The following is a 244,526-nucleotide window of genomic DNA, read 5'->3' as shown; positions in this document are numbered from 1 at the left end:
TGTAAACCTCCCCCCCCCCCCAAAAAAGAGGAAAATGTGAGTGCTCTTGGAGAAATGGTAGAAAAAACTCTAGTGCCTTGTAGTTTAGAGTATAAGGCAGCTGGTTTTGGAAAGATGTCTATCATATACTAAGTAAAAGAAGCAAGTTACAGAGTAATATCCCTTGTTTGTAAACAATTATAAAAATGATTTTATCCATAGATGTAAAGGAAGTTTCTAGAAAGACAATAATAATAGCAAACACCAATAGCATACTTAAGCATGCAAGTTCATTTAATCCTTGCCACAGCCTTGTAAGGAATATCATTATTATTAGTCCCATTTTACAGATGAGGAAACTGAGGCACAGAGTGGTTAACAACTTGCCTTAGGGTTACTTGCCAATGTGGCAGAACTGGGATTCAAACCCTGGTTATCTGGCTCTCGAGTGTTATTCTGACTTATGAGGCACCAATTTTTAGTATCAGGTATGCTGATGATGAAGAGAAAGGAGAAAATAACAACTTTATTTAGTTATCTGGACTATTGTTGTCTGGAATATGGAGAAAGGCTTTCTAGAAAAAGATAATGGTGTGAAAGCCAGAAGAGATTAGGATTTTGCTACAAGGAACTGACTCGTGGAGAGGGTACTTTCACTGTGGCACTTCATGAGAAATACCAAGGCTTATTCCTGGCACATTTCCAACATTACCCCCTTCTTTTCTCAAAAAAGATTAAAGGACTTAAACTTCTGCTTGGAAAGCCCCAGAGGTGAGTGTGCTGGTTTTGGAAGCACTTTGAACAATAGAATGCCCATGTTAACACATTAAACCTACTAGCAAAAAAAAAAAGAGCTTAATTTTAACAAAACAAAATTACTCTTTGGAGACTCTATTTCTATATTCACAGAACTATCACTCACATAATTCAAATATTTTATAAATATTAATATAGAATACCATTTGTTAACAAAATCCACTAAAACGGATGTGAGGATGTCCTCTTTCCTATAAAAAGAACATTATTATTAGGAACATGAAAGTTATTTCAAATAGTTTTTTTCTCTTAAGTGAAGGACATACATATTACAGTCAGGTTGTTCATCGTTCACAGAAACTAGTTTAAATGTTACTTATGATTTAAGAAACCCCACATTTACCAGCACATGTACAATTAAATTTTGGTTATATGTAATAAATAAAAATACATTTTAGGCAAAGGATATTTTACTATATAGTAAAGGTAAATGTTTCTGATTTTAAAAAGTAATCAGCTGACAATGAATTGTACTTACTTGTACTAAGGAAAAACAAAGTACATTACGCAAATACAGGAATCATAGGTTTATATGAAAACTCTTCTATATGGATAGTGTGCATCTCACCCTGGAAATCCCCACCACTTCCCACTTCTGCAAGAACTCTTCAGTTTTCAGAATCACAAAGGTAAGGTAAAAATGTAGCTATCATTTTTGTTTCTAGTGGATAGCTTTTAAGTCTTATATTACAGCTTAATGTAATATTTTAATCTTAATGTAACATTTTAATCTTCATTTAAGCAGCAGCAAAAAGACATGATCTTCCTAATGAAATCCTTATTTTTTGACATGGTGACATCAAATAGTTACTGTTACTGCGGTAAGGAGCTAAGGAGAATACATTTAAAAAGTGAAGTTATTGGGGCGCCTGGGTGGCTCAGTGGGTTAAGCCGCTGCCTTCGGCTCAGGTCATGATCTCGGGGTCCTGGGATCGAGTCTCACATCGGGCTCTCTGCTCAGCAGAGAGCCTGCTTCCCTCTCTCTCTCTGCCTGCCTGTCTACTTGTGATCTCTCTCTGTCAAATAAATAAATAAAATCTTAAAAAAATACTTATAAAAAAAAGCGAAGTTATTAAATAAGTGTAGGGCTTTACAAGTCTGTCTTTCAGTGAAAACTTACTAATAAACACAAATGTTTTCCTTACCTACCCTGTTATGCTCTGTTCTTCTTCTCATCTTGCCATAAAACACTTTTTAAACAAAAGTAAGGCATTGATAAATGAGTGTTGATTCAGAGATAAATTAAGGCACAATACTATCCGTAACGATACCTGAACAGAACACGAGAATTTATGAGAAATTTTGATCTGTATACATGGAAACCTATCTTGCTTGCTTTGGTAGACAAGAATTTTTTTTTTTTTTTTTAGTTCTATGGATTTGGTATTCAAAATAAACGCATTTCTGAGCTGAACTGTAAAACTAGTAGTTATCACTACTGTTTGGATATTTTGCTATAGATAAAATGGTTTCAAGTGAAACAGAGAGAGAATTTCTATTTCCTATACTTCCCTTCTTCTTAACCCTACTTTAGTGATTCGAGGGACAAAGCAGCTGTATGTCCCTTACATATGAACACAAAGTCAGGTATTCTCCTATATGCCATTGGCCACTTCTGCTTTCAGACTGGTCAGGTTCAGACTGGCCATAATAGACCACTCATGCTTCAGTCTAGATGGAGACAGAATGGTTTCTTTTCAGCAATACTTTTATTGAAGTAGATCATACATCAAGTGTACAGCATGGCCAATTTTCATGAAATGAAGACGTACGCGGAGCCAGCACCCAAATCATGAAGTAGAACAGAACCCCCAAAGCCCCTTTAATCATTACCCCATCTTTCTTGATAGATTTAATTAGAATACCAGTGATTCATTTTGTCTGCTTTAGGGCTTTATATAAATGGAGTCTGCACTGTAGTATTATCTTGTGCATAATTTTTTAAAAAAGATCTTATTTATTTATTTGACAGAGAGACAGATCACAAGTAGGCAGAGAGGCAGGCAGAGAGAGAGAGGAAGAAGCAGGCTCCCTGCTGAGCAAAGAGCCCGATATGGGGCTTGATCCCAGAATGCTGGGATCATGACCTAAGTCAAAGCAGAGGCTTTAACCCACTGAGCCACCCAGGTGCCCCTTGTGCATAGTGTTTGCTCGTGTTTGTGGGAGTCATCGAGCTCATGACGGCATGGTTTCCGTTGTATGAAACCATGTATGGTTCGGCAGAGAGCCTGCTTCCCTCTCGCTCTCTGCCTGCCTGTCTACTTGTGATCTCTGTCAAATAAATAAATAAAATATACACCTTTTCAGTTGTCATTTTACTGGTGAAGGATATTTGGGTTATTTCTCATGTTGGTGGAATTAGGTTGCTGATATTTAGTTTAAGAGTTTTCATATCAAAGAGATTGGCCCATCATTATCCTTTTTGAATTGGGTCAATTTATGGTGTTGGGATGTTGCTGGGCAAGACTGTGAAATACATGGAAAAACTCTGAAAGGACGTGTAAGAATGCCTTTATTTTCTTCTTAACTATTTGGTAGAACTCACTGAAGAAGCCACATGGGCATTGGGGTTTCTTCGTGGCATAGCTTGAAGTCACAAGGTTAGTTTCTTTAATAGATCTAGAGCTATTGAGATTTTGTTTCTTCTTGTGTTGGGTTTTTAAAGCTTTTGTTTTTTCAAATGTAGCTTGAACCCACAACCTTGAGAGAGTCGCATGTTCTACTGACTGAGCGGCCAGGTGCCCCTTTGTGTTGGTAACAGGAATATGTCCTTCCAACTTAACTTTTTAATTGTATTGGTATGTAGGGTCACTTTCCTTTTGCTTGAATTATTTCTTATGGTTTTTCATTCGGTGTGGGTCTGCTGATAAAAAATTGTGTTTTTGGGTGTGTGTGTGTATGTGCAAGTGTTGTCTAAAAATATCTTAGTTCGGGACGCCTGTGTGGCTCAGTGGGTTAAGCCGCTGGCTTCGGCTCAGGTCATGATCCCAGAGTCCTGGGATTGAGTCCTCTATGGGCTCCTTGCTCGGCAGGGAACCTGCTTCTCTCTCCGCCTCTGCCTGCCTCTCTGCCTGCTTGTGTGCTCTCTCTCTCTCTCCTTCTCTCTGACAAATAAATAAATAAAATATTAAAAAAAAATAAAAATATCTTAGTTCAACCTTCATTGTAAAAGATATTTTTGCAGAATATAGAATTCTAGGGTAGCAGTTATTTTCTTTCAGCATTTTATTTATTTATTTATTTTTATTTTAAGTAGCTTCACACCCAATGTGATCACAACCCAGAGATCAAGAGTCGCATGTGCCACCCACTGGACCAACCAGGTGCCCCTTCTTTCAGCTTTTTAAAGACATCGTTCTTTTGTTTCTACTGGTAAGTAAACTACCAGTCTTATAATTGCTGCTTTTCAGATTTTCTCTTTGTATTTGGTTTTCAGCAGGTTTACTGTGACATATGTAGACTTAGTTTTCTTGGAATCTATCCTGGTTTGTGGTTCGTTGACCTTCCTGATGGCTCGTCAGTTTGAGAGGATTCTTGGCCATTTTGCTTTTCAAATAATATTTCTACCCATTCTTTCTTTTCTCCTTCATATGACTTTTACCCTCTTTTCTGTATTTTGCATTTAAGAAAAAAAATCTGTGCCGCTTCCCATTTCCGGTTCTGCACACAGGGAGTTGCCACTCTGTCCTAACCACAAGTGAAAGGCCAGACACACTGAAAAATCAACACATCTTCTCAAAATCCATAAGTGAAGTGAGGTCACAGGGCATACTGCTGCCCCCCAAGTTAGAAACTGACAGGCAAATACAGAGAATCCCAAGTTACCAGCTCAGAAACTCATGAGTGGAAATCGCCCTGGGAACCAGTGCTGGGCAGGAAAACCCCAACGGCAATTGATAAATTGCTGGAGCCTCAGAGGGGGCAGGTCTGAGCGAAGAACTCTAGGAGGACCCAATTGTAGAGGGCTCCCCCTACTTTTGTAAGTTTTACCTTCAGGAGCTCAACCAGGTTCTCACAGTAAATATCCTAGAAATCTCCTGTGCTTCTGGCAGAGGGAGAGGAAAAGGAACCACTCTGAACTGGTTTTTCGGAACAAGGCCTGCCCTCAGGGGACACTAGTTAACCAGAGCCTAACCTGATGGGTCTTATCAGAGCCAAACTAACCTGGTGAAGGGGGTTATCAAATTCCAACCTACTCTCACCCACCTGCCTCACTAAGGGGGGGAAGAAAAACTGAGAAATGCTTGTTAAGTTCACAGTCCAGGGGCACAAGCTCGCAAAAGGCTGAGGCCTTAATCGCAGAGGCATGGAATACTGGCTGCCTCCCGCACACCTTACTGCCACATTATTAAAGTTCTATTTACAGTAGTTCCATTTACCCAGCACAGAGTATCTGGCTATCAAGGAAAAATTGCAAGGCATACCAAATGGCAAAACATACAATTTGAAGAGACAGAACAAGCAGCAGAACCAGGCATGGCAGGGATATGGGCATTACAGATGGGGAGCTGAAAATCAACTATGACGGATGTGCTAAGGACTCTAATGGATAAAGCACATAGCATGCAAGGACAGACAAGGGCTGTAAGCAGAGAGATGAAAATCCCAAGAAAGAACCAAAAAGGAACACTGGAGATGAAATACACTGCACAGAAAGGGAGAATGCCTTTAATGGGCTTATTAATAGAGTGGATATGGCTGAGGAAAGAATCTCTGAACTTGACTATATCTCAACAGAAACTTCCAGAAATGAAAAGCAAACCAAAAACACTGGGTGGGGTGGTGGGCCCATAGCCCAGAACACAATACTCAAAACTCCGGGACAACTAAAAACTTATGCATAATGGACACACCAGAAGGAGAAGAAAGGGAGAAAGAAAACGGAAGAAATCTTTGAAACAATAATGACTGAGGATTCCCCCAAATTAATATCAGACACCAAACCACGGGTCTAAGAATCTCAGAGAATGCCAATCAGCATAAATGCCAGAAAAAATACACATAAGCATATTATTTTCAAACTACAGAAAGTCAAAGATTAAGTCCTGAAAGACAGAGGGGGAAAAATGTCTTACCTACAGAGATAAGAACTACTTCCAACTTCTCCTCAGAAACCATGCAAGTAAGAGAAGAGTGCAGAGACGAAAAGTGTTCAAAGAAATAACTAACTTAGAACTCTGTAACCTGTGAAATTACCCTTCAAAAGTGAAGGAGAAATAAAGACTTTCTCAGGTAAACAAAAATTGAATGTATTTGTTGCTACCAGGCTTGCCTTACAAGAAATGTTAACAGAGAGATGGCAAATACTATTGGTCAGAAACTCAGATTTATATGAAGAAAGGAAAACCATTAAAGAAAGAATAAGTGAAGGTAAAATAAAAACGTTTTCTTTTCTTACTCTAAAAGATAACAGTTTTTTCTTTTCTTTTTTTTTTTTTTTAAAGATTTTATTTATTTATTTGACAGGCAGAGAGGCAGGGAAAGAGGAAGGGAAGCAGGCTCCCCGCTGAGCAGAGAGCCGGATGTGGGGCTCTATCCCAGGACCCTGGGATCATGACCTGAGCCAAAGGCAGAAGCTTTAACCCACTGAGCCACCCAGGTGCCCCAATAACAGTTTTTTCAAAATATATCATTTATTTATGATTTATGTATGCTTATGTATGCTTTGCTTGATTTATGTATGCTTACGTATATATTACATACATGCTAATATATGCTTATATGTAAGTGAAATGAATGACAGTATAATACAAGGAATGAAAGGAATTAGGATTTTTTTGTTATTATAAGTTATTTGCACTACCTTTGAAGCATTCTAGTGTTCTGTGAGATTGGACTTGGATTAGCTTTAAATATATATTGGAAACTCTGATTTAAAAAAAAGGAAAATTGATATGTTAAGAAAGGAAAGAAAATGGAATCATTTAAAATTATAATTTAAAACCACAAAAAGAAGAAAAAAAGACAAAAATATGGACAAAGAGCAAAATGAACAAATAGAAAACAGTAATAAATATGGTAAATATTAATCCAACTATATCAATGCTTTGAACCTCAATGATCTAAATGCACCAGTCAAAAGACAGTCTCAGAGTAGATCAAAAAACAAGACCAAACTATTTGTTATCTACCAGAAACCTACTTTAAAAACACATAACGATTAAAAGTAAATAGATGGAGAAAGATATACCACACTAACACCAATTAAAAAAAGCAAGAGTAGCTGTATTAATTTCAGACAGAGCAGACTTCAGACAAAAGAGTTATCAGGGATAAAGAGGGGCATTATGTAATAATAAAGGGGTAAATTCTTTAAGAAGACCTAACAATCCTAAGATGGTATGTGCCTAACAACTGAGTGTCAAAACATGTGAGGCAAAAACTGATAGAACTGCAAGGAGAAATAGATGAATCCGAAATAAGTCAATTAGAGAAAGACCACTATCATATGATCTCCCTGATATGAGGAAGTCGAGAAGCAACGTGGGAGTTTGGGGGGCAGGAAAAGAATAAATGAAACAAGATGGGATCAGGAGGGAGACAAATGCTAAGAGACTCTTAATTTCACAAAACAAACTGAGGGTTGCCGGGGGGAGGAGGGTAAAGAGAGGGGGGGTGGGGTTATGGACACTGGGGAGAGTATGTGCTATGGTGAGTGCTGTGAAGTGTGTAAACCTGGTGATTCACAGACCTGTACCCCTGGGGCTAATAATACATTATGTGTTGAAAAAAAAAAGATATAGATGAATCTATTATTACAGTTATATTACAGTTGGAGACCTCAACTGTCTCAAAAATGGACATAAAGTCAGTATGGACATAGTTGAACTCAATAATATCATCTATCAACTGGATATAATTGACATCTGTAAACTACTTCATCCAGGGACAGCAGAAAACACATTCTTCACAAGCTCACATGGAACATTCACCAAGACAGACCATATTCTGGGCCATAAAACACATTTTAACAAATTCAAAAGAATGGAAATCAGAAAATGTCAGCTCTCAGATCACAATGGAATTAAACTAGAAATCAGTAACAGAAAGATAAATGGAATATCCCAAAATATGTTAAGACTAAGAAAAATTCTACATAATGCATGGAGTCAAAGAAGAAATCTCAAGAGAAAGTACAAAATATTTTAAACTAAATGAAAATGAAAACACAGCTTATTAAAATTTGTGGTAGCAGCAAAACAGTACTTAGTGGGAAACTTAAAGCACTGAATACACAGATCAGAAAAGGAAGATCTAAAATCAGTCACCTAAGCTTCTACCTTAAGAAACTACAAAAAGAGGGACTGGGATGCCTGGGTGGCTCAGTTGGTTAAGCAGCTGCCTTCGGCTCAGGTCATGGTCCCAGCGTCCTGGGATTGAGTCCCGCATCGGGCTCCTTGCTCAGCGGGGAGCCTGCTTCTCCCTCTGCCTCTGCCTGCCATTCTGTCTGCCTGTGCTCGCTCTCTCCCCCTCTCTCTCTGATAAATAAATAAAATTGTTTTTTTTTTTGTTTTTTGTTTTTTTTTTAAAGATTTTATTTATTTATTTGACAGAGAGAGATCACAAGTAGGCAGAGAGGCAGGCAGAGAGAGAGGAGGAAGCAGGCTCCCTGCTGAGCAGAGAGCCCGATGTGGGACTCGATCCCAGGACTCTGAGATCATGACCTGAGCCGAAGGCAGCGGCTTAACCCACTGAGCCACCCAGGCGCCCCTAAATAAATAAAATTAAAAAAAAAAAAAAGAAACTATTAAAAGAGGGCACCTGGGTGGTCCTGGGATCATGACCTGAACCAAAGGCAGAGGCTTAACCCGCATCGGTCTCTCTGCTCAGCGGGGAGCCTGCTTCCCCAACCCCCACGCCTGCCTCTGTGCCTACTTGTGATCTCTCTCCCTGTGTCAAATAAATAAATAAAATATTAAAAAAAAAGAAACTACAAAAAGAACAAATTAAATCCAAAGTAAAAGGAAGAAAGAAACAATAAGAGAACCACAAACAAACCAAAAACAATGAAATTGAAAACAGGAAAAACAGAAAAAATAAACATAATCAAAAGCTGGTTCTTTGAAATGATCAATAAAACCAGGAGGCCACTAGCCAGGCTAACTAAGAAAAACACAGAGAGAGAAGACACAAATCACTACTATCAGAAATGAAAGAGGATGTGGACATCACTACAGAGCCCATGGACATTAAAAGGATAATAATAAAGGAATACCGTGAACAACTCTATGCATACACATTTGACAATTTAGATGAAATGGACCAATTCCAAGGTGCCTGGCTGGCTCAGTTGGTAGAGCATGTGACTCTTGATCTTGGGGTGGTGAGTTCAAGCCCCATGTTGGGTGTAGAGATTACTTAAATAAAAAAGAAGAAACTAATCAATTCCTTGATACAATCTGCCAAAACTCAGAATCAGAATAGGCCTATATTTATTAAAGAAATTGAATCAAAATATTAAGAACTTTTCAAAATAGAAAGCACTAGGTCCAGATGTGTTCACTGATAAATTCTTATCAAAATTTAAGAAAGATATTATACCAATTTTCTGCGGTCTTTCAGAAGATAGAAACTGAGAGAATACTTAACTCATTCTCTGAGACCAGCATTACCCTAATACTAAAACTAGACATACACATTATAAGAAAACTATAGACCAGTATGTCTCATGAACAGACCCCACACAGTCAAAAATCTGCATATAACTTTTGACTTCCCTTAAACGTAACTACTAACAGCCCACTATTGAGCCCACTAAAGCCTTACCAATAACATAAACAGTTGACCGACACACATTTTGTATGTTGCATGTATAATATGCCATATTCTTACAATATAGTAAGCTAATGAAAAAAATAATGTTATTAAGAAAATCATAAGGAAGAAAAAATACATTTACAGCTCTAGACTGTAAAAGAATTCCACGTATAAGTGGACTTGTGCAGTTCAAGCACATGTTGTTCAAGGGTCAAGTGTAATTGAATCCTGGCTCGCCCTAAGACACCACCTTCCTGCTAAGCTTCAGAGTGGAGGCGTTTCATTTTTGTTCTCAAAATCTTCTGTAGCTTGCAGCCTGGAGGTAGGACAGATATCTTATTTGCTTTTTATTTTTACTCCCCAAAGAAGTATCTTTCCAGTTTACCTACTTGAATATTTTCACTAAAACGTATTTTTAACATTTTATTGGGACCCATCCCTCGGATTATTCGTTTCCCCCCTCACTCCAGTATTTCCTTTCTCCCCTTCTCCAGTTTGGATTCTATGGTCCATCGCTATAACCATTACTTCACAAGTAGCTTTAAAGTCCTTGTCCTTTCTTCTCCTCTTAAGCGTCTAGAAAAACCCAGCCCTATTTATACTTCTCTGATATTTCACACCTGCTCTTGAGTTGCTCCTGGCTGGAGAAAAAGAATTCATTGTGTTAACTAGCTCTCTTTAAATTCATAATTACTGTTCTCAAATGGGCTTTCAAAATTGCTTAGCAATTCTGCAATTCCCTCAGTAATTCATCCTGCCATTCACAGAGACAACCATGTCTACCTTCTTTCTCCTCAAACATTTAACACTTTCCATATGCCAGCCCAGTTGATTTCCATGCTTCATACTTCACTGAGAAAACAGAAGGAATTAAGTGGAAACCCCCTAATCTTCCCACCACTAAATCTACCCAATTACCTCCACGTGCATCTTTTCTCTGCCTTCACCCCTATTATAATGAAGGCCAGTCCCTCCATTTGTTCTCTGAATCTCAACCTCTCTCGCCTTCCCAAGGACTTTGGTTGCACAATTTTTGCTTGTTACTGCTGCTGCATCATCATCATCTTTCATTTTACTGGCTTATTCTCATTCGTGAACATGATCTGATTTCTCCTATTACAAAATAAGACTAAAAATACCCTAAAATGGCCTCCTGTTATTTCCTACCTGCCATAGCTCTGCTCCCTTAAATGTCTTAAAAGAGCTGTCATCTCTAGTCAGTCTTTCACCCACTCCAATCAGGTTTGCATTCTCATCAATGCACTGAAACTACTGTTGAGGTTATCTTCCAGTGGGTTTCAGATCCATCCTCATCTCTACCTGTGAGTAGAAACTGACCCTCCTTAGAAGGTTCTTTGCTGGGGCGCCTGGGTGTCTCAGTGGGTTAAGCCTCTGCCTTCCGCTCAGGTCATGATCTCAGGGTTCTGGGATCGAGCCTCACATCGGGCTCTCTGCTCAGCAGGGAGCCTGCTTCCTCCTCTCTCTCTCTGCCTGCCTCTCTGCCTACTTGTGATCTCTGTCAAATAAATAAATAAAATCTTAAAAAAAAAAAAAAAAAGGTTCTTTGCTTCCATGAAACCACTCTCTTGGTTTCCCTCCTATCTCACTGTATGCTCCTTCCAATTCTTTTAGTAGTAGTTCTTGCTCTGTTGGATTTTGAAATATGGGGAGTGTCCCAGGGTTCAGATTTGGATCCTCTTCTCCACGGTTCCTCTCTCCCAAGGCCATCTCATATAGCCCCATGGCTTTATCCAAATATTGGTGACTCCATAGTCTAGCCTGAGATCCATTTAACTTAAAAAAATTTTTTTTAAATTAACATTTAATGTATTATTAGCCCCAGGGGTACAGGTCTGTGAATTGCCAGATTTACACACTTCACAGCACTCACCACTGTACATACCCTCCCCAATGTTCATAACCCAACCACCCTCTTCCTACCCGCTTCCTCCCAGCAACCTTCAGTTTGTTTTGTGAGATTAAGAGTCTCTTATGGTTTGTCTCCCTCCTGATCTCATCTTGTTTCATTTTTTCCTTCCCTACCCCTCAAGCCCCCCACATTGTCTCTCAAATTCTCCGTATCAGGGAGATTATATGATAATTGCCTTTCTCTGATTGACTTATTTTGCTCAGCATAATACGCTCTACTTCCATCCACGTCATTGCAAATGCCAAGATTTCATTTCTTTTGATGGCTGCATAGTATTCCATTGTGTGTGTGTGTGTGTGTGTGTACACACACACCACATCTTCTTTATCCATTCATCTGTTGATAGACATCTAGGTTCTTTCCATAGTTTGGCTATTGTAGACATTGCTGTTATAAACATTTGGGTGCACGTGCCCCTTCGGATCCCTACATTTGTATCTTTAGGGTAAAAACCCAGTAGTGTGATTGCTGGGTCGCAGGGTAGCTCTATTTTCGACTTTTTGAGGAACTTCCATGCTGTTTTCCAGAGTGGTTGTACCGGCTTGCATTTCCACCAACAGTGTAGGAGGGTTCCCCTTTCTCTGTATCCTCGCCAACATCTGTCATTTCCTGAATTGTTAATTTTAGCCATTCTGACTGGTGTGAGGTGATATCTCATTGTGGTTTTGATTTGTATTTTCCTGATGCCGAGTGATGGGGAGCACTTTTTCATGTGTCTGTTGGCCATCTGGATGTCTTCTTTGCAGAAATGTCTGTTCATGTCCTCTGCCCATTTCTTGATTGGATTATTTGTTCTTTGGGTGTTGAGTTTGATAAGTTCTTTATAGATTTTGGATAGTAGCCCTTTATCTGATATGTCGTTTGCAAATATCTTCTCCCATTCTGTCAGCTGTCTTTTGGTTTTGTTGAGTGTTTCCTTTGCGGTGCAAAAGCTTTTGATTTTGATGAAGTCCCAATAGTTCATTAGATAACTAACTTCTTCCTTAACATTTCCATAGGTAGTGCTCAGGTATCTTTAATTTAACCTATCTAGAACAAAAATGTAAATTAACCCCCCAAACTTGTTCTTTACTTCCTCACTATTGTCATCACCCATTATTTTATTCTGTTACTGCGGTCAGAAATCTCAGCAACATGTTGGGTTTACCCCTTTCCTTCCCTCTTCACACTCAAACTGTCAGGCCAGTTCTGCTTCCAACTATGTTGGAGATCTGATGCTTTCCCTCCATTTTCGCTCAGGCTGCCATCCTCTCTTGCTTAGGTTACTGCATTTCAATAGCTTCTGCCTTCAGCCTCTACTCATCTCCTTTTCAAAAGCATCTTACAAAGCACAAGTATATCCAATATAAACTGGATTAAGCCATTCTACTATTCAATTACTTTTCAACTATTCAAAGGCTCCCCTTTCTAACTTTTAATCATAGTGTACAAAGCTCTCTATGATCTGGCTATATCCATCTCCAACTTCATCTTTTGATAGTGTCTCAACCATATTGGTAATTTTTTCCCCCAATTCCTTGAACACAACACTGTTTCTCATCTCATTGCCTGTGCACATACTGCTCTTTTTTCTTTTATGTGAAAACATGTTCAAAGCCTATTCTTCCTGGTTTTCAGGTAAAATGTTACCTCACAGATGTCTTCAAAGCAAACCATAAAGATAATCCCCCCTAACGTACGTCTTCCTCAGCCCTACTTTCTCAACCTGTTTGTTTCCTCGTCCGGCTGTTACGCTGTCTTGTCAGTCTCGTTCATGCTTAGCACAAAACACGTCCTCCACAGATGTATGCTGAATGGTGAATGACTTTACAATCTTTAAAAAGGGATGGCTTCTCTACACTGACAGATCACTTGGAAGACTTGGTGAGGTTTGTTGGTTAAGAGGTGCTGCGCAGAGAGCCAGATATGAATATAAACTCTGCAGAGCTTTTTAGACCATACACACATGGCACAATTCTTTTTTGCACTTTTATTTATTCCATATATTCTACCTTGGATATAAATAAGGACATTATGAGGAACAAAGTCAAATATTTTGCTGAGGTCAAAATATGCACAAGACTACACAATCCTCCTGATCCACAACATATAATAGCTCTATGAAAAGGACTGTAGGTTAGTTTGGCATGTAGGCTCAGTAAATTGATCCTGTTCTGGGGGTCTCATACTTTTAATCTAATTGGCAAACTTGCATGGAATTGGTATCAAGCTCACAATTCATTACTCCATTCAGTTAATGTTGAGTACTTATCATACACCAGGCATTCTTCAAATACCGGAGACATATTGGTTGAAAAGGATAGACAACATTCTCTCTCATGGAGCTGAGTCTAGTGAAAGAGACAGACAATAAAAAATAAGAAAATGAGTACTGAGAAGAATAATTATGAAAGAAAGAAAACAGGGAGAGCTTAAGGAATGAATTATAGGGGTTACTTTGGACTGAGTAGTCCGAAAAGGCCAACGTGAAGAGGCTTTATATAGATTTAGAATGGTAGTCCATATTTTTTCTTATCTTTTGGCTTCTCATTTTTGAAAATCAGGAGATTTATCCATCTCTAGTCTGTTGCCTCTCCATGATTTTCTTGAGGATTATTACACTACAACATCGTGCCTTCAGTAGTATGACAGAACAAAACGGTCTCCAAATTTGGTTTGCAGCATTTACCTCCTAAGATGTGAAAACTTTTGTAATGTTTTCAAGAAACCAGATTCTGACTTTTGAAATCAATGATCAATGGTTAACTGAAGAGTTTCCTTCTCTTAGATAACACTAGGAACCAATTATTTTCAAGAAATGGCAGTTCTTATTTTTCTTCCCTTAGTATGAAAAGTTTAGTTATAAGGAACTTCAAATAACATACCAAAGAAATCTGTAAATTACTATAAGAATCAAATATATACCAAAAGACATGAGTGAAGTTGCAAAGGGTAAATAAAATATTTTATAAAATCTAAATAATGTAATACAAATTAATTTATTGGACTAATTTACTTATTAGGCTTTTGAAAAAAATTAATTTCAAGTTTTGGTAAGCAAAAAGTAAAATTACCTTACCAGTCTTCACTAGGTTGGAAACTCTTGGAATGGTTAAAGTAGGCAAAATTAACAATCAAAAGTGGTTTCTGCCTTCTACTGCAATTTTAGGTAAATGATGCATGTCACGGTAACCTATACACTTACTAGAAAACAGAAGTATGGGGGAGGAGGTTATACACAGTTACCTATGCCTTAGTTATTCAGGGGCTTATTTTAAATCCAATTTGAACTTTCCTGATACTAAGTGCTAACATACTTTCAGGTTTACTATTGCGTAAGTCCTTAAGTCCTATAAGGAATAGAGAGCATGTTATTATTTCCATGCTTTTTGATTCTAAGACAAAAAAGAACTTACTAAAAAGGAAATGATATTTATAAAATTCATATAAAAATGAAATTAGGAAATGATTTACATTATGAAAAGCATTCACCTTAGGTTCAATACTTAATACATAACAGGGAGATTTATGAATAGAGGAAGCTAAAAATTTAAAGAATTGTCAATTATCATAAATGTAGATAAAGCATCTTTAAAACTGTAAAGTCACTGAGAAATCATTATATTTACTTAGCAATATATATGTTACATAAGATACTTATAACATTTTCAGCTTCATTGAAAATGCATATCCTAAAAATATCTTAAGGTTGGAAATGCCAACAATTTAAAAAGAGGTTGTTTTTCCAGTAAGAATAGTTTTTAAAAATTTTATTTTTAAATTTATTTTAAGAGTTTATTTATTCATTTGAGAGACAAGGAGAGAGCACATGCATCGGAGGCAGAGGCAGAAGGAGAAACAGACTCCCTGCTGAGCTGGGAGTTGGACATGGGGCTCGATCCCAGAACCTGGAGCTCATGACCTGAGCCAAAGTCAGAAGCTTAACCATCTGAGCCACCCAGGTACCCATAAAAATTTTGAAACGTAGATTGTCAACAAATGATAACCCTAAATAACAATCACTGATGAAAAATTTAATATCTATTACATATAACACAAAATGCCAGCTTAAAGCCAACATAAATTTTACTACATTGAAATCCCTCAAGGAATCTATTCATGCAATGATCTAACTGAAATAAATATAATGGATTAGTCTTTAATGTATTAAAAGGATATTAAAATAGTAATATACTTTTCTTTCTTTTTTTTTTTTTTAATTTTATTTATTTATTTGACAGAGATACAGCGAGAGGGAACACAAGCAGGGGAAGTGGAAGAGGGAGAAACAGGCTTCCTGACAAGGAGGGAGCCCGATGTGGGGCTTGATCCCAGGACCTAGGGATCATGACCTGAGTCCAAGGCAGACGCTTAACAACTGAGCCACCCAGGCACCCCAATAATATACTTTTCAATATAGATATGCTTTGGACAGAATTTTACAGCTATTACTGAAGACTCTTAAGGAAAGTAAATAATTTACATCTGTCACCACCCTGAACCAAAGGAAATATTTATATATCATCAAAATTATTTATATACTATCACTTTAAATATATATATTTATATATTACATATAATATACATATACTATATATAGTATAGTTATATATTATAGCTTATATTGTGTTGAGTTCATTATCTATTATGTACTTTATGACTGGTGTGGTCTTACAGTGAACAGGAATTTTTAAAGATTTTTCTTAAACATGCAAACAAAGTAAACTATAAAGAAGGCAAAGTTTTCTGTAGTTAGTTCTAATAGGAAAATCCGGAAGACTGATGTGCCACTCAGAGATTGTGACTAGAGTGCAAATTCCATAGATGAAATGCATGCAGAACATCCATCTGTAGTGTGAAAATAGCCTAAAATACAATTATTTTGCCAAGATTCAGAAATCTACCAGATACATTATTTTTTATTACTAGCAAACACCTTTAATCTATTATTTTTTAAACATACTGAAATAAAATAGTAATGAAAACAAGCATACTGTAAAGTTACATGAGAACTTTCAAACACATATCTATTCATATGAAAAGCTAAATTTATTTCATAGTTTGCTTATAAAAGAGTTAACATCCAAGACAAAGTTGGAATTTTATGACCTAGCCAATCTGGAGAATTTTCGGAATTAGAATTGCTAATTACAAAACTCTTCAAACATACATTCTTTATACAAAAATAGTTAAGGAATTGGTAACTAGCACACAATGTTCACTGTAGTTAGCTCTCACAGTTCAAAGATCAACAAGGTGATGTCTGGAGATAGTCCTGTCCTTAAAGTTCAAAAAATGGTCTAAAATAGGTTATTTTAAAAATTGGGATCATGACAAGACAAATCAATACATAGCCATTTCATCTCCCCAAACTCTATCAGAGACTATTTATTTGAACCAGTATTTCTTTCCTGTTAAAGAAGGAATTAGATAGCAACTTGAATCGAGACTCTATTAAAATTATTTACAATTTCATTCAGGCTGCAAGTCTGTTTGGTGTTTAGCAAAGCAATCTTTCAAAAGGGGTGACTGGTGCAAACAAATGAAGTCAAGGACATCCACATATAAAGTTAGATACTGCTATCATTCAAGCATAGTTCTTGGAGTAATTCAGCAAAATTGCTAGCTATGGCATTTCTGGGTTTCTGACAATTTTTAATTTCTGGCTTGCTTTAGAAACACAGGCATAATTTCAAATTAGCTTTAAATCAAGTTTACTTTGCACACTTAGTTTTTTGTTAAGTCAAATATTTAAATCTGTACTGTTTTTATTTCTGTGTAAAAAGAGTGAGTTTGGGAATTTTAAGGCCTGTTTTGGAAGAACACACTCAGTTTCAGTGATTAGTATGGTTAGTCTATCTGGTCTTTAAAGAATCATAGTTTGCCTTAAAAATCATTGTGAAAATAAACATGAAGTCTTACTGACATTAAGATGCTTAACAGCATAAGGGAGACTCCCTTGAAATATACTGTGTATCTTACTAGATGCTGCCTTTTAAAGAAAACACTAGCATTTAGACAAATGGATTCACAAACTGATAAAAATTATCACAATAAAAATATTTATATTCATACATTTGGTAACGAATATATTTATTTTACTGCATTTCAAAGCAAATGAGAACCATAACAGTTCCTTTAAACTGTCTCTGAAATATATTCATTTTAGAGCAGCAATCTTCTTTTAGTAAAAGTAAATTAAATAGGTAATTTATATAAATTATATTCCTTAAATAACAGTACATTTCAATGAATACATTCCTTCTCATTTCCTTTTGCTTGGATACAGAATATATAGTGCTTCAAAATGAAAATAAATACACATAGCCAGAAACAAAACAAAAACAAATATGCAAAAACATTTTATTTATAATAGATCAACAATTTTGACATGAAAGGTAGCCACTTTCAATTTCTCAGGAATGCCTAGAATCCAACAGTTTCTGAAAGACTAATTTTAACAATTGTGTCACTACAGGTAAAAGAAATAATTTCAGAATGAACTTTTTAAATGGCTTTGTTTATGGCAACTCATTTTATAAGCTTGACTGTGTGGTAAGCTATCTTTTCCAGAAGTGAATGTAATCCAACTATGTTCCAAGTGTATTAAAACAGTTTATACAACAAACACAAGAATCGCCTATATGCATCAACTGTGCTCAAACAAGAATTCTCTTTACCAAAATATTCATTTTTCAAAAAGGCCTCACATTACCCCCTCAAACCAATCATCCCCTTCTATGTCCAGTCCCACTCTTTCTACTTCAAGTTGCATTACTGCAGAGACAACTGTCCAATTCCAGTGGAGCTGTACACTGACTTAAGACTCTATGTAATATATATCAAACACAAGAATAGTCACTGACTGTAAGGGACAAGGTGTTAACTAACCAACAGTAATTTAGCTAATGTCAGTTTGAGTTTAGAGGGAAAAAAGCAGCCCCCAAATGTCCTTAACTTTTCGGTACTTCTCTGTAACAAACAGAATGAAAAGATAATCTCTGAAATCAAAATCATTAGAAAATATTTTAAATAAAATATTTCATGTAAGTCAGTGTTAAATTTCAAATTCAAACCATATTTTCCTGTGTACTTAAATTTGGGGAAGAATTTCACAATTATTAGCTCTTCTTACCTACGTTTACTTTTGAGTATTTAAATCTACTACATATCAGTTTTCAAAATTCACCTTGGTTACTACCCCCCCCACCCCCGCCGTGTTTATGTGCTGTCTTTCCTCAGGTAAGTCCATTATATGCATGTAAGTGCTGGGGAGGTTTGAATAGCACTTAAAGAATATTCATGAGAGCTCTGAAATGTGGAAGGTTTCATTATAATCTACTTTCTGTAGGATCTGTAACTCAAATTCATCACAGCATTATAAAATACTGTGTGAATGGAATGCACACAATTCCTACAGACAGAAAAACTGAAGTCCAAAAGGCACAGAGTAATGCTGGTGGCTCTTTCTAGTCAGTTAAGAAACAATAAAAAGTCTGCATTATTCTTTCATAATTTAAATACTTAAGTAATCTCCACTTTTATTACTTTATAACAATGACTTCAAATTTACATTATTTTAAGTACCATTGTAATAGCTTAGTGTATAATACAGATTTGCTAATATCCCATCCAAAAATTAAAAAAAAAACAACTCTTCACTATATATATATATGTATATATATATGTAAAAAAAAAATTATTCCAAAAGACAAGAACATAGAAGAGAAACTTGGTACAGACTATAAACCCAATTTTCTATCACCACAGTTATAACTCCAAAATTAACAGATATACAGCAATAATCAAAAGCAGTGCAAATATCTTTGGAGGTTAGGATAAAATTATAATGCAAGAACATAAAACAAGGAAATAAAAAAGGCAAGTACTTCAAGTACAAGGAACCAGTCTGCTTGAGTCCATCTTAGTGTCTACTGGGGCTTCCTTCCTGCTTTTACTTCTTTCTCTGAAACACATTGGCCAACATGGCACCTGATGTTGTCAACTGGCCCATTTTGTTCAAAAACTTGGTCTTTGTATCTTCACTCACTAAGCTTGCAGCAATTGACATTGAGCTAGGAAAGAAATTTTAAAATTCAAGTAAAGCAATTAAAAAACTAGAATATCCATTTTTTTCATTTCTTCAGTAGTAATAATGTTAATAAATACATTCTGAGCTGGTATCACAAAGGGGAAGCTAGTATTTACAGACAGGAGTTTTTATGGACCATACTAGGTTTTCTGCTTCACATTCACTGTTTATATTAAAGGAAACAGTATAGTGTAGAGGTTAGAAGCAAGTCTGCAGTGAGACTGCATCTTTGCTCTGTCATTTGGCAGCTTTGTGACCCTGGGCAAGTTATTTGATCTCATCTGTAAAATGGAGATAAGTCTATTACCTACCTCACAGGTCTATTAAGAATTATACAAGTGCACATAGTGCTTATTAGTAGTGCCAGGCACGTAATAACATGCTGTAACTATGAGTAGTTACTCTTCTTCTCATCACCATCACTTCGTTTAATTCTTATAGCAACCCTGGAAGATAGATATTATCCCTATTTTCACAAATGAGTATATTAAATCACAGTGAGGTTTTACAAACTGTTCTGATAACAATCCTATGACATATTACTTTTGGGAGGACAGGGCACAATGTCCTCAACTGCCACTTGCATTAGTTTCAATCAACAATTTAAAATCCATTTCTTCTTTCTTTTTGAACAACCTTCTGTATAGGGAGTAAACACACCTAAATAACTACTAAAGATTGCTAATTTATCATAATACCAAACAAAACAGTGATCAAGTGCAATTTTCCAGTGATCCAACAATAAACCCAGTTTGCTGGCCCTGTAGCCTTGGCCAATATGCTTTAGATTACTCTGATTCAATTTCTTAAACTGAAAAATACAGATTGCAATTACTGCTGCAAACTGTATTTGCCCATTGCATTTGCAGGACGAAAGGAGAGAATATGTTTGACCATGTCAAGGGCAGTGAATGGCGAGGTGCAGGAGCCCGGGACCTGTCCAGGGAAACTAGAGATGAAGTACGTGCTGCTGTCAAGCGCTTCTGGTTTTCTTAGTCCTTAAAGGTGTGCGCTGTGAATTACTAAGTTAAATGCCAGACCATGACTCCATCTTTAAAATCTCTTCCCACAGCTCTTCTGCCAGTACACCAACCTGGCCAATCCCTTGTCTCTACTTGTCTCCTGCTGCATTCTCTTCCCACAAAGTAATCCTCCATAAGTTTCGGCATTTGGCTCCTGGTTCTTCAATTACAAAACTCACTATTGAAACTTTCTCTTGAAGTTTCAAGTATCATCTCCATAAGGAGTTTGGAAAAAGTGTCCGGTTACTATTGTTTTTTTGATAAGCTAACATGAAGCTTTTTTACCTCCAAACTTTAGAAATGATCCACTGTTTTTATTTCCTTGTTAGTGGTTTTAACATTTTCCTTTCCTCCCAACAGTGAATAGAACGGCTCCCTGTCTTCTATTTAAAACACATCAGCAGGAGTGCCTGGCTGGCTCAGTCAGAAAGCACGGGACTCTTGGTCTTGGGGTCATGAGTTGGAGCCTCACACTGGGTGTAGGGATTAAATAAATTAAACTTAAAAAATAAATAAAACCAATCATCAAATCCTCTGATTTTATTCTATGAAACATCTATCATTTATTTTTATTTCCACCGATAATACCTTCCAACTGAATTATACCAAGTCTTAGATCTGGTCTTCTTGCATGATCAGATTAACTTCTGAAATAATCACTTCTTCATATCCTATCCCTTTTCACAAATCTTCAATGGCTACTTACTACCTACAAGATAAATTGTGCTTGGCATTCAAGAAACACAGCAATCTATTCGTGTGTGTGTGTGTGTGTGTGTTTAACCTACAATTAATGTTCAATTTCTAGATCCCCCTACGTCAAGCCTGCTAAGTTTGTGTTCAAAACATTTTTAACTTATCTCTTCCTTTCTATCTGGTGCCTAAACAATCTTTAAATCCCAGTTCACGTCCTAGATTTTCTCTAATGCCTTTCCTTAATGTACCAAGTTTACAGTTTTGTTTTCTTTCTGTAGAACAATACTGTAAGCTGAAAGGTATGATTTTAGTTTGCATTGAGAAAAATAGGATGCATGGGTCAGATAATACTTGAGTATTATCAAGTTTTTGTTTTTTTTTTTTTTAAGATTTTATTTATTTATTTGATAGAGAGAGACACAGCAAGAGAGGGAACACAAGCAGGGGGAGTGGGAGAGCGAGAAGCAGCCTTCCCGCTGAGCAGGGAGTCTGATGAGGTACTCCATCCCAGGACCCTGGGATCATGACCTAAGCCAAAGGGAACCGCTTAATGACTGAGCCACTCAGGTGCCCCGAGTATTATCAAGTTTTAATGATAGTCTAACCAGAGGGCAACAAAGATGTTAAAGCGTCTGGGACGTTCAGTCTGGAGAAGAGTAAATTCAGAAGACTTAACAGATACCAATGTTAAACATGTAAAATATTAGATATAAATATATATCTGCATAGCTGTATATATTTGTATAGCTCTACTAATATACATCATAGTCACCCAGAGAAGTACTGAAAATACAGATGTCTTGTCCTAAACCCAGTTATTCTGATTCTTTCCATACGGTATAAAGGATATAGGCACCTACTTTACACAAAGCTTTCCAACAGAGAACCATTACATTACAGCATTTTTTTCTGAAAAGAAAGTTTACATTTTTATCAGTTTTACAAAGGGGTCTGTAACAACCCCCCATCTCTCTGCCAGATGATGAAACCCATTTTAGAGAGGAAAAGTAATAGGAAGGGAGACTAACTTAGGATAAGAGTAATCTGTAAAAAATAGAATTGTTTTAAAAAAAAAAATGGGCTGCCTTGTAAGGTAATATTATCCCTTTCCTGCAAGTTTTCAAGGAAATCTCAGATCTTTCTTTTGTAACTCATATCAAACCAGTTGCCGTTTCTTATTCTGCGTCTGCAGAACCTCATACCTGACTGATCTGCAAAACTATTTATATCCTAGAATGTTTCTCTCTCCCTCCATACCATTCCATTTTACAAATTGATGTCGAAAGGGCTTGGGAAGTCAACTATAGAAGCCTTACAATGGCCAAAGATGGGATACTTTGGACATCAAAAGATACTAAGTACAATACACTGAATTGTATCAGGTATTTGAAAATACATGAGTTTATGATACTTGAGCAAATGTGACTAACCAGTCACCATCAGAAGATGAATCAATTCATTATTTTAGAAAACTGGCAAGTAAAGTGAAAGAATGAACATTTACCTTGCCTTTACTATAAAAAACTGTATCACTGGGTAATTGTAATACATATGGGGGAAGGTTTCTTCCCTGAAGTATTCTAGCTCACAAATGAAGAAGGAATGACAGAATTAGAGTAATATATTTAGTAATAGTTAATCAATTAGTAGAGCCAGGTACTGATCATTAACAGATGCTAATACCACTGAAACAAAGAGAGAAGTAGACACTGTCTCTCTCACGATGAAAACACACCTCCTCCTACGAAGTAGTCTTGCAAAATAAAGAAATATGCACTGAATATGATGAAGCCTCTAGATCTAGACCCAACCACCAAATTTATTTAGGAAATACAGAGGAACATGTTAAAAGAACAAGAGGGAAATGCAATCGGCCAAATTCAGACTGTGCGGACCTCTACAGAACAAAGACTCAATTTCTTCAATAAGTACATGAAGAAAAAAACGAGACAGAAGGGGAACCTACTGATTAAAAGAGACTGAAGAGACATGTCAATTAGTTGCAATGAATGGAATTCTGGATCCTGACTCAAAGAAAGAGACTGTAAAGGAAAAAAAACAACAACAAATTGCTAACAACATTTATAAAACAATCAGAAATTTGAACACAGGCCAGATAACTGATAATATTAAGAAGTAGTTATTTTGGTTTTAATGACATTATGTTTATGTTTCTAAAAACAGCATTGGTCTTTCAGAAATGCATACCAGAATATAGGAGGGGGATGGATGAAATGAAATTGACCATGAGTTGATAATTACTGAAGCTGAGGGATGAACACATGGGAATTCACTGCATAATTTATTCTGTGCTTATTTGCAATTATCTAAAAGTTTAAAAAAATAATATAGAAGTTTTGAATAATGGGAAAATATGATTATAAAAATAAACTTTTTTAAAAGGACGTTCATATAACTGAAGCAGTCTTGGGAAGTTATGAAGGTATTTTTCTTTTTCTTAATTTCTGCATGCTAATTAATGAAATTTCATTTAGAATGCATTTCACATATACTTCTTCTTAATTTTGTACCCAAACTTTTTACATTTTCAACTGATAAGGCACCAGATAATCTTAACACTAAATGTATGACAAATGAACAGAAGCATTTGCTTTGGCATTAATTTTATAGATTATGTGTTCAGAATTGAAGTCTATCAAAGTACTTTTACTGTTTTTTAACTCTCCATGGCTACAATGGTAGGAAAGTTCCTAATATCCCAGGAGGCTCAAGAAAGGGCTCTGACACACAGTAAGAAATAAAAAACTGTATATGTACGTGTGTGTGGAAGAAGTTGGGGGTGTGAGGAGGTAAGTGTGTGTCTGGGTACCTAGCCTGATAGGATGACACCTTATTCCTAGTAGTCATCTTAATAAAGGAAAAACCTTTGAGCTTTTTATGCCTAACAGAGTCCATTTAAGATTAACTGCTCAAGGTTACATGAATAAGAGGTAAGAGTACACACAGTCTATCTGTAAATTACTTCCTCTCCTGAATGCCCACCTTTACTCTTCCACATTTATGCTTGTATTTTAACTTCAATGAATCTTCGAATTCAAGTTGGTTTGGTTAGGAGAACATTCATGAGTTTACAATCCTTTACGCAGTGAATCAAGTTACACCTTATAATTCTTGTCATAAATTTCTAAGACACTATTTTGACCAGTGATTCCAAATCCGGCTACCTATCCCATTGTTTTTAGCTTTTAAACATACAGATCCCTAGGCTGAATCAGACTGTTGAGAGGATGGCACAGAGCATGGGGTAGAGATGAAAATTTTAAATTCCCCAGATAATTCTGATACATGGTTTATAAACTAGCATTTGATAACCACTGATTTAAATAATTTTCTTACCTTCCAAAAGTGACTAAAGGGTAACACAAAATAAAACACCATACCCATCTACAGAAAATTTAGATAGAGAAATTAAGGTCAATATAAAGTCTTAAAAAGAAAATTAATGTCTTACCCTTGAGGCTCTTGGACGGTCTTGTTCTCTACTTTTTGTTCACACTCTTTTATCATGGAACTTAAAATGACCTGATTTTAAAAAAAAAATGACTTTAGTGAAATACTATTATTTAATCTAAACTTTTTAATTTAACTTTTAGTATTACCACAAACTAGTGTTAATTAAAAGTGTCAAGTTTTAGCAGTCACTTTGTTAAAGAAATTCACATTAGATTGCTACATTACGTGCAGAAATAGTTTTAAAAGACCTTAATCAGGGGCGTCTGGGTTGCTCAGTGGGTTAAGCCTCTGCCTTTGGTTCATTTATGATCTCAGGGTCCTGGGATCAAGTCTTGCACCAGGCTCTCTGGTGCAAGCAGGGAGCCTGCTTCCCTCCCTCTCTGCCTGCCTCTTTACTTGTGATCTCTCTCTCTCTCTCTAACAAATAAATAAAATCTTAAAAATAAAAAAGGACCTCAATCATATAACCTAATAACTGATTCTGATTTTCACTAACCTTCCTAACTCTGACTTCAATTCTCCCTTAGTTTTTCCTACCATCTAATGGTAAAAATAAAATTGGTGTACATCTATACATTTAACATATATTTATTCCATGATCACACACATTTTTCCCAGTAAAAGCTGCTTTGCTTTCTCCACGTTGCAAATAGTAAGATGCTCTATTTTAATGTCTAAAGCAGGGACCAGGTATAGGTCTGTGGTTACTAAAGTGTAACTGGGAATACAATGGGCACCTAAGAGTTAACATCATTTTTTCAGGAAGACTGAGTGAGTGATGGAAAGGGTGGAGGGATCTAAGCTGCTCCTCTAAGCTGGTAACCACACCAGAAACTGAATGTCTTCCTGAATATTCCTGGCCCATGTTCGGGCATGGAGGTCACTAAACAACAAATATTTACTGTCATCTACTATGTGCCAGGCACTTTTTTAGATACAAAGAATGCACAAACAAAACAGAGAGCATTCCCACCTTACGGAGAGCTTTTTCTTGAAAATAAATATAAAAAATAGGCAAGTTATGTAGTATATTAGAAGGTGAGAGGGCTTTGGAAAGAGTATTGAATAAAACATAGGGTGCTAGGAGGCCGAGGTGAAGAATGTTACAATTTACATGGAGGTATCCCCAGCAGTCTTCATGGAAATGACATTTAAGGAAAAGCATGAAGGAGATGAAGGAACAAGTGTTTTAGACACCAGGAAAAGGCTGAGCAAAGGCTCCATCTGGGTGAGAGTACGCCTATCACATTCTAGGAAAGGAGGCCAGACTGGGGGGCCCACAGTGAGCAAAGGAGAGGGTAGAAGACGAGGTCTGAGATGTGCAGGGAGAGGGAGCCAGGGCTTAGACTGCCTTGCAGATGACAGTAAGGACTTTGGTTACTAAATGAGACTTTTGTCATATGCATGTTAGATCTAAATTAATCCTCTTTGAATCTTTTCTGATTTTCCACTCTCTCATCTCACAGATTATAGATTTTGTTTGTTTAGTTAGTTTCTGCTTTCTTGTGTTTGGGGGAAGTTTTTTGTACTTTTTCTTCTGTTCCCAGAATTGTCTGTTTCCTCCAGTACCCTCTTTCTTGCATGTATGTTTTCATCTCTTTGATGTTAGAGGGTTTTCCTCAAATGGTTGGTGGTCCTGGAATGTCCACTAAAGACTGGAGCACTAAAGTGCTGATTACAACTTTCTTCATGCATGAGTAACTTCACTTTAAGGTAAATTGGGCACAAACAAACTTTCTATCTTCTTCCCCTGTGGGAATAATCCCGACTACCAGCATTTTTGGACCCAAGAAGGGGAAAGGTAACAAAGTTTCCCATCATTATGCCTTCACTTAATTTCCCCCTTCTCGTTACAGCACTCATTCCTGTTCTCAGCTACATGTGATATAACCCAAGTTCAGAAAGTAAAGTTCCAGAATTCTACCAAAGTCAGAAAGGGAATCTGGGAGTCTGATCCTTTGAACAACTTTTAACCACTCCTACTTTCAGTGCAATCGACCCTAAAGGAGTGGTGAAATATGGCTTATATTGTCTCTTCTGTCCTGCAGGCTTAGCCTTCATCTTGGATGCAAAAATCCTCAACAAAATGCTAGCAAACCAAATTCAACTTCATATAAAAGGAATTATGCACCATAACTAAATGTTATTTATTGTAAGAATTTATTGTAGATTTATTTTAAGAATTCAAAGGTTGATTTAATGTCTAAGAATCCATTAGTGTAAAACAATGAATCAAGAGATTAAAAGAAACAACCACGTAATCTTCTCAACTAAGGAAGAAAAAAACCATCTGACAATATTCTAGACTCCTTCATGATAAAACATCAACCAGCTGACAGTAAAAGGAGCCTCCTCAACCTGATAGAAGGCACCAACAAATATACCAAGCAAAGATTGAAAAAACTACACGGAGAAAAAGGTAATTCCCAATCATAATTTTAATAGGTATTTTAAGAGCTAACAGAAGAAGCAGACCACAAAAAACTGATAAAAACATAGGAGAATTAAATCTCAATTTACCTTATTAAACAAAACCCATGGATCAATTAATGACAGAAATGAGAATCCAATTTGAACTGAATGATAATAAAGATACAATGTAGCAAATGCACAGGATGTGGCTAAAGGAATACAAAGAGCCTTAAATTCGGAAAAGAAAAGTTTAAAAGCAAATAATCTAAGCTTCCTCTGTAAAAAGCTGGAAAAACAGAAAAAACAAACAAACAAACAAACAAACCCCTACCATGATAATGGGTAGATAAAACAGGGTGAAAATACAGAATAGGAAATAAATGATAAATGGTTTTGGAGGAAACGAGAAGACAAACAGAATAAAAGAGTTATAAGGAAATGTGAGACAGAAAATGCAAACTTGGCTTCTAAGAAAGTTAATGGTCAGAGATCCAATTGCATTAGCATTTTACAGATTAAAAAGCATTTCATGTACATTAGCTCATTAGATTCTAATTACATTCAGTGAATGACATCATGTAATCCCAACTATACAGAATTAAACAGAGGATCAAAGATGTTAATGGAGTTTTCCAAGATCTCCTAACCAGTAAGTAAAGCTGTAAAATGATTTAAAAAAACTAGATTTAAAAGAATTAAGCACAGCGTATCATAATCGTGCCTCACATAAAGAATGCAAGTCTGTAGAGGAGACAGTAAAACATATGAAGTCGGCACAGATCATCACAGTGGCTTAATCATCATGGAGGCTTACCTCATGCTCCGGAGAAAGATGTTCCATGTCAGTCCGTAAACATCTGAGGCCAGGTAAAAAGTGATTAACCATTAAATCCTCTGAAATGACTTGAGACAGGCAGTTAAGGGAATTAAAAACCAAACTGGTATGTACAAAAGAACAACAAAATAATAAAAATGATGCCTAAGGCATGCAGATCACTTAGAGCAAACAGGTTTCCCTCAAGCATGATTCTCATTTGTTGAGTTAATCACTTACCAAGAGTCAATTGTGTTTAACCCCACAAATCCTTTTATGTCAGTGGTCTTCATTATTGTAACACTACATAATTTAATTACATTATGTAAATGCATGCGGTAAGTGTAAAAATTAAATCGCGTAATTTAGTTGGATGCTTAAATGAGTACGAAAAGTAAGAAAACTAATGTTTCCATGACAACTAAGTTGAAAAGTTTAAAAGAACTGGTAAAAGCCAGTTGCTTAAAATGGTGCTATTTAATTATGTCTGGGTAAAACAACTGTAAAAGATTAGGAAAAAGATAAAAAAACTAAAAAAGGTCTATATCCAGTATTTAAAATGTTTCTGAATCCTCTTTAAAGAAACTTAATCTGAAAAGCACAATTATATTATGGGTGGGGTTTATCTAACGAAGATAATATTTAAGTCTAGGAAGCAGACTCACACAAAAGAAAGACCTCAGTCCCACATCCAAAGTTTGGTAAAGGAAAGATTATGTATTTTAAGTTAAAGTAAGTTATATAAACCATTTTCTTGATTTCCTGCTTTAACCATCCTATTAAACTGGTCTACTGTTGGTCCTAACTGAATTGGATAAGAGAACTTTTACTATAATAACATAGGTTTAGTACTAGTTGTATTTGGTGGTCACTTCAGAATTTTAGTTGATTATCCTGACATTCAGAGGGATGAAGAAAGCAGGTATATTTCTCAAGAAAACAATTCCCTTTGTTTATTCACAGCACATTCTTAGCTTATCATAGTTGTTAGCCATTTAAAAACAATTCTTATTTAGTGTTCTATATACCATATTAAAGTGAAAAATGCAGGTAAGTGAGTTCCCTTATAAAGATGAGTTAACTAGTCTTTTTGAAAAAGAAGCTATAATGAATTTCATTAATTTAAAAAAATCAGTAATAATATATAACTTCTGCCTTAAAAGTGCAGTTACGACCAGGGCGCCTAGGTGGCTCAGTCAGTTAAGTTCTGCCTTTGGCTCAGGTCATGATCCCAGGGCTCTGGGATGGAACCATGCATTGGGATCCCTGCTCAGTGGGGAGTTTCCTTTTGCTTCTCCCTCTCTCACAGCCTGTGCTCGTTTGCTCTCACTCTCTCTCTCAAATACATAAAATCTTGGAAAAAAATATGTATTTATGACCTAAATAAACATAAAACAAATACAATTTTGAATACTATTTGTAAATAAGACTCCTATGAGTGACTTATTATTTAGAAGGACTAAAAATATAGACATCATTTGGTTGAACTAATCCCTATAGTCCTAGAGAGGGCTGCAACATAATGGCTATGTAGTCTTGTTCTCTAGATCTTGGGAAAGCACCACCAACATGTAACTGTGAGGGACCCTTCAATTAGGAGTTAAGAGTCTGACTGGAGTGCCTGGATGGCTCAGTTGGTTAAGCCACTGACTCGACTTCGGCTCGGATCATGATCATGAAACCAATCTACTCAGGGTTATGAAGCCAAGCCTCACATTGGGCTCTCCACTGGCTGTGGGGCCTCCTTAAGCTTCTCTCTCCTCCCTCTGCACCACTCCCCTACCTGGCTCACACTCTTTCACTCTCTCAAAAAAAAAAGAGTCTGATCTACAGAAATATGGGCATGGATTAAGAAGCTGTAGGTGGCCTTATTTGGAGCTAAATAGTTTCATCTCCTCCTCTTTCTACTCACTGTTCGTTTATACCTTTTCCCTGTGGCATCACACAATCTTTCTTAAGGGTTGGAAACTTAAAGAGGTCATTTTATCCTATCTGATATTATGTTACCCTATCTCATCTGTGAATGATGGCCAAAAACCCTCTAACTGCTAATAATGACAGGACATTCATAGTTTAGATCACTCCATTTTTAAATAGCTAAATTTGAAAGTTTTTCTTAAAGAATTTTTTAAAGATTGACTAATTTATTCTAGAGAGAGAAAGCGCACAGAGGGACAGAAGGAGAGGGGGATAGAGAGAAGCAGACTCTGTGCTGAGCACAGAGACCAACAGGGCTTCTGTGACCCATGAGATCATGACCCAAGCCGAAATCAAGAGGTGTATGCTTAACTGACTGAATCACACAGGCGCCCCCAGAAAGTTTTTCTTATAAAATCAGACTCTTTGTAACCTTCTTATTAGTGTTAGCTCTATACCTGAGTTACACAGTGTGCCTAAACTTGCTTCTACGTAACAGCATTTAAAATAATTTTTTTGAATTATTTTTTCATCCCCAAGCTAGCTCTTCTTTGGGTTAAACATTTCTAAATCCTTTGAATTTTTAAAAACATGACTTTTTTACTTATTACTATACTTAATGTTAAAAGCTATAGTTTTTCCATGTCCTTATTAAGGTATGATGTCAGTGTTGAAAGGAATATTCTTGTGCTCTATCAGCTCAGAATTCAATGGAACCTCAGAACAGATTTGGATCACAGAACAATGTGATTTTATTGTGGCCATACTGCACTCTGTTGACAAAAGTATACGTTATGACTCATGAAGAACTAACACTTTAAGTAACTGAAGTGGGTCTATTGTTCAGATGTTCTTCCCTTTACTGTATTGGTGTAAAGACTTAATTATATTTATTCTTTATTGTGAGCACACTTAAACACACAATAATATTCTTTCTATACAGATTCTATGTGCTTTAGAAGCCACTGCCTTGCCTACTTGGAATATCTGGTTTTATAGCTACAATTTTTTATCTTTTGACTTTCCAGTTTCCCTTGAGGCATATTCCTTTAGAAACTCTGTGTTATACAAGGATATACATAACTTTTTGCTTCAGTTTCTAAACATCTATTTTCACAAAGTCTAGGGAAATTATAAGCATAGCAGTATTTTCTTGCTTTGGAATACAAACTTTGACATGCCATTATTACGTTCTTGAAAGAGTCTCGTTACTTCTCCATTCGTAAAGAGTTCTTCCTCGCCAGTTCGGAATATCACTTCCTCTTTTTGCTTCCTCTAGCTTCTCTAAGTAGAAAATGCCAACAAGATAAATCAAGAATAATAGTAAGTTCTCCTTTTAGTAGAAATAAACTTAGAGAAGATATATGGATAGTTGAAGTACAAAATTGCCAAAATATGGTGTCTCTGCCACTTTATAATCTGTATTATAAAAAACACAGCTTACATCATCCACATGAACAGGTAATCTATAGTCATTTCCTAAAAATAAAATGCTCTCAACTACTCATCCAACCTCAAGTTTTAACATATCCCAAAGGACAAATAGCTCCTTAACAGCTCTATGTTTCTACTTTCCCTACTTAATTTGTTCAAATTAAGACCTCCCACTAGATAGAATGTTCCAGTCAAGAATCCAGTGCCAATCAGTGGTATTTTGGGACATATATATTTCATTTAAAATTACTTGTTCACTTGACTTATCACCTCAAACTGGTATATAATAATATGGAACAATAAGTATTAATCCTGAACCTTCCTTTGTCCTCTGTTTTCTCCTAGGAACCTCTCTCTACTGTAATTTTTTCTGTTACAATCAGAATTCTCTGAGTATGTTGCTAGCCTGTACTTTTATAGTTCTGTTTGCATATTCAGCCTTTCACTCCTTTTTCAATCTCTTATTTCCTCTTTCTTGACCTCGCCTGCCTTTTAATGGGAAAGCAGAGAAGCTGGCGCTCACTCTGCCCATCTTTATCTTTACTTCCTTCTTCGTTTTATTTTACTAGGTCAAGGATAGTAAAGAGAACATGTAACAGGAGAGCTCAAGTTCTTTGTTCTAGTCACAGTTTTGCTTTCAACTATAAAAAACAGAAGAAGTCACTAATGGCTTTAAGCTTTAGTTTAATCATTGAAGTTTAATCATTAATAAAATGTAGTGGTTGACATGGGTTAGATGATCTTTGAGTTTACCGTCACTGGAGGTGATCAGCCATGTCGGCACTGTACCTCCACGCTATGGAGAGTGATATCTCTCCACAGCATTTCACAGGATACAGATGGTTAAACATTCACTGAAAAACCTAAATGCCAGAACACATACAATGCTTCCTTCCTTTTGATTAAGAGAAGCTTCAGCTATAACTCATTTCTTGCTCAGTTACATTGCCAATTAACATAGATCAAACTTTTGTCAGTGTTTCAAAATTATAGAACATATAAGCACAGAGGATTTAAAATCATCTTTTAAAATTAGGAGTGGCTTGAATACGCGGTGGGGCAAGTCAAACCAAATTTTAATTTTCTATAACCATTATGTAAGTTGAAGAAAAAAATATTACCTTTCAAACTTTAACAACAGAAGTTCACTGTAAGAATGGTTATATAAATATAGATACATGTTAATAAAGCAAGGATACAACAACATGAAAGTGCACTGTAGGCTTCAAAAAGATGGGTAGCAATATCCAGTCTTTTAGAATCCACAATTTGTAAATTGTTCACCAAGGCTAACTTATGCAAGTGTGGTATAACAACTGAAAAAAGAAAAAGAAATTGTTAGGTTTTTATCTAAAACACTCTACACACTATACTCATACACTAAACAATTTCTTTTTCATCTTAAAATTTTTAAAATTTCATTTTAATTCTGGATGATTTCAGATCCTTCACTTAGTTTTTCTTACTAGAAAGGAAAGTATGTTTTTCAGAATAACATTTGGAAGGAACAGACCATAGCACTCTCACTAAAACCTAAATATGAGGGTGTCTACAGGTTATTTGGCCTCACTGAAATTAAATTTCCCAATTTGAAAGATGAAAACCAAATAAACAAATGTAAACAATCGACCTCTTATGTTATTATTATCTTTACAATTAAGTTTCTTTCTAAAAATCAGGTATTATCACTGCTACTAAACAAAGGACAAATACAGTATACTTATTCTTTTTCAGTATCAAATTATTTCACTCCATAAAACAATTCTTAGCTTTAGTTTCTCAAATTCTTAGAAAGACCAATGTCAGATAGCACCGATGATTTAGTTCGAGTCACTTCAAGAGCTCAATAGCACCTTCTGTCTCAATGAATAAGATAAAATATCAAAAATATAAACATCCTAGTACTAAAATAAAAGTGATGGCCCAAGAAACAATATCCAATGCAGTAGCAATAAGCACCTCTAGGGCCTAAAATTGTGTTTCCTAAATCCCACTTCCCAGTAAAACCAGGGTTCCTTGAAGAAATGGTTGCAGGGCCAGGGACTATTAAAGTATTGCTCACAAGGCCCCTTTCTAATCTCTGCTTGGTTAGGGAACCCAAAACACCACTCATAAGCACATACTTTTGACCAACTACAGTGACTTCTTTCATGTTTGCATTGAGTTTATGTGTGTGAAAGCCACAATATTCCCCTAGAAAAACCTCCTGCTTCCTAATTAACGACATTATAATCACAAGTTTTATACTTATGTTAGTAAATAGCCCAAAACTGAAACAAACAAACCAACCATGAAAACCATGAATTAACAATGGCCATTTTTAGGGTATTTTGACTTATCAAAATTAGTAACAAGATACTTAAAAGGAGCTCTCGGAAAAACCTGGGAGACAAAAACTTCAAACATTCATTGATTTCCCACTGAATTCACTGAAACTCCAATTCACTAACTGGCACGCTTAGGCCTCAATAAAATGGTGGGTCTAAGACAGTCTCTCTAGAGAATCTTTGAGATTCACTTCCCCTCAGCCTTTAGAATGTTCCTTGAATTTCTTTTTCTATTGACACATGCCTCTTTATTCCTTCCGCTCCTTTTTTGACCTCCTAGACAAGTAATCCTTCCCTTAATGTTTTTCCTAGAAACTCAATAACCATACTGCACAATAACCCCTTAAAGTTGCTTAACTAGAAAACAATCTATTTAAGTTACTTTAAACTCTAGAGCCAATTAAAGGCTCTTGATCTAAGAGCCTTCTAAAGCTCAGAAGACAGACAAAAATTTACTACAGAATTCAACATTTTGTTACATACATAGTATCCTAGCTACCATATCTGTAGCAATTAATTTATTTAACTGATAACTCCTCAGATGGAAAAAATGGTTAGAAGATTTACTAACCAAGATCTGCATAATTCTACAACTGACCTTCAGTGGGCAAAGAAAACAGGAAATGTATAACATAAGGTCATTGCAGAAGCCTTTTGCTTAAGGGCAGATTAGACAGAGTCTACACTACAAACAAAATCAATCCATAGGAGACTTTATAAAAATTGATTTCAATAAACTTTCCAAAAATATCTGGGGTAGATCCAACAGCCAAAGTAAAGGGAAACTTATCCTTTCTTTTTGCAAATGGTCTCAGAACTGAAATAAAGAACGTCAAAAAAAAAAAAACCCCAACTAATCTGAAATGTAAAATTGCCATGTTAGAAAATTTCCAGCATATGACTGAACATTTTCAGAGGGCTTTATAAAGTAAAAAGGCTGAACAGAAACAACAACAGAAGATTGAATTGTGTTCCAAATAAAACCAATGGCCTCTGAAAAAAAATCAAAACCAAAACGTCCTGTGATAATGAGGAGTTGGGAAAGAAAAAAAAGTCCACTGGATTCTGTTCTCTAAGAAATAGAATGACAAATCTCTAAGAGATAAAATGCCAATCCAAGGAAGATACTACAACTCAAGAATTCTCTGACCTTCTTGTAAACTCCTAAAAAGCAACGGTCTATAAATAAAGATGGATATCAGTATGGAATTCTTGTCAAGATGACTTCTACTCTACCACTAAATTATTAAGATAGTACATTAAAGTCCTCAGGGTAAAGTTTTAAAGTAAAACGAAAAGCACTGGGCAATAAGTACAAAAGAAAACAAAAGTTTTTTTGTCTTAAATGGGGGGAAAAAAAAATCTGGTTGTACCAGAATGTGAAAGAAGATTGTGTTAAGACGTATCTGTGGGTATACATTAAATTGTAGAAGGCCGTAGGGATAACAAGTGGTTTATTACACCTATTCAAGCAGTGGAACATCTATTGTCAATATTCCCAAGATTCCCTTTATGAAAAGAAAATGTCATTCTTCTCTGCAATGCATAAACCTTTCTTTTGAATGTGTACAAGGTTAGACCATGTTCTAGAGAGTTACTAACTTGACAACATGGGCACACACCAAAGGCTCATTGCCTACTTAGCCAATTCCTTGATCTAAAAGCCAGGACTTAGTCTCTCCACTTCAGAACAATGACAGCCTCAACAAAGCTGGTCAAAGTACCTTTACAGTTTTTACTAGAATTGCCTATAAATCTGATGTTACAGTATGTGGAACTATCCCTATTGCTAGCTAAAATGCCAAATCTTTTCCTGTCAACTAATCATGAAATATTGCTATTTTCTCATGTCATCAACATTACCCATTAAAAAATCATTTTGAGGTTATGTTTCTGTAGCTCAGTAAGTGTTATGCCCTCGAAAGACCTTTTGGACAATGCTGTCCAATTCCTAACAATATTTTTTGTTGATGACACTTACATTAAAAATATCAGGCCAGGTATGTAACAACTAGACTGTGGGAGAGTACAATTTTGTTCTAGAAACCAAAATGACTTTAAGAAGCCAAAGTTGTGGTCCTCTCTAGGGCATGTCAAATTGCTAAAAATTAAAGGACTAAAGAAGTATAGCGGTGATAACTGACATATGCTTTTGGAGTAATAATTACTGGATACTTTGATGCCACTAAAAGAAATTCCCGTCATAAAGGCTGAGGCCTACAGTAAAAGAGATACTACAGAAACTAAAGAAAATGCTTTAGCAGATAATTATGCAAATCATTAGTAGATGAACAAGCTGTGCATTAAAACAAAATCATTGATCATAGCTGAATGGCATGGCAAGTGGAAGAAAAGCATATTTTTCTTAAGAACATGATTTAGAAACACATAAAAATTTCCTTAAAAATGAGAATTAAATAGTAAGTCTTAAAATAGAACAAAGTATAGTATTTTGAAATTTAGTTATTTTAAAATATCTTAAAAATAACTTGAAATTGTTTATGAATTACTTTTCATGTGTTACAGCAGTCAGTATATAGTATAAAAAGTATCCTGTAATAGTATTACTGATAAGTTCACAATAGTCAAATTTGGTTCACTTTTAGCTTTCAGTATACGAAAGATAAAGTGGAGAAGGGCTTTAACATAGGACAAATCCTGAGAGAAGCTTCTGAATTTCATCTTAAATTACAATTCAGGAAAAAAAAGGTAGAAAAATGTAACTTACACTCATCTCGGAACCTCGGTTCTGCATTAGGCCCAACTCTACCAAATGTTTTTATGATCTCTGTATGCAAAGAATACTGGTCTTGGTACTGAGGATCTTCCAGAAAAGAAGCCAACTGCATTTTCACCCTTTCCAGCAACTTAAAATTGGATATTGTACAGTTATTTCACAGAATATTAAAAATAGAGTAGAGTTGTTACAGAGAATGTTATACATTAATCATGCTTGCAACACGGATTCAAATGATTTATATCAAGAGGACATGAAAAATTTGCAATTAAACAAGTACTTATTTAGTCTTTCGGTTCAGAAAGTTTTTATATTTTTGTTTATGCTTGTTAATTCTTTTTTTTTATTTTCTTGAAAATATAAATATTCCCTAACAAACTGTAAAAACAAAAACGCCCACCAGAGAGAAAAACATAAATTTATAATGATTTTGTATCTACATTTTAATTCTTAAAACCAATCACAGTGTAAATTACCCAATTATTCACCTTCTGAAAGCAGTGAGTCATTAATGACTTATATCTTACTCACATTTCCCTAAAAGACATTTTTATTTTAGGATTTAAGAACATGTTGAAATTCTGCCAAGACTGCAAGCTTTGCAGAATGACACTTTTTAATGTTGCTTCACAAGTGAAATATATAAGGAAAAGATGGAAAACGTCTCCCCCACAAAACTAAGTTGTTTAATTTGTTATTAAAAAATCTTTATGACAAAGGAACTTCATAAAATAGTGTTTCCTTTTTTGGGGGGAGGTAAAATGTCTCTTTCCATTTAAGTGGCTATGTAATACGTGCACAAATGATTTATTTTCTATCTGTAGAGTTTTTCATTTGTATAAGACATGTCCAAAACGAAATTTTGATACTAATTTTAAGAAGTGTCTTACAGTTAATGTTGCAGACAGAATGTAACAAACTTGAAATTAAATCACAAGATTCTAAATCAAAATACACTGTTAGGGAGAAAGAACTTGATAATCTCCTGAAGCAGGCCTAACAGAGGGCTGTCACAGTTCTATGTGCCGCAGTGACATGCTACCAGCTCACTAGACTTGCACCAGTGACACAGTTATGAGAAAAGAGGTGCCCTCTAGCCTCCATTTATAAAACTGAAATAGGTCTTTCTTTTAGGTGTTCCTAAAGTTATCTGGCAAAATTGTCTTCAAATCTGTGCAAACTGGTAATCAGGAATTTATGTCGACTATCTAGAAGTCTACTGGAGAACAGAAGGTTTTCTGCTTCGAAGGTTATTCAAAACTGCAATACTCAGCTAAGCTTAAAATGGAACATCTAAGAGTTGGCTTATATTTTTCCTAATTGAGGAGGAAGATGGAGATTTCCTTAGGATATGAAGATATACTTTGGGAAAGGCTCTCATATTTTCCATACTGAGATATTCCTCTGGCCCATAACGAACTAAGAGATAAACTAAAAGGTATAATGCTCCCTGCCCCCTAGCACTGGATGCATGTGGGTAATGCATCATCACCTCAACAGTACACAGATAGTAAATTTCAATAATTTCCTACCTCTCTCTGAATAACGGTTTCCATAATAGTGCCAAAGGCCGGAATTGTGGCAATTCTGACAGAGCTGTTAGAATTAAAAAAGAAAGAAACTGAAACTTTCTTTGAGATGAAAAACTGATTATTAAAATGTATATCAAAGTAAGTACAAGGTAAATATACTGTATTAGTCTCTAGCAATGACAAATTAAATTTAAAAAAAGCAGACCAAGAAGAATGCTCAAAAAGACAGACAGGGTAACTTAAGGTCGCAGTCTGTGGAACTCACAATTCAGGATCACTGGACAAGGTAACAAGGGCCGGAGCAACCCGCTTGTCAACTAACGCTTCACTCATGCCTCGAAGAGTCAGCTGTAAACCAGTCAACATGCAATAAAAAATGGTTTGGTAAACTGGAATGAGAACTGGGTTAGCTGTGACTGAGGATGGGCAGGCAGACTCATTGGTCTTTCTTGGTTTAGTCACCCACATGAGACATTAAAATGTTAAGCCTTTGGTTCATGCCACTATACTTACTGGTAACAACATGTTAGTGAGATTAGCAGAGCATCCTTTCTTGGCTTGGAAGAAATAGTCCATCAGCATATTCTAAGTTTTGGAAATGTTTACTGAGAATGATTTTAATGTATTCTTTTCATGTATGGCCTCCAAATGTGATGGCTGACATTCAAAAAAGAGATACACGAACAGTATAATAAACTTTAAAATCAAGTGAATATAATCCAATATTATTATTTTAAAGAGATAAATATATTCTTTAATGGATTTAAAAGCTGATGGTTATTTCTTGACAGGCACATTTTGAAAGGGATGCTGAATGTAAAAGGCAGGAATGACACTTACATTTCAGGGTCACTGGAGAGAGTAATGAGAGCAGGAACAACCCTCTGAGCTACCAGAGTTTCATTCACCCCCTTCACCAACAGCTGATTGGTCAGCGTGGGGGGTATTCACAGGTGATGCATGGAAAGAGCAAACAGTGCCACGGGAAGAAGAAAGGAACAACCAAGAGAAAGAGAGAAAACACAAAAGCAAAACCAAAATTAGAAGCTAAGCAAATATTGCTTCTAGAGTGCTTTATAAAGGCAGAGAATGCTTAGGAAGAGAATAAAGCTTAAATAGCCTAGCAGTCCACGAAAACAGAGTTTGTCACCAATTCAATGGCAGTTTGTACTTTTGGTCAAAGTATCCAGGCAATTTTTGTGTTCAATTAAATACAATTTAAAAAAAAAAAAAAAACCTTTTCTTTTTTTTTTAAACTTAAAAAGAAGATACATACTGGATTCTATGGTTAAAATTGTTGAAGTAAATCTGGCGTCATTTTGTTATGACCAACAAGGTACAAACTGGACTGTTTTTAAACCAAACTCAAATGGCCAGCAGACACCACTGAACTGCTCTGATTGTTCCATGGCAGGTCAACATAAAAATCCAGGACAATTCCCAACCTTTTACATTACAGTTTTCTCTTTTGAGGTACAGAGACATAATGCAGCCTAAGTGGAAAGTACTACGTCTGGGAATTGGATCTGGGTTCAGACTCTACCTCTCCTCTTAGCCATGTGGCCTTAGACATGTTACATAATCTCTTGAAACTCAGTTTTCTCATCCGAATGTGGTGATATTGTTATTTATCCTAAAGGATCATTGTGCTACTAACTACACGTAATATACCTAAGGACTGCATCTGACAAAGATCATGCATTCAAGAAATGTGAGTTTAATTATTATGAGTAGTCCAAGATATAAGATTTCTGATGTATTTGAATGAAGAAATTATTAATTAAAAAATTGTTTTGGCCGGTCCAAGTTGTTAACATTTACAGTTCTTTTACATTTCTCTAAAAGCTCAAATGAATAGGAAAAATATGATAAGCACAGTCAGACCAACCTATTTCCATGCTCTAATGATAAAATAATCCATTTAGCAACCAACCCTAAATAGAGTAGAAGAGGACGATACTGGGGAGTATACATTGTTTTTAAAAGGGCGACATCCTAATCCTACATTCTCAATTTCAGAATTTAAAAAACAAATGAATCCTAAATGCTAATCAGTCTGTTCACCTTGTAGGAGATCTACGTCTCATGGAAGATGGACGATGCCATGAATTTTTAGTAACAAAAACCTAACACTGTGTGCATGTTAACATGTTAACACATTCCCCCTATACACCATATCAGAGACAGCAGAACTCACTTTACATGGGATTCTTAATTTAATTCTTAATTCTATTTAACAACTGACTGACTTTAAAATCTACTTCCACATTCTGAAATAACTTTTATAAAAATACATGGATAATTAGGCTGGAATAAAATGACAAAAGAACTTTCGCTACCACCTTAAATATAGTAGATATCAAGCAGAAAGAAATAGTGGAAAGAAGTTCAAATACTGTTAAATAAAACTTTCTTCTCTGTACCACTTTATAAATAAGATAGCTTGGATTTGAATCAGTAAAGTGTATTTTAAAGTTTCTACTATCTTGTACCAGCCAAAAAGCATTTAAAAAGGAGGGGGGGATCTAGGGGACAAGTTAATTTTTCATTACTCTGTAGTTTTAGGAGTAATTTCTTTATTAAGCTAGAAAAAAAAAAGGGAAAATTTAAGAGCTATCGCTTGTTATACATTTTACATACAATGTATTGTTTGACCTTTTTAAATTTTTACGATTTTATTTATTTACTTGAGAGCACAAGCAGGGGGAGTGGCAGAGGGAGAGGGAGAAGCTGGCTCCCCACTGAGCAGAGAGCCCCATACAGGGTTTGATCCCATGACCCTGGGATAATGGCCTGAGCGGAGGCAGCTGTGCTTAATCAGTTGAGCTACCCAAGTGCCCCTCATTTGAACCTTAAACCTGGTGAGCCAAGTACAATGACTAATATCCGTGTTTTAACATATGAAGAAACGGAGTCTTAGGGAAGAAGTTAAGTAACCTGTCCAGGGTTTTGGAGACAATAGGCAGTTAGAGAACGGACTCAGCCACATGGGTTTCACAAACCTCAGTTGTCTTTGAGCTGGCTACCGTTACATGCTTAGCTAGTATGAGGAATCATTCCATAAAGTTCTTTTCTGCATCTTTTGGGAAATCCATTATGTCATATGACAGTTTCCTTATAAATCAATTTCAATAACAATCTGTCACTTCAAAAAGTAACATACTACCTCTTATTTAACAATGACAGACTGAATTTCCCCTTTTTGTCCTGCTGTCTGAAAACTTAAGAGCTGCATTTAGCATATAATGTCACTAAGTATCTCCTATTATGTCCTTGGTATATCCATTTCTTGCTTTCTTCTCAACAGTTTATGGTCTCACATTAAAAATTTTCTTTTGTTATAAATGTCCCGCTTTTTACGTTTTTATTTTGAATTAACTTGATTGGCAGGGGGAAGCAAGCACAATTGTAAATTATGAAGTATTAGTTTTAAAAAAACCTAATGAAACATACTTATTCTTTCAGTACGATTTTGTTCAAAAACTGTACAAAAAAGTAACTATTTCTTTTAAGATTTATTTACTTATTTTTAAAGATTTTATTTATTTATTTATTTATTTGACAGAAAGAGATCACAAGTAGGCAGAGAGGCAGGCAGAGAGAGAAGGGGAAGCAGACTCCCCGCCGAGCAGAGAGCCCCATGTGGGGCTTGATACAGGGACCCCGAGATCATGACTGCTGAAGGCAGAGGCTTTAACTCATTAAGCTACCCAGGCGCCCCTATTTATTTATTTTAGAAAGAGAGAGCAAATAGGGTGAGGGGCAGAGGGAGAGCAAGAAAGAAAATCCTTAAGCAGAGGCCCTGCTGAGGCTGGAGCCTGATTCGGGGGTCCTATCCCAGGACCCTGACATCATGACCTAAGTTGCACTCAATCAACTGAGCCACCCAGGCTCCCCCAAAAAACTAACTTTATTTTTTTCTACTGATGACTTTTACTGGCATGATCACTGAAAAATTTTTTATCATAAATGAGTTTGAAAAAATCCTGAAATAAATTTCTCAAATTTGACTCAGAAGTTCATAATCAACCTGAAAGAACACTGAAAATTGCTGGAGCACAGGTACAGCTTCCAGCCCAGCACGACTGCAACCGTAGAAACCAAAGCCAGGCAAAAGCCACATATGAGAAATAAGACAGAAAAAAAAACAAAAATGGAGAGGATGTTTCATTTTATTTGCTCAATTTTTTTCATTTATATGGTATATTTTGCCAGTGCATACATAATTTGAAAAATAAATGGTTTGAGAGAAAGAAGTAGCTTTTAGGGTCTTAGAATAAAATCCTATGGGAAGAGTGTATTAAAGACAGTTCTTTATATAAAAGGATGCTTTTTTCTTTTCATGGATGACTTTTTTCCCAGCATACTGAATAATCAAAATTATTTATACTCACAAGGAACTTTTATTACAGAGCAAACTGATTTTTTTAATTTGGCATTCAACTTGACAAAGAACACTTGAACATAGTTTTTTTTTGATCAAATATGTATAATAATGGGAGGGACTAACATGGACAGAGGATATTCAACCTCCTTGGTAAGACTGGAATTTTCTTCAGATTTCACAAATCTATTTTCTGTATTTAAAAGTTTGCTTAAATACATATTTTAAACATAACAATGCTCTATTCTTCAAGTGACAATTTATCTTAAATTGTGGAAAAATCTGAAATTCAGGAAAAATTATCCAAAGGATGGAATTAACCAATTCTCTTTATGGAAATAAATGCTTTAAGATATTTTAAGAATCACATGCATATTAGGGATAATTTTAGCTTAGATAGATATATGTTCCCTAAACTATATGTTACTTTGTGAAATAGCATGATAAGTAAAAAAGAATAATGTTAATGACAGTTAACATTTACTTAGTTTAATATGTGCCAGACACTGTTTTAAGGGCTTTACAAGTACAAATTGATTTCATATTAACAAAAATCTTTTGAGATCGACACTTATTATTATCATCTTCATTGTGTAGATGAGGAAACTAAGGCACAGAGAAGTCTGAACTTGCTGCTAAGTGGCAGAGACAGACCCTGAACCCAGGCTCTATGGCAAGACTCAGTAGCAAAAAGGATAAGGAACACTCTGTATCTACGTCAGCCATCAAATATAACTTCTAGAGATATAAATCAATCAATATAAAATAATCAAGTAGGTTATAGAATAATTTCCCCTATGATGGCTATTTCAATTTTCAGAAGATAGGCATTTTAATTTTCATACTTAACTTGGGTTGGTGGCAATTTAAGAAAATCTAGTTAAACAGACTCTTTTAATAAGTCTATGGGCAGTTAATGTACAGGGATGTTATTCTAGATATGACACGTGAGAAAATAAGTAGAAGTAGTCAATAAAGTAAATATTTTCATATTTGCAATAACTGATTTTTTTAATGTGATTAATGAATCCAACTATAATTTACAACTTTAAATATATCTTATACTGTTTTAGTTTATTTTAGTAGTTGTTTTATCTCTACAAATAGAAAAGTATAATCAGAAAGATTTATAAAGGATGGAAATTAAGTAAGATTTAAAGGAAATTATAAGAAATAGAACTGATAATAGAATAACATCCAAGGAACCAATAAGGCTAGAAAACATCCTTAAATATATCAAAATTAAGTTTCTGCCCCATCACACAGTGCACAACTAGATACTGTTTATTGCCAAAAAATACACATCAACGTAACATAGTATTCAAAACCTTTTTTAAAAAAACATTCCCTTCTCCTTCTTCCAAATATGAAGAATAATATGACCCGAGAGAAGTATTTATTTACATACCTCGAACATTCTAGCAGCAGTACATCTCACAAGTGCTGACGTATGGACAACACCATACCATAGAACAGTTAACAGTAACTCATGGTAGGCTGGATTTGCACTGAAAGAAAAAACTTGGTGTTAAAAGTGAGCGCCACAGTGCCTTACTGGTGTACGGAAAAATACTATATTTATAAGTAATATTAATGACAAAAACATTGGCAAATCATATGAAATTACTCTGTGTAGGTTTAATAGGTTACATTCAAGATTCTTTAAAAAAGGAAGTCACCTCACAAAGCCACAAACTTTTAGCATATTCAGGAATTATAGTTTTAGGTTCTATAAACATTGCAATTACGACAGAAATTTCAACTGTTTAATAGCATAGAAGTTAAAATTATTAAAAAAAAAAAAAGAAAAAGAAAATTTACCTAGGAGGAAAAAAAGATAGGGCACTGGACTAAGAGTCAGATGAGTAAGTTAAACCTCTGTGGAGCTTAATTTCTATATCTACAAAAATTGGGGAAGCAACACATGTCCTTCTTTATGTCGTATGTTTACTGTAGGATCAAATCAGATCAAGTCAAATCATGTACAGGGAAGGATAAATTGTGAAGCCTGTCTAAATGTAAGACTGTATTGCTATTAAGGGCAGAGAAAAACTATAAGAGCAGCTGGATGATATGATTACGAGCAGGATTACGGCAATCATAATGAACTGGCTTTTACTTGGGGCTCCTTTTTCAGTCCTGGAAAACTAAATTTTCTTCAAATCTGAACTTTATTTCTCCAACCACTTCCAAGAAAACATCTGTAGTCTTTCCCCATTCTTTTATTATAATGTATTGATTACAAAATATTAAGAATGTACAAATAAGCAAAACCAGAAACAACAACAACAAAAAATCTTAGGCCTCAAAACCCAAAAGATTTGGTGTGTATGCCAATATTTTTAGACTCAAATTGTGTATTCCATACATCCAATTTAAAAAACTTTGTATCAATTTAAAAAAAACAACAACTATAAGCTATTATTTTTACCCCAGTTCCACAAAAGAAGCCTTCAGGCTATCAAGAGGAGCATGAGATAATGAAAGCAGGGTCATTACATCTTCTAAGAATCCAACTAACAGTTTTCGGTCTTCTTCCTACAGAGGAAAAAGACTGATAATGAATTTCTAACCAAGTAAGTAGAACTAAAATAATAATTTACTACCAAAATTAGAAAATTTCATCAAATATGGGGAAATATCCAGTCTTAGAAGCATTTTAATTAAAGCTATTTATCCAGCATATCTATGACCCCAGTGGTATGAGGACAAAAACTATCCTGATTCATAGATTTAGACCTGTGCTGTCCAATATGGTAGCCACTCACCACATGTGATTATTTAAAAATTTAAATTTAGATTAAAAATTAAGTACAATAAGGGTGCCTCGGTGGCTCAGTCGTTGTACATCTCCTTCAGCTCCTGTCATGATCCTAGGGTCCTGAGATCCAGCCCCACATTGCGTGCTCTGCTCAGCAGGGAGCCTCCTTCCCTCCTCCCTCTCCCCCTGCTTATGTTCCCTCTCTCACTGTCTCTCTCTGTCAAATGAATACATAAATCTTTTACAAAAATTAAGTATAATAAAAGATTCAGTTCCTTAGCACTATTCAAGTGCTTAATAGCCAATGTGGCTAGTGTCTTCCTTATTGGACAGCGCAGATACAGACTGTGTCTGCTGTTGCGAAAAATTTTATAAGACAGTCCTGGTTTAGAACATAATAAGGCATATTTTAAAATTAAAATTAATTTTTACCAACTTCAGTTCTCATTAATTTTGACACTAAATACTTAAATACAGACTAGTAAAAGTTATTCCTTTAACAGAAAATCGATTTCCTAAAAATTATCTTTGCAATGTCTTAGTGGTGAGAAGCTAAATGCTTGTTGAAATATAGACTACTGTGTTTTTAAAAGACTATATTTTGAAATTGTAAGATCCCTCAAACCTGTTTTTGGAGGAAGAGTACAATAAATATGAATTGTTTTACTTTGAATTCAAAGGACAAAAGAAACCTTAGGTATTAATAGGGGAAAACTCAGCAAAAAAGGCCTTCCTTTTTGATTCTTACACTCTGATTTCTATTTATTAAAAAAAATGGTTTTTTTAAAGTAATCTCTACAACCAATGTGGGACTCTAACTCATGACCCTTAGATCAAGAGTCACATGCTGGACTGAGCCAGTCAGGTGCCCCTCACAATCTAATCTCTAAAAATGCTTTATCCTGAATCTATAGTTTCACCTTACTGGTGAGACTGCCTCACACTTAAAAATGACTGATAAACCTTAATACAACATAATACTATTTCCTTAAAATAAGGTTAAGTAGAGTGTGGTGGTCTGTTATACTGTGACCTGCGACGAACCGCAGCTTCTGATTCATGCCCTTGTTTACTTCCCTCCTCTGCAGTCTGGGCTGGGGTATGACTTGCTATAATCAGGAGACAGCACAGGAGTGATGCGCTGATTCTAGGCCTAAGCCTTAGCCTAGTAGATGCTGCTTTTGCACTCTTAGGAGCCCTGAGTCACCATGTATTAGGTCTGGCTCTGCTGCTCTAGAGGTCCCGTGGGAAGAGAGAAACCCTAAGACTGTACACGGAAACTGAAGCTTGGTCACCCTAGCTGAGGTGACTTATTCAAATATGCTCTCCACTAACAAATTACTTACTGAATAAGACAAATATTTAAATTTTGTTTTCCTTTACGGGTACCACTTTTATTTATACATACATTAAAAAGGCATAATGTTAAGTATCTTTCTAAACAGAAAGTGCCTTTACATTTTCTAGTCAAAGAATTTTTCCCTTACCTGAATATAACATGTAAGGACTCCTGTTGCATAAATGGGGACAGTAGCTTTAGTGAGGACCCCATTTCCTGCCGAGGAATCTAAAATCATTAAAATAATTTTAAAAATCTGAGCATATTTTAAATGTAAAGCAAAAAGTCACAATACAAATTATACTTAAAATTCCAACTGGCTAGAAGGTTTACACATAAATATTATCATTACTGAGGAAAATGATTTTGATTAAAACATATATCCATTGGTGGTTGTAAAAATACAACTTAGTACTTTTTATAAAGCCATTAGCAGAAACATTTTTGGTAGATGGGAAAGAACTTTAATAACCAAAATGAGATGCTGTACTTCCCTTTCCATACTCAGAAGTCCGCGCTTTCTTGAAGTCTCCCAAGTGCCAATTGATAAAATCAGGTCGTCTTAAATTTTTATACTTTCAATTTACAGTAAAACTTAAAGGCACTTAGGTAAAAGGCACCTATGTATGTATTATTTATCTGCTTCTAGATATGAGATACTACCTAGTTTCCTAGGACCAGTCTAGTTCCAGAGCACCTCCTCCATTTTCTATAGTGATTTTCAGCCAGATAACCCTGATTATTTCCAATGGGAAAATTCAGGCTAAGTAAAGCGGTAGAAGAGAGGAAAGCGTTCAACCCTAGGAGAGTACCCTGCAACTATTTTAAGAGAAGATAAAATCGCCTGTAGATACTTTCAAAAAAGCACTTCTAGAGATGGTGTGACATTATTCGTTGTACCAACATCTCTTGCTTATTGTTCCTTAGGCACTATTTTAAGTCCTTTAGATTTGCTTTTACATACTCCCAAATTATTTATTACATTTTTCTTTTTTTATATTGCTCCAAATTCTTTTCAGAAAGTAGTACATAGTACATAAAGAAATTTAACTAACTGCCCTGAAAGAATTATAACAAAAAAGAAAGTTCCATTTCACATCAATTAGTATTTGAGGTTTGCTTATTCTCTTAATAAGATTAATTTTTTTTTCCTTAGGGGTAATACTGATATGCTATTTGAGAGTTAAATCTGAGGTTAGGAACATAGGTCTAAATTGGATTCAGAGATACAGACTATATACAGAGGGATTAATAATCTCTTCCTACAGGAACAGCTAACATTCAGAGATAACTGAATAATTCTAAAAGCTGTCAGTTTCTAAAATATGTAAGTATTCTTCACTAATTTATCATCAGAATTAATAACTGAACAGATAATACCAACTACTAGGCATTCCAAATATCAATCCTTTTAAAAAAATACAAATTTTGGGAAGCATCTGTCAAAAAAAAAAAATCTTATGTTTTATTTTTCTCTCTGAGGACAGCCCGAGGTGGAGTTTTGTAGATCACTCGAACCAAATCACTAAGGCAGGACTGAACTGAGATAAGAATTATTTATCTATCCCAAATCAACCAAGTTCAAAAAAAAAAAAAAAAAAAAAAAGAGGGAGGCTGTACATTTTCCCTTCTAACATTTTTCAATTCTTAGGAACTAGAAAAATACACAGGGACCTAAGATCCATTAAGAAATGAGTTCTTAGGCCAGTGGTGCTATAACTAGACTTCTTAAGACAGATGAGTGAAAACTATCAACAGAGAGGCTAGAACTCCCCATCCAAGCATGTAGTTTCATTTTAAGAATGTTTATGCATACCATACATTCTTTTCCACTATATTTGTTTTAATTTTAAAAGCTTTAAATAACTAATTATGATGTAGAGGCCCTTTATTTTATAATTTTCAGTATCTTGAATATACCACTTCAAACCTATAAGGGTACAAGTACTCAGTTTGAGAAACTCAGTCTTAGGTCAGTTTAATTACAAAGAAGGTAGATATTTATAATCAAATTAGCAAAGATTAATCTCACCACAATCTCACAGGGAAGAGATTAGATGTGACACAGCTGTAAAACCAAGAAACAGTTTTCCTTTTCACGTATACTTTCACGTGTACTTGCTAGTTTACAATGTGCATATAACAAATATAGTATTTTTCCTAAGTGAAGCAATTCAATTGTTTTTAAAAAGTAATAACAATGAACCTACCAATGTTTTCTTCAGACAGTCTTAAAATCTCCTGGAACTGAGGTTTTACCTAAGCAAGCCAAAGAAGATACAAAATTTTAGATCCAATGCATCAACTGATGATTAAATTAAGTAAAATGTTTACTACTATTGCTACTATTTATGCTTTGCTTTATAGACTATTAGAGTGGTTAAGAAATATAACAATTTCTAAGAGGCTTAGAATAAAATAAAAGGCAAGTTACTGAAAACAACACCTTTAGAGAAAAAGTATTTTCAAAATCAATTCAAGTCAGTAAGTTTTTCTCAAGGGCCTTTGGTTTCCTTCACTAAATTAAGATAATTACCAAGATGATTTTCAGTGCTTGAAATAGATACCTCCTAAAACTGAACTTGATGATAGAAAGATTACTTAGGTAAATATTACTATATGATTAGATTTATTTTTTAAACATTTGCTTATTTAAAAGGAATGAAAAGGAAATTCCATTCATTTAATGTATTCAATAAGTAATATATTCATCATTTAATATCAATCTGCTTAGATTTTAACTTCCTTAAAATATAAATTTAAACATCAAATACAGAATTTAATTATAATTTTTAAGTTAGAGTAAATGCTTATTTCAGTTTTTTTGTTAACATTATCACAAACTTCAGATTTCAGGCCACTGAAGCCAGCCACTTAACTGCTAAATGCTAAAGCAGACTCCTACTTATTTCTTTTTCTTCTCTCCTTTTTTAAATAATAGCCACTTCTTTCAGAGTTGTCAAACAATTTGCTTGCCAATGTTGACAACCATAAGATCAAATTATATTTAACAATTAGACGTTAGTGAAAAATGTAAAATGATCCTGTTTTTTCTACAGTGGCATCAAGGTCTGGGTTTTGCTCTCCTATCAGCAGGTCAGCATAATAACTTACATATTCAACTTAAGCTGAGGTGAAGCCCCTGTTAAAAGATTAATCTACAGAATCATAGAACAAAGACACTGAAGTGATTTTTTATTTCACACAGAGAAGTGACTTGATTTCACACAGGCCCAAACAACTTAATTATTTATTATGGGTCACAAATATAATACTGTTATAACCCATTTTCTGAATTTTGTCCAGTCTGCTATACCAAACTACTTTACTTTAAATATTTCAGTAACTACAGAGTAAAGTAACAGTTAGTAGTAAAGAGCTGCACAAAATTCTTACCTTTTAAACATCTTGTTTAGCATTTGATTATAGCAACTGTATCTTTCAATGTTTTTATCAGGTCTCTAAAGAACTGGCTTAATAATATGCCAGCAAGACAAATGATTAAAGAGGAAATTGGGATCTAAGGACATTCCGGTTTTAATTGTCTAAAACTATAAAATAATCTGGATGTGCAAATGTGACAAACAATACTGCTGGCAGTGACTGAAAGATGCAGCATTAACCTCAAGTGTCCCTGCTATTCTAAGAGCTGGATCCTTGCAGCAAGTCCTCTGTATAAGCTACTTTGGTTCCACCATCGCCTGGAGTTTTGACCAAAGTGTGCTGAGCGAACAGTCACCCCCCTGAATCTGGGGTAAATGGTAAAACAGGAGGAGCACATCAAAGAATTGCAGTTGAGTTCTCTAACTGATACCTATGCTGGAAATCTTCAAGATATCTACAGTGAGTAGATCTTATATCCAAATCTGGATATAAACTAAGTTCAGACTAAATCATCTGAAAGTAAAGATGAGAATACTAAATCATCTGAAAGTAAAGATGAGAATACTAAATCATCTGAAAACCAGTAAAGATGAGAATACTACTGACTAGAATTTTCTTTTACTATCACATTTTTCTAAGATATTAAAAGATAATTAGGCTAAAGGAAGGGCTCATTCTTTTATTTACTCTGTTACAGCATTAATTAACACATTACATTTCTGTATCTCTTGCACATAAGAAAACATGGAATACAAGTTTTTACCTTAGTGTTTGTAAAAATTTTGCCAAATGTCCGGCAAAGGCGCCAGAAAAATCTGGAGAATTCATGGACACAGGCAGTTGAAGTAACATTAATTTTGCCAACTATTTCTATAAGTTGTGGCAACCTAAATGTGAAAGGAAAGAAAAATAGGCAGGGGATACATATAAATTTCTGTTTCCTTGCTAATTTCTGAAACAATGCAAATCTAAAAACCTCTTGTTTTGCTTTTGTTTTCTTTTTTTTTTTTTCTATGCCCAGCATGGAGCCCAACACGGGGCTTGAACTCACAGCCCTGAGATCAAGACCTAAGGCTGAGATCCAGACCTAACTGAGCCATCCAGGCACCCACTGATTTGCTTTTCATAGTCAGCAAACTTGCAAATCAAAGGAGTAGTCTGAGATGCTTTGGAGGGTTTTAAGCTTATATTCTGTTCTATAAACTGCTTCTATATTTTTACTGCTTGCCATAAAATATAGGAACCTTAATGGTAGCGTTCTAACTATGAAGTTGAGACATAAATTACTGGATTTGATGCTTCACATAAAAGCTTGGCTAACGTGGCATCCATTTTAGCTTCAACAATGAGAATCTGGATGTAGTTTAAAATCCATCACCCCTATTAACAACAACAAGGCAGCAGATAGGTCATTCTGACACAGTTCAGCAGCACCATTTGCATAGAAAATAACTATATATCCAGTAGTATAAATCTCCTCTCCGAAAGAAGTTTATCACAGATAATGCCAATTATGTTAAGTTATATTTTTAATATTTTGTCCCTCAGTGCCAAGGCTAAACACAGTGAGCTATCTTCCATTCAACTGACAGAGGTGTATGAAATGAAAAGGGAGGCAGGAACTTACAACTGATTGACAACCCATAGTAAAGTCTCCCAGCCTGTTGTCCCCTCGTGTTCCAGCTGGTAATCATAAAGTTGTAGTAGCACTGCCAATTGCTCACGACTTCCAATTATTGTAGATACATCTTGAAGAGGCGACATAGGCCGAGGGAACCTAGTCACTATAAATAATAAAAACAAAATAAATCATGTGAAAATGGCCATTTGTGAAATGAACTGTTCTGTCCAAAGGAAACTAAGATTCTGCCTCCTGATATTTAATTACCTTATTATAAACTTTATCTTTTTTTGTTTGATTATCTTATTTTTATTTTTTTAATAATTTATTATTTTTTTTAATAAACATATAATGTATTATTAGCCCCAGGGGTACCTGTGAATCGCCAGGTTTATACACTTTACAGCACTCACCATAGCAAAAACCCTCCCCAATGTCCATAAAAACTTTACATTTTTAAAGGAAAAAAAATGAAACAAATTCTTGTCACATGTGAATGAGTTAAACAAATCTCAAAAATTAAGATTTTATGAAACTAAATAGTTAATAAGCAAATTCTATAATGACATAGTTTGCTAATGAAGATTAAAATTTCATTTAGGTTAAATTAAAATTGGCCCAAAGATGTCGGACAAAATTGAATTCAATTAAAAAAAACCAGAAATACTTGTTAAATCTACCAGATTGTTTATAACTATGAAATAGTAAATATGACAAATATGATTCCTTCAGGCATAAGCAACTAATAGATTAATACTGGGGAAATAATGAATACCAGAGAATAGTGACATAAAATACATTAAAGCTTGAGCCGAACAGGTTTCTTACATATTTAATCTCTAATATTAAATACTTAATTTAAAAAATTTCCATAGTTTGAGAAATATTAGCTTAATATAAAGTATAAAAACCAGTGACCAGAAAGATAAGGCAAAATATACTATAAATATTATAACCAGGGAGGCTCCCAAGAATATACGTTAAAAATTTGGGGGGAAAACGGAAGAACTTATAAAATTATGTAAATAAAACATGAAGCTATAACCAACATATTTTAAATTTGTAAACATATCAATAAAATTTATGATCTTACAGATCCTAATAGATCCCAAGTTATTAAGAGAACACTTTTTGATGGCTATTAAATGAATAATGCATGCCAACACCTCATTCACTGTTAGAAACTCCTGTATAGTGACTAATATCCTAAAAAGACACAAATATACAGAATTGTCTCAAACATATTAATGGATTAATAATTATTAGTAAACTTAAGAAAACATGAAATACACATAATTTTTTAAAAGGCTCAAAGACAAAATTAAGATGATATTATCTTTTTATGCTGCCCAAGGCTTTTAACAATATGTTAAGTTCAGATCAGATAAAGGTCATCCTTTGCTAGCCAGACTCTCCTATTTGTTGTTTTTGTTTTTCTTTTCCCCAAAGATTTTATTTATTTATTTGGCAGAGAGAGAGAGAGAGAGATCACAAGCAGGCAGAGCACCAGGTGGGGGTGGGGTGGAAGCAGGCTCCCCACTGAGCAGAGAGCCCAATGCGGGGCTCGATCCCAGGACTGTGAGATCATGACCTGAGCTGAAGGCAGAGGCTTAACCCACTGAGCTACCCAGGTGCCCCTGGACTCTCCTATTTGTTATCCTAATATACCAACCAACAAATACATGAGTTTGGGTAATATGGTATTTCTCACTATCTGGAGTTTCTGCTGGAATTCTCACTGTATCTCAACCCATGAGTCATACAAATATGAATTGTGAGGGATATTTGTACTTCATATAGAAATATATCATGTCAAAGCATATCTGATACAATTTCAAACAGGATTATATCATATTTGTAACAATCTGCTATACTATGATAGAATTAATGTTATTTCTTCAAAAACACTAACAAATTATTGAAAAATAATTGAACAGTTTATTTATTTATTTATTTGACAGAGAGAAAGAGAGAGAGCACAGGTAGGTAGAGGGGTAGGCAGAGGGGTAGGCAGAGGGAGAGGGAGAAGCAGGCTCCTCGCCAAGCAGGGAGCCAGTTGCGGGGCTTGATCCCAAGACCCTGGAATCATGATCGGAGCCGAAGGCAGACTCTTAACTACTGAGCCACCCAGGCGCCCCAATCGAACAGTTTAAAGTAAAATAGATACATCAAAATTAATTATAGGGAGAGTGAGGTCTAAAAAAGATTTAAAGGTAGGTCTAATAGAAGCAAAATAATGTCAAGAAATAAGCAATTACTTGAATAACTCAGTTATTATAGGTAAGTAGTCAGAATGGTTCAAGAGTCTCAAAACAGGATTCCTTTTTTTTTTTTTTAAGATTTTATTTATTTATTTGACAGAGAGAGATCACAAGTAGGCAGAGAGGCAGGCGAGAGAGAGGAAGGGAAGCAGGCCCCCAGCTGAGCAGAGGGACCTATGCGGGACTCCATCCCAGGACCCTGAGATCATGACCTGAGCCGAAGGCAGCGGCTCAACCCACTGAGCCACCCAGGCGCCCTATTTTGACCATTTTCATCTACTCTCCAGCACCTGGCTGGCAAAAGGAAACATTCAAGAGTCATTTGTTAAATACATGAAGGAAAGGATGATAGCAAATATTATAGGTTGAACTATGTATGTATCCCCCTGACTCCCAAAAAATTCCTATGAAGTTCTAATCCCTAGAATCTCAGAATATGACCTTATTTGGAAATAGTATTGTTGCAGATATAATTAGATAAGATAAAGTCATACTGGAGTCAGGGGGCCTTTAGTCCAATATGACTGATCTTATAAAAGGGGAGAATCTGGACATAGAGACAGACACACACAGAGGAAGCATGGAGGAAGGAAGCATGGAAGCATGGAAATGAAGGCAGAGATCAGGGTGATGGCATCTATACGCAAAAGAATGACCAAGACTGCCAGCAAACCATCAGAAGCAAGGAGAGAGGCATGGACCAACTTCTTCCTCAGAGCCATCAGAAGGAACCAACCCTGCTGACAAATTGATCTGAAACCTCTAGCTTTTAGAACTGCAAGACAATAAATTTCAGTTTGTGGTATTTTGTTACTGCAGCCTTAGCAAACCAATATGGCAAGACAGAAAAAGAAAGATAGAATTAGAAGTAGGAAAGCCCCTAGGCAGACAAGGAACCTTAATACATGAAGGGGTAGAACCCAAAGCAGACGGCTGTGAATGCTTTAGGAAGACCTTTCTTAAAAGTCTGAATTTTCCTTCTCCTCAATAATATTTTGAAATGTTAAATTAACTCTACTCCATCCATTCTCAATTTTTCCAGTAAAACAGATATTCAATGATTCGTGTATTCTTGGGACATAGCTTCATATCCCAAAGATTAAAGGTAGCCCCCAGTTTACATGAAAACTGCAATTCTTAAAATCATTAAGTGTCTGTTTATGTTCTCAGTGTTATTCTTTTGTCTATCAGAAGCCAGTCAGAGACATGGACAATTTCATAAATCTGAAGATGTTGCAAAGGTATCTCCTACAAAGTAATAGCTGGTCTATAGCCACTTTTTATCCTGGGGGTTGGGTGCAGTGGGGTTACTAAGTGCCATGGATCAAAGGTCACTTACTAGTTAGGTGGTCACTGAGAGGAGACGGGCTTTTGCTATGAATGTCACAATTTCTGAAACTAAGATATATTCCTTCTTTGGAGAAAAAAAAAGAATCTGCTACAAATGCTTATATTTCTATCAAGGACAAGGAGAAAAGAGTAATTAAATTTACCTTCCCCTACTGAAAGTAAGATGAAACAGATGGGGCAGAAAAAAATATAAAGAAAGTGGAGATGATAAGCTTCATAAAGTGGCACTAGTAACTGTTCAGTGATCTTTTCATTGATTCAGCTCTATTAATGAAAGAAAACTTACTTCGGCCACTGGAAAAAAGGTTATAGAAAGACTATAGGTTAGGATTGGAATAAAAGTACAAATATTATAAAATAATACCATGAGGTTTTTTCATAAAAGATGAAGCCACAGTTTAACTTAGCTATCACACAATCTATGACCACGAGATTCCACACATGTATTTTAATAATCATGCTGTCATATAAAGTGATTTTTAGAAGTTTAAATAAAAACAATTCTTTGGGAAGCTAAGCTGCTCATGTTCTACATCTTCCTTTCATAATTTAAGTTCAGTACCTTCTATCTGTGGCACTTCACCATGAAGCTTGGCTTTGCTGGAGAAAGGTGCATTCTGTAGCACTAATGCAAAGAGAGATGGGATCAAGGACTGCAAAGCAGAAAGATACATGTGGAGCTTATGTTCATCCAGCCCGTGCTCTCCTTCCTGAAACATAAGGAGGTGGAAGCTAGTTTTAGTTTTCTGAAATTAGGTATTTATAATGCTCTTCCTTTCTGTGGCTATGAATAAAACATTTAAAGATTTGTATGGTAGACTCATAGCATAGCACCTAACGGAGATGTCCATGCATCTTTTCTTAATTTCTTTATTTTTCTTAATTTCTCTAAGTACATGAAAATGTGAAGAAGCACTAAGTCACTATAAAAGTAATATAATTTTTTATATGGAACACTTTACGGTGGACATCAGTCATTTCCATTTGTATGAAACTTCTTTTATGGGGATTTTTTTCTTTTAAGAGGATCTTATCCTTTGAAATTTTATAAGTCGGAATAAAGAAATTAAAGTGAGCCCCATGAATCATTTTAAATGTTAAACGGTTAAACCAGCAGCAGTGCTTGCTACTTTCCTTCGACTTCCAATCTTTTACAGATTTGGTGTCTATATTTGCCAGCACTGAAAGCATTTTAAAATAATTCAAAGCACAGATGAAATGTAGGAGAAAAAACTTCAAAAGGAAACAAAAGAAAGAGAAAACAGAAAGAAAAAAAAAGAGTAAAAGGATCAGTATGGAGCACAGAAACCAAATGTTAAAGTAGAAAATAGAATCATTAGAGACAAAAGTGTTTACTGCTATTCAAATCCACTTGAGATGTCATTACTATGCTGTAAAATAACTGTGTCAGAAATACCGGACACATGAGTTACATACTATCAACTTCTAAATTAGTTAATCTCTTCATGGAAGAATTACCTATGCTGAATACTACAGATATGTTTAACAGCAAAATGGAATTAACCATGTTATGAAATGGAAAAAGAAAAACAAAGGTATGGATAATTTCCAGGTAGAAGGAATGCAAACATTAAAAAAAGTGCTTTAAAAAATTTCCTAGGTTTCACAAAAAGATATACTTCAGTCTAGTTATCCATAGTTTTTTAATACCCTTTTTAAATTTACAGAAAAAACAGCTCAATTTTTAAAAATTAAATAAATATGTGTGGATACATCTAAGACTGTCTACAGAGTAGTTACAAGGCAAGAGCCTTATAGATTCTTTAAAATCTGGGGGTAGAATGGTTAAGAGTTTGTTATCAGTGACCCAAACCTGTCATTTAACGGCTATAAGACCTTGGGCAGGTTCCCTAAATGCTCAGTTTCCACACCAAAACCAAAATAAAATTCAAAGACTTGTAAGAATGAAATAATAATGTTTTATTTATAAGGTATTTACTCAAATGCACGTAAGAGCCATTAAAGAAACATTAGTTTTTCTTCTAGACCCTAAAAGGGACCTCTAGTATAAAAATTAAATCAAGAAGTTACTATCTTTTTTTCAACTTTTCTTCCTTTCTTTTACTCGGTTAAAAAAAGTGTTTAATGAACTACTGCGGTGAGGGAAACACAGTTAAAGCATTTGACAACATGTAAGAAAGCTTTAGAGACTAGTATTTGAGTTAGCTCTGCATTCCGGGAACTGGAGCTGATACATTACCCAAAATCTTTAAATCTTCAGAAGAGACAAGGCAGAGCTAGCTTTCTCAATAATGTACAAGTGAGTTCCACAAAGGTGCTACTTCATTTCTTTTTTCACCTGGCTTTCGCAAAGCAGAACTTCCTCAAATCTCTCTTGGCTCCACTCCAATAAAAATCTTTAACTGGTAAATTATCAGAATGTTCAGCCAAGTGGTATTTTCTGTCTTTGCTCTCCAGCATTCTTTCAAGATGATTTAGAACAAACCTTTTAATTTCTGTAAACTGTATACATAAAGAAAGCATTTACCCTGAGAAGTTTTTCTATCTTGTTCAGCAATGTAGGTATAAGATGAGACTGTAAATTTCCAAGTTCTGTAGTCCAGGCAGCATAAGCCGGTAAAAATACTTGATGTGTTGCACTAACTACTCTTTCTGAGGGATCACCCAAAGCTGACAGCAACAATTCAAAACCCTGCCAAAAAGAAACAGGTAAAATTAAGATTTTTAAAAGAATAAACTTCCAAAAAAAAAAGCTCCTCAATAAAAACACAGTAAGTGTACACTGCAGTACATTTAGAAAACATTTAAGCAAGAAAGCAAGCCATCCATAATCCTATCATTTCTATTTTCTTGGAAGAAAATGTCACGTATCCATTGATGCGAAAACCAAAGAGAAAAGGTGGTAAACATGGCATGCATGTTGCCAATTTCCTGCCACAATACTATGGTGGAGATTGTAAATGAATCCTAGCACTCTTTCTTCTGAACTGAAGAAGTAAAACAAGGCAGCCATAAGCTGACATACCTACCATTCCTACTATGTATTACTGAGTAGCTGAATCAGAGATTTGGAATATTAACTTATTTGGAATTTTATAATGGAATAAATGGGGTTCATTCTGAAAAACATACCTGTTGATATTTGTCTGGATCATCAATGTATCCCATAATGATACCGAGGCTTTTGATCACAGCTTCTCTTACTAAATCTGCCTTATCTTCCATTAACATTTGTTGCAACATTGAGAGAACCAAGGAGCTACGTATTTCTTTCTGAAAGTAAACAAAAACACGTTTTTACTATTTATTTTATGCTAGCAGCAGAAAAGCACAGAAAATAAGATGGACATCCACATATTCTACACCCAGATTAAATACATTCATATTTTGCTGTTTTTTGGTCTTCATTTCCCAAAGACCTAAGACCTTACAGATACAGCTTGTCTGATTCTCTTCACCCTCTCCCTCTTCCTCCACCCTCCCTAAAGATAACATCTACCTTGAATTTGGTATCATCTTCCAACATGTTTTTCTATCTACTAAATATGTGCAAATCCTTCAAATCCTACAGCACACAGTAGCAGGCACTTTTGGCAAATGAACAAAGTCAACACTGCATTAAATGGAAAATGACTCTGCTATTAATACCTGTCTTTAACTCAGAGAGGAGCTTTCAGAGTTTTAATAACAGGAGAGATTACAAATATCTCTCCATTAATCAAAAACATTTGTCTTGGGTAGGAGTGTGGAAGCATTCTAAAATCCTGGTGTTCCTAATTTTGAAGAACTAAGAAAAAAACAGGATGATAAAATATGAGAGCAAACTTTAAAAATACTTCAAAGAACTGCATTGCTAATCTCAGATGCTACTCTTTAATATAAGTAGCTGCATCTTAATTTCACACATTTTTTTGTGTGAAACTACTGCTATATCTTAATTTCACACAGTTTTTTCTTTTGTTTGTTAAAGAATGTTTTAGCCCAGTGAACTCTGGAACACTGAAAAGAAATGAAATTAAAAAAAAACAACAACAATGAATATTTTAGTCTAATTAATGGCTGAAGATAAAATAAATAGCTATCATTATATAAATTCTTGCCCTTACTTCCTTTCTCTGGATCATTATTATAATTTGATCAGTTTATAAAATTCTTCAAATCTAAACTTGTTTAGGTCCTTTTCACATCTAATGGTTAGAATACAATAAAGATAGAGGATGTGACCATTTTCATAAATTTACAGTGTAATTTTAGTATGCAGAGCAAGGCCTAACAGTCATCTTTAAATGACCTATTTTTTTTTTAAGATTTTATTTATTTATTTGACAGACAGAGATCACAAGTAGGCAGAGAGGCAGGCAGAGAAGAAGGGGAGCAGGCTCCCTACTGAGCAGAGAGCCCGATGTGGCGCTCGATCCCAGGATCCTGAGATCATGACCTGAGCTGAAGGCAGAGGCTTTAACCCACTGAGCCACCCAGGTGCCCCTAAATGGCCTAGTTTTTGGTTTGACTTCCTAGAAACTAAAATATATGTAATTTTACCAAATTTTGATCACATTTAGCTTGGTGAATATGTATTTTAGTACAGCCTTATTTACTTATCCTTTAGGATAAAAACTGCCCAAACACTATCTTGGATATCTTAAAAGGGCTTCTGGATTGGTATCAGCCTCTGCAGCAGGATGGAGATAAGTGAACTTCAGCTGGGTATTTGCTTCACATTGGTCCGGGCTGAGGTCAAGTACGGCAGTTAGCTTCAGTATGCCATAGGGAACCCAAAGGACAAGTCAGGAGGCGTTACTCCATTTAAGCCATGACCACGCTGAGATTTTACTGTTAGCAGCTGTGGTGGGATATAAGGCAAAGGAATATCCATAGAGGAAACATTAAGTCTAATACCGCTTAACATTCTAATATCCGGGGCAGTGTAGAACAGCTTATTTATCCCCTTCATGCATGTGATGTTCATCTCTGCTTGGAACAGTAAATAAAAGGATGCTCAAAACTGACTCATGTATATCTATCTACATGATTTATCACAACACCAAGATATCAGTTTTCTCCTATGAGATGGAAAAATATTAAAAAAATTTCATCATGTACAGCTCCTGGAGAAGGTATGTGAAAATAGGAACTCCAGTGAACTGATAATAGGAGTATAAATCTGTGCAGTCTGGGTCGGAGCCAATTTAACACTGTCAAAATAAAAGAATGCAAATGCTGAAAGAAGCAAAATGTGGAGGTATTGACAGAATAGAAATTTAAAAATACAAGTTACCCGTACAAGAACCTACCAATAGTGTCTACCGTCAGGGATATAGAGTATTATATATATAGTATGATTAATTTTGGGTAAGAAAAATTCAAATATAAAAATGCAAACTGGAATATGCATAAATTTTTATTTTCTCCAAGAATTGATTAAAAACTATTAACAGTATATGGATATCTTTGGAGAGAATGACTAGGTAGGCCACAGAAGCAGTCTTTGATTTTCATTTTGTTCTTTTTTATACCATATGAAAACTTATTTTTAATGAAATAAAAAGAAATATTATTGGAAGTGAAACTATGGACTAGTCTTTTCTTCTTTATATTTTTCTGAATTAAAAAAATAAGAAATTTTACTTTTAAAAAAGACAACCAAGTCATCTTGGTTTCTCACTCTTCACCAAAGAATATGAGGTTAATAGTGTGACATAAATGGCTCATGCATTATCATACAATTCCATTTTTTATATCATTTTTAAGAACAATCTTACAAAACTGACCATTTAAGGTAAGGGCCAACAAACTCTGTAAAAGGCCAGATGATACATGCTTTTGGCTTTGGGGGCTGTGAGGTCTCTGTTGCTACTACTCAACTCTGCTGTTACAATATGAAAGCAGACACAGACAATACATAAACAAATGGGTATGTGTTCTGATAAAATTTTATTTACAAAAACAGCCTATGGACTAGATTTGGTCTACAGACTGTAGTTTGTCAAGTCCTCCTTTAAATTACAGTTGTTAAAATAACGATGATGTCACTTCATTCCTCTACCTACTCTAAGCCCTGGACCTATGGGAAGATACCTAAAAGAGCCTAACGGTCTAAAGGTCCTCATCTTTTTGGTGGAAGGATTCCTTTAGTCACTTAAAAATTAATGAGCACTGCAAACTGCTTTTATTTGGGTAGGTAATATCTACCGACATTTATCACATTAGAAATTACACTAAGAAATTTAAAAGCAACAGTAAAGACATTTAAGGTTAGCAACATGTAAACATTTTAATGAAAATAACCTTATATGGGGCGCCTGAGTGGCTCAGTGAGTTAAAGCCTCTGCCTTGGGCTCAGGTCATGATCCCTGGGTCCTGAAATAGAGCCCCGCATCAGGTTCTCAGCTCTGCAGGGAGCCTGCCTTCCCCCTCACCCAGCCTGCCTCTCTGCCTACTTGTGATCTCTGTCTGTCAAATAAATAAAAGATCTTTGAAAATAACTTTATAAGACAAAAAAATTGGTGAGAATGGTGCTTTATATTTTGCTGCAAATCACTTTAATGTCTGACTTAAAAGAGGACAGGTAGATTCTCTGCTCTGCATTCCACTGATATGATACATTGCTTCAGTTGAAGTTTTTAAGAAAATCTGGCCCCACAGAGACATGTAATTTAAAAAGGGAGCATTTTAATAGCCTTTCCTGATAAGAATATATATTTTAATTCTACATTAAAACTGGAGAAGTGGTAGTTTCTTAAAGGTTAGATGCAATGCAAAATCTGAAATCATGATGTTGTTCCTTGCTAATAAACTCTAAATTCTGGTATATTAAATTCCACTAGTCAGGGCACCTGGGTGGCTCAGTCTGTTAAGTGTCTGCCTTCGGCTCAGGTCTTGATCTCAGGGTCCTAGGATTGAACCCCACACTGGGCTCCAGTTCCACACTGGGCTCCCTGCTCAGCAGGGAATCTGCTTCTCCCTCTTCCTCTGCTTGTGCACCCCCGCTTGTCCCCTGCTGTCAAATAAATAAATGAAATCTTAAAAAAAAAAAAAAATCCAAATTATCTTGGAGTTTGCCCCTCTTTTTACCCATGTGTGATTTTGAGCAGTATGCACCGGTCACCTGGGAAACACTCGTTCCGAAGCTCTTCAATACTGACACATTTTATTATAATCTCAAAAAATCACATTTGTTAATATCACCAGTGATCTCAGAAATATATTTATATACTTAGAAGCTGTGAAGCCCATGGTGGCAGATAATAAGTTTTCCAAAATTCTTGTTCTTACTTCAAAGTTGCAATTTTATTATTGGCAATAAATACCATCTACTTTTTTTCCCCATAAAGTGATAGGCTCATTTCACTCATTTCCATAAAAAAGTCTGCTAAATACAAGAGCTTGTGTGTCAGTGGTTGGTCAAGTAAAATCAGCATCTCATAAAAAAAGGCAACTAGTTCAAATCACAACTCAAGCCTATTTGAAATGCTCTTCCTGAAATTGCCGTTATACCTCAGGATACAGCAAAAGGTATTGATATTAGTATTTTCTATTCTGTCACACAAAATATTAGAAAGACACATACTCAAGGGTCAAAATTTAGTAGAATTAATAATTTTTTGATTCATCAATGTTATTTTTAAGTGAAACTGGCTTCTTCTGAGTGCATGGCAGTGATGCATCATTATCAGTATATTGGGGGGGGGTGGTCACTGCCTTGATCAGTCCTAATGCACTGGCACTGTTGTCCATTACAGCTTTTGCACTGATCACGTAAATGAAAACACAGAGAAAAAGATGAAAACTATTTTAATGTTATGAAAGTAGTTTTCAACTCATGGACCCCTTTGAAAGTATCTCAAAGAACCTCCCAGGGTCCTCGAACCACAAACTTTGAACTGCTGATAATTTATTTAAGACTCATGCAAAACGGTTAATATACCCGTCTGCAAAGCCACATTATATCAACATGAGCCTTATCTTTTTGGCTCATCTTCTTCCTTTATTAGGATAGCATGCCCTGGGAGAATTTGAATTAAAATGTGTAAGTCACTTGAAAAAAGGTTTCTCTATTATTAAAAGGAAAAAAAAGTTTTTAAGAAAAAATTACAATTCTTACAGGAAGGTAAGGTGCCAATGCTCCACAGGATTCTGCCACGAGCAGTCGTCTTTCTGGGTATTTGTGGTTAATCTAGAGTAAAAAATACACAAATCAAGCATGAACAACATAATCTCCTTTCCTCCAACAGGGAATTACTTCTCACAATAAATCCTGTTAAGAATGCAATAAAGCACCTTTTTTTTTTTTTCCACTTCTGGGAATCCCTGTGTGCCTATAACTGGAACAGGAATAAGGGAATCAGAGAGAGCCTTAAAAATGAGGTCACAGGGGTTATCTGTTAAAGAAAAAGGATAAAGCAAAGATGAAAACATGGCACGGTGTCTAGAGGTAGAGGGCTTACCTACAACTAGGCTTTCCTTAAGATGTCAGAAGCACCTTTCTCCATCCCTAGCAACATTAGTTTATTTTTAAATTTGAAAAACTCAGCTTCTGAATATTATAAATATGGCTTATAATATGTGCCAGGAGTGACTCATCAATTCTCTTTTTTAACTAAGGGATTAGGAAGTAAGTTAATCAATGATTTAACCAGAGCCCTTGACTAGTGATATGATTTTGTTTTTAACGTAAGCAGACTTCAATCCATTCCTGTTTGTATATGCAAGATGATAGGGTTCTGCTGCTGTGATGGCTACACTGAACCATAACAAAAAATAACAAAAAAAATGACACATACTGGGTTTTGTTCCCATATGTCTTCTTCATAGAATATAAATCTTTCCTTGACTGGAAAAGAAGTATATCTGTTCTCATATTCCCATATGAAAAGGTGACATAATTCATTAATGTATTGGATGCCTAAAATTAAGAAAAGAAATTACATAGCAATCTACTGGGCAACAAACAGGAGGTAGTTGGCTAGACAGAGCCCCGATATCCATGTTTATTCAAGTAATAGAAGAGATGGTGGTAAAGATGTTTATAACTAATATCTGTAAAATAAATTTTCCAGAAATAGTAACTTCAAAGCAGAATGGTTTGAATGTCAAAGCATGTTATATGTAAACTTTCATTTTGCTTTTCTTTAGTCGAGCTCAATGAGTCTTAAAATTAAATGTACATACAAAAATTAACTGTATCTCTCTATACTGTAACAAATAGAAAATAAAATTAAGAAAATTCTATTTACAATAGTATCAAAAAGAATAAAATATTTAGGAATAAATTAAACAAAATAAGTACAAAAGTTATATTCTGAAAGCAACAAAACATTTTTGAAAGAAAATTGAAAACAACTAAATAGATGGAAAGACATCCTAAATTCATGGGTTAGATGGCCCATTATTGTTAGGATGGTGAGATACTCTCCACACTGATCTATAGATAAAATGCAATCCTTATGAAAATTCCAGATGCCTCATTTGCAGAAATTGGTAAGTTCATACTAAAATTCACATGGAAATTCAAGGGACCTGGAATAGCCAAAACAAACTTGAACTAAGAGAACTAAGTTAAAAGGTATTTGGAGTTTCTTTTTGGGGTGATAAAACTGTTCTAAAATTGATTGTGGTGGGAGCGCCTATGCATACAGTTGGTTAAGCAGATGCCTTCAGCTCAGGTCACGATCCTGGGGTCCTGGGATCAAGCCCCGCATCAGCAGGAGCCTGTATCTCCCTCTGTCCTCCCTTGCTTATGCTCTCTTTCTGTCAAGCTCTCTCTCTAAAATAATAAGTAAAATCTTAAAAAAAAAAAAACAAAAACTGATTGTGGTGATGGTTGTACAACTCTGTGGATATACTAAAAAGCACTAAATTGTACACTTTAGATTGGTATATGATATCTATCTCAATAGTGCTTAACAACAAAAAAAAGAAATGGAAAAAACGATTAGTAATTGTATGTACCTATGAATAACTGTACAGAATTGTAAATTTAAAATTGTATATGCTGTTCCCAAGTTTGACTTTCAATAATTAGAGCTTCACACCCTAAATCAGTATGCACTATAATCCAGGTGACATGAGGAGACTGTCAGAGACAAGAGGACCTTATATAATGTTTAGTTTAGATAGTTTATCTAGATAAAACTCAACTACATTTTAAAGAAAAAAAATGAATACTCAAAGAAACTAGGAATAGAATTCCAAAGGGCCATATGCTTTAGTGATATTCCAGAGACCAGTAATAAGAATAAATGACTATGCTATTTATAAATAAGGCCATGAAATCTGTCTTTTTAAGAAAGAAATCCAACTTTTTTAAAAGATGGATAAGTAAGCCACTCAATGACCTAAACACCAAGTCTAGAAAGTCAATGCCTGTGAGTTCTCCACAGGACTGGAATATTAAAATTCAATATAAAACCAAAAGTATTGTGAGTAAATGGGTGAGCTGGATTATAAATACAAAAACCTCCCACATCAACGGTTTATACTTTATACTCTGTATATATTTGCAATATATACAAATGTATAATATGTATGTTATTTCTCCCGCCCCCTCCACACACACGAAAACACGCATTGGCCTCGCTCTCCCTTGAACTCACCTCAGAGCTTTTATATTTATACTAACTCACTTCATTCAGATCCTTACCTAATCATTCCTTTCTCAGATTCCTGCTCTAACCACCCTTTCTAAAAGGGCATTCTCCATCATTCTCTAATCCTTATTCTGCTTTATTTTTGTTCGTAATTTATGACATACCACTTATTTCTTTACTCTTATCTCCCCACTAAAAGATCTTTGTCTTTTGTTCAGCACTGTATGTATTTTGTTCATTACTGTATGTAACGACTGCAGCACTACATGGCAATGTAACCAGTGTCTCTTAACTATTTGCTGGAAGACTGAAGAAAGCAAAGCATCCCAGAGCATTCTTAAGTGCTATGAAATTACTGTGCTGGCCTACAGATATAGGAGCATAATTTAGATTCCACATTATTTCCTACTGGCATTTAAAAGAGAAAATAAGAGCACTTATAACAGGTTAGAATATAATAGTGAGGGGAAAACCCAATACAGTTATTTACCTGTTCCCAACACTGTGGTAAAAGTTCAGCCTCTACGCGTGTCGGTCCAACATGACGTGCAAACGCCACACAACCCGTCAGGATCATCTGCCTGAAAAAGAACAGAAATTAATAAACAACTTGTATTGCATGAGAAGGCACAACTTGCCAAGGGTTAAAAAGAGCCAGCTCTGTAATTCATATAATATACAACATTTTTAGTGACAGCACCATTTGTGAGACACTGAAAGAATTCTCTGTTGGTATGACGCTTAATCTCATACCTCCTAAATTAACTTCCCATACATGCATTCTGGGATACTATGTCTAAAGCTTTAGCTTCTACTGAATTTCAGCTTCTAGACACTAAAACAGCCAGTCATTATTTCCCCAATGTTTCTATAATTATAATCTAAAAACGGTATTTCTTAAATTGGAATTTTATACACAAGATAAATGGGGTAGGCAGCTTCTGACGTGGCTCTCAATGTTGTCTACCTCCTGATATTCATGCTCTTAGGTCATTCCATATCCTTGAGTATAGACTGGACTTAATGATTTGCTTTCAATGAACAGAATAATGGCCAAAGTGATGGGATGTCACTTCTGAGATTGGGTTATAGAAGTCTGTGATGTCCATCTTTGGGAGCCTCTCTACTGCCTTCTCAGCTGGCATGCTTTGATGAAGTATGTGAGGCCCCGCAGCAAGGAACTTAAGGAAACTCTGGCTGAAAGCCGCTAAGAAACTGAGGGCCTCTTCACAAACACAAGAGAAACTGAATCCTGTCTGTGATTCAACTATTTGAGTAAGCTCAGAAGCAAATCCTTGAGCCTTGACAGGACGACAGCCTCACCCAACACTTGAGTACAGCTTTATTTAGAGACCCAAGCAGAGGACCCAGATTAAGTGACTCACATAAACTGCAATATAAAAATAAATGTTATTTCAAACCACTTTCTTTTGGGATAATTTGTTACAGAATCAGTATATAAATAATATAGTAACTTCACTTGAATTGACAGATTTGAAACTTAAGAAAGTGTAAAGCTTTAAATATGATTTTTCACTCTTCAGAATGAAGCTCATTTTAAATGACTTTAAAATGCTGAATTATAAACTTTTCCTCTTTTATCTAGTTCAGAACAGTAAAACCTCATGGGGGAAAAAGTATGTTTTCAATACATGTTTTAAAGTAGGCAGCTTCTAAGAAAAACAAATTAGAATGTTTAATTCATATTAATTACAGAAACAGCATTTTAAGCCCAAGCACTGCCCACTGCTACTTCTCAAAATAAGTAAACTTAACTTTAACTGCAAAGTGACCTTAAATTTTCTTTCAGGTTAGAAGAATAAGAGTACCTGGACAACAATGAGGAAAATACTGAGCCGGTGTATCTTCATTGTACACTGCCCCTTATTCTCATTTTTATCTGGTATTTTTATCTATCCGATTCCCCTTTATATGTATATTATTATCTTCTATGCCTATTTCTCAACATTCCCTTTGCTTTTCTATTTTCTTCTACTTTGGAGAGGCAAAGTGAATAAAAGAAAATAGGCGGGGCGCCTGGGTGGCTCAGTGGATTAAGCCTCTACCTTCATTCAGCTCGATCATAATCTCAGCCCTGCACTGGGCTCTCTGCTCAGCAGGGAGCCTGTTTCCCCCTTTCTCTCTGCCTGCCTCTCTGTCTACTTATGATCTCTCTCTCTCTGTCAAATGAATAAATAAAAAAAAAAAAAAAAAAGAAAGGGCGCCTGGGTGGCTCAGTGGGTTAAAGCCTCTGCCTTCGGCTCAGGTCATGATCCCAGGGTTCTGGGATCGAGCCCCACGTAAGGCTCTCTGCTCTGCAGGGAGCCTGCTTCCTCCCTTCTCTCTCTTTCTGCCTGCCTCTCTGCCTACTTGTGATCTCTCTCTCTCTGTATCAAATAAATAAAAATCTTTAAAAAAAAAATGGGAAAAGAAATTCTAAGATATACAGACAGAATTTTAGCTGCCTGTCCCCCAGTGGAAATTGCCCAATATCTGAACATTGTTTTTCCCCCATTAGTATCTTAAAATCGTGAAAAAGCATATACATTGGTTCCACAAATGCTGGACTTGTGTAATAAATGAATTTAGGTAAAATGTAGGCATTTCAACATTTGCACGAAGTATACACTTGTATGAAAACTTCATGTGAAATAACTTTAATCATGAGCCACCGTCTACATACTAAAGATGTATATACTTGTTGAAAAAATGCTAGGCCCCTCAAGGCAAACTTCTTAGCCAACAAGAGTTAATTTTAAAAAGTATGACAATTTTGAAAATCAGGTTGAAAACAGAAGAGGTCCGATGGCCTATTAACAGATTATTAACGGCACTGGAAACAGGCTTCTGTTATGGTAAAAATTAATGTTCATTTGGGGCACCTGGGTGGCTCAGTTAAGCATCCAACTGTTGACTTCCGCTCAGGTCATGATCTCCATGGAGCTCCATACTCAGGAGGGAGCCTGCTTGAGATTCTCTCTCCCTCTCCCTCCTCTGCCCCCCACTCACACACATTCTCCTTCTCTCTAAAATAAACAAATAAATCTTTAAAAAAAAATTAACGTTCCCACTTGTAGAAAAATCACAGGACAGGGACCATTTAACTACTATTTGATGCAGGTAGAAATATGGTGTCAGTTACAGTTGTTAGCAAAGAACAGGCAAAAAGCACCAATACTAAGCATAATATTAAGTTTTTCTTAGGATATAATCGAAGAAGCCTGAGATTTATTAAGCAAGGAAAAGTAACAATTAATTATAAATATATTAATATTTAATATATTTATAAATATATTAATAAATATTATTATTTATTTATTATTTTTATTTATTTATTATTAATAAATATATTAATGAATATATTACACTTTGTTAATTATATACACAGTGAGTCAACTGATAGGTATATTTTAATAAGTACTTATGTATCTGGAAAGGTGAAAAATTTAAATGTGAACATGAGTGCAGAATTCCTGTCATATCAGGTAAATTCATTATTTTGTAGGAAAGTAATAACAAAAGTTTATTTCTCTCTTTCAAAGAAACATGCAAACCAAAGCTGTTTCACATTTTAAATAAGCGAAGACAAAATTCTAAAACATATTCAAAAGATATTAATGTTTTTCATGTTGGAATAGATCTTCAAATCTAAAGAGAATAAAAAGTCCATACCTGAAGTAAGGCTAACGGGTACTTTTGGCCACCAGGTGGCAGCTATTAGCTTCACATGTGAGTCTATGAAAACAGGCTAGAGATCTGGAGGCTTTTGCCTTGTAAATTTAAAAATAATGTAATCAATGGTATTTAGTTATTAATTAAGTCATGAAGACAGGGAATAGTATTTTTACCTGACTTTACTTAAATTCAATTAATTAACATATAGCATTATCATTAGTTTCAGATGTACTTTAGTTATTCATCAGTTGCGTATTAAACCCAGTGCTCATTAAATCACATGCCCTTAATGCCCATCACCCAGTTAAACACCATCCCTCCACTCTGGCCGACCAGCAACCCTCAGTTTGTTTCCTAGAGTTAGTAGTCTGGGAATAGTAGTTTTCAATGCGAAAATAGAATATTAATTTTCCTAAACAGCACCATCAAATTGTTCTGCAAAATTTTCAGTTTGCAATGAATGGGGATTTAATTTGCTTTCTTTCTATTCGACCAGAGGTGTTGTGAGGTGCTGGTGCAGATTCATCTTGACTGGATCCTGAAAGGACGTGTTTCTCTGCTCGCCCAGGTATATTTTGGTAAGAAGGGGAAAGAGATATATACTCATAAGGTTTTAAAGTCTGTATGACTGTTTTTATTCTCAGAGTTGAGAGATCATTTGTATTTAAAATTTTGAGCTTTACTTGTTCTACGGTTCACTCTTAAGATTTTCCAACATTTTCAGATGAGGTAAAAATGTTGACATTCAGTGAAATGAGTACTGAATATATAAAGTTACCTAATCATTAGGTACTGTTTTGCAAAAGTATTCATTAAAATAGAAAATTGTAACAGAAAAACATTTCAACTGCCCAATTTCACCCATCCATTGCTTATTTAACCTACTGACCCACAAGGATGTTTTGTTCATGTTCACATTTGCATAGCTTCACTTAAAAGTTTCACTTTTATTTAAAGGTTTTACTCTCTGTGGTAAACATCACTGTTGCTTGACCAAAACCTATTACCAATTCGTCTGGAAAGTCACCCTGATGTGTGTCCCTTCACTACTCTCAGATAGAACTCATTTCTTCACTCAGGTATCAATAGTTGAGATTTGAGTCACAACTAGCAAAACAAAATACTGTATTCCTGTAGCCACACAGTTAACTGGTTTAAAAATAGCCCAGTGATGCAGAAATTCATATGTTAAATATTTAACTTCTGTTGAGAAGTCATGACATATCCAGTTCATCTGTGGGAAAAGGGGGAATATTAAGCAATTCTTTAAAATCAAAAGTGAAGGACAAAGGCGAAAAGATATCTGAATCAGAAGTCTAAAGGTAGCTAATATAAAAGTGTACAAATTCAACATGAGTAACTGGAATAGTAGGAATGGAAACACTAAAAAAAAAAAAGGAAACACTGCAGAACTCTGTGAATGGGGCCAATGTTTTCTCTGCTTATTAAAATAAATACTGGGACAGAAAGAAGGCACTTAGATTAAAATGCAATCATGATGCCAAATGAGTAAAATTAATGAATCAACACTATATGTGTTTCCCAAAGAAGTAGTCCTACATACCTTTGCTCATCATCTGGCCTCTTGATCAAATTGAAAAGTATGTGGAGAAGCTGGTCTCTTTCTTTAGGCTCAGGATGCAGGCATGCCGTGCACAATATGAGGGGGATCAACTCCTGAAGAAATATGAAGGTGGAAAAATGCAAAGTAAAAATGCATTGCAAAATATTCATTTTTCCAAACCCCAGAGTATTTTTAAATGGACATTTAAAATGAAATAAACCTCAACATACAAAAGAGCAAATTCTAATTTTGTAAAATAAGTAATTCAAGAGAAAACACTGAAACATGTATTTATGTGTTGGTTGTAAAGAAAGTAAAGAATCACAACGTAATCAAGTTACTAAAGATTCTACGAACCTTACTTCCTCATCCAGTCCTTTCTAATGGTCTACTAGCTTTTGCACTAAGTAACATTCTATCTTACTTTAAGCTGATACAGTAATTTTAATTTTGAAAGTGTTTTAAAAAAAACTTGCAGAAGTTAACTATATTTTAAAATTTAAAAAGCTAACAGAAAATGAAGACAACTCATCCCACTTCCATAAATACAATATTATGTCTTAATTAAGACTACCTATAATTAAAAATTTTGTACCCTTCCCACATAACCACATGGCTAATTAAAAAGAAAACCATTTTCACGGATGCCAAACGCTCTCAGCACTGCTGTAGAAGTATTAGGAGAAATATTTTATGTTCAAATGGAAATTTTAGTAATATCTTATTTGTTGCACATTCAACATGCAGAGGTAAATTCAGTATTTTGTAGGAAAGTAATAACAAAAGTTCACTTCTCTCTCCAGAAGAAATATGTAAATCAAAGTTGTTCCACATTTTAAATAAACTAAGACAAAATTCTAAAATATATTCAAAAGATATTAATGTTTTTCATTTTGGAAAAGATTTTCAAATCTAATGAGAATAAAGGTCCAAAAGTGTCAAATATTTTTGGAGGAAAACTTTTTCTAAGTTGTAAAAATAATATTCTATAGTTAATCTAAGGAAATCAGTGTGATGTAATAAGAACAGAATGATTACTCCCACCATTTCTTTTTCCCATCTATCTTCCTACCCACCAAAAAGTGCTAGTAGATTTAAAACAAAAACTGATGGGGGCACCTAGGTAACGCAGTGGGTTAAGTGTCTGCCTTTGGCTCAGGTCATGATCCCAGGATCCTGGAATGGAGCCTAGCATAAGGCTCTCTGCATGGCGGGGAGTTGACTTCTTCCTCTCCCTCTACCCCTCCACTCTACTTGTGCTCTCTCTCAAATAAATAAATAGAATCTTAAAAAAATATATATATAAAAGGAACTGATCACTATGTAATAAGGAACAATATCCCGTAGAAAAGGCTAGACTGTAGAAGTATTTTCCCATTCTGAAGATGCTCCCTTAGAAAAGGATGATAAAATTTTTAGCAGAGTTGAAACTACAACTTAGAGGAATGACTACAAGTCCCTTCCCATTATTTCTCAAGTCTTTATGTATTATTTCAAAATTATAATTACCTGGTACAAATCTTTAACTGAAGGTACAAAGACATATATAAGAGCTAAGAATAAATCTGATATGAGCTGATCTGGTATGAGCTGAGAAGTAAGAACAAATTTAAAACATTTATTCTGTCATCTTTGTATCTGGGCCCTCTGTAGTTTTTACATTAGTGAGCAAATGAAAAGCAAAACTAATAAAAAGTAATAAGGGAAAAAAATTTTGTACTGGGAATGGAAGACAAAGTATAAATCTTATATTGTTAAGTAATGTAAGTAAAAAGTAAAGTAAAAAAAAAGTTAAGATCTTATATTATTAAGTAAAATACTAGAGTAGGAGATTATTAATAACAAGGACTATCCTAATCCTTAGAGGATTCCATTTGGACTACTAAGAGCCAATGATACTCATGAGAGAACTGAGACATTGCATCAGCATATCCCATTGAGAAAAGAACCTTAAAGATGAAAAAGCAGTTATTCTAGAAGGCACTAACAAAAGGAGAAAAAATATTAATGCATGAAAATCAAGAAAGACTCTAAATATTTTATTTATATTTTCCCCTCATGTCAGATCCTTCTTTCCTGAGTTTTCTTGCTTCTCCTCAACCTTCTTCCTGTTTCCACTGTCTCTACATACACACTCTTCCATTCTCCTCTTACTGTATTTCTCTTTTAAGTTTTGTAATGTAGATATTTGCTATAATTGCAAATGCATACATATACACTGTTGAAAACATAAAGTACAATTATTTAGCTTTTTTATCTGAAAACAAGCATAGCAAAATAATTGTTACTATTTATTCTTTGTGCCTTTCATTTTCAGATCCTTAATCAAAGAGGAAGGTTATATTCTACATTAATATAAAGAATCTTTTAACTGAAATATGGCCATAGATGTGCCAAAACTGAAAACCTAACGAAAAATCACAAACTTCTCTGATTTTTAGTTTCTCTAAGTAAAACATAAGAAGAATTAAGATCAGGACAGAAATGGGAAATATTTCATATACAATCTGCAATTTCCTTCTTTATTGCTCATGCAGAATTAGTAATTTTTCCCTGTGAGATCAAAGTTGGGCTCACAAAGCCTTAGCACTTACCAAAGCACTTCTCAACACAGCAGCTATTCCCAACCAATTCGAACTGACACATGGGACACCTGTCACTTCTTGAACCTTTATGAATTTACCTTCTTGTATGCTTATGAATTTAGGACTTTGAAGGAAAATACTTTTCACTTTTCTGAATCACAGTAATAAGTTATATTGCCATTTGCTTTTATTTCTTGCTGGCAAAGTTAACAACATATGGGAAGTCATTGCCAATCATTTTTGGATATTCCACGCCCAGGAGAACTGAGCACATCTTGACACATTAATGGCTCAAACAGCTGTAACTCAGTGTATAAAGTAGGTCAGTCTCTTCCTCTTAAAGAAATACAGAGCTGAGAAGAGGCCCAGTAAGTGATGGCAGAAAAAAGTGGAAAGAGTAGTCTGTTTCTCAAAGATCATCAAGGATTTTAATTGCTAAGTTATTCACAAGTTCTATTTGTACAAATTCACTCATTTATTCAAAAGTTCTATTTGTACCACCCTTGAAATAAAGAATTCTGTACATATGTATCTGCTGTTGTATATTCACATTTATTTACTGTGATTTCATCTCTTTCAAGCCTCTGAAGTATTAATATATCCACATCACAATCTATTAAGTCTGTATTCACCATTTTTACACTATTCATAAATATATAGATATGAACCAATATTCTCTCTTTGGTATCATGTCTCCAACAAAGAGGTCTAGTGTTTTAAAAACTTTCCTTATAATTCTTGAATGAAACATTTAAAATGTGGTAGCTAAAATTTCCTTCAGGAGGCAAGGTGGTAGCTTTTTTTTCCCCCAGGGTAGTAGTGGTTTAAAAATGACTTGAAATGATTATATACAAAAAATGTATTGAGAATAGGAGAGCAATGTCAGACATCTTATCTAAAGCTCAAGAATGTTTCACATGGGATGCACAGGTGGCTCCGTTGGTTAAACATCAGGTCATGATGCTGGGGCCCCCAGTGCAGGGCTCCCTGTTCAGTGGGGATCCTGCTTCTCCTTCTTCTCTAGCCCTGCTTGTGCTCTCTTTCACTCTCTTGCTCTCAAATATATAAATAATCTTAAAAGAAAAAAAAAAGGAATTTTTCACATGAAAAGATCCTTAAGCAAATCAGATTTAATACTGCACGTTGATTTAAAAAAAATAGTAATAACCATGGTAAGAAAATACTATTGCTTTGGTAACATTATATTCAAAAGGTAGTGGCCCCCCCCAACCACACACAAAAAGTTACTGAGTCCATACCTCAAGGCAACAGAAATCTTAAATATTTTATTTAAAACATGCTTTAGCAACTGGTAGTACTCAATAAGTGTGTACTGAAGTACACACTTAATATAAAACAGATCTCCTACTAATTACTAGGGAGGAAATCTAAAACAGATGTCCTACTAATTACTAGGGAGGAAATCAATACAGTACTCCTACTGTAGTACATATTCCATTACTTTATTGTCATTTTGAAAAAGATATTTATAAGGCCTTTAGAATTCATTAATCTAAGAGGCTTAGTTATTTACATTTTACTCAAGTAAATGACTTTCACAGTTTTAATAACAAAGCTACTTCTCTCTACATGAAGGATCGCCCACCTCTCCAATCTTAGGTTGCCAAAGGGATTTTGTAGGGCATTAAATAGTTCGGTTTTACAACTAAAACAAAATGACTTCTAATGATAACAAAGATAACAAAGTTATCTTAACAAAGATAACTTTAGAGGTAGGAAAACGTCTTTAGAGAATTGTACATTTGATTTTATGAGTATTTTTACTTAACTTTCTTAGTCTTACGAAGATTGGTGTGTTCAGACAACAAAGAGTGGGAGGCGGGGAGAGCAAGCACCTAAAAAGGATCTAAAACAACCTGAGGGATTAGATGTTGGGTGGGGGAAATGAAGGCAAATTTTAACTTTAAACAAAGGCCTGGAAATGTTGATTAGACAAGGGCTTCAAGATCTGTAAGAACTCTAAAACAGAAATGGAAGCATTCCATTTAGATGAGATGCCAAGGAGGAAATGTTTGAGTGCTTCAGGTCAACAAGAAAAATTTTACCGTTCTAGAAAGGTTAACCTATTAGTCCAGTAAAAGAGTTCACTGCTTGCCCTCATTTTTCCATTAAATTATTTCCTATAAGTAAAGCTTCATTTAAAAATTTTAGTTAGCTGTTACCTTAAATTTTCCATTTTGTCTTTTGCCTACATGTTAAGCAATACCAAATTACAATTTAAATTCAAGTTATAATAAGGGTACACCCTCCGATTTAGATTTTCAGTTGAAACTTGTCAGTAATACATTTAAAAAAGAAAGAGGGGTGCCTGGCTGGCTCAGTTGGTAGAGCATGAGACTCCTGATCTCTGGGTTCTGATTTCAAGCCCCATGATGGGCACAGAGCTTACTTAAAAAAATTAAAAGAAATAAAGAAATAAGGAAATAAAGAAATAAAGAAAGGAAGGAAGGAGAGAAGGAAGAGAAAGGAAGGACATTACAAAGATTCACATAAGAAATAAAAAGATTACTCACCTCTGGAAAAGTTCTAGACTTCAAGGGTCCCTAAAGTATCTATTCTCAAAATTATTATCTAAGGCTTATTATTATCTATCTTAGAATTACTCCTAAGGTTCAACCTTCAGGAAGCCTAATTAAAATACGTGAATGACTTTTTAAACCCCTGATACTGCTGGGGCACCTGGGCTCAATTGGTTAAGCATCTGCCTTCAGCTCAGGTCATGAAATCAAGCCCGCACTGGGCTCCCTGCACATTCAGCAGTGAGTCTACTCCTCCCCACACCTCTCCAAAATAAATCTTAAAAAAAAAAAAAAAAGTGATACTGCTAAAGAGCATGTGATTTACTTCCAACATTAACATACACATAAAAACACACATTAAACAGGTAAAGGAGATGAACAAATCCTATCTACTTCACCATACTACCTATTTTACTTTACTTATCTACTATTCTTTTGTATAACTCTTGAAGGGGTTCAGAACAAGTCTTCCCAAAATATCCCATTTTGGCATGTAAACTATTTTGAGCTGAAGGCAATCAAGATCCACCAGACCCAAGAAAAACTTTCACCTCTTCTTTAAACTACCAAAAAGAATTTAGATAGGGGGCCTGGCCCCAAAAGAGAGCTACTTCCAAGAAATAGGTATTTTATCTGAATGACTTATCTATACGAAAGACAAACACCCAACTACCAAACATCTGCTCTTCTTACTGTCCTGTGAATCCCTCTCCTCCCCGTTCTTACACCATCAGCCCAAGACTGCAAGTAAGCCTAATTGGCCAGCTTGTCCTATATACATACGTAATTGAATGTATTTTTCTCCTACGAATCTGTCCTACGTTAATTTCATTATTAGACTAGCTAAAGAACTTAGAAGGGTAGAAGTCAAACCTTTTCCTACCAGTCTCATATAGTTATAATTACCTGGGCTATTATCACTCCTAAGTTAAAAAATGCATCATGGAGCAAACATGAATGAGTGAAGTTCGGTTTCTCAGAGAAGACAGGCAGAACTTTAGAGACAATACTACATTTAAAACTTTTAGTAAGGGGCACCAGGGTGGCTGAGTCATGTAAGGGTCAGATTCTTGGTTTCAGCTGGGTCGTGGTCTAGAGGTCACAGGATGCCCCTCCACAAGCTCTGTGCTCAGGGTGCAGTCTGCTGAGATTATCTCCCTCTCTTTCTTCCCCTGCTCATGTGGTGCTCCCACTCTCTCAAAAGTAAATAGAGAATTTTTTTTAGGGAATTGGTTCTCTCCGTTGCCCCTTTTTTTCTAGCTTAATGAGACATATTTTATATATCATAAAAATTCAAGTGTACATTCAATGGTTTTTAGTATATGCAGAGTCGTGCAACTACCACCAATCTAATTTTGGAACAATTTCAACATCTCAAAAAGAAAGCTTGGACTCATTCCCCATTTCCACTTGCTCATCCCCATTCCAGGCCCAGACTTCTCCTTTGCTTTTCCGAGTCAGCTTTCCTTGGCATAGAATGAAAATAAAAATTAAATTTAGATGTATTATTTAAAAATGCTTTTTAGAAGTAATCTGTTATGAAATCTTATTTTTAAATTACAGAATTTTCCCTTCAAATGCATTTAAAGCAGAGACTGAAAAATCAACTTCTTTAGCCTATATACATACATTTATTCTGTAATTTGGTTTGAAAGATTCAGGTTCTTCAATGCACCCATTAAGATGAACTACTACATAAGCCACAAATAGAAAATTTGTTCATGATTTTTTTTTTCCTCCCCAAATCAACAGGCAAATAGGTCTTTTGAAACACTTTTTAAAAAAGATTACCATTACTTAACAATAGATAGGAGGAAATTTTTTTCTCTTTTAATTATCTCTGAAATTAGGGTATACATTATAATGGAAAATGTTATAATTTCATGGGACTTCTTTCTTAAAGGGGCATAATTGTTATAATTAATGGCATCTTAGATTTGAAACATTACGGTACATTAAATTTTAAAAATGTAATAATTGTGACCTATAGATTTAATGAGTTTGTTACTCTTCTTTTAAAAAACAAAACAAATAACACTAACATCTATATTCACTGTGCTTTCCACTTTTATAAAAAGTAAAAAGTTTAATTTATTAGATAGCTTTAATTAAATTTTATGTCACTCCCTTTAAAACAATGGATCAAAAATCAATTAAGTGGATCATGAAGAGCATTCTTTTTTTTTAATTAAATTTTTAAAATTTTAAATTAACATATAATGTATTATTAGCCCCAGGGGTACAGGTCTGTGAATCACCAGGTTTACACACTTCACAGCTCTCACCATAGCACATACTTTCCCCAGTGTTCATATCCCCACCACCCTCTCTCTACCACCCCCCCCATCCCAACCCTCAGTTTGTTTTGTGAGAATAAGTCTCTTATGGTTTGTCTCCCTCTCCATCCCATCTTGTTTCATTTATTGTGAAGAGCATTCTTTTCTTTTTTATTGTTTATTTAGGCATTATTGTTTAAAAATATTTATAAAATTATGTTTGATATTGACTGTCTTCTTTTTTAACTTTTCATAATCAGTAAAGGCAATACTGGTTTGTCAAACTTTCATTTTAATTATATATATGTATTATATACTGGCACATCACATAAAATGTCTTTTACTAAGTGTGGCCAATAGAGTCTGAAAAACACTAATTTAAGACATGTTTAAAAGACTATAAAAAGACTAGGTATTATGCAGGCTTAAGAACAAGGAAGTTCTTTATATACTGACATAGAGTGATACAAAAATATAATGTTAAATGGAAAAAAAGCAAAGTAAAGAATAGTACATAGAAGTGTAGTACCATTTGTGTAAGTGATGAAAGAAAGATCCTGTATTTGAGTTTGCTTACATGCACAAAATATTTCTGAAAAAATACAATGCAGTGCTATAGTATTTGGAGACTTCAATTCCCTAGTTTCAATAATGGATGAGCAAATAAACAGATCAGTAAGGAAGCAGAGGACCTGAACACTATAAAATAATTAAATCTAATAGACATATATAAAACACCCTGACAACAGCAAAAGATTTATTTTTCAAGTGCACATGAAACATTCTCAAGAATAGACCACATGTTAGGCCAGGCAATTCTCAGTTAGTGTTAAAACTATAGAACAAATATATCAGAAATTTTTAGATGCAAAAATGTACAAAAAAATACTAACACCCAATCTAACAATACATGAGAAGGATTATACACTGAGACCTAGAGGGATTTATCCCAGGAATGCAAGGCTGGTTCAATATATGAAAAATCAATAACATATTATACTACATCAATAGAACAAAGGGAAAATAACTATCATCTCAATTGATGCAGAAAAAGCATCTGACAGAATTCAACATCCATTCATGATAAAAACACTGCAAACTATGAATAGAAGAAAACTTCCTTAATATGATAAAAGGCATTTATGAAAAACCCATACCCAGTATCATACTCAATGGTGAAAAACTGAAAGGTTTCCCCACAAAATCAGGAAAAAGATAAAAAATATCTGTTCTCTCAAAACACTGCTATTCAACATTGTACTGTAAGTCCTAGCCAGAGAAATTAAGCAAGGGAAAGTAATAAAAGCTATCCAAAATAGGAAAGGAAGATTTATAGATAATGTCACTCCAGATAAAGAAAATCACATTAGAATCCACAAAAGAACTACTAGAACTAATAAACTAATTCAACAAAGTTGCAAGGTAAGAGATTACCACACAAATATCAGTTCTGTTTCTATAAACCAGCAATGAACAATCTGAATGGAAATTAAGGGGAAATTCCATTTATAATACCATCCAAAACAATAAAAATACTTGAAGTGAAGAAAAAAAAAAGTAACAAAAGGAGTGCCTAGGTGACTCAGTAGGTTAAACATCAGACTCTTTGGGCTCAGGCTGTGATTTCATGGGTCAAGGGAAGGAGCCCAGTGTTAGGCTTTGTGCTTAGCAAGGAGACTACATGAAAAATTCTCCCCCTTTGCCCCTCTCACACCCACACATGCACCCTCTTTCTCTCTAAAATAAGTAAATAAACCTTTAAAAAAACCAAAATAAAGGAAGTGAAGGACTTACACAATGAAAACTACAAAACACTGCTGGAAAAATTTAAAGACATAAATAAATGAAAAGAATCCCATGTTCATGAATTAGAAGAATTACTGCCATATGAATGGCAATACTCCTTGGGTGCCTGGGTGGCTCAGTTGGTTAAGTGTCTGCCTTCATCCCCAGTCAGGTCATGATCCCAGAGTCCGGGGAGTGAGCCTCGCATCAGGCTCCCTGCTCAGCGGGCAGTCTGCTTCTCCCTCTGTCCCTCCCCTCCTCTCTCACTCTCTCTCTCTCTCAAATAAATTAATAAGAACTTAAACAAACAAAAAAAAAAGAATGGCAGTACTCCCTAAAGTGATCTATAAAATTCAAGGCAATTCCTTTCAAAATTCCAATGATGTTTAACTGCAGAATGAAAGTAGAATATTAAATTCCTAAGGAACTGCAAGGGGCCTTGAAAAGGTAAATATTGAAAAAGAAAAAAAAAACTCAGTGAATTCATACTTTCCAATTTCAAAACTTAGTACAAAGCTACAATAATCAAAATAGTGTGGTTGGTACAGGTGTAGGGATAAACATAAAGACCAACAGAACAGGACTGACAGTCTAGAAATAAATCCAAACATCTGTAGACAACTAATTTTTGACAAAGGTGCCACAACTATTCAAGGGGGAAACATTTCAACAACTAGTGCTGGGACAATTGCACAATCACATGAAAGGAATAAAAATAGACCCGTGCCTCATTCCATATACAAATACAAAATGGATCAATGACCTAAATAAAGGGCTAAAGCTATAAAACTATTAGAAAGAAGCATAGGGGATAAATCTTCTTGGCCCCAAACTTGGCAAGAGATTCTTAGATTTGACACCAAAAACACAAGCAACAAACGAAAAACATTCAAATGTCCACCAAAGGACATTATCAAAAATGTGAAAAGACAACTTACCAAATGGAAGGAAATATTTGCAAATCATATATAAAATAAGAGCTTAATATTCAGAATTGTAAGAACTCTTACAACTCAAAAACAAAGACAAACAACCTAATTAAAAAATGGGCAAAGGACTTAACAGAATATACTAGAAACTAATAACATTTATTGCATGTGGAATGGTGGCTCAGTGACAAGGGAAGAGTTTTTGTTGTTTATCTTTTTATATTTAAAAGAAGTTAACCATGTAAATGTGTTACTTAACCAAAACCTTAAATCAAGTTTCTAATGATTTTATTTATATAACCAGCTAGGATATTACTATGACCAGTTTACTGAAGGGCATTTTAATTGTATTTACATATTAATAAAAAGGCTTATCCTGATAAAAGATTATATAAAACTTGAGAAATAAGAAAAAATCAAAATATTAATCCTTTAATCACAAGACCTTTTTAAAAATATGTATTTAAGGAATTAAGGTGAAATATTAAATAAAGGTAATCTAATATCAAAGCATGAAATGAAATAGAAGTTTTTTCCTTTCATGCCCTGGGATTGGTTTCAAACCAAACCAAGATAAACTTCATTATTTATCAATTTAATTTCAAGAGAATACAACTTTGATATATTATAAATGGTAAATTTTCTGATAAAATAATGTACAAATAATTAAATCAACAAAGATAAACGATCACTTCCTTCATGAATTATAAGTATATATTTTTAAAATACAAAAAACTTAAACCAGCCATAAAACTAAACATCATACCACAAACGAAATGTGTATATGTATAAATATATATGGTTACATATATATTTATATATATATAGTATATCTGATTACTGATGATGCAAATTTATAAATATTTCATGCAGTACAATCAGATTTTAGTGGTAGAATCTTTTATAATAAAAAAGGGAAAATTAAAATAAGGCTTAAACTGCATCTCATAACAATTAGGTTTCTGTGCTATTTTAAATACTATATTAAGGAAACATAGTAAAAGGGATGCAAACATTAATGCATTGCATGGATTATGTTACAAGCTAAAAAAGGAAAAGAAGCTCAAACACCATTCTGCCAGGCAGAACTGCAAAACAATCTGAAATTGGACACTGATCCTTCAAGATACAGGAATCTTCCACACTTAACGAATATCTCACAACTATTTTTATATATTAGGTAAAATAAAACCACCAGTAAGAAAACAGTCTTTTAAATTTTTCAATTCAAAACACCTACAGGAATAAGCATTTTTAATATAAGTTTTACATGTAAGTTTCTACATATAAGTTTTCTTGAGGATCAGTACAAATTTCTTGTGCTAAACGGATAATTAAGTATAAGCTTTATATGGGTTTTGCCAATGCATTTGTGTACCTATCATACTGTAGGTCCCAAGAATTATGATTGAAATCAGGTAAATATTAAGAGGATAACAGAAGACTTATAGGATATATTCTAAAATATTCTTAACCCATTTTATACAAAAAATATTTTGTTAACTGGAAGTCATGTTTATAAATTGAATAGTTCAAATAAATTATTAAACTTGGTTACAAATAAATCATCCACTGTCATTTAAATTAGATTATGGGTAACTTTTTATTGCTCTTTTCTTGGCTAAATTTAACTCTAAAGATAACTCCTCACACTATGGCTCATACAGAGGCTATCTGGACTAAAAGATACTGGCTACTGTATTTTGGATATTTTAAGCATCTGTCAGTAACAGAGTTAACTACAAGAAAAGAAAAAGAAGGTACTTTCAAAAGTTATTGTCAATACTACAACTATCCTATCATTGTAAGACAAGTGTGATTATTGACAAACAAATATAATAAAACTAACATTTATAAGGTCATTACAAGTACATTTAGGAAAAAAGTTACATTATTAGTCCCAGTTATTTTCAATATGAAGAGGGTCTATTTTTGTATACATATCAAGCATATCATATCAAAAACAGAGATAAAATAAATTAGTTAACTGGTAATGTAAAAAACATACAGTATTCATGGCACATAAATGGACCTACAGTAATAGTTAGTGTTGCAGAAGCTAATGCTGCTTTAAGCACAATTGGAAAAACATGAATACCATGCAGTTTTACTGAACTCACCTGACAGAGGTGTAAAACCATTTTCTAGGAGCAGAGATGCATGCACAAAAGTAAGAATATGATTGCAAGTAATAGACTTTAACAAAATAAAAATATAACACTAAACTTCAAAATGACAGAAAATGGACAACATGATGGAATTACTGGGATGAAAACACTTCTGTGTGTCTCACCTCTCTCTTAGCCAACAGCACATTAGGAACAATGTGTGGCAGGCAGCGCCCCAGCATTAACATAACACTCTTCTCACTGTCTGCAATCCGAGACACCTAGAAAACCAAAGCATTAATAAATGATGACGGTGTAGAACTTCCATGAATGATGGTTCTTGAAGTTTAGAACCTGCTTTAGACCCTGCCACCTCTGCTCCAAGCACGCATCCAAAATTCCATCTGCTGATGGTCATGGGAATAATAAGGACATCCCCATCAACAAGAACAGGAACTGTGTTTCACACAGGATAAACATTTCTATAAGCACGAAATGGGTTGAAAACACCAGGAAGAAGCAAGGGGGAATCCAAGGAGCCCTACTAGGCTGTAGTTCTGGGAACAACTACAGATAACACAGGACAGATGTAGCTTCAGCGGTTCTTCTTTTATTCTTGAAAAGATGCCCTATAGAGCTAGGATCTATGCCTTCGGCGAGAGTTGCTAGAGTGAAGCTGCATACAAGAGGTGGCCCCAGAGGCCAACCGACTTGCTGTGAGGATTGCCAGAAATGCAACCAAGCCATCCTCTAGCTCTTTTCTATTAGCAATGACATTGTGAAACTGAAGCCCACCAGAGGTCGAGTGGAATCAACCACAACACAACAACTAAAAAGGGGAAGAGTATAAAGATAGAAAAAAATAATAAAATATCCTGTCAAGATGAACCTCCAACAATTACAAAGCACTCAGGGAACAATAATCTGAGAGCTAACAAACTCAGCCATCAAAGATAACCACTGCTGGGCACCTAGGTGGCTCAGTCAGTTAAGCGACTGTCTTCAACCCAGTTTATGATCTCAGGCCCTGGGATTCAGTCTAGCATCGTCTAGCAATGTGGGGCTCCCTGCTCAGTGGGGAGTCTGCTTCTTGGTCTTCCTCTACCCCTCCACAGCACTTGTGCTCTCTCTCTCTCAAATAAATAAAATCTTACAAAAAAAAAAAAAGATAACCATGCCTAATGAAATAATGGAGTGATCTAAAAATAACTGAAATATAAACAATATGTACACTTATACTGGTTTCCAAACTATACCCAAAAGAGGCATGTTACCATATGTCAGATATAACAAATTAAAAATAGACTACAAAAGGTCACTTTAATACTAAACAAAACTTTAACTGAAAGGCCAGAAATAATCAACTATCTTTCTTAAAAGTTTAAAATTTTAGGAATTATTTCTTAGAGCATTATTTAAAAAAAAAATAGATGTTTATTTGAAATGGAGTCTTATCACAGCTGCTTTTGGATGAGATACTGAGAAGAAAAACCAAATATTTTAAGACAGTTCCAAGAATATATGATATAATTTACCTCTGATCCTAAACGACTATCTGCTGACATTCGACAAAAAGAGAGTAGAGCTTGGTGGAAAGCAGGAGACAATTTCCTAGAAGAAAAATTGAATGAAAAGGGGACATATACCAAACGGTTACTACCGGCATGTAGGAGAAGGTAAGTTGCGTGTTATAACTCCAAAACCTGCATTAATACTGCCCCACAAATGCTAACTGGATTTTTCAACCAACAATGACTCGAAGGATACTTCCCTAGAGAATTACAGAGGGGGAAAAAATTAGCAATAACTGATTTTTAAAAGGTTTGATGTTATATGAACGGACAGCCATAAATATCAACAGATCAAACCTGAAATGTAGAACAGGTCAATGATTACAGAAAGTATTTGCAAAATCTGAAATGAGGACTTTTTCTCCCTCATTCCCTCTGGTCCCAGAAAAGTAAACAGTGGATACAAAGGTGCTGGCAGAAATTAGTTTTGCAGACCTCTCTAATGATAATGATAAACCTTAATATTAGAAGCCCATATAAAAAGGTAAAAATCAGAGATAAATGAAGCAGAGACTCAGTCAACCTTCACAGTATATTGTAAAGTATTTTTTTTGTAATTGAAAATATTAACTTTTTAATGTTTAAAAAATGAGTTTAAAACATTCGTATCTCCAAAATGACACTAGTTTCTATGTAGTAGTATTCATAAAAATATAACTAAGTTATGCTGTAAGTGTTCAATCCACAAAGAAAAGGTCTAACCCTAAAAGTTACAAAATACATTTTGAAGACTGGGCCATATGTACTTAAACTTTGTAACCTTTCTAATACCTAAAGAAAAACGTGGCTTAGTAGGTACACAAAAAGTTGTGGTTCATCAGTGGAAAGATTTGTTTAAAAAAAAAATACTTCTTATCAATCGTGAGTACCTATAAATCTAAAAGAAATCACTTGTACTTTCCAATCTCCCAACACTAGGTGAAATACCTGTCTTTTAATAGAAGGAGGAAGCATGACTTGTGGCTCAGAATTGTACCATGGGATATTTGTGAAGATGAAATAAGTTAGGATACAGAAAGAATTTAGAACTGTGCTTAGAATATAAGAAAAGAGCAGAGTAAATATTCCTTTCTTAAAATGATTTTTTCACATTACAACCTAAAAAATTTTTAAATTATATTTTATCTCCTCCATTAGAAAACCTGATCGTAAAGGGCAGGTACCACCATTATCTCATCTGATTTCAATCACTGAGACCCATAAAAATTAAGTAAATGAATCAAGAGAAGACTAATGATATAGTATTAGTAATTGACGCAGACACAAGAAAAAGGACTAGGAGCAGAAATAATTCCCCTCTTTCCACTGGTAACTATGCAGTATCAAAACCTTCTATTGAGTCTGTTAATGACTGAACAGAGAAAAGGTAAAAATCACTGGCTACAGGGGCTCAGCTGGTTCAGTGTCAACTCTTGGTTTTGGCTCAGGTTGTGATTTCAGGATTGTGAGATGGGAGCCCTGTACTGGCTCTGTGCTTAGCAGGGAGTCTACTTCATATTCTCGCTCCTCTTCCTCTGCCCCTCCCACTTGTGTTCGCGTGCATGCTTTCTTTTCCTCTCTCAAATAAATGATTAAATAAAAAAAAAAAATCACTGGCTGAGTTTATAGCACATAGAACATACAAATTATTTTGTGGGTTTAAGTACTCTGCTAAGATAGAAGATACCCCACTTATGTTTTAACCCTCTTTAATGTAATTGAACTTAGCAATTACTCTGTGATATGTTTTTGAGACATGTATCTTGTGCTAAGTTCATGCCAAATGTAAAAATTCATACATCTGACCCTCAAAACAAGAAATGAAGCTCTTCCAGTTTTGCAAGGTATTAAAATAACTGAAAGATACATTTCCAGGGCGCCTGGGTGGCTCAGTGGGTTAAGCCGCTGCCTTCGGCTCAGGTCATGATCTCGGGGTCCTGGGATCGAGTCCCACATTGGCCTCTCTGCTCAGCAGGGAGCCTGCTTCCCTCTATCTCCCTCTCTGCCTGCCTCTCCGTCTGCTTGTGATCTCTCTCTGTCAAATAAATAAATAAAATCTTAAAAAAAAAAAAAGATACATTTCCAAACATATGTTGCATACTAACCTATTAGGTTTATCAAAATGGACTGTGTTTTTACTTGATGGAGAGGAAGATGGCATTTCTTCTTTTTCTCTCCTGGGGACAGAATTTGGGAAATTCTCCTTAGGAATAGCGGAATCAACTTCACCTGACTTTGAAAGATGGATATCTTTGTCTTTTTGCTTGTCTGAGCTACTTATAACTGGATTCTGTCCACTGTCTTCAGAGTCTTTATGATCCAAAGAAGGCTGAACAGAGTCACATACTACTGGGATAGCAAAGTGTTCATTTTTGAGGAAATCCATTTCACTGTAGAAAGAAAGAGAAATTATCAGAGAACAACTATGTTCTTAAAACTTTGGAAATAGCATAAATCTCATACTAGGTTTCATGCATTAAGAAGTATAACATATTGACAGAAAATTGTTCGGCAACTGATTAAGCTTTTCTGTACTTTATAAAGGAATGCTTCATACACCTAAAAGTATAACTACAAACTCTTTATCAATGAAGCATAAAAATGGCCTTATAAACTCTGTTTTGAATTGGCATTTAACTTTCCTTTCTGTATTTGCAAAATGGGAATAATTCTATCGAATCCACAGGATTATAATAAGAATTAAATGAAATAATCAGTGGGAAATATTTACAACATTAGTGTGAAGAAGTTATTTTATTAATGCTGACCCAACCATGGGGAACCAATTACATGATTATTATAATAACTTAATAACATTTTTGGGGGAAAAAGAGCATATTAAATATTTAAAACAAATATAAGACTTTATTTAGAAGTATCAGAATATGAAAAATTATGTCTTACAACTGAAATATTATCTTATATATTTATATAATCTGTCAATTTTTAAAAAAACTTTAAGAGGTTCTTTTTAAGAAACGATGATTAAGTACTAACCTTTCAAGTCTTCTGATTTGCTCCATCAAAGACCATTTCTCACTATTTAATAAACTAATTTTATCTTCTAATTTCTGTACTAGCAAGGAGTTCTAAAATCAAAATGGGAGAAAAACAGAAACTTAAGATCTCATAGCATGCTTTTACACAATTTAAATACTTTTTGTGGACTTGACTAGTTAATGCTGCTCACCTCTACAGTCTGAGGAGTTTCAAGGCTTGTAGGAAGGCTGCCTAAAACTGGTGTAAGAGCCTCTAATTCATCTTCTTCTACACCACTGGCCACATCCACAAGATCTTTACCAGTGACTTGATGATTTCCAAAATCTCGGTAGAGTTGCAATAAGTCTGGAGGTTTTGGAATGTTTAATCCTACATCATCCCAGAGTTCAAAATCCTAAAAGATAAATAATAATAATAATAATATTAAATAAAACTTGAAGAAATTTTACCTTGCATTTTTGAGATTCATTTTATTCCTCATAGCAAATATCTTGAGAACCCAACACAATCATAGTTTTGTTGTAATGTCAAAGTGTATGTTCCAAGTGTGAAAACATCATTGTTAAACTTACATCTTCTACTGTCTAATATTATTCTTGTAAGTTTCCTGATATTCTAGGTAAACAGGTTTAACTGTTTTGGATGTCAAAATGTTGCACATTTAATCTTGTTATTAAATCTCTCAAAAATGTAAACTCTTAACTTTCAAGATTGTGTTAATTTTCAAGCTTGTAAAATATATTTAAATATTTGCATGAAGTCATACGAACATGTCTATATTAAGAAAAATCTTAGTTTGTAAGTTGTACCCATTATTTAAAAGTAAAATACTTGACAGCATTAATTTTGTTCCTCCTTTCTTTATTATTCTAACCTATATATATTTAGTGTAATCTCTGGTGGGTAAGCAAGCAATTTAATCTGCTTGCCTTCTTGGTATAGCTGTTTGAATCTAATTTACATTATTAAAAATGCTTCTGACAATTTTCAGAATCCAAATAGCTGTTCTTCAATCTGTTGTATATAAAACATTCTCTTGAATTCAGTCTAATACAATTTTATTACTAAAGTTCAAAAAGGCAGAGCACCTCAAGCACTCTATTAGCAAAGATTTTTTGAAGAGCTTTATAAAATTCCAGATTAATCTACGGTAATTAATTTATGCCAATATATTGTCCTACCATTCTCTCTCTTTCTCTAATACATCAAAATTTAGTATTAATTTGATATCTTGCAACTTACTTATTTATAATTTATTTGGGAAGTCCACTTTGAGAAACTATGGCATACTCATTTGAATGTTCTAAATGTGACCTTTTTATTCCTTTGAAGCTTTATTTGAATAAGGAAAATAGCCATTATTGAGGCTTAAATGTGAGGCAAATATAAGGCAGCTATTAAAAGCAGGGGCTTTGGAGAAATTGGACCTAAGGTGAAATTCATATTTGCTCTGTTTATCATTGTTATAAATTAATTTGAAACTCAAACAGGCCATCTGTAAAATGGATATAATACTCACCTCTTAGGGTTTTTGTAAGGATAAAATAAAATGTCTATTAAGATCTTAACACAGTGCATGGCCTACAATAAGAACTAAACAAATTTAAGCTTTTAAAAACAGTTATTAAATGACTACTACACATATTATTCAAATATCCATTTATCCATCTATATTCATCAAACATTTATTAGCTATCTACCATGTGCTTAGAAAGAAGAATATATACTGTCTCCACTCAGGGGCTTTCACAATTCAAGAGTGAGGACATAAATAGGTACACTTTTTAGTATTACAGATATGATAATTAAAGAGCTGTGAAGAATTCAGAGAAAGGAGTCAGTTTCTGTATTGAGGTAGAAGGAAAGGTTTTGGAAGGGTGATGACCTGTGTACTCTCTTGGAAAAGGCTTAGGTATTTACAAGGCACATGGCAATGAAAGGATAAGGGAACTAACTGTTTCAGAGACAAGGGTAAGAATGAACAAAAGCACAAAACCCTGAAGGAACCAGAGATGTTGAGGGGGATGCAAGCCCTTCTGTTTGGCAAGATTATAATGAATAAGCAAAAGATAGCACTGGAGAGGCAGATAGAGGATAAGCTAAAAACAAAGTTGAGAGTGCTTATAAATTCAGAATTGATAAGGAAGGAGTTAAAGCAGTAGGTAGGAGAGATGACTGACATGAAAATGGGGAGATTCAGAAGGCACATATATAGATGTAGCAGAAGTAAGAAAGTGACATAGTTGAGTGTGGCAATGGGAGCATGGCCAAAAGAATACCAGACTATGTGGGCAGAGAAATGTCTGGTACCTAGCGTTATAGAATTTTACCCTATGTATGACTTAAAAAATTAAAGAAACTAGATGAAAGAGAAAATAAATACACTATAAGTTAATAAGGAAACAAATCACTGTAAAAAAAAACAAAACAACAACAACAACAAAAAAACAATTGTACCTGATCATCATTTTCATCTGAAAAGGTTATTGATGTAAGCTTGTAGTTATTCTTCAATAAAAATTCATTGACTAAGAAGTTTAGAGCTCTCTTTTCAAGAGGTTTGATCGGTTCCTACAGGCAAAAAGAAGATACAATATTATAAGTTTCCTTTCTTCAATACTTGCGCTACCATTTTATGTTGAAGATACTTTTAGGTCTGTCATTCACCCACCTGAATTTCAGGACTGGATTTGTAATTTTTTCGTTCCTGTAAAGGAACTTCGTGTTCTGGTGGAAGAAAATATAAATAACACTTTACTATTTTACATCTGAAAATATCTCAGCTACTTCTACATTGTCAAAGTAGAAAAAGTCTCAAAAAAGTTTTATGTACACCACCTGCAGCCTTTGTCAGGTTGGCTCGGAGGGCCTGAATGGTCTCCTTGGCTTTCCGTAGTTCAAACTCCAGGACTGGACAGGGATTTGGAATAAACACACACAGGCATCCAACCAAGAAAAGGGAAACAAAATTAAAAAATAAAAAGCAAGGATGGGTATGAAAAAAAAATACAATTTGTATTGAAAACAGAAAGCATGCAATCTTTATGAAATTTGTGAACGCATGCAGCAGAGTTGGTTTGCAAGCAAACTGGTGAATGTTTTCCATAGTTTTTGAATTCAGGGGACTGCTTATCAAACGTTCTAGCTGTCTGACAGGGAATAGCTCTATTTAAAAATAAAATCTATGGCATACTCTCATTTAGGTAAAGAAAAATACTGGTAATCTGGGTGCTTGTACTTCACTCAGTGTAGGTAAGAAAATGCAATGGAATATTTTCAGGTGAAATAATTTTAAGGGAAAAGACAAAATTTAGACCAAGTCCAAGCAAATATACCTAAAGAAGTCCTTAGTATTAAAAAAGAAAAAGGCATCTTTAAATGCATTATCTAGAATAATGTTATATATCAATATACAGAAACATTAGTGACTATATCCCTTCATTAAGATGTTTGAAGGAACATGGATTAAATATTTAATAAATGTTGGGATGGCTTTAAGTTTTTCTACAAAGTTATGCTATCTACAAACAAGCATAGATATGTTAAATACGTATCTTTAAAAATGTTCCTATGGTTTTAAGTTTTATTTAAAGCTAAAGGGTTGAAAGAGTTTGTTTTTTTCATTTCTATTTAAGACCATCCTAAAGTATATGTGTACAATTCTAAAAGTATAGTACCTAAGGATGCTATCTATGTAAAATTAAATAGGATTTCAAAGTTTCTGGTAACTCTCCAAATAGGTATCTCTTAGTGTTAAAAGACACTAACTAGTGAAACTCAAAGCCTTCTCTTGTTACTGGTAAGATAAACATGAATATGGAGGAAACATTTTTAAAAGCTCTTTAAAATGTTTCATTGCCAGCAAGATTTAACTAAATGTGTCTTAACTGGCAACTTTCTTTAAAATATATAATTAATATTGCCCTGAAAAAAAAGCAAGCTTAGCTGTGGGGAAAAACGCCATTTCCATGAAGTAAAGCTCTGGGAAAATAAAGTAATCTTTGTCACAACTGGATATTAACCAAAATGATGGTATTTAAATAGCTCTGCATAAAAACTAGCAAATTAAAAAGTTTAAAGATGGCAAATTTTTTCCCTGATTGACTAATAAACAGAAAAAAGAAGATGGCAAATGAGATGCTATCAGAGGCAACAAAGCTATAAAAATATATGGAAAAATTAGGATTCACTCAGTTTGCATATTTTCATTAAAAACTTAAGATGTAATTGAATCACATCTAGTACATGAAGGCCAATTATTTTGATGCACAGAATCTCACTGCAGCAACATGAAGGCACAACTAAAAGTCAGAAGACATGTATGTTACTATTTCTTTTTTGGTAGTTAGCAATGCTGATCTGCAAACATTTCTGTGCAACAAAGTTAAACATTTTCCCTAAAACACTTCTGGAAACAGAGTTTGTCTTTAAAGTCAGACTGTACATATTCAGTGTGTAAGTACAAAATAGGTTTACTTTCTTTTTTTAATTTCAAAGTTCTAAGTAATTGATTTTGATCTAAAAATATTTAACAGTACCTTAGGTAAAATCGGTATATGTATTATGCTTTCAGTATCACTTACAATTTACTAAGACATATTACAGAACAATTGCAGATCAGAAATGCCTGCACCAGAATGATAGAAATATGAAAAAAATAAATTGAAAAAAAAAAAAAGGGTTAAAACACAAACTGTGAAAAACTCAAATTCAATTGGTGAAAAGTTTAGGTGACTAAGAGCAAAACACTGAATGATCAAGGCACAGAAAGCCAGAAAACCCATGTCAGACGGCAAGAATTTATATTTTTATGCACATCTACAAATACATTGCCAAATGTCACTAAAAATTACAAACACTTTGAAAAGATAGTGCTTATCAAAATGAATTCACTCTGCTGCATGTTTCTTAATATACAATATAGACTGTAAAAGACAAAGGCATATCTTTGAAGCTATAAGCATATCTCTATAAAGGCACAGTATGATCAAGTACTTCAGTCATTACAATTACATGAGAAAGTTTCACAAGAAAGGTCTGAACAGCTATATTCACATATATAAGAATTTGTCTCTTCTTTATTAAAAAATATTGTATTAAAGCTCACAATTAACTATCCTATAAAGAGATGCATTGTACCAAACAATCTCCAAGTATTTTTCAAATATTTTAATTCTTCATAAAAATGTTTAAGGATGTGTATGTTTGTAAAAAAAAAAAAAACAACAACAACAACAACAAAAAACTGTAGGAACCAACTACCTACCTGCTCACTCCACTATCTCAATCCTCTACTACTAGTCTAACCCTACTGACAGCAATTTTATTGGAATTAAACTAATAACTGCAAAGATGTAGGTATATCCTAATATTACATATTATAGTCTTACCAAAATAATTAATGAATTTCAGTATAAGCATCTCTAGATTAGTTGAAATTACCATCTTCCAACAGGGGGTGGAATACTAGTATTCTGTTAGAGGTACCTGAGTGTTTAAAGATCATGTTCTCATGACTTTACATGAAAGGTAAAGTGTTAAATTTCAAAGCGGAAAAACAAAAATAGCAATCCCCTGTGCCCCAATCAATATATCTCTGTATTATCTTGAAATATTTGCTAGTCTTTGATCATTTTGGCACGAAACTCAAAACATTATTTTGGAAAAATTTTTCCGTGACTCGGACATGACAAGAGTCAAGTACTTTCTCATTTCCATTCCTGTTCACTGTTGAAGAGTTCAAATCAACAAGGCTGAGTCAAGGTCTTTCCCATAGTAGACATGAAATCATCTTTCCAGTCAGAATTTCCCGGATTTCTTTTTTTTTTTTTAACTATAAAGTGATTTGACTTCATAATAAAATATCACTTCCCCATTTTTAAATATTTATTTTATAATCCCAGGAATGGTTCTAAGACATAGGAAAATTATTTTAAGATCTCGAGTTAGAATAGAAATCTATTCCTAAAAATGATACAACAATCCTAAGAGAGTACCATTACCTCCCCTCCTGGGTTTAGAGAATTCTTGCCTATTAGAGACTTCAGAAAGGAATAGTACTGTTAGGCCTCTTCGTAGATAGTGAAAAATAAATGAATGAAAGCAAGAAGCAATCTTTGTAGTTTACAGATATTTAGTTTTCTATATTCATCTTCATCCGGAGAAAAATCCTCTTCCCCAAATCTTACAGATTCCTCTATCACTCATCTCAAAGCTGGTGTTTTTTTGAGTACCATCTTTGCCCTTTTCTTACCCTACATATATCAACGGGATGGTTTTAACTTTGACAAGTAGGCTGAAGATTCAAAAATCGTTCAACCTTTTCCTGAAGATACAGACCTACCTAATTATATCTAGGACATGCCCATCTGAATGTCTCATAAGTTTTGAATCTGATCTATCTATATGAATTTCATCATCTTCCTCTCATATCTGTTCTCCTTCTTCTGCTTGCAGCCTCTCTCCATTAATGGCACCACTATCAATGCAGATACCCAAACAGGAAACCTGGAATTACTCTTCACTTATCCCTTGTGCTTACTCAGTCCACATTAATCAAATATCCAAGCCATATTAATTCCAACCTTTGAGTAACCCCCTCCTAAAAAACCATCCATCTCAACTGTCTCTGCAATTTTCCTAGTTCAGACCTTTATGACTTATCACATAAATTGTAACACCTTTCAGTCATATTAAAAGCTTGTTACCTTTAAAGTCTTGCTTGAGCATCTACCTCATTTAAAATCATGAAGACTTAAGTAAGGCTCAAAATAAGAAAAACCAAAAGTACTATTAATAGGAAGTATAAATATCTGTACTAGAGGAGAAATACATCAGGAAACAAATAGGTTTCTTTCATCTGGTAAATATGTATATGTATATTGCAGGCCAATAGCAGACAGATGAGAGGACTATTGATGCTGCTTCTAAATCAGCAGATAGGCCAGGTTATTTCCGGGTATAAACCTAGTAGACATTTTAGAATGTCTACTAGATTATGTAAGGGTTACAGAGGTTTCAAATGTCTATTTTGTTCATTATTATTAACAGAACAGCTTAAGACTTCGAGTATTCTATAAGCACTCAACAAATATTAGTTGAGCAAATGGATATTCAGAGACTCTGATGTTAAAAGACAGATTATGTGAAACGGAGACAGGGTTACAGGTGGTCCCAAACTTAACAAGGCCCTTACCACCGTTTCTAAAGTACTGAACATTTATTTATATTACAGATATAGACATTTTTCAGGACAAATTCCTTGAGAGTGGAAACTTTATTTCATGTTTCTATATCTAGTACCTAACACATAGCAGATGCTCGGAATGTCTAAAATAAAATTTTCAAATGGCAATCCCAATATTTAGAATGTGCATGTCCCTTGCTATCTTTAAGAAAACTTAAAAATTTAAGAGGTGCGCTGTATATACTAACACTAGATTTCTTTAATAACATACAGAAAGCTCAGTTAGGTTAAGCTCAGTTTGGTCTGGTGCCTACCACTTTTTAAATAATTTTTATGTGAAAATATACACTTCTAAATTCAGAAACAGAAAATACTTAAACTGAAAAACTTTTTAAAAATTTACTTCTTTTAAAAGAAAATGGTTATGCTGAAATAGTCTTGTATGGGAAAGACATAATTTGGCTATCCACCCACAGGAATGTACGGACAGGTGGAAACCATGGCCTGGTACTAAAAGATATATTGTGGACTCTGGAATGAGAACTTATGTGTCCATATCCTAATCCCTTCTCATTTGGAGGCTACCAAATGTTCAATCGTGGTGAGCCTCAGTGTCCTGATCTATAAAATAAGGATATCATGACCTATTCTTCAGAACTGTTAATAAGGATAAAAAATAAATTATTGTATACAAACCACCCCACCACAGTGCCTGACACAGAGCAGATGCTCAACAAACATTAGTTCATTCAGAGATGTCTTCCTCTTTGAAGGAAAACTTATGTAGACTTGATAAAAGAACCTGGTTTTTAATTTAGGAAAAAGATGGTAAGAATGATGCTGAAAAAAAACATATAGTATCCTAAACAGCAGCCCCTGAGTAAAAGGTTGGAGCAGACCCTACATTTACATGGTGGGACAATGGACTCAGTCAATACCTGTGTTATCTATAATCTCCCTCTGCCCAAGACAGGTAAAGAAAGAATTTTTTTTTTTTAATTTTTAAAGATTTTATTTATTTGTCATAGAGAGAGAGAGAGAGAGAGAGGGAGAGAGAGTGAGCACAGGCAGACAGAATAGCAGGCAGAGGCAGAGGGAGAAGCAGGCTCCCTGCCGAGCAAGGAGCCGATGTGGGACTCGATCCCAGGATGCTGGGATCATGACCTGAGCCGAAGGCAGCTGCTTAACCAACTGAGCCACCCAGGCGTCCCTAAAGAAAGATTTAATAAAGAAATTTCTAGAGGGTGGTTGGGTTATGGACATTGGAGAGGGAATGTGATATGGTGAGTACTATGAAGTGTGTAAGCCTGACGATTTACAGACCTGTACCCCTTGGGCAAATAATACATTATATGGTAATAAAAATAATAATAATTAAAAAAAAGAAATTTCAGTTCTTTCCTAGTGAGGCTTACATGTGATCCAATCACAGATGACAGGATCTTTTCTGGATTACTGGTTCTTTAGATAAGCTTTTAAGTTACTACCAATGGTTAGTGAAGAGCCACAAATCTTTTTAGAAAGTTTCACTCACATATCACACATTTGATTCAATTACAGCTTATCATAAAGAATGCTACAAGTCTGAAAGTAATTCTCTTAGAGTAACATATGTTTTCCTTCCCTTTTCCAATTAAGACAAAAAGTTTATTTATATATAGCACTGTATAATGATCAAAAATTACTTTAGCTCCCCAAACCTAGAGACCGAGTATAAGCTTTAGATTACAAATACAAGGTTAAAACCACCGTGTATTTATAACATTTCATTCTTAGTTATGCTTGGTTATAACATTTTGCTTTTACATCAATAATGTTTCCCCTAATTAGAAACACTAAAACACCTAAATAACAAGAATAATGAACCTCTTAAATCTGACTAAATCTTAAAATTTAGGTTTTCAAATGGAAATTAAAGGAAAAAATAATTATGTGATCTATTTTTGGGTAGAACTTACTTGCTAATTATATAACTATTTGAACAGTAATACAAATAATACAAAACCAGATATATTTGGTTAGTCTAAGAAATCACCATGTATTTAATATATAACATAAAATATCTTATATCTAACATATATGACATAATTATATAACATAATGTGACTTAACAAAGGATAAAATAAGTAGGATAATTTAGTCCTAAAGTCATACAAATGATTTCCATTTGATTTGTTAATTTTTAGATAAAACTGATGTGATTTACTGTTTTGATATAAATCAATAAATAATGCTACTGACTAAATCATGATTTAATATTGGGAGCCACATTAAACTCTTCCAATGATTTCCCATTCAACTGATACCACTACTATTTACACTATTGAATCCTCTCTTCTGCTGAAACAGTTACATTATTTTTTTCCTAACTAATAAAATACCATCTGAGTTTTATTATATGTGCTGTCAAAGCAAGCACCCAACTGAGATTTAAAATTATTCTAATATTTCTATTCTTGGGTAATGAGTGAAAGTCATATATTGAAATGTCATTTTTAACCAGGGTAAACCTCATCCTTCCTGCTATGACATACTATATGGCATAATCAGTTGCGGACTCTGTTGCTGGGCTATCTGAATTTGAATCTGAATTTTAACCTTGACACTAAAGCCTTAAATAATCCTTCTGAGTGTTTCAGTCTCCTGGGGTGGAGAGGATGATGACAACTCTCTAAGTCAATGAGTTAATACACATTTAGAATGGTGATGAGAATAGAGCAAGTGCTACACAAAAATTAGTACTCACTTTTATTCATAATGACCATGACAGGAAAACGTTTGGTAGACTGTAACAAACTTGTTCCAGTAAATGGAAGAAAAATTCATGGTCAAGAAAGGAATCCACATTATGGGTACTTCCTGATAATCATACTGCCCCCATGGGTCCCATCAGTCCCATGTGGCATCCCTCCTCCTCCAGGAGTGCCACCATTCTGGTGGAGATCAAACTACCTAACTGATGTCTGTCTGTTTTCCCCATCTAAGAGCCAATATCCTATGAAAACTACAATTCCTGCAAAGCACTCAAGAATGTCATTAATGACAGAGAGCCACAGCTTTGAAGCACCTGACAGGTACCAAACATTTGACACTAAAGGAGCCAGGGCTGCTACCCTGATAATTCCCAGGGTGTACCCCGACCAGAATCTATGTGGCTTCATTAGATGTAGGCAGCGCAGGTGGGAAGGTAGAAAGGCGAGGAGAGAAGGAGACTGGTATGAGTAACCAAGCATTTAGAAAGAATGTCGGTCTTCTTAATGGAATAAACGAGGTCCTGGAGGCCCCTGTTATACCAAGTATTAACCCTTTATTTTTGGCTTACAGGAAAGTTAAGGGAAATTTTTAGAGAGATGCTGTAATGGCTAGGGAGCACCCAGACATATCAAGACAAAGCTTTATTCACCAGCCAACACAGAAATATTTCAACCCATTTTTACAATCAGTAGAGTTGTGTTGATATACAACACCTAAATATCAGCCCTAGTTTGGAAGATCAAAGGAGCGAGGAAGACAAGGTCCAACTAACTTTGTACTGAACTCTAGCTAATTTAAACCTGCTTTACACCAGTTAGAGAACTACATGGTTGTAAACTGTTGGTCACAAGCAGAATTCAGCAAATTTTAGGTATGCATAACCAGAAACTCACAGCACAACTATAAGAAGTTGAGGGTTCAGATGTTCCCTGTAGCCAATAAATTAGTAACATAATTTTGTGTAATAACTACATAATTATATTCACATACCAAATCGTAGAAGGAAGAAATTCCTCAAGTCACTTTATTATTTCTTGAATGTCAAAGAATCCAAATCTGTCTTTACAATGTTACTCACCTGCCACTCTCTCATCTGTTTCCCTGTTACCATCATCTGAGTATCTTGCAAAGTCTAAAGAATCAAGAGTACTGATGCTTCCAGCTCGATCTGTAATAATGAGAAAAATAAGAAAAACTTACTTTTAATTGTCAAGATAAAACACTGGAAATAATTTACCTATGATTATTTTCAGCTTATAAAACTATGATTCTAAATTCTACTAAAACAATAAACTAAGATAGAAATGCTCAAATTAACTAAGCTACTTTAAAACAACTCAAGTTTCTCTGCCTAAATCTCTGGCTAATTCCTGGATCACAGACCTAACTATAATAGTGAACACTATAAAACTTTCAGTAGGAAATGTGGAGGGAAATCTTTGTGGCCTTGTCTTCGGCAATGATTTCCTCAGATATAATACAACAGCATAAGCAATGTGATAGGCAGAAAAATTCTAATTCTAATTCTAATCCCTTATTATCTGTGACTATGTTATCTTACATAGATGGAATTAAGATTGCTAATCAGCTGCTTTTTTTTTTTTAAAGATTTTATTTATTTATTTGACAGACAGAGATCACAAGTAGGCAGAGAGGCAGGCAGAGAGAGAGGAAGGGAAACAGGCTCCCTGCTGAGCAGAGAGCCCGATGCGGGACTCGATCCCAGGACCCTGAGATCATGACCTGAGCCGAAGGCAGCAGCTTAACCCACTGAGCCACCCAGGCGCCCTAATCAGCTGATCTTAAAATAAAGAAATTATCTTGGATTATTCAGGTTGGGCCAAGGTAATAGCAAAGGTCTTTAAAAGGAAAAGGGCCATAAGCCAAGGAATATAGGCAGCCTCTAGAAGCTATTTTAAAGATTTTATTTATTTATTTGACAGAGATCACAAGTAGGCAGAGAGGCAGGCAGAGAGCCCCTGATGCAGGGCTAGATCCCAGGACCCTGGGATCATGACCTGAGCTGAAGGTGGAGGCTTTAACCCATTGAACCACCCAAGCACCCCTAGAAGCTATTTTAAAGGCTTCCCCTAGAACATCCTGAAAAAACACAGGCCTGCCAACACTTTAACTTCAGCCCATTTAGGCTATCACAAAACCCATTTTGGATTTCTGAACTACAGAACTGTGAGATAATAAATAATAAAAATAGTAAGTCTGTGTTGTTCTAAAATACCACATTTGTTTTCTTTTTTTTTTTTAGCAGCCATAGGAAACTAATACAAGTGATAAACACATGAACTGATAAACTGGATTTCATCAAAATGAAAAACATTTCTGCTTTAATGGATAAAGAAGAAGTGATATATATCTATATATGTCATATAGATATATGTATATCATATGTAATCATATAAATATATATATACGTACATATGACGGAATATTATTCAACAATAAAGAATGAAAATTTGCCATTTGCAACAACATGGATAGATCTAGAGACTATAATGTTAAATGAAATGTCAGTCAGAGAAAGACAAATACCATATGATTTCACTCATATGTGAAACAAATGAACAAAGGAAAAAAAAAAAGAGGGAGACAAACCAAAAAACTCTTTCATTACAGACACCAGACAGTTACCAGAGGGGAGGTAGGTGGTGGGATAAATGAAGTAGATGAAAGGGATTAAGTGTATACTTATCTTGTTGAGCAGTGAGTAATATATGGAAGTAATGAATCACTATATTGTACACCTGACACTAACAGAACACTTCATGTTAACTATACTGGAATTAAAAAAAAAAAACAACACCATTTAGAAAGTGAAAACAACCCATAAAATGTGAGGAAATACTTGCAAATTAAGCACCGGAGACAGGACTTAAATTTACAAATATAAAGCACTCTTCTAACTTAATAAAAAAAGAGCACAACTTCAAAATGGGCAGAAGATTTAAACAGCCATTTTTCCCAAGACGATACATAAATGGCTAATGAGTACAATGATGGATACTCAACATCATTAGTCATAGGGGAAACGAAAACCAAACCACAATAAGTTACCACTTTAAACCCACTAGATGGCTATAATCAAAAAGACAGATATAACAACTGTTTCAGAGGATGTGGAAAAAGCAGAACCTATATATTTTCCTGGCTGGAATGTAAAATGGCTCAAGTCCTTAAGAAAAGTTTGGCAGTTTCTCACAAGTTAAACATAGAATTCCAATATAGTATATACCCTTGGTATATACCCAAGAGACTGGAAACCTATATTCATACAAAAACTTGTTCATGGATGTTCATTCACAACATTATTCACAATGGCAATAAAACACAAAGGAATCAAATGTCCATCAACTAATGAATGAAAAAATAAAATGTGGTATAACCACAGAATGGAGTATTAGTCACACATGCAACCACATATAGAAATCCTGAAAACATCCTAAGTGAAAGAAGTCAGACCCATAAGGTCATATATTGTATGATTTCACTCATATAAAAATTCTAGAATAGGCAAACCCATAAAACACAAAATAGATTAGTGGTTTGCCAGGTGCTGTTGACAAAGAGTGAGCAAATGACTACTAATGGGTACAGGATTTCTTTCAGGGTGATGAAAATGTCCTGGAATACAGAATGATAATGATTGCACAATTTTGTAAATATACACTAAAACTACTTAACTATATACTTTAAAATGGTGAATTTGGGGTATTATACCTATTTTTATGAATTACATCTACTTTCAAGTGTTGGCCAAGATGCAGAGAAATTGGAACCTTTGTATATTGCTGGTGGGAATGTAAAATGGTACAGCTACTTTGGAAAACAATTAGAAATTCTTTAGAAGGCTAAACATTTTTTTTTTTTTTTTTTTAAGAAGGTTAAACATTTGAGTTATCATATGACCCAAGCAATTCCTCTTCCATCCAAAACAAATGAAAACATATGTTCACACAAAATCTTGTACATGATCATTTATAGCAGCATTATACACAATGGCAAAAGAGAAGAAACAACAAAATGCCTGTTAATGGATGAACGGAGAAATAAAACGTAGTATATACGTCCATACAATTGAATATTATTTCCCAATATAAAGGACTGAAATACTGATACATGTTAAAACATGATGAAGCTTGAATATATGCTAAGTTAAAGAAGTCAGTCACAAAAGAGCCACATATTATATGTAAGAAATGTACAAAATAGGCAAATCTATGGCAACAGTAGATTAAATAATTTCCTATGGCTGGAGGGTGAGGGCGAATAGAATGTGTGATAATGGATGAGAAATTTCTTTTTGGGTCAATGGAGATGATCTAAAATTAGATTAGGTGATAGTTGCACAATTTGATAAATATACTAAAAACAGTTGAACAATACACTCTAAATGGGTGAATTTTAAGATACTTAAATTCTAAGTAAAATTAATACTTTAAAAAAGGTGCAACAGCTTTGCAGTGCAATGAGAAAAAATGTAATTCAAATTCTGTATTCAACAAAAATATCCTTCCAAAATGAAGGCAAGATAAACTTAAGCAGTTCCCTAAATAATTTTCACAGAGGTCCTTATGCCTTAAGATGTTCCTAAGAAGAATTTTAAGAAAAGAAAGAAAAAAAACACAGTTGTGTGGGTGTGTGATAGCTCAGGTTTTATAGTGCCCATCAATATAACAAAGATCCATAGAAGTCCTGAGTTAAAGCAAAATAAGGTAACTTTTCCCAAAATCATTTGTCCACCACATTCCTTTTTTGAGTAATATCTATTTATTATCACAAGGAAATAATGTTACTCAGAACACATTGTGAAAAATGTTAAACTGCTTTCCCTATTTTTTGTAATTAAAATTTTTCATTTGTTAAGGGAAATAATGCATTAGAACAGGAGCTGGCCAGCTAAAGCCCGAGTCCAATGTGGCCTGAGTCCTGTTTTTATATGATCCCCAAGCCAAGGGTGGCGTTCATGTTTTTAAAGGGTTTTTATCACTTCATCATTTACTAAACATTTATGGAGCACCTAATCTGTACCAGGTACTGTTGTAGATTTGGGGTACACAGCAGTGAAAAAACTGATAAAGAAACAGTATGCCAAAAGATACCCTGCAGAAAAGCAAAACAGTAGAGAAGGGAAAACTAGTCTATAGAAAAACATCTCAACTATATTAAATTTAAACATGCAGAACTGGTTACAGTTGAACATTCAGCTTTCCAAGGAAGGTGGTTCCTCAGTAAAAACTGACTAAGCTTTCTACTCTTTCTGAGATAGTACACAACTGCCTAGCATTCTTACTCAGAAGACATTGTAGAATTTTGCAAGTGTTGGTGTCATTATTATAAAAAATATTGCTGTTTTACTATATAGGAAACAAAAGAAATAGAAACTCAAGTATTCAACTTAGGGCAAGACTTACTGAACTGCACTTAATACTTGAAAAATACTTCATATCCCATTACAATTTGTCAGCCACCCTCTTAAGTGCAGGGCATTCAGTGTCAGCAAGACTGGTAAGGTCCCTGTTCTTAGAAAACATTCTACAGTGGGGAAGAGAACAGTACGTAAGTTAAAAAAAGAAAATTAATTAATTCAGATGATCAAAATGGCATAAAGAAAATAAAACGAGACAAAGCCAGGGGTGCCTGGGTGGCTCAGTCACTTAAGCATCTGCCTTTAGCTCAGGTCATGATCTCAGGGTCCTGGGATTGAGAGCCCCCGTCAGGCTCCCTGCTCTGCGTGGGGTCTGATTCTCCCTCTGTCCTTCCCCCTGCTTGTGCTTTCTCTGTCTCTCTCTCTCTCAAATAAATAAATAAATCTTAAAAAAAAAAAAAAAAAAAAGGACAAGGCCTGAGTAGTAGGTAGGTTGGGGTACAGTACTGTGTACTCAGACAAAGCCCTTTTCTAAAGAGATGAGAATGGGTGAGAGTTTCAGGCAGACCCTGGGCAGTAACAACAGAGGCTAGTGTAAATAATTGGAAAACCACTGTGAACAGTTTGAATTCTATTTCAAGTACAAAGGGAAACAACAAAGCACACAATTTTTAATCACTTAACCAATTTTTAATCAAAATCATTTTGGCCTATACATGCTTATATATGCTATAAGGAAAGTGGTCGGTGGAGAAACCAATTAAGTTAGACAGTATTATGCTAAGTGAAATACATCAGTCTGAGAAAGACAAATACCCTATGATTTCACTCAGATGTGGAATTTAAAAAACAAAACAAAGGAGCAAAAGCAGAAAAAAAAAAAAGTGAGGGAGAGACAAAGCCAAGTACAGACTTCCGGCTCTAGAGAACAAACTGACGGTTACTAGATGGGAGGTAGGAGAGGGGGTTAAACAGGGGATGGGGATTAAAGAGGGTACTGGTCCTGAGGAGCACCAGGAGTTGTCTGGAAGTGATGAATCACTCTACTGTACACCTGAAACTAATATTACACTGTATGTTAACTGGAATGTAAGTAAAAACTTAAATTATAAAAGAGGTCACGTGGGTAAGAGACAGTAAGATTTAAACTAGAATAGCGGCAGTCGAAGTGTGAGTGGAAGTCAGATTCAGGTCATGCTTTTAATGTAGAACTACATGTCCAGTTAATACAGTGGATGTGGGTTTAGTAAAAGAGAGAAAACAAAATTATTCCTGAAGACTTCATTTACTGAATTTGTAATGATACAAAAGGTGAATAGAGTTTCACAGGTTCTGTGTTTTAAGTGCACTGTGGTGATAGGGAGAATCCTTAGCTTACACCAGATTTTTAAGGGTCCCTAAACAGAAAGCTCAATGTTAATATTCTCACTTGGGCAAAGAAATCAAAGCGGATACTTATTATGGATGACCTAACTAGCTAATGCAAAAAAAAAAAAAAAGACAAATTAGAGGCTAGGTCAAGGGTTTTTGTTATTAAAATATTACTTTATAAAGTACTTAACTATATATTGATCTAAGGAAATAGATGATCTCTGTTCAGAAAGCAGAATCAAGACAAATGAATGCAAATTACAGAAACACAGATTTGGACCTCATGTAGGGCTCCTTGTCTTCCTTTTTTTTTTTTGGTAAGTTTATTTATTTATTTAAGTCATCTCTATACCTAACATGGGACTCGAACTCATGACCCTGAGATTAAGAGTCGCATGCTCTTTCAACTGAGCCAGCTAGGTGCCCCCCACCATCTTTAAAACAATTAGTACATGTCAATAACTGAAATGACTGACTTCAAATAAAACCATGTCATTATCAATCTACCTTATCTTTAAATTCCTGTTAAGGTAAACTAAGTGAAATTCTATATATAATGCTTTTCTTAGAACACTTGAGTTTTGGGGCATCTGGGCGGCTCAGTGGGTTGAGCATCTGCCTTTGTTCGGCTCAATTCACGATCCCAGGGTCCTGAAATTGAGCCCTGCTCCCTGAAATTGCAGGGAGCCTGCTTCTCCCTCTCCTCCTGCTTGTGTTCTCTCTCTCAATTAAAAAAAAAAGAACATTGTGTTTCTATTCAGGGAAGCATTTAATTTTCTTGCGATTTAATTGTATCTGATAAATAATAATTTGCTATTACGTTTTAAGACAGCATAAGCAAAAATGGCAAAAAACAAGTTAATACAGTATACCTCATTATAGCATAATCTCTTTTAAGCACAAGCCAAGAAATATCAAAAACAATAGGAACCACCAAGGTATCAAAGTTCATATTAAAGGGGCTGGCTCAGTTGGTAGATTATGCAAACTTTTGATCTCGGGTTCTTGAGTTTGACCCCACACTGGGCGGAGAGATTACTTAAAAAAGAAAGTTCACATTAAAAATAGGCTGAACTCAGGAACATTACTCAGCAATTTTTAAAAAACCAACACTATGATATATACAACATGAATGAATCTCAATGCTGAATTAAAGAAGCCTTACACAAAAGTACATACTGTATAAGTTCACTTAAGTGGTGTTTTAGACCACACAATAGTATTTTATAGCAGGAAAAAAATCACAATACTGGTTCCTGGAGTGCAGGGCTAACAGGGAAAGAGCATGATGGAACTTTTGGGAGAGATATGTATTAATAGGAGTTTGGGTTATCACAGGTGCATTCTTTTGTCGAAACTCATCAAATGGGACACTTAAAACTTACATATCTTATTGTCTTTAAATTTTACCTGAAAAAAAAAAAAAAGATTCTAAATATTGAGCTCTTAGTAATGACATGCATACTAAAGATTTTAAAAGGTATCTGCAGCTTAGTTTGAAATGCATAAAGATAGGATGGATTTTTAGATGAATAGAGGGTTGGACAAATATCTAGATATGAGCCAAAGCAAGTAGAGTAGAAGGTGAACTGTGTAATCTCGTGGTGGGTATATGGTATTAAAATTCTCTCAACTTTTCTTTAAGTTTGAAATTTTCAAAATGTGGGAAAAAATAAAACTTGTTAAGTTAAACATTGATAGGATCCACTGACTCCTAGATTTTAATAATTAAAGCTGTAATACTGGAAGTAACTACTATTTTCGTCTTAAATGACACACACAAAAATGTTTAAATGTTTTCCCTCTACTGTTTGAAATTGAGGCTTATGTGGTGAGAATTTGCCAGATCATTAAGGTTATTGATACATATTGCTTAAAAGGCTTCCCAAAATAAGTACATATAACAATCTAAGTTCCAGTTTATAACAGTCTAAGTTCCAGCAGTTTATAATGCCAATACTTAGTATTATTTTTAATCTCACCAATTTTAACACACTGTCAAACTGTATCTTGCTTACTTATGCATCTCTGATTGCTGGTGAACTTGAACACTCTTTGAAAAATAAGTGTGTGAATTTTAAATTCATATTCTTTGACCTTATAGCTAACATCTAGATTTTCCTGATATATTAGTTTATCTGGCCATTACTGCCCTAACCAGAAACTCAACTTGCAAGAACTACATCCTCTATTCTTAGTCGCATGTCTTAGCTCCTCATTCTGATGTCTCCAACGTGTGTATTAAAACATGTACAACCAACAGGATCAACTTTTATCAACCAATATTCTGATATTGTGACATCAGTCCTCACTGTCTTACTTCTGATTTCATGAATATTAAGGATGATGTTGATTGTTGATTTCAGATAAATATTTTTTATTATGTTAAGTATTCATCTACTGTTAGTTTTCCAGTTTTTTTCTTTCTCCTCCTATTCATGTTTAATTATACATATAGGTCTAGATTAGGGCTGTTTAACCATCATACATTATTCCTCCATTATACTGTTATTATTTCTCTGAAAGTTTCAAAGTTATCTAACAATGGGAGAGTCCTTGGGGAAAACAAACACCTAGTTTAATTTTCAATTTGGTATTACTATGGCCATTGAAAAATATTTTGGTCCAAGCCAACAGCTTCATATTTTCCAAATAAGAACATATGACACCTTTCTAAATAATAACTATGATGTCACAAAAGTAAAAATTTCCTAATTCATTAAAATTTATTCTACCATGTCAAAAAAAGAAAAAAACTACTAATAAAGACAGTAAATTCAATTCTGACTGAACTAAACTATAATAGATTTTGTAAATACAATGTACTTTGGATTTTCAGACTAGTAACAGGTAATTAATCCTATAGTCCTAAGAGAAATATGCTTCTGTAGATCCAGCCACAATTCTTTACAGGTTAAGTACCTTTCTAAGTACTCTAAAAGAGAGAGCTTGAAAACTACTCCTTTTATTTAGAAAGAAGGTACCATATTCTAATATAAAGTATACCACAAAGCATTTCTTCAAATTCTAGGATTGTGTAACTTCTTTTTTTTTTTTTTAAAGATTTTATTTTATTTATTTGTCATAGAGAGAGAAGCGAGAGCAAGCACAGGCAGACAGAGTGGCAGGCAGAGGCAGAGGGAGAAGCAGGCTCCCTGCCAAGCAAGGAGCCCGATGTGGGACTCGATCCCAGGACGCTGGGATCGTGACCTGAGCCAAAGGCAGCCGCTTAACCAACTGAGCCACCCAGGCGTCCCGGATTGTGTAACTTCTTAATAATTCATTTTATAACTTAAGAAACTGAATGGCCCGTAAGTTTCATCATAGCAGGCAAACTGGTAAAACCTGTATGTAGGTTTTAACTTAGGTCCGAGAACTAAATCATTATACACAGTGTGACTTTAAAGCATGCATATTAATTTTATAAATCACAAAGAAAAGTCTCACTTATATTTATATTAAATATTTTAGCACTGATGCAGGATGTACTTTTACAATAGTTCAAAAAATTAGTTTCAGATCCTTGAAAAAGTATTTTTTTAAAAGATTTTATTTATTCATTTGACAGAGAGAGAGATCACAAGTAGGCAGAGAAGCAGGCACAGAGAGAGGTGGGGGAAGCAGGCCCCCTGCTGAGGAAAGAGCCCAGTATGGGGCTTGATCCCAAGACCCTGAAATCATGACCTGAGCTGAAGGCAGAGGCTTTAACCCACTGAGCCACCCAGGCGCCCTGAAAAAGTATTTTTTATGGAAATTATATAGTACTTTAAAATCTAAATGTAATTGAACAGCTGCTGATTGGTAAAGAGTACTGGTTAATTCAATTAAACATTTACTGATCAACTACTATGTACCAGGTTACTGACAGGAAGGTATAAGGTATTAAAGGATAATTTTAAAGGATGTGATACAAAAGTCCATGTAGGTGTGTTGTGTATGCTTATTATTTTTGTAAACACACAGAAAAGTTATTAATAGTAATTGACTCAGATGAGTAGAATTAAAATTTTCATTACATACTCTTCTTTGCATTTTGGCATTCTACCCTCAAAGACATGTAATACTTTTTATAATATGAGCATTTAATAAGTAAAAAGTAATGAAAGCACCCAATTCCTAATGAAAGGATAGGGAGTAAAGTATTACCAAACAATTAGCTTTTTATTTCAATTCTTTCAGTAAAGGTGATTTACTGAACCATGCCTAAATAAATCTATGTCATAATATATAACAAAGAAATGTATATTATAGAAATTCAATAAAATAAAGATAATATATTTCCCTTAAAAGTAATTATCTTTAAACCTGAGACCATGTAAAAACATTTTAATATACTATCTGCTTAAATTAATTATGGACCTTAGAGATTTGTCAAAGGTAAGACTTAAAATTTCTGATGCTCAATTCTCCTCCAGTGCTGGGGTTCACTTCACTGACTCCCATGTTGAAAATATTTGAGAGCAAGAAGGAATCACAGAGATAGTCCAATCCCCTCATTTTTACAGATAAGAATACAGAGTTATGTATTCATTCAGTATTTACTAACCCTTAGTGGGAAATATAAAATCCGGTAAGATTTGGTCCTTGCCTTAAATAAGCTTATAAACCACTGGAATTAAGTCATGTACACAGATAACAACGATACAATTAGACCATTGTATGTTAAAGGTTTAAATAAACGAATCTGAGAGTAAGCCAGGAGTAGAAATCCAGTCTCTCAGCTTGCAGTCTGCTGTTCTCTCCTCTTTGTCAGAAGATTCCACAATGAACTAGACTTCCAAAAGACTGAAAATTAGGAAGAGATTTAAATGCTGAAATTTTATAACAAACAATTTACTTAAGCTAAAATTTCTACAGCATGGGATGATTTTACCATAAGAACTGTCAGGCAAAGAGAAGGATTATTAAAAACCATTATCAATAATTGTATTTTTAACATGTCTAGAATACTTACTCTGTGCCAGACACTTTCTATGGATAACTTTATTTAACCTCATAACAACCCCTGCAAGAGGAGAGGAGTCACTGGCATCTGCTTTTTTAAAGATTATTTGAGAGAGAGAGCATGAACACATACATGTGGGCACAGGGGCAGCACAGGGCAGCAGGGGGGTTGTGTGGTTGGGAATCCTCAGGCAGACTCCCTGCTGAGCACAGAGCCCAACCCAGGGCTTGATCCCAGGACCCTGAGATCATGACTGGAGCAGAAATCAAGAGTCCTACACTCAAATGACTGAGCCCCCCAGGTGCCCCTGCCATCTGCTTTCTACAGAAGAAACAGAGTATGCAGAGTGCTGCAATTAGAAAGTAGCAGAGTAGAAATGCAAAGTTGAGCTCTCTGATTTGGAGGCCTGAGCTCTAAACCATTAAGTTTCTTCAATAATACCTAAGAGTATGTAGGTTCAGATCTCCTAGATTCCAAGTAAGTTAGGCTTGATACTGTGAATGGCTTCAGAAAGAGCAGACTTGACTCAGCTTTGCTCAGACAGAGTTGAGGGAATAGGCTATAGAGGAAAAGGCTAATTTTCACAAGGAATATTCTAAACTCATATATTTACAGGAAATGACTACCTACCTACAAATCATTTCTTTAACACAGCTTCAACATTTACTCAAAGCTTTTTTGCAGGCACAATGTTAGGCACTGTGCATTAGGGGAAAAAAAGGTCATTTAGAAAGACATGTAAATTCACAAGTCTCTATATAATTAATTTCCATAAGTGGAACAGATTTTTAAAAATGCCACAAGTTAGAGGATTCAGAGCTCACTATGGGCTGGAGAAACTTCAGGGAGAGGAAGGAACATAAACTGGACCTTCCTTTAAGGATACATAAAATGTGGGGGGTGGGGAACAACAGGGAATAAGCATTCTCAGAGAAGGAAAAAGGTATGAAGTCACAAAAATATAAAGCATGTTTAAGGGACATTGAGTAAACAGTGTAAGTATACTAAAAGTTTTGTGTATGGACAACATGGCTGAAAAGGCAAGAAGAAACAACATTTTAGAAAGAACTTTATTATACATATCCATGATAAAATATTTTATAGTCACTTTTATCATACTATGCAAAAACTGGCAAGAAGTTAAAATTTCTAAACAGGTTTAAAAATTCTTTTTTTCTGTATGTAATATATGATTTTGCTAATAAGAGTTGGAAAAAGTTGCTTTAGACAGGAGGAAGCAATTTTAAAAGGTTTTAGCTGGAATGACATGAATAAATAGCTTTTAAAATCAAATAAGAACAAGAATGGAAGAAGAGATTAAAAGCACATGAACCAGTTAATAAGGTTAAAACTGAATGTCCAGATGTGAGCTAAATGCCTTAATTAAGGCAGCACACAAGCAAAGAACTGATAGAGGGTCAGAAATAACACAGAAAATATGATGACACTACTTTGAGTGAGCAATCTTATCTACCTACAACAGGACCAACTGGTTGCCAAAACAAATGAACATCATTTCTGATTGCTGGGAATTTTTGAAATACTGGGTGGGAAAATCCGGAAGAAAGCTACACCCATGATTGCCAACTGTGGGCTCCTCCTTGAGGCTTTAGTTAGTCATGCTCCATGACTACACCAGAAACTCAGATGTAACCATGCAGCAAAACTGCAAGGCGGAAAAAGAGAATACAAACAAATTCAGCCTTGTAAGATTATTTCATTCAGAAGAACAATTAGTGACTACATCTGGCTCTAATTTGAGGCTCAGCTGATCCTGGTCTATGGCCCAAATATCCTACAATCACATGTAAGACATGCATGTCCTGAGTCAGATTATGTTAAGTGCTGTGTAACAAGGACATCTTGAATTAAGTGAAGCTTTAGGCAGAGCATTCACCTCTGTCTTAGTGTGGTGCTACAGTTTGTCACTTTGACGGTTCTTTAAATTGTTAGTTTTAGCCTACCTGACCTGCCTTCTGCATTAAGGAGAATGGCGGATTATACGCTAACATGACCTAAGAATTCTTGATGAGCTTTTTTTTTTTTTTTTTTAAGATTTTATTTATTTATCAGAGAGAGAGGGAGAGAGAGCGAGCACAGGCAGACAGAATGGCAGGCAGAGGCAGAGGGAGAAGCAGGCTTCCTGCCGAGCAAGGAGCCAGATGTGGACTTGATCCCAGGATGCTGGAATCATGACCTGAGCCAAAGGCAGCTGCTTAACCAAATGAGCCACCCAGGCGTCCCTTGATGAGCTATTTTAAAGGTGACATAAAACAGCAGCAGTGGTGGGGCACCTGGGTGGCTCAGTGGGTTAAGCCACTGCCTTCGGCTCAGGTCATGATCTCAGGGTCTTGGGATCGAGTCCCGCATCAGGCTCTCTGCTCAGCAGGGAGCCTGCTTCCCTTCCTCTCTCTCTGCCTGCCTCTCCATCTACTTGTGATTTCTCTCTGTCAAATAAATAAATAAAATCTTTAAAAAAAAAAAAAAACAAAAAACAGCAGCAGTGGTGTAACGGAAAGAATGCAGACTTTGAAGTTAGTGATCTGGGCTAGAATCTGAGTCCTGCCACTAAAGACATGATTTGTGGTAAAACAGAAAAGGGCATAAAAGAAAGGTAAGCCCATGTGCTTACCTCCCAATCAGCAATCCTCCTCTGTGGCATCAATCATTGTTTAGACTCTTCTGTATGTAACTTTTAAATTACACTAGGCATATGGAAATTTCTCCCTTTTTGTACATCAACGGAAACATACATACTGGCTGCATGCTAAATTATTCAATTTATAATATATCTTGGTGATCATTCCACATCAGCACATATAGACTATTCTGTTTTAATTAACTAATCCTTTACTGTTGCATATTTAGGTTGTTTTCCATTTTTTTTTTTAAGATTTATTCATTTATTTATTTAAAAGGGAGAGAAAGCATGCAAGTGAGCAGGGGAGGAGCAGAGGGAGAAGGAAACCAGCAGACTCCCTGCTGAGGAAGAAACCCAACATGGGGCTCGATCTCTGAGATCATAACTTGAGTCAAAATCAAGAGTGGAGGGGCACCTGGGTGGCCCAGTGGGTTAAAGCCTCTGCCTTCAGCGCAGGTCATGATCCCAGGGTCCTGGGATTGAGCCCTGCATCAGGCTCTCTGCTGGCATAGGGGTTCCTGGATGGCTCAGTAGGTTAAGTGTCAGGCTCTTGATTTTGGCTCACCTCATGATCTTAGGGTCATAAGACTGAGACCCCGTGGGGCTCCATGTTGGGTGTGGAGCCTGCTTGAGATTCTCTCTCTCCCTCTCCCTCTGCCCCATTCCTGCTGCTTGTATATACCCATCTGCTCTCAAATGAATAAATAAATAAAAGTTTTCTTCATTAATCCTTATATTTGTAAGATATATAATTTGCAAGCAAAAAATGATTTTTTACAGTTAATTTTTGCAAATTTAATTAATACATGATATTCAATATAAGGTAACCAAAAAGGTAGACAAATTCCAGACAAAAAAGAAGAAATAACTTACCATTAAAAAAAATAAAACTAAAGCAAATTCCCAAAAATCAAAGCGAGCACTGTGTTCAAAATATGGACAAACAGCAAAACACTATTTACTTAAATATTAATAAATATATTTCTAGTATAAATAATTTACAAACCATAATTTATCCTCAAATCTCATAGTACTTATAGATCAAAGCCAGTAAAAACAATAGGCTATTAACATATAAGACTTTTCTCAACTGATATTTGTGGTTTTTTTAATTATAGATTTATGTATTTCATAAAGAGAGAGAGAGCTGAGGCAGGGAGGGGCAGAGGGAGGAGAAACTTCAGCAGACTCCACGCTCAGCAGGGAGTCCCATGCAGTGCTCCGTCTCAGGACCCTGAGATCAGAACACTGGGATCACGACCTGAGCAGAAATAACGAGTCCCACGCTTATTTGACTGTGCCACCCAGGCACCCCTCAAATGATATTTGTAATTTAAACATAAAATTACATTTTTAGACCAAGACAAATGTTTTTCATCATAAGATCATGGGTGAGAGAGGCACAGTTAAAAGCCATAAAAAAAAATTAACTAAATTAACCAAACTTCCTTTTTAACCTAAAAATACCAAACAAAATGAAAATTACACAAATTGACAAGTTTTTTTTCAATGAAGTTTTTTAAAAAGCAAATAAGCATATATTCTGAAGATCACTAACTTTCCTTCTGACAAATAGTATAATTTCAATTTTTGACAGAAATAAGGTCTGTTTTCCTTGATTAATAGTCTTATCTTGGTTCCTCTCAGCAAAAATACCACAATGGTTTGAAACATCACACTTCATTTTTCCAAGTACCCATATGGAATCACTTTATTTAGCACAGAGCCAGATAATGGGAAACCATTCCCAGATGTTTTAAATATGGCAAAATATAAAATAAATATTATCTTTTCTTTACACTCACTTCTTTTTCCTTTTCCTCACACAAGACAAAGTGTCTAAATAGGGCCAAATAATAAAGTGACTATTCAAAATTTCACTTTCTCCAGAAGGGCAATTTCATTACCACAATCAACAGTAATTCTTCTATATCTGAATGCTTACACTACTATCTGTGTGACAGACGACTATTACACAGTTCTGTCATGTGTTGGTCTTGTCTCTTCTCCAAGAACATAAGCTCAAGGACCTGCACTAAACATCACTTGGATTCCTACAATCCTGATTACATAATTTAATATATTGATCAACATAAAGTACTGAATACCAACTACATTCAAGTCACTATGCTAGCCAGTGACAATATCTGATTAAATTTTTATCAGAATTAATAATAATGTTGAAAGTACTAGACAGATATAGGCAAGAAAAATGGCAAGTTATGCAACAGATAAATTTGGGAATGTACAGGATCCAGAAAATAGTAGAAAGTCTCATTCAGCTAAAAGCAGTGAACCCCAAAATATCAGAGATATTTTATTGACGTTTTCTTTCTCAGAAGCCAGAGGAAGCACTAAACTCAAATTCAATCCAATAAGGGCAGAACCACTTTGTAAAGTGGAAGAGATGGGAATGCTGGAAGATGGTAAATCTTGACACGTTAGCATTGGTGATACTGAAAAAAGAACACTGGGAACAATGAGATGTGTAAACTTTGTGAGTTCTGAGAAAAGACAGGTAGGATCATGAAACAAAATTTTAAAAAGAAGGAAAATGACTCAAGAAGGCTGTAGGGTCACAAATGAAATTATCACATCCATTCATAAATGACTGCCTCCTAACAAGCTACCTTATATATAAAAACTTGAAGACATGGTAAATACAGATTAGAAGAAATCCATCACTGAAAGTTATTAAGTTAGTTCTTTTGCCCATTTGATCACCTACTGTCTGTACTATAAAAAAAAAAAAAAAGCTGGGCTCATCTATGAAATTACAGTCCAATTTTAATTAGTTCTCTAAGACTTCAAGAGGAACCAGCATTACTCGGAGAAAGCACAATCTGTTCAATGTTAATCAATGACATTGCCTCAATTTTTATCTTGCAATCTAACAGAAAAGCAAAATAATTACTAAATGGAAATTTATTCTGGCCCATTTGGCAAAAATACAGAGGAAAAAAGAAATATATATATATAATGTGTGTGTAGAAAGATATAATTAGTTCACCAAATAGATCTAGTAGAAATCTCACAAAGATGCTACAATTTAACGAACACTGAAACTTCCTTAGATCATTTGCTAGAAGTAAATTTTTTAGTTAATACAAATCTATGGGGCACCTGGGTGGCTCAGTCTGTTGACCGACCAACTCTTGATTTTGGCTTATGTCTTGATCTCAAGCCCCTTGAGAGTCTCTCTCTCCCTCTCCCTCTCCTCCCCCACCCTACTCACACTCCCATGTGCTCCCTCTAAATAAATAAATAAGTAAATAAAATCATAAAAAAAATTCTTCTACTGAAATTACCAAACTTATAAAGCTATAATTCTTTTACCATTTGAGTGTTTTATAAATATGGATTACTCTTCCACCCAAGGATAAAAGTTAAATACAGTATGAAGACTTCTTAAAGTATTTTAATAGCACAACCATACTATTTACCTAAGTCAACAGACTTTCAGTAAATAATTCAGTAAGCTTTTTTCTTTTTTTTTTAAATGATTCAGTAAATCTTGCAAAATTAAATTGTTTTTAGACATCAGTGAAAGAAAGAAACTACTTTTGGTTATATATTATTTTTTTAAGTATTATGAAGTTTCAGATTAAACACATTATCAATCAAAATATATACAAAAAGAAATAAAAATAATTTAATATTTTAGATAATTGGTACTCTCAATCTTAACACTGTTTATAATGAACTATGACGCTCTTATTGAGTATTATAAAACCATAATCCAATTAGTAGCAATCAACATGCTACACTTGAATATAGGGGACATTTAAAAGGAGGCAGTAGCTCAATCCTAGAGAAACATCCTCTGAACTCCTAAAATATAATTTGTGCAATCAGGGGCTTAGTCAAAATCTTTAAGACATGGTACTAAGCACAGACTTACAGACTTATATTAATATTTATCTATTTTCTAACTGGATTAAGACACAGGCACCAATATTTTGAAATATACAATGCATTTGTATTTAAGCTGTACTAAAGTTTGTGCTATGTGTGCACATTTATAGAAAGAGTATTTAAAAAATATTTCTTCTTTTTATAACTTTAATTAAAATACAGTCTTGCTATCACAAAACTAAATTAAAAGCTAAAACCCTAAGACTTCCAGAAGAAAACTTCTGCAAACTGGGATTGGCAAATATTTTTATGTAGGACACAAAACATGAATCACTAAAGAAAAAAAACTGATTAACTGAACTTGAAAAAATGTAGAAAACAAACAAACAAAAATGTAGAAAACAACACAGCAAACCATACTGGGAAAAATATCTGCAAAACACTATAAAGTTTTTCAAAACTCATCAAACTTTATCTTGAAACAGGTGCATTTTATGTATGCAATCTTACATCAAAGTTGATGATAAAAATTATAGTGCCTACCAATATAAAGCTATATGAAAGTTTAGTCCAATGTTTACTTTTTAAAATATACGCATGAAAAAGATAGGTCAGGCATATATCATTGGCAAGATTACCGATAACTTATTTTTTTCTCTTTTGCTCATTTTTGTTCATTGAATATGCTACTTGAGTCTAAATTATATACTTCATCTTAGCCAAAAGGCCGAGAAGCGATAGAGTCTAAATTATAAATGTTAAGTATCTCTCTCTTTTTTTTTTTAAAAGATGTATTTATTTCAGAGAGAAAGAGAGAACACACACACACATATAGGGGAGAGAACAGAGTGAGAGAGAATCCCAAGCAGACTCCCCGCTGAGCAGGGAACCATATGCAGCGCAGACTTCACCACCAGCAATAACCACCCCAGCCTAAACCAAGAATCTGATCGATCCCCAGTCAATTGACCCACCTAGGTGCTCCATAACGATTTTTATATACAAAAGTTTTAATAAGAAATTTTCAGTATGAACAGTGATATCAAACTGTAATAAGGAGGCACAGAAATTATTTCAAATCGAATGAAATCATGAAGTAAGAAATAACCTATTTCATTTTATTAACATGGTAGAAAACCATAGCAGATGCAATTATGTTCAACAATACTCCAGGGGCTGCACAAAGTGTGAGGAATATGAGGATATCCCTCAAGAAGTGATCATTTAATGGAGAAAAATGATACTGTCAACAAATCAAAATACAAAATAATTAAAGACTATAGTTTACATATGAAAGCACAATGAAACAAGCAACTAAGGGAAAAAGAGAGAGAAAGATGCAACTAACTAATCATGGGGAGTGTGGGAAGCATTTACAAAGGTGACATTTAGGCCACCCAGCAATGAGAAAAATCTCTTCCTGAAATGATTATCCTACATACCTAGTAAGGAACTTACACCTACTGAGAAAATTCCGTATCAAAGAGGGAAATCTGCCTAGGATTTACCAGGACAGAAAATGTACTCTTTGCACTTGCATTACATCTAGATTTGGCAAGAGAAGTCTCTGACACCATTCAAAAGTACAAAGACAAAATAATCAATTAGAATACAATTTAAATAGTGTACATGTAACCTTTGTTAGTAAATTCCAGTTGGCCTCATCTGAGAGCATTAAAACTTCTCATAGCATTAGTAAGGGAAAATCCAAGATGCCTCCCAAAACTGAATCTGGGAATCCAGAATACATCCCTAATTAGTACGTTTTCAAGCCCAAAGAAACGCTTATAAATATATGATGGGTGAGGTAAGCAATTACTCTGTACTGCTAAGCATGATTATAACGCGGTAAAAAAGTAAATTCCCAACTTACGCGGAGGAAAAAAAAGACTGCGAGGTAGTGGGACCACAAGATAGACTACAGGCAGAACCTGTCCACCCTACTCCTTGTATTTTCTGTCATTTTGGAAACTTCTTGCAGTTAAGGCGTCGAAGTGGAATTAAAAAGACTTTACTTGGGCGCCTGGGTGGCTCAGTGGGTTAAGCCGCTGCCTTCGGCTCAGGTCATGATCTCGGGGTCCTGAGATCGAGTCCCGCATCGGGCTCTCTGCTCAGTGGGGAGCCTGCTTCCTCCTCTCTCTCTGCCTGCCTCTCTGTCTACTTGTGATTTCTCTCTGTCAAATAAATAAATAAAATCTTAAAAAAAAAAAAAAGACTTTACTTAAACACAACACATTTGGGGCAGCAGAAAACCCAGTTTTTGAGTGAGAAAGTCATTCCAAAGTAAAGGGACTCTGGGGGATCTGACTGTGCGTAAAGAACATTGCCTGTTCTTTTCCCCCTCTTGACTTTGAGTCAAGGAATCACTGCAAGCAATTTAAGGAACACTATTTCCTGGTAGAGGTGATTTAGGAGATGGCAGGAAAAAGAAAAATGATTAAAGCGATAAGCCAGGTTGCAAGGGAGACTTGGGCAGTCCCTAACGCCAGCGAACTGGAAACTGGTATTTTTTTGATACCGAAGCCAACGGAGGAACCGGGAGCAAGTCGAAGTCCAGCCAAAGGTGGGCGGCGCACAGAGAACAATCGGTGCCAGATCCTTGTGCTTCCACCGCGAAGACTCCCACCCCCCTCCAACTCTCTCTAAAATGTTCCTAACACTCACTACCCGCCCAGAAACACCTCCTCCCGGACAATCCCGACCATCCTGCGGGAGTGACAGGCTGCGTTCACTTACTGAGCTGTCCCCCGCCAGACGTCGTACTCGGTTCCCGACCTCCTCCGCCTCCGACGCCGGCTGCTCCAGGGATCCCCGGCGCCCCCATCCCCGGCGGGGTCCCACTCTGCCTTTCGAAGTTGCCTGGATTGGAGAAGTAGTCGCGCAGCCGAGGCAGTTCGCGGCCGCTCTCTAACAGCTCGGTGTGCAGCTCCAGGGCGGTCAGCAAGTACTGATCGCGCAACAGCTGAGCCGCGATCGCATCAATTGACAGTCGGGCAGGGGTCTCCCCGCAGCCCCCCAATGCCACCGCAGCCGCCGACACCTCCCCAGGGAGCCCTGGCCGCGCACTGCTCCCTAAGGCCACGGGATCTTGGGGCGATAGCGAGTCCGCAGAGCCGGGATCTAGGCCGCTCCCGGAACCCAGCCGAAGTCCTGCCCGCCGCTCCTCGGTCGCCGCTACCTCGTCGTCGTCCTCGTCCGAATCGCTGAGGAATGGATTCACACCGCCGCCACCACTGCCACTACCTCCAGGCGCCATTGCCGCCATCTTATCCTGTCAGGACTGTGGGCGCCTCCCTAACTGGCTTTGACAGGCCGCAGCCTGGATTCCCCCTAAGCCTCAGCGGGCGCTGCGCACCTCCACAATCCTGGCCTGGCCACGTCCCACCTCCCCACCCGGAGACCAGAGTAGGCTCGGAGGCAGAAGGTCCGGATGCAGTAGCACCCGCTACCTCAGCCACTGCTGCACCAGCAGCGGGGCTCTGCAGGCGTCTTCCTGGTCTCAGTCTCGCGAGAAAGGGTGCGAGTCCTGCCCCTCTCCCCGCCTAAGCCCTGTCTCAGCCCCGCCCGTTCTCAACCCCAGAGAGCGAAGATTGAAAGCCCCGCTCCCCGCTCAAAGGCAAAACCCCGCCCCCACTTCTGTTTGATTGGCCGGAGGTGGAGCGAGAGGCTGGAATTACGGACGGCTGGCTCTAGAATTATCGCGAGAGCAGGCTCCCGGCAGGTAGGTTTCGGGGGGCGTTCCGTAGTTGAGAGGCAGTTATGACGGTGGCTTAGGAACGTTCTCTCCCCTTTCCTTTCAGGGGTCAAAGGGGAACTCTGCGGGAGAGCTGGATTCTGCCTTTGCGCCGAGGAGGCCTCCTTCTCGAGATAACGCCGGAAAAGCCCCAGGTAAAGCCCGGGGACCAGAGCGCAGAGGTGCGGTGGCACCAAAACTGGCCTCACGCCCGCGGGCGCGCTGCTTCCCGGGCGCTCTTCACTTGTTCCTGTTGTTTGCAGCCGGTGGGTGGTACTGTCTTCGCACGTGTAGCAGGTGTCCAGGGCAGCACGTGTAGCAGGTGTCCAGGGCAGCACGTGTAGCAGGTGTCCAGGGCAGTACTTAGAATTTGACTTCCTTTCGCTTCCCTTCCCAGTCCAGTGCCCGATCGCTCGGGAGGCCTGGCGACGGCACGGGCTGCTTGAACTTCTGGAAGACGGCCTTCTAGCCTCCGAGTTAGCGCTGTGAAAGGGCGGGGCGTGCTGGGCTGTGGGAGGTGGAGGAAGGCACCGGACAGAACTCGAGAGTTTTAGATTTCGTTGGGTTTGTGGATAGATACCCTGAACGAGCCCCTTAGCATTTAAAACACGGTTTGCACAACAGGGACCCTTGAAAGTGCTAAATGCAGCCTCATCAGTAGAGAAGTAATGCAAACTTAAGCCTAGAGACGTTCAACGACCTGGTCAGGTCAACTCCATTATAAGTATTCAAAGGAATTTTTAAAATCAGTTTTCTTCTTGGGTGGCTCAGTGGGTTAAAACCTCTGCCTTCGGCTCAGGTCCTAATCCCAGAGTCCTGGGATCGGGTCCCGCATCGGGCTCTCCGCTCCGTCTCTCTCCGCCTGTCTCTCTGCCTACTTGTGATCTCTCTCTCTCTGTGTCAAATAAATAAATAAATAAATAATGTTTTTTTTAAAAATTAAAAAATAAAATCGGTTTTTTTTTTATGTGCAAAGCCATTCTTCTCGCACTAGTCTTCCAGCCTTTCTGGCTTGACCATTTAGGCTAGAATGAAGGTATTGACTGTGGAACATACTTATTTTAAAGCTGAGATGCTTTGCACAGTTTTAATTTTCTTTATCAGATGTTAGCACTAAATTTTGGAAGTTCCACCTTTATCTTTTAGGTCATTCCTTGACTACAGTACAAGGCGGTAAAGGGGATGTTAGTTTCTAGTCAAACGGTATTGGAATGCTAGTCCTAAGATCTATTTTCTTCACACATAAATTGCCGCTTTTGCAAGGTTTTAAATTTCCTTTCTTTCTGTATAGCCCCCTGTAAGCACCAAAATAAATAGGTAGCAGTAATTTTGTTATCGGGTGAGTTACATGTTACACTGAAGTAGTAAAGTATCTCCTTTAGCTCTGTGGAAAAATAAAAACAGAGCATTCTTATATAACCATAGGTCAGGTTATTGGCTTACATGTGAAAGTATGCCAGCGGTTAAGTGTAGGCTTTAATTTCAGTTTACCCAGGCTCAGAAAACTGAAATTTTCATTAGAATGAGGCTTTGGGTTTTTTCTTCTGTTTTTGCTGGAAACTTTTTTTTTTAAACATTGTTAGTACTAAGAATTCAAAATATTTTTTTAATAGAACATGAGCTCCTAATGTTTGTATTCTAAGTATTTTTCTATGCTATATATATGGAAGAAAAACATGAAAAAAGAATCCCCAATCTTAGAAAAATAGTATTAAGATAGCCAATGCTATATCCTGTTATTGTTTGTTAGCAAAAAGGATTGCTTATACTTATTGTAGTTGAGTTTGCCAGAGAGATTGAAAATGGAATCAATTTCTGGAATGGAGGAATGGGAGGGAATAGTGAATGGCATGGAAAGGGCACGGTTGGAAATGTATTATTTATATACAATATTTCCATCTCTGTAATGGAATTTTTAGAAATCCCCTGCCCTTAGGGTCATTGAAGAAGATAGTCCTTGTCTGGCAGAAGTTCCTATTCCAATTCTGCCAATTATTTGCTGTAACACCTTAAGTTACTTAACTTCTCTTAGTCTCATTTAACATTTATCTGCCAGGGGGATTAATGAAAGTGCACAGCATTAGAAATGTGCTTGTCACAGTACATGGTACCCTACACCATAAATGTTATTATAGTCAGTTACAGGTAGTGCAATATTAGTATATATTGAAAGTATTGAGAGGTTTTTAAAAATAAAACAAGAAAAATTTCAACCATTCAGCCACTAAACCTGGAAAAAGCAATTAAGTCAGTAGGGTACAAAGGGAGTATCTTTAATTTAGGGTCCGATTTCTAAAATGTAATTTGAAAATATATTTAAAATATGTTTTCTCAGAGAGCTATAAGAAGTTGGACAACGAAGTGCTTCTATGATTGACTTCCTGTATAAATCAGTAGTTTCCTGATTCTACTACGTATCCTATAATCATGGACTTGTTTAGATGACCTTCCCAGCCCGTAAAAGATCAACTGGCCAGTTTTCTCAGTAAGTACTTTTCTTTTCCACAGTACATAGAAGTGTACTTATCAATAAAAGTTCTTAAGAAGTAGCACATATTCAGGTCATGATCTCAGGGTCCTGGGATTGAGTCCTGCATCCAGCTTTCTGCTCAACAGGGCAGCTGCTTCCTTCTCTCTCTCTGCCTACTTGTGATCTCTCTCTGTCAAATAAATAAATAAAATCTTAAAAAAAAAAAAAAAAGAAGAAGAAGAAGAAGAAGAAGTAGCATATACTAGAATGTTAATAATTGCTAATCTCTGCTTATAATAATTTATTAATATGGTTGGGAAATTTTCTCCTTTTCTCCTTTCTCCTTAAAAAACTCCTTAGCAACATTAATGTCGGTCTTTGCAGCTAAATTTGAATAATGAGGATAGTCATTGAACTTTGTATTTGAGCAATAAAATGTTAAAGATTTTTTATGCTTGTAAATACTTCAAATATTTTAAAGATTTTATTTATTTATTTGATAGAGATCACAAGTAGGCAGAGAGGCAGGCAGAGAGGCAGGCAGAGAGAGAGAAAGAGCACGGAGGAAGCAGGCTCCCCACTGAGCAGAGAGCCTGATGTGGGACTCAATCCCAGAACCCTGGGATCATGACCCAAGCCGAATCGAAGGCAGAGGCTTTAACCCACTGAGCCACCCAGGCACCCCAACTTCAAATATTTTAGGGCTTAAAAACTAATTTATGGTTTTAACGGCCTTAAAATAATCACAGGTAACATTTTAAATGCAAGTTTTTGGTTAATTTGAAATTTTAGAAATATGTAATTTTTAAATTGTTTTTCAATGCCTGTAAACATTCCACACGTATAAGCTAAATAACTTTTATTGGTACATAGATATATATGTTTTAAAATTTTTAGTAGTTATTCATTTGTTTTGAGAGGTTTCCAAACAATTCAACCATGACAAAGTTTTCTTCAGTAAATCTGAATAAAATGTGGTTCTCTTTAAAGAGCAATGTTAATAAAATTACTTAATACACATGTGCTTGGCAATAATAAAATAATTAGTATGCAAAGTATGATATTTTGGAATCAGTTCAATTTTATGTATAGTAAATGACTCAAGCATATAAGTTTGATTTTTGTTTTGTTTTTTAAGTATCCTGAATCTTCACAATTTGTTTGTTCTGGGGAAGTAAAAAGAAAAACAAGGCAGCCTCTAGTGGCTAAAGTGCATATTACATGTACCTTTGAAATGATAATCCTAAATAATTTCTGCAGCACATGTCTGAGTCCTTAATAAGCCCATAGGACTGTGATGAGTGCCGGAGGAGCTCTGTCTTGCTGTCATGGAATTACAGTTAAGTGATAGAGACAGACATTAATCCAAATGGTGAAAACCAAAGTATGTATTTATGAACTTGAAGTAAAGGCTCTGGTTTTGGGTTCGGACTGCATAGTTTCTGAGGAAGTGATGCTTGAAAGTGCAAGGAGGTGTTGTGAGACAATGGAGTGAGAGAGGCTAGAGGGTGGGTTGGAAGTGCAATTTATGCAGAGTCTGAATAACAGTAGGAAGCATGGGCTCCTGACATAAAAAGGACCAATATGGTACGATGCCATAAAGCAAAGAGGAGGGCCATGGGACCAGGCTAGAAAGGGAGGGAAAGACCAGTCCATGAAACGCCTTCTGTGTTGTATTAAGGACTCTACTTTTGATTATGTTGGGGGAGAGGCACTAAAGGGTTTTACCAAGGGAATGAGGTGTTCCTATTTGCATTCTGAAAAAAGCAAAATAAAAAAGTAATATGTGGTTATACAACTAAAGAATGGGTTATAAAGAATGACTGACTGCTAAGTTTTCTGATTGGTATACCTGAGTAGAAGGTGGTGCCATCTCCAGAGACTGTGAACACTGGAGAGTTAGGAGGTTTACTACCTAAACACAGTTCATGGGGAATATCATGAGTTTGGTTTTAAACATGCTCACTCAGTTTGTATCTCAGGTGGATGTGTTAAGGTTGGAATTACATATATGGATTTGGAGGTATCTATTAAGACTTTCACATATAAGTGCTAGCTGACACCAGGGGTAGGGTCAAAAAAGCCTAGACAGTGGGGTGCCTTGCTGGCTCAGTTGGGGGAGCATGCAATTCTTGATCTCATGGTGGTGAGTTTGAGCCCCATGTTGGGTGTCTAGATTTCTTTAAAATGAAGTGTTGGGGCTCCTGGGTGGCTCAGTGGGTTAAAGCCTCTGCCTTCGGCTCAGGTCATGATCCCAGGGTCCTGGGATCGAGCCCTACATTGGGCTCTCTGCTCAGTAGGAGCCTGCGTCCCCCCCTCTCTCTGCCTGCCTCTCTGCCTACTGTTACCTGTCTGACAAATAAATAAAATCTTAAAATAAATGAAGTCTTAAAAAAAGTCTAGACAAAAAGTACAAGAGTGAGAATAAAAGAAACCCTAGTACCAAATTTTGAGTAATTCTAAAATTCATTGACCAAATAAAGACCCCTCAATATTGGACAGAGAAGTAGGAGAAAAACTGGAGCAATGTTCACAAAAGCTAAGAAATGATGGCTGTTTAAGAAAGAAGTCATGGTTAAGGAAGACAAATTGAATGGAAGATAGAAGACTTAAAAAAAAGCCACCTTTTTTTTAATATTGGCTACATTACATTAGTGGAAGTTTTTTCTCTGATGTAGTGGAAAACAAAGGATTGAGTTTTAGAGGATCAGGGAAAAAGAGATCATATTATTTTTGAGAATTTTGGTTGTGTTGGGGAGAAAAGGCAGCCAATACCTTTAAAAACATTCTTTATTAATCCTTTATTTTTAAGATACATTTTTGGCATAGGTGTGGCTTGACTTGTTTTCCATACAGTATAATGTTTCCCTGAACAAAAACTATATCTGTTCCTCTTGTTACATATTGTTTCCAACTTTTATGATACAAAGAGCAAAAGACAAGAATTGCATTTAAAGATTTTATTTTTTATTTTTTGCCTGTATTTGTATTTGATATAGAATTTACCTTAAGACATTCTAAAGTGGTAGCTATACTAGTGCTCCCGTCAGGTAATTAAAAGCTTCAAACTAGATCTCTGTCTCACACCACATACAAATAAATTCTAGATAATGCCAGGTGAAAAGCAAAAATCTTAAACTTAGAAATTAGTTCTAATTTAAAACTATTTTTATGTGACATTAAAATAAGAGAAGTTTTCTTATGGAAAACACAAAAAAACTTACTCCAGAAAGAATAAATTTGGTAAATTATACTGTATTAAAGTTATAAAACTTTTATTTAACAAAAAGCACCATGAACAGATTTGTGTTCGCTTTGTTGCATGTGTGTTGCAAATAAATATCTATGTGTCTATATCTATATAGAGAGAGATACACAGGTACACATGTATATCATATAATGTTCAAGTCCAGGAAAAAAGGCCAGCAAGCATAATCCTATGTGATCAAAGGATACGGATACACAGTTGAAAGGATGGGAAACCCAGTTGGCCAGTAAAAACATGAAAAGATGTTCACTCTGAGTAGTGATCAGGCAAACAGATACTCAAACAACAGGATGCCATTTCATCCTGTGTAGGTTGGCATAAGGTATATATGATAGTAACAGTCAATTATGGGGATTTAGAGAAAGCATGAATTCTCATACACTGCTGAGGACACTTTGCTACTGTCTTGTAAAGTGGAGAATATAGGTTTACACCAGCAATTCCACTTAATAGAGATGATTTTCAAATTTATTTGTACGTAAAATAGTTTGAAATACTTTTTCACTATCACATGCTATATTCATACAATGTACATGCATGCATGTGCACACATAGAGAGAAAATAAAATACTTTTTCAGAGCCATCATTTACCTTCCTACTTCTGAAGTACTTTATTGTGATGTATTCTCTATCCTACCCTGTTCTATTTCTTTTTTTTTTTTTTAAAGAAGCTAATTGCAGTCCATCAAATTAATTTTGTGATGGATCATCATTCTGTTTGTCATTCTGAAAATCCCCCAAGTTTACCATGAGAGATAGGCTAAATTGCAGCATTCTTTGTAGTAATGACAATCGGGGACAATGTCTATCAAGATAATTTTCAAATAAATTGTAGTATAGTTATATAATAGAATATATGTCTAAATATTTTAAAATAATATATAAATTTTTGATAGTGCTGGATAGAATAGGCTCATAAAAGGAATAATGGCTTGCATGTATACTGATAAAAATTATTTTCTAAGTAGGATGGGGAAAGTATGAGTGCAAATACTAGTGATTATAATGTTAATCTAATCTTGCAGAATGAAAGCTTTTATTTTTTTAAAAGATTTTATTTATTTATTTGTCAGAGAGATAGAGAGAGTACAGTCAGGTAGAGTGGCAGCCAGAGGCAGAGGGAGAAGCAGGTTCCCTGCGGAGCAAGGAGCCGGATATGGGACTTGATCCCAGGAAGCTGGGATCCTGAGCCAAAGGCAGCCACTTAACTGACTGAGCCACTCAGGCATCCCAGAATGAGAGCTTTTAATCCCATTATTGACTGAGTTTAAAATGTCTACCCTCCCTGTAGAAGAATTCAGATAATCTATGTAGGAACTTCATGCTCTCAGAAGATAAGAGTATAACTCAGTATAACTCCCTACTCCTTAAGTATTGGTTGTACATACAGCAGCTTCCCTCCAAAGAGTACAATATGAAATCATTAAATTTATAGTGGAGAAACCTGACAAACACCACCTCGGCCAGAGGATCAAGTTTAATATCCGTTGTCGATAAGCCTTGTTGATGGCATACGCCCCTGGTAAGATGTGATAAAAATGGCACTTTACACATGTGGTTTTCCTTCCTCTTCTCTTCCATAACCCCATTCTAATCATGAGAAAAATATCAGACAAATTCCTACAAGAGAAGTCTCCTACAATATACCTGACTAGTACTCTTTAGAACTCGCAAGGTCATCAAAACAGGCAAACTATGAGAAATTGTCCCAGCCAAGAGATGCCTAAGGAGACATGATAAGTAACTCTACTGTGATATTCTGGAACAGATAAAGGATGTTAGCTATGAAGAAAAAAAATTGAATTCCTCTCAAGTATGTAGCTGGGTATGAATCCTCTAAATAATTAGCAACTCCTGTTGGTTTACTAGCCATGAGGGAATTTGAAAATTGGTTTTTTTATGGCATTTGTAAAGTCACATGTAGTTTTCACTTGAAAGTGACACATATCACAATGAAAAAAATATACACCCCAAAATAATAAGTATAAAGAAACAAATGAACTAGTGAACTAATAAAGAAACAAATGAACAAATGAACTAATAACCTGGCTTAATAGTTTACCTGATGATATTCTGTTGTGTGCAGATCCCAGCTACTTCCTTAGCGTTTTAACTGGCAGTATTTACTCTTCGCATGGCAGGTGAACAGAGCCCAAGAGAACTGCGAAACACCATCTTTAAATAATAAGCCCTTTAATATGGCTTATGCTGATATAAACACTTAAAGGCTAAAAGTTTAGTAAATAACCTTTATTTACAAGAACACAGGTTACATGAAGTCAGAGCTGTCCATGAAATTTGTGGTGGTTATAACTATGACTCTAGCGAGTGTTATCTTTTGAGTACAGACTTAGGCTTCAAATTAATTTTTTTTCTATTTAAAATAGCTCCAAGTTAATTTTTTTCTATTCTATTTTTAGATCTATAGAAAAGTTTCAAAAATAGTACAGAGAGTTATTGTACACCCTCCACACTGTACCTAATGTAGACATCTTATGTAACCACAATATAGTTATCAAAACTGGGACACTAACATTTGTACAAAACTATTAACTAATCTGCACTTCTTAGTTGACATTCACCAGTTTTTCCACTCTTGTCTATTTTCTGACCCAGGATCCAGTTCAGGTTTCCTTATTGTGTTTGGTTATGTCTCTTCAGCCTTCATTCTGTGACTATTCCTCAGTCTTTCCTCGTCTTTCATGACCATGATGCTTTTGAAGAGTACTGGTCCGTTATTTGGCAGCCTGTTTCTCAATTTGAGTCTGTCTGATGTGCTCCCATGAATAGATCAAGGTTTGCATTTTTGGCAATACCGCATCTTCTTTTACCAAAAATGCTATGCTGTGCCTTTCTTAGCGCACCGTATTGGGATTACATGATGTTAATATGTCTTATTACTGGTTATGTTAACTTTGACCACTTGGTAAGGTGGTGTCTGAGGGGTTTCTCCATTATAAGTTAGTGTTTTACCCTTCGTAATTAATATTTATTTGGGAGAGATTTCTTTGAGACTGCAAATAGCCTGTTTGGCTCACACTTAGACCCAGTGAGTTTAGCATTTATCAGTGCATCTTGCTGGTAACAAGTATTACTGTGGTGTTTGTCTAGTTGTAATTTTATATTTTTCTCATTCCTTCTCCGTGTATTAATTGGAATTCTTCTGTGGAAAAGAGGTGTGAGAGTCTAAGATCATTAATATCTCATTGCCTTCTGGTGGAGATCCTTAAGTTATTACCTGATGAAGTAATTATTTCTAACACGATTTTGTTTTAAAGATTTTATTTATTTATTTGACAGAGATCACAAGTAAGCAGAGAGGCAGGCAGAGAGAGGGGGGAAGCAGACTCCCTGCTGAGCAAGGATCCTGATGCGGGGCTCAATCCCAGGACTCTGGGATCATGACCTGAGCTGAAGGCAGAGGCTTAACCCACTGAGCCACCCAGGCGCCCCTCTAACATGATTTTTGAGAAAAAATACCAACTATATTCTCATTTGGTTTTCCTTCCTGAAGTTCTTTTAGATATTCTCATTTCACCTTATCTTTCTTACATTGAAATAAATTATTTAAAACTAAGGATCACTTGAAAATGGGTTAGAAAGTACATGAGTTTTAGGGTTAAGGCCTATGTATAAAATCCATAAAGACCATTAGAATAAAATATAATGAAATTATACAAACTTACAAACTTTATGAATTTTATACATAGGCCTTAACCCTAAATACTAGTCATACTAGTCATACTAGTGAAATTTAGTATGATTTGTAGAGTGCAATATATAAGATCATTACTTTGAGGAAGGGAAGAATTTGTATCGTGTAGTTTAGTAGGGAACCCATTTGTGGGTTGTTGGCATGGCCCAGCTGAGGACCTGATGAACTAATGTGGTGGTTGTGAATGTGGAGAACTAAGAAGCACAGGCCCTTTCGATAATAGAACCCAGGGGTTGCTCGGTCGGTTCAGCATCTGCCTTCAGCTCGGGTCATGATCCCAGGGTCCTGGGATTAAGCCCCACATCTGGCTCCAAGCTCAGCCGGAAGCCTGCTTCTCCCTTTCCCACTCCCCCTGCTTGTGTTCCCTCTCTCATTGTGTGTGTGTGTGTCTCTCTCTCAAATAAATAAATAAAATCTTAAAAAAAAAAGAAGAAGAAGAAGAAGAAAGAAATAGAACCCAGAGGCTCCTGGATGGCTCAGTCGGCTGAGTGACCAACTCTTGATTTTGGCTGGGGGCGTGATCTCCGGGTTGTGGGATCCAGCCCCATGTAGGGCTCTGCACTGAGTGTGGAACCTGCTTAAGAGTCTTTGTTTTCCTCTCTGCTCTTCCACTCCACTCACACTCTCGAAAGAAAGAAAGAATGAAAGAAAGAAAGGGAAATAGAGAACCCAACTGGACACTGAAAAATATTAAATAAATATATAGTGCTTGTATCATTAATATTTGGTGGTAATGAATATTACAAGTCTAATCAGGAACTTATAAAAATTGATTTGACTGGAACAGGAAAATACAGTATACCTTTTTCTTTTTTACTGCTTTCTTTTAAAATAATGTAAACTCAACTATTTAAAGTTTTATTTAAAAAATAAAAATAAAAATCGAATGCTTTATAACCTAGAGTATTGCTAATGCTTTACATTTGTATGGTGCATTGTCTTGGTTATTTCACACTAGACTCCTGCCATGGAATAAGGCTGATGGTATCTTTTTTTATGCATAAGGAAGCTAAGACAGGGAGTGACGTGACTGGGATCCTGCTGTTCTTACATACAGAGTGTGATTTTTACCTTAGCTCTTAGAGCTGTAGGAAGGTCAAAGTTCTCAAATAAAATTTTTGTTTGGTAACTTCAGTAAGCTGTTGGGTAGTGGAAAATTTGTATGTTCCTTTAACACATAGACTTTGTTTGATACGTTATTCAGAAAGCTGTATAATAGCAATAGGGAAAAGAAGAAAGAACATTAAGTCCAGGGAGTTAGTTGTAAATGCAAATGAAAGTGGGAAATGACATAGATGTTTGCTTATTTATAACCATATAGAAAGTACTAACTTTTCCATGATAAAGAGGAGATCTTTAAGTCATTGTGAGCTTGGGGTGCTTGGGTGGCTCAGTCGGTTAAGCGGCTGCCTTTGGCTCAGGTCATGATCCCAGTGTCCTGGGATCGATCCCCACATCTGGATCCCCATTCAGGGGGAACATGCTTTTCCCTCTTCTTCTGCGCCCTGCCCCCACTTGTGCTCTTTCTCTGTATCTCTCTCTCTCTTTCTGTCAAATGAATAAATAAAGTCTTTAAAAAGAATATATAAATCAGTGTGAGCTTCTGTACATCCGGATATACCATATGTGCTTTAGCTCTGACTAGAATTTAAGATCTAACTGAAATAAAGTAAGTACTTGAAAAGCAACTTACTTTGAACAACTGAGTAAGATACCTGGTAGACTGTGTCCTGGAATGGAAGATAGGAAAAAAGGATAATAATTGAATATAATATTATGAATGATTTTAGACAAGTAAATTTAATAATTTGGATGAAATCAACAAATTTCTTAAAAGGTATAACTACCAAAACTTACTCAACAATTAGTAAATCGGAATATCCCTAAAATATATGAAGAAATTGAATCTAGAGATAAAAACCTTCCCACAAAGAAAACTTCAAGCAAGTAGTTTCACCAGTGAATTCAGTTACACAGTAAAGGAAGAAATAATACAAATTCTACACAAACTCTTCCAAAAAATAAAAGAGGTAGCAACACTTCCCAAGTCATTGTCTGATACCAAGACCAGAGAAAGACAAGAATTACAAGAAAAGAAAATTAGAGTCTAATATCTTTTCATAAACATTGCTTTAGAATGCTCAATAATATTTTTAGCAAATGAAAGCTAACAGTCCATAAATGGATGACACTTAATGACCAAGTAGGGTTTATTCTGAGAATGCAAACTTGGTTTAACATTTGTAATTCAATCAGTGTAATCCACCACATTAAGAGACTGAACTAGAAAAACCCAATGATCATGATCATCTCAAAAGATCCAACAAAAAGCATGTGACAACATCCAGCATCCATTCATGATTTTGAACTCCACATATGGGAGTGAAAGCAAACTTCTTTAACTTAATAAAGGAAACTTCCCAAACCTGGAAGACTGACAACTTTCACCCTAGAGTTGGAAGGCAAAAATTTCTGTTGTTACCACTTCTGTTCAACATCGTACTAGAGGTCCTAGATTGTACAGTAAGCATGAGACAAAGATAAAAGACACTTATAATGACAAGGAAGAAGTCCTTCATTCATAGGTGAAAATAATTATCTCTGTAGAAAATCAAAAGGTATTCACATAAAAGCTACTATATAAGAGTTTTTCGGTGTTGCAGGATACCAGGTGAATGTATAAAAATGGGTGATTTAAGAACTAACAAAGGGAAATTGAAATACAAAATAGCATATACAATAATATCAAAAAAATTTTTAATTTGTTTTTTATTTATTTTCAGCATAACAATATTCATTATTTTTGCACCACACCCAGTACTCCATGCAATCCGTGCCCTCTATAATACCCACCACCTGGTACCCCGACCTCCCATGCCCCGCCCCTTCAAAACACTCAGAATGTTTTTCAGAGTCCATAGTCTCTCATGGTTCACCTCCCCTTCCAATTTCCCCCAACTCCCTTCTCCTCTCTAACTCCCCCTGTCCTCCATGCTATTTATTATGCTCCACAAATAGGTGAAACCATAGGATAATTGACTGTCTCTGCTTGACTTATTTCACTCAGCATAATCTCCTCCAGTCCCGTCCATGTTGCTACAAAAGTTGGGTATTCATCCTTTCTGATGGAGGCATAATACTCCATTGTGTATATGGACCACATCTTCCTTATCCATTCATCCGTTGAAGGGCATCTTGGTTCTTTCCACAGTTTGGCGACCGTGGCCATTGCTGCTATACACATTGGGGTACAGATGGCCCTTCTTTTCACTACATCTGTATCTTTGGGGTAAATACCCAGGAGTGCAATTGCAGGGTCATAGGAAAGTTCTGTTTTTAATTTCTTGAGGAATCTCCACACTGTTCTCCAAAGAGGCTGCACCAACTTGCATTCCCACCAACAGTGTAAGAGGGTTCCCCTTTCTCCACATCCCCTCCAACACATGTTGTTTCCTGTCTTGCTAATTTTGGCCATTTTAACTGGTGTAAGATGATATCTCAATGTGGTTTTAATTTGAATCTCCCTGATGGCTAGTGATGATGAACAGTTTTTCATGTGTCTGATAGCCATTTGTATGTCTTCATTGGAGAAGTGTCTGTTCATATCTTCTGCCCATTTTTAATATCAAAAAAATTTAAAAAATTTTTTGAATTACACAAGCATGAGGAGAGTTTTAAGGGTTATGGGTATGTTCATTATCTTGACTGTGTTTATTGTACCTTTTAAATCTGTACAGTCTATTATAGACCAGTTATGCCTCAGTAGAGCTTTAAATATGCTATAAAGATATTATTGGGGCATTTCAAAAAAGTTGGGGTGTACAGATGGTAGATGAGATAAAATACTGACATTGAACATACTGAAGTTGACAATTGCTGTCTGTGTGTTCTCAGGAAATAAGCACTGAAATATTTAGGGGTTAAGGGCCACCATGAATGTAATTTATCTTCAAATGGTTCTGAAACAGTATTATGTGATTTTATACACATGCGTGAGTAAGATAGACAAAGGGGTAAGGTAGACATGAGGGGTAAGATAGACAAAGCAAGAACAGGAGAGGCAAGAGGAAAAATGACAAAGCAAACAAATGTTATCATAGATGTATGTGGCTAAAGGATATGTGGGTTTTTGTACCATTATGCTTGCAACTTTTTTCTCAGCTTGAAATTATTTTCAAATAAGTATTAAAAATCTGTATTAAAGTAAGTGCTATCATTTATAAAAATTCCTTACGTAGGACCCAAAATAGGTAACTAAAAGAAAAACTAATTGAACTTAACCAAAATTGGAAAGTACTGCTCTTTGGAAAATACTGAAAAATAAAAAGGAGGGGGAAAAAAGAGTTTTAAAAAAACATGTCCATTAAACACATGAGAAGTTGTTTGACATCACTGGTTATCAGAGAAATGTAAATCAAAACCACAGTAGGTCACAAGTAAGTACCCGCATACAGAAAAAGCAAAATTAAATGGGCTACAGTACCAAATATTTTTGGCAAATATATGGAGCAACTGGGGCTATCAGACATTTCTGGCCTGGAGGACATTATACTAGCTGAAATAAGCAGTCAGAGAAAGACAAATATTGCATGATTCATCCTATGTGAGACACCTAAGAGAGTCAGACTCACAGAAGCAGAAAGTAGAGTGATGGTCGCCAGGGTCTGGTTGGGGAGGAGAAATGGGAGTTGTTGTTCAGCAGCTATAACATCTCAGGTACCCAAGATGAGTAAGTTCTAGACATCTGCTGTACAGTCTACAGTTATCAGTACTGTATTGTGCACTTGAAAATAGATAAAGGGTAGATCTCTCATGTTAAGTGTTCTTACCAGAATTTAAAAAACAAAACAAAACAAAAACAACATATAGCTAAGGAAAATAGCAGTAGAGCAGTTATATACTAAAGTTGATGCTTTGGTATAAAACAAAGTTTGAGACTTGGTTTCTCTAAGAGATTTACATCCATTAATTAGATTTTTAAAGTCAACAAGGATGGCAAACAAATTTTTCTCACATGATCAATCCAACTTCATGTACATCAGAAACAATAATATTAGCCAATAGTTAATGAGTACTGACTGTAGTAGGCACTATTTTGCATCTTTTACACATATTACCTCAATTCTTTTTTCTTCTTTTTTTTTAAAGATTTTATTTATTTGACAGAGATCACAAGTAGGCAGAGAAGCAGGCAGAGAGAGTGGGGGAAGCAGGCTCTCTGCTTCCAGCAGGCTTCTCTGCTCAGCAGAGAGCCCAATGTGGGGCTCAATCCCAGGACCCTGAGATCATGACCTGAGCCGAAGGCAGAGGCTTTAACCCACTGAGCCACCCAGGCACCCCTCTTTTTTTCTTTTTTTTTTAAGATTTTATTTGAGAGAGAGAGAGAGCACAGAATGGAGCAGAGGGAGAGGGAGAAGCAGACCTTCCACTGAGCAGGTAACCTGATGGTGGGGCTTGATCTTGGGACCCTGAGATCATTACCTGATCCGAAGGCAGACGCTCAACGACTGAGCCACCCAGGTTCCCCACATTAAACACATAATGTGAAATGTCTAAAAGTTAGCATAAAAATTACATTAAAAGTTAAATTAATCATGTTGACATTTTTAATAATGAGAAAATGGAAAACAACTCCGTGTTTACCAGTGTGGAGGTGATCAGGAAAATTAAGGCATGCCCATTGGATAGAGCATGGTGATGGTACATGATGTGTGGGAAGAGTTTTAAAAAAAAAAAACAAATGTTCATGTATGATAAAGAGAAAATCAATATGTGAAATTGTGAGCCTTTATAAAAATGTAGATTAGATAAAAACTAAGGAATGTAACAGATTTTTCTTTAGGTGGTAAAATCATAAATAATTTTTCTTTATTTTCCAAACTTACCACAGTGATTATTTAACTTTCCAACTTTTTTTTTTTTTTTTTAAAGATTTATTCATTTATTTTAGAGAGAGGGAGTACAGAGGTAGGGACAGAGGGCGAGGGAGAGAGATTCTTGAGCAGCTTCTGTGCACGGAGCTTAGAGCCTAACACAGGGCTCAATTCCACAACCCCGAGATCACAGCCTGAGCCGAAACCAAGCCTTTGCCCCCCAGGCACCCTGTGATTGTTTTATTTCTATATTCAGAATACGATTATTAAGATAATGTTTGCTATGTAGTTGAAGCTCCTGTATACTAGAAAAAGCAAAATATTCGGAGAGTTTTGCCTTAGGTTGCATAATAGCATCTACTCAGTAAGGGACTTTTATAATTTGTGGAATATCTTTGATCCTTATTTGACTCTTAAATCTCTCAGGAAAAAAATGGCCCATAATTTGGCCATTTACTTACTTTACATTCTTTTACAAAAAGACGAGTTGAGAGTATTTTGTTGTTTTTAATCTGCAGGGAGATTCACCAACAAAAGTAAATTATAGACTGGCTTGAAAAGCATTCCCATGGACTTGATCTTGGCAGTTAATGGCATACTGTCATACAGTATTATTTAAATGTTTCATGTTGCTTAGTTTTCCTTCTGTAAGTATGTGTAAGTTTATCAAATCTGTGACTATGTCTTCTTGGTGTTCTCTCTTGTACTCCACACAACATTATGTACAGAATATACGCAAGAGCATTTTAATTGAATTTGTGAATATAACTTGCACTTCCATTGGTTCAGGGAACTAAAAGTTTTCCTTTAATGAGTGTATATATATATTTTTAATTTTATTTATTTATTTGACTGACAGAGATCATAAGCAGGCAGAGAGGCAGGCAGAGAGAGAGGAAGGGAAGCAGACTCCCTGCTGAGCAGAGAGCCTGATGTGGGGCTTGATCCCAGGACCCTGGGATCATGATCTGAGCCGAAGGCAGAGGCTTTAACCCACTGAGCCACCCAGGCACTCCTTGAGTGTACATTTTTTGAAACACATGGAATTTAACTACCTTTTCCTTCCTGTAAGTTATTTAAATGGACAAAAATGCATATAATCTGTCAGGACTATCTAGAAGTCTCCTGAGCTGATAACCAAAAGTCCAAAAGAAAGAAAAAAATAATCCTCAGACTTTAAGTAATGTTAAATTCCGGGAGTTTTAATGGTGGTTATATGGACAACCAAGACCACCATGAATTATATTTTCTATTTTATATAGAATTTGATTTGACTGGACCCTGACCCATTTTACAACTCATTTATATATTTGTTTTTGACCCTATATTAGTTTTTATGAGCTTAGTATACACTTAAATTTATTATGAATAGTTTAATGGTATTAATTGGGTATCATACTTGAACTTTCTCTTTTTGTGAGTGTATTTTATCATGTATTTTATTTCAGTATTACCTCATTATTAAATAATGTTTATTGTTGCTATCATAAATGAAAGTGAAGTTGTAAATTAGGTAAAATTTTAAAATATATGTTCAGAGTATATGCAGTCATCAAAATATGTGAAAATATATATAATTTCATTAAGGTTTACCCAAATTTAATTTAATTTTGTTCCCTCTTTCAGTTTTTCTTGAAGACTAGTTACAATGGATATGCTGCTCTTCTTTATTTTGGGATTGCTCGTACATTTTGTGTTCTTCGGCTCCATCTTTGATATTTATTTTACATCTCCTTTGGTTCATGGAATGACTCCTCAGTTTACACCATTACCTCCTCCAGCAAAAAGATTAGTACTGTTTGTTGCTGATGGCCTGCGGGCAGATGCACTTTATGAATTCGATGAAAATGGAAATCCTAGAGCGCCATTTATTAGGTAAGCATGTCAACTGATACAAAGACCTTTCTAGAAAGTGTTATCTTGACACTTTCATCTCATGTTGGACACAGAAGTGATGATGAGAAAGAGAATAGGGCACATATACATCTGCTTTTGTCTTATGGATTAACAAATTTATTTCCTCCTGGGAGTTAGGTATGACTTTAGCTGCTTGGCTTAACTTGTCCTAATTTCCCAAACCTGACTTACAACTCACTATATTATCTTTTTCTTATAAAATAAACTCATTACATTTTTAAAATAATGACAAACATAAATATTAATGAATTGCTAATTATAGTGCTGTTTAACTAAAAATAGAGTTCAACTGAAAACAGACTTATAAAATACATAAAGCCCTTCTAAGTTTATGTCACTGTTAATTGTGATTTCAGATTTTATGAAGTGGCTTTGAAAAGAAGTGTTTAATTTTTTTTTTAAGATTTTATTTATTTATTTGAAACAGAGAGAGAGAGATCACAGGTAGGCAGAGAGGCAGGCAGAGAGAGAGAGGGGAAAGCAGGCTTCCTGCCGAGCAGAGAGCCCAATGCGGGGCTCGATCCCAGGACCCTGAGATCATGACCTGAGCCGAAGGCAGAGGCTTAACCCATGAGCCACCCAGGTGCCCCAAAATGTTTAATTTTTTTAAACTTATGGGGCTCCTACAAATAATTGTTATTTTTCTGATTAGTGACAAGTCCCTCAAAAGCCCTTCTTCATGCTGGTATAGAGAGATTAAAACTCAAATTCAAGTGGAAATTTATCTAAAGTATTCCATTTTCTCCTGTTTTTACCTACCATCATTACTTTTATCCTTTACTGTGTTTGTTTTCTTTATAGTACTTGGCATGAGCAGGTTCTATGCAAACTGGGCCTCTGCTTTGTATACTACTTTATTTCCAGTTCTTGGAACACAGTGGGCAATTAAATATTTGTTGACTGCTAGAAGAATGAATGAACTTGGAATTCTGTTGAATTTCCAGAAATTTGTGGTGGCTCAAAGAAGTGCATACCATATTAAAGGATAAAAGTAATTAAGTGACCAACCCAGGGCAGCGGAAAAATATGAGTAGGAAAATAAGAGCAAACCAGAGTTAAGTTCGGGTCACAAAAATTTGTCACATAATTTCTACAGATAATTTAAAATGGGGGTAATATATTTGGAGGAATTTCTTAGCTGTCACAGAAAGGAGAGAAATATAGTTCATTGCAAATTAAGAACAAAGTATATCGGTTATTAGAGAGAAGGTGAGCTTTCCTGGTAGCACTTACTTCTCCTTTGGCTGGTGGGTAGCAGGCCAAGAGCTTACGTAGTTCATGTGCCTTGTCCTGTATGCCATCATGTTTTTACAATTTCAGGAATCTTCTAGTTTCTTTTAAACCTGTTTGTGAAAGGTTTTATTTGTTCTTCACTTCGGTTTTTTAAAAATATGATCTGAACTGATGAAAACGTTTTTAAACAGATATATCCAAATTTCTTTTATACCTCCTTCTTCGTGTTGAAGTTCGGTTTTTGTTAAATAACTAAAGAAGTTAAAAAATATTTCTCCATAACAAGTGGTTCACTGTTTTTCAAACTTCTACTTATTATGCATACGTTTTACCAAAATTGATTTTAGGATGAGGTAAGTCAGTAATATAGAGTATCTAAACCAGTACTCACAGTTACCCTTTGGCGTGGGCAAGCATCACCCCCAGAAGCTGTTACTGATGTAGTCATTGTTTGATAGCTTGTTGCTCTACTGCTTTCTCATGTGCCTTGGCATTGCTAGTCAGCCCTCTGCTTTCATTGCAAAGGATACGGATACATTTTAGCAAAAGAATGCTTTTGCCTGTTTTAGTCTCAAATTTAGGAATATAATTTAACTCCTATTTAGGAGTCTAGCTGTTTCCCCATCTTTAATTTTTTTATTTTGAGAATTTTTCAACACAGAAATTGAAAGGATTATATATATGATGAAACCTGTATACCTTATTCTAGATTGAACAATTTTTGTTTTCATATTTGTATCCACTCTCTCAATACACATGCACACTTACACACACATGCTTAAATTTTTAATTATTCTTTTTCTGACTAATTTGAAAGAAAGATCTCATGACACTTGACCACTGAACACTTAAGCATGTATCACGTAAAAATAAGGACTTTTCTCCTAGAGGACTGCAATACCCATCACACCCGGTAAAATTTGACATTTATAGAACAATATTGTGTATGTCAGTTTTTTCTCATGTAACAAACTATCTGAATACTTTGTGGCTTCATACAAAAATCATGTATTTTGACTCATAGTTCAGTGTTGTGGCCAGATGGTTCTTTGTCTCACCTAAGCTCATTTATGCTGCTGAATCTAGCTAGTTGGAGGGCTGGGACTGGGCTCACCTGGGATCAGAAAGATTCCTCACCTTGTTAAATTGTGACTCACTGTTTGTTTTTGATTCCTTCTGTAATAATCTTGTTTTTCTAACACTCTAATAGGATTTAATCAAAGTCTGTGCTATTGATCTATAATATCTTTTAGGAATATCATAATGCATGAAGGCAGCTGGGGCATATCTCATACACGCGTGCCAACTGAGTCTCGGCCAGGTCACGTAGCCCTGATAGCTGGGTTTTATGAAGATGTCAGTGCAGTTGCCAAAGGTATTATCTATGTGGACGACTTTATTATATGATAAACATATTGCATATATACTGCTTCTTTAACACTGAATTATGACACAAAGTGAAGTGTGTTTTGGCATACTTTTGGCAAGTATTTTAGCTTGCTTGAGTTTATGAGTAACATAAACACATGCTGGTGTTGATTCAAGAAATAAGCTTTGGTCTTTTATCATTCTGTGCTACTGAAACAATCTGGATAGATCCATGGTTTTCCTCAATGTTAACTCTCAAAAGTTCAAAAGCGATTCTTTGGTTTAGTAAGAAGTAAATTATCTATTGTAAGCCTTTTAAAAAAAGGTATAATTCATATAACATAAAATCTCTTACTAGTTTTGCATTTGTTCTGTAATTAATTCTCATTATTACTATTTGAAGAATACTTCTTTAGGGGCTATAGTAATACTTCACCATATATATGTTACTGTTGTTACTATTTGCTTTTTTTTTTTTTTTCAATGATCTGAAGGATGGAAGGAAAATCCTGTAGGATTTGATTCTCTTATTAATGAAAGCAAGTACACATGGAGCTGGGGAAGCCCAGATATCTTGACTATGTTTGCCAAAGGTAAGAGTCATTGATTATATTTTCTTAGATGGTAATGTAATAAACCAGTATGGTAATTTTTGTGTATTGCCTACTCTATTTTACTGATTTTTGAGATACTTGTTTTTACATATTTAACATCTCTGACATAGGAACATATATTACAATGGATAGACATGTCTGTTTGATTTTTTCTTTTAGTTGTACTTGAAATATTGGCACATCATATAGTTGTTGGTATCTTAAATTCAATGAAGTGGTATATGGCTCTCACATTTAACCACTTATAATCCTGGACAAGTTAGCTGATATCTCAGAACTTCAGTTTGCCTTTTGTAAAATGTGATGATAATAATAATTTCTATCTCATAGGTTTGTTTTTAGGCAAATTGGTTAATTCCTGTGGAATATTTAGCTGTGTGCTTATCATGTAATTTTTCATTATGATGATGGTTTTGAAGTCTGGTTCATTTTACTTTGATGATTTATGAAGTTTGTAGATATTCACAAAGATTTAAATGCTATAACTTATAATTCCTATTTTCATATATTCAAGATAATGCCGTTGGATTTGTTCTGTTTGTTTCTGTGCACTGATTACAAAATTCATTAATATTATTTTTCTGAAATTATCGGATTCCACTTGAAGTTTGTGTCATTAAATGCTTTTTAGTGAGAGTAGAATGACTGGTCATTTCACTTGATAAAAAGGTTTTGTAACATTATACTTAGCCATAGGTCCTAATAATTGGCATTATTGAATATTATTGTATGTCCTGAAAGCAAAATATATATTCAGAATTTTACATATGATATTCATAGAACATAATTGTATAGGTCATGGTAAAAAAACCTCAAACTAGGGGCGCCTGGATGGCTCAGTGTGTTAAGCCTCTGCCTTTGGCTAAGGTCATGATCCCAGGGTCCTGAGATCAAGCCCCGCATCAGGCTCTCTGCTCCGTGGGGAGCCTGCTTCCTCCTTTCTCTCTGCCTGCTTCTCTGTCTACTTGTGAGCGCTGTCTGTCAAATAAATAAATAAAATCTTTAAAAACAAACAAACAAAAAAACCTCAAACTATTTGTCATACACACACATACACACAAACACACACATACACACACTCCTTTCTTTGGAAAAGAAAGCTTTTGGGGGGACTGGTGGTGGTGAGGGTGGATTAAGCTGCTATGATTCACCAAGCTTACTTTCTTGCTTCTGACTGTAGCTGATAAGATGTAAGACTAACACCTGAATCAGAAACAATCCCATAGGAATGTTCCGTTTATGGTAACCAACAAACTCACTCAGAACTGTACTTAGGATGTGGGAAGTGGAATGACTGAGGGGTGGTTGTGTCATTGGAACTGCTATTGCTATTATAAGAGATCGTTACTACTTTATTATATCTCTTCCTCGTGACCTGTAAGAGCCTATCTCAGGAATTCACCAAGTTGATTAGATTCTTAATTAAATCTTCTAAGTGTGTAAGATTAATATATTTGTTGACCCCTTCAAAGAATTTAACAATGGATAATATTTATTCCCTTATATTGAGAAAAATACACATTTTATGAATAAGATAAGGGAAATTTTTGAATTTTCTTCTTGCTTTACAAAGTACCAAATGACTTCATCTATTTTAGGTTGTAGTGTTCCAAGACAGACAAATTTGTGAAGAGTTTAATCTGTACAGGGAGACAGACTTTGGTATTTAATTTTGTGGTGTTGTGTATTAGCACTGTGACTTTGACTAAATTAATTAATTTATTTGTAGTGTATCTTTAAAATTAAGAGTGTTACTGTGAGAACAAAAAACAACAGCATGTGAAAGTACAAGTCATGGGGGCGCCTGGGTGACTCACTGGGTTAAGCCTCTGCCTTCGGCTCAGGTCGTGATCTCAGGGTCCTGGAATCGAGCCCCGCATTGGGCTCTCTGCTCATCGGGGAGTCTGCTCTCTCCAACCCCCTGCCTGCCTGCCTCTCGGCCTACTTTTGATCTCTCTCTGTCAAATAAATAAATAAAATCTTAAAAAAAAAAGTATAAGTCATAGTCCATGGCACATGAAATAAAATGTTCATTATTCCTCTTTTTTCTTCCCCATTATAATTTTGTTATAATTGTTAAAAAAAATTTTCCCCAAATTTCCTTTTCAGGTGTTGGTGGAGACCATATTTATACATATAGCTATGATGCTGAGAGTGAGGATTTTGGTGCCCATGATGTAACAAAACTAGATACTTGGGTTTTTGATCATGTGAAGGTGAGTGCTATTGAGCTGATCATCTCCAGTTCATGTATTTGTACCCAAAGTACTAGACACTGATTTGTTTTAAGTACATCTTAATTTTTTCCTACTTGCTTAAATATGAAAGTTCTGTATTTGTAGCATACTATTTTAAAAAGACTAGATTCTAAGAAATTACACATTCTACAATAAACAGTTAATGGAAGTTTTTAAAAAAAGAATTTGAAAAAATAACTTTTTTAAACTCCATGTTTCTGACAATTAAATGCGCTCCATAGATTGGAATTCAGGCAACTTGTATTTCATTCCTATTTGCCGAATAATCCTAGGTAAACCTTGATCATTCTTTGACCATACAATAGTCTTTTATAGTGGTAAGATCATGTAAGATGTATAAAAAAAAACTGCTTTTGAAAATGCTAATCAAATGTAATGCACCGAAAACAGGATTTTTAAAAAATTATACTTTAGAGAAAGATAAAACAAATTAGCAAATTAGTCATCACAAAATATCCATGAGTTTCTCTAAGAAATAATTACCACAATTTTCACCAGGAATCCAATAGAATTAACATTTTGAAAAATTGTTTGAAAATCTCACTTGTGGATAATGGCTTCCTTTCTTCCTGTCCATTGTTTCTCATTTACATATTACAACTTACAAGTTGTCTGTTGTAAGGAACATTCATTGATTGACCTTAATGGTTCTTCTTTTTACCAGTAGTGTCTTTGGAACTGACATTGTGGACTTCTCCATGATAGAGTCATTTTTGTTAGTTAGTTTGTAAATATATTCCTCAGTGTATGTCTGCTTTTTTCTTTGTACTTACTTAGCAGGAATTAAGTGTTCAATACATTCTTTGATAAACCCTATTTCCTTCATCAAGATCTTTCTTCCTGAAATATTTCTTTTTTCATTTAACCTATACTTTTGTCAACAGGGAACACTTGAAGTTAAATAAAATCTCTTTAAGAAAATAATTGACAGGGGCGCTTGGGTGGCTCAGTGGGTTGAGCCTCTGCCTTTGGCTCGGGTCATGATCCCAGGGTCCTGGGATCCAGTGGGCATTGGTCTCTCTGCTCTGCTTCTTCCTCTCTCTCTCTGCCTGCGTCTCTGCCTACTTGTGATCTCTCTCTCTCTCTGTCAAATAAATAAAATATTTTTTTAAAAAAAGAAAACAGTTGACATATTTTACTTTGCTAATTATCGCTTCTTAATATCATCTACTTATGTTAGCATCCCTGAAAGATATTTGGCTGCAATTTCATATACACAGCTTAAAATGCTCCAGGTTCATGGATTTGATTCCTTGTGTATGGGCAGATACAGCTTATGGCTGGTCTGATTTTATGTCTTCTTTCCTTTCTTTATCTCAATACTGCTAGTCATCGGAAAAAATGACTTCATAAAATATGGTTTATATGTATAGTAATAACAGTAACACAAAATCATTAGCAGTGAGAAATGAGAAATGGTATGAAGCAAAAACACAGGGACTAAGAATATACCTTTAGAAAATTGCTTTCTAGACAGTTAGGAGAAGGCTTTTCTGAGAGTTTTGAGGTGGTCTCAGAAGTATAGGAGACAAAGTTGGATGGACCTGAATTGACCATGAAAAAAGAATATTTCAAGTGAACAGCAATATATGTAAATCTTGGGCACTGAAGGACGAGCCAGCATAATAGATTTGAGTAACTGAAGGAAGTTAAGTTGGCAGGTGTACTCACTGGGAGCAAGATCTGAGGGGAGGCTAGACAGGGAGTCAGGGGTCTTACCTGGGCTTATGCCTGGGCCGGAGACTCATGCTTGATCCACGCAAAACAAATCCATGTAAATGTCTACTCTTTTTTTTTTTTTTTAATGTGGTAAAATACCTATCACATAAAATTTGCCATTTTAACCATTTTTAAGCAGACAGGTTCAATAGTGTTAAGTATATTCACATCACCGTGCATCCAATCTCCAGAACTTTTTCATCTTGCAAGACTGAAAGTCTGTGGTCAGTAAACAAATCCGCATTCCCCACCCCACCCCAGCCTCTGGCAACTACTATTCTACTTTGTTTCTTTGCAGTTGTACCTATATATCTATGTTTTGTATCTAGATAGCTCGTACAAATGCAACCAAGCTGTGTTTTCCCTTTGTGAGTGGCTTATTTCACTTAGGGTCATGTCCTTAAGCTTCATTGGTGTTGAATCTATTTGCTTTTTAAAACTGTGCAGGGGCGCCTGCACGACCCAGTCACGTAAGCATCTGCCTTGGCTTGGTTCATGATCCCGGGGTCCTGGGGTGGAGCCCCTCTGCAGGGAGTCTGCTGCTCGCTCTGTCTCTCCCCTTTGGCTTGTACTCTCTCACTCACACACTCGGTCTCAAACAAATAAAGAAAAATCTTTAAAAATAAATGAAAAAAAGAAAACGCTCTTTATTAAGCCTTCCGTGACTTCCTTTTGCTTCACTTTGCTTCCCGCTAGACTTAGATAACCCTCTTCTGTATTCCCTTGATACCTCTATCTTAACTACTTTATTATGCCGCAGCATTGGGCCAATTTCCAGTTCTATATACATCTTGTTGGTAGAGATACTGACTTTTCCTCATTGTTAACTCAGTTCTTTTTTTTTTCCCCCAAAGATTTTATTTATTTATTTGACAGAGATCACAAGTAGGCAGAGAGGCAGGCAGAGGGGGTGGGGAAGCAGACTCCCCGCTGAGCAGAGAGCCCATGCCAGGCTGGATTCCAAGACCCTGAGATCGTGACCTGAGCCGAAGGCAGAGGCTTAACCCACTGAGCCCCCCAGGCGTGCTGTTAACTCAGTTCTTGTCAAGGCATTGTCTAGTACAGAGATAAAAGTATTAGCTTAGATTAGGTTAAGTTCTGTGTAATAAGGGAAAAAATTCGGCTTAAAAGTTTACTTTTATCTTAGTAAAGATAATGCTCGAAGTAGGCAGCCCAAGATTGTCGCAGTACATGACTATTGTAATGGTTCCACAGTGTCATTAAGACAGGTCTCTTGAATTTCTCCTCTGTCCGATGAGCTTGAGTTTTATCTTCAAGAGATGCCATTATTTCAGTGTTTTAGGACAACGTGCAAGGAATCAGAAAGGACCTTCTTTCCTACTAACTTTTATGAAGAGCCTTAGGTCTTCATAGTCTTTTGACTGAAATAGTTGATTTATATCTCGTTGGCCACAGCCACTAAGGCACATCTAGCTGTATGAGAGGATGGGAGATAGGTAAATTATAAGGTTGAGCATTGGCACGTCTCGTGAAATCACAGGTTTTTACTCAGAAAAAGAGAGTGCAGGTTGGGAGAGTCATCTAGTAGTCTCCCTTGATGCATAACAAATATTTGTTGAGTGTAGAAATGAATGAGTGCCTTTCCAAGGTGATGAGGGAAAGTGGGGACTGATGCTCACTAGCCAACTAAATACAGAAGGGAAAGTAGCTTCAGGTATATTTCACCTCTTGTGTCCAAAAGACTAACTTTTAAAAAGCCAATAGGAATCTAACTAGTTGAGCTCTACAAGATTTAGTATTTCATAGCTTCCCAAGTCTTGTGTCCATATATGAATGAACAGCACTTCTTACACCCTGGAATATTTTTTTTTTTTTACCAGTCGTGGAACAAATTCTAACTTAAGTTGCTAGGTTTGGGGGGGCTTTTGTCAGCTTTCAATTATATCATTAGAATTTAACTCCTTTCTTTTGAAGAACTTGCCACTTCTATCTTGATTGAAGACTTCTTAGGGGGGACACCTGGGTGCCTCAGTCAGTTAAGCGACTGCCTTTGGCTCAGGTCATGATCCCAGCGTCTTGGGATCAAGTCCCACATCGGGGCTCCTTGCTTGGCAGGGAGCCTGCTTCTCCCTCTGCCCCTGCCTGCCATTCTGTCTACCTGTGCTCTCTCTCTCTCGCTCTCTCTCTCTCTGAAAATAAATAAATAAAATCTTTAAAACAAAACAAAACAAAAAACTTAGGGGCTAAGTAGAATGTATATGAAAACTAGGGCTTGGTTTTATGCATTTAAGGAGGGTGGTAGCAGGTTACATATTATGTTTTTTAATTTACTTCTATTTTTGAATAGCAGGCTTCTCTAATGGCACCATTTGTATTTTTTAATATTTGTAATAATGAAGTTATTTCAAGAAGTACTTCAGACTTGTATTGGACAATTCAATAGCTCTTGTTAAAGTTACTATCTAATATATGGTTAGAGACATTTATATGAACAATAATTATGTATCTTGGCCTAGCCTGTTGACTTATCTAAAATAATTTGAAAGTATTCCCCCAGGTACTTGTTTACATGTTCATGTGTATGTAAGTAGCAATTTAATCCTCTGTCTTAGGATGTTTTGATTCCAGCTTGTCATTATGAAATTAATATAGTAATTTTTGACCCATATTTTATTAAGTTAGGGCATTTTTCTGTCATACAGTGTGAAGAACAAATTCTAGTCTTGGGAGGCGGAGAGTGTTCGGAAGCTAATCACAGTGTCCCGAGTGAGCAGTTATGGTTGGACTCGTTGGACTATGGTGGTAGTCTAGACAGGATAGCAAGAAGTAGTCCAGCTCTGAAAACATTTAAAAATGATAAAATGTTCCTAAAATGTTGTCTCTAGTACTGTTTTGCTTGGCTCTTGTCAAAATATTTCTTCAACCTGCTGTATTTTATTTGGTGCTTATGAAATCTTCATGAAATCAAGATCCCCCTTCTATAACCTTTCCTTGGCCCGCTTCTAGCCCAGAAAATAGCTCACTCCTTATTCAGATGTTGCTGTCTGAACCGACAATAAGAACTTTGTATTGGTAGGTCCTGAGGACAAATTTACACAAAATAAGATAGTTTAATTTTATTGTTATATATAAATGTAATTAAATGTTTTTATCAGAATTATTTTTTAAATAAAACAAATGAACTAAATTTCTTTAACTCATTTGTTACATATAGGAATTCTTTCATGCTGCCAGAAACAACCAATCTTTGTTTTCTAAAGTAAATGAAGAAAAAATAGTCTTTTTCTTACATTTGTTAGGAATAGATACAAATGGACATGCTCATCGGCCAACATCAAGGTAATTTTAATGCTGTGTTTAATTTTGTGTTTTTGAGGGACTTAGCTATTCTGTTTAAACTTTTAAAGTACTATAATTTGGGGGTGCACCTAGGTGGCTCAGTTGGTTAGGCATCTATCTGCCTTTGGCTCAGGTCATGATCCTGGGGTTCTGGGATCAGCCCCACATCGGGGTTCCTGCTCAGTGGGGAGCCTACTTCCTCTCCCTCTTCCTCTGCCTGCTGCTCCCCTGCATATGCTCTCTCTCTCTCTCTGGGTCAAATAAATAAATAAATAAATTTTTAAAAAAGTATTACAATATTTTGTAGTTATCACGTTACTTATATTCCATATTCTTGATTTATCAAGACAGGAGAAAAGCTATATGTTTTAGAAATATTTAAGGAAAACCTGAGGGGGAGAAAGCATTTATATGGTGTTAATATTTATATCCTGAAAAGATGTAATTAGCTATTCTTTGTGTGTTCCATTTAATCAGTATTGTATCTAGCAAATGTATAAAGTTTTGTGTACTATATTTCAGTAGCACTCCGGTATAGAACAACAAATATTTTTCTCAGTTTTGCAGACCATAAGAGGAAGAATCCATGTTATACTTCTATTCTCTACTTAGAATTTGGTTTAGCTAAATCTAACTGTAACTCTAAAGCCTATTGACTAGCTGCCAGGAATGAATACCTCATGCTCCCCTTCTTCAACATGATGGACTGTCGTAAGTGATAGAGTTCATACCAAAGCAGCCTGTTCAACTGAATGGAGTGCTTAAATATAGTTTATTTACCATGTTATGTTAACGTCTATGTCACAAACACTCTAAGGGACGGAAACATTTTATACTTGAAACAGTGATACTTACCTATTAATACAACAAGAACAATATAGATTGCATTATAAGAGACATGAACTTGTAAGTCATGATACATTTGAGATGTAAGAAGTATTCATTAAAATATATTTGCTAGTATAGGGGGGTATTCTTTTAAAGTATTTCTGAAGTCTATTTCATATTCTTTTGCTTCTTTAAAAGGAGAGAATAGGGGTGCCTGGGTGGCTCAGTGGATTAAGCCTCTGCCTTCAGCTCAGGTCATGATCTCAGGGTCCTGGGATTGAGTCCTGCATCGGGCTCTGTTTGGCAGAGAGCCTGCTTCCTCCTCTCTCTCTGCCTGCCTCTCTGCTAACTTGTGATCTCTGTCAAATAAATAAAATCTTCAAAAAAAAAAAAGAGAATAGTATTTTTAACAATCTTAAGAGCTCTGATTTTAAACTACTAATGATGAAGTCTAAGAGTATTTTAGGAGGGACTCCCAGTGGCTCAGTCAGTTAAATGTCTGCCTTCAGCTCAGGTCATGATCCCGGGATCCTGGGATCGAGTCCCACATTGGGCTCCCTGCTCAGGCAGGAGTCTACTTCTCCCTCTGTCTGCTGCTCCTCCTGCTTGTGTGCGTGCTCGCTCTCTCCCTCTCATTCTCTTACAAATAAATGAATAAAGTTTTTAAAAAAAGTGTTTTGGGAGTGATGTACTCTATGTTGACTAATTGATGAATTTAAATAAAAAATTTTTAAAAAATTAAATATCTTAGGAGTTACCAACTTTAGGTGTAATTAGTTGATGTTGATGAAATTTGAGTTTTCCAAATTATTGTAATTTAATTTGTTCTTCTTTTTCTTTTTAAACAGGGAGTATAAGGACAACATTAAAGTAGTTGATGATGGAATAAAAGAAATTGTGTCCATGCTCGAACATTTTTATGGAAATGATGGGAAAACTGCATTTATCTTTACCTCTGACCATGGGATGACAGACTGGGGTTAGTCTGTCTTTAAACAACATGTACTTTATGATTAAAGTAGTGGTAAATATAGCTTGCAGGTATCTTGTAATGTTGAAAAAGATTAGATGTCTTAGTGTATGCAAAGTGTCTAGCACACAGTTGTCTGCTTAATATATTAATGTAAAAAAACTGGTCTTATGTAAGGAATCTTTCTTTTAGCTACAAAAGGAATATATTCTCATTTAAATGAGAAATTAGAGGACAGTGTGGAGAAGAAAACAAAAAGTATCTATCCTATCATTTACCTTACTAGAGTTAACTATAAGTGACGGCAAACAGGGTGAGGTTAAAGTAGTATCACCAGGGACTCTAGGGCTACTGAAAGTCTCCCCTAGATGAGCTTGTCCCTGTGAGATTCCCAAGGCAAACACAGTGTGTGCACAGAGAACACAATAAGGCAAGAAGAGGTATGGGTCCCCAAATCACAGTACAGGATTCTAGCAAGCTGGTACCACTCTATAATGGCCGTTTGGCTTACACCAACCAGAATGGCCTGGAATAATCTCATCAAAGAGGTTTTGCCATCCTCTCCAGAACAGATCTGGCCTTGACTGACTGCTCGCCCTACACAGAGCTGCTCTAGTGGCATCTCCTCCAAGTCTTATCATGAATATTCTTCTTCTGCTATCAACCAACCAACAGATACTCTTTTTGTTGGGTTTTTTTTTTTTTTTTGCCTGTTCGTTGTGGATGCTCTGACTTGCTTTGGGAATAGTTTAAAACTAACTAATGAAGAGTTGTAAGCATTTGGGAGTGTAGCGGCTAGAAGTAGAATCACATATGGATCAACTCTTTAAAATTAAGTATTTAAAAAAATATTTAGTTGTAAGTTAGTTCTTGCTTGTCTTCTTACTCTTGGAGTGTTATTTGTAGGTTTCCATGGCGCTGGTCATCCTTCAGAGACTTTAACTCCATTTGTCACTTGGGGAGCTGGAATCAAGTATCCCCAAAAAGTATCAGTGCAGAAATTTGATGATGCATTTTTGAAAGGTATAGACATTTATCTTTATTGTTTTTATAAATATAACAATTTAAAATAAAACCAAAGTTTAACTTTAAAAGATTACTTTTCAAGTTATATAAAAAATGTTTTTGAACACTTTTTGGTAATATATCTTAAAATCATTAAATCAAGACATGGTCTCTCATCATTTGTTTTGATGACTAATGAAATTTCTGAATTTATACGTAGGAAAATAGGGAAATGAGATATCTCTGAAGGTGATTTTAATAATAACTCACTATAGTATTTTAACATTTGGATTAGTGACAAGTTTTAAGTATTTTGCAAGCAACTGCCATTTGAGAACAAAGAAAGGCTTGGGTTGACTAACAGACTATCGATCATGTTAATTACTCCCTGGAGCAGGACTATCATTAGTTGTAGTCACGCTGGCAGCTGTTATCATTGTGCGGTTTACTTCCATCTTCCCTTCCTTTTGATGTTTTGAAACAATTGTCTGCAAATGAGCATTTTGAAAGTTTAATAAATCATCACAGAACACGTCCAAATATTTATTTTAAAGCTATTCTTTTAAAATTCTAGTTTTAAAAATATACAGCTCTGCCTGTTTAAGTGCCCTTTTTATTCATAGTTGGCTTAAAATAGATTTTCCCAGTACTTCAGTTTGACATTATGCCTTGATCTCTCTTAATAATGAAACTATTATTTTTTTTTTTAAGTCTTAACACCAGCTCTTGTGTCTAATTGTGTTTCAGAATGGAAATTAGAGAACTGGAAAAGGCAAGATATCCATCAGGTATTCAGTTCAATTTAATCACTTTCAAGTTTAATTTTATCTCCTATAGAAAATTTAGACACCCCCCCAAAAAATCTGAAAAACAGTATTAATAATGATGATGATAAAGGAATTTTCCAAACATTTCAATTACCAAGGGAAATCCTTCTAGTGCAAATATTTTAACTCAACTAATCTTTCTTCTGGCAAAATAAAAAATCTTCAAGTAAAACTGAAAGAAGGCTCCCTCCAAATAACATTGGCTAATTAAAGAATTATTATGTAAATTGAAATCTGCATGCCTGTTCAATTTCTATGATTTCTTGTCATGGTTGCCTTGCTTAGTTGCTTTAAGCCTAGACCTAATAAATAATAAAACGCTGTTATGGGTTTTTTCCTTCTAGTATGTATAGGGTTGCCATTTCTTTTTTTATTAACACATATTTTAATTCTACCTAGGATGCTTACAAATGCAATGGAAAAAAGATGACAAAATATAGATAACTTAGCTAGAAACCTTAGATTACAGGAAAATACATGGCCAACCTAATCAAGTTAGACCGGTAACATTGTGTATAAATATGAAGCATGGAATTTTCATTGTTGGAAGATATGCTCTGTAAACAACCATTTTCGCTATTTGTAGAAGACATGGCATTATTGGTATATGGCCTCCAAGGTGGTAGGAATATTTTACCTTCTCCAGGTCACCTCAGAAGCCAGCATTTCTTATTATAGTGGATAAACCAAAGTTCAGCATCTCATTTTCAGGCCTATGATTGCAAAAGCCTGTTCTCTATCAGCATATTAAGAATGGTCTTTTCTGTCAGGATGGCTGCATATCACCCAAATAAATGGAAATATATAAAATTAGAATGGCAACTTAATTAATTTTGCAATAAAAATCACCATCAGAGGAATAGGGAATATCTTGAAGATCGTAAAACATGTTTTACTTATAGCCAGACTGGATTATAATTTAAAACTAAATATAGATTCAGCTATTGCTCTCTGAATGCTCCTACTTCAAATCTACATTAGGTGAGAATTTCTTTATTCATTCCTTCCACCAACATTGATATGTGTCTATAGTGTGTTTAAACATTGTGTAGACATTAGCTTTAAACATGTATAAGGGATATAATGATGAGTAAAAGCAGACAAAAATGCCTGCCCTGGGAAGCTTACAGTTTGGGGTGAGAACAGAGAGTAACCAAATTATTATACAAATAAATGTAAAATTACAGCTATGCTAAGTACTACAAAAGAGGACTGTGAAGCCAGGAGAGTGTAGAGTGGATGTATCTGGTAGACTGTATGGTCAACAAAGCCTTCTTGAGACATTGAGGATTGAGCTGAAACCGAAGAATAAGAAGGAGTTATCAGCCATGTGATACTCCCTCTCCCTTTCCAGGCAGGGGCAGCATCATGTACACAGTGCTCTGGTAAGAGGATACATGGCACATTAAAGGATCACAGCATAGAACAACCGGGACTGTGGTATGATGTCTGGGTAGGCCTTAGACCCCGCAGGGTCTTATGGGCCTATGGACTTAATCCTGAAGCTTGGAGAAGACCTTGAAGTATTTGAAGCTTAGAGAGTGATATAATCTATCTTTCTGGGAAAGGTTTTCTCAGGCTGCAGCATGGAGAAGAGATTAGAAGAGGCCAATAGTGGACTCTGGGGGGAAGGGAGAAGGTGATTAGAGGCCATTGGAGTTTTCCAATTTTCTATGGGTTGGTACTTCATAAAGAGAGTCCAGATGGTAAAGAGTGAGAAGCGTTGAGAACCTGGGACCAAACTCCAACTTTAAATGGAGAACTAGAGATGGTATCTGGAAAAGAGCCACAGTGAAATTGAAGACACTCAGTGGAGTGTGGTGTTACAGAAGCTGAGAAGGGAATGGTCTACCCAAGGCTGCTGAGAGGCCAAATAATTAAAATAACCAAATAGCATTTGTAGTTACCATTTATTGCATGATTATTATGTGCCCGGTACTTTATAAATTTAATCTCATTTAATTATGCCATAACTCTGTAAGGGACAGTTTTTTTAAAATAAATAAACGATAAGGAAATAAGTAAATAAATGATAAGTTAACCTGCCCAAGGTCTCAGAGATTTCAGGCAAGGATTTGGAACTGGGTATTCTGACATCTAAGCACTTTACCACCTGAAAAATTGTAAGGACTAATATAAAAACAGTTAATCAGATTTAGAAAAACAGAGGATGTTAGTTCTCTAAGGAGTGGTCTTTGGGAGGGGTGAAGGGTCATAAAGGAAGTTGGGAGTGGGCTGAGCAGAGCTGGGGAGTTGGCGAAGTGGAGGTAAGGGCACAAACAATTCTCCAGGAAGCTGGGGGTTCTATCGTTTCTGGACTTCAGTGGCTGGCCAAACCTTCTGGTGTATACTTTTCTTTAGTTGATATATACTTTTCTGGAGTTGGCGCCCACTATTGCTGTTTACTTTCTATCTAGTTAAGGCATCCTTTTCATAATACGGAACAACTACTATATAAAGTAGTCAAGTTCTTAGCTCTCAGGGTAGGTAACCTTTTGTTTTAGCATGTTTTACATTTGGGGCTCTTTCCAATTTATTTTTTTATACATTGATACAGCTGTAACAAATATTTTTAGAGTTGATATCTATTGTATGTTAAATGTTTGAAGGTAATAGATTATAACGAACATCATGATTATAGTCCAAAATATAGTTGCATTAAATTATTTAATTTTCTTATTAGTGTCTGTAAACTTAGAATTGAACTTTTTCTGTTTGTAGGCTGATGTTGCACCACTGATGGCTTCTCTTATTGGAGTTCCCTTTCCCCTTAATTCAGTGGTAAGGAGTAAAATTTTTTTATCAATTCTCAGAAAAAAAAAGTGTACAGTAAAATTTACTTTTTTGTGTCTTTCTGAATAATCTTTGGTTACATTTAAAACTGTATTTCCCTCTCTTTCTAAGTATATAATAATACCTCATAAGTGTGTGTATTATATAACCTATAACATGGAGCACTGGTGTAATAGTTTTTCTTTAAAATTTTTTATTTTCTGGGGCACTTGGGTGGCTCAGTGGGTTAAAGCCTCTGCCTTCGGCTCAGGTCATGATCCCACGGTCCTGGGATCGAGCCCCACATTGGGATCTCTGCTCAGTAGGTAGCCTGCTTCCTCTTCTCTCTCTGCCTGCTTCTCTGCCTACTTGTGATCTCTGTCTGTCAAATAAATAAATAAGATCTTTAAAAAAAATTTTATTTTCTAAGATGTGTACAGATTTATCTTTATATTTCAGTTATAATTGATAAAAATATATAAATAATTTTTATTACAAGCAGCAGAAACTTAATCCATTTAAAAGGGATTTATTAAAAAGATATTGCTGGGTTGTTGAATCAAAGGGGTGCTCAAAAACCAGGCTTAGAAATGAACAGGAACTAAGAGAACACCAGAGACTTGGAAGAAGGAACCCAACAGCTGCAGCCAGGTCACCATCACTAGGGGAGAAGAATATTACACCTGTTGTACCTTTTGTTCCTTGACTCCCAAGAGTCAAATTCCAGTGCTTACCATTTGAGTGGGCTGGCCTTATTTGTCTACCCTTCAGTAAACGAAGGTGGGACTCCATCAAAAACCTACTGTATTATATCCAGTGGGGGAGAATTTTTTTTTCCTTCCAAGAATTTTATTTAAATTCAAGTTAGTTAACATATGGTATAGTAGTAGATTCAGGAGTAGAATGTAGTGATTCATCACTTACCTGTACCACCCAGCGATCATCACAAGTGCCCTCCTTAATGCCCATCACCCATTTAAACCGTCCCCTCCAGTGCCCCTTCAGAACCCTCTATAGTTGAGTCTCTTGTGGTTTGTCTCTCTCTCTGTTTTTAATCTTATTTTGGTTTTCCTTCCCTTCCCCTGTTTTCATCTGTTTTGTTTCTTAAATTCCACAGTGGGGAAGATTTCTAAACATAGAATGGTAATGCTGTAAAGAATGGGAACTGGATGCTGAAAAGCCAAAATATATATTCCAATCAGCCATTCTTATTAGCTCTTCAAATGAAACTTTAAAAAAATATTATGTTGGGGTGCCTGGATGGCTCAGTGGGCTGGGGCCTCTGCCTGCGGCTCAGGTCGTGGTCCCGGGGTCCTGGGATTGAGCCCTGTGTCGGGCTTTCTGCTCAGTGGGGAGCCTGCTTCTTTCTCTATGCCTATTTTGATCTCTGTCAAGTGAATACATAAAATCTTAAAAAAAAAAAAGTCATCTAACTCCACACTCTGAGAAAATGATCCTTATAGTCATACTTATGATTGTATGTGTATAACTGAAAAAAAAGTTTCACAGAACAGTCTTTACTCTTACTGTGCATGGTATACTCTCAATTTTCTTATTAGGCCTTTTTTTCCCCCTTAAGTATACTGGTTGTGGCCCACCATAGTGATTTTTCATGTGTGCAAAACATTTCATTCACTTCCTAGCACATAGTAGTCTTTCAATAAAACAGGTTTTATTGAACCTGTTTCATCTCTTTGCTTTATACAACTTATTATATCTACTTTGTAGAAAAATTAATAGAACATTTTAAAATTACGATTTTTAAAAAGATATTCTGCTTAATTATTTCAGTAAGTTATTCATCTATCTTGTCTTTAGTGCTTCCTTTATAAGTCTATTTTGTTTTATAAGAATGGCCTAAGCTATTAATACTAATAATAGTATGCTAATAATATTAATGCTAATATTAAACCAGTGTTATTTTTACAGGGTATCCTTCCTATAGATTATCTTAACAACACTGATCTCTTCAGGGCAGAGAGCATGTTTACAAATGCAATGCAGATTCTTGAACAATTCAAGGTAAAATAAGACACACACAATGACGGATACTACTACAACTTTAAAACCAAATATATTAAGTGAAAATATTTGATTCTGTGTTTTAAGAAATTATTTTCTATAGTTTATTATCTTGAAATTTTGTGTATTTGACTAGTGTCATAAAGTTTAACATTTGTGAGGTACACATCCCATGAATGAGTTTGAGGTGTAAAATTTCCTTTGATAAATATCTCTAATTGTAAGACACTCACATATGCTTATAAAGACTGCACTCCAACCCTGTTGATTGGAATTTGCCCCACAGAAGTAGTAGTAGAGATTGCAACATTTGTCTTCATTTCACGTACATTACCATATACATTAAGCTAAGTAAAGAAGTGACAATTTAAAGGAAACTTTGTTATCCTTAATACTGTTAATGCAGCTTGTTTTGTTTTCTAAGCGTAAAAGAAGTATTAATTACAGTATGTTATTTTGCAAGCTTGCAAGTATTAATTACATTACAATATGTTATTTTGCAAGAAGCTTGGTATGATTAATTCTCAGGTTATTGTGATAATATGATAATTGAAATTTCTGTTTAAATATTTATGGAATAATGTAGTAACATAAAATTCCATTTAGTTTCAAAGTAATAAGTATCCCCAATGAGACATTTTAATGATGTTTGTATTTCAAAATGAAACTAATTTTTTTCTCATTTATAATATATTAAAATATTTTTCTATCTGGTTCCCAGGTGAAAATGACCCAGAAAAAAGAAGCTATTTTACCTTTTTTTTTCATACCATTTAAGTAAGTCTCATATTTTTAATTAACTTGTAGAAGGAATTTTTTAATGAGTTTGAGTTCTACTGACAGAATAGAATACTTAGAAACTTTGTCTTTTTTGTTTATATTAGTGCAGACCCCAAAGCAAAAGCCTCTTCTATTATTTTTCTAAATAGTGGGCCAGTTGCCAGATGCTTTTGAATGGCTACTAAAGGAGATAAAGGAGCCTGGAAAGATGTGGGAGACATTAAAATCATTTAACAGGGCCTGCCTGGGAAGGTGTGGGGAGGCTTGGTTTGGTTGATTGGGAGGTGGTGTTCCCATTATGGCTTGTAGAAAGAAAGATGAGATGGTTTTATGGGCAAGGATGAATGCTTCTGAGTTTAGCCTACATCGAAGATATCAGTTAATTAGTTAGAACTAATTGGAAATTAGTTAGAAATAAAATTTATGTAATGAGTTAGGGACTTGAATCTCTACATCGAGATGAAAGTTGTTTGCGTAGTTTGGAGATATCAGCATGGTGGTGTTAACTGTTGCACATGTAGGAGGCCCTAGGAGAACTTAGAAAATGACAAGAAAAAGCCCATGATACAATTCTGGGAGACCTTGGTAACTATTGGATGGGTAAGGAGGAGAGCAGCCTTTGGTGGACAGCAGGATTTTGCTGACCTACATCTGTCTCCCTTGGATTAGTAGAGGGGAGATATGAGTCACAACCCTGGCTCCGCACTTCTGAGGTGAAGTGGGGTGCTTGATTCAGCCTTTTTTGTTCCTCCTCCTCAAGGGTCATTTTCAATTAGCAAGGATTTGCATTTAATTATGCAGGATTTGGTCCTTGACCAAAATACACAGAAACTCCTTGAAATGTGGGAATGCATTTGAATAACTTCATTGGTTATTTTTGACAACTTCTGTAGTGCTGGTGTGGCATTCATAAACTAGAAAGGCTTAAGTATTGTCTTACTCTCTGAATAATATGATTACCTCCTTGACTTTGTGTGTGTGTATTTGTGTGAATAGAAGATAAAAAAACAAACAAACAAGGGCCATATGGGTGGCTCAGTGGGTTAAGCCTCTGCCTGCAGCTCAGGTCATGATCTCAGGGTCCAGGGATAAAGCCCCACATCAGGCTCTCTGCTCAGCAGGCGAGTCTGCTTCCCCCTCTCTCTCTCTGCCTGCCTCTGCCTGCTTGTTATCTCTGTCTGTCAAATAAATAAATAAAATCTTTAAAAAAAAAAAAACAAGCAAAATTAGGGCTTTGCAACTTATTATCATAGGATATTAATTACCCTAAATATTATATAATATGTATTAAAGGTAGAATTACCTTTGGAGAGTGTCCCTAATTGTAAGATTATCACATGTACTTATAAAGACTATAAATCAAGTCTTTACTGATTGGAACTTGCCCCATCTTATCTCATATACATGTCTTATGCATCTGTTTATCTGTAGTTTAGTGGTACAGTCAGAGCATAATAAAATAAATGAACAAGAAATATATTATCAATTCCTGGTATGAAGAAAATACATAGGACATTGGAAGCAAGACTTAGTTTAGACCAGCCATTCTAAAAGGACTGGTCAGGGAAGATGTACTCTTCAGTACAGGGCTCAGGTGCACACTGTCTACCTTCTTCCACTTAGGCCTGCTGGCTGACCATGAACTTACTGTGCTCTGATGGTCAACTTCTGCCTGTAGGGCCACTGCTGGCCTCGTGTCCTCGGGGGCCCTGCAGCATGCTTGATTCCTCCCCAGTGGTCACCCACTCTGAGCAAAGCTCCCAGGCCTGCCTGTGCACCTGTCTGGCTGAAAATCACCATTTATCAAAAGCCTGCAATATAACCAAGAAGTACCTAAGAGTACATGAAGAACTGACTCCTGAGAAAATAATTTAAGGCATAGAAAAGAACCTAAAAATGTTAAAGTTCTCAGAAATATCCGAGAAGCTATTGTATCTGTAAAACAAAAAAAGCCCACACTTCACAAAAGAGAAAGAGTTCAAAATGCAAATTTTAAAAAGAGAAATGCAACTAAAAATGTACAGAATAATACATTGTACAAGAATAGACCAACTGGGAGAGGAACCCTCCAAATGAGAATAGCCAAATGAAATGAATTTTAATATATGGATTGGATAAGAAGCTGGAGGAAACACGATGGCACACATGGCTGGTGTACATTTCTTCATCCCCTGAAACAAGGACAAGTGGAAACTTCAGGGAAAAGAAAATATTTCCTATGGTACAAGAAAGCCTGCTTCAAACATGAAGCAACCTAATATGTCAGGTGATTTCGAACAGCTGCTGGGATGATGAGAGAGAGAATTCATTTGAACCGTGGCACATAGATTAAAGCTTCAATGAAATAGGCAAGACAATCTAATCATAGCATAAAACTTAGCTACTCAGTGAACAGTATTTAAATACCCATAATAGAGCAAATACTGGTTTTCAGTTTCTAGAGTCAAACCTTAGACAAAGCAAGGAAGACTTAATTGAGATTACAGAACAGAATGTAAATGTCCCCCGTCTCGACAGTGTCCATGTAAGGGTTACAAGTTGGAAGGCAGAGAAGGAACGAAATGTAAGTGAAATAGTAGTGATGCTATTGTTCTCATAAAATAGAACATGGAAATTCTGGATATAGTTGAGAAAGTAAGACAGAGAAGTAGGTATTACATTATTAAAGTGACCAATGTAGGGCGCCTGGCTTGCTTAGTTGATAGAGCGTGTGACTCTTTTTTTTTTTTTAAAGATTTTATTTATTTATTTGACAGGCAGAGATCACAAGTAGGCAGAGAGAGAGGAGGAAGCAGGCTTCCCGCTGAGCAGAGAGCCCGATGTGGGGCTCGATCCCAGGACCCTGGGATCATGACCTGAGCCAAAGGCAGAGGCTTTAACCCACTGAGCCACCCAGGAGCCCCGAGTGTGTGACTCTTGATCCAGGGATTGTGAATTCAAGCCCCACGTTGGGGGTACAACTTGCTTAAAAATGAAGTGAACAGGGGCACCTGGGTGGCTCAGTTGGTTAAGTGTCTTCCTTTGGCTCAGGTCACGGTCTCAGGGTCCTGAGACTGAGCCCTACAATGGGCTCCCTGCTCGGTGGGAGCCTGCTTCTCCCTCTCCCTCTCGCTCCCCCTGCTTGTGCTCTCTCTCTCAAATAAATAAATAAAATCTTTTGACAAATAAAGTGACCAATGTAGCAAACAGAAGACGTAAAGATAGTAATGTAAGCGTATGGGTGCGGAGGAGGCAGGGGGAACAGGCAGAGTCAGTGCGGGGTCCACAGGAAATGCCTCAGGTCATCTAGTCAAGAAATAGTAATAAAAGCATATTGTTAAGAAACATGGAGGTGACTACCAGAATAACAAAAATAGGTGTAAAAGGTTTTGTCTCTGGATTGGGGAACTGAGAGATGAGAAGGGTGGGGCAGGGGTTTGTTGGGTGTCTTATGTCCTCTGTACTGTTTGTTTGCTTTTTTTAAATTATGTGCCTATAGTACTTTGATAAAGCATATATTTTTAAAAAGAACAAAATGAATAAGTATTTTAATCACCAGCACAAATGATCAAGTGAGATCATAAAAATAATAAGCATCAGTAAAGTAATGTATTCTTCCATATAAATATTAGAATCAGTATCTTGAGTTATTAGAAAAATTCTTTGGTTATTATACTATATTTAGGGAGTAATTTGGTGAGGATTGACACTTCTACAATATAAAGTATTACTACCCAACATTTACTTATTCATATCCTCCGTTATGTCCTTAAGTAAAATTTTATACTTTCCCCATAATATACATTTTTCATTGTTTTATTCCTGTGTAATTTATTTGTTATGAGTAGTATCTTTTTTTTTAATACATATGTTCAGTATCCCAGGAAAAACAGTTATCGCCATTTACTGTCTGAGTACAGGGGACTCTCTATTTTTCTCTAATCCAGTGAATTTACTCATGTTTACACCATCCGTTTTCTTCCAGTCACCTTTATGTATACACTTAATATTAGCATTATCCACTTAGAAACTGTATCAAGTAAATGTTGGCATATACAGTTGTCACAGATCCTTTTTGCAAAACAGTTCAAGTTTTTGTTGCAAACAGGTGTTCAGTGAAGCCCTTCCCTCTTGAATAAGTAACATACTTCCTTTTTATTCTTAGAAATATATAATTCACTCATCAATTCTTAAGTTTGAGAAAATTTATCTAGGATATTGACATGCGAAGTCATAGTTTTGAGATTTTACTTAACATGATAAATTTCACCAGCATCCCTAGATTTTAGTTTAATGATATCTCTCCACCATTCTTCCATTGTCTTACTTAGTCTTGTCTAGCATGAATAATTTATGGATAATGTAATAATTCCTGGGGTGATGAAATAGCAAACGTTAATTTTAAGATGTGAGAAATATTGATTGCTAAGATCCTTTAACATATCTTACACTTGTAAAAGAGTCCAATGGATCCATTTGGTAATTGGATATCCTATGTTATCCTATTCTTTAAAAATTAACTAGATATTATCTTTTATATCTTAAAGACCTCTAGAGGAAAAGTCAAGTTATGAAATAACCTATTCTGACAAGTTCCCCTCAACAAACTCAAGCCTTGTGCTATGCCAAGGGATAACCAGCAGGTGGCGCTACATGACTAGGCGAGGCATGAAAATTTTGCCTACATCTTAGTACCTCAAAAAGGAGGAAATACACTTTTTTTTTTTTGAAAACTGTAGACTATAGAGGACAAAGTAAGGTCAGAATAACTTTAAAGGAAAACAATTACATGAAATGAGAAAAGGACAAGAAAGGTCTCTTAAGGTATTTCAGAAGAAAATGAAATGGGAAAGAAATATTATACCTTGCCAACCGAAGCAAAAATAGCTGTTCTCTTTTACTTAAAAGTCCCTATATGAACTCGGGATAGTTAAACTTTAACGAAATATTGTAATATGTTTTCTATCAAAATGGCAAAAGCTGTTTTGGTTCTTTTTAATATGTTTGTTTCTTTTGGCTGACGTGGATTAAAATTCCTCCCTTATACCAAATTTAAATACTGATTTTAATGGGACTCTTTCTACCACTTCACCCATCTGACTTACTAATTATTTGTTAGAAATGCAATTTTATCTTTCAAAATTGAAATTCTTCTTTAAAAAAAGTAACTATTATATATCACATACATACATAGAAAATGTTTATTTACTCAGTTATGACTTAAAAGATGAAAATAAGATTCTATATCAATGGTCAGTGTAAAGGAACACAAATTATTCTAGAAATAACTTAACCCTTCTCTGTCTTTATCTTCTTCAAATATTTTTCCTTTAATCTAAATAGATGTTCTAAAAAGCAATTGGCTAGATATCACTAGCTATCTCTAAAATATCATGAATAAATGCAAGCAAAATATTTTGTAATAAAAATCTGAGGAGATGTGGAAGATAAATACTTCAGAGGGCAGCATTTTAAGGAAATCTTTTTCCTCCAAACACTAGTCACCCTTAATAATTGATGATAAAATTCTTAATAATCCTTCTGCAGTGTTCAAATAACTGAAAAAAGTTGGAGTAGTAGCAATCACAGCAGGGAAACGTGCACAATTAGTACTCATTCTTTTTTTCTATATCCTGACACTGCCGACGTGCTGGTAATAGATTATTTTAAAACTTGATGTTTTCAGTGTAAAAAATTTAGTCAATAAAGAAAAAATTTTCATACACGTTACTATGTAGACACTCGCTGTCACCTAATGGTGACATCAAATATTACTTCTGCCAAATTCTCTCTCCCTCCCTCTACAGGATTCTATTCTATTCTATTTACATGTATAAATATTAGGGCTATTCACAATGACTTGTATGTTGTTTGGGGGTTTTTTAAATAGTCTTTTCTGTGCTTTTCAGTCTTTCTGCTCTTCAAAGTTCAGGCAGGACATTTTCTGGTGACCTGTCTTCTGATACACCAACTCTCTTTTCTGCTTTGTCCAGTTTGCTGCTACTGAGTTCTGAGTCTCAGTACATTTTTTTCAGTTGTAGAATTTCTATTTCATTTTTTTAATTTTTTAAAAATATTTTATTTATTTATTTGACAGATCACAAGTAGGCGGAGAGACAGGTAGAGAGAGGAGGGGAAGCAGGCTCCCTGCTGAGCAGAGCCCGATGCGGGCCTCCCGCTCCATCGGGCTCCATCCCAGGACCCTGAGTTCATGACTTGAAGCGAAAGCAGAGGCTTAACCCACTGAGCCACCCAGGCGCCCTTCCATTTCAATTAATTTAAAAAATAGATTACAGTTCTTCGGTGCAGTTTTCTATCTTGCTTTTTATTATTGAATGTATTAACCAGTTATTTTCAGGTGGACCTGATAACACTACCAATAAGCTAGTGATTTGTGAGTCCGCTTCCGCTGTCTTTTTTCATTCTGTCCTGTTGTTGAGTCTGGTGATTTTTAGATGAATGCTTATCATTGTATAGTAAAAGTTTTGGGGGGTCTGGATTATCTCATTCTCCAGAGAGATTTCACCTTATCCTGACAGGCCTAGAGTGGCAGCTGCCTCAAGGCTGTGTTGCGTCTGTTGTCTTCCCTCACCCCTGGTCTGTGTCTGCTCTTCGAGTGTAGCCTCCCAGGGATCTCAGTGGAAGGCGTTTGTTATCCAGAGCCCGTCCTTAGTGGCTCCTGAACACCAGTTTTGTCTCTTCTATATCCTGACACTGCCGAAACCTCTGTCCGTCCTTTCAGGGACTTTCTTCAAAGCTTCTTGTTCTGTTGTCCTGCACAGCTGAAGAATTTGCTGGATGCCCAGCTCATTCCCCTTCTCACCAGGACATGGCCTTTGTTGCTTTACCTGAATTCTCCACATAGAGAAAAGAAGTCGTCGCTTATGAAAGTTCCTTAAGACTTCACCTCAGAATCTGTGTTAAATTAGTTTAAGTAAATTGCAGATAGCTTTTTATTTGTGTGTTGTTATTTTTTTTTAATCCAAATGAAAATTGTATTTTACTCTCTTATTTGTTTCCTCGAGTCCTGGCTGCATTAGCAGCCACAGATTTTACGTTTTATCTCTGTAGCCTTAATAGGATTAGCAAAGGCTCTATTGGATTCTCTACCTCCTGGTATCAGCTGTATGACCAAGTTCTCAGCCTTTTGCCCAAAATAAGTATGGCAGATGCTCTAAAGGTTATACTTCGTAGAATGCTGGTCTACTTCTCTGGTTTGCTTCTCTCTAGGATCTTAACTCTTCAATTCTTGATGGTCTCAGCAGCTCTCCAGCACCTTCAAAGTGATTTTTAATTTTATTTTTATTTTATCAGGCTTTCTAGTTGTTCCTGGTGGGAGCATTGATATATGCAAGCTTTTCCATCATAGCTAGAAACTGTGCTTAAACTTTAATGTTTTAATTATTTTCTTAAAAAATAAAAGCTTATTAGTAAAATATGAACGGAAAAGTAATGTATACACACAATGGAAATTATATAAGCAATAATAAAATGTTACTGCTCCCGAGTTCTAGTCTTCGTCTTTTTTCCTGGAGTCAAAGTTGTAGTTTCTCATACATCTTTCATACATATCCCTCTTCAAACGTGCTGAAAAGAATAAAGAATATAACAAAAATCTTTCACACACAAGCAGGATTAAGAAATGTTACGTGGTAAAAATAAGGACAAGGAAATGACATAAAGAGAAACGAAGGGTAAGGGAACAGAAAACGTGTATGGTGTAGTGGAAGAGTGGCAAGGAGATTCAAATTATTTTCTAACTTTCATTGTTGGTTTGGACTGCCTGGAGTTTCTGACAATTCTCAGGCCCTGTGTAGCTCCAGGGAACAGAGAGCCATAATGGATTTGCCTTGTCTGTTGTGTGCAGATGAGCACAGGACTGCTGAGCGGTGAAACCACGCCACTAATTTGCTGTTCCATTAATTACATTGATTTAGTCAGAATTTCTTTGTTATCTAGAGTATTCCAGTTCTCCAAAACGATGGATCATATGACTCTCGTAAATGTGGTGTGGAACCGGAACTTGGAGTGGAGAAAACGATGTTTAACCAAAGCTATTTTTTGGGGAAAGTTCAGAGAATGAGCTGTAATACAATTAACTTTTGGTTTCTTTCTTTTCTTGTTTTGTTTTGTTTCATTTCTTTATTTTCTCAACCATCACCGTCCGTTTATCTTTTAGTTAGGAAAAAATATATCACGGAAATGAGGAAACATTTTAAACCTAACCTTTTCTTTTGCAGGTTGCTTTCCGAATCTAAACAGCTAAACATTTTAAGAAAAGCAAGATCATATATAAAGCAGAGAAAGTATGACGAAGCCGTAAGTATGCAGGCCGTGTCTATATAAACAGCTAGTGGTCGTTTTGGGTGTGGGGAGGGGCAAGGTGCATGATGGAGAGCAGAGTGGGCTGGCCAGGGAGCTTTCCCAAACCATTAAGGAAGGACCGAATTTTCTAAGTAGCTGCTTTAGCCATGGAATGCTTCTGTTATTTCAAATATTATCAGGGGTAAACTTTTTTAGGTTAGCATTAAAAATGAACAATTGCCATTTTCTTTAATGAGAAAGTGTATTCCCAATTTTCTGTAACCCTACTTAAGTGCATAACATTTCAGAACATGGCATATGTTTATTACATTTGACATTATCTATCCACTATCAGAAGTCTAACGATTCATACTGCAGCTTCTGATCTCAACAACTACCCCACTATGTTTTCCATTAATTTTCTTTCTATTACATGGTCATAATTTTAAAGAAGGAGAGAGTTCTTTTTTCAGTTTCTCAGATTGCCTAAGCAAAATACCATGCATTTCTAATGCTCATTTTTGTTACGGTTTTAAAACAGCGAGCTATTGTTTTTCCTGTTTTAATGATGCTTTATAACTGACGTGGGTAATCTGGTATGAGAAAATAAAACATGATACAAATGTGGATATCTCTGCTATTTGGGATCAATATGAGAGAGACTTCATTTCTTTCTTTTGTATGTATGTCACCTGTAGATATTTCCACAGAGTGTATCATTTTAAATCACTACACAAATCATAGTTTACACTGAAAATGCCCTTCCTTACCAAGATTCAAAATCATTCTATTCAGAAATTTTTCTTGTACTTTGCAAGAAGATCCTTGAGTAATTAAAATCTGTTCTTGATCCATCATTTACAGTTATACACTCTATTTTAACAATTCTCCTGCCTTTAAAACTTGGGTTTTCTGGTTCTTCCCATGTGGCAAGTTATGTTTTCCTTTCTCCATAGGTCTCCCTATGCAAGGAGCTGATTCATCTTGCACTGAAAGGCTTGTCCTATTATCACACTTATGACCGATTCTTCTTGGGTGTCAATGTTGTTCTTGGTTTTGTGGGATGGACGTCTTATGCTTCCTTGTTGATCATCAAGTCTCATTCCAACCTTACTAGAGGTGTCAGCAAAGAAGTTAAGGTATGTTCCAAAAATATAATCAAGATTCAGATAATGGTGTAAAATCATTAGGACCGGGGAAAGAAATTGAATCAAATCAGCTATTGTGAGTTCATACTATGTGCAAGTCGTACTAAACTGACTCTTACCTTTCATTGGCTTTTGTTGTTTTGAGTCTTTTTTTTTTTTCCCCTCGGTTATCTTTATTTCTCTGGTTGGGGAAAGGGTCTATTAATAATAATGGCCCTGTAACTTAAGAGGGCTCTAAAGATAACTTACAATTTAAATCCTTCGATGGCATTAACTGTTGATTTTCTATTCCTTTTAATAATTATTTAGCATGTTATAAGCATCCCATATCTTTCTAGTACAGGTGGCCAGAAAACTACTTCAAAGCAATATATTTAATTTTACCTGCTAATAAAAGTTTAGAAGCTAGAAAGCAATAAAATCACTTACTAAAAATGCCCCTTTAAAAATAATATATGAGCTTTTCTGGAACTATTCTTACCTTCTTGCAACTTTCTGAAATTCTTAATGCAAATTCTCAGAACTTTCTATTTATCCTTGTTTTAAGAATCCTAGTTTTAAGAGTTAAGTAATTTACTGTACTTTCAATAAAAAAAAAAAAGCTGTAAGAGTACTTCATATATCTGAGTAAATATAAAAGCACATTTATGGTTTTACTACATTAAAACACTATACTTTTTTAAAATATATTGCCAATTATCATTTGTTAGGGAGAATATGCCATTTCCATTTTCTTTACTTCACTTGTATTATTATTACTGTGTCCAAATCCTCTATAAAGTAATATATCTGGATGATATATTATTGATAGTAACAGTCTGCAAACATTTCCAGTAGTAACTTTTCCAATTTTATATTTCATTTTGCTGTAATGAGGGAAGGAAGAACAGTGGTATTTATTCCAGTTTTTTTTTTTAAGATTATATTTATTTATTTGACAGAGGGAGAGAGATCACAAATAGGCAGAGCAGCAGGCCAAGAGAGAGGGGGAAGCAGGCTCCCCGCCAAGCAGAGAGCCCAATGCGGGGCTCGATCCCAGGACCCTGAGATCATGACCTGGGCTGAAGGCAGAGGCTTATCCACTGAGCCACCCAGGCGCCCCTATTCCAGTTTTTTATACTGCTTTAGTGCATCTTAACATTTTCCCTCAAGTAATTTTCATTATTTGAATGTATGTAAAATGGACGAGGACAAGAATCATTTTTGACATGGTAGCAAACGAAACAGAACCAGCTGTGTTTTAGCAATGGCATTCTGCTGGGTACTTGCAGTTTGTCATTGTAAACTAACATTAGTGCTAGAAGTAGGCATTATGATTTTGTTTTACAAAAGAGGAAACCAAAGCTGTTTAAGTATTTTGCCAAAGGCCACTGAGCTAGGATGTAGAAGAATTGAGATTTGAATTCAAAACAGTCTTGGGCCAGACACTGCTTTTTCATTTTTATTTTGATATTTGGAGAATAGTTGAGAAAAGATAATGAAGTCCTTAGATTGAGGAATCAACACAATTTCATGGCTGATAGTTCTCCTGTATTCATTCATCTTATAATGCAGTGAATGTTTAATTGAGTGTATAGTATTATGCGAGCTACTGCCTAGGCTGTCCAAAAAAATACAAAATCCAGATTCTGCCCTCAAGGAGCCTGGAATTAAATTAAATAGGTAAGAGATGTACCCACATAATCTCCTTGTCAGATGTAGGTCGCTATACTGCACGACATTGGAAAAGACAGTTTTAACATTTAACAACTTCAGTATACTTTGTTTGTTATATAAAGACCATCGTATTTTAAAAAGAGGTGAGCTCCCTATAGTGAGGGCGATGATAGCAGGAAAATGTAAGTCCTGGTGGAAATTTAACAACTATAGGGAGCAGATGAGAAGCAAATTGAATGATATAAACAGAAGCAGAGTTGGGAAAATGTATGATTATGCTGGGATAATAAGGAATATTTATTGAGCCCCACTATCCCAGGACTGTCCTGGGTGCTTTACATGTGTTATTCAATTAAGCTTAACACTACTCTAAATTTGGTGGTTGTGATTCTCATAAATACAGATGGGGGAATTTAGGCTCAGAGAGATACATGTTTTCTTCAAGGACACATGGGTATGAAATAACTAATATTTTCTGATACTTAAATTCAGGCTCTTTCATACTACTTTCAAAATAAATAGTTCAATTTGGGGAGAATGCGGAAGGTTGGTTCAAGGGACTAATGAAAGATCATACCAATAGTTTAGATTACACTGAAATAATCCAAGGCCTCAAATGGGGGACTCTAGACTTCAAACCATTACTGAGGAGTTGGTGCATTCATTAGCATTAAGCCAGAGTGAAAGAACCAGTGGGATCTGTACATTAGGAGATTTTGTGTAAGGAATTGGCTTATGTGATTGTGGGCACAGTTAGGCGAGTCCCAAGTCCATAGGTCAGGCCCTGAGGAGGGGCAGCCTGGAGCTGGCGGGCAGGAGCCGAAGCCACACTCACTAGTTATGCTTCTTTATAGGGAAGCCACCGCTGTGCTCTTAAAGCTTTTCAACTGACTGAAGCAGGCTCACCCCAATTGCGGAGGATGATCTCCCTTACTTCAATTCAGCTGATTGTGGACTTTAGTCACATCTACAAGATATGCTAACAGCAACACCTAGATCAGTGTTTGGAGAACTGGGGACTGTCACCTAGTCAAGCCAACACAAAACCGACCATTACCGTAGAGGTTATGAAAAGTATTTTGAACGCTTTCGTTTTGTTTGCAAAAACGTTCTGATTCCTCTTTGGTGAGAGTTCATAACCCAGTGAAGAGATGCAGTCCTGACAGTTTTGAAGGAAGAATAAAATGCCAGTGGGTCCCTAGCCTTAACTGAAGGCAGGCCTGGAGAGCAGCTCGGAGGTCAGATGAAGCCCAGCTGTGCCCCGCGGTGCATGTGTTAGATTGCGGGGCCTGCAGTGGGGGGTAGGGAGGCTTTGCAGGGGATGTTGTTGCCAAAGTGAAGCCTTTTTTTTTTTTTTTTTTGAAAGTTTTTATTTATTTATTTGAGAGAGAGCGCGAGAGCACAAGCAGAGGGGGTGGGGGGCAAAGGGAGAGGGAGAAGCAGACTCCCCACTGAGCAGAGAGCCCAATGTGGGGCTTGATCCCAGGACCCTCGATCATGACCTCAGCCAAAGGCAGATGCTTAACCAACTGAGCCACCCAGGTGCCCCCAAAGTGAAGTCTTAAAGGGTGAATAGGATAGCTCAGTAGGAAAGGGGAAGAGGACACACAGAGAGAGCAGCATGGGCCAGCTGAGGAGGGAGGTAATATGGCCTCCTGAGTTCCTGAGTAGAGAGGGCCTGTGGGGGAGGGAGCCCTAGGCTCGCAACAGATACGATCCTCATTGCCAGCTGAGGAAACAGAGCTTTAGACTAAATGGGTTAGTCAAAGGGATGGGCAACTATGAGGACAGCATTGGAATTAAATTTAGGTCTGACTCCAAAATTTCTGTCCCTTCTCCATGACAGTGTCATCCAAATTAAACAAGTCGTTTTTAATCTATCACCATTACAGGCAGTGAATATCTTCTTTTCTTTAAAGAAAAGAAGATATTCACTGTCATTTGCTACAGCCCCTCTTCGTTGTATTCTGCATGTAGCTTCTAGATACTCTTCTCTGCTTTTTTGCCAGTTCAAATGTTACTTGCTTTAGAACTAAATATCCGTATCTTGCCATATGCTTGCCTTTACTTTCCTATTACCTAATAAAAATCCCCAAATATTAATCCCTTAAACCAAGTTTCATGATACCATCTCGACCTCTATGGTTCGAAACCCTTGAAGGCCAGCACCTAGCACGGAGCACAGCATAGAGAGTGCAGCTTAGTAAGCGTTTGCTGGACAAAGAACTGGTCCTAATGCCCCCTCGTGGCTCATTACCATCAAGTGAGTCTTGAGGGGCGGGGGGCGGTGGGAAGTCAATGATAAAGGAGAAAATGCCCCCCACTCTTACTATTAAAAAGCCTTTCAATCTCTACTTCAGCTGTACTGAATTCTTCATGACTTCATTTCCTACAAGCGAACGTCATTGGTAATATCTATTTTAGGTATCAAAGGGTTAGATTATTACACCATATTATATGGACTCCAGAAAATCCCTGGAATTTTTAAAAAAATACTCTTTTCAGCTTCTTTTGTTATTATTTTACTATTCTCAAAATGACATGAAACCAGTCTCACCTCTTAAAATGAGTACATGCCTTGGCCACCTTCAGCTTGTAGACTCCAGCCACCCGCTTGTCTTGGAGATGTGTGCCTGGCTATGGGACCTCCCTTGCTGTCTCGCACATCGCCATCTCCAGTGCTGTTACTCACACGTTTCTGTCATGCCTTTTGGGACTAACACAAAGAAATAAGGGAGGAGAGAGTAAAAATGAAGGTAATAAAAGCAACGGTTATTTACTAGGCATTAATGACATTCCAGACATTTTGCTAAGCTCTGCACAACCTAAACATTATCGACCGTGATAAGTAGATATGGAATTATTATTTTCATTTTATAAATGGGATAAAATTAAGTCTCACTACAGTTTTTTACTTTGTTCATGGTTGTATGTGGTTGTAAATAGAGCAAGTGACTGAGCCAAACTCTTAATCACACTGCTGGTGTTTCACCTTCCTTTTCACAACGATGTCCTCGTTTATCCTTGTTTCGTACTTCCTTTCTGATGACATCTTATGCCAGTAAGGAGGAATTGTAAGGAGGAAAAAAATCTCTTGTCTTCCTCCTCTGCAATTCCTCTACTCCACTGAGTAATTCTTAATTCTCACCTTACTTAGCTTTGGCTAGCAATGCAAGAGGAAAACAGAGACTAAATAAGGGACAGACAAAAGATAATGCCGTCTAACCCCTCCATTCCTGGTTTTTTCCTCTGGTGCTGTTATTATCATCCCAGCTCTCCGTAGTTGCATTCTTTTTCCAGTCACTGGAATGTCTGTCCCTGAAGCTTGCTTCATTACTCCTGGCCCAGAGCACCCATGGGCCCGTGTGGCCCATGGAGGCCATCACAGGTGGCTTACATTGAGGAACTCCTTTTTTGTCTGGCAGGTGGTTGGGAAGAGAAGATATGACGGAATGAACACACTGTGGTTGGGCAATGGGGAGAGGAGCATGGCCAGCATGTCAAGTTGGAGTTTGAATAGACAGAAGCATTGTTCCAAAGGAAGATTAAGTCCCACAGTTTATTGTGCGTTAAATGGGCTTCTGTGAGCTGGTCAGGGAGCTCAGTCAACATTTTTAAGATTGTTACTAAAGAGAAATATGTTCAGACATATTTGCAAACAAACTAGAGGAACACGATCACCTTTAAATTACAGCAATGTCAAGGATATCCAACTTTTTTCTCTGTAATGATACTTCTCCAATGACAAAAAAATTTTTTTAATGTAGTTCTTCAATTAATCAGGTAGTGGTATGATTTTAAAAACCTATCAATTAATATGAATTTAGAAGTGTCTTAATGTTCTGTTTGATTTTCAGAAACCAAGCCACCTCCTGGCATGTAGTTTTATAGCTCTTGGTGTTTTAGTAGCATTTTTCCTGCTGATTCAAGACTGTCCCTGGACTTACTACGTATATTGTTTGTTGCCAATCCCCATATGGTATGCTGTGCTGAGAGAGTAAGTAACACACCTTACTGTCTTATTTTACACTTCATTGACAGTTTAATTTGTATTTAAAGTGCATGAGATTTCTATGGCATGAATCATCAAAGATATTTATAATACCCTCCAATCTCTGAGCCTTCTCACTTCATTTGTAGCAGCACAAATGTTGCATATAAACATCCTTTTTGTTTTGCCTTTCCCTTTTGACTTCATCTTTATTGCCCTGAGGTATTATTGACCTTGTCCCCTCTTTTTGTATCCTCTATAAATAAGAAAAATCTGGACGACAAGTAGGGTAATTAATATTGATGGTAGTTTGCCAGAAATAACTTCTATTTTGAATTAGACTCATCATCTGAGATCCCAGCGCATCATGTTTCACAAGGAAATGTACATGTTTTCTTTCCGCACATTTTCCCCCTTCTTTTTGTAGCTATCATTTCAACCTAGGTAAATGGAACTTTGTAATTAAATCCAGGCCTGTAATGTATACCTACAGAGAGTGGTAGATATTATTCACATGGGCCATGGTTTCTTCCTTTAAGTGCCTCCTTACAACCTGGAAGTAAGAGGGATACTTACTTACCATTAGAGAAGACGTCAGAGGTAGAGCTCTCAGGCGAGTTTTAAGCACTTTAAAATAAAACCACCCAAATATTGGGCTGGTTCATGTTCATAGGGAGCGAGGGTCATGTTGCACATTATGGTGACCTCTATATTTGCACCAGTAACCTAGAATTTAAACTTGGTCTTGGGCATCCAGGCATCCTCTGAGAAAACCAGACCCCAAGAGCACACCAGGGAGAAAGAGCCAAGACTTAGTAAGGGTATTTTCAGGGTTGGCCAACATGTTTGTCAAGACACGATGTGTATTTTTATTCTAATTTTTGTTAACTCCACCTTTGACCACATTTTCTATCCTTTAAAAACATTAAGTATTTAAAAATATTAACATATTAAAATATCAAAAATAAAAATTAATATTAAAATGTTTAATATTTTAAACATTAAAAATATAAGACAAAAAGACACTAACAAAAGGACATAGTGTTGCATCTCCATTTGAAAGGACTAGGATTGCTACATATATACACTTAAATCAGATTTTTTTCTTGTGTCATTTATTTTGGTTTAAAAATTTATTTATTTTTTTTTTTTAAAGAGTTTGTTTATTTATTCGACAGAGAGAGAGAGATCATAAATAGGCAGAGAGGCAGGCAGAGAGAGGGGAAAACAGGCTCCCCGTTGAGCAGAGAGCCCAATGCGGGGCTCGATCCCAGAACCCTAAGACCATGACCTGAGCCGAAGGCAGTGGCTTAACTGAGCCACCCAGGCGCCCCCTGGTTTAAAAATTTTTAGAATGGAAGTTTTATCCTTGCAGAAAATTCTATTCTACTACAGAACCTCTCCTGAATTATTAAATGTCTTCATTATGAAGATGACGTATGTGTTTAAACTTTAAGAGGGATGGTGATTTTGAATGCACGTTGTGTTCTATCTTTATCTTTTTGATAGGTTATATAGAAAATAAAACATAAAAATTCACTTTTCCTATAAGATCTTCTAAATGATTTACAGAATCATCTCTTGTTTTCCCATGCTTATTCACTGTTGAAAACAAAAGAAGCATTCTTTTTTAGACTGGTGTTATATTTACTTAGTAGATGATAACATTATGTGGCCATTGTTTTCAGTCAGAAAAAGATCATAAACTAAATGATACTTACCTTTTATAATTACTTACTTAATCACTACAAATGCTAAAAAAATTTTTTCAGTTATAAAATGTAAAGTACTCAAGTATGTAATGCATTTTTAGCAGTTATGGATTCACATTTAATTACAATGAGTGTACAATTAGCAGCATCTTAAATTGGGTTTGGAAAAGGTTATTTAGTTCAGAGAAAAAAGTGCAGTTAAGATTTTCTCTACCTAGGGGCGCCTGGGTGGGTCAGTGGTTTGGGCTGCTGCCTTCGGCTCGGGTCATGATCTCAGGGTCCTGGGATCGAGCCCCGCATCGGGCTCCCTGCTCCGCAGGAAGCCTGCCTGCTTCCCTCTCTCTCTCTCTTTCTTTCTCTCTTCCTGCCTCTCTGCCTACTTGTGATCTCTGTCTGTCAAATAAATAAATAAAATCTTTAAAAAAAAAAAAAAAGATTTTCTCTACCTAGATTAGGAAAACCTATGCTCATTTTGTTAAGATATTTGAGATTTCAGTATAAGATTAGCCTTGGTGAATTTAAAAATTTTTCCGGTTTTTGTCCATTTGGGTTCATTGTATTTTATTTCTGATCATATATCTCTCATTGTATGTACTCATGTGTAGCCTAAGATCAAACATTTGTTTATCATTAATGTTTATTTTTATTTTTTTTTTATTTAAAGGTTTTTATTTATTTGACAGAGAGAGACACAGGGAGAGAGGGGGAACACAAGCAGGGAGAGAAGGAGAGGAAGAAGCAGGCTTCCTGCTGAGCAAGGAGCCTGATGTGGGGCTCGATCTCAGGACCCTGGGATCATGACCTGAGCCAAAGGCAGACACTTAACAACTGAGCCATCCAGGTGCCCCTAATGTTTATTTTTAAAACAAATTTTTGTGATCATTATCAAATTCAGAAATTACACTTTTTCCTAACATACTTCTAGTTTTCAAAAAAATGACTGAAGTGAAGAAGCCATTGAGAGAAATTTGTTAGAGATTGTACTAGTTTTTGAATAACCTATGAATTGAAAAGTCAGTCCCTGATTTCTAGGTTTGCCCAGTTTTTATTTTTTACCCTACATAACCTAAAGTTTTGTTCACTGTATAGTATAAATAATCTTTTTGTAAATAATCTTGTCAAATAGGTTTCGAGTCATTCAGGACTTTGTCTTATCCCTGTTAACCTTTCCTCCAAGTCAGTTGGTTGCCCGCCTGTTCATCTTTACCCTGGGAATTGAAGTATTAGTGAGTAATTTACCGCATTACAGAATTTTCAGATCTCTTTCATACATATGTAACTCCTTTTAAATGACCTCATTTTTCATTTCTTCTTTGGAATGCATTGCTAGGTTCTCAGTTTTTTCTACCGCTACACGCTCACCGCTGGACTTGTAGCTTTCGCGTGTTGGCCATTTATCACTCAGCTACGGACTCGAGCAAAGGTACAAGTACTTGTTTTGACATCTGACAGATGAGTCACTACTTTGTTTTGATATGTGTTTAACTCAGGGAATTGTTCATTTTTAGAGAAAAGGGTAGAACGTGTCCTTACATAAAGAGCCTGGTCCTTTTGACAGGAGGACCGAGGTTACCTTTAAGTGATTCACATAGACTTTGATATCACAATGAATTGGTCATGCGATGATTGAAATACTCTGAGGCAGAACTGGTATGTCCTTCTCTAAATTGCTTCCTAGATTCCATTAGCCTCAAATATCTAAAAGGATGGTATTGTCTAGAGCAGTCCAGCGGCTTAGGAGGCAGTGCTCGGAACTCAAGTCAGAGGAATCACCTTTCCCCCAGCCCTGAGAATTGGCTCATGTTTCCACTTTGATACTTTTTTGATGGAGGTAACAGGAGGATAGAAATATCTTCTTTCCACCCTATGAGAACTTAGAAGATTCTCCAACTAAGGGAGTGATTGATAATTTTGTATCTTAATTTAATTGCAGAAGTATTTCTACTTCCTTCCCTCCTGAGCTCAATCACTTGATTACGATTGCAGGCCAGCTTTCCTTTAGATGCCATCAGTATATGGTGTCCCATAAGTTGATTGAAGCCCTAGCTGTGAAATATGACCCAGGTTTAAATCCTGGCTGTTTCATTTGCTGGTCTTGGACCTGGTACCACTGATACTTTAACATCTCTGAGCTCCGTTTCCTCATCTGAAATATTGTGAGTAAGATAACCCACCTTATGAGGTTACTGTGGGAAGGTAATCAGATAATTCTCATATTATACCTAATACAGTACCTATCACATGACACATCTGCCACCCAGAGGAACTGTTTTACAGTTTAAACAGCTCTAAGGTTTTGCATGTAGTCTTCACAGTCATATAGCCTGTGAAACACTAAAGACACTTTTCTTTACCATACTTGTCTAAAGATAACTTTTTTATTTATTTTAGAGCATCTCACTGAGTTGGATTTTCTTCTCTTTGCTCCTGGCAGTGTTCCCACTGATGCCTGTTGTAGGACGAAAGCCAGATATCTTTCTAGTGTATGGACAATATTTTAACTTATTTTCTTTTCAACATAATTGTTTTTCTCAATCCACACCATGATATCTGAACCTTATCTTGGTCATGAGTTTCAAAATAAACTAATGAACAAAAGTTAAAATACTAATATCAAATAATTAGTCAGAGATTTTGGCTCGGGCTCTGGGGAGCATTAAGGCTCCTTGGAGATGCTTCTGGGCCTTCAAAAAAAATGAAATTGGACCAAACACTGATAATTTAAAATGCCAAATTAAAAAAAGTCTAGAAGCTTTTGTATATTGAGGAATCAGTAAAAGGTTTCATATGAAAAAATGTTCTGTTTGCCAAAAGTGAGAATATCCATTGATGAAATCTTCATCTTTGCCTTTGAGCATGTCCACACTTTATATGTCTTAGAATAATGAAATTGTCTCCTTTTCTAATCGCTTGTAATGATCTCTAGGGGAGGAAGCTCTGTACCTTGACAATTGACAACTTTACCATATCTAACCACTTAAACTGTTAGAAAATTCTGTATACATGCATGCTGCCATCACACTTATTTCTTCTCAATATATCCCAAATACATCTCTAAAATAATTGATTACCTTTGCTTTTAAATTATTATCAAGAAATCCACTGGCTCTGTGTGTATGTGCCTGTGCGTGCTTGACAAGCTAAATGATCTGTATTTCATGTAACATTTCCTTTCATTTTCTAATCATGCAATTATCTTTGCTACTTTGTTTTGAACTCTTTATAAGCAACTTTTAAACATTTTAACCTAATCTTTAATTGTGAGGGTAGATCTTTTTTAGCTGAAGGAAGAATATTTTTTAAATGATTTTTTTAAGTGTATGTTAATTTTTTGTTGTTATGTTATTTATATGGTATTTATCAGTGAACACATATATCTCATTTCTGTGAATTGCTAATATGGAATAAGTCAGGAATTATTCCAGAAAATCCATTTATTAGTAAAGCCCAAAATAATTGTATTGAATTCTAAGACCATACTTCTAAGTCATAATTTATTAGTGTTACTAAGTAAAAACATTTTGCATCTGTCATAAACTATAATAGTATGTAAGAAGATGAATTCAAGTATTTCATTTATTTCTTGCTTCGTATTTCTGTGTGAGCTCTCCTATTGTCTTTTTATAAAGCCCGTTTCCCCACTTTGGTCAGTCTGCCTTTCTGTCCTACTCAAGCAGTGTTGGCATAGTTAAGCAGAATTTATATACTAAAAGGAGAAGAGATTATATGAATAGTCTCCATAGAAATTTGCCACTTGCATATTTTGCTAAAGATGATTTCAAGATGCAAATGTGTTAAAACATGAGAAATCTAATTTGTATTTTTAAAAATTATGTTTTTCCCTCTATGCTTCTTAATTTAAATTCCACAGTGATTTAAGTTTGTGCTGGTATTTTAGTAGCTCTATTTGCAACTTCTTTACTTTGACTCCTGGTTCATGGAGAAATTTCTACTCACCATTTGATTTTTCACATCACCTCCCTTCTTTAGAAACTTACCAAGACAGATATGTGAAACATTTAAGGATAAAATTAAAGGAAAAATAAAATATAAAAAATAACAATAACTTTTACTTAAGTCTCTAAAATAAAAACATATTTGCCAGTGAATTAAAATACCAAATTATTTTTTTAAAAGGAAAAGCAAACAAAGAATCTTGATCATAGATGGCTATTTTCATAAGTTTTAATGGTAATCCATGTTGAATGTGTAATTACTTTTTCCCCATAAAAGAATCAAAACAAAAACAAGCAAATATTTTCCTAGGAATTCCTGTTTTGCATTCATTTTTAGCCCTGCTTTTGGGTCTTTCTTATTTCTCTTCAACCGACTCCTTTTCTCTTAGTTTTTGTATTGCCTGCTTCCAGACTGTGTCCTTAACCTTATTTCGGTTGTCCTATGTTACTCAGATTTTTAGGAGGCGAGAAATACAGTGTAATATTAGTATACCATTTCCTTGGTGTCAGTGTCCTTCAGCTTCAGGAACCATACCATACCTCGTGTTCTTGAAAAAGCGTAATTTATCGGGGGCACTGGGTGACTCAGGCCGTTAAGCATCTGCGTCTTGATTTTAGCTCAGGTCTTGAGGTTCAGGTCTCAGGTTGTGAGATCAAGCCAGCCCATGTCCAACTGCAGACTGGGTGCGGAACCTGCTAAATATTCTCTCTGTCCCTCTACTTCTGCTCCTCCGCACCCTCCTCCCTCCCTCTCTTCAAAAAAAAAAAAAAAAAAAAAAAAAAGTGTAACTTGTTGTTTCTTTACCATACAGATGCCTCACCTGCATGCTGCCTTTGTGATCCTCGTCCTGCCCTTCCTTTAGCCCCAAGCAGCTGAGGAAAGTACCAAGATCAATGCTAGAAGGAAACATGTTGTCCTCCCAACAATAGTAGGGAATAGAAATGTTGATCCTTTTTGTGTGAATTAGTGCTCATAGTCAGAAAGTTTATGTTGTAGATACTAATGATATATTCATATAACTATTTTTTATGTTGTTTTCTGTAAATTTTTCCAAGTCAGGCTAAGAATTATGGTAACTGGTATGTATAAAAGTTTAAAAAATCAAATCAGATTAAAAATTTTAGAAGTTCAAAAAGTCAAAGAAATAAGGTAAAGATAACTAAAAAATTGTGAGAAATGAAAAATAGCCCCATCCCTACTGCATCTTTTTTTTTTTTTTTTTGAGATTTTATTTTTTTGTTTATTTGTCAGAGGGAGAGAGCACAAGCAGAGGGAGGGGCAGACAGAGAGAGAAGCAGGCTCCCCACTGAGCAAGGAGCCCAATGCAGGACTCAATCCCAGGACTCTGGGATCATAACCTGAGCTAAAGGGAGATACTTAACCATCTGAGCCACCCAGGCATCCCCTACTGCATCTTCATCCTGTGATTTTTATTCCTATTATACCAACATATCTATTTTGCTCCTTCATCTTGATAAAACCAAATGACTGATAGGGTCTACATTAGAGTAAATATCTAACATGTTTATATACTATGTGTTCCAGTAACTATCGTAAGGAAAATTAAAATTGTGAATTGTGTTTTAAAACAGAATGGGTGCCGGCTTGCTGGTTCTCCTGCTATCCCTGTGTGTTGTAACATCTCTCTTAAAAAGAAAAGATCATTTTATAAATGAAGAGCTGCTGTTACATCTAGTTCAGGTCAGTTACAGGTTTTCAACACCATGTTATACTAATGATAGACCAAGTGGATCTTATGGTTGTATTTAATGATATTGTTCTTTTATTTTTTTATTTTTTTTAAAGATTTTTATTTATTTATTTGACAGAGATCAGAAGTAGGCAGAGAGGCAGGCAGAGAGAGAGGAGGAAGCAGACTCCCTGCTGAGCAGAGAGTCCAATGTGGGGCTCGATCCCAGGACCCTGGGATCATGACCTGAGCCGAAGGCAGAGGCTTTAACCCACTGAGCCACCCAGGCACCCCTTAATGATATTGTTCTTAAGATGCCATCATATTTACATTGCTCGGTGCCTGCCAGCTGAAAAGAAAGCTCTCTGTTTAAGATATTACATGGAAATATATTCTCTAAGAGGTATGAAATAGCCAAAAGGTCAGCAGGAGGCAGCCCAAAGATGCCAAGAGAGCAGAGGTTAGGGAAATATAAGAGGCATCCATGTTGACCAAAAAGCTGAGCTGTAAGCAGCCCCCTTTGGTCTGAGATTTTGTATTGCGCCATTGAGCCAGGGGAAGGAGCAGCCTCTGAGTATGTGTATATAAAAAATAGCCATTTTAATACTTTAGATGATGTGCCAGGGAAAGTAGACGTCACCTTGGTTGCTGGCTTTGGTGTGGTGAAAAGCACTTTGAACTTGAGGTTTCAAAATCAGGTCAATTCCCAGTTATATTGCATACTAGATGTGCGATTTTCAGTAATATAGCTTCAGTCTGTTTGTTTTTAAACTGTAGAGATAATACAGAGTTGTGAGCATGGAAACTACTTGTTTGGTTCTTTTTAACATAAATAAATAAATAAATAAATAAATAAACAAACACATCCTGAACCACTGACAAAAGAAAACTTACAGGAGTCTTCTCAAAAAATTTCCAAATTTCCTCCAAACAAAGCTGGGGTAATAGAAAGTAATGCCAAAAACACTCTAAAATAAAAGTATAACAACACTTAAAAGATGTTATTTTATTCTTGAAGAACAACAGAGAACATATAAAATGAGAAGAGATATTTTGTCAAGTGTTCTGTCAAAACAAAGGAATGTGTATTTCATTTTAAATGGTACACTGACTGGCTTTACACTAAAGCCCATAGGTAGCTTTGACGGAATTCACCTATAATTATGACTACTTTGGCAGAAGTGAATGTTTCTGGATCCCACTCTATAGGAGCAAGTATGTTAAAATTCTTACAGTCTTTGCTGGAAATACCCCTGAGTTGGCAAATCTGTTATGAAATTTTTTTTACATTAACTTTATTAATTTGAATTAATTGCTATATTGTATAGCATATTTTTGGTGATTCCAAGATAAATATCTTTTGACATATTAACATCTCTGACATGAGAATGTGTCTTGCAATTAAAAGGATCCTAGGATTGTTCATAGCTTTATCAATAATATTTTTTCTAAAATTATTTTTTCAATTTTTTTTCTGAATTCACTGAAAATATAGGAGAAATTAAAGGTACCTCAAGGGTTGGTGATGAGGTTGCTAATCTGATCTCTAGAAGATAATACTTTATTTATAGCCAGTTATGTCATTTCTTAAAAATAGCAAATAACCCATTAGTTCAGGGGTTGGCAAATAATTTTCTAGAGTGCCAGATTATAAATATTTCCAGCTGTGGGTCATATGAAGTCTGTTGTAAATTCTCAGCTCTACCACTGTAGCGTATGCGGAGCTGTAGACTACACATGAATGAATGAATGTAGATTACACATAAGTGACTAAGTTTCAAGAAAACATTATTTCTAGGAAGAGGCCACCAGCCTACAAGCCATAGTTTACCAGTTCTCTACAATTATATATATTCTCTGAAGAATATTGTGTTCCTTGTGTTCCCAGTACCAGGTGAACATTCAGACCCCAAATACGTGTTGAGTCGGTGGATATGACTGGGTGAGAGCCACAGGTAGAGGGCACTCAACCATATGGCCCCATCTGCATTTTCATGAGTTAAGAAATCTTCAACATTAATAATGAGTATTTCTACATAGATATGGTGTGATCACGCATATCAGACTACTCTTGAAAATGTAAAATGCCTTATTTTGTCCTTATAAAGGGGGGCCTTTGCTTACTACCAGAGCTCTATCCTATAGCCTTGGTAGTGAGATGGTGAGCTCTTCCAATTTCAGTAGCTTTGGGGCTAGATTCCTGTTGTTCAAGCAATTTTCTAAGGATTCTTTTTATATATAAATTAGTCTTTCACTACCTTCTCTTCTACTGGTGTGTTTTGTATTTACTTTCAGATGCTGAGCATTGTGCTGTCCATGTATGTTGTGTATACGACACATGACAGTTTGCTCAAGAAACAAGGACTGCCTCTTTTCAACCAGATCATTAGCTGGATAACATTAGGTAAGAGGGCAGTCAAATCAGATGAGTTAATGTTATTATATCAAGTCATATCTTCAAATTGTCCATTTACATCTGTATTATTGTTACTGAAAGAAATAATTTTGTTGAATGAAAATAATAATAACCAGCTATGATTTCTCGTGCTGGGATTTGACAAAGAAAATTAAATCTTCTGTGACCATTCATGTGTTAATAAGAATTACTTGATAGAATATTATTTACCTGATAATAAGGCTATATTTATTCACATTTGATAAAACCCTAAGGGATTCCCGAGGAGGAGAGATTCTTAGGCTGAAATTTCCTGTCAATTCATAAATTCTCCATTCTTACACAGGCACTAGGAAACAGTTCAGTTTTACCTGCATTTCCCTTGCTGAAAATAACATTGATTAGTCACCTCCCAACACATTACACCTTTTATAAGGCCAGTTAAATGTTTCAAAAGACATTCCTCTATAGTACCTTTACGTAAGGATCCTGAAATACACATGTGAAGGAAACAGAAGTAATTTAAGGACTTACAGTTTTCCTTCCAACTAGAAGACAAGACGGGCAAGCTTGAATCTAGGTTTTTCCTTTTAAAAAAAAAAGACATTTTGTGGTGCCTATGGATAATGTAACATGAAGTTTAACCCCTCTGGGTTTGTTGTTGTTTTTTTTTAATGAATTTTGTTGTTCATAATTAAAAAAGAAAAAGGTCTTCAGATGGAACTTTACCTTAAAAATGATGGAGGCTGTTCTGCAGGCCTTCCCATTAAATTTCTTGATTTAATAAGATTATCATTTATATCCATTTTGCGTGAACAATATTGATGACCCTCCTTGATTTAAAAACAAATCGTGTTCAGTTTGTACTGTGTTCTGGCACTGCACTCTTCTGTTCCCTGAGAATAATAAATGTAGATCAAATCCCTGCCTGGAACTTATATACTGCATGGAAGGGGTGGGTAATATTTTCAGTGAGGTGACTCTTAGTAATGATCTCTCTCACATGACATGTTAGTTTTTAAATCCCCAGAAAAAAACAGAAACTATGAATGGGAACTGTGGTATTTAAAGGGAAGTCTTTCTGTCATAGTGCATAACTTCACGAATGCAGTCATATACTAACACACACCGGTGGCTAAACAATATACGGCAGATAAGAGGTCCCATATCTGTAGTAGCAATGTAGCCATTGCTCATTCCTTTCTAGGGCAGCCTGGCTCACTTCCTTAGTATTCTTACCTACCTAGGGATAAACTACAGTGAAGAAAAGCAAAGAAAACACAACTTGTGTGCATTTCACTATATCTCATTTTTAAACATCTAAAACTTCCAAAAAGGTTTAAAAAAAAAAAAAGAACATTTACCAGAATTACAGAAAGCCTCCTCCACTTCATGTGCTTGTCCCTCATCTGTATTTATGAATATATGGGTATGGGTAACATTTTTTAGGTACCATATTCAGTATTTTTATTTTTTCTGCCATCCTTATATTAATTTTTCAGTTGACCTAGCAGTGATCATGGCATTTTTTCTTTCTTTGTCTTTTATGACATTGACATTTTTGAAGAATATAACCCAACTGCAGCTCCCACCCCGCAATAGACTGTTACTCAGTTTGAATTTGTCTGCTGTTTCCTTGTAATTAAATTGAGGTTATGCATTATTGGTCAAAATGCACGGTATAAGTGATGCTGTGCCCTTCCTCGGGTCACATTTGGAGGCGCATGATCTCTATCTGTCCCTCATTGTTGATGTTAATTTCCATCACCCTATCAAGGTGTTGCCCAGTGTTTTCACTGTACATAAGTTGTCAGTGGGGACACACTCTAAGACCAGCAAATATCCTCATCAGAATTTCCCCCCAGGTATAGCATCCATTCGTAAATCTTTCCTGATCCAGTCTTTGTCATGATCTCTACAAAGTGACTCCTATGGCTTTTACTAGAGGTTCTCAGCATTCTCTATGAATCTTCACTTCTTTCCTATTCATTGATTGATTGATTGATTGATTCATTTATCTATTTATTATTGTGGTCACATGAGCACCTATTTTTTTCAAAGATTTGTAACTCATTACTGTTGATACTTTGGTGTCCAAATTGTCCCAGACTTGGCTAGAGATGGCACCTTCGAGCTAGCTTGTAAATAGACACCCACCCTCCCTTAATTTTTTTGAGCACTTTCTTATTTTCTGGCATTAAGAAGATGTTTACCTTATAAGGTTTGCTTTATATCCACAGTTTCCAAGCTCTAGAATCAGTTATTTCTCTGAGGAAACATAGCTGTTTTTATTGGGTGAATGGTATTAGACACCAAGATCTGAGTGCTGTATGTACCCATCATAACTGGGGTATCTTTGCTTCTTTGCTTTTCAATGGACAGAACTAAGAAGTACCTGCTTTCATATACATAAAACTTCTCTTACATATAGATCCTTATGCACATTAACATGCATATACACATACCTATACATATTTCAGGAATCATAAGTTCACACTGATACCTATATTTCTATCTGTTCTTTCTTGCCTTCCCCCATTCCATATTTATATGTTCCTCCCATGAAGATAACCAACCCTGGCTCCCAACAACATCAACGTGTACTCATTGGTTCAGTCCTATAGTACATCAAAGCAGTTTCAGGAGTGTTTCACTCATACCATCGCAAGAAACAAACAATATTATTCGAGATTTGTTTGTAATTCTCACTCTGCCCCCACACTTCACCTTGCCCAAGACCAAGGGTTCATGGTTAAATATCATGTCCATATTTATTTGGATTTGCCTGCCTGCCTCCCTCCATCCCTTCCTCCATTTTGTTCACTGTGATCATGATATTTATTTGAAATACAACAAGGTTTGTTTGTTTCAGTTTGCTGTTTTGGTTTTTTTTTTTTCTTTCCTGTTCTTTTTTTTTTTTTTTTTATATTTGACAGAGATCACAAGTAGACAGAGAGGCAGGCAGAGAGAGAGGTGGAGGCAGGCTCCCTGCTGAGCAGAGAGCCCAATGTGGGGCTTGATCCCACAACCCTGGGATCATAACCTGAACTGAAGGCAGAGGCCTAACCCACTGAGCCACCCAGGCGCCCCTTTCCTGTTCTTCTTTATGTAATTCTTTGTGTATGTAGGATAGTCACACGCTTCCAAACATAAAAATTATACAAAAGGTTATACTCAAAGAAGTGCTGCCTGTGGTACTTTCACCCCGTTCTCCTGTACCCCTAATCCTTCATGGGCTATGACCTTCATTGCTTTCTGGTTATCCTTTATGTGTTTCTCTTTGCACTGATAGTTAGACATAAGTATGTTTTCTTATTTTTCCTCCTTTGTTATATAAAAGGGGGAGCATTTTATGTATCCTCTTTTGTACTTTGCATCTTTCACTTAATACCTCTTGGTAATCACTTCATATCAATCCTTAGAGCTCTTCTTCTTCTTCTTTTTTTTTTTTTTTTTAGATTTTATTTATTTATTTGACAGAGATCACAAGTAGGCGGAGAGGCAGGCAGAGAGAGAGAAGGAAGCAGACTCCCTGCTGAGCAGAGAGCCCGATGCAGGGCTCCATCCCAGGACCCTGGGATGACCTGAGTTGAAGGCAGGGGCTTTAACCCACTGAGCCACCCAGGTGCCTTAGAGCTCTTTATTCCTTTTTGCAGCTATTTAGTTTTCCATTGTGTATGTATTCCATTGTTTGTTTATTCTATGCTTTCATGTTTAGATAGGTAATTTTTTTTTTTTTACTACAAATAATCCTACAACATATAACCTTGATCATATGCATAGTTTATACTGTTAGAGGTATGTTTTCAGGATAAATTCCTAGAAGTTGTATTATGGTGCAAAGGGTAAATGCACATGTAGTACTTTCAGATATTACTAAGTTCCCCTCCAGAGGTGTACCATTTCTCATTTTTGCCAAAAATATAGGAAGAATGCCTGTTTCCCTATAGCCTCACCAAAGTCTTTTGAATTTATTCCAGTCAACAAAGTTATGTCAATCTTGTGTTTGAGAAATGGTATCTCTGTGTTTTTAATTTGCATTTTTCTTATTATGAGTGAAGTCAAACATCATTCCTCATGCTTAAGAGCTATTTTTATCTCTCTCTCGGGAATTATCTATTCATCTTTTTTCCTTTTTTTTCTATAGAATTTTTGGTCCTTTGCTTTCATTTTTAAAAGCTCTTTATAAATTAGGGGTATTGGTCCTTTACCTATGATATATGTAACAAAAATTTTTCCCAGTTTGTCACTTACCTTTTGACTGTGCTTATGACGTCTTTTGCCTACAAATGATTTTTATTTTTGTGTAATCAGTCTTTTTTTTAATGCATCTGAACTTTTAGACAATTAGAAAGCCTTTCCTTGAAACCTAGGTTATGGAGGAATTCACTCATATTTCCTTCTTATACTTGCATACTTTGACATTTTACATTTCAATCCTTGATATATTTAGAGTTAATTATTCTAAATATATGGTTTAAGGAAAGGATTTCATTTAATTTTTTTCCAAATAGCCATCCAGTATCATTAATACTTAATTTGCCCCAGTGACTTGAGATAACACTTCTATGTCATACTATACACTGGCCTATTTCTAGACTTTCTGTACTATTCTAATTATGTCTATTAATGTGCCAATAATATACTGTTTTATTACAGACTTCATAATATATTTCAATAAAGTCTGAACTTTAGGATCTACTTGCTCAAACTTCAAAAAAAGCCTACTGGAAATTTTATTGAGATCATATTAAATATGTCAGTTAACTTTGGGAAGACATATCTTAATCATGAGTAATGTTGAGACATTCTAACCAAGAACAAGGGATGTCTTTCCACTTGCTCCAGTCTACTGTGCCTCTAAGAGAAGTCTTTATTGTTTTCTTCATAGAGGCCTTACATATTTCTTGTTAAGTATATTGCTAAGTGTTTTATCTGCTTTTTTGCTATTGTAAATAGACTTTTCTCATTCATTTTAGATTCTAATTATTATTGAGATAAGTTGCTACTGATTTTACATGTTAATTTTATATTCTTTTTTTTTTTTTACTGAATTCTTTCATTTTTTGAGTTAGGTTTATCATTGACTCTCTAGGATTTTCCAAATATACTATCATGCCATTTACAAATTAGATGTATATTTCCCCCCTTTCAGTTCCTAGTCATCTAATTGTTTCCTTTAGTTCATTTGTATTCGGTAGTATCTCCAGAACAATGTTAAATAAGTGGAGATAGTGAACTGCTGTGATTTTTTTTTTTTCCCCTTGACCTTAGTGGGAATGCCTCTGGAGTTTCCCCATTAAGGTAGATGCTGGCTTTAGGATTGAGGTACATATATTTGTCATGTTAAAGAAAGTACATGCATTTTTGTTTTATTTAGAGTTCTTACTAGGAGTGCATGGGTGTTGAATTTTGTGAAAGGCTTTTTCATCATCTGTAGAGATAATGTGGATTTTTCTTTTTAGACCAATTAATATGGCCTGTTGATATTACCGAGTTACAAGTATTGAACTGTCCTTGCATTCTCTATATAAACCCCTAAGACACATCTTATTATAATGTATTATATTTTACAGAAGAGATCTCATTTGAATTGGCTTTTATAATAAATATTAAAATGTTGCTTTTTTTTCTGTTAAAATATGTATCAGGTGAGGATAACAGTATCAGAACTACACCTCTGAAAAAGATCAGAAGCTATTTGTCTAGAGGACTATTGATATAGCTTTCAGTCTTATACTGCAGTGACTTGACTTTGAAGGGGTTTGTCTTTAAATTTAACTTATTAGTAGATGTTGGTTAGTAATAATAGTAGCAGCTCAGAGTTATTAAGCACCTATTATATCCCTCGCACTATGCTCAGGGAGCATTTTACAGGTGAAATTGTATTTAAACCTCACAACAATTTATTTGTATCCTCACTACTTGACAGATAAGAATACTGCTTAGATGGATTAATAAACTTGCCCCATGGTTAAAAAGTTAATAATGAATCAGCCAGGATTTTATCCCAAGTTGTCTGTCTCCGTACTCTGGAGTGTTTAACTCCAGGCATGTTTTCTGCCTGACTAGGATGATGAGGAAGTTAGGCATATTTCCTTCCCAAAATAGAAATGGGGAGTTAATGTTTGCTGCCCTCCTACGGAAATACTTGCTTTCTTGTCCTGTAGGGGAAGATTACTTCATTGCTCTTATTACAACTCTCATGTGGGAATATCCTCTTTTATTTTTTGTTTCCTGAGTGGCACGCTACCACTCTCAATGCATATACTTTGCAGTGGGAAAACTTGGGAGCAGGAGAAGGAGGTTAGGAAAAATCAATTTCTGGGGAATAAGTTGCCTTTTAGCTATATGCCTAATTAAGAGATATTTGCTAAATCTTGAGCAACATGTTGTATTATATTTTTTATTATTTATATCAGCAAATAACAAATTACTCATTTAGTGAGCAAGGCTAAATAAAATTGAGAAGATCTGAGCCAAAATATGGTAAAAATAATGAAATGTAATTTTAATTAAAAATGTGAAGTTTCGGGGCGCCTGGGTGGCTCAGTGGGTTAAGCCACTGCCTTCGGCTCAGGTCATGATCTCAGGGTCCTAGGATCGAGTCCCGCATCGGGCTCTCTGCTCAGCGGGGAGCCTGCTTCCTCCTCTCTCTCTCTGCCTACTTGTAATCTCTCTCTGTCAAATAAATAAATAAAATCTTAAAAAAAAAATGTGAAGTTTCATCGCTTCTAGGTCTTTTGGCTAAGATCAAGTGTAAAAATGCAAAGTTTCAGGGGTAGCTCATTTGGTTAGGCCCCTGACTCTTGATGTTCACTCAAGTTATGATCTTGGAGTTGTGGGATCAACCCCCGTGTTGTAGGGCTCTGCATTTAGCCAGGAATCTGCTCGTCCCTCTCCCCTCTGGCCCTCCTTCCCAGCACCACCCCCTCAACTTCTCCACATACATGCACACACTTGTGCACACGTGCTCACTCGCTCGCTCGCTCTCTCTGTCTCTCAAATAAGATCTTTTTTAGGAAACATGGAGTTTCCAATTTCTTACAAAAATTATTAGGATAAGTATAGCCCATTTAAGAGGTCACAGAAACAATAAATTCTATAAATGACAGTAGGATTGGTACTTCTAAACTCATGTACATTGTGTTTGTTGTACTGACACGGCCCTGCTTTGTTTCACTGCAGCCTCTTCCTTTGTCCTACCACTGCTGAGTCCGACAAGTCTCTTTGAGCGACTGTTCAGCATCCTTCTTTCCTCCATGTCAGCCTACCTGCTGCTAAGCACAGGGTATGAACTGTTTTTAAATTTTAATTTTTAGTAGCAAGCTTTAAATGATCTTGACATTTCTCTTTGAATATTTTACCTCTGGAGATGAAAAATGTATAAATCTTGGGGAATAAATTATACATATTTTCTGCTTCATAAGAACTATATATAAGTTGATCGTAAATCCTCTGCTTTCTTTTTCATATGCTCATAGTATTGCCTGTTGTCTTTGTCTTTCTGTTTATTTCCTGAAGATGCTGAAATGTCATTTCACTACCATGTTAAAAGTTCTGACTGATTATGGAGAAATTTGAAGTCTCAAACAATGAGTTAGAGCTGTAGCATTGTTACATTCCTTTCCTGCACTTCAAATTATACCTTGATTTGTTCATTCTTATTTGAATATACCTTTTATTTTTACTCTTACATATATTTGGTCCAAATATTCTTTAGATTCAGAAACTTTCAGAATATTTTCTCTGAAGTTAAAGAATCCCATTTTATTTAAGATTTAAATTTTCTTGCAAAACAAAAACTGGCAGCTTGCTTTGGGGTAGATCCTGAAGGGATCTAGTCAGTGAAGCAGTGATACAATCTCCCTACCTGCTTTGAAGAAAAGCATTCTTTACTTTGAATTTTATTTCATCATTATTTAAATGCTTATGAGGTGAGCAATGTGTATGTTTTAACAACATTGTATAGAAAAGACAAATCAGATTACCACCACTCAAAGATAGCTCAAAATTTGGCCCAAATAAAGGATCTTAATCCCAACTAGACTAAACCTGGGGATTGACCGTTGTGCTATCAATAGATTATTCCCAGTTTAGATGATTTTGGGTCCAAAACTTAGGTTCATTCTTTGAGAAACTTAGTTGGCCTAATTTAGAATTAGAGGGATGTTCTAAAAAATCTTTTCATAATAGGCCCTAACATCCTAAGTGAACTAGGCCCCAGGAATTCTTGTCCCTAGATAAGAGATGGTCCAGTAGTGTACAAAACCTTCTCCTAACAAAGCTCTCCACACCTTCTGCCTTGTTTTCTCCCTGCATAACCAGACCTGACACACAGATGTGAAGACGTAATGGAACATGGAAACATGGAAAGCAACATGGAAATTTTCACCAGTTACCTAATAAGATTTTAAGAGGTGCTTGGTTTGAGACTTAGAATTTTGAACTTTCAGATAAAACCTGAAGTCTATCAGCATATTCTTACTCAAGAGTGATAAACATAATGAGGCTTTTAAACTGTTCACTTTTGGGGGGCCTGCATGGCTCAGTTGGTTACGTGTCCAACTCTTGACCTCGGCCCCGTCTTAATCTCAGTGTTGTGAGTTGAAGCCCTGTGTTGGGTTCCATGAAACCTACTTAAAAACAAAAACAAAACTGTTCACTCTTTCCCCCTTTATTGGTGAAATTTCAGGATAATTTACAATCAGAATCCATCAAACTATATATGAATTAGTTTTTAGTCTAGATGAGAAGGCAAAAGACAAAATAATTTCTATTGTAACTCACCATTTTGGGGTGACATGAGTTTCTTTAAGATATCTTCCCTAGAGATTGCCAAAAAGTATGTATTTGAGAGGGTCCAGAAATATCTGCCAAATTCTACAGTCACTTAATAATCAGTAAGTCCTTTTCTTTCTTGAGCCTTCACATTCTAAAGCAGCAAACAAATTTGAAGGAATGTGTAGAAGATTTAAGAAATACAAATCTAGGAATGGATCTGGTTTCCTGGATTAGAAAGGAAGGAAGGAAAGAAGAACAGATGATTAAAGTTGAATTTTGAGTGAAAAAATATTTCGGAATGTATAATGAGTTAGTCATGTAACTTACATTGGGGATAAATATGATAGTATTTTAAATCATCAGTTTCATAGTCATAAAGATACCAAAACATTATCAGAAGCACATTTAATTTATTTTAAGAAAATCTGAAAAGCAAAAATTCATGTATAAAAACAGAACAATAATGATGAGTATAACCTTATTAGTGAATGTATTAAGAAATATATTATTCAACATCAGAAAGTGTATTTACCTTTGCAGAAAAATGCAACAGAAATAGCTTGAAACAGCACAGTCTAACATTTTCAATTAGCCCAGTTTTTAATTTAAAATCAGTTTTGCAAAACTTATAGCCCACCTGATTGTTCTACATAACTATTTTGGACAATCCGGAGGATTCTCTATGTAAATTAGTGAATCGTCAGATTATAAAATATTGGAAGAAATGCAGTTTTATTACTTTACAGAAAATACAGTAATAGTTATCCTAAATTCTAACAATGTATCCTTGATTTAATGAATAAAGAAGATTCATTTTAATCAGCATTTCATTATTTTTATGCAAATGGAGGCTATTGAAATGCTTGAAAGTAGTTCTCTTAAGTTTGTTAAACATTTCTTGCCAAAATTGTATTTATATTATCCATTTGCTTAACAAACTATAATACAAAGCTAAATGCCTTTTCTGCCCTGCTGAATTTGCACAGAGACCAAACTAGGAGATCCTAATTTTGTAAGGTTTTACTATGTACACTGTGAACCTGTGATGACATTTTATTGGTATTTCAGTTTATTAATTCAAATATGCAGACTTTATACAAGATATTGTCTAAAGAAATAAAGTCCCATAAGACGATTGTCTTTATCACATTTATTCATCCACATTTTAACAAATGAAAATGATTATAGTTTATAGTTTCTGAAAGGAAATGAATCTGTAGCACCATTTGTAGAACTATGAAATTTGTGTTTTCATATATTAGGAAAGAATTCTTTCATATATAATTGCAAATATTTTTTAAAATCTTGGTCCTCTTTTGCTTAGAGTACACACCTTCTTCATTCAATTAATCAACAGTTGTTTTTTCTTTCCCATCTCCAGTGTCCTGAACACTAGACTGATAAAAAGGCAGCACAATTAGCTTACCCCAGGTGTCTAATAGAGTTGTAAGCTGCTATAAAGTAAGGACTTTATTTTACAGTGTTAGGCACTTACAGAATGCAACAGTTAAATTATTGTGACTTAATTAGGCTGGGAATTGTAAGATATAAAGAATGGCTAGGGAAAGAATTTGAGGAGGGCAGCTGAATTTGTGCCATCAGGGACTCCTGTGGAAGTTGAACTAAATTTTAAAGAATGGCTAAGATACAGGAATTCTACGTCAACATTTGTTTCTCAATTATTTTTTAAAAAACCATTATAAACGTAGTATTGATCACATTTTGGAAAGTATGGATAAAGGGGAAAATCACCTATTAACCCTACACATCCTGCTGATATTCTGATATATTTCTTCTATCCTTACTCTATTTGTCTTTTTTTAACATAGTATTAATCATACCATATACTTACTATTTTATCTTTTTTTTCTACATAATATTATTTTAAGATTTATTCATTTCTTTATTTGAAGAGAGAGAGAGGGAGGGGGGCAGGGGCAGCAGGAAAGGGAGAGAGTCATAAGCAGACTCCACACTGAGCACAGAGCCCAACTTCACAACCTTGAGATCACGACCTGAGTCAAATCAGGAGTCGGATGTTTCACCAACTATGCTACCCAGATGCCCCATACCTAACATCATTTTAGAAGCATTGTCCCAGGTGGTTCATAGGCTTCCTAACCATCATTTTAATAGATATTTAATATTCTGTGATGTGGATGAACCTTAATTTATTTAGCTATTCCTCTATTTTTGGTCATTTTATTTATTTACATTTTTTTTATAATATTTTGAGTTACGTTTTCGTGTCAAGCTTTCTATATAGTTTCTATTACTTCCTTTGTTCATTTCTCACATGTAGTATAGGTGGTCATAGAGTATGAATTTATTTTTTATTTATTTTTTTTACTTCTGTCTTCAGAACAGTGCCAGTTTATAATATCACCAGCAACTGCTGAGAGGTCCTATCCTTCACAGTATTTAGTATTTTCATTTTTAAATAAGAACATCAGTGGCTGTTTTAATAGGTCAAAAATGGTACAGCTTTGTATACATTTTCTGCATCTGTTTGACTAATGATACTTTTTCATGTATATATTGTCTGTTCATATATTTGGGTATTCTACATTTTATATACCAGGTGATTTGTGTATGCTTTCTGAATCCAAATACTTCCTTCTCCCTGGTCTTCAGTTTTTATTTTTATGATCAGTGATAGAATTTAAAGCATTTTGCTTATTTTGTCGTCTCATGTCTGGGAAGTAGCACCGAATGGAACAGAGTTCAATAGGTGAAATAGTTGAGGAACGCCTGGCTGGCTCAGTGGGTTAAGCATCTGCCTTCGCTCTGGTCATGATCCCAGAGTCCTGCATCTGGCTCCTTGCTGGGCAGGGAGCCCACAGCTCCCTCTGCTTGTGCTCTGTCTCTGTTTCTCTCTCTCTCAAATAAATAAATAAAATCTTTAAAAAAAAAAAGGGGGGGGGTGAAAAAGTTGAGAGAAAAAAAGTTATTTGGGTTTGGTTTGGTTAGTTTGATTTTGTTTAGTAACTCCCGCTTAAGTAACTGACTCAGCGAATCCTTACTAGCTAGGCCTGCAGTGGTGACAAGACTGACTCAGCCAGAGCCTTTCCAGATTGGCGAGAAAGGCATGCCCGTGAACATGTGATTAAAATGGTGGTTGAAGAACTGTAACAGGGTATTTGAGGGATAACAAAGGTGACACATTTATCCCTAGGTAGGCTGGAAGAGGATTAGAAAAGACTTCTGTCACTGTCGTAGCTCATGAACATTTCTCCTTTGTCCATATTACAATCACCATTAAACTAGCCAAGAGATGTACCATACGTTATTTAATCACTCCCTAGCTTGTTTCCTGACTTTGTTTTTGTTTTTCCCTTCTGTAGACAGTATTACAACAAATATCTTCATATGAGGAGAATTCTAGTGCCCATAGTGGATTATCGTCTCAGGGTAAATTCCTAGCAGTAACATCACTGGATTATGTTACATGAATATTTTTGAGATTCTTGATGTAGTGTCCGATTGCCTTCCAGAAATTGTTTATTCCTATGTAGAGAGTGTGAGAGTTAGTTTTCATTATACTCTTGTTGACATTATTGTTTTTTACCGAATAAATGTGATAAGTGAATGTCTTATCTTCTATTGTTTTAGTTTCCATATCAGTTATCAGTAAGGGCAAACATATTTTTATGTGTTTATTGGTTCTTTTTTTTTTCTTTCTTAGAGATTCCATATCACACCCTTTTTTTTTTTTTTTTTTTTTTTTTTTTTAAACTTGGAACATTAGTCTTGCTCTTCTGGGTATATTAATGATTTTAACTCAGGCATTGTCTTTTTACCTCCATCTTAATGTTTTCTTTCCTTTTTTGTGTATTTACCTTATGAGTGATTTCTAAATATCTCAACTATTTTAAAAATTTAAATGATCTCAGGATTTAATACATTTCAAAAAAAGATGGTGTTGGAGTTGATATTTAAATGTTCCTTTCCTTTCCCACTTTCTTCTTCTGGAGAGCCTAGAAAATTTAAACTTTGTGATATTGTGACTTTGAAGTATTATCAAGGTTGTTTTAATTTTGCATAAATTTGCATTTTTACTTGTTTAATGTTTTTTTTCTTTTTTTTTTTTTCACCTCCTACTGCCACCCCAAATCCCCTTGTCCCTTAGGTATGAAGCTCTCTTTCCATTAGTATTGTCATGCTTAATGTTTGTGTGGATACAGGTGGAACAAGAAACCCTGCGGCAACCCAGTGTTTCCTATAAACAGAAGGTAGCTTGTCAAAATCATTGTTGCGTTTATTTGAGAATATTAAAATATTCTCTATTCTGTACAAAAGTTGCCGTGTTATTTCATCAAAAACTGTGCACCATTTAAAACAGTCGTAATTAAGTTAATGATTAATAATCAAGTTAAGCAGTTTTTAAGAAAATTGTTCATTTACAATAGAAAAGCATGATTTTATACTTTTATAGGCATTAAATAGGTTGGGTTATTCTTAGAAATTATTTGAGAATCCCTGATGTACAAAAACATCAATGAAGGAGTGGAGGAGAAAGAATGCTCTTTATCATATTTTCCTCTGTTTTCATATCTCATTTTTCTTTCCCTCAATTTATTGTAGTCACAAGAATATTTATGTTGTCACAAGTCAGTGCATGAATTTGATCATAAGGCGACATTTATATTTGCAGTGTTGTTTTTCTCTTTCTAGTGGTCCTACTCCAAATTGCTTTTTCTGCCAGCCTAGTGATCGTGGCCTCAGTCCAAATCTTAGGCCGTTTATTCAACGGAGTACACTTTGAATTGGCTAAAAGCCAGCTAAATTTTAAGGACACATTTATCATACTGAGCTATGGAGTTAAATTGATGTCTCTTGCCTTTATTTTAGAACTGGAGGTAATTATAAACCATTGGTGGTAGCATATTTACAGTTTTACTGAGGTCAGATAAAATGAATATTGCAGAAAAACACCTTCATAGTTGGTCCATTGATCCATCCATAACCGGTTCCAGTTGAGCTTACAGAGTAATTGGTCATTCAAAATAATTAATTTCAATAATGAGGAAACTGTATTGAAGTATATTAAATAATTACTGGCTTTTAACATTAAGCCCCAGAATATTAAAAACAGTACAGGAAAACAGTTTTGTTCAGATTCTAGTAAATGGTCAGACTATCCTTAATAGTAAATATTTTAATATTAAATAAGTAATAAATTTAAAAATGAGGTTCAGTGTCATTTTTAAAATTCTGTTTTTTAACAGAAAGCAGGCATTTCTTTTTATAGAAAGGAGTATTAAAGCATCCAAAGAACTTAGTGGAAAATTACATGGTTAGTGGAGGGAGGGGAAAGTTTCCCCATGAGTTTTTCTGTTTGGGGGAGAAGGGGATTAAGCGAAAGTGCATCCTTCTTGTTGAAATTGAGTGACTGAAATTGAATGGCTCAGTCTTTGGACATCTGCCTTCGGCTCAGGTCATAATCCCAGGGTCCTGGGATCAAGCCCAGCTTCAGGCTCCCTGCTCAGTGGGGAGCTGCTTCTCCCTCTCCCACTCTACCACCTTGGGTTCCCTCTGTCACTGTTTCTCTCTCTGTCAAATAATAAATAAAATATTTTTTTAAAAATTGAGTGACTTTCTATTTTACCAAAAATAGGAATATTTTGCATTTGTATATAGAGAAAATAACTAACAGAAGAAGAAAGAAACAAATATTTGATTTTATCATGTTTTTTTAATATGATACTGTAGCTGGGTTTTAGAATATCAGGACACTGAGAAAACAGGACTTAAAGAGTTCTATAGGGATTTAAAAGTGAAGCATTTATACAGGATAAGGAAAAGCCCGATTCTTCCTTTTATTACCCATTCAGCAGTACTACAGCTCTGTTTTAGCACATTATTAGCAATGTATTCTAACTTTTAGCAGATTGAATTAAGATGTAATTAAACTATAGGAACAGCTTTATTGTTAGTTTTGTCAGTGCAGGATAACTTTCCAGCTATTGTTCCAGACTGGAAGTTTGCCTTTGAGGGTAGGAGTAAGCGAACTGTCCTATGTGCTCATGTATTTCTTACTGTCTCATAGGTCACCAGCCTCCAGTTCACCTGCAGTCCTGATATTACCCAGTTTCGACAGCTCTATCTGGATGATGTCCGCAGGGCCTTTTTCCTTGTATCCTTTGTTTGGACTTCTAAGGTGCTGTAACCTGCCGTGTAGTGGAGTAAGGCGGGACTTCCGCTGCTCACGCCCACTTGGGGGCCATTTAACTCCCTCTCAGCCATAATTTTCTCATACGATCCACATCTTTAAAAAATGTTGAAACTGCAGAAAAGCATGCAGAATGATATAACAAGCAAATGTACATGTGTATATTCCTGCCATCTAAGAGATCAACAATTACTAATTTGTCACACGTGTCACACATTTTTAAAAAGTTAGAACATTACCGCTAAAGCTAAAGTTTTGTTTTGTTTTTTTTCAATTCCCGACTCCATTCTAATTTCCCCTCATCCAGATGAAACCACTATAATGAGTTTGGTTTGTGCTTTCTATGTGTGTTTTATACTGTGTTCATGCTCTATGGCCTCTACCTCACAAGGTTTTTGAATCACATCAGAGGCAGCATTGCGTGGAAATTGTTAGCGTTAGAAGTTTGAAAGACAATACGGCAGAATAAAGTCCCATTTGGGAAGGCTGGCTGACTGGCTTCAAGAAATTTGGGGGGAGGTATTATTTCCTTTGACCTTACCGTGGCGCTGTCCTTCTTCCTCTTGCCTCTGGCCTCGGTTTTGCTCTCTCTCTGCGGACTCCTTGCACTCACGCTCGACCAATCCACACTTCTTCCCTTGTACCTTCGCTTGAACCCTGCCTCCTCCTGAAGTATAATTTCATTTTGTCTTTGTTTACTACCAAGCTCCTTAAAAGAAAAATCTGCAGTTGCTGCTACCATTTCCTCTCCACTTACGTACTGTACCCCTAAGCCTTGGGCAGTGCCTGGCACACGGTAGCTCTGTGAGTACGTGCCCCTGTCCCTGCCGAGGCTGTGCCGTCAGTGGTCTGCAGGGGCTCCCTGACGGCACAGTCCGGGCTTCGATTTCACTTGACCACTTACAACATTCAACTCTGTTGACTTCTCTTCCTTTTCCGTTTCCCTCCAGGACATGTTCCAGGTTCTCCTCTTAGCTTTTATCTCATCTCTCTCCTCCTTCATTAGAACATACTCTTTCTTTGTCTGATCCTGAAAGATGTTCTTCTCCAAGCTCTACCCTTAACCTTCTCCCCTTACCCTGCCTAGACGCTGTCACCCTCTCCTGTAGCTTTGACTGACACCTCCATGCAGACAACTCTGAGATTTACTTCTCCAGCTTTGACCTCTCTTGACCTCACGAGCCATATGTCTAATATCCTGCTGAGCATCACCAAATGTATGTCCCAAACTGACTAACAGTCACCCACCCCTCTCCAAAGTCTCTCTGACAGGCCTCATCTTATTGAACGGCCTCACCATATTCCCAGTCACCCAGGCCATCAAACTTGTCATATTTAACTACTTCTTATCCAGTTCTGAGGTCCCACCGTCTCCCCTCCTTCTCTGTCTCTGCTCCCAGTGCATCAGTTCAGACCTTCCTTGCCCCTGCCATGAACTACTGAAATAGCTTTCCAATCGTGTTTCCTGCCTGTAATTACTTATCTCCCTGATTTGAATATCTCACTGTCACTTGTGTTTCTTGTATCGGTCATCTAAAGTGTTTCTGGCTTTTCGTTGTCTCCACAGTAAAATTCAAGGCTTTTTATTGATATGCTACCAATCTGTGTTCCTGCTTTATCTTCGGTTGTATCTTTCAGTAAACCCTAAGCTTCCATCATACCTCTCAGTGTTTCTTCACTATGTCTTTTATTTTCCCCATTGACCTTAAAGTGCCTCTCATATCCTTCTGTGTATCTGCATAATCCTATCCTCCGAATCCGAGTGAGCACTGAGACTATTTTATTCATATTTATGTTCTTAGTGTCTAATTTTGCCTCTGACATATACTAGACAATAAATGTTGGTTGGTTGGTTAGTTGATTGGTTGAGTGACTAGATCCTTGAATACATGTGAGGTTCAAGTGACCAACTCAAATGCCACCTTTTCACTGAAAGTTCTCATAATTCATACATCCTCATCAGTGTTTCTTTACCACTTTTGTGTATATGTGTCTAATAATAAAATAGCTGACATTTATTGAGTCCTGTCAACGGGCCAGCCAGTATTTTCTAGTGCTTTCCTAGCAGTTAGTTCTTAAGACACCAACAGGATTAGTATTTACCTTTTACTACTGCACTAAAACAAACATAAGATTAAAAAGTGTCCAAAAGATGTCTGACATTTGCTCGTGTCTCATTCTCCATTGAATTATTTGAGAACATGGTTTCTTATTTTTCTCTGAGCCTTCCAAAGAACTAGCAATTTCACATGTGTTGGGCACACAGCAAGTATGTATGAGCTGAAACAGTATTTCTCCTGAAAATATCTATCTCATGCACTAGGTCTCTGTTCTTGTGAGAAAATCACCAGTGGCCAGCTCCAGATACAATACTCTGATTTGCTTTTGCTAGAGAAGAGGAAAATGGCCTCCCAAAGACACTTGTGACAAAGATAACCTCTCATGCCTCTGGTTCTTAGCACATTCCCTCTTCAGTCTGGTTCTTTCAAAATGCATTCACAAGGAGGTATAATGGAACATTCACTTGCAACAGTTTATGCCCACATGTGCAGGGTAAAAATCAAGTTATCCTCTTGTTTTGGCATTTCCTTAACTGTATTTAGGTTTTCTTCTTAGTGACAGCATTTTTTGGAACTGGGAACATAGCTTCTATTAACAGGTAATTTTAAATGAAAAGAGCATATTTATAATGAAAGATAATACAAGTTAGGATTTTGCTCCGTACCGTGGTTTTTTATACTGAAGGGTATTTTGGAGATTGGTATGTTACTGGCGCATAGAGATCTACCTCATTCATTTTAGTGGCTTCCTGATATTCTTGATACAATATATGCTTGTGTTTTAATAAGAGTAGTTTCAGAAAGTTAGTTTAAGCATCCTTTTTAGTAGAACATTCTTTTAAAGTTACAATGTGAATTCTAAAATCTTTTTTCTTTATGTTGGTTCCTTAGCTTTGATCTTGCCTCTGTCTATTGCTTTCTGACCGTGTTTAGTCCTTTTATGATGGGAGCCCTGATGATGTGGAAGGTTAGTTTTCTTATTTTCCTGTTTTCTTAAGATATTGATTATCAATTCATCGTGACATTAAGATTATGTAACATTATATGACTTTAAGACTATGAAGTCATTGTGACAGAGTGAAATAGCATAGAAAGAAGATACCTTCACAGATGATGCTGAATCGGAGTTGGGACCCCTTAGCTTTTACTCCAAAATACAGTTAACCTTTTTGCTTTATCCTTAAGCCCATTTAAATTCCAGAGTACAGATTCTGTGTAACTCCTGGGAAGTCCTATCACAGACGATTAAAGCCCATGGGGAAGGGCAGTGCAGATCAGAACCGCAGTGCTCCCAAAGATTCTGTATGCTCCCCACGAGACTACCCACATGTTGTGATCTTTTCTCAAAATCCATGTACCTGGAATTAGTTGGTAGACTTCACAAATCCGTCACTGAGTGCTTACATCACTGCAGCAGCACCAGCTGGGTGCTGACCACACCACGATAATGGCAAATTTCTAAGCTTTGGAGGGTCAGACTCCTATGGAACGTAATTCACGTTCTCCCCTTTCTTCTGTCTCATTCCCTCTGCCACAGTGCTTGGCACAGTTTATGGAGTTGGTATACATCTGGCTAAAATCTAATTACCTTCTGTCAGATCACATAAATACTAATTGTTAAAAGTATGTTTCTCTTAATTGGATTACTCTCCTTTTTTATTACTGTGTTAATAATTAATAAATATGGGACTATATTTGAGATAGGACCTTTAAAGAGATACTTAAGGTAAAATTAAGGTTACCAAATGTAACCTTAGGAAATGTTAAAAAGATGTTTTTCTCATGTTCCAATTTCTATTGCGTTATTTTATTTTTTTATATTTACCTGTTGAGTTATTTTAAAACATGCATTATTTCTTGAACTTTCATTTATGTTTTTAAATGATAATTGCTCTTTTTTTACTTTCCTGGAGGCCATTGGCCTTTCGTTAAAAATAAGAAAAAAGTAAAGAAAAACAAAAGTTTAAAGTAGAATATTAGATCTTTATTCTCCAGCCTCATTCAGAGCTTTCCTGAAAAAATGCACCGGACGGCTCTTTTTGACTAATGTGGCCAGAAGTGAAGGTTCTCCCAAACTATTTTAGTCTATGTCCTTCACTTGAAGGAGTCTTACACGGTGCTGAACACCATTTCTTTTCCATATTTTTTCTTTATTATACATCAAGTATATATATATATATATTTAATTGGTTATTAAAAGCAGTATCTCATAATATTAACAGCATTAGCTCTGGATTATGGGTTTTCAACCAGTATAAATTATGATATACTTTTCTCAAAATTTTTTAACAAATACTTTACAGTGAATATGAATTATATAATCAGAAATAAAGTTTCATTAAGATAAATGCACCAGGAGATCATGTTTATAGAGTTATAGTATCAAGTGACCAGATGGATTCAGGGATCTGTGAATCAAATTATCAAGCTCTATAATTTATCTGATTTGGGTATTTTGTGCCTCTCATACTCTCTCAGAAACATTTGAACATGGTCCTTAATTATTATAATGAGTCAGAACAAAAATTTGTATTAGGTTTTATTTGGAATAAGTGTTGATATTTATCTTTTTATTCTATATACAGTATTGATAATAGATTTTTAAATCCGTTTCATCAGTATTCTATGTGACATCGATGTCATGGTTTTATTTCAGAGTTTGCTCTTCACTAATAGAGATAAAATTTATTTGAGAAGTTGAAATACTGCAGAAATAACATTTATTTTTAAGTTTTTCAAATGTTTCAGCTACCCACGGCATGTTTTTTTTTTGTCCTTTTAAACAGATTTTAATCCCCTTTGTTCTTGTGATGTGTGCTTTTGAAGCAGTTCAGCTAACTACCCAGTTATCATCAAAAAGGTAAAGTGAATGTTTATGAAGTGTTGGACTTGCCCATGTTCAGGCAGTAAGAGTAGGTATGTGATTGCTACAGTGCTGTGACAAAGGTTGCTTATTACAAAAATGAGAGAAAAATGTTGTACCCTTATAGCCAGAGTTCAACTGTCATTAGAGGAAATTAGTTGATTAGAGCCCCAGCAGACAAATATGCTTTCTCAAGAATAAAATGTTATTAAAATATTATTCAAGCCAGTGAAGAGCTTCCCTAGAAAACAGTAAAACATAAATGTTAAATTATAGTTAATGACTTGTTGATTATAGATATAACTGTGGTTACAAAACACAAGGGATATCATTCTGTTTTCTTTAGGGTTATTTATTAAGTATGTATGAAAGAAATGTACTAGTATTATTTCATTTTACTTTAAGTCAGCTGTTCTACATGTCAATAATTTACATTGCTTCTTAGTCTTATTTTTTACATATTTGACAAATGGAATGGGAATTATTCTTTCTAAGTTTTGAGGAATTTCTGGAGCAGTCAGTCTTAAGCAATCACGACTCTCAAAGAGAAGCTATTAACTAAACTATTTGCTTTTTTTAACTAATAAAATTGTCTCATCAGCACAGGACTGATCAGTCTCTCTGAAAGACACTTGAGATAAATATGAAGCTTCTTAGCAGTTCCGTTATTCTTGAATCAAACTGGCATATAAAGTGCTGAAAGAAATAACTAATATTAGCATAAATTTGCATGTTCTTTTTGAGGAGTTTAAGCTAGAACTGGGTTTAGCATATTATTATGCATATGCCATAATAACAAGTATAATTTTAAAAGGTTTTCTTCCACTGTTTAAAAATTGTAGAAATTTCTTTCTAGTTCAATTTAGTATTTTGTAGGATATTTACATAAATTTTTACAGTGAAAACATTTATACCTTGTCAGTATCACATAAAAAATAGTTACTTAGATGCAATTAAAAACTGGTAAAACACGTACTTTCTTGCATCTCTGTTAGTGGATACATTTTTTTAAGCAGGGATCTTAAGGGATTTTTTTTAGCAGGGATTTTAATTCAGAGGAACTGGTTACATGTGGAATGAGAAGTAGAGGTGTGTTAAGGATCTGCCTTCTGCTCAGGCAGGGGTCCTGGGGTTGGGCTCCCTGCTCAGTGGGGAGTCTGCTTCTCCCCCTCCTTCTGCCCACCCCCCCCACCGCCACTTATTTTCTCTCTCTGTCAAATAAATAAAATCTTAAAAAAAATACTTTTGAAAAAAAATGATGCCTTTGGTTATAAATAATGAAAATCTAACCTATCCCCTCCTATCAGGGAAACAGTTTCTTTCCCAAATGCCTCATCCAACAGATTTCAGATTATGTCTGAATGAACTCTGACGAGCACACATTCATTCTAACCTGGAAGGTGATTAGAGAGCAAGAAGTAGTAGTTTGGAATGGGTGTGGGAAACAGACAACCTCAAGGGCCTGTTAAGAGTTGAGAAAGGTATTTTGAGGCTAATCCACTTCACAGCTTGAGATGACCTGGAACTTCCTCACCTTTAGAAAGCAACAAAGCACAGGAGAGCTGAGGAACAGCTGAGAAAGAGAAGGTTTTAGGACTACAGAAGTATTTGACAATCAACCAAATAAGGAGACCTAAAAGGGATAATTCTCTGTTCTATATTTGATTACATACTCAAATATACAAGAGAGCCATGGATAAACAGTAGTGATTGAAAAAAAGAATTTGGGGAGGTCAAATTGTCAGTAGTGTGATCTAGCAACCAAAAAGCTTCTCATGCCCTGTACTAACTGAAATGAATATAAGATATTTTGACAATGTCATTTAAAATATACTATTCTGTTTTACTAGATGTTTTGATCTTCAGGATAGTATGCTTCCATATTTAGGAATCCAAATTTGAATCAGAATTCTATCTATATTCAATTACTTTTATTGCAAGAGCATTTTCTAGGGTAAACTATATTAAGCCAGCTTAATTTTTAAATTAATTTTATATGAAGTGAATATTGTAAAATTTTTTAACAAAGAGGGGTGCCTGTGTACTCGGTTATTAAGCGTCTGCCTTTGGCTCAGGTCATGATCCCCAGGGTCCTGGGATCGAGCCCTGCATCAGCGGGAAGGCTGCTTCTCCTCCCACTCCCCCTGCTTGTGTTCCCCCCTCTCTCTGTCACTCTCTGTCAAATAAATAAAATCTTTAAAAAAATTTCTTAACAAAGAAATTTGGGTTCATTTATCTAATTTTTGTCTATCTTAAAATCTATGAATTTTAGTTTGTGCTGGTGTGATTTCTTTTGATGGTCATTATCTCCAGCAGGTCTAACTAATTTACCTGGGTCAGAGTATAGAGGGGTTTTTGTCAAGAAGATTTGCTTCTTCCATCATTAATGTGTCACTTACAGATTTTACCCTGGTGGTTTTAGCTTTCTCTGGTGTTATTTGGTGGTTTAGGAGCAATTTTGTAGTGTTCTATGGAACTCAAAGGTAGAAGTTCTCATATGTCTATAAGAAATGTCACAATGTGTAGTAGTAGCCATTTTCATTTTTATTTTATGCTGATTACGTCTACCATTCATTTAGCATATAATGTTTTGAGTTTCTATTACAAACGGCCACTGCTCCAGCTGCTGGTAATACAGTGGTGAATAGAGCTTACCATCTACTCAGTGAGATGAATAAGAAATAAAACAGTTGCCATGAAATGTCAGATTGTGTTAATGTCAGGAAGAAAAATAGATTGAAGGGGAGACATTTAAGCAGAGACTGAAATAAACACAGAGTGTACCATGAAACTAGACGAGAAAGCACTTTCAGGTAGAGGGTGTGGAGCATACACAGGGCGTGAGGTGAGACTGGGTGTAGAGTGTTTGCAGAGCAGCAGGAGGGCCGCCCGTAAGCAGTGTGTGCTAGCAGAATTGTAGGAAGGACAGTTGGAGAGATAGGCAGGGGCCAGATCATAGGAGGCCATTTTGGCCATAGTTTGGACTTCCGAATTTTTCCTAGTTGTGGCAAAAAGCAATTGGAAGGTCCCAAAGACTCCGTTGTCTGTTCTATGGCTAATACCCTTAGGAGGACGAGAGTAAAAGTAGGGAAATGGTTGGAGGTGACTATTGGAGGTGAATGACCTTAGTGGGTTGGTGGAGGTGATAAGAGGCAACACTCATTATCGTTTGTATAAAAACCCAGTAGCATGCATTTATTTCTTGAGTCAAGGAGTACTCATGGGACAGTCTCAAAAGATCTAGTTGCTCAGTAGCATGAAAACAAGAGATAAAATATCAAAACTAACCAGCTTTTAATAGAAATATTTCCAGAACAAGGAGAGCAATAACCCCATCCTACATCCATAGTAATTTGATCACCATAAATGTTAAACACTGTGTCACATTGATACCTTCCCGGCTGAACAACATATGAGTAAGCAAGGGAGACGAAGGACACATTCAGGAGGAAATGGCAAGCATGCTGAAGGCTTCCAGAGTAGATAGTGCCTTGGGGAGATAATGTGCATCATGGCTAGGAGAACAGGTTGTGAGGCCAGACTTGCTATGTTGAAATTCTGCCCTTGGGGCACCTGGGTGGCCCAGTCAGTTTAGCATCTGCCTTCGGCTCGGGTCATGGTGCTGGACCCCCAGGATCAAGCCCTGTGTCGGGCTCCCGGTTCAGCAGGGAGTCTGCTTCTCCCTCCTCCTCTGCTTCTCCCCAGCTCATGCTCTCTCTGTCTCTCTCAAATACTGTCTCTTTCAATTAAACAAAATCTTAAAAAAAAAAAAAAATGGAAAAGAAAGTTGCCCTCTCACTAGCTGTGTGACCTTGGACAACTTCCCTGTTCCTTAGTCTCCACATACTACTTCAAAATTTGCTCAGGGAAAGCTTTTTCCTTCTTGTTAATTGAGTTTTAGATCAGACATCATATTCTCTGATGAACTTTTCTTACCCAGCTGCCATCGCCTCAAATTCCTAGCTAAAATTAGGTAACTCATACAGTGATGGACCTTTTTTTTTTTTTTTTTAAGATTTATTTATTTGAAAGAGAGAGAGAGAGAGCATGCCTGCAGGGGGAAGGGGCAAAGGCAGAGAGAGAGGGAGAGAGAAACTTCAGCAGACGGCACACTGACTGTGGAGCCTGGTGCAGGGCTCCATCTCATGACCCTGAGATCATGACCTGAGCTGAAACCAAGGTTTGGACGCTTAACTGACTGTGCCATCTAGATGCCCCATGATGAACTATTTCTTACTTTCCTATTTCACACCCTATTGTGGGCTCAGTTGTGTGCCGTCCCCCATCCCCATACCAACAAAGCATATGCCAAATGGGACTATATTTGAGATAGGACCTTCAAGGAGATAATTAAGGCAAAATGAGGTCATGGTGGGCCCTAGCCCAATATAAATGGTGTCTTTATAGGAAGAGATTGGAACCTCCCCACACACACAGAGGAGAGTCCATGTGAACACAAAGGAAGAACATGGCCATCTCCAAGCCAAGGAAAGAAGCCTCAGAATGAGAGCACCCTGCCAACACCTTGACCTCAGACTCAGCCTCCAAAACTACAAAAGAATACGTTGCTGTTCTTGAACTCCCCGGTCTGTGGTACTTTGTTATGACAGCCCAAGCAAACTAATACACATCCTATGAACTCTGAAAGGGCAGAGATTCTATCTTTCACTGTGTCTTTAATTTTATCTAAAGTTTTTGGTACAAGGAATGAAAAAGAAACTAGTATATATTAGGCACCTACCATATGCAGGCACTGTTTTAGATACTTTACGTAGATTACTTAATTTTCTTAACAGCGCTATGAAGCAGGTATTACTTTGCCCATTCTACAGATATGGAAACTGAGGTTAAGAAGATAGTAAGTACCCTAATCAGGTGTGTCTTACTTTGAAAGGGTTGCAGAACATCATCTGTGTCCTACAAGAAAATGTGGTTTTAGAAAAACATCTAAAAATGTCAAACCAAACCTCAAAAAAGATTCTTAAAAGTCTATTGCATTTAAATTGCATTTTTTTGTTTCAAGTTTTTATTTAAATTCTAGTTAGTTAACATACAGTATAATATTGATTTCAGGAGTAGAATTTAGTGATTTATCTCTTACATAACATCCATTGGTCATCACAAGTGCCCTCCATTGGCCCTCCATTTGTTCTCTATCATAAGAGTCTCTTATGGTTGCCTTCCTCTCTTTCTTCCCCCAACCATGTTCATCTGTTTTGTTTCTTAAATTCCACATACAAGTGAAATCATATGCTATTTGTCTTTCTCTGACTTGTTTTGCTTAGTGTAATACACTCTAAGTCCATCCACATCATTGCAAATGGCAAGATTTCATTTTTTTTGATGACTGAGTAATAGTCCATTGTATGCACATATACCACATCTTCTTTAGCCATTCATCAGTCAATGGACATCTGGGCTCTTTCCATAATTTGGCTGTTGTTGATGATGCTGCTATAAACATTGGGGTGCATGTGTCTCTTCAAAACAGTATTTTGTGTCCTTTGAGGGTAGTTCTATTTTTCACTTATCGAGGAACCTCTATGTTGTTTTCCAGAGAAGCTGCACCAGTCTGCCTTCCACTAACAGTGTAAGAGGGTTTCCCCTTTCTCTGCATCCTCGCCAACATTTTTTGTTTCCTGTGTTAATTTTAGCCATTCTGACAGGTGTGAGGTGGTATATCATTGTAGTTTTGATTTTTTTTTAAGATTTTATTTATGTATTTATTTATATGACACAGAGAGAGAGAGAGAGAGAGCGAGATCACAAGTAGGCAGAGAGGCAGGCAGAGAGAGAGGAGGAAGCAGGCTCCCTGCTGAGCAGAGAGCCCGATGCGGGGCTCGATCCCAGGACCCTGGGATCATGACCTGAGCCAAAGGCAGAGGCTTAACCCACTGAGCCACCCAGGCACCCCGTAGTTTTGATTTTTATTTCCCTGATGATAAGTGATGTTGAGCATCTTTTCATGTGTCTGTTAACCGTCTATCTGTCTTCTTTGGAATGTCTATTCTTGTCTTCTGCCTATTTCTTAACTAGATTATTTGTTTTTTGGGGGGTGTTGAGTTTGATAAGTTCTTTGTAGATTTTGGATACTAACTCTATCAGATACGTCATTTGCAAATATCTGCTCCCATTCCTAAGATTGCCTTTTAGTTTTGTTGATTGTTTCCTTCACTGTGCAGAAGCTTTTTATCTTTCTTTTTTTTTTCTTTCTTTCTTTCTTTCTTTTTTTTTTTTTTTTTTTTTGTGAGAGAGGAAGAGTGAAAAAGGGAGAGAAGGAGAGGGGGGTGAAGGGCAAAGAAGAGGGAAAGAGAACATCTTCAGCAGGCTCCATACCCTGTGCAGAACCTGACAAGGGGCTTGATTTCACAACCCTGAGCTCATGACCTGAGCCAAAATCAAGAGTCAGACACTCAACCAACTGAGCCACTCAGGCACCCAAAGAAGCTTTTTATCTTGAAGACCCAGTAGTTCATTTTTGCTTTTGTTTCCCTTGCCTTTCATCATGTGTCTATTGCTATGGCCAATGTCAAAGCCTGTTTTCCTCTAGGATTTTGATGGATTCCTGTCTCACATTTAGGGCTTTCCATTCATTTTGAATTTACTTTTGTGTATGGTGTAAGAAAGTGGTCCAGGTTCATTCTTCTGCTTGTTGCTGTCTAGTTTTCCCAACACCATTTGTTGAGGAGACTGTCTTTTTTCCATTGGATGATATTCTTTCCTGCTTTGTCGAAGATTAGTTGACCATAGTGTTGTGGGTCCATTTCTGGATTTTTCTCTTCTGTTCCATTGATCTTTGTGTCTGTTTTGGTGCCAGTACCATCCTGTCTTAATCCCTGCAGCTTTGTAATAGAGCTTGAGTCTGGAATTGTGATGCTTCCAGCTTTGCTTTTCTTTTTCAAGACTGCTTTGGCTGTTTGGGGTCTTGTGGTTCCATACAAATTTTAGAATTGTTTGTTCTCACTCTGAAAAATGCTAGGGGCATTTTGGTAGGGATTGCATTAAATGTGTAGATTGCTTTGTGTTTCTTTTTTTCTTCTTGTCTCAGAAGAACCAGAGCCATAGGGTGGAATTTTTATTTCACTGATTTTGATTCAAAGAAGGAAAGTATTTTGTAATTGGGTCTATGTAAGTTGGAGTAGATTCAGTAACTAGAACCATTAAAGCCCATGCTAGGCAGAGCTTTCACTGGGACTGTTACTTTGAGAATTGATGCTTTGTTCAGAAGGCTTTACTGAATGACCATTGTGTTCTCCACATACTCTTAGTTTAACACACTTATTGTGTGTCTGTTATGTTAGACTTGTTTTAAATTATACATAACACTTCAATTAGATATGATAAGTCTGACTTGTGCTATATGTCTGTGTATGTGAACTACTGAGTGACATTTCTATATTTTAGACCTATAGTTTGAAAAACAATTATGTCTAAAAGAAGCCAAGGATGATTCCAGAACAAGCGTACTGACTTTAGACTAGTTGAAATGGAACTGTGTAATGCAGTTCAATGATTGATCACATGAGTTTTCCCTGGAGGAAAGACTTTGTTAGAACATTAAACTTGTAAATGAGATGAGAGAAATCTAAGCTTTCTTACAGCTCTGTATTGTATACAGAAACTTTAAAAATCTGAAAATACTTTTCATTGTTGTTTTCTGTTTGGGCTTAAAAGGAAAGCACTAGATGATAAAAATGATTGCATTTTTCCCTTTTATTACCTAATTGTTATGATACCTTAGTGGGGGAGGGAAATTTGTCCATTTCTTCTGCAAATAAAAAAGCTAAGTTTCTGTATTACATATGAACATTAAGTTCTTCGTTGCCTTGTTAAGGAAATCAGGTAGGCATGCTGTGACTTTTTTTTTTTAAATCTCAACCAAGGGACTCCTGGGTGGCTCAGTTGGTTGAGCGGCTGCCTTCGGCTCAGGTCATGATCCCAGCGTCCTGGGATTGAGTCCCACATCGGGCTCCTTGCTTGGCGGGGAGCCTGCTTCTCCCTCTGCCTCTGCGTGCCTCTCTGCCTGTGCTCGCTCTCGCTTCTCTCTCTATGACAAATAAATAAATAAAATCTTTAAAAATAAATAAATAAATAAATCTCAACCAAAATTTTACACCTTACATAAAAATTAACTCAAAAGAGACCGCAGATTCAAACTTTTAGGAAAAGCATAAGAAAAAATCTTTGAGGTTTGGGCTAGGAAAGAGTTAGACTTGACACCAAAACCATGATCCGTGTAAGGAAAAATTGATAAGTGGGACTTAATCAAAATTAAAAGCTTTTGCTCTACAGAAAAGAAGATTCTATTAAGAGAATGAAAAGAGAAGCTACATAACGGCAGAGAATATTTACTTACGAACTATGTATCTGACCAAGGACTACTATCCAAAATAAAGAACTCTCAAAACTCAACAGTAAACACCAAACAGTTTAAAGAGAAAATGAGCAAAAGACCTGAGGGCATATATAGATGGCAGTTGAAGCTGTTCAACATTGTTAATGGTGAAGGAAATGCATAGTAAAACCATGGTGAGATATCATTACACAGTGATCAGAATAGCTAAAAATTAAAAGTAGTGACATCAATTGCTGGTAAAGATGCAAAGAAATTGCTCTCATATATTGCAGAACATATATTACATAACTGCTCTGAAAAGAGTTTTCTTTTCTTTTCTTTTTTTTTTTTTTCAGGATTTTATTATTTGTCAGAGAGAGAGCACAAGCAGGGGAAGCAGCAGGCAGAAGGAGAAGCAGGCTCCCTGCTAAGCAAGGAGCCCGATGTGAGACACCATCTCAGGACCCTGGAATCATGACCTGAGCGGAAGGCAGGCATTTCATGGACTGAGCCACCCAGGCATCCCATAGAGTTTTAGTTTCTTACTAAGCCAAACTTGCAACTGCCATAAGATCCAACAGTTACACTCTGTAGCATTTTTCCTAGAGAAGTTAGGACTTATGTTTGCATAAAAAACTCTACTCAAGTGTTTATAGCAGCTTTATTTGTAATGTCTTTCAGTGTTTGAATGGTTAAGCAGACTGTGGTACATCCATAAATGGAGGGCTACTCAGCAATAAAAAGGATCAAACTACTGATACATTGCAATTCTGTAGATGAATCTCAAGGGAATTATGCTGAGTGAAAAATACAATCCCAACAGGTTTCAAGTGTTACGTAAAGGATTCCACTTACACAACACTCTCGAAACGACAGAATTATAGGAATGGAGAACAGATGAGTGGTTTTCAGGGCTAGGGGTTAGGCAGGAGGTCGTGGCAGGGAGGATAGATGTTGCTATAGAACAGTATCATGAGGGATGTTGTAATGGTGGAAACATTCTGTACCTTGACAGTATCAGTGTCAATATCCTAGTTGTGATATTGTACTGTAGTTTTATAAGATATTACCTTGGAGGAAACTAGGCCAGGTGTACATGAGATCCCTCTCTATTGTTTCTTTTAATTGATGTAATTATCTCAAAATTAAAAGTTTCATTAAAAATCGTAATTCTGGGCAGCTGGGTGGCTTAGTTGGTTAAGGTCCGACACTTGATTTCAGCTCAGGTCATGATCTCAGGTTCGTGAGATCACGCCCTGTGTTGGGCTCTGAACTGAATATGGAACCTACTTGGGATTCTCTCTCTCCTTTTGCTCTTTTACCCACCCTTTCCTCCTCTCCCCCTCTCTCTCCAAAATAAATAAATAATAATAAATAAAAGGGGCGCCTGGGTGGCTCAGTGGGTTAAAGCCTCTGCCTTTGGCTCAGGTCATGATCCCAGGGTCCTGGGATTGCGCCCCACATTGGGCTCTCTGCTCAGCAGGGAGCCTGCTTCTTCCTCTCTCTCTACCTGCCTCTCTGCCTACTTGTGATCTCTGTCTGTCAAATAAATAAATTATTAAAATAATAATAATAATAATTAATAAAAATAATAATTCACATCCTTTTCCTACCATTGAAATACATATTCAAAATGTTAAATAGCATCTTTGAATTCCAGACCATCACTGCGGGACAGTAGCCCATTAGAATGTGAAAAGAGCCCTTCTCTAAAATAGTATTTTCAGAAGTAAAAATACTAATAGAAGATTATCTGATTATTCTCTTTTTTATTTTAATGTGCTTTAAAACTGTGCCTGTTCTAGTACATGTAAACTTTCTTTATTTTTTTCCCCAGGCTTTTTCTCATGGTTCTCATCATATCAGACATTATGGCTTTGGTAAGGCATTATTAGATATTCAGTATAAATAAGATTGAGAAAGTTAAGTGCTGATTTAATTTAATCAAGGGAAATCTGAATGCATTTCTGTGCATGAAATCTTTAGATATTAAGTTTTAAGTGCTGGCCTAAATTACACGTATAAATTACTTTCTTTTCATATGACTTATGCAAAAAGGGTGTTCTTCTGAAGGTGTCAAAAGTCTTACTTGATTTATTTGCATCTGTCATTTTATACCTAGTCTTCCATGGTGCATTGTGTCTGTAATGAGCCTTCCATAGGAAGTTCACAGAAAAAGCTAACTTTAGATTTAGGTAATACATCATTTTCCTACTTGAAATGTTGATTGTTCTAACCCTTCTCTAAGATTGAGAAAACGGAGGAAAGGAAGGAAGGAAAGAAGAAATAGAGCTTTTCAAGTGGGAAGATGTTTCCAAGTTAATGACTCTCCTAAGTGAGTTCTGAGTAAGGAGCACACAGGTGGGCCTCTTGTATGTAGTATATTAAGAAAAAGAACCTACTTTACACCTACAAGTTTGGGGGTTCTCAAAACTGCCCTCAGGTTTGATAATTCACTAGAAGGACACAACTCCTGGAAAACAATTATATTCACAGTTATGGTTTATTATAGGAAAGGATACAGATTAAAGTTATCCAAGGGAAGAGATTCTGAAGGCAGAGTCTAGAAGGGTCCAGCTGTGGAACTCTGGCCCTGCCCTCCCCGTGGAGTCAGGACGGCATCACTCTTAGAGCATTCGTGTGTGATGCTCACAGGGCCTGTTGCCAACGAGGCTCACAAGAGCCTTGGTGTCAACTTTTTAATGGAGATCAATCACATTTTGTTCCCATGACTGACCTTTAACGTTCAGTCCTTCTAGGGGTAGAACTGATACCACATGGCCCAAAGCCCCCAGTATAAATCATGTTATTAGACAGTCTAATGGCTAAGGCCCCCAGGCAAAATACTCCCATTAAGCATGACATTCCATGGGCCTAGAAATCACTCCAGGCAGCTGAAGGCAAAGGCCATATTTCTCTTTGGGTTAAGCTCGTTCTTCACTATATAATATCCCATGCCAGAACAGATGAGAGACACCAATGGACTAACTTCCCAATCAGATTCTTAGTCACTTGGTTTAGGTGAGAGCATTTTTGTGTTCTGTTGAATTGGATTCGGTATGTATCTGAAATGGACAATACATAATAATGTTAGAAAAAACCAGCTTTCAGTTTTCCTCACAAAGTGGCAAATGAGTAAAACAGATTAATAGAAAGGAATGTACGTTCTCTGATTAATTTTATAAACAGTCAGATTGTATTCTTTAGCTTACAAAGCCATTCGTGTCCTCGCTTCTGCTAACTTGACCAACATCGTCTCAAACCTTGTTCACTCCATACCAGGCTCCTTACCTCGCCCTGCCGCTCCCTCTGGACTCCTGACATTTATATATGTTCCTCCCTCTGTCAGGAACATACTCTCCTCTGATCTCCTCAGACTCCTCTTTCATCTGACTCCTACTTTTTGCTTAGATCTGTAGACTTTTTATTGGGACAGCCTTCCCTTACACTCCATCTGGGTTATGTACCCCTTCCTTTGTGTTCCCATAATTGCCTGACTTTTCCGGTATTAACACTCATCACACACACACACACCAATAATTTGATTGAATTATTCGCTAGATTATATAATTCCCAAAAGAGAGTTTATCTCAAGGACCTAACACAGTGATTAGCACATAGTAGGCTGTCAGTAGGTATTTGTTAATAAATGGATGATAAGGCTATTTTTTACTGAGGTCTTTGGTATTGTTATTGTCTTTTATTAAACTCGGTAGAGCCTGCAGCTGATTTCAGGGCCTTGAGTTCAAGCCTCACGTTGGGCTTAGAGCTTACTTATAAAAATTAAGTTCGTTATCTTTATTTCTAGCTATTCATAAATGTCATTTTTGTGTTCATTTGAGTGGTAATGCTATGTCTTGCTTTTAGGCCATTGCTCCTTTTAGTCCAAGCAGAAATTTCTGTAAAGAGCATATTCTTACGAATTCTAATCACATAGTAGTTATGAGAGGTCAAAAGTCTGAAACTCATAATCCTAAAATAACACTGTTTTTCATCTGAATCAAAATCCCTTTGTTTTTAATGGAGCTATATTTTGTTTTATTTTACAGCATTTTTTCTTCTTGGTCAAGGATGATGGCAGCTGGCTTGATATTGGAACAAGGTGCTGTATATATTCACATTGAAATTCTTAAGAATACAGTGAAAAAATAATAACTTGACATCTTAGTAGAAGGTACCAATTTTATTTTTGAGGTAAACATAACAAGTAGCAATTATTTTAAGCCTCTGGAAGTGAGACATGTCTCTCCATTTCTTATCATTAACACATTAGCACGTGTTTTCTTGGGATGATGTGAGGATAGAGGCTAGCTCCGGAGAGAATGACAGAACGGCGGGGAGGGGTAAGAGAAACTGTTTGAATCTGATCTGTTTTCAGAGTCTGTCCTCATAATCTCCCGGTCTTTCAGTGGCAGTATGAACTTTGTGTGGCAGTTTAAATTGAGTGCCATCGTTATCTGCCTCTTAGAATCTTTAATATGATTACATTTAACATGTGAGACCTTACAACAGTGTTCTAGTATAATCTGAACAAAACGTCGTTTTTTTCTTTATTATGATTTGAGTGTGAATGATTGCCATAATCTGTTAAATTTCTTCTCTGAGAGAAAGCAAGCAAAGTCGATCTTTTTGCCTTTTTTGCTTTCAAATGCATTCGAAGGCAATACACACATTTTTATAGACAGATTTTATTTCATTTAGTCAACGTTTATTTAGTACTTGCGTTGCTGGGAAGTGCGTGGGTTTGGGTAGGATTGTGTTAGACATCCTCTTCTCTGCTCCTGCCTCTTTCTCATTTATAGACATGGTCCTGCTTTCTCATTTATAGACACGTTTGCCTCCCTGCCTCATCTGATTTGAATCTCCTTCATTCCATATGTGCCAGGCATGTAAAAGATGTCACTACGTCATTTTGTTGTCATTGCTCTTAAGCTTGAATGCTTAGGGAAAGTTTTGATGTCTCGTTCTCTCTCCAGCCCTCTGATCCCAAAGTGTCCAGACAAGATAGTGGGGGAGAGCTCTAGACCACAGGCACATGGCACGGTCAGCGAGGGACTTAATCCCTCTCATCCCCGCCCCGCGCCCCCAGTCTCCTGTAGTTGTCTGAATGGGCGACTCCACGTGGAGCACCAAGGACAGCAGCCAGCACCTAAGAAGTTTCCGTGAAGGCAGCTATTAGTATTGATGTTACTCCATGGTTCTGTCGTCTGTCCTTCAGGGTGTTTCTTGTGTTTCTCCTTACTCTCTCTGACATTTGATTAATTTTCTTTCATTTTAGACATACGCCAGGATTTTGTTTGGAATGTATTCTCATAAAATATAGTATTTTCATGTGTGAGACTTTTTATTTTTATTCTTTTGAGACTTTTTATTTTTATGTGTAAAATAGAGAAAACAAAACTTAACATCTTACCTTTTTTTAAGTGTACAGTTCGGCAACAGTAAGTATATTCACTCTGTTGAGCGATCTCGCCATCACCGATCCCCAGAACTGGGAGCTAGGGTGAGCTTGACTGTAAAAGGGAATGTGGGAACTTTTGGGGTGATGGAAATACTCTCTATCTTAACAGCGATGTGAGGGTATTTACATGGTGTACCATGTGTCAGTACTCATCGAACTGGAAGCTTAAAGCCATTCCATTTTCTTACATATAAATTATTCCTCAAAGATGGAAAAACAGAATAAAAACTAATAGAAGAAAAAATAACTAAGTGTGAAGTGAGAAGGATAGAGTATAAGTAGGATCAGTTATCCTCTTTCCTAGCAGGGACTTCATAGATAATGTTTTATTGTTTATTTATTTGTTAATAGATAATGTTTTAAATTGATATATCAATGAATAGCAACATAAAGATACTAATTCATGGTAAGGAGGTAACCCCCAGAAGATCTAAAAAGAGAAGAGGCCAAAGCAGTTGTCTTGAGGAGTGGGGAAGGAGAAACCAGGATTCTCGGTTTTCATCGTAAATCTTCCTCCAGTACTGTATGTTTTTCGTACTGCGTGTTTGACTCTGATAAAAATCAGAGGGAAAGGAAGAAAGGAAAGGAGAAATATGGGCAGTAATACATGGAACTCCCTCGCCTCTCCCCGAGAATTGATTGTCCTTTCATTTCACTCGGGAGTGTGAGGAGTGATACCACAGCTGGAAGGAGTGAGTGTCCCTCAATACAGCAATTCTGATCACGCTCTGTCAAAGCTGGGGTTCTGGAGCCAGTACGGGAGCCCAAATGGAGTAAGCTCATTGACAGAGTCAAGTCACGGCAGAGACTTAGCCACAAGGTCAGAGCCAGGCTGTGCATTGCAACACAGGGTCCACATGGCCAGCAGCTGGTTGTTTGAAACGGGAGCCCGAAAGACTCGATGAACGCAATTCAGAGACCAGGGAATCACTTTACATTAGATAAAGGCAAAGTAAGACAGAAGCTTGAACTTGAATAGGAGGTCCAGGATGTCCATCAAAGGATTGCCCCAGTCACACCTCTGCCACAGATGACCAACCTTTGGGTTGTGCTGCAGTGTTTTAAGGATCTCCCAGCATATTATTTCATGCGATCTTTATCATCACGCTGTAAGGTTGCTACTCTTCACAGTGGACATATTACTGTCTGCATTGTAGAGGTGAGAACACTGTGGCCCCTTTTAGAGATGAGGAGATTGTGACTTGCTTCTGTCACAAACCAGTAAATGGAGGAGCAGGTATGGAGGACAGCACTTCGGTAGCCAAGGTGGCAGAGTCCCCACTGCCCCACACTGCCCCACACTGCCTCTACTTACAGGGAATTTCCCGAAGGCTTGGTTTGTGATGCTCATAAACTCATTGTTAGAAGTCGCTTTGTGTCTGATGCTGTGTGTGATTGTTGCAAAGGAACCATTCACTGCAGAGTTTTGGTAATATATGTTTAGGATTTAAAGGAGAAAGAAATATTGATTAGGAGGGAATGAGCCAGAAGTAGCTGATTGTGTCCTTTGATGCGCAGAAGTTTTAAATTTTTATGTAATCCAATTTATCTATTTTTATTTTTGTTACCTGTGCCTGCTTGATCCTTTTTAAAAAAGAGGCTTTGAGCCGTTGCAAAACTTATATTTAACATCTAGCATGACGTTCTCCCTGGCACTTGCATGCTACCTCCAGGCCTATTTCTTGCATTCCTTTATACAACCATCATGGGAATAAAGTGCTCATCAGAGCACAAAGTAATTACAGAAAGAGAGACTAGAGATGCATGAGACAAACAGTGAGCATCATTCAAACCAAGGCGAACACAATGGTACCTCAGCCCTTGCGGTTTGAGAATGCTTTGATGACCCCCCACTCTGCGGTACTAATCATGAGAAAAGGACGTTAACTCCATGCTTCAGTACTATAATTTATTGATGATACTTATTAAAATATTATTTAATTGATTCGTGGTATACAGGGTAAAAACTATGCTTCAGGAATATTTTGTGGTAATAGGACTTTTTATAATGGGAGCTGCCCTCCACACACAGTGACAAGTGCCAGGTTAACCTGGGACAGTCCTTGTTGATGTCTGTTGTCATGGTGCACTCATTACCCCCACCCCCACAAAAGCCAGAGGGGCTGGAAAGGTGATAAAGGCATAGCCAGTTAGTAAGTTAGGCTAAACCACAGTTCATTTCAGTCTCAGTGCTCCGTCCACATAGATCTGACTCCTATAGGTGAAATGGGTTGCTTGTCCTGAGAGGCTTCTCGAAGGTGGGTGGAATGGGGGACTTCAGAGCTCAGGTTCTGTTCACCAGGCTGAGAGCAGTGAATGGTCCTCCGTCAATTGCCCACATAGTCTTCTGGTCATCCCTGCTGAATTACCTCCTAGCTCTGTTGTTTGTCTTGTCTCTTAATATAAGGCCCAAAAAATGCCCTCTTCACAAAGAAGGATGATTGTAGAGGGGAGGTGGGGGATGGCAGGGGTTGGGATAAGGAACCAAAATGAAATCCAAGTTAGAAAAATTGGGCTTCTAAATGGAATTGCCTGGATTGAGTCTGCAGGGGGATGTTTTTTATTTGCTGCTGCTCCTATTGATAAGTTAGAATTCTAGAATCTGGGGCGCCTGGGTGGCTCAGTGGGTTAAAGCCTCTGCCTTCAGCTCAGGTCATGATCCCAGGGTCCTGGAATCGAGCCCCGCATCGGGCTCTCTGCTCATCGGGGAGCCTGCTTCCTCCTCTCTCTCTCTGCCTGCCTCTCTAACACCTTGTGGTTTCTGTCAAATAAATAAATAAAATTTAAAAAAAAAAAAAGAATTCTAGAATCTTCTCTGTATATCATGTGTAGCAGTGATGGCATTTACCACCTTGGGGAACCATGTGGGACAGGTCTGATGGGCACAAGTGGTTCATGCATGTTCATCAGCATCTAATTTATTGCCAAGAAAAGGCTTGGATAATGGCTGGAAAACATGCTTCAAAAAACACCATATAATAGGGTTTACGTTATCAAGACTTTATTTTTGTACTTTATCCTGCATTCTGTTTGTGAGAATGTTGCTTTTAAGCTGTGGGTTTCTAATTATTCCTGCGTGAATGTGTATATGAAAAGCTGAGATTTTTTTTGTCGTGTTGTAGGTATTACTAAATTAATTGGCAGTTTGTTTAATGGGATCTAGAGTTACTTGAATTGTGCTCCTGTGGTGGTTTCCTTTTGTGGCAAATTCTATTTCGGAACTCCTTTTTATTAGTAATACAGTTAATAACTTTAGCCGTAACATGCCTATTATATACAGGAATGGAATGTTGTCATTTTGCCCTTACTGCTTGGTTGCCTTATGAAGACAGAAGCAGTAAGAACATGTCCCAGGATTCTAGAGAGGAGCGGGAGTTCACCAACCCCATGACTGTGGTCTGCACGTGTCTGTAATGGTCATAGTGTCACCGTGGTGATCGCTGTGGGTTTTCAAAATCAGTTTGAGATTTCCTCAGCTGTTAGTTTCAGGTTAACAAATAAGTACTCGCTACTTTAAAAATGAAGATTGTATTATTAGGGGATGAAACTGTATTTGTGTTTATGGGTATAGTCCAATATGTTTAAAAATGCATCTTTGGAGCAGATTTTACCAGAATTAAACCGAGGCTCTTAAAGGAATATACTGCAGTGAGTAGAGTCGGCTGAGCCTGCGGCTGGGAGCTCGGTGGTTTTCTGGAGAACCTTGTGGCATCAGGTGTTCTTTGAACAGCCATGTGAAAAATATCCTGCCCAGGCCATAAAACTGAGTTGGGCTGTCAGAGCTCCAATTTAATATTTTTCTTCTTTTGATCTTTTACACTGTGTCTTCATTCATAGTGAGTCATAAACTTCACAGAGTCCTGCCTTTTATATGGCATCCTAAAAGAAGTGCATTTCATAAACTAGAGCAAAAGTTCCTTTGAGATAATCTTCATAACTATAAAAACAAATTTAAATTTATGTTCTAAGTGTATTTGGTATGAGGTGGATAGAGTCAGCGTCACTGATTTGATTGGTTTGATTTGATGGTGGTGTTCATTTGGACATTGTTTCCTGTGTGCACTATTTATACTTTATTAAAATACAAATGACAGCTAAAGTATCATTTCTCTATAGATATGATAACTTCTCATTATGTTCAATCCTATATTAATACCCTCCTAAATGTAATTAATTAGTGCCATAAAACACCTTTGCTCTTATAATAAATACTAAGCTTTATTAAAATCAGTGATTCTCAGACTTTTTCTCCCACATCTGACAGAGATGACCTGCTTCTGTTGCCCTTTACCCTGACTGAAAAGTACAGTCAGCCTGTTAGCACCTTGTACCAGCTCAACAGGCCTTCTCGGGGCCTCTGTATGCCCCTCCGGGCAGAGACCCTGTCCCTCTACCATCACATGGGGGCACCTTGAGAATACCTGACGTCCACATGGTCCCAGGGAGAGAACACGAACAGTTGAACTCGTTCAACTTGAAATTGGGTGCTCCTTTAACTCTGCTCCGCTGAGATGACACCGAGACTTGATTAATGGAAAATATCACCAGCTGAATGAATGCCTTATGGCTCCATTGCTTGAAGATGATGAGCTTCACAACTATTTCCTACCAATAATGGTAGCTTAAATGAGCCCAGAGTTTGTGATTTCAGGCAACTGTAAAGAGATAAGTGATCTGTGAAATACCTTTTATGGATAAACTTCCACTGAATTTGAGGATAGCCACCTACCTACTGGCTTTATGAAACTTACTAAGAAATCAAGTCATATTTAATATTATTTGTGTTAAAGTAATTTAAAATGTTAAGACTGTTTCAGGTGATTTAAAGTATTAAAAGTGATAAAAGTTCTAAAAGAGCAAAGTCTGGGAGATAGTAGCTTTGGCCTGGAGATTAATGATGAAATGTATCCTTTTTCCTTTGTTCAGATGCTTTGACTATAAAACTTTTTCTTCCCTGAATTTGAATCTGGGTAACGAGTGTGTGTATTTGTGTGTGTGTGGTAGTTTTGTTAAAGTACTTCTAAATTCTGTCAAAGCATAGAATGGCCTGCTTTAAAATGTCAGAATACTTAACCTGGAGACAGTAACCTTGTAATGGTGACAAAGACACAGGTGCTGCCAGTATCAGGCAGACATTTCATAACATTCTAGTTATTGGAGAAATCTCAAAATATTCTTTATGCTCATCACTACTTGTATAACCAATTTGTTTTTTTAACATTTGACATTTATTTCAAAATCATTGGTGGGGGGGTGCCTGGCTGGCTCAGTCGGAAGAGCATGGGACTCTTGGTCTTGGGGTAGTGAGTTCGAGCCCCAGGTTGAATGTAGAGCTTACTAAAATAAGTAAATAAACTTGAAAAGACCATTGGTATCTTTTGTAATTCTGTGTATTTTATGTATACATTTAGAATCATTATTTAGAGGTATCTTATGTTCCTTCCCATACAGGTTCTCTCTTCCTGTAACATGTTTCTTTTTCTCCTCCTGTAGCATCAGCCACTACGTGATTGTCATGTCTATGACCATCGTTCTGGTGTTTCTCAATGGCCTGGCACACCTGCTTACGACAAAGAAACTTGAACTCTGTGGCAAACCCAAAAGCCACCTCATATGATACTACTGTCGCCATCATTCAACATCTGGATCCTGTTTCTCGTCTTTTAAACCAAACTCTTATCAAGGATTCTGTAAGAAAATGGATATTGATATACAGCATGTTCTGCTCCTACAAAGAAAATGTTATGTAGAATTCTGAATCTACAGCTTGTCCGGAATAAAGGAGCTTCCATTTTCTTTAGGTTTTGTACACGTGGAATAGTGGTCATATCTGTGGCAAAGCATAGTAGGCTTTCTCTGTTTGCATTTTCTTCCTTTAGCTGGCAGCTCTTCACTCTGATGTTTCAGAGCACCTGGAACAGTCTGGTCACCAACGGTGCAACTCCCCACCCACTCGAAGGAGGGTGTGCTCTTGTGGGGACGGTTGCAATCACATTCAATGACAGAGAAACTTGACGGGAGTCACCAGGTGATACCTGAAATATTTATCAGCTCTCAGCACTAGTTTTGCAAGTAGTTCTATCTTCTAAGTGCTAACACTAGAAAGACAATCAGGATCTGTTACTTCCTGAAGCCTCAGTGGAAACGGTGCTGCCAGGTGTTTGTCATTGTCCTGCAGTGAGCAGCAGGATGGTCTCTGCGCTATTCCAGGGTGTTCCTCGTGTACCGGCCAGCTGCAGGTTTGACCTTCACTCCTTCCCCCCCCCCCCCATTTCTGGATTCCCATTGGAATTTCAGGAGATGGAAAGGTAGAAAATGCTTGGTATTTGTATCTAGTTCAGGGGAAAAATTTTTAAAGGAAAAATATTTAATTGTAGATTTGGTAACTTTTACCCCCCATACCTTTTATCATATATTGTTTCAACAGAATTCTTAAAATCAATGGTTAAACTGACACTATCACAGAAATCATTGTTGACATTGCTTATCTTTCATATTGTAAGATTCTAGCCCAAAGGCCTAGAGTCCTCTCATTTAATTTAAATTTCCGTCTGTAAACTAATTCTAATGGACAAAATATTTTGAGAGTAATTTTTATTTGGATTTTTCATAAAGTGACCTTTATATAGCACTGTAGAGTTGGCCTTTTGCCCATGGTGTGCCCATCAATTTTTGGCTGATGCTAAACTTTGCTGGTCTAAGTCCCATTTTAAAAAAATAATTGCTTTTGAATTAAATTATAGCATTGCTAACTCACATTAATGATGAAGAAGTCCTCTACAAATTACTAGATTTTTCAAATTGGCAAGTAAGTGAGCAAATACAATTTGGAAGATTCAAAAGTCAGTTTGGCAAAATGTGCTTCCTAAATTTCTGCTTCTGATGAAGTCTGGTTATAATCTGTGTGTGACAGGACTTCGTGGTACACCAATGACAGCGCCATAGTAAGAAAAGAAAGAGACCGATGGCAGTCTAGGACAACATACATCAGTCTGTAATACCAAATTTCTATCAACAGCTAAGAAGCTGCTGTTAGCAGGTGATGACATTGGCAAATATAAAACCCATGAACTCTAAAATGTCTTAGAATATTTAATCTGTTTTAAAACAAGTCAGAGAAAACGGACTTTATAAACACTAGTGCTAAATTTAACTCCTTTATATCCTATCTACGTTCCATCTTTTCCCAGATTTTCACACGGAGGAATTAATGAATATTTTCTTATGGCATTGTAAAAGGTGCTCAGTGCTTTACCTTTATTTTGTTCTTCAAAGCACATCTTTTCCTAATATCGTTTGGAGTCAGTGTGTGCTTGCAAAGCAGGAATATGTCCTTGTGGCCATAGGCTGGCCTTGCTGTGCTGTTTATTGGGAGCCTCAGACTCGCTTGGGAACAGTTTGCTAGATAGGCCTTTTCTGTTGTGCAGCTTGTCAAATACCTTGAAGTGTTTTGAAATGCATATTTTTATATTAATAACAAAAAATAAATATGATTTAAATATGTTTCTGTTTAAGGCATTTACTTTTTCATTCTGTTAATACCAGATCTCCAAATCAAAACTTAAAACATCTGCTGGTTCATATTTGCTTAAATTAGGAATTCCTAGAATAATTAAAGGGTGTATGTCAGATTGAGAAAATACTGAACAAAAAAGCCATGGACCGTGAATAAATCTTGGAGCATAGTCTAAGGACTTCAGAAGCTAAGTGCATCTATCCATAATTAATCAACGTTTTAGTTCTCTGTATTATTATATTTAGTGTGTGCTATTTAGAACATAAAAGGCTTTTTTATTTTTTTTAGGGAAATGTTATAAATGGTGATATGTTTTCATAATAATGCCTGCAAAATGATCCAACAACGATGGAGCTGGACTACAGACCCAGATATCTGTTTACCACTCACCATATTGTTTCTCCTGAAAAACTCATTCCTGTTTTCAGCCAATTCGCATATCAGGAGTATATATGTCTCCCATCTCCACACACGACTTTTATACACTTGCAGTAGGTTAAGGACTTCTTTGTTCCCCCACCTTTGATACATACCTCTGCCATCAAAAATGTCATTTCTGATGGAGCTCGCGTGGGGGGAGGAGGAAGAGTTAAGGTGAAATGGGGCAGACTGTCTCCAGAGGCAGTATCTCTAAAGGGCTCCAGTTCTCCTGGGGAGAACCTCGGGTGCTCCTAGATAAACCCTAGACATCCTAAACATCGTCTGATCCAAGGGACTGACGGCTGTGAGCTAAATCGACTCAAGTCATTTGGAGCGGACCCCCTTTTGGCAGTTCCGAAGATTCCTTTTTTTTTTTTTTTTTAAGATTTTATTTATTTATTTGTCAGAGAGAGAGGGAGAGAGAGCGAGCAAGCACAGGCAGACAGAGTGGCAGGCAGAGGGAGAAACAGGCCTCCTGCCAAGCAAGGAACCCAATGTGAGACTCTGTCCCAGGACGCTGGGATTATGACCTGAGCTGAAGGCAGCCACCTAACCAACTGAGCCACCCAGGCATCCCCAGAGGACTCCCTTTAAGAGACCAGAGAGAACTTGGTAATTTCTCACCTTTTCAGAGTCTTTATATATCTACATTTTCTCCATCTCTTGTAAAATGCTTTGAAGTGGGATTGTTACAGTGTGTGTTTTCAGTACTATGGTAATATCTTGTAGCATTTTTGCATCAAGGGATATAAAAAAGGTAGGTGAGATTTCTGCACTTAATACTCATTCTGGGGGGCGCCTGGGTGGCTCAGTGGTTTAAGCCTTTGCCTTTGGCTTGGGTCATGATCTCAGGGTCCTGGGATGGAGCCCCACATCGGGCTCTCTGCTCAGCGGTGGGCCTGCTTCTCCTTCTCTCTCTGCCTGCCTCTCTGCCTCTTTGTGATCTCTGTCAAATAAATAAAATCTTTTTAAAAAAATACTTATGCTGTAACAAGAGCATTTGAGAAGTAACGTATCACTTACTAACTTATTAATGCAAACCGCCATTTTTCAACTCCTCCCCCTTGGAACAGCAGTATTTATTTGGGACATAGCAGTTGTCAAATCATGTCTCTTAAAACATCAGTTCCTTAGGATATCCAAGGAATCCTTTCTTGCGATACAAAGAGATGTCATCATAAAAAGGGTTCTCTGATCAAATACAGTTGAGAAGTTCTTAGTCAAATGAAGTTAAATAGGCATATTTATTATAGTACTGAGGGAATTTAACTTGGTCTGTGCATTGTAAGGGGAGAAGAAGAGCGGTATGCCAGCGCTGTCCACTTGCTTGGCTGCAGACCCTCCTTCAATTCTCCCTTCTAGCTGGTGAGCACGCTTCAGAAATGTCACCGTATACTTTCACACTTAAAACCTCAGTTTGTCACAGTTTTGGAAAAGGGTGTTCTCTGCTTAATTGAATCTGTTTTCCAGAGAAAATCTTAACCCTTAATGTGGGAAAACTTTAAAAGTGTACCTGCCTTTTTATAAATTGTGCTTTCTGACCATGTGGTCTCCCATGTGGGACCCTCGTGACTACCCTGCAGCATCCAGTTCATCCCCGATCATCAGACAGCCCTGACGGAACTTGGACCAGGTCTTTATACCTTATATTTTACAGTCTTGACCAGAAAAATACACTCACAGCAAATATTGGCTTGTTTTCTTGTGATCTGTCCCTGTAGGAGGTGATTACTAAAGTTTTTATGCCTTCCTTGGTTCTTGTTTTACTTCTCTCCTGCCCTTCTCTATGCATATCACTCCTCTCAGCCATGTTAGAAGCTGGTGTGGGTCCACATAATAGATTGAACAGTTCCCATCAGCTCTTCCGTTCAGTGTAGATATAGGGTGGGAGCGGATGGAGCTCAGCCGGGCCAGTGTCTGCTTGGCGTTCTCTTCTGGGGGGTCACTGAGCCTCCATTGCTAACTGTGTCTGGCAGGAGCCAAGTGGGGTTTTTATGACTCTTCCCTCACCACAGTTGACTAGTTTAGAGGCGCACATCTGACGCAAGCTGGGCCATTCTGAGTTCTTTGCAAGATTCTCAAGCTAGAAAGGAGAGAAACTTTCTAAGATTCAAAGTTGAAGAGTTATTGATAGCTAGGTTGGATGGAGACGCTCTAGACGCCTCCTGATAGGTAACCTTCCATCATATGCTTACTTATCCAATAAAAAGAGGGATTATTTTTACTATCATTTCTAAAGACATGGTGGATAATGGCAAATCCAAAGCTTCACTTAAAATGCTTAGTTTTGTATATTCTTTTTCCTTCTTCTTTCTAAGCTGGAAATCAGTGGGACAGAATGGTTCAGTGATGTTCTTTGCAGGTCTGTTTGGCTCTGCCCTCTGCTGCCTGGCTTCTCTTGGTTCCAGCCATCTTGTAAATCTTCCCATTCATTTTCAAAAAAAAAAAAAAATTTGTCTGCATTTCTGTTACTTGCAGCCAAGAACTTTAATGGATACGCATGCTTTGAATGTGTTTGTAAATGATCTCTCTCTCTTTTTTTTAAAGATTTTATTTATTTATTTGACAGACAGAGATCACAAGTAGGCAGAGAGGCAGGCAGAGAGAGAGGTGGAAGCAGGCTCCCCACTGAGCAGAGAGCCCAATGCGGGGCTCGATCCCAGGACCCTGGGATCATGACCTGAGCCGAAGGCAGAGGCTTTAACCCACTGAGCCACCCAGGCACGCCTGTAAATGATCTCTTAATGTTCAGTGCAACTTCTTTCTTTCTTTCTTTTTTGTTTTTTAAGATTTTATTTATTTGTGAGAGAGAGTGAGCATGAGCAAGGGGGAGGGCTAAAGGGAGAGAGAGAAGCAGGCTCCCTGCTGAGAAAGGAGCCTGCCTTGGGGCTCCATCCCAGGACCCTGAGATCATGACCTGAGTCAAAGGCAAAGGCTTAACTGACTGAGCAACCCAGGCGCCTCTGTTTAGTGCAATTTCTAATTACGACTTTTTAAAAATTTGTGATAAAACTTAGAAAGTCCTTACAATGTGCTGGTGCGATTTAAATGCTTTACAAATACTAAACTATTTAATCCTCGTAACAACTCTATGAAGTAGATAATATACTATTTTATAGATGGGAAAACCTAAACACAGGGTGATTTATAAATAATCTGCCTAAGATCCCACAACTAGTGTGAGAGAGGCTGGCTGGCTGGCTTGCTTTGCTTTTACATTTTAAACAGACGGTTTCTGCCAAAACATTTTTCCTGGAATCTGCTTATAAGTATTTGTATATTTTTGCTTCTGAAAGCATCCTGTAATAAACAGGTGACTCCTCAGTGGTATGTGTATACTAGAGCATAAACAGTGTAATTAGGAAAACATACTTTGGTAGTTGCCTACACGTGTGCAGTTGGCATGGGGCTCGCTCGCACCAGATTCTTAACATTTGAGGCAGAGGCCAGCTGTCTTCCAAATGGTATATAAAGCAAAAGGAGCAAGTTTCCTCACTTTTTTTAAAATTAGCATTAAAAGAAGAAGGGGAATTGTTTGCCGTCTATTTTCAAGCACTTGAAGTTTTGTGGAGACCTTGAAGTCCAGAGTACGATTAGTGTAGTGGGTCAAATTGTTACACACACACACATACCCGCCGAAAGAGAGGTCCACATCCTAATCCCTGGGACCTGTGAATGTGATCTTATTTAGGAAAAGGGTCATTGCAGATATAATTAAGGATTTTGAGATGAAATCATCCTAGATTATCCAGGGGAGACCATAAATCCAAAAGCAAAGTGTCCTTGTGAGAGGAGAGATGGCAAGAGGAAAAGGCCACATGAAGGCAGTGATGTGGCCACAAGCCAGGGAAGCCACCAGAAGCCGGGAGAGGTGAGGAAGGATCTTTGCTCCAGGCCTTCAGAGGGAGGGTGGTCCTGCCAGCACCTTGAATTATAACTTCTGGTCTCAGAACTATGAGAGAATAAACTTTCATTGTCTTAAGCTACCCGGTTGGTGATAATTCGTTATGGCAGCCCTAGGAAACGAATACATTTGGGGAAGTTAGCTTTACAGAATCAGACTGAATCATAGCACTTGCATGGCTAACTCATAAGATTTACGGGATCATGAGTTGGAGTACCGTAGTTCACCCTAAAATGTGAATATAAAGATATCAGCACATAAATGTAGAGGTGGAATTAATTATTCTTTCATGTCAAGATTGCTGATGATTTTTTCTGGAACATTTCAGCCATGCTTTTCTGGAGGTACTAAAGAGATTCTTAGATTTTCCTTTTCCCTTCAATATCTTTGGTATTTACGCATCTGGATTCAGTTGAAACCAGAAAGTTGAAAGCTTGTCATAAAGCTGGTCATCTTTTAAACCGTTGCCCTCGGGCTTACTAGAGAGGAGCCTTACTCTCCTTCACACTGTGGCATCCATGACCTAATCCAGAATGCGGGAGGGAATTTTCCCACAGGAGCCCTGGACACAAATCCTCTCAGTCTTGATCCAGATTTGGCGTGAATTAGACATGCCACCACAGGCCCCGTGACAGGGCCTGGCACCGTCACAAGAACATTCCTTGAACCTTTGAGTGAAGCCTTCAAATGATGTTTCCTTTGTTAAAGCACGAATTTCGTGTAATGTTAACTGACATTCTGGTTTATAAGATCTTATCTCTTGTCAGTCTGATGGTTGGAGCTGCTGTTCTTAATGCTTCCAAGGGCCTCAGAGCCTGACCAAAGTCACTGGGGTCTAAGACCGGAGACTAATGAGGTTAGGGCCTGTTAGCCATCCCCTGGGTCTCTGCATTGGAGAGCTTGTGTGGCCGGAAGCTTACTGATTTCCACATTTTACCTGGTAGCTGCTCCTCCAAAGGTGGCTGACCTCGAGGGCAGAGCTAGTGAGGCCTGGAGCTTGGCCTAACACAGTGAAGCTTTGCTGTGAACTGAAGCCTGGAATCCCAGAGATGTGGTGCCTCCGGCAGAGAACCATCTGCTCTCTCTCCTCCTTCCTAGTGACCACCTCCCAGCTTTTCTGAGGGGCAGCTTGAGGTTTTGGCCTTGCTCCTGAGTAAATCCTGAGGTGTTAGCAGTCACCAATATCAAATACCCTATCCCCCTATTCATCAAATTCTGCTTTTTGAGATGGAGTGAGTTCAGCTGGCTGTCAACAGAGTAAACGTGCTCTCCTGCAAAAAGGAAAGTTTCCCTCCTTTTGTGCATCCGTCCTGCCCAACCATTCCTCATTCAGCCTGGCACCGCCTCTGGGTCTCCCTACAAGAAGCTTTCCTTGAGCACTTGCGTGTGAGCTCGAAGGTTGAATGATAATGAAGGAAACTGAAACAGTTAAAACCCAGCGCTGACTTTACAATCCCAATCTCAGGCTTTATAGGTAGGTAGAAAAGCTGGCAGGAGTGAGGCAAAAAAAAAAAAAAAAAAAAAAAGGGAAAGATCAAAGGCGTTCTCTGGATCAGTTTACCCAAGAGGGCAGAAAAAATGAAAAATGATGTCAAGCCATCAGACAAAACAGGTCTTTTTCCTCCAACACTTTTTGCTGCCCGCCTGTGTCCCAATCAAAATTGTGTTACCATTGGGGCGCCTGGGTGGCTCAGTGGGTTGGGCCGCTGCCTTCAGCTCAGGTCATGATCTCAGGGTCCTGGGATCGAGTCCCGCATCGGGCTCTCTGCTCGGCGGGGAGCCTGCTTCCTCCTCTCTCTCTGCCTGCCTCTCTGCCTACTTGTGTTCTGTCAAATAAATTAAAAAAAAAAAAAATTGTGTTACCATTTGGGAGATCTTTGTAAAAGACAAAGGTGCAGAAGGCGCATATTAGGGACTCTTACCAAAGTGACCAGCAGCCTCCTATCGCCCCATCGCTGGCTTGCCAGAGTCTGTGCTGTGCTTGAATTTTCCCTGGTCTTGGCTTGCGGCCACCATGTTCTAGCCTTACAATGTCGGTGCTGCATTTCACATGGGGAGATGATGATGTTCATCACGCATCCAGAGGACAAACACCGGGAATTGCTTTTGGGGAATCAGGGTGACGTTGCTACCTATGAAGACTTTTTTCCTTTTATAACTTCCTTACTTGGGAGGCACACCCAAACCCTTGGCTTTGTTAGATCCATATTCTAGGGAGCTAAGAAAACAGAATTGGGCAGTTGCTGTACAAGAAACTGTAACATGTCTTACTTGGAAAACTCCAGCAACTTTATTCTACATGAAAATGTGAATCATTTGCAAAATGGCACTTCGTGCAGAATTGTTATCCTTTATTGGACAATGCTTTTCAGTTTGAATAATTAAAATCACAGTACGGACAAGGAGTAGAAACTTGCTCCCAAAAATGGAAGCCAGAAATTCACAAGTTTGTCAAGAAGACTATTTTTTGCCTGCTCCTGCCAGCTCCTTAATAGCATTTCCTTCTATAATAATAATTGCAATATTGTTAAAGCCTTTTAATCTGTTTCTTTTTAGAGTAGATGGTCTAAATGGCTTAAGCCTGTCAAGATGGTTTGATTCATTGTCTCAGAACTGCTGACATGTGGAGGGGGATAAAGGGCTCCGGAGAGTAAAGTCAGTGATTCTCTCTGCTGTGTCACTGCCCTTGTAGGTTTCTGCTATAACAATTGGCAAATAGAGGGGCACCTGGGTGGCTCAGTGGGTTAAGCCACTGCCTTCGGCTCAGGTCATGATCTCAGGGTCCTGGGATCGAGTCCTGCATCGGGCTCTTTGCACAGCAGGGAGCCTGCTTCCCTCTCTTTCTCTGCCTGCCTCTCCGTCTACTTGTGATCTCTCTCTATCAAATAAATAAAATCTTTAAAAAAAAATTGGCAAATAGAGACTCCCCTGGGGGGCAGGTATATAACGGCCAAAAAGCCTTAACACCTGTCAGGCATTCTTATCCTCAGCATCACTGTTAGTAGGGGCAAGAGGAAAGAGTTGGAAGTGAATTTGCCAGGTCCTCTCTGTAGATCATAGAATCCAGTGCTAGCAACAGCCTGGTGGCAGGAGAGCACAGTGTAAATGAGGATACTGAAATTCAATATGTGATGTTGGAAAAGGGTATTTTAATTAAAAATAAGTACTTATCATCTTCGTGTCTTTTAAAAAGCTTGTGCCTCAGGGGAAAACCCTGATTTGCACACTTGCAGTCATTCTGGTTTCACATTTGGTCTGTGATGACAAAAGTGTCACCTCCTTATTTCTCTGACAACTTCTGATGGGTCTGTCCAGTCCCAAAGCAAAGTCATTCTGGGATATCTTTTACCGGGAGTGGCAGTGGCGGGTCCAAAGCTATGAAGGCTGAGGGGACTCTCCGAGTGAGGAGAACATATTGTATACATTGAGAGGTAATAAGACATCAAACGCTATGTTACAGTTACCAAGAAATTTTTAAAAGTAAATTACTCTCCAATTTGGAAAGTTTGGCTTTAAGAAGGGCCTGTAGGCTATTTAACTTGGCTTTATTGGACATTTGTTAACTGTCATTTGTTAACTCTTGGGGCAGTAGAGTCTGTAATAATCAGACACATAAAGTTTCCACTTGCTTTTGAAATTCAGGGGGAGCTAAGAATGCTTAAGCATGTACCATTCCTTAGAGTTTATGATCCTGGGTCTTGTTCAAATTAGCTGTGAAAATGATCTATTGAAATTAGCTTTTAAATGATCTATTGAAAAGGGATAAAATAGCATGAACCATTTATATCTCAATAGTCACTTTTCTGGAAAATAGAATACTATTTCTGATCACCTAAGTATTTTGTGGAATTCTTTTGTGTGTTCCTTTAACAAAGACTTACTGAGTTCTTACGGTGTGCCACTTGCAGTCCAGTGAATGACAGACATATAAACTGATTGCTGAACTGTCGTGATCTGTGTGACAGAACTAATATATGTCCCAAGATCTATAGGAGCCCAGAGGAAAACTGATAACTTCAGACAAGGTGGAAAAATTGGGGGAGATTTCACCGATGTAATATTTGAAGTAGGCCTTGTTGGGGCCATTATCATTAACTTGGAGGAGTTTAAGATATCGGAACTGTAATAGTGTTAGGTAAAAGACTAACTGAGACTGAATTTAGACAGGGGACGGTGGTGGAAAGTGTATTTGAAATCTTGGCCAGACTTATTAAATTGACAGTAATTATACAAATTGTAAATTTTACAATTTTACAATTTTACTGAGGTCCAGCTCCTCAGTTCCCAGGTCAGTAGGTAAATAACAGATACACATCCTGGTCAGTGATCAATCATGTTACTTCTTCTGAAGTCTGTCACTGATCAGTCCTGGTGGAGGACCTCTTTGAGAATGGGCTGGTTTACCAGTATCTCCCAAATAAAATCAGGGCTTCCAAATTTCAATGTTTTCTCTGCTACAATGTACCCCACTGAGTGTGGGAGCAACACTTGGCTCTCTCCATGTCATCTAGTGGGACAGAAGCTCAGAAAAAGGACACAGTTATGTTACTCTGGCTACGTTATTGCCATGGTAATAGAAGCTCAGAAGCCCTGCATCTCTCTGTGTCTATGAAGTGGTGGTGAGATACCTTGTTAGCATGCAATCAGCATGAGATCTCAAAAGCTTTCATGGTTCCTGACATAACATATGCCACAATTTGTTTATTTACCCATCTTTTAATGGACATTTGGGTTTTTTCCTGTTTGGAGTTTTTATAAATACATCTGCTATAGACACGTAGGTCTTTGAACATGTGAACATATACTTCCTTTTCTCTTGGGTAAGTACCTAGGAGTAGAATGGCTAGATCATATAGTAGGTATATGTTTATTTTTTAATACATTTTCAAACTGTATTCCAAAATGTTTGTAACATTTTTTTATTCCCACCAAAAGAGTGTGAGAGTCCCAGTTCTTCCGTATCTTTGCCAACATTTGACATGGTCAGTATTTTTTAAATTTTAACCACTTTAGGGGCGCCTGGGTAGCTCAATCAGTTAAGCATCCATCTCTCGGTTTCAGCTCAGGTTATGATCTCATGAGTTCATGAGATCAAGTCTCACACTGGGCTCCACACTCAGTGAGGAGTATGCTTGAAGATTCTCTAACTCTGCCCCTCCCCCCACTCACAGGCTTTCTCTCATATAAATCTTTAAAAAAAAAATATTGACCATTCTAATAGGTATGTAGTGGTATCTCATTGTGGTTTTAATTTCTCTAATGACTCATGTGTCACTATGCTGATGTCCATATATCATCATCTTTGGTGAAGTATCTCTTCAAACATTTTGCCTATTAAAAGATACAGCTGTTTAAAAATATAGATATATATAGCTGTTTTAAAGTCTTTATCTGCTAATTCTATCATCTCTGTCATTCTCAGTCTTTCAACTAGCTATTTTTCTCTTGGTTATGGATTATATCTTGCTGCTTCTTCACATGTCTACATGTCTAGAAATTCTTGGTTGTATGCTACAAATCACAGATGTTACATAGTTGAGTTTTTAGATTCTCATGCTTCTCTAATACAGTGTTGAATTTTGTTCTGGCTGGTAGTGAATTTGTAGATCACCTTAATATGTTCAAGGGCTGGTTTAGAGCCGTGTTAGTGTAGGTCTAGAACAGCCTCTCTGGGGTCTCTCTTGGGTGCCTGGGGCCACTCTGATTGGTCAGTCCTTGAGCATGTCATGGACCTATGCATGCTCTAGTATTTGTTAAACCCCCAGTTCTACAGTGTCTTTGATCAGCCTCATGGAGTCTTGTCCTAAGATGAATAGCCTGGTATTTAGCTGAAGCCTGAAGGGGAACTTCCCCAGCCCCCCTGCAGATATCTGGAACTCCCCCTGTGCAGCTCCCTTGTCTATGTACCTTGCCCTGCACTCTCCAACTGTCTTACTAATCCAAACTTCCAATTTCTGTCTCCTCAGCTTTGCAAGACCCCTGTGCTCTGTTTGGCTTCCTCCTCGTGCCACAGTCTAGAAAGTGTCTGTAGAAAGAGTATCATGGGACTTATCTCTCAGGAATCATGGTCTTGTGCTGCCTTTTGCCTGACTTCTGGAAACTGTAATCCCATATATTTTGTTCACTCTTAACAGTTGTTTGCTGTAGGAGGGCTAGTCCAGGACCTGTTAATCTGCCATGGCCAGAAGCAGAATCCCAAATGTGCTGTAATGAGGAAGTCCATTTAGAAAAGCGGGTCTGGGAAGGCCTCCCTAAGGAACAGATGATAACTGGGGGGTCAAGCAGTGGAGCAGTGGGTCACCTGGGCCTCCTGATTGGGCCCTCCTTTGCCTCCTAACTGGTTCCTCTGAGATGAAGTAGGAAAAGGTTATTTGGATGAATTTAAAGACATTTTGCCTTGTTTTTTGTTTTCAGCAAAATCATCAAGCTAAAATGTGTCTGGAACTAGTTCCTGGCAAGTTCCCCTATCTCTTTACATTCAGGACATGATTTTTGTTTTTTAAGCTATGTGTTTTGTTGGTCTGGAAAGTAAAAATTTTAATGTGGTTAATGAAATGTCATGAAGACACATTCAAGTTTGAAAATGATCTCCATCTCTGGCAAAAAAGTGGAACTAACCCTACAAACACTAAAGGCATCAGTTACGTAGACTCTCACTTTGTGTCAAGAAGTGAGTTGACTCAGGGTTGTCTGGGTGGCTCAGTTGGTTGAACGTTCAGCTCTTGGTTTCAGCCCAAGTCATGATCCTAGGGTCGTGGCACCAAGCCCTGCATCAGGCTCTGCACTCAGCGGGGAGTCTGCTTGAGAGTCTCTTTCTCCTTCTGCCCCTCCCACTTCTGTGTTCTCTCTCTCTCAAAACAAATGAATCTTTATAAAATATATATTAAAAAAAAAAGAAATGAGATGACTGGGTTCAGATATTTAATATGCCTTCTATAACTGCTACTCTGGGCCAGGTCCTTGACACCTCAGGCTGTGTGTGTTTGTATGTGTGTGTGTGTTTTCCTCCTTAAACTAGGGAGTTAGACTAGGTTTTTTTCTGGTTTCAAGGTGATGAGGACAAGGTTTTTGTTATATGTACCTGCTTTCACAATCAGTCAGCAGATGTGGATTTGAACCTTGCTACTGCTCCCTCTGGAACCCCAAGTTTCTCATCTTAAAAACTGCAATACAAGGGGTGCCTGGGTGGCTCAGTGGGTTAAGCCTCTGCCTTTGGCTCAGGTCATGATCTAAAGGTCCTGGGATGGAGCCCCACATCGGGCTCTCTGCTCAGCAGGGAGCCTGCTTCCCCCTCTCTCTCTGCCTGCCTCTCTGCCTACTTGTGATCTCTGTCTGTCAAATAAATAAATAAATAAAATCTTAAAAAAAAAAAACCAAACCCACCCACTGCGATACTGTTATGGCTATTCTAAGGACAAGTGAGAAAAAGCAATGGGGCCTGGGGCCTGATGCAAGGTAGAAGTCTGTAGTAGACCCGAAAAATGAGAGTTCTAGAGTAATGAGTAAGCAGTATATGGCTTGTGTATACCGAGTTAGTAGTTCTGCAAGTTCAGGCTCCCAGCCATGTGTAGCCTAGTCAATGTAAGGCTTAAAGAAGAAAGGAATAGGGCGCCTGGGTGGCTCAGTGGTTAAGCCGCTGCCTTCGGCTCAGGTCATGATCTCAGGGTCCTGGGATCGAGTCCCGCATCGGGCTCTCTGCTCAGCAGGGAGCCTGCTTCCTCCTCTCTCTCTCTCTGCCTGCCTCTCTGCCTACTTGTGATTTCTCTCTGTCAAATAAATAAATAAAATCTTTAAAAAAAAAAAAAAAAAAAAAAAGAAGAAAGGAATAATCCCAAACACTTAGTGAAGGAGGCAATGATTTGTACATGTGTACAGACCAAATGGAATTGTGCACATGCACACAAGCGATTCCCTGAGGGCTGGCAAGTGCTGCCAATAGCTGTTTCTATTCTGGTCTTCAACTTGCTCTGTCCCTCTGTCAGCCTCCTAGCTCCACCAGAAATCGGAGATCTTCCTGGGGGCCCTTGTTGAGTTTCCCGTCCCAGGGGAAGCAGGAGTCCACTCTGCTTTCTCTGTACGTTCTCCGAGATTCCTCTGCTCTTGACTTCATGTTCTCATGCCCACTCCTTCCCAGACAGTTGAGGGTTGGTCTCTTGAACTTTTAGCTATTGTCCAAGGCTCTTACTGCTCTTCTCTCATGGGGGAAAGGAATCAATAGGGGAGAACAGGTGAACTCTTGTAACAGACTCTGTTGTTTGCTGACCCAGTATCAAGTATCTTTCCCTTTTTTTATTATTAACTGAACCTCAGTTTTGTTCAGGGTGGCCCAGTGAAACATCGACTTGTCTTTGTGGCCAATGAGATGGAAGAGCAAATTGCCTGGTGAGGCTTTTAGGAATATGCTCTTTATAAAGGGGCGGACTCAATAGACCATGCCTTTTGCACTTTACTTTCACCACTTCTGGAATGCGGAAACACATGTTTGTGAGGACACTTCTCACAGCTAGAAATAGGGCAGTTACTGGTAGTACAATGGAGACACCAGACCAGCCCAGGATGACATCCCCTGGACTCCTTTTTTTCTTTTTTTTTTTTAAGATTTTATTTATTTATTTGTCAGAGAGAGAGGAGCGAGAATGAGCACAGGCAGACAGAGAGGCAGGCAGAGGCAGAGGGAGAAGCAGGCTCCCTGCCAAGCAAGGAGCCCGATGTGGGACTCGATCCCAGGACAATGGCATCATGACTCGAGCTGAAGGCAGCTGCTCAACCAACTGAGCCACCCAGGCGTCCCTGGACTCCTTCTTATATGAAAACAATAACCCCCCTGCTTTACTTAAGCCACTGTTTAGTTGGGTTTTCCATTTCTTTCGGTATGCAAGGCTAGGTGACACTCCTTTAAACTGAGATAAATAGGGCGCCTGGGTGGCTCAGTGGGTTAAGCCGCTGCCTTCGGCTCAGGTCATGATCTCAGGGTCCTGGGATTGAGCCCCGCATCGGGCTCTTTGCTCAGCAGGGAGCCTGCTTCTTCCTGCTTCTCCGTCTACTTGTGATCTCTGTCAAATAATAAATAAAATCTTAAATTGAGATAAATATTTGGTTCTATACATGGGACATAGAACAACGAGATTCTGTACGGCTTTGGAGTAGGAGGTATGTAAGCAAATGCTTGGTGGTCATTACTCAGGGATGCCTTACAGGGTCCTCCAGGAAGTGCGGGGTTGAATTTGGCAGAAAAGTAGAATCTAATTTATAAAGAAAATAATTCGAGGGGCACCTGGCTGGCTTAGTCAACAGAGCATGCAACTCTTGATCTGGTGATTGTGAGTTCAAGCCCCACACTGGGTACAGAGATTACTTAAAAAAATAAATAAAATTTTTAAAAAAGAGGAAGAAAATCATTTGAGGTAAAGGTGGCTTCTGCGGGATGCCTGGGTGGCTCAGTTGGTTGGGCGGCTGCCTTCGGCTCAGGTCATGATCCCCGCGTCCTGGGATCGAGTCCCACATCAGGCTCCTTGCTCCGCAGGGAGCCTGCTTCTTCCTCTGACTCTGCCTTCCACTCTGTATGCCTGTGCTCGCTCTCTCGCTTGCTCTCTCTCTGACAAATAAGTAAATAAAATCTTAAAAAAAAAAAGAAAAAGAAATCCATGTTGGGTGTAGAGATCACTTAAAAAGAAAATCTTTAAAAAAAAAAAAAAGTGGCTTCTGGCACCTCAAAGTGAGATGGAGAAGGGAAATTAGCAGAGGAGAAAAACCATAAAAAATCCTGCACCCTACAGCTAACACAATTAATAGTGAAATATTATAGGCTTCCTACCTGTGATTAGGAAGGAGACAAGAATGCCTGATACTGACTTCTCTACTTCTATTGAACATTGTACTGGAGGAACAGCGAAACTTAAATAATACATTTTACAATAATAACTCAACACATCAGATGCCTAGGAACAAATGTGTTAGAGGGTTTTTTTTTTTATTGTTTTATAAAAGCTATATAATATCATCAGAAGAAATTAAAATTGAAATATATAGAAGGATTTACCATGTTTGTGGATTAGAAGACAATAAAGAGACAATGTTCTAAAATTGTAATTCTTCCCAAAGTAATTTATAGGTTCAGTGCAATTCCAATCAAAATCCCAGCAGGTCATTTTAGGGAAATTGGCAAGTTGATTCTAAACTTTATATGGAAATGCAAAGCGCCAACAATAGTGAAGAAACTGGCAAATTTATTCTAAAGCCACAATTACTATGATGTTGGTACAAGATGAACCAATAGAACAACAGGAAAGAATAGAATATTCAGGAGTAAACTCACATAAATAAATTTATTTATGGGAAAAAGCGACGTTATAAGAGCAGCGAGAGAAAGGCAGTTTTTAACTGTAAATGGTGTCATGGCAATTGGATACCCATATGGGAATAAAATGTGTCCTGACTTCTACATCACACCATATTTCAAAAGTCAGTTCCAAGTAAATCGTAGAGAAAGGAAAATCATAATGCTACTAGAAGATAATATAGGCACAAAATTCACCAGTTATACAGGGAAATGCTGATGTTTTGGATTTACATTAAAATTAAGAGCTATTCATAAAGAGATTCCATTATGTTAGGCAAAATGGAAGCTAAAGCGAGATAATTTTTTTATTTGACAGAGGTCACAAGTAGACAGGCAGGCAGGCAGAGAGAGAGGAGGAAGCAGGCTCTCTGCTCAGCAGAGAGCCCGACGTGGGGCTCGATCCCAGGAGCCTGGGGTCATGACCCGAGCCAAAGGCCGAGGCTTTAACCCACGGAGCCACCCAGGCGCCCCTAAAGCGAGATGATCTTTTTAACACATGTGATTGGCAAAGGGCTCATACCAAGAACAGAGTTTCCTCAAAGCCACAAGGAAAAGGGCACAAGCCAGTTCACAGACTCACTGATACTAAATAACTTTTTCAGATACGTAACAACGTAGAGCAGAGCCCCTCGACCGCAGACCCGCCGCCCGGGAGCCCGGCACCCGGAGAATCACAGCCGGAAGCAGCGGGTCCGCCTCTGACGCAGCGTCTGAGCGTGGGTGGGAGTTGGACGCGACGTCCTACGTCACACGCTACGTCATCCTCGTTTCATCTCATCATGTCTCCGTCGCATCTTTTTACTATTATTATTATTTCTAAGAAGGCAGGGGGGCCGGAGGGGGAGAGGGACAGGGAGGGATTCCCGAGCCGGCTCCACGCCCAGGCCCCCGCAGAGCCGAAGGCGGCCCCGTCCGTCCACCTGAGCCCAGGACCTGAGCCGGAACTAGGAGCCGCGCCTGCCGGCCTTCGCCACCCAGGCGCCCTGTCCTGTGATCAGTTCACGTCATCGCAAGAACCAAGGAGAGTGCACACAGCTGACCCGCGGGACAACCCTCCGCTCAACCCAAAGCAAAATCCATGTGTCACTTTGACGTCGCAGAATTGAACTGCTCGTCGCCTGCTGGTGATGGAAGCCGGGCCGAGAGCACGAGCGGACGATTAACACAGCACTGTCTACGGTGCTCGGGTCGTCAGGTAAGCCGGAGAAGAGACGACGTTAAGTTGAGTACAATACAGTACTGAACCGTAGTCCTACAAAATGAAACCCATGGATCAGTTGGACGCGGTAGGTTCAAACCTGCGTTTTTCAAGGGTCAACTGTATAGAAAGAGTTTGAGAGATGGACCACCTTCACACAACTGTGATTACACAATTGTTACAATTGTTTCATTTTATTATTAGTTATTGTTGTTAATCTCTTTCTGTGCCTAATTTAAAAATGGGGCTCTATCCTAGGTACGTATGTATAGGGGAGAAATATGGTAGATATAAGGTTCAGTACTATCCGTGGTCTTAGGTATCCGGGGGTCTTGGGAACCATCCCTTATGGATAAGGGGGAACTAGGGTAGCAGTGTTTAACAGCAGAGGCTCTCCACTAAGGTCTTCTGAGTTCAGATCCTCGGTGTGCTTTTTACTTTATTTTATTTTATTTTTAAAGATTTTATTTATTTATTTGACAGAGACCACAAGTAGGCAGAGAGGCAGGCAGAGAGAGAGGGGGAAGCAGGCTCCCTGCTTTGCAGACAGCCCAATGCGGGGCTCGATCCCAGGCCCCGGGACCATGACCTGAGCCGAAGGCAGAGGTTTTAACCCACTGAGCCACCCAGGCACCCCGGTGCTGTGCCTTTTATTAGGCTTTTGCCTTGCTGTGTCATAGCTTCTTGCGCCTCAGTGTCCTGCTAATAATAGTATGTATATCGTCAGGCTATTAAAAGCAAAAGTCTGAGAACAGTTACAGGCTCTTTTTGTTAACTGCAGCAATGCTTATCACAATTATCAGGAATTAACCTTTGTCTTCAACCAAAACTCATCTCTTGCTTATTACACTATATGGGCTTCAGAAAATGTTTGCTGTTTAACTTCCAAATCACTAAAACCTTGAATAGGATGGCTGTTCAACCATAACCCTCATCCACTGTTCAGTAGTTATATTATTGGATCAACACTTTATTATAAAGGTACTCACTCATTAAAAAGTATTGGAGTAATACAAAGATAATGAGGGTAAGAATAACTTTTATTTAATACTTACTGCATGCCAGACATTAGTCTAAGCCCTTAACACATTATTTCCCCTTTACTCACCACATAAGGACTTCAAAGTAGATACTGGTTTTTTTTTTTAAGATTTTATTTTATTTTTTTAAAGTAATCTCCATACCCAAGATCAGGCTCAAACTCACAACCTTGAGATCAAGAGTTGCGTGCTCTCCCAGTCAAGCCAGTTGGTCACCCCAACGTAGGTACTGTGTTTATCCTCATTTTAAATGAGAGGAAACTGAGGCACATAAGGTTTAAGAAACTTGCCCAAGGTTGTAAAGCTGCTTAGGGTAGATCAGTACTTAACTCTGTTGATCTTGAAACCTTTCCACAAGAGTAGTCAGATAGCACTTAACTCCTTAAAAAAAATGAAGTATTTATATAATGAAGCATAACATTGTTCCTTAGCATTCTCAAGGATGCAGAGGATACTCAAAAATGTAATTGAAACTATGGACATTAATGAGCAATTCATATTATACGTGTATAAGTAAACTGCAATGATGCATTACCTATGAGTAGAAAAACACAAGCAAACAATAATAGCAGTTATTTCCATTGGAGATTAGAGTTCGTTTTATTTTCTTTTGTAGCCTATTTTGTATTTTTCAATTTTTCTACAATAATTGTACTGCCTGTGTTACTGTTTTAAGAAAAAATATTAGAGAAAATCATATATTGCCACAATTTCCAAATGCTGATTGAAAACTAAAAACTGTGGGCTGTCTTCAGTCCTACCAAGTCTTTGTGACACACTTAGTGGCTCAGCTGTCTTTCAAAGCCAAATTTGGGGGCAAAAATTCTGTTTCCAAATGTCAAGGCTATTTCCACATTTAACCTCATATTGGGACAGACTTCATAGATCTGATCGTCCATCTTCTGGGTTGCAAAATAGCCAAGCCACTTCTTTTTATTGCCCCGCTGAGAAAAGGCCCATGTGGGAAGGGTCATACAAGGCTAGGGGAGGCACTCACCTTGGGCAGCAAGTGAGAATGTCAAAGAGACAGGCAATTGAAAATCAATGTCATTGTTCAATCTGTGGGCAAAAGACTTCCTGCATGAATTTGAGATTATGACTGATGAGATTATGACAGGTGGGGAGCTGCGGGGGGGGCAGTCAGTTCTAGTCAAGAAGGTAAGCTTTGGAGAAACATCCTGAGCTGGGAGATTGATGTGGGAGAGGGAGGGGAAGGGGTCTGAGTAGTCTCCAGAATAGCAGGGTTATCCAGGGAGCTTCCTGGAAGGACCTGGAAGTGTTTAGTAGGCTCCAGGTCCTACCTCTAGGAAACCCAGCCTAAGGCAGAGTCTGGCAGGGAAGAGGTGAAGATACTGTTTTGGGTGCAGCATCTCATACAAATTCACTGCAACTAGCACGGAATGGACCGAACCAGAATGAAGACAGCTGCAATAAGGTCCTGATGTGAACTGCGGGTATGGACAGACCTGGGAATCCTGAGTCTCTAACAAGCTCCCTTTCCTTGCCACCGTGATGCTGGCAGTGAGATGATGCTGGTGCAAGCAAACAAACAAGACAGTCCGTCCGTCCACCGGCGCCGTTCTCTCATCCTCAGCACCCGCTGCTGCCGCCATGCAAGACAGATCCACGCTGTCTTCCTCTTCTTCCTCCCTCTTCCTTCTATAGGCTCTAATGGTTCTGAGGCTTTGCTGCTGCTTCTCTGAGTCTGTCTGATTATTTCTTTCAACCATATTACGCATTTTCTCGGAACAGACCTTACTCTGAAAAAAGGACCAGGAGAAGCAGAGGGCAGATTGAGAAACATGAAGGAGAATGGTCGAAATTTGGCCAGAGCCAGGACTTGGCGAGACATGGAAGTGAAAATGACCTGGAGGTTTTTCAGCCAGAGGAGTAGCTGGGGCCTTGGGTAGCTGCATATTCTCATCAGTGGCTTTGCTTCTTTCTGTGCTCACCTCAGTTAGGAGCCCATACAGGGTTCATCCGTACTCTCAGGGGCTGGTCTGTGGGCACAAATGCTGGTGGTTGATAAGGGTTTGGGCCTTTAGTAGAGAGAAGTTCTCTACACAACTTTTCATACAGATGGTTGAATTTCTTACACACATACACACAGTGAAATTTCTTAACATTACAGGTGGCTATGTTTTAGGGAAAAAATGACAAAACTAAGGTTTATACGGCTTGATTTGGAATCTGGCCTTTCAGAATCAGGCCTTCATTTCTAGAATGGGTGATATACCAAACAAATATCGACAGGTACCTGGCCTTGGCATCCTGCCATGGTGGCCTATTTAAACTGATTGAGCAAACTTGTTCATAGAATGTGCTAGAAGCTCTGCTTCAGCCCAACTACTGAGACTATAGGGAATTTACTGCACCATACAGTCTACTCGTGTATATGTTTGAAAGTTTCCAGGTTAGAAAGTTCAAATTTTCCCTTTGTGGCTGGTGGTATTTGGAACGTTGGAATGGCTACAAGCCCTTTGGTGATGGGGCTTAGAGGAAGTTGAATTGGAGATACCTTTAGTTTGGGTTTAGTGGGCTATATTGTGTTCTTTTGTAGTTTCTTTTGTGTAATCAGAGTTATCTCTATCCCCCTGGTGCAGGAGTGGCTTTGAAAAATGCTCCTACTGCCTAGTGTGCTGACTTAACTGGCATCAAGACACACAAGTGTTACTCAGAAATCAAATCATGATATTAAAGTATCTGTCTCCTGGCACACAGCACCAGAGGTACATGAGAGTAAAAGAGAAAGTTTGAAAAGCAGTCTGGAAAAATCCTCCTTACCACCAGATGTGTAAAATAATACATTCTTCCTGTGACATTCAATTCTTTGATACCTTATCAAAATTGGAAGTTTTCTCCTAATCAGGAATATAAGAGAAAGCAATTATATATGTACTGCATAATTTAAATCCTTTTAAAAAGAAGGATTGTCCAAAATCAAAGTTAGAAGATTTTTTTGGTGAAAATAACCCCAATGTATTTATTTAATATATTTATCACAAAGATTTAACTTAAAAAAAACAGACAACACAAAAATGACACCACAGCTTAAGATACAGAGTCCCAGATAGAAATGAAGGAAAGGACAGACCATTTAAGGAGAAAATAAAAAGACAACACAAGCAGAGAGGCCGGACGGTCAGGGTTCTTGGCTGGAGACCTGTATCAAGTAGGTTTCTTATAGACACTTCTTAAAGGCCGTGGGGTTTTTCCCCAGCTCAGCAGCATGTGTGTGCAAAAGGCTATCCGTGTTGGGTTCCCTGGATGGAGAGCAGCTTTGTCCTTCAAGATGTCCAGGCAGGTGTGGTAGCAGGCGTGAGGAATTTCACCGTGGGCGTGGTGTCAGCGTAGCTGTCGGGGAGCTCCAGGGGGAGCTCATTGTAGCTCAGGTCTCCATGCACTGTGCCAGCTGCTCCACGGATCGTCCCCACCTGTTCAGAAAGTTTCTCTGGTCCAGGGAAGGCAGAAATTGCTTTGTCACCAGGCATCCTGGGGGTCATCAGCTCCTGCCGCGGCCTCTTGCCCATGGGGCCCCGGACAGTGACCCCGCTGGGCTTGGCTCCTCTGCGATTGCGGGTGGTGGCCACACTGGCAGCAGCAGGTCAGGGTTCTGGGAGGCCATCCAGGCAGCGTGGGCAGGGAGACAGCAACTCGGAGAGCATGGCTGCCACCCAAATTTGGAAAATTCTTGTGTTGGTGGAGCTCAGACTGCTAACTGGGTTACAAACAGCAAGGAAGCCTGTGTGTGAATACACCAATTTTATGCATTTTATGCATATAAACTAAAAATAAATGGAAAACGGAGATCAGTCATGCTAGAAGGAAGAATGACTGTTTTTCTATTTTCTCTGTGGAAATTATTGTAGAAAATAATTGTAATATGAAGAGCTGACCGAAAATGGTGCAGCCAGAAAATGTAGGGATAAAAGTATTATAGAGGTGTATCAACAGTGAAATAATTTAAACTGTGATTTATTGTATTTGGCAGTTTTTAAAAATTTCATTTGATGTGATCTCTTTTCCCCATTCTAAATGTATATTTTAATGTATAACTAAAATTTTTATTTATAATCTTTTTCATTAAGACACCCTCTCCCCAATTGTATAAACTTCAGGTGCTACAGTGTCCACTCCTACTTAGTTTTCTTCACTGATTCCTCCTTTTCTCTCTGATTTCCAAACACTGGAAAACCCCAGGGCTCAGTTCTTAAACTCTTCCTCTCTGGCTTCTCTCCCTGAGTATATAGGTAGTCGGGGTCTAACCAGAGAAGCACAACCACAACAGAATTGGGATTAATTGTTGGAATAAGACCTTATACAGTTGGGAAGGAAGATCTGAAAGGGGGCAGGAAGGAATGGGAGCAGACTTCCTAACTAGGAACCACTGGGGCGGGAGACAGAGTTGGGGCTTCCAAAGGCACATCCGCCTGCTACTGGGGGACCGAGAGTTGGAGAAGTCTATACAGAAGGCCATTATCTCTGAGTCTGGTGGTAGGGCTGGGGCTGCTATTGGCCAAGAGGGCCAACAGTTGGGAAGCAGAGTTGCAGAGAAGATGCAGAGTGGGAGAGAAGGGCCTGAGCTGGAGCTCAGCAGTACCTCTGTCAGCGTCGAACCACACACCCTTCAGAGAGTTGTGATGGCCACCTCATTTCTGCCTGGCAATTTCATGCACATATCTTTTTTGGTCAGTGCTCATCTGAAAACATACAAGGAAAAAGATTTTGGGATATACTTCAGTTTAGCCAAGTGAACACAGTTCAGAAGCACATACCAGGTAATCTCACTTTGTCTCATTGCTTTAATTCTACCCCTACTCTGATGATTTACAGATTTTTTAATTCTTGGAATTATAGGCCTTCTCCAGAATATAGGAATACAGATTTATGTCTAATTCCCTCCTTACATCACCACTTGGATATTTAGTAGACTTTTGAAACTTAAGATATTTTAAAAAAAAGAGAGAGAGAGAGAGAGAGATCCTTATCTTCTTTCCTAAACCTGTTCTTTCTAAAATCTTCCTCTGAGGTCCAGGTGTTCTGGCTAAAAATCTCAGGACTGCCTTTACTCCTCTGTCTCCCAACCAATAAGTAATTGATCAAAAAATCCCATTGGCTGTTCCTTCAAGAAATATCCATGACCTACTACTTCTGTTGTGGGCTGGAAAATTGTCACCGCTCCCTGAGAGATTTATA

General features: G+C 36.6%; 2 protein-coding genes and 1 pseudogene across 19 annotated transcripts; 1 reads left to right on the top strand and 2 right to left on the bottom strand.

The window, feature by feature from the left end:
* Positions 1 to 12,399: 12,399 nt before the first annotated feature.
* Positions 12,400 to 119,257, bottom strand: RELCH (RAB11 binding and LisH domain, coiled-coil and HEAT repeat containing). 9 transcript variants are annotated; one of them, XR_006602153.1, is made up of 30 exons: positions 118,470 to 119,257; positions 98,620 to 98,709; positions 90,440 to 90,511; positions 90,273 to 90,328; positions 90,059 to 90,172; positions 87,792 to 87,995; positions 87,599 to 87,690; positions 86,707 to 86,991; positions 84,587 to 84,662; positions 83,237 to 83,332; positions 70,829 to 70,941; positions 66,080 to 66,170; positions 63,105 to 63,176; positions 58,133 to 58,273; positions 57,528 to 57,692; positions 55,581 to 55,728; positions 51,414 to 51,570; positions 50,550 to 50,673; positions 48,613 to 48,661; positions 46,551 to 46,630; positions 44,734 to 44,840; positions 43,711 to 43,810; positions 38,759 to 38,841; positions 37,919 to 37,982; positions 36,378 to 36,516; positions 32,522 to 32,638; positions 27,972 to 28,060; positions 24,744 to 24,814; positions 19,865 to 19,999; positions 19,409 to 19,536 (listed from the first exon to the last, which is right to left on the bottom strand). XR_006602153.1 is itself a non-coding variant. In XM_004745593.3 (29 exons), exons 1-29 carry the CDS (start codon positions 118,996 to 118,998, stop codon positions 13,716 to 13,718), a joined length of 3,621 nt encoding a protein of 1,206 aa, XP_004745650.1. In that variant the 5' UTR covers positions 118,999 to 119,257; the 3' UTR covers positions 12,400 to 13,715. The 9 variants fall into 9 exon arrangements, 7 of the variants coding, with proteins under 7 accessions (XP_004745650.1, XP_004745647.1, XP_004745648.1 ...); XM_004745593.3 differs by lacking the exons at positions 19,409 to 19,536; positions 19,865 to 19,999 and adding an exon at positions 12,400 to 13,812; XM_004745590.3 differs by lacking the exon at positions 19,865 to 19,999 and having other exon boundaries at positions 17,811 to 19,536.
* Positions 119,258 to 119,385: 128 nt separating this feature from the next.
* PIGN (phosphatidylinositol glycan anchor biosynthesis class N) lies at positions 119,386 to 222,416 on the top strand. 10 transcript variants are annotated; one of them, XM_045065689.1, is made up of 31 exons: positions 119,386 to 119,454; positions 119,534 to 119,621; positions 121,802 to 121,951; positions 136,420 to 136,668; positions 139,197 to 139,318; positions 139,806 to 139,904; positions 142,035 to 142,141; positions 147,078 to 147,202; positions 148,879 to 149,009; positions 149,907 to 150,023; positions 150,753 to 150,793; positions 153,554 to 153,613; positions 155,534 to 155,626; positions 156,348 to 156,403; positions 164,626 to 164,704; positions 165,646 to 165,828; positions 171,351 to 171,490; positions 174,323 to 174,422; positions 174,527 to 174,619; positions 175,588 to 175,679; positions 178,746 to 178,854; positions 181,139 to 181,247; positions 188,427 to 188,529; positions 194,152 to 194,254; positions 196,072 to 196,158; positions 198,798 to 198,853; positions 199,146 to 199,221; positions 201,041 to 201,114; positions 211,290 to 211,332; positions 213,502 to 213,554; positions 220,365 to 222,416. In XM_045065689.1, exons 4-31 carry the CDS (start codon positions 136,442 to 136,444, stop codon positions 220,528 to 220,530), a joined length of 2,844 nt encoding a protein of 947 aa, XP_044921624.1. In that variant the 5' UTR covers positions 119,386 to 119,454; positions 119,534 to 119,621; positions 121,802 to 121,951; positions 136,420 to 136,441; the 3' UTR covers positions 220,531 to 222,416. The 10 variants fall into 10 exon arrangements, 6 of the variants coding, with proteins under 6 accessions (XP_044921624.1, XP_044921623.1, XP_044921626.1 ...); XM_045065688.1 differs by lacking the exon at positions 119,386 to 119,454 and adding an exon at positions 135,312 to 135,440 and having other exon boundaries at positions 119,465 to 119,621; XR_006602155.1 differs by lacking the exon at positions 119,386 to 119,454 and having other exon boundaries at positions 119,465 to 119,621; positions 213,502 to 213,626; positions 220,407 to 220,539.
* Positions 222,417 to 242,472: 20,056 nt separating this feature from the next.
* Positions 242,473 to 242,955, bottom strand: LOC101680126 (annotated as a pseudogene).
* Positions 242,956 to 244,526: the final 1,571 nt, after the last annotated feature.

Source organism: Mustela putorius, unplaced genomic scaffold (assembly GCF_011764305.1).
Source record: "Mustela putorius furo isolate JIRA1106 unplaced genomic scaffold, ASM1176430v1.1 tig00003858_pilon_pilon_pilon, whole genome shotgun sequence".
Lineage (NCBI taxonomy): Eukaryota > Metazoa > Chordata > Mammalia > Carnivora > Mustelidae > Mustela > Mustela putorius.
The sequence above is the reverse complement of the archived record's forward strand: the minus strand, read 5'-3'. Positions and strand labels throughout refer to the sequence as shown.

Bases quoted from the DNA above. Each gene is read 5' to 3' on its own strand.
- RELCH (XM_004745590.3), bottom strand. From the start codon at position 118,998: ATGGCGGCAATGGCGCCTGGAGGTAGTGGCAGTGGTGGCGGCGGTGTG. The intron at 70,942-83,236 runs GTGAGACACACA...ATATTTCTTCAG, and splicing joins TGCTGTTGGCTAAGAGAGAG to GAGTTGATCCCCCTCATATT. The intron at 55,729-57,527 runs GTAAATGCTTTC...CTTATGTTTCAG, and splicing joins AGATAGAAAAACTTCTCAGG to GAAGGAGAGCACGGGCTGGA.
- PIGN (XM_045065689.1), top strand. From the start codon at position 136,442: ATGGATATGCTGCTCTTCTTTATTTTGGGATTGCTCGTACATTTTGTG. The intron at 174,620-175,587 runs GTACAAGTACTT...TATTTATTTTAG, and splicing joins AGCTACGGACTCGAGCAAAG to AGCATCTCACTGAGTTGGAT. The intron at 213,555-220,364 runs GTGCTGTATATA...CTTCCCATACAG, and splicing joins TGGCTTGATATTGGAACAAG to GTTCTCTCTTCCTGTAACAT.